Raw genomic sequence first — 239,819 nt, forward strand, 5'->3', positions numbered from 1 at the left:
TGGATAAATGGGGTCATTTTATTTTCCATGATGACTTCTTTCCCAGAAAAGATTCTCTCGTTGTCCAACTTCAAACCTTTGATCTCTAGTTTCTCGGGTGCTCACTGGGAGAAGGACCCCAGAGCTGGGGCAGCCATGTGGTCCTTCCCCCCTGGATCTGTCCTCGCTGGGCATCAAGCTCCAGCCATTCCCAAGGACTTAACATTCAGCTCAGAAACAGACACCTTCTAACCTCTGTTCTTTCCTCCCTGTGATACTGCTCTACATGTCCCCATTATCACACTGACCACATGCAATCATGGTCTGGTCTTTGGATTGTCTGGAGCAAAAACTGAGGCACATTCAAGAGTCTCTCTGAATCCCCACCTCTCATTTAATTAAAAAAAAATACAAAAAAAAATATTGTATCTGGAAGATGAACCAGCCCTGCTATTTTTCCTGATGTGTCCCATTCCCTCAGGACAGACCCTCTCTCTACTGCCCAGCCTCAGTCACTCCAGCTCCTGAAGCCGAGCTCCACTCACCTGGGGTGATGAGAAGAAGCAGAGGTAGTAGCAGCCACATGGTCCTGCCTGCCTGCGTTTCTCCCTGGTGACCATTAAATGCCAGCATCCTCCAGGGGTTTGAACAGAGCCCAGAGACAACCTGCCTAGGATTTGTCAAAATCATTGAGTTTTGGTGCTCTCATCTACTTCCCTTAGTTTTCTGTCTTTATTTACTTCCTAATTTTATTAAGGCGGAGACAAGCTGTGTCATCACTAACAAGTGTGTGACTGATGTGTCTGTCCTCAATGATTTGGGGAAGCCCCACCCGGGTGTGAGGGGCTGAGAAGGGGACTGCCCTCAGCACAGGGCAGGATGTGCAGCATGGCGGCGGAGGGGAGCTCAGAGCCAGGTGCCAGGGGGTGATGGAGACGTGCTGGATTTGCATTTTGCTAAGGATTCAGAGCTCAGGGCTGGCACCCAGCCTGGCTGGAGAAACAGCCGCATTCTCAACCTCTCTCCAGGCAGCCCCACTGCGGGGCATCTCAGACCCCTTACGTGCTCTGGGCCATTGTCCCTCACTGAGCCTGACCCCCATTCCTCCCTCAGGACAGCTTTTTCCCAGGTCCTGAGTCATTCAGAAGCAGACACCTTTTCCCTTCAGCCTCATTTTATCCCAGATATTTTCTTCCCCAAATCGTTGAATATTTCTCGGCTGTGGGCTCTTGACAAACTCCCTGCGCCAGGGACACTGCTTATTCTAAAGGCCTCCTAAGTGACATTTCCTCACCTGTTCTCTTCCTTTAGAGGTTCTCTCCCTCCTTCTCTACCACCTTCCGTTCCCTCTCCTTCTCCCTCTCAGAATCAATTCTGTCCTCCCTTTTTAAGAAATGTATTTCCAGCTGCTGGCAGGCAGAGGGAAGCCTTTGACTCAAGGTGTGCGGTACTTAGACTGTATCCCTAACCCCCAGTCTGGCCCTCTGTATGGCCCTGCACATGTTTCTGGAGGGTTCCCAGAAACTGGAAAAGCAACTTTTATCCAGAAAGCAGTGAGGTTCTAAAGTCCTCTGGTGTGACCGTGGGGGGATTTGCACAGCAGTAAGGCGATAAGGGAGAGGAACAGGACAACAGGTCAGGTCACCTGGCCTGCAGGGACCTTTGTCTAGAGTGGGTCGTGGCCTCTGCTCTTAAAAAAGAATGTGGAGTCCACAGTATGTGGTGAATCAGACGTCCTTCAGCGGTAGATGATTCCAGTCTTGAGCCATGTGGCCAAGGAAAACAGAAACCACCTTTCTCCAGACATTGTGACATGTGTACAGTGTTAAGAAGTAAAAGTGATAGTGTCTCTACTTTTCCGCACGTGAAGAAATGTGCCCGTCGAGGAGCAGCCTGATTTTAGCGCCCGACCAGCTGAGTCCAGGCCTTCGGTTTTCTGAGACCTCGTGGGCTGCTCCATGGAAGCCTGACAGCTGTTTTTCATAAAATGTGTGAAACATCAAATTGGCCTTAAGGCTGGAGAGACTGGACCACACTTTCATCCATTGTGGCTTATTCACGCCGAGAGATTTCTGAGTATTTTCCCTGCAGTTGTGTGGATGATTTGGGTAAATTATGAAATGAGCAAAGGTTCTTGGAGCACTGGGTGAAATTTGACTCCATGAAAGTTCAAAAATGCATTTGGGGAAGAGAGACAGGAGTTCACCACCCCGTCAGCCCTGCCTGTCAGGATCACTGATCGCTCCCCAGGGGTTGGTGCAGTCTCCTGCAGCTTGGAGTGGTATCAGTCATTGGATAGGTAAAAATTATTATTTCAGAAGAAAACCATTTCAAGCCCTATTGCCACTCATCTCTAATGTTTGTTTGCCTGTTACATCATAAAATAAAAATAATGTGAAAATATATATTCATATTTATGATTTTCTGCCTTTTGAAAGATTTTACTTTTGTGCTTTTGCATTTTCTTTCATCCCTTGGAAGACGGGGGAAACCCATTACTGGCGGGAGCCCTGAACCACGTGAGTGAAAACCAGTGCATTACCGGGGCTACGGGCTCTCAAGCCCCAGGTCATAAACGGCCTCCAAGGACTTGGGCCCCAGAGGAAAGGTCTTTCCTTCTGAATTTCTGTTTGTATTTCCTGCTGCACTGCGGCCTCCAGACAGAGGAAGAACAGGGGTTGTGCAGAGAAGGCGACACCACAGCGAGTCCCAGAGGCCCAAGCATCACAGCTGTGGGTTCCCAGGGATTGGGATATTGTTTCCTGAGCAGGGCCTACGCTGCCTCTAGAACCACAGGCCTTGCTGGCCACGGTCACTTCATAATAAAAGTTGTTTTTCGTCTATCTGAGGTTCTTTCTTTCAGACAAGACATCGATAAACATGGGGCTAGTGCTTCTAAGAGTGGGGCTGAGTGTGCTTCCCCCCAGAGCTCCTCTGAGGCCTGTTCACCCAGAGGACATCACCGAGCATGCTCAGTAGCAGGGTACCTCCAGGGAAACCGGAGTGAAAGTGGACGCTGCTGAGCAAGGACCTGAGGGAGGGACACGATGGCAGAAATGAGCTGCCACACAGGACCCCTCTTCCCAGCTCTACATCTGCCCAGGTCGTAGGCTCTAATAACCTATTGAGGACAAGCCTGGGACCCCAGCCTGGGCAACCCCTTTGAAAGGGACAGTAATGCTGCTCATAGGCTAAGCCTTCAGGCCCAGCTACCCTCTGAAAGCTAATCTGCTGGGCCAGGCCCTTTCTCCTATACCTCCCTCTTGCTTTCCCCTTCCCCTCATGCAGCTTGGCCACATTTTTGCTTTCTTGGTTTGTTGGGTGTTTCTTTGTTTGCTTTGACTTGTGCTATATTCTTGCCCAGAAAGCTCACCCCACCTTCTTCGCTGCCTGCTTAAAACGTCCTCAGCTTTCAAGTGTCAGATCTAATGTCACATCTTGGAAAGCTTCAGATGCCACATCTAGTAGGGGCTTATATTTGCTCTGACCCTTTGTCCCATGGATTGACACCGGTCCCTGAGGGTCTTTATGTTCCCTTGTTTATCCTTATTCATCTGTAAGCTCTGTGACAGACCCTCAACCTGATGTCCGTTGGGTCCCCTCCCCCATCATCTTCTACACTCCTCCACATATCTGGACCTCCCTCATGAGATCTTTCTTATTTTCTCCCTCAGTCAGTTGAGACCTCACACAGCTTGTAAATATCTCTGAAGCTTTACAAGCAGGGACGTGAGTCTAGAGTCCCCCTGTTAGTCTCAGAGGTACAGGAGGAGCGTGAAGTCCCCCGAAGTAGAATACAACTGGTTCATCACCTTTCTGCTAAATCTAATACAGTAATCAGTTCAAGGTCACTCACCCCAAGTCAGAGATGAGTGTGGAGCCAAAGTCAGGGGTCTCAGGGAGGAGGAGCTCCTGCTGTGTTAAGCAGGAATCTGGGAGACTCAGGGATTTCTGTCCAGGTGTCCCGTGTCTCCCTCCATACCTCGTGAGTTAGGATTTAGGAGTAACTTTCTCTTTGAAAATGCCAAAGAGTCTCATACAGCCCCAGAGATTCCATGGGAGTCTCCACTGCTGTGTGACTGTCAGACTTGTCTTGTGCCGAGGAGGGCAGAGCTGGTGCCACCAATGCCCAGGATAAGTACATTGTATTTCTACCCTTAAAACCAAGCTGAGAGTCTCCTGCTCTGAGAAGCTAAGACAGTAATCTTCTTTTGATCTTCCACACATATGCCTGTACACATACTCCCCCTTTTCATACACATGCTCTCGGGTTCATTGTTCCAGGAAAGAGAAGGGACCCTGAACCCGTTATTCCCCACCACAGTGACCTCAGGGTGCACAGGGAAGAGCGCTTACCTGGACCACTGGTCACTTTACCTTGGACCCTAGGGTCAGCTCCAGTTCTGTCCATCCCACAGCTGTAAGTGTTTGCTTCAGTCAGTCCGAGCTCTGACATGGTGTATGGAGAAGCAGAGCTGGTATACTGAGTTGAGACGATGCAGATTGCATCCTGCTGAGTGATGGGGCACAAGCCACCCACACGGAGCAGCAAGGAGCTCCCTCAGCAGCCCAGCTCCCACTCTGGAGAAGTGAAAGCTAAAGAGTTTCAATATATCCACACAAAGGAGGTAGAGTCACAGGATTTATTGTTTACAGATCTGCAAATGCGGGTGGTGAAGAAGCAGCAATCCTCTGTCCCAGGTCACAAGGGAGCAGGAGACAGAGCAGAGGGTCGCAAGCACCTATTACTTATAAGGTGGTGAGGGTGACGGTCTTTAACTTTTCATGGGTTCAACTTATGTGGTTATTTTTAAAGGTGCCCTAGGAAAAGTAAACAGGATGTTATGGAAGTGACCTTTAGCTCAAGTCTATCTAAATGGCCAGATTCTGGGTGTGAGCAGGGTTGTCATACGGTAAAACCTCCAAGCAGCAACTCTTTCGAACAGACTTGGTTTTCTAATTCTGCATGGCCACGGTGAACGTGCGTTTCTCCTGATCGATGTATGCACGGCTCTTCTTTGCCTGCTTTGATCCAGTGGTCTGAACAAGGACGGTGCAGCTACTCCCATCAGCTTCTCCACACCACTGCTTCATGTAGGCCTCCCACCTCGGACCATAGTGACACCGTGCAGCCACTTGCTCAAGATGAAAGTGGAAGAAAGGAAATAATGTAGAAAATGACAAAATTGAGTAAAGTAGAAAGTAAATATAGAGAAAATCAACAAAGCCAACAAGTGTTTAAGAAAGAGAAATAGAAAAGCCCAAGCAAAATACTTATAATAGAGACACAATTAAATAACCCATGTCGGGAGTGGAAAGGGGACATCATTACAGACCCTGCACATATTAAACAGATAAAAGGACATAAGATAATAATTGAAAAGATAATAAAAGGATATTATATCAATGAAGTTGAAATTCAAGATGGAATAACAAATTCCTAGGAACAATACTAAAATGAACATAAAAAGAAATACAAAACACAAATAATCTTACCACAAGGTAAATGAATCAAATCTATTATTAAAAACCTCCCCAAAACAAAATTCCAGGCTGATACAGTTTTAATAACAATTTTACTAAACATTTAAGAAAGGAATGGCTATTTATACAAAAAATAAAAATTGAGAGGTTCTGGCCAGTTGACTCAGTGGTAGAGCATTGATCTGGCATGTGGAATCCCAGGTTCAATTCTTAGTCTGGGCACACAGGAGAAGTGACCACCTGCTTCTCCTCCCCTCCTCCCTTCTCTCTCACTTTCTCTTCCTCTCTTGCAGCCAGAGCTCGACTGATTTGAGCATGTAGGCCCCAGATGCTGAGGATGGCTCCATGAAGTCTCTGCTACAGGTGCTAAAAATAGCTCATTTGCGAGCATCTAGCCCCAAATGGGTAGAGTATCGGCCCTAGATTGGGGTTGCTGGGTAGTTCCCAGTCAAGGCGCATACAGGAAGAGTGTCTCTCTATCTCCTCTCCTCTCATTTAAATTTAAAAATAATTTTTTTAAAAAACATAAAGAAGATGCAACTCCCAAATCCAATGAATGAGACTAGCATAACCCTGATGCCAAAATCTGTCAAGGGCAAAGCAAGAAGGAAATGTATGGACAAGTGTAAGGTTTGAATTCAGGGTGACTTTTAAACTAGAGCTCTCTTTAAAACTAGAATTCCGTTCACCTAATTTCTTAGCCAGACTCAGTGCAGCACGTTCCCACCGTCCTACCCAACTGTGACGTTGTAGTAATTGGCTTGCTGTTCTCTTGTTCTCTTGTTTAATGGCTTCCTGGCCTTCATTTTAAAACCTAACAAGAAGTTTATCTTTGCAAAAGTCAAGAAAAGGAACCTGAAAATTAAAGGAGTTTAAATCACAATAAGTGTTCATAAAAGCCTAGCTACAGGTCCTATGTTGGGCACTGTTTTCTGATAAGCAGTCTTCTAAGGCAGTGGTCCCCAACCGTTTTTGGGCCACGGACAGGTTTAATGTCAGAAAATATTTTCATGGACTGGCCTTTAATGTGGGACGGATAAATGTATCACGTGACCGAGACAAGCGTCAAGAGTAAGTCTTGGATATAACAGAGGGAATCTGTCATTTTTTAAAAGTAAAACATCAGCCCTGGCCGGTTGGCTCAGTGGTAGAGCGTCGGCCTGGCGTGCAGAAGTCCCGGGTTCGATTCCCAGCCAGGGCACACAGGAGAAGCACCCATCTGCTTCTCACCCCTCCCCCTCTCCTTTCTCTCTGTCTCTCTCTCCCCCTCCTGCAGTGAGGCTCCATTGGAGCAAAGATGGCCCGGGCGCTGGGGATGGCTGCTTGGCCTCTGCCCCAGGCGCTGGAGTGGCTCGGGTTAAGACAGAGAGACACTCCGGAGGGGCAGAGCATCGCCCCCTGGTGGGAAGAGCATCACCCCCTGGTGGGCGTGCCGAATGGATCCCGGTTGGGCGCATGCGGGAGTCTGTCTGACTGTCTCTTCCCGTTTCCAGCTTCAGAAAAATACAAAAAAATAAAAATAAAAAAATAAAAATAAATAAAAAAAGTAGAGACAGGGATTGAATCTTTAAAAAATAAATAAACAAAATAAATCATCATTCAGACTTAAATAGAAATAGAACGAAAATAATGTAAGTTATTTATTCTTTCTCTGCAGACTGGTACCAAATGGCCCACAGACCGGTATGGCCCAACCCAAACTCTCCCCCCAGACCCCCCTCCCCCGTCTCATTCCAAAGCCAGTGAACACCAGTGGGAGGAGGGAGGGGGGACTGGCCTGCTTGAAGCCTCGGCCTGCCTGGCCAGCCTGGGACCTTGTGAACTAGCACAGGCCTCCTTTAGACAGTTGAGCCCGGAGATAAACCATTTGGAGAAACCGTGGCGCCTCTTCAATCCACGTACAAAAAATATATACTACTTTGTATCTATAGAGCAGGGGTCAGGAACCTATGGCTCACGAGCCAGATGTGGCTCTTCTGATGGCTGTATCGGGCTCACAGACAAATCTTTAATAAAAAAAATAATAACGTTAAAAATATAAAACATTCTCATGTATTACAATCTATTCATTTCCTACCACTCATGTTCATGGTTGCGGGTGGCTAGAGCCAATCACAGCTGTCCTCTGGGACAACACCAAATTTTTATTGGATAATGCCTAATGTACACGGGTCGTTGTATTGCTCTCACAGAATTACATTTTAAAATATGTGGCGTTCATGGCTCTTTCAGCCAACAAGGTTTCTACCCCTGCTATAGAGGCAGTGACGTCAGCCGCTTTTTCCAAGACCCCTGACTAAACTATGAATACCCTACTCCAACCCTCCCTGGGGCCGACATTTCATATGAGTCCATCTCAGCACACTTGCACCCATGTGTTTTAAACAAACAATCTTTTTGGAACACACCAGCCTTGTGTTTTCAGCTTAGCTCTCCCCAGTACTCAGTACCCATAAACCCTGGAAGGGCTCTAGCCTGTCAGCTATCTCATACAAGATAAGGCAGTCCAGACCTGGAGTTCTCTCCAGGTCAGACCTAGTCAGGGGTTTATACCAACATGCCAGTTGCCAAGAGAAGCTGTAAGGAGGCTTTCCCTTGTACCAGTGGACTGGCCAGCTACAGCTTTAACTTAATACAAGTATCACCCATGAACAAAACCACGGAAGTCTAAAACAAAAACTCAGCGAGCTGAGTCCAGAGATATATAAAAAGGATAATACTCTCAGCAGGTTTGGTTTATGCCAAGAATACAAAATTGTTTGACCATTACCAAATCAATAAGTGTAATGAATATACCACATTAACAAAGTGAAAAAAGAATAATCATATGATTATTTGAATAGACACAAAAGAAAGGATTTGATAGAATTAGATAGTCCTTTGACATGGAGAGCTTTCCAGAGCTCAAGAGGTAACCCCAGCTGACTGTGCTGATCCTCTTTACCCCTGAGGTGGGATATGGAACAACAGATGAGAACAGCGGCTACAAAGTCCCAGCCCCAAACTCCATGAGTAGCAGAAACATCTTGGCACCAAGGTCCCAGGAAAGCATTGGCAGGAATTGAGATCTCTGGGTCATATGGTAGGTCTCCTCAGCCATGGCCTAAAATTGAGACCACCACTGTGATTTCTATGGACAACAGATTTAAAAACTGGGCTGTTTAGAGAAAGTAAGTGTGTCCAGAAAGGATTAGTCTCATCCTGGAGGAGGCCCTGGGAACTCAAGGACTTCTAAGAGAAGCCCTGCCCCTCCCAACTCCATGATCATTCAGTGTTTCATGAGACCTCAGGACTTAACCACCCGCTGTGACAGATCACTCTGAGTGAGTACAGTTACTAGAGAAGGGAAGACAGGGACCAGGATAGAGCAGACCCTGAAGAGACACAGCCCCCACCCACACACACACACACACACAATACTCTTACCTGTATCAACTGTCACTTTTACTTGGATCCCATGGTCAGCAGTAATTCCGGCTCTCTCAATCCCACACCAGTAGGCGCCTGTATCCTCTTGCCTCAGCTTCTCCATGGTGACAGTGATCACGTGGCTTCTCTGATCGTCCCTGATGGACACACGGTCCTTCTTCATTACCCCCTCTGTCCCAGTGGTTATAACAATAATCTCGCAGTTACTCCACTCAGCTCCTCGACACCACCACTTCCTGTAGGTCTCCCACCCTGGGTCATAGTGACACTGCACAGTCAGCGAGCTCTGTTCTAGACCACGCACTTCTTCTGGACCCGTGATTTCGTATGATGAGCCTGGAAAACACAAATTCATGTACCTCTCACCCCCACCCCGAGGGCAGGGCCACAGCCTCCTGCACTGTGAGCGCTCCAATCAGTCCAAGGGCCTGATGCGTGGAACAGAGTCGAGGTAGGAACCCACCTTCCACAGCACAGATCTTTTATCCTTCAAATGTCCACAGGGTCAGAGCCACCACGAAGATCTCCTAAGGGAACAGCTACAGATCTCACAGGAATCAGTGAGGACACCGAGCAGTAACAGCTTCTGGCAACTCCCTTCCTGCCCCTCCCTGTGGCCCATAAACCTTCGTGTTTCCAACAACATCTTCTTGCGACATCTCTGTGTGACCCTGGTTCTAGGAGGAAAGAGTAGAAGGCACATTTCACAGGAGTGTGAGTGCTGCCTGACCTGTGCTGATGACCTCAGGAGGTCTGCCTGAAGCGCCACCTCTCCTGGCTGTGCTAGGCTGTTCCTGATGGTTCTAATGGTTCTAGTGGTTCCATAGTAAACACCCTGGCTGGAGAGCCTTTGACACTGACCAAACCACTGATGCCAGCTATACAACCCACATTGCACAGATCCTGTTTTTTCCATTGACTAGTTTCGATTTCCTTGTCAAAAGGTCAGTATGTGACACCCTGGCCAGCTGGCTCAGCAGTAGAGCATTGGCCTGGCATGTAGAAGTCCTGGGTTCGATTCCCAGTCAGTACACAGAGAAGAAGCGACCATCTGCTTCTCCACCCCTCCCTTCTTTTCTTTTTCTCTCTTACTCTCCAATAGCCATGGCTCAAATGGTTTGAGCAAGTTGGCACTGGGTGCTGAGGATGGCTCCATGACCTCACCTTAAGAGCTAAATAGCTTGGTTGCCAAGCAACCTCCCTAGTGGACTTGCCAGGTGGATCCCTGTCAGGGCACATGCAGGAGTCTGTTTCTCTGTCACCTGCCTCTCAATAATAATAATAATAATAATAATAATGTCAATATGTGAGTTAATTATGGATTTTTCTTTCTCTTCCCTTGATCCATGTGTCTATCGTTAGGCCAATCCACACTGTCCAGACTACCGTTGCTTTGCAGGAAGGCAGGACTCATTGAGTAAAGCAGCATTTTGTTATCATATGTGTCTTCTGGTGCTTTCTTTTATTATGTCATCTTTGAAAGATTCATGATATGGAGAAACGTTTATTATATGAGAAACAACCCTTCAAGCAAAATGAAAAATGACAACTGTCACCTGGCCTCTCTGACAGACTCTGGGAAGCAGTGAGGCCCTCGGCAACCTGCAGAGCCTGTGACCCTGCAGAGACATAGCCCCGCTTCTGCACCAGCCCACTGTCCCTGTGTAAGTGGCGCCCTGTGGTTTCAGGTCTTTTCATTTTTCTAGAGGAGCAGAAATCTAGATTTTGTGAGGCACCTCTCAATTCGAAGCCACTGGCTTCACTATATACAAGAATAAAGTCAAAATGAACTGAAGACTTATATGTAAGACTCAAAACCATAAAACCTGTAGAAGAAAACAGTGGCAGTGAAATCTCTAACATATCTCACAGCAATATTTTTTCTGATCTATCTCCTTGGGCAAAGGAAAAAGAAAAAATAAACAAATGGGACTACATCAAACCAAAAAGCTGTGTTTTGTATTTTTTTGTATTTATCCAAAGTTTGAAGCATGGGGGCGGCAGGCAGACAGACTCCCTCATGTACCCAACTGGGATTCACCTGGCATTCCCAGCAGTGGGTGATGCTCTGCCCATCTGGGCCATTGCTCTGCTGCAACCAGAGCCATTCTAGCACCTGAGGCAGTGGCATGGAGCCATCCTCAGCGCCCAGGCCAACTTTGCTCCCATGGAGCCCTGGCTGTGGGAGGGAGAGAGAGACAGAGAGAAAGGAGAGGGGGAAGGGTAGAGAAGTAGATGGGCACTTCTCCTTTGTGCTCTGGCAGGAAATAGAACCTAGAACTTCCACAGGCCGGGCCAATGCTTTACCATTGAGCCAAATAGCTAGGGCCAAACTAAAAAGTTTTTGCCCAGCAAAGGAAACCATCAATAAAATGAAAAGACAACCCACTAAAAGGGAGAACATATTTGCCAATGAACATCTGATAAGAATTTAAAAACCAAACTTTATAAAGAACTCATACAACTCACTACAAAAAAAAAAATCCAATTTAAAAACGAACAAAGGCCCCTGGCTGGTGGCACAGTGCATAGAGCATTATCTTAGAGCTCTGAGGACACCCGTTAGGTCCTGGAGTAGCCAGCTTGAGCCTGGGGTCACCAGCTTGATCCCTAGGGCACCAGCTTAACCCCTGAGGCTTCTGGATTGAGCCTGATCAGGGCACATATGAGAAGAAATCAAGGGCACAACTAAGTGGAACAACACTAAGTTGATATTCCCTCTCTCTCTCTTTCCTTTCCTCTCTCTCTCTCTCTCTCTCTCTCTCCTTTTCTGTCTCTCTCTCAAAAAAGATAATTATAAAGAATAGACACTTCTCCAAAGAGTACACAGTGATTGCCAATAGACAAATGAAAATGATGATCAACATTGTTAATCATTAGATAAATGTAAATTAAAACCACATGTCAGAATGGCTATCATTAATAAATCAACAAGTAGCAAGTATTGGTGAGGATATGAAGAAAAGGGAACCCTCGTGCATCATTGGTGGAAATGCAGATGGGTGCAACCACTATGGAAAAAGTATTGAAGGCCCTCAAAAAATTAAAAATGGAACTGCCTTATGACCCAGCAGTTCCACTTCTGGGTGTATATTTGAAAAAATACAAAACTTTAATTTGAAACAATTTAGGTACTCTTATGTTCATTGCAGTATTATTTACAATAGCTAAGTTATGGAATCAACCTAATGCCCACCAATAGACATGTGTATAAAAAAGCTTTGTTACATATATAAAATGAAATATTACTCAGACATAAAAAAGAATGAAATCTTAAAAAAAAAAAAAGAATGAAATCTTACCATTTGCAACAGCATGGATGGATCTAGAAGGTATTGTGCTAAGTGAAAAAAGTGAGCAAGAGAAAGACAAATGCCATATAATATCATTTATATGTGGCATCTAAAGGACAATGTAAACAAACAAAACAGAAAGACTCATATGCACAGAAAAAGACTGATGGTTAGCAGAGGGGAGGGGGTTGGGACCAGGTGGAAATGATGAAGGGATTGAGAAGTACAGATTGGTAGTTAGAGAATAAATCGTGGGGATGCAAAGCACAGCACAGGGAACATAGTCACTAATACTGTAAAAACTATGGACAGTGCTAGGGGGGTACTAGAAATATTGTTGGGAACACTTCTCAAAGTTTATGGTTGTCTAACCACTATGCTGTCCACCTGAAACTAACACAAAATAACATTGAGTGTCAGCTGTAATGAAAAAAATAAATACATTTTAAAAATAAATGAAAATTTAAAAAAGAAAACACTAGCTTAATTAGAAGCAACAGCAACAAACACGACACCGGCCACGCCATCCCTGGTACCACTGGACCTGGAACCACATATGTGACTGGACCTAGGACCCCTCATGCCGCTGGACCTGGGACCCAGTGTGCATTTGGACCTGGAGTCCCCGTGTGCCGCTGGAGTGCATCAGGGCCCAGCTCCAGGTGTCCATTCAAAAGGAGGGCTCTTGTGGTTTTCTTTGTGCTCTGTCAAGGTTTGATATTAGAGATGTGCTCATTTCACAGAATTTATCTGACAGATTTCCGTCACTTTCATTCTCTGAGATCAGAACATAATACAGCAAAGAAAATTTTGTTCCCATAGAATGCTAAGAAGTTATGTACAAAACTATCTGGCAAATTCTTTGCTTACTTAAAAACTTATTTTCATGCCTTAGATGGTTGGCTTAGTGGTAGAGCATTGGCCCCGCGTGTGTGGAAGTCCTGGATTCGATTCCCAGTCAGGAACACAGGAAAAGTGACCATCTGCTTCTCCACCCCTCCCCCTTCTCATATCTCTCTCTCTCTCTCTCTCTCTCTCTCTCTCTCTCTCCCCTTTCTACAGTCATGTCTAAATTGACTCAAGCAAAGTTGGCTTCAGGCACTGAGCATAGCTCTGTGGCCTCTGCCTCGGGTTCTAAAAAAATGGCTTCATTCCCCGAGCAATGGAGCAATGGCCCCACATGGGCAGAGCATCGCCCCTTAGTGGGCTTCCAGGTGGATCCTGGTGGGGGCACTTGTGGGAGTTTGTCTCTTTGCCCCTGCTCCTCTCACTAAAATAAAATTTAAAAAAATTTTTTTTTCTCCATGAATACTGACCTATTCAAGTTTTTCTTTTCAGATTTTATTTATTCATCTTTTGACAGAGGAGAGAGAGAGAGAGAGAGAGAGAAGGGGGGAGGAGCAGGAAGCATCAACTCCCATATGTGCCTTGACCAGGCAAGCCCAGGGATTGAACCAGCAAACTCAGCATTCCAGGTCGATGCTTTATCCACTGCACCACTACAGGTCAGACCTTTTTAAGTTTTTTAATTGTTCTTGAATCAAGTCTATTCTTTTGCTTGGTGTTTTCCAGAAAGGAATCTATTTAACAGAACATGGAGTTCTGCAATTATAAAATAGCTTTTTACAATTAAAATGTCCATAGCTGTTCTAATTACCCGTTTTAAATGTGTGCCCTGACTCATTTTTATTGGTTACATATACCACAAGATTTCTTGTTTCCCAATAAATAAATAGATTTAACTCTATCAAAAACAAAACTAGCAAGGTATTTTTAATCACATATATAACAGCTACACATATAATTCATATATAACATATAATCATATATATAACATATAATTCATATATAACATATATATTTATATAATCTATAGATTATATGAATGAACAAACAGATGAGAATTTTTAATAAAATAAAGATGAGTAACAAGGAAGGACCTGTCCTGCCAGATTTTAAAACAGAATCTGGCCATAATGAAAAAACCAGCTTAGAAATCTAGCAAGAATAGATAAACATCAACAGAACAGAGTCCACAGCCTAAAACAACCTAGTCTATTTAAGAAGCTCCCATAAACCACAGAAGATTAAAACAATGAGAGGAGAAGAGATAGATTAGGATATAAACGTTGCTGGATGCAGTAACCTCTCTGCCTGCTCCATCAGATAAATTCAGGGAGAGGAAGGAGGTCAGCAAAATATAGCAAATCAGTTTTAAACTAGAAGAAATTAGAAGGGAATCTTTATAAAATTTCTGAATGAAAGAGAGAACATTCTAAACTGAAAATTAATGGAAGACACCACACAAGAAGTCAATAAAGTTGACTATAGACAAATGTAACACTTGGACACAGCAATAATAATAATAAAATACTAAATGTAAAAAGGCTTTTTTTTAAAAGACTTTATTTATTTATTTATTTATTTTAGAGAGGAGAGAGGGAGAGAGAAGGGAGACGTAAGGGGGGAGGAACAGAAAGCATCAACTCCCATACATGCCTTGACCAGGCAAGCCCAGGGTTTGAACCAGCGATCTCAGCATTCCAAGTCAACGCTTTATCCACTGCGCCACCACAGGTCAGGCTGTAGGGAGGCTTCTAAAAGCAGGAAAGGCAAGAAAAAGTCTCCAGGAAGAATAAACCTGGTCAACAACTGGATGTTAGTCCAGTGTGACTCATTTTGGATTTCCAGCGTCCAGAACTGTAACAGAATAAATTTGTGCTGTTTTTTTATTATCACAATGGGGAAAGAATGCTACTGGCACTCAGTAGGTAGAAGCCAAGGATGCTGCTAAGCAGCTATAGTGCACAGGATACCCCCACAACAAAGAATGGTCTGGTGCAAAGTGTTAACTGTGCCAAGCTTGAGAAACCCTACCCTCAAGCAAGCATAGGGGTACGGGGAGAAAATTCTCCCCGTGGACAAAGCTTCAAGCAGGGCACCCGACTACAAACTGGGCCTGAAAGGGCAGGTGGCCAGAGGAACCAGGTTGCTCAGGTTCCTGGGCAGTAGATCATGCACATCTGGATGACCAGGGAAGCTGACATTGTTCACAGCCTGAATGTCCAATAAGAGTTTTCTCAAGAGCTGGGTTTCCATCTGAAGCTGCTCCAGTTCTGAAAGGTCTCTGAGAAACTCCCACCGATTGTCTCCAGTCTACATCACACAGTAAGTTCCCCAGGAGCTTGACAGGAAGCCGCTCAGAACCTCTTGTTTGCACATGCACCCTGCAATGCCTCCTGAGAATAATGGCTGCTCTTCCACATTCTATTCCATTTCCATTCATAATTCCCAACCCACAGAGGGGAAGTGATTTGGAGAAGTGTGATATTGGATTTTTGTCTGTCAGGTAGAAGAGGACTTAGAAAGGTGTGGTAGTGGTGTCAAATTGACAATGGATGAACTGTTCACCTCACCTTATCAACTGTGCATTCATACTGTTATGTTGCCCCAAATTTGTATGTTTAGGCGTTGACCGCCAATGTGATGGTATTTAAAGATGGGGTCTTCAGGAGGTCATTAGAGTTAGATGAGGTTGTTAAGGTGGGAATGTCAAGATGAGATTAGTGCCTTTTTTTATTTTATTTTATTTATTTATTTATTTATTTATTTATTTATTTTTCTGAAGTTGGAAACGGGGAGGCAGTCAGACAGACTCCTGCATGTGCCCTACTGGGATCCACCCAGCATGCCCACCAGGGGGCGATGCTCTGCCCATCTAGGACATAGCTCTGCCGAAATCAGAGCCATTCTAGTGCCTGAGGCAGAGGCCACAGAGCCATCCTCAGCACCTGGGCTAACTTTGCTCCAATGGAGCCTCGGCTGAGGGAGGGGAAGAGAGAGACAGAGAGGAAGGAGAGGGGGAGGGGTGGAGAAGCAGATGGGAGCTTCTCCTGTGTGCCCTGGCCAGGAATCGAACCCAGGACTCCCGCATGCCAGGCCAATGCTCTACCACTGAGCCAATCGGCCAAGGCCAGATTAGTGCCTTTTTAAGAAGAGACACCAATGAGCTCGCTCTACTCTGTCTCTCTACCCGCCCCTCCCCCCTTGCATATGCACGAAGTGGAAGTCACAGTGAGAATGCAGCTGCCTGTAAGCCAGGAAGAAAACTTCCACCAGCAACTGAATGAGTCTGCACCCTGATCTTGATCCCCATAGCCTTCAAAACTGTGAGAAAATACATTTCTATTGTTTAAGCTAACTAGTTACACTATTTTGTCATTATAACTAATAACCACATATACCTCTTTTATCCATATGAAAATCCAAATAAAAAAATAATAAGATGAAGAAATGATGACATCGGATCATTTACAACAAAATGGTGGGATCTTGATAACATTATACTGAGTGAAATAAGTAAATCAGAAAAAAAAACAAGAACTGCAGAATTCCATACATTGGTGGGACATAAAAACGAGACTAAGAGACATAGACAAGAGTGTGGTGGTTACAGGGGCAGGGGGAGGGAAGGAGGGAGAGGGGGAAGGGGTGGGGGAGGAGTCCAAAGAAAACTAGTTAGAAGGTGACTGAGGACAATCTGACTTCCGGTAATGGGTATGCAAAAGAATTGAATGACAAGATAACCTGGACATGTTTTCTTTGAATATATGTACCCTGATTTATTGATGTCACCCCATTAAAATAAAAATTATTTATAATAAATAAATAAACACATACACACACACACAAAATAATAATATGCACATTTCCCCAATCAGAGTTGTGTCTCTTGCATATATGATGAATGAGGCAATGGATAAATGGGGTCATTTTATTTTCCATGATGACTTCTTTCCCAGAAAAGATTCTCTCGGTGTCCCACTTCAAATCTTGATCTCTGGTTTCTCAGTCGCTCACCAGGAGAAGGACCCCTCAGCTGGGGCAGCCATGTGGTCCTGCCCCCCTGGATCTGTCCTCGCTGGGCATCAAGCTCCAGCCATTCCCAAGGACTTAACATTCAGCTCAGAAACAGACACCTTCTAACCTGTTCTTTCCTCCCTGTGACACCGCTCTACATGTCCCCATTATCACACTGACCACACGCAACTACGGTCTGGTCTTTGGATCCTCTGGAGCAAAAACTGAGGCACATTCAAGAGTCTCTCTGAATCCCCACCTCTCATTTAATAATAAAAAAAAACACACAAAAAAATAATGTATCAGGAAGATGAACCAGCCCTGCTATTTTTCCTGATGTGTCCCATTCCCTCAGGACAGACCCTCTCTCTACTGCCCAGCCTCAGTCACTCCAGCTCCTGAAGCCCGAGCTCCACTCACCTGGGGTGATGAGAAGAAGCAGAGGTAGTAGCAGCCACATGGTCCTGCCTGCCTGCGTCTCACCCTGGTGACCATTAAATGCCAGTATCCTCCAGGGGTTTGAACAGAGCCCAGAGACAACCTGCCTAGGATTTGTCAAAATCATTGAGTTTTGGTTCTCTCATCTACTTCCCTTAGTTTTCTGATTTATTTACTTCCTAGTTTTATTTAGGCGAAGACAAGCTGTGTCATCACTAACAAGTGTGTGACTGATGTGTCTGTCTTCAATGATTTGGGGAAGCCCTACCCTGGTGTGAGGGGCTGAGGAGGGGGCTGCCCTCAGCACAGGGCAGGACGTGCAGCATGGCCGCGGAGGGGAGCTGGATGTGCTGGATTTGCTTTTTGCGAAGGATTCAGCGCTCAGGGCTGGCACCCAGCCTGGCTCTAGAAACAGCCGCATTCTCAACCTCTCTCCAGGCAGCCCCACTGCGGGGCATCTCAGACCCCCATCCTGCCCTGGGCCATTGTCCCTCCCTGAGCCTGACCCCCATTCCTCCCTCAGGACAACTTTTTCCCAGGTCCTCAGTCACTGTGAAGCAGACACCTTTCCCCTTCAGCCTCATTTTATCCCAGATGTTTTCTTCCCCAATTCTTTGAATATTTCTCGGCTGTGGGCTCTTGACAAACTCCCTGCGCCAGGGACACTGCTTATTCTAAGGGCCTCCTAAGCGACATTTCCTCACCTGTTCTCTTCCCTTAGAAGTTCTCTCCCTCCTTCTCTACCACCTGTTCCCTCTCCTCCCTCTCAGAATCAATTCTGTCGTCCATTTTTTTTTTTTTTTCATTTTTCTGAAGCTGGAAACAGGGAGAGACAGTCACACAGACTCCCGCATGCGCCCGACCGGGATCCACCTGGCACGCCCACCAGGGGGCGACGCTCTGCCCACCAGGGGGTGATGCTCTGCCCATCCTGGGCGTCGCCATGTTGCGACCAGAGCCACTATAGCGCCTGAGGCAGAGGCCACAGAGCCATCCCCAGCGCCCGGGCCATCTTTGCTCCAATGGAGCCTTGGCTGCGGGAGGGGAAGAGAGAGACAGAGAGGAAAGCGCGCGGAGGGGTGGAGAAGCAAATTGGCGCTTCTCCTGTGTGCCCTGGCCGGTAATCGAACCCGGGTTCTCCGCACGCTAGGCGGACGCTCTACTGCTGGGCCAACTGGCCAGGGCCCGTCCATTTTTAAGAAATGTATTTCCAGCTGTTGGCAGGCATAGGGAAGCCTTTGACTCAAGGTGTGCGGTACTTAGACTGTATCCCTAACCCCCAGTCTGGCCCTCTGTATGGCCCTGCACATGTTTCTGGAGGGCTCCCAGAAACTAGAAAAGCAACTTTTATCCAGAAAGCAATGAGGTTCTAAAGTCCTCTGGTGTGACCGTGGGGGGATTTGCAAGAAGTCAGGCAGGGAGGGAGAGGAACAGGACAACAGGTCAGGTCATCTGGCCTGCAGGGACCTTTGTCTAGAGTGGGTCGTGGCCTCTGCCCATAAACGAGAATGCGGAGTCCACAGTATGTGGTGAATCAGACGTCCTTCAGCGGTAGATGATTCCGGTCTTGAGTCATGTCGCCAAGGAAAACAGAAACCACCTTTCTCTGGACATTGTGACATGTGTACAGTGTTAAGAAGTACAGGTGATGGTGTCGCTACTTTTCTGCACGTAAAGAAATGTGCCCGTCCAGGAGCAGCCTGATTTTAGCGCCTGGCCAGCTGAGTCCAGGCCTTTGGGTTTCTGAGACCTCGCAGGCTGCTCCATGGAAGCCTGACAGCTGTTTTCCATAAAATGTGTGAAACATCGAATTGGCCTTAAGGCTGGAGAGACTGGACAAGACTTTCGTCCATTGTGGTTCATTCACGCCGAGATATTTCTGTGTATTTTCCCCCCGCAGTTGTGCAGATGATTTGGGTAGATTATGAAATGAGCAAAGGTTCTCGGAGCACCGGGTGAAATTTGAGTCTATGAAAGTTCAAAAATGCATTTGGGGAAGAGAGACAGGAGTTCACCACCCCGTCAGCCCTGCCTGTCGGGATCACTGATCGCTCCCCAGGGGTTGGTGCAGTCTCCTACACTTGGAATGGTATCAGTCATCGGATAGGTAAAAATTGGAAACAACCAAAAAGCCCTTCAATAGAAGACTGGATAAAGAAGATGTGGAACATATACACTATGGAATACTACTCATCCATAAGAAATGATGACATCAGATCATTTACAGCAAAATGGTGGGATCTTGATAACATTATACAAAGTGAAATAAGTAAATCAGAAAAAACCAGGAACTGCATTATTCCATACATAGGTGGGACATAGAAGTGAGACTAAGAGATATTGATAAGAGTGTGGTGGTTATGGGGGGAGAGGGGAGAGGGAGAGGGAAAGGGGGAGGGGGAGGGGCACAAAGAAAACTAGATAAAAGGTGACAGAGGACAGAGGACAATCTGACTTCGGGTGATGGGTATGCAACATTTTGAACGACAAGATAACCTGGACATGTTTTCTTTGAATATATGTATACTGATTCATTGATGTCACCCCATTAAAAAAATAAATGGAGACAAGATGGCGCTGGAGTAGGCGAACGTACCAGCATCTACCTCCCAGAACCAATGTGGATTACAAACTAATTTTATGAACTATCAACTGGAAAAACCAACTTTGGACTAAACTAAAAGGACTCTTCAACCCAGGAACGCTGAAGAAGCCACCCAGAGACTGGTAGGAAAAGCGGAAACGCGGAGAGGGCTGCCCAGCTTCTCGGAGCGAACGGCAGCAGGGAGAGACTCGCGTGGCGGGAAGTGAGTTTAGCAGAGGGGAAAGGGCCCTGAGCCCCAGGAACAAAGCCCCAGCCTGCAGCCCCAGAGCCCAGAAGAAGCATAAGGACAGTATTTAGCTGGAAACAAGTCAGGATACTGTTTGTGAGAGAGTCTGATTTCTCAGACCCAGGATCCTTCTTAAAGGGACCACGCAGAACATCTCTCTCACAAACACTCACCCGGGGCTCCTGGAGACGGAGGGAGAGGGGAGAGAACCACAGTAACAGGAAGAGAGTGCAACCTAGGAGGCATAGGGAGAAACATTTTTGGGAGATAGCCACTCTAACCCCTGGGACGAGTCACTCCCCAAAGCTGAAGTGAATATTTCCCCCGGAAACAGCAATACCAGCAAAGGGAAGCAGGAGAGCAGCCAAACAAGCTCCCCCGCGGCACTCAGAGCAGAGTCACATAGAAGGAGGGAGCTTTCGGGTCTACGGTAGTGAGTCTTAGGGTCCGAGCTGCAACGCCCCCACCCACGCGGCTGAGGGCACACCGGAGAGCGGGCGGCAGCGGGAGACAAAAGCGCGGTTCTGCTGGCAGGGGCGGAAGCCGGCTGGCCACCAGTGGGCTCAGGTGTGAGCTCAATCTTGCCCGGCTAGGGAGAAGGGGGCGTGCAAAAGCGGCTAAGCTCAGCTGCCGGCAGCCTGTAATCCAGCCTCCGGGAGAAGGGCGGGAAACCCAGAAAGGGTAGAAACCAGCCCCGGAGCAAGGGCAGAGGGGCACATTCCTGCCCCGCCTGTGCAACCCAGGCTTGCGGTCTGACTTGGTAGCAGGCTCCTCCCGCGGGGGTGGAGCCAAAAGCCCAGAAGAGGCGGAGTTCCGCTACGAAGCTGAGCTTGGGCACGCAGCCTTTCCTGGTGGTAGAGACAAGGCTAGCAGCTGTTCCTTGAGTGGGATCATCCTGCAAAGGCAGGGCGAAAGCTCGGAAACAGGCTGAGACCCGCAGCTGAGCAAAGGTGCTCGCCAGTGCCCTCAGGACCGAGCATAACATCACACACGGGGGCGGGGCAAAGGCCAAGGCCACCAACCCTTGTGCACCCGAGCACGTGATCACAGCCACTCTCGTGAAGAGAAAATGCGGAGGCAGAGAAATACAACACAAATAAACCAAGAGAAATCCCCAGAAAAGGACCTAAGTGAATCAGATATAACCAAATTACCAGATGCAGAGTTTAAAATAACGATTGTTAGGATGCTCAAAGATATTAGAACCACCATAGATGGCCATTACGAAAACCTAAATAAAGAGATAACAAATATAAAAAAGGACATTGAAATAATAAAAAAGAATCAGACAGAAATGACAAATACAATATCTGAAATAAAGAATACAATGGAAGGAATTAAAAGCAGGATGGATGAAGCAGAGAATCGAATCAGTGAGTTAGAGGACACAATAAATAAAGGCATGGAAGCAGAGCAGAAAAAAGAAAAGAGACTCAAAAAGTCTGAGGAAACTCTAAGAGAGCTCTGTGACAACATGAAGAGAAATAACATCCGCATCATAGGGGTTCCTGAAGAAGAAGAGAAAGAACAAGGGATAGAGACTTTGTTCAAACATATTATAGCGGAAAACTTCCCCCAATTAAGGCAGGAAAATATTTCACATGTTCAGGAAGCACAGAGAACTCCATTAAGGAGAAATCCAAAGAAACCAACACCAAGACACATCATAATTAAATTACCAAAGCTAAATGATAAAGAGAAAATATTAAAAGCTGCTAGAGAAAAAAAGACAATCACCTACAAAGGAGCCCCCATAAGGATGACTTCTGACTTCTCAACAGAAACACTTGAGGCCAGAAGGGAATGGCAAGAAATATTCAAAGTAATGCAGAATAAGAACCTACAACCAAGACTACTTTATCCAGCAAGGCTATCATTTAAAATTGAAGGAGAAATAAAAAGCTTTACAGACAAAAAAAAACTAAAGGATTTCACTACAACCAAACCAAGGCTGCAAGAAATGCTAAGGGACCTGTGGTAAACAGATCAAAGGAAAAAAAGAATATAGCAAAAGAGAAAAACAGTTTTAAAGAAAAAAATGGCAATAAACCATTACATATCAGTAATAACCTTAAATGTTAATGGATTAAATGATCCGATCAAGAGACATAGGGTAGCTGCGTGGATAAGAAAACAGGACCCATACATATGCTGTCTACAAGAGACACACCTTAAATCAAAAGATGCACACAGACTGAAGATGAAAGGATGGAAAAAAATATTTCACGCAAATGGAAATGAAAAAAAAGCTGGGGTAGCAATACTTATATCAGACAAAATGGACTTTAGAACAAAGACCATAGTTAGAGATAAAGAAGGTCACTACATAATGATAAAGGGAGCAATACAAAAGGAAGATATAACCATTATAAATATCTATGCACCTAATATAGGAGCACCTAAATATATAAAGCAGACTTTGATGGACTTAAAGGGCGAGATCAACAGCAATACTATAATAGTAGGAGATTTCAATACCCCATTAACATCATTAGATAGGTCCTCAAGAAAGAAAATTAACAAAGAAACAGCAGACTTAAAGGACATATTAGATGAACTCGATTTAATAGATATCTTCAGAACCTTTCACCCTAAAAGAACAGAATATACATTCTTTTCAAGCGCTCATGGGACATTCTCTAGAATAGACCACATGTTAGGGCACAAAAGCGGGCTCAACAAATTTAAGAAGATTGAAATCATATCGAACACTTTCTCTGATCACAATGGCATTAAACTAGAAATCAACCACAATAGAAAAATTGAAAAACATTCAAACACTTGGAAACTAAATAGCACGTTATTAAACAATGAATGGGTTAACATTGAGATCAAAGAAGAAATTAAAAAATTCCTAGAAACAAACGATAATGAGCATACATCAACTCAAAATTTATGGGACACAGCAAAAGCAGTCCTGAGAGGGAAGTTTATAGCATTACAGGCATACCTCAAGAAGCTAGAAAAAGCTCAAATTAACAACTTAACCCTGCATCTAAAAGAACTAGAAAAAGAACAGCAAGTAAAGCCCAGAGCTAGTAGAAGGAAGGAAATAATAAAGATCAGAGCAGAAATAAGTGACATAGAGGCTAAAGAAACAATACAGAGGATCAATGAAACCAGGAGCTGGTTCTTTGAAAAGGTAAACAAGATCGATGAACCCTTAACAAGACTCACCAAGAAAAAAAGAGAGAGGACTCAAATAAATAAAATTAGAAACGAGAGTGGAGAAATAACAACTGACACAACAGAAATACAAAATACTGTAAGAAAATACTATGAAGAACTGTACGCCAAAAAACTAGACAACCTAGATGAAATGGACAAATTCCTTGAATCATATAATCTTCCAAAAATCAATTTGGAAGAATCAGAAAACCTAAACAGACCAATTACAACAAATGAGATTGAAACAGCTATCAAAAAACTCCCAAAAAAGAAAAGTCCTGGGCCTGATGGCTTCACAAGTGAATTCTACCAAATATTCAAAGAAGAACTAACTCCTATTCTTCTCAAGCTATTTCAAAAAATTCAAGAGGAAGGAAGACTTCCAAACTCCTTTTATGAGGCGAGCATAATTCTGATTCCAAAACCAGGCAAAGACAACACAAAAAAAGAAAATTATAGGCCAATATCCCTGATGAACTTAGATGCAAAAATCCTCAATAAAATATTAGCAAACCGGATCCAGCAATATATGGAAAAAATCATACACCATGATCAAGTAGGATTTATTCTTGGGAGGCAAGGCTGGTACAATATTCGCAAATCAATCAATGTGATTCATCACATAAACAAAAGAAAGGAGAAAAACCACATGATAATTTCAATAGATGCAGAAAAAGCATTTGATGAAGTCCAGCACCCATTCATGATCAAAACTCTCAGCAAAGTGGGAATACAGGGAACATACCTCAACATGATAAAGGCCATCTATGACAAACCCACAGCCAACATAATACTCAATGGGCAAAAATTAAAAGCTATCCCCTTAAGATCAGGAACAAGGCAGGGTTGCCCCCTTTCACCACTCTTATTCAACATAGTTCTGGAAGTCCTCGCCACAGCAATCAGACAAGAAAAAGAAATAAAAGGCATCCAAATTGGAAAAGAGGAAGTAAAACTATCATTATTTGCAGATGACATGATATTGTATATAGAAAACCCTAAAGTTTCAGTCAAAAAACTACTAGACCTGATAAAAGAATTTGGCAAGGTGGCAGGATATAAAATCAATACTCAGAAATCAGAGGCATTTTTATACACTAATAATGAACTGTCAGAAAGAGAAATCAGGGAATCAATCCCCTTTACCATTGCAACCAAAAAAATAAAGTACCTAGGAATAAATCTAACCAAGGAGATTAAAGACTTGTACTCAGAAAATTATAAAACATTGATAAAAGAAATCAGGGAAGATACGAATAAGTGGAGGCATATACCGTGCTCATGGTTAGGAAGAATAAACATCATTAAAATGTCTATATTACCCAAAGCAATTTATAAATTCAATGCAATACCAATGAAAATACCAATGACTTACTTCAAAGACATAGAACACATATTCCAAAAATTTATATGGAACCAAAAAAGAACACGAATAGCCTCAGCAATCCTGAAAAGGAAGAAAAAAGCGGGAGGTATCACACTTCCAGATATCAAGTTATATTATAAAGCCATTGTACTCAAAACAGCATGGTACTGGCATAAGAACAGGCACATAGATCAATGGAACAGAACAGAGAACTCAGAAATAAACCCACAGCTCTATGGACAACTGATATTTGACAAAGGAGGTAAGACAATACAATGGAGTAAAGACAGCCTCTTCAACAAATGGTGTTGGGAAAACTGGACAGCTACCTGCAAAAAAATGAAACTAGACCACCAACTTACACCACTCACAAAAATAAACTCAAAATGGATAAAAGACTTGAATGTAAGCCGTGAAACCATAAGCATTTTAGAAGAAAACATAGGCAGTAAGCTCTCTGACATCTCTCGCAGCAATATATTTGCTGATTTGTCTCCACAGGCAAGTGAAATAAAAGACAGGATAAACAAATGGGACTTTATCAAACTAAAAAGCTTCTGCACAGCTAAAGACAATAAGAACAGAATAAAAAGACAAACTACACAATGGGAGAATATATTTGACATAGCGTCTGATAAGGGGTTAATAACCAAAATTTATAAAGAACTTGTAAAACTTAATACCAGGAAGACAAACAATCCAATCCAAAAATGGGCAAAAGAAATGAATAGACATTTCTCCAAAGAGGACACACAGATGGCCAATAGGCATATGAAAAAATGTTCAACATCATTAATGATTAGAGAAATGCAAATTAAAACCACAATGAGATATCACCTCACACCAGTCAAAATGGCGCTCATCAATAAAACAACACAGAATAAGTGCTGGCGAGGATGTGGAGAAAAGGGAACCCTCCTGCACTGCTGGTGGGAATGCAGACTGGTGCAGCCACTGTGGAAAACAGTATGGAGATACCTCAAGAAATTAAAAATCGAACTGCCTTTTGACCCAGCTATACCACTGGTAGGAATATACCCCAAGAACACCATAGCACTGTTTGAAAAGAAGAAATGCACCCCCATGTTTATGGCAGCATTGTTCACAATAGCAAAGATTTGGAAACAGCCCAAGTGTCCATCAGAGGATGAGTGGATTAAAAAGCTTTGGTATATATATACTATGGAATACTACTCAGCCATAAGAAATGATGACATAGGATCTTTTACAACAACATGGATGGGCCTTGATAACATTATACTGAGTGAAAGAAGTAAATCAGAAAAAACTAAGAACTATATGTTTCCACACATAGGTGGGACATAAAGATGAGACTCAGAGACATGAACAACAGTGTTGGGGTTACAGGGTGGGGGGAGGAGAGGGAGGGGGTTGGGGGAGGGGAGGGGCACAAAGATCATGGCTTTTCAGCATTTGCCATATTCCCCCCTTAATCTATAGACAGACAGCAAATATTTACGTATGGTGTTCCCCCTATAAAGACTGCTGTCTTAGGGACAAATGCTGACAAACTATTTCAGCAGTTCCTCCTTCTTCAAAGTCTTATATGTAAACATAGAGCTCCATGTTTCATAGGACATACTCAAGCTCACTCCATGCTCCCTGGTGCTTTAGCACAAGGGAATGACCTCCCCCCCTTTTTTATTTTTTTTTTTGTATTTTTTTTAATTTTATTTTTTGTATTTTTTCTTTTATTTATTTATTTTTTGTATATTTCTGAGGATGGGGATGGGGAGGCAAGCAGACAGACTCCTGCATGCGCCTGACTGGGATCCACCTGGCATGCCTACCGGGGGGGGAATGCTCAGCCCATCTGGGATGTTGCTCTGTTACAACCGGAGTCATTCTAGCAACTGGGGCGGAGGCCATGGGGCCATCCTTAGTGCCCAGGGTGGATTTGCTACGGTGGAGCCTTGGCTGTGGGCGGGAGGAGAGGGACCAGGAGGGGGGAGAGGGGGAGGGGTGGAGAGGTAGATGGGCGCTTCTCCTGTGTGCTCTGGCCGGGAATCGAACCCGGGAATTCTGCACACCAGGCCAATGACTCCGACGGGTCTACCATATCATGCTTTTAACTTAAAAAAAAAAAATTTACATTTCTTTTGAAAGCTGATGAACAGGAGACACCAAATCTACCTTCTTTTTAGATCTAGCTAATAACACTGTTCTGTCTTTTTTCCAAATAGCTCCAGATATATGGAAAAGATTCATATAGGCGGATGGGGATCCTCAAACCCCTCAGCGAGATCTTCTGAGAATGGCTTTTAAGATACCTAGAGGCAGAAAAAGCCCAATAGAGATCAGGGGGAACTACCAGCTTTTAGGATACACCCTTAAAGGCTCCAGCACCCCAAAGGGGTCTCATAGGATGCCATCTGGGTCCTGCTTCAATAGTGGAAAGGAAGGTCATTGAGCTAAAGCCTGCCAGGCTTACACACCTCTGCTGTGAGGAAACAGGGACACTGGAAGGTAGGCTTCCCCCTCGCTCCTCTAAGGGAGGGTTCAGTCTCTTCCAGGCCTGCTCCAGCCACCTATGACCTAACCTTGCCCAGAATGCTGGGGTTTGCCACTGAAGGCTGAAGGTGCCCAGGGCCGTCGACCCCATCTACGACACTGTGGACGAGCCTAGGGTATTTCTTCCAAGAAGCAGGTAAACTGATCTCATTTGCACAAGGGCCACTTAACTATGTTTTGCCTGAATAGTCAGGTTCTTTATTCTTCCCTCAAAGATCTCTGTTGTGGGTGTTGATAGTCCTATTTTCTGCTGCTTTGCTTAATATATAGTGATTCCTTTATTCCTCCTACCTCAATGCCCCACTCATATTTCAGGCTGGGACCTACTCTTAATTTAGAGCTCTCTTTCCTCCTTTTGCCAACTTGTATTATGAATTTACCTTTGCCACCCAGCTTAGTGTATCCCAAGGTTCTCTTTACCAGGCCACAGTCACAGAGCTCCAGGGAAAAGCAACCTGGTCTCAACTCTCCAGGCAGAGGAGAACAGAAGCTCCATATCCACGCATGCTGCAAATGGCTTTTTCCAGTCTACCTGAATCATTACCAGCTAGAAGCAGCGGTCATTGGGACTTGGACATGAGCTGCAAAGTACAGAATGGTGACAACAATTCCAGTGCCATACGGACTTTTCCTGTGGGGAACTTTCCTGGACTCCTGCTCCCTGTGACAGCTCCTAACAGACTGAACTGTGGTTGGGTTGCATTTTTCAGGGATTTGGCATGGTGAGGGGGCCAACTTGGACTTGGGGAACATGTTAAGGACACTACTCATTTATGGATTCTTGCTGTATTGGCCAAGAGTTTGCTTAAAGGCTTTTAATCACTGTAAAAAAATAGAGGACTAGATGAAGAAGACGGGGCACATATACACCATGGTATATTATTCAGCTAGGAGAAATGGTGACAATGGATCACTTATAGCGGAATGGTGGAGTCTTGGTAGCATTGTGCGGAGTGAAATAAGCGAATCAGAAAAAAACAGGAACTGCAGGATTCCATACATTAGTGGGACATAAAAGCGAGACTGAGAGGCATGAACAGGAGTGTGGTGGCTAAGGGGGGTGGGGGGAGGGAAGGAGGGAGAGGGGGAGGGGAGGGGGAGGGGTACAGAGAGAACTGGAAGGAGGGTGGCAGAGGATGATCTCTCTTTGGGTGATGGGTATGCAACATAACTAAACGACAAGATAACCTGGAAATGTTTTCTTTAAATGTATGTACCCTGGTTTATTGATGTCACCCCCAAAAAAAAAAATAATAAAAAAAATAAATAAATAAAATAAATGATAAAAAAATATTATTTCAGAAGAAAACCATTTCAAGCCCTACTGCCACTCATCTCTGTTTGTTTGCCTGTTACATCATAAAATAAAAATAATGTGAAAATATATATTCATATTTATGATTTTCTGCCTTTTGAAAGAATTTAGTTTTGTGCTTTTGCATTTTCTTTCATCCCTTGGAAGACGGGGGAAACCCATTACTGGCGGGAGCCCTGAACCACGTGAGTGAAAACCAGTGCATTACCGGGGCTGCGGGCTCTCAAGCCCCAGGTCAGAAACGGCCTCCAAGGACTTGGGCCCCAGAGGAAAGGTCTTTCCTCCTGCATTTCGGTTTCTTTCCTGCTGCACTGCGGCCTCCAGACAGAAGAAGAACAGGGGTTGTGCAGAGAAGGCGACACCAGAGCGAGTCCCAGAGGCCCAGGCATCACAGCTGTGGGTTCCCAGGGATTGGAATATTATTCCCTGAGCAGGGCCTACGCTGCCTCTAGAACCACAGTCCTTGCTGACCACGGTCACTTCATAATAAAAGTTGTTTTTCTTCTGTCTGAGGTTCTTTCTTTCAGACAAGACATTGATGAACATGGGGGCTAGTGCTTCTCAGAGTGGGGCTGAGTGTGCTTCCCCCCAGAGCTCCTCTGAGGCCTGTTCACCCAGAGGACAGCACCAAGCATGCCCAGGAGCAGAATACTTCCAGGAAGACCGGAGTGAAAGTGGACGCTGCTGAGCAAGGACCTGAGGGAGGGACAAGATGACAGAAATGAGCTGCCACACAGGACCCTTCTTCCCAGCTCTACCTCTGCCCAGGTCGTGGGCTCTATTAACCTATTGAGTATAAGCCTGGGACCCCAGCAGGGCAACACCTTTGGAGGGGACAGTCATGCTGCTCATAGGCTAAGCCTTCCAGGGGTCATCAAACTTTTTATAAAAACCGCCCACTTTTGCAGTGCTGGTAGACCTGGTCCCTACCGGCCACTAGTGGGCGTTCCAGCTTTCATGATGGGCCAATCGCAGCGCTGTTTGGTTGCACGGTAGGGACCAGGTTGACCAGCACTGCAAAAGTGGGTGGTTTTTATAAAAAGTTTGACGACCCCTACGCCATGCCAGGCACCTTCTTCCTACACCTCCCTCTTGCTTTCCCCTTCCCCTCATTGCAGCCTGGCCACATTTTTGCTTTCTTGGTTTGTTGGGTGTTTCTTGGTTTGCTTTGACTTCTGCTATAGTCCTTGCCCAGGGAGCTCGCCCCACCTTCTTCGCTGCCTGCTTAAACCATCCTCAGATTTCAAGTGTCAGATCTAATGTCACATCTTGGAAAGCTTCAGATGCCACATCTAGTAGGGGCTTAGATTTGCTCTGACCCTTTGTCCCATGGATTGACACCGATCCCTGAGGGTCTTTATGTTTCCTTCTTCCTCCGTATTCATCTGTAAGCTCTAGTGCAGTGGTTCTCAACCTTTCTAATGCCGTGACCCCGCAATACAGTTCCTCATGTTGTGGTGACCCCAAACCAAAAAATAATTTTGGTGGCTACTTCATAACTGTAATTTTGCTACAGTTATGATTTGGAATGTAAATACCTGATATGCATTATGTATTTTCCGATGGCTTTAGGCAACCCCGCCTGGGGTCGAGACCTACAGGTTGAGAATGACAGACACTCAACCTTATGACCCTTGGTTCCCCTCCCCCATCATCCTCAACACTCCTCCACATATCTGGACCTCCCTCCTGGGTTCCTTCTTATTTTCTCCCTCAGTCAGTTGAGGCCTCACACAGCTCGTAAATATCTCTGAAGCTTCTCAAGCAGAGACGTGAGTCTAGAGTCCCCCTGTTAGTCTCAGAGGTACAGGAGGAGCGTGAAGTTCCCCGAAGTAGAACACAACTTACTCTCCTTTCTGCTAAATCTAATACAGTAATCAGTTCAAGGTCACTCACCCCTAGCCAGAGATGAGTGTGGAGCTAAAGTCAGGGGTCTCAGGGAGGAGCAGCTCCTGCTGTGTTAAGCAGGAATCTGGGAGACTCGGGGCTTTCTGTCCAGGTGTCCCGTGTCTCCCTCCATACCTCGTGAGTTAGGATTTAGGAGTGACTTTCCCTTTGAAAATGCCAAAGAGTCTCATACAGACCCAGAGATTCCATGGGAGTCTCCACTGCTGTGTGACGGTCAGACTTGTCCTGTGCCGAGGAGGGCAGAGCTGGTGCCACCAATGCCCAGGGTAAGTACATTGTCTTTCTACCCTTCAAATCAAGCTGAGTTTCTCCTGCTCTGAGAAGCTAAGACAGTAATCTTCTTTTGATCTTCCACACATATGCCTGCACACATATTCCCCCTTTTCATACACATGCTCTCGGGTTCATAGTTCCAGGAAAGAGAAGGGACCCTGGACCCTTTATTCCCCACCACAGTGACCTCAGGGTGCACAGGGAAGAGCATTTACCTGGATCACTGGTCACTTTACCTTGGACCCTAGGGTCAGCTGCAGTTCTGTCAATCCCACACCTGTAAGTGTTTGCTTCAGTCAGTCCGAGCTCTGACATGGTGTATGGAGAAGCAGAGCTGGTATACTGAGTTAAGACGATGCAGATTGCATCCTGCTGAAGGAGGGGGCACAGGCCACCCACACGGGGCAGCAGGGAGCTCCCTCAGCAGCCCAGCTCCCACTCTGGGGAAGTGAAAACTAAAGAGTTTTAATATATCCACACAAAGGAGGTAGAGTCACAGGATTTATTGTTTACAGATCTGCAAATGCGGGTGGTGAAGAAGCAGCAATCCTCTGTCCCAGGTCACAAGGGAGCAGGAGACAGAGCAGAGGGTCGCAAGCACCTATTACTTATAAGGTGGTGAGGGTGAAGGTCTTTAACTTTTCATGGGTTCAGCTTATGTGGTTATTTTAAAAGGTGCCCTGGGAAAAATGAACAGGATGTTATGGAAGTGGGCCTTAGGTCAAGTCTATCTAAATCGCCAGACTCTGGGTGTGAGCAGGGTTGTCATACGCTAAAACCTCCAAGCAGCAACTCTTTGGAACAGACTTGGTTTTCTAATTCTGCATGGCCACGGTGAACGTGCGTTTCTCCTGATCGATGTACGCACGGCTCTTCTTTGCCTGCTTTGATCCAGTGGTCTGAACAAGGATGGTGCAGCTACTCCCATCAGCTTCTCCACACCACTGCTTCATGTAGGCCTCCCACCTCGGACCATAGTGACACCGTGCAGCCACTTGCTCAAGATGAAAGTGGAAGAAAGGAAATAATGTAGAAAATAATAAAAATGAGTGAAGTAGAAAGTAAATATGGAAAAAGCCAACAAGTGTTTAAAATAAATAAATAAAAAAGCCCAAGCAAAATACTTATAATAGAGACACAATTAAATAACCCATGTCGGGAGTGGAAAGGGGACATCATTACAGACCCTGCACATATTAACCAGATAAAAAGAGATAAGATAATAAGTGGAAAAGATAATAAAAGGATATTGTGTCAATGTAGTTGAAATTTAAGATGGAATACAAATTCCTAGGAAAAATACTAATGAACATTAAATGAAATAGAAAACACAAATAATCTTAGCATGAGGTAAATGAATCAAATCTATTATTAAAAACCTCCCAAAAACAAAACGCTAGGCTGATACAGTTTTTAAAAAAATTTTACTAAACATTTAAGGAAGGAATGTCTATCTTATACAAAAAAAATTTTTGAGGCTCTGGCCAGTTGACTCAGTGGTAGAGCATTGACCTGGCATGTGGAAGTCCCAGGTTCAATTCTTAGTCTGGGCACACAGGAGAAGTGACCATCTGCTTCTCCTCCCCTCCTCCCTTCTCTCTCATTCTCTCTTCTTCTCCTGCAGCCAGAACTCGATTGATTTGAGCATGTAGGCCCCAGATGCTGAGGATGAATCCATGAAGTCTCTGCTTCAGGTTCTAAAAATAGCTCATTTGCGAGCATCGAGCCCCAAATGGGCAGAGAATCGACCCTAGATTGGGGTTGCTGGGTGGTTCCCAGTCAAGGCACATGCAGGAGTCTGTCTCTATCTCCTCTCCTCTCCTCTCCTCTCACTTAAATTTAAAAAAAATTTTTTTAAACATAGAGAAGATGCAACTCCCAAGTCCAATGAATGAGACTAGCACAACCCTGATGCCAAAATCTGTCAAGGGCAAAGCAAGAAGGAAATGTATGGACAAGTGTAAGGCTTGAATTCAGGGTGACTTTTAAGCTAGAGCTCTCTTTAAAACTAAAATTCCCTTTACCCTATTTCTTAGCCAGACTCAATGCAGCACATTACACACACCCCCAACCCAATTGTGAGGTTGTAGTAATTGCCTTCCGATTCCCTTGTTTAATGGCTTCCTGGCCTTCATTTTGAAATATAACAAAAAGTTTATCTTGCAAAAGTCAGGAAAAGGAACCTAGAATTAAAGGAGTTTAAATCACAACAAGTGTTTATAAAAGCCTAGCTACAGGCCCCATTTGGGCACTGTCTTCTCATAAGCAGTCTTCTAGGACAGTGGTCTCCAACCCCCGGGCCGTGGACTGGTACCGGTCCATGAGCCATTTGGTACCGGTCCTCGGAGAAAAAATAAATAACTTACATTATTTCAATTTTATTTATATTTAAGTCTGAACGATGTTTTATTTTTTAAAAATGACCAGATTCCCGGTGTTACATCCAAGACTCACTCTTGACACTTGTCTCGGTCACGTGATACATTTATACGTCCCACCCTAAAGGCCGGTCTGTGAAAATATTTTCTGACATTAAACCAGTCCGTGGCCCAAAACAGGTTGGGGACCACTGTTCTAAGGGATCAGCTCCCTCCCTGCCCCCAGTAGCACCACCGCCCCATTCCAAGGGCAGTGCAATCCAGCAGGAGGAGGGAGGGGGGACTGGCCTGCTTGAAGCCTTGGCCTGCCAGGCCAGCCTGGGACCTTGTGAACTAGCACAAGCCTCCTTTAGATAGTTGAGCCTGGAGATAAACCATTTGGAGAAACTGTGGCGCTTCTTCAATCACGTACAAAAACAATACTACGTTGTACTATAGAGGCAGTGACGTCAGCCGCTTTTTCCAAGACCCCTGACTAACCTATAAAGACCCTACTCCAACCCTCCCTGGGGCCGACATGGCATTTGGGTCCATCTCAGCACACTTGCACCCACGCCTTTTAAGTAAACAATCCTTTTGGAACACACCAGCCTTGTGTTTTCAGTTCGGCTATTCTTGGTGATAGTTAGGCTCTCCTCCACCCATAGATGCAGGAAGGCTCTAGCCTGTCAGCTATGTCATACAGAATAAGACAGTCCAGACCTGGAGTTCTTTCCAGGTCAGACCTAGTCAGGGGTTTATACCGACCTGCCAGTTGCCAAGAGAAGCTGAAAGAGGCTTTCCCTTTTCCCAGTGGACCAGCCACCCACAGCTTTAACCTAACACAAGTATCACCCATGAACAAAACCACGAAAGTCTAAAACAAAAACTCAGCACGCTGAGTCCAGGGATATATAAGAAGGATAATACTCTCAGCAAGTTTTGTTTATGCCAAGAATACAAAATTGTTTGACCATTACCAAATCGATAAATGTAATGAGTATACCATATTAACAAAGTGAAAAATGAATAATCATATGATTATTTGAATAGACACAAAAGAAAGGATTTGATAGAATTCAACAGTCCTTTGCCTTGGAGAGCATTCCAAACCTCAGGAGTTAATCCCAGCACCCTGACTGTGCTGATCCTCTTTACCCCTAGGTGGGATATGAAACAACAGATGAGAACAGCTGCTTTAAAGTCCCAGCCACAAACTCCATGAGTAGCAGAGACATCTTGGCACCAGAGGTCCCAGGAAAGCATTGGCAGGAATTGAGATCTCTGGGTCTTATGGTAGGTCTCTTTAGCCTATGAGCTAAAATTGAGACCACCATATAATATGGGTAATAGAATAAATTAAGAAACTGAGCTGTTTAGATAAAATGTGTCCACAAAGGTTTGGTCCCATCCTGGAGGAGGCCCTGGGAGACTCAAGGACATCTAAGAGAAGCCTTGCCCCGCCCAATTCCATGAGACCTTAGGACTCAACCACCCACTGTGACAGATCACTCTGAGTGAGTTCAGTCACTGGAGAGGGGACCACAGGGACCAGGACAGAGCAGGCTCTGAAGATGCACAGCTGCACACACACAGTACTCTTACTTGGGCCAATGATCACTTTTACTTGGATCCCAAGGTCAGCAGCTCCGTTTCTCTCAATCCCACACCAGTAGACATCTGTATCCTCTTGTCTCAGCTTCTCCATGGTCACGGTGAACACGCAGCTTCTCTGATCATCCCTGATGGACACACGGTCCTGCTTCACCTCCCACTCTGTTTCAGTGGTTGTAACAAGGATCTCGCAGTACTTCCACTCAGCTCCTCGACACCACCACTTCCTGTAGGTCTCCCACCCTGGGTCATAGTGACACTGCACGGTCAGCGAGCTCTGCTCCAGACCACTCACTTCTTCTGGACCAGTGATTTCATATGATGAGCCTGGAAAACACAAGTTCATGTACCTCTCATCCCCACCCCAAGGGCAGGGCCACAGCCTCCTGCACTGTGAAGAGCTCCAATCAGTCCAAGGGCCTGATGCGTGGCAGAAACACACCTTCCACAGAACAGACCTTTTGTCCTTCAAATGTCCACTGGGTCAGAGCCACCACGAAGATCTCCTAAGGGCACAGCTACAAATCTCACAGGAACCAGTAAGGACACTGAGCAGTAACAGCTTCTGGCAAATCCCTCCCTCCCCATCCCTGTGGCCCATAAACCTTCCTGTTTCCAGCAACATCCTCTTGCAGCATCTCTGTGTGACTCTGGTCTCCTGGGAGGAAAGAGTAGAAGGTCCATTTCACAGGAGTGTGAGTGCTGCCTGACCTGTGCTGATGACCTCAGGAGGTCTGCCTGAAGCACCCACCTCTCCTGGCTGTGCTAGGCTGTTCCTGATGGTTCTAATGGTTCCATAGTAAACACCCTGGCTGGAGAGCCTTTAACATTGACCAAAACACTGATGCCAGCTATGGAACCCACATTGCACAGATCCTGTTTTCTCTATTGACTAGTTTCGATTTCTTTGTCAAAATGTTAGTATCTGACGCCCTATTCTGTTGGCTCAGCAGTAGAACATTGACCTGGCATGTGGAAGTCCTGGATTCAATTCCCAGTCAGAGCACACAGGAAAGCAACTATCTGCTTCCCACCCCTCACCTTTTCTCTTTTTCTCTCTTAGCCATTGCTCAAATGGTTTGAGCAAGTTGGCACCAGTGTGCTGAGGTTGGCTCCATGGCTTCACCGCAAGAGTTAAATGGCTCGGTTGCCAAGCAACCCCCCTAGTGAACTTGTGGGTGGATCCCTGTCAGGGCACATGCAGGAGTCTGTTTCTCTGTCACCTGCCTCTCAATATTAATAATAATAATAATAATAATAATAATAAAGTCAATATGTGAGTTAATTATGGATTTTTCTTTCTCTTCCTTTGATCCATGTGTCTATCGTTAGGGCAATCCACACTGTCCTGACTACCGTTGCTTTGCAGGAAGGCAGGAGTCATTGAGTAAAGCAGCATTTTGTTATCATATGTGTCTTCTGGTGCTTTCTTTTATTGTGTCATCTTTGAAAGATTCATGATATGGAGAAATGTTTCTTTATTGTAAGAGAAATAACCCTTCAGGTACAATGAAAAATGACAACTGTCACCTGGCCTCACTGACAGACCCTGGGAAGCAGTGAGGCCCTCGGCAATCTGCAGAGCCTGTGACCCTTGCAGAGACATAGCCCTGCTTCTGCATCTGCCCACTGTCCTTGTGTAAGTGGCGGCCTGTGGTTTCAGGTCTTTTCATTTTTCTGGAGGAGCAGAAATCTAGATTTTGTGAAGCATCTCTCAATTCTAAGCAACTGATTCACTATACACAAGAATAAAGTCAAGGCCCTGGCCGGTTGGCTCAGCGGTGGAGCGTCGGCCTAGCGTGCGGAGGACCCGGGTTCGATTCCCGGCCAGGGCACATGGGAGAGGCGCCCATTTGCTTCTCCACCCCTCCGCCGCGCCTTCCTCTCTGTCTCTCTCTTCCCCTCCCGCAGCCGGGGCTCCATTGGAGCAGGGGATGGCCCGGGCGCTGGGGATGGCTCTGTGGCCTCTGCCCCAGGCACTGGAGTGGCTCTGGTCGCAATATGGCGACACACAGGAGGGTCGCAACATGGCGACGCCCAGGATGGGCAGAGCATCGCCCCCTGGTGGGCAGAGCGTCGCCCCCTGGTGGGCGTGCCGGGTGGATCCTGGCCGGGCGCATGCGGGAGTCTGTCTGACTGTCTCTCCCTGTTTCCAGCTTCAGAAAAGATGAAAAAAATAATAATAATAAGAAGAAGAAGAATAAAGTCAAAATGAACTGATGACTTATATGTAAGACTCAAAACCAAAAACCCTTAGAAGATTTTACATAGGCAGTAAAATCTCAGACATTTCTTACAGCAATATTTTTTCTGATCTGTCTCCTTGGGCAAGGGAATCAAACAAAAAAATAAACCAATGGAACTACATCAAACCAAAAAGTAGTGTGATTATTTTTTGAATTTTTCCGAAGTGAGGGGAATGGCAGACAGACAGACTCCCTCATGTGCCCTACCAGGATCCACCTGGCATGCCAACCAGGGGGTGATGCTCTGCCCATCTGGGTCATTGCTTCACTGCAACCAGAGCCATTCTAGCACCTGTGGCAGTGGCATGGAGCCATCCTCATTGTCCAGGCCAGCTTTGCTCCCATGGAGCCCTGGCTGCAGGAGGGAAAGGGAGAGACAGAAAGAAAAGAGAGGGGGAAGGGTAGAAAAGTAGATGAGCGCTTTTCCTATGTGCCTTGGTAGAGAATCAGACTTGGAACTTCCCCACACCAGGCTAATGTTTTGCCGCTGTGCCAACTGGCCAGGGCCAAACTAAAAAGTTTTTTGCCCAGCAAAGGAAACCATCAATAAAATAAAAAGACAACCCACTAAATGGGAGGACATATTTGCCAATGAATATCTGATAAGAATTTTAAATCCAAACTCTATGAAGAACTCATACAACTCACCACCAAAAAAAAAAAAAAAAAAAAAAATCCAACTTAAAAATAGACAAAGGGCCTTGGCCAGTGGCACAGTGCATAGAGCATCAACCTAGAGCTCTGAGGACACCAGTTTGGTCTTGGGGTAGCCAGCTTGAGCCTGGGGTCACCAGCTCAATCTCTAGGGCACTGGCTTCACCCCTGAGGTTGCTTGTTTGAGCCTGGTCAAGGCACATATGAGAAGAAATCAATGGCACAACTAAGTAGAACAACAAGTTGATGCTTTTCTCTCTCTCTCTTTCTCTCTCTCTTTTCTTTCCTCTCTCTCTCTCAGCTTTTCTCTCTAAATAAATAAATAAATAAATAACCTGAATAGATACTTCTCCAAATAGGACATAGAGATTGCCAATAGACAAATGAAAATGATGATCAACATTGTTAATCATTAGATAAATGTAAATTAAAACCACATGTCAGAATGGCTATCATTAATAAATCAATAAGTAGCAAGTATTGGTGAGGATGTGAAGAAAAGAGAACCCTCGTGCATCATTGGTGGAAATGAAGATGGATGCAACCACTATGGAAAACTGTATTGAAGGTCCTCAAGAAATTAAAAATGGAACTGCCTTATGACCCAGCAGTTCCACTTCTGGGTGTATATTTGAAGAAATACAAAACATTAATTTGAAACAATATAGGCACTCTTAATTTTATTGCAGTATTATTTACAATAGCTAAGTTATTGTATCAACCTAATGCCCATCAATAGACATGTGTATAAAAAAGCTTTGGTACATATATGCAATGAAATATTTCTCAAACATGAAAAAGAATGAAATCTTACCATTTGCAACAGCATGGATGGATCTAGAAGGTATTGTGCTAAGTGAAATAAGTCAGCAAGAGAAAAACAAATACCATATAATATCATTTATATGTGGCATCTAAAGGACAATGTAAACAAACAAAACAGAAACAGAGTCATAGGCACAGAAAAAGACTGATGGTTACCAGAGGGGAGGGGGTTGGGACCAGGTGGAAATGATGAAGGCATTGAGAAGGACAGATTGGTAGTTAGAGAATAAATCGTGGGGATGCAAAGCATAGCACAGAGAACATAGTCACTAATACTGTAAAAACTAGAATTATAGGTGGAAACACTTTGCAAAGTTTATGGTTGTCTAACCACTATGCTGTCCACATGAAACTAACACAAAATAACATTGAGTGTCAGCTGTAATGAAAAAAATAAATACGTTTTAAAAACAAATGAAAATTTTAAAAAGAAAACACTGGCTTAATTAGAAGCAACAGCAACAAACACGACACTGGCCATGCCATCCCTGGTGCCGCTGGACCTGGAACCACATATGTGACTGGACCTAGGACCCCTTGTGCCGCTGGACCTGGGGCCCAGTGTGCATTTGGACCTGGAGCCCCCATGTGCCGCTGGAGTGCATCAGGGCCCAGCTCCAGGTGTCCATTCAGAAGGAGGGCTTTTGTCATGGTTTTCTTTGTGCTCTGTCAAGGTTTGATATTAGAGATGTGCTCATTTCACAGAATTTATCTGACAGATTTCCGTCACTTTTATTCTCTGAGATCAGAACATAATACAGCAAAGAAAATTTTGTTCCTATAGAATCCTAAGAAGTTATGTACAAAACTATCTGGCAAATTCTTTGCTTACTTAAAAAAAGTTTTTCATGCCCTGGATGGTTGGCTTAGTGGTAGAGCATTGGCCCCGCATGTGTGGAAGTCCTGGATTCAATTTCCAGTCAGGGAACACAGGAGAAGTGACCATCTGCTTCTCCAACCTGCCTCCTTCTCTTTCTTTCTTTCTCTCACTCTCTCTCTCTCTCTCTCTCCCTCTATCTCTTCCCTTTCGGCAGCCATGGCTCCATTGATTCAAGCAAAATTAGCCTCAGGCACTGAGTATGGCTTGTGGACTCTGCCTCAGGTGCTAAAAAAATGGCTCCATTCCCCGAGCAATAGAGCAACAGCCCCAGATGGGTAGATCATCGCCCCTTAGTGGGCTTGCTGGGTAAATCCTAGAGAGGGTGCTTGCGAGAGTCTATCTCCCTGCCTCTGCTCCTCTCACTAAGATAAAATTTTTAAAAAATTTTATTCTCCATGAATACTGACCTATTCAAGTATTTTTATTGTTCTTGAATCAAGTCTATTTTTTTGTTTGGTGTTTTCCAGAAAGGTATCTATTTTACAGAACATGTAGTTCTGTGATTATAAAATAGCCTTTTACAATTAAAATGTTCATAGCTGTTCTAATTACCCGTTTTGAATGTGTGCCCTGACTCATTTTTATTGGTTACATATACCACAAGACTTCTTGTTTCCCAATAAATTTATAGATTTAACTCTATCAAAGACAAAGCCAGCAAGGTGCTTTTAATCATATATATAACAGCTACACATATAATTCATATGTAACATATATATAATATATAGATTATTTGAATAAACAGATGAGAATTTTTAATAAAATAATGATGAGTAATGAGGAAGGACCTGTCCTGCCAGATTCTAAAACAGCATCTGGCCATAATAATAAAAAAAAAAAACAAGCTTCGGCATCTAGCAAGAATAGATAAACAGCCAGACCTGTGGTGGCTCAGTGGATAAAGCGTCGACCTGGAAATGCTGAGGTCGCTGATTCAAAACCCTGGGCTTGCCTGGTCAAGGCACATATGGGAGTTGATGCTTCCTGATCCTCCCTCCCCCTTCTTCTCTCTCTCTCTCTCTCTCTCTCTCTTTCTCTCACTCCCTCTCCTCTCTAAAAATTAATTAAAAAAAAGAATAGATAAACATCAACAGAACAGAGTCAACAGCCTAAAAACAACCTAGTGTATTTAAGAAGCTCCCATAAACCACAGAAGACTAAAATGATGAGAGGGGAAGGGATGGGTTAGGACATAAATGTTGCTGGATGCAGTAACCTCTTTGCCTGCTCCTGCTCCATTAGATAAATTCAGGGAGAGAAAAGAGGTCAGCAAAATATAGCAAATCAGTTTTAAACTAGAAGAAGGTAGAAGGGAATCTTTATAAAATTTCTGAATGAAAGAAAGAACGTTCTAAGCTGAAAATAATGGAAGACACCACACAAGAAGTCAGGAAATTTGACTATAGACAAATCTAACACTTGGACACACCAATAATAATAATAAAATACTAAATGTAGGTGGTTTCTAAAACCAGGAAAGGCAAGAAAATATAGTCTCCAGGAAGAACAAACCTTGTCAACAGCTGGATGTTAGCCCAGTGTGACTCATTTTGGATGCCCAGTGTCCAGAACTGTAACAGAATAAATTTGTGCTGTTTTTTTACTATCACAATGGGGAAAGGATGATACTGGCACTCAGTAGGTAGAAGCCAAGGATGCTGCTAAGCCCCTATAGTGCACAGGATACCCCCACAACAAAGAATGGTCTGGTACAAAGTGTTAACTGTGCCAAGCTTGAGAAACCCTACCCTCAAGCAAGCATAGGGGTACGGGGAGAAAATTCTCCCCGTGGACAAAGCTTCAAGCAGGGCACCCGACTACAAACTGGGCCTGAAAGGGCAGGTGGCCAGAGGAACCAGGTTGCTCAGGTTCCTGGGCAGTAGATCATGCACATCTGGATGACCAGGGAAGCTGACATTGTTCACAGTCTGAATGTCCAATAAGAGTTTTCTCAAGAGCTGGGTTTCCATCTGAAGCTGCTCCAATTCTGAAAGGTCTCTGAGAAACTCCCACCGATTGTCTCCAGTCTACATCACACAGTAAGTTCCCCAGGAGCTTGACAGGAAGCCGCTCAGAACCTCTTGTTTGCACATGCACCCTGCAATGCCTCCTGAGAATAATGGCTGCTCTTCCACATTCTATTCCATTTCCATTCATAATTCTCAACCCGCAGAGGGGAAGTGATTTGGAGAAGTGTGATATTGGATTTTTGTCTGTCAGGCAGAAGAGGACTTAGAAAGGTGTGGTAGTGATGTCAAATTGACAATGGATGAACTGTTCACCTCACCTTATCACCTGTGCGTTCATACTGTTATGTTACCCCAAATTTGTATGTTCAGGCGTTGACCGCCAATGTGATGGTATTTAAAGATGGGGTCTTCAGGAGGTCTTTAGAGTTAGATGAGGTCGTTAAGGTGGGAATGTCAAGATGAGATTAGTGCCTTTTTAAAAGTTTATTTATTTAATTTTTTTTTAATTTTTCTGAAGTTGGAAACTGGGAGGTAGTCAGACAGCCTCCTGCATGCGCCCGACCAGGATCCACCCGGCATGCCCACCAGGGGGCGATGCTCTGCCCATCTGGGGCATCGCTCTGCCGAAATCAGAGCCATTCTAGTGCCTGAGTCAGAGGCCACAGAGCCATCCTCAGCACCCAGGGCCAACTTTGCTCCACTGAAGCCTCGGCTGCGGGAGGGGAAGAGAGAGACAGAGAGGAAGGAGAGGGGAAGGGGTGGAGAAGCAGATGGGAGCTTCTCCTGTGTGCCCTGGCCAGGAATCGAACCCAGGACTCCCGCACGCCAGGTCGACCTCCTACCACTGAGCCAATCGGCCAGGGCCAGATTAGTGCCTTTTTAAGAAGAGACATCAATGAGCTCGCTCTACTCTGTCTGTCTCTCTACCCCCCTCCCTTGCATATGCACGAAGTGGAAGTCACAGTGAGAATGCAGCTGCCTGTAAGCCAGGAAGAAAACTTCCACCAGCAACTGAATGAGTCTGCACCCTGATCTTGATCCCCACAGCCTTCAAACTGTGAGAAAATACATTTCTATTGTTTAAGCTAACTAGTTACACTATTTTGTCATTATAACTAATAACCACATATACCTCTTTTATCCATATGAAAATCCAAATAAAAAAATAATGATAAGAAGAAATGATGACATCAGATCACTTACAACAAAATGGTGGGATCTTGATAACATTATACTGAGTGAAATAAGTAAATCAGAAAAAAACAAGAACTGCAAGATTACATACATTGGTGGGACATAAAAACGAGACTAAGAGACATGGACAAGAGTGTCGTGGTTACGGGGCGGGGGGGGCAGGGAGAGGGAAGGAGGGGGAGGGAGAAGGGGTGGGGGAGGGGCACAAAGAAAACTAGATAGAAGGTGACTGAGGACAATATGACTTTGGGTGATGGGTATGCAACAGAATTGAATGACAAGATAACCTGGACACATTTTCTTTGAATATATGTACCATGATTTATTGATGTCACCCCATTAAATTAAAATTTTATTTATAAAAAAATAAAAATAAATAAATAAACACACACAAAAGTGATAATAATAATAATATGCACATTTCCCCTATCAGAGTTGTGTCTCTTGAATATATGATGAGTCTCTTGCATATATGATGAGTTGTGTCTCTTGCATATATGATGAGTGAAGCAATGGATAAATAGTGTCATTTTATTTCCCATGATGACTTCTTTCCCAGAGAAGATTCTCTCGGTGTCCCACTTCAAATCTTGATCTCTGATTTCTCAGTCACTCACCAGGAGAAGGACCCCAGAGCTGAGGAAGCCATGTGGTCCTGCCCCCCTGGATCTGTCCTCGCTGGGCATCAAGCTCCAGCCATTCCCAAGGACTTAACATTCAGCTCAGAAACAGACACCTTCTAACCTGTTCTTTCCTCCCTGTGACACCGCTCTACATGTCCCCATTATCACACTGACCACACGCAACCACAGTCCAGTCTTTGGATCATCTGGAGCAAAAACTGAGGAACATTCAAGTGTCTCTCTGAATCCCCACCTCTCATTTAATTAAAAAATATAAAAAAAATAATGTATCTGGAAGATGAACCAGTCCTGCTATTTTTCCTGATGTGTCCCATTCCCTCAGGACAGACCCTCTCTCTACTGCCCAGCCTCAGTCACTCCAGCTCCTGAAGCCCGAGCTCCACTCACCTGGGGTGATGAGAAGAAGCAGAGGTAGTAGCAGCCACATGGTCCTGCCTGCCCGCGTCTCTCCCTGGTGACCATTAAATGCCAGTATCCTCCTGGGGCTTGGACAGAGCCCAGAGACAACCTGCCTACAATTTGTCAAAATCATTGAGTTTTGGTTCTCTCATCTACTTCCCTTAGTTTTCTGTCTTTATTTACTTCCTAATTTTATTAAGGCGGAGACAAGCTGTGTCATCACTAACAAGTGTGTGACTGATGTGTCTGTCCTCAATGATTTGGGGAAGCCCGACCCTGGTGTGAGGGGCTGAGAAGGGCGCTGCCCTCAGCACAGGGCAGGACGTTCAGCATGGCGGCGGAGGGGAGCTCAGAGCCAGGTGCCAAGGGGTGATGGAGACGTGCTGGATTTGCATTTTGCGAAGGATTCAGCGCTCAGGGCTGGCACCCAGCCTGACTGGAGAAACAGCCGCATTCTCAACCTCTCTCCAGGCAGCCCCACTGTGGGGCATCTCAGACCCCCATCCTGCCCTGGGCCATTGTCCCTCCCTGAGCCTGACCCCCAGTCCTCCCTCAGGACAGCTTTTTCCCAGGTCCTCAGTCACTCTGAAGCAGACACCTTTCCCCTTCAGCCTCATTTTATCCCAGATGTTTTCTTCCCCAAATCTTTGAATATTTCTCGGCTGTGGGCTCTTGACAAACTCCCTGCACCAGGGACACTGCTTATTCTAAGGGCCTCCTAAGTGACATTTCCTCACCTGTTCTCTTCCTTTAGAAGTTCTCTCCCTCCTTCTCTACCACCTGTTCCCTCTCCTTCTCCCTCTCAGAATCAATTCTGTCCTCCCTTTTTAAGAAAAGTATTTCCAGCTGCTGGCAGGCAGAGGGAAGCCTTTGACTCAAGGTGTGCGGTACTTAGACTGTATCCCTAACCCCCAGTCTGGCCCTCTGTATGGCCCTGCACATGTTCCTGGAGGGTTCCCAGAAACTGGAAAAGCAACTTTTATCCAGAAAGCCAGTAGGTTTTAAAGTCCTCTGGTGTGACCGTGGGGGGATTTGCACAGAAGTCAGGCAGGGAGGGAGAGGAACAGGACAACAGGTCAGGTCATCTGGCCTGCAGGGACCTTTGTCTAGAGTGGGTCGTGGCCTCTGCCCTTAAACAAGAATGTGGAGTCCACAGTATGTGGCGAATCAGACGTCTTGAGCGGTAGATGATTCCAGTCTTGAGTCATGTCGCCAAGGAAAACAAACCACCTTTCTCTGGACATTGTGACATGTGTACAGTGTTAAGAAGTAAAAATGATGGTGTCTCTACTTTTCTGCACGTAAAGAAATGTGCCCGTCCAGGAGCAGCCTGATTTTTAGCGCCTGACTAGCCGAGTCCGGGCCTTCGGGTTTCTGAGACCTCGCAGGCTGCTCCATGGAAGCCTGACAGCTGTTTTCCATATAATGTGTGAAACATCGAATTGGCCTTAAGGCTGGAGAGACTGGACAACACTTTCGTCGATTGCGGTTCATTCACGCCGAGAGATTTCTGTGTATTTTCCCCCGCAGTTGTGCAGATGATTTGGGTAAATTATGAAATGAGCAAAAGTTCTCGGAGTACCGGGTGAAATTTGACTCCATGAAAGTTCAAAAATGCATTTGGGGAAGAGAGGGGTTCACCACCCTGTCAGCCCTGCCTGTCGGGATCACTGATCGCTCCCCAGGGGTTGGTGCAGTCTCCTGCAGCTTGGAGTGGTATCAGTCATTGGATATGTAAAAATTGGAAACAACCAAAAAGCCCTTCAATAGAAGACTGGATAAAGAAGATGTGGAACATATACACTATAGAAGACTACTCAGCCATAAGAAATGATGACATCAGATCATTTACAGCAAATTGGTGGGATCTTGATGACATTATACAAAGTGAAATAAGTAAATCAGAAAAAAACAGGAACTGCATTATTCCATATGTAGGTGGGACATAAAAGTGAGACTAACAGACATTGATAAGAGTGTGGTGGTTATGGGGGAGGGGGGAGAGGGAGAGGGAAAGGGGGCGGGGGAGGGGCACAAAGAAAACTAGATAAAAGATGACAGAGGACAATCTGACTTTGGGTGATGGGTATGCAACACAATTGAACAAGATAACCTGGACATGTTTTCTTTGAATATATGTATCCTGATTCATTGATGTCACCCCATTAAAAAAATAAAATGATAAAAAAATATTATTTCAGAAGAAAACCATTTCAAGCCCTACTTCCACTCATCTCTAACGTTTGTTTGCCTGTTACATCATAAAATAAAAATAATGTGAAAATATATATTCATATTTATGATTTTTTGCCTTTTGAAAGAATTTAGTTTTGTGCTTTTGCATTTTCTTTCATCCCTTGGAAGACGGGGGAAACCCATTACTGGCGGGAGCCCTGAACCACGTGAGTGAAAACCAGTCCATGAGTGAAAACCAGTCCATTACCGGGGCTGTGGGCTCTCAAGCTCCAGGTCAGAAACGGCCTCCAAGGACTTGGGCCCCAGAGGAAAGGTCTTTCCTCCTGCGTTTCTGTTTGTATTTCCTGCTGCACTGCAGCCTCCGGACAGAGGAAGAACAGGGGTTGTGCAGAGAAGACGACACCAGAGTGAGTCCCAGAGGTCCAGGCATCACAGCTGTGGGTTTCCAGGGATTGGAATATTATTCCCTGAGCAGGGCCTACACTGCCTCTAGAACCACAGGCCTTGCTGGCCACGGTCACTTCATAATAAAAGTTGTTTTTCGTCTGTCTGAGGTTTTTTCTTCCAGACAAGACATCGATGAACATGGGGGCTAGTGCTTCTAAGAGTGGGGCTGAGTGTGCTTCCCCCCAGAGCTCCTCTGAGGCCCGTTCACCCAGAGGACAGCACCGAGCATACCCAGGAGCAGGGGCACCTCCAGAAAGACCAGAGTGAAAGTGGACACTGCTGAGCAAGGACCTGAGGGAGGGACACGATGACAGAAATGGGCTGCCACACAGGACACTTCTTCCCAGCTCTACCTCTGCCCAGGTCGTGGGCTCTAATAACCTATTGAGTATAAGCCTGGGACCCCAGCCAGGGCAGCCCCTTTGGAGGGGACAGTCATGCTGCTCATAGGCTAAGCCTTCATGCCCTGGTACCGTCTGAGAGCTAATCTCCCGGGCCAGGCATCTTCCTCCTACACCTCCCTCTTGCTTTCCCCTTCCCCTCATTGCAGCCTGGCCACATTTTTGCTTTCTTGGTTTGTTGGGTGTTTCTTGGTTTGCTTTGACTTCTGCTATATTCTTTGCCCAGGGAGCTCGCCCCACCTTCTTCACTTGCCTGCTTAAACCGTCCTCATCTTTCAAGTGTCAGATCTAATGTCACATCTTGGAAATCTTCAGATGCCACATCTAGTAGGAGCTTAGATTTGCTCTGACTCTTTGTCCCATGAATAGACACTGGTACCTGAGGGTCTTTATGTTTCCTTGTTCCTCCCTATTCATCTGTAAGCTCTAGTTCAGTGGTTCTCAACCTTTTTAATGTCGTGACCCCGCAATACAGTTCCTCATGTTGCGGTGACCCCAAACCAAAAAATAATTTTGGTGGCTACTTCATAACTGTAATTTTGCTACAGTTATGATTCGGAATGTAAATACCTGATATGCATTATGTATTCTCCAATGGCTTTAGGCGACCCCACCGGGGTCACGACCCACAGGTTGAGAATGACAGACACTCAAACTTATGACCATTGGTTCCACTCCCCCATCATCCTCAACACTCCTCCACATATCTGGACCTCCCTCCTTCTTATTATCTCCCTCAGTCAGTTGAGACCTCACACAGCTCGTAAATATCTCTGAAGCTTCTCAAGCAGGGATGTGAGTCTAGAGTCCCCCTGTTAGTCTCAGAGGTACAGGAGGAGCGTGAAGTCCCCTGAAGTAGAACACAACTGGTTACTCTCCTTTCTGCTAAGTCTAATACAGTAATCAGTTCAAGGTCACTCACCCCTAGTCAGAGATGAGTGTGGAGCTAAAGTCAGGGGGCTCAGGGAGGAGGAGCTCCTGTTGTGTTAACCAGGAATCTGGGAGACTCAGGGCTTTCTGTCCAGGTGTCCCGTGTCTCCCTCCATACCTCGTGAGTTAGGATTTAGGAGTGACTTTCCCTTTAAAAGTGCCAAAGAGTCTCATACAGCCCCAGAGATTCCACGGGAGTCTCCACTGCTGTGTGACTGTCAGACTTGTCCTGTGCCAAGGAGGGCAGAGCTGGTGCCACCAATGCCAAAGGTGAGTACATTATCTTTCCACCCTTCAAATCAAGCTGAGAGTCTCCTGCTCTGAGAAGCTAAGACAGTAATCTTCTTTTGATCTTCCACACATATGCCTGCACACATACTCCTCCTTTTCATATACATGCTCTCGGGTTCATTGTTCCAGGAAAGAGAAGGGACCCTGAACCCTTTATTCCCCACCACAGTGACCTCAGGGTGCACAGGGAAGAGCGCTTACCTGGACCACTGGTCACTTTACCTTGGACCCTAGGGTCAGCTCCAGTTCTGTCAATCCCACACCTGTAAGTGGTTGCTTCAGTCAGTCCGAGCTCTGACATGGTGTATGGAGAAGCAGAGCTGGTATACTGAGTTAAGACGATGCAGATTGCATCCTGCTGAAGGAGGGGGCACAGGCCACCCACACGGGGCAGCAGGGAGCTCCCTCAGCAGCCCAGCTCCCACTCTGGGGAAGTGAAAACTAAAGAGTTTCAATATATCCACACAAAGGAGGTAGAGTCACAGGATTTATTGTTTACAGATCTGCGAATGCGGGTGGTGAAGAAGCAGCAATCCTCTGTCCCAGGTCACAAGGGAGCAGGAGACAGAGCAGAGGGTCGCAAGCACCTATACTTATAAGGTGGTGAGGGTGACGGTCTTTAACTTTTCATGGGTTCAACTTATGTGGTTATTTTTAAAGGTGCCCTAGGAAAAGTAAACAGGATGTTATGGAAGTGACCTTTAGCTCAAGTCTATCTAAATGGCCAGACTCTGGGTGTGAGCAGGGGTGTCATACGGTAAAACCTCCAAGCAGCAACTCTTTGGAGCACAGTTTGTTTTCTAATTCTGCTGGGCCACGATGAACTTGCGTTTCTCCTGATCGATGTACGCATGGCTCCTCTTTGCCTGCTTTGATCCAGTGGTCTGAACAAGGATGGTGCAGCTACTCCCATCAGCTTCTCCACACCACTGCTTCATGTAGGCCTCCCACCTCGGACCATAGTGACACCGTGCAGCCACTTGCTCAAGAAGAAAATAGAAGAAAGGAAATAATGTAGAAAATAACAAAAATGAGTGAAGTAGAAAGTAATATAGAGAAAATCAACAAAGCCAACAAGTGTTTAAAATAAATAAATAAATAAGGCCAAGCAAAATACTTGTGATACAGAGACATTAAATAACTCATGTTGGGAGTGGAAAGGGGACATCATTACAGACCCTGCACATATTAACCAGATAAAAAGAGATAAGATAATAAGTGGAAAAAATAATAAAAAGATATTGTGTCAATGTAGTTGAAATTTTAGATGGAATGCAAATTCCTAGGGAAAATACTAATGAACATTAAATGAAATAGAAAACACAAATAAACTTACCACAAGGTAAATGAATCAAATCTATTATGAAAAACCTCCCAAAAACAAAATGCCAGGCTGATACAGTTTTAAAAAAAATTTTACTAAACATTTAAGGGAGGAATGTCTATCTTATACAAAAAAATTTTGAGGCTCTGGCCAGTTGACTCAGTGGTAGAGCATTGACCTGGCATGTGGAATCCCAGGTTCAATTCCTAGTCTGGGCACACAGGAGAAGTGACCATCTGCTTCTCCTCCCCTCCTCCCTTCTCTCTCATTCTCTCTTCCTCTCCTGCAGCTATGGCTCGACTGATTTGAGCATGTAGGCCCCAGATGCTGAGGATGGATTCATAAAGTCTCTGCTTCAGGTTCTAAAAATAGCTCATTTGCGAGCATCGAGCCCCAAATGGGTATAGTATCGGCCCTAGATTGGGGTTGCTGGGTGGTTCCCAGTCAAGGCACATGCAGGAGGAGTCGGTCTCTCTATCTCTTCTGCTCTCATTTAAATTTAAAATTAATATTTTTTAAACATAAAGAAGATGCAACTCCCAAGTCCAATGAATGAGACTAGCACAACCCTGATGCCAAAATCTGTCATGGGCAAAGCAAGAAGGAAATGTATGGACAAGTATAAGGCTTGAATTCAGGGTGACTTTTATAACTAGAGCTCTCTTTAAAACTACAATTCCCTTTACCCTATTTCTTAGCCAGACTCAATGCAGCACATTACCCCCCCCCCCAACCCAACTGTGAGATTGTAGTAATTGCCTTCCGATTCCCTTGTTTAATGGCTTCCTGGCCTTCATTTTGAAATATAACAAAAAGTTTATCTTGCAAAAGTCAGGAAAAGGAACCTAGAATTAAAGGAGTTTAAATCACAACAAGTGTTTATAAAAGCCTAGCTACAGGCCCCATTTGGGCACTGTCTTCTCATAAGCAGTCTTCTAGGGCAGTGGTCCCCAACCCCCGGGCCGTGGACTGGTACCGGTCCATGGGCCATTTGGTACCGGTCCTCGGAGAAAAAATAAATAACTTACATTATTTCAATTTTATTTATATTTAAGTCTGAACGATGTTTTATTTTTTTAAAATGACCAGATTCCCTCTGTTACATCCGTCTAAGACTCACTCTTGACGCTTGTCACAGTCACGTGATACATTTATCCGTCCCACCCTAAAGGCCGTCTGTGAAAATATTTTCTGACATTAAACCGGTCTGGGGCCCAAAACAGGTTGGGAACCAGTGTTCTAAGGGATCAGCTCCCTCCCTGACCCAAGTAGCACCACCGTCCCATTCCAAGGGCACTGCAATCCAGCGGGAGGAGGGAGGGGGGACTGGCCTGCTTGAAGCCTCAGCCTGCCAGGCCAGCCTGGGACCTTGTGAACTAGCACAGGCCTCCTTTAGACAGTTGAGCCCAGAGATAAACCATTTGGAGAAACTGTGGCGCCTCTTCAATCACATACAAAAACAATACTACGTTGTACCTATAGAGGCAGTGACGTCAGCCGCTTTTTCAAGACCCTTGACTAACTTACAAATACCCTACTCCAACCCTTCCTGGGGCCAACTTGGCATTTGGGTCCATCTCAGCACACTTGCACCCACACGTTTTAAGTAAACAATCCTTTTGGAACACACCAGCCTTGTGTTTTCAGTTCGGCTATTCTTGGTGATAGTTCGGCTCTCCTCCACCCATAGATGCAGGAAGGTTCTAGCCTGTCAGCTATCTCATACAGGATAAGACAGTCCAGACCTGGAGTTCTTTCCAGGTCAGACCTAGTCAGGGGTTTATACCGACCTGCCAGTTGCCAAGAGAAGCTGAAAGGAGGCTTTCCTTTTACCAGTGGACCGGCCACCCACAGCTTTAACCTAACACAAGTATCACCCATGAACAAAACCACGGAAGTCTAAAACAAAAACTCAGCACGCTGATTCCAGGGATATATACGAAGGATAATACTCTCAGCACGTTTTGTTTATGCCAAGAATACAAAAGTGTTTGACCATTACCAAATCAATAAGTGTAATGAATATACCACATTAACGAAGTGAAAAATGATCTGTCACAGTGGGTGGTTGAGTCCTGAGGTCTCATGGAATTGGGCGGGGCAAGGCTTCTCTTAGATGTCCTTGAGTCTCCCAGGGCCTCCTCCAGGATGGGACCAAACCTTTCTGGACACATTTTGTCTAAACAGCCCAGTTTCTTAATCTATTCTATTGCCCATAGAAACACAGAGGTGGTCCCAATTTTAGTCCATGGGCTGAGGAGACCTACCATAAGACCCAGAAATCTCAATTCCTGCCAATGCTTTCCTGGGACCTCTGGTGCCAAGATGTCTCTGCTACTCATGGAGTTTGTAGCTGGGACTTTAAAGCAGCTGTTCTCATCTGTTGTTTCATATCCCACCTAGGGGTAAAGAGGATCAGCACAGTCAGGGTGCTGGGATTAACTACTGAGGTTTGGAAGGCTCTCCAAGGCAAAGAACTGTTGAATTCTATCAGTCACTGGAGAGAGGACCACAGGGACCAGGACAGAGCAGGCTCTGAAGATGCACAGCTGCACACACAAAATACTCTTACCTGGTTCAACTGTCACTTTTACTTGGATCCCAAGGTCAGCAGCTCCGTTTCTGTGAATCCCACACCAGTAGACATCTGTATCCTCTTGTCTCAGCTTCTCCATGGTCACGGTGAACACGCAGCTTCTCTGATCGTCCCTGATGGACACACGGCCCTTCTTCACCTCCACCTCTGTTCCAGTGGTTGTAACAAGGATCTCGCAGTACTTCCACTCAGCTCCTCGACACCACCACTTCCTGTAGGTCTCCCACCCTGGGTCATAGTGACACTGCACGGTCAGCGAGCCCTGTTCCGGACCACTCACTTCTTCTGGACCAGTGATTACGTATGATGAGCCTGGAAAACACAAGTTCATGTACCTCTCACCCCCACCCCAAGGGCAGGGCCGCAGCCTCCTGCACTGTGAAGAGCTCCAATCAGTCCAAGGGCCTGATGCATGGAACAGAGTCGAGGTAGGAACACACCTTCCACAGCACAGACCTTTTGTCCTTCAAATGTCCACTGGGTCAGAGCCACCACGAAGATCTCCTAAGGGAACAGCTACAGATCTCACATTAACTAGTAAGGACACCGAGCAGTAACAGCTTCTGGCAACTTCCTCCCTCCCCATCCCTGTGGCCCATAAACTTTCCTGTTTCCAGTAACATTCTCTTGCAGCATCTCTGTGTGACTCTGGTTTCCTGGGAGGAAAGAGTGAAGGGCCCATTTCACAGGAGTGTGAGTGCTGCCTGACCTGTGCTGATGACTTCAGGAGGTCTGCCTGAAGCAACACCTCTCCTGGCTGTGCTAGGCTGTTCCTGATGGTTCTAATGGTTCTAGTGGTTCCATAGTAAACACCCTGGCTGGAGAGCCTTTAACACTGACCAAAACACTAATTCCAGCTATGGAACCCACACTGCACAGATCCTGTTTTTTCCATTGACTAGTTTCGATTTCTTTGTCAAAATGTTAGTATCTGACGCCCTATTCTGCACTAGAACATTAACCTGGCATGTGGAAGTCCTGGGTTCAATTTCCAGTCAGAGCACACAGGAGAAGCAACTATCTGCTTCCCACCCCTCACCTTTTCTCTTTTTTTCTCTTAGCCATGGCTCTAATGGTTCGAGCAAGTTGGCACCGATGTGCTGAGGATGGCTCCATGGCCTCGCCTCAAGAGATAAATGGCTTGGTTGCCAAGCAACCTCCCTAGTGGACTTGCCGGGTGGATCCCTGTCAGGGCACATGCAGGAGTTTGTTTCTCTGTCACTTGCCTCTTAATAATAATAATAATAATAATAAAGTCAATATGTGAGTTAATTATAGATTTTTCTTTCTCTTCCTTTGATCCCTGTGTCTATCGTTAGGCCAATCCACACTGTCCTGACTACCGTTGCTTTGCAGGAAGGCAGGAGTCATTGAGTAAAGCAGCATTTTGTTATCATATGTGTCTTCTGGTGCTTTCTTTTATTGTGTCATTTTTTTTATTTTTAGAGAGGAGAGAGAGACAGAGAGGGAGAGAGAGGAGAGAGAGACAGAGAGAGAGAAGGGGGGAGGAGCTGGAAGCATCAACTCCCATATGTGCCTTGACCTATTGTGTCATCTTTGAAAGATTCATGATATGGAGAAATGTTTCTTTATTGTAAGAGAAACAACCCTTCAAGCACAATGAAAAATGACAACTGTCACTTGGTCTCACTGGCAGACCCTGGGAAGCAGTGAGGCCCTCGGCAATCTGCAGAGATTGTGACCCTTGCAGAGACATAGCTCAGCTTCTCCATCTGCACACTGTCCTTGTGTAAGTGGCGGGCCTGTAGTTTCAGGTCTTTTCATTTTTCTGGAGGAGCAGAAATCTAGATTTTTTGTGGCATCTCTCAACTCTAAGCCACTGGCTTCTATATACAAGAGTAAAGTCAAAATAAACTGATGACTTATGTGTAAGACTCAAAATCAGACCTGTGGCAAAACCAAAAACTCTTAGAAGATTTTACATAGGCAGTAAAATCTCAGACATTTCTTACAGCAATATTTTTTCTGATCTGTCTTCTTGGGCAAGCGAATCAAACAAAAAAATAAACAAATGGGACTACATCAAACCAAAAAGTAGTGTGATTATTTTTTGTATTTTTCCAAAGTGAGGGGGATGGCAGTCAGACAGACTCCTGCATGCGCCCTACCAGGATCCACCTGGCATGCCAACCAGGGGGTGATGCTCTGCCCATCTGGGTCATTGCTTCACTGCAACCAGAGCCATTCTAGCACCTGTGGCAGTGGCATGGAGCCATCCTCAGCGCCCGGGCCAACTTTGCTCCCATGGAGCCCTGGCTGCGAGAGGGGAAGGGAGAGACAGAAAGAAAAGAGAGGGGGAAGGGTGGAAAAGTAGATGAGTGCTTCTCCTATATGCCTTGGTAGGGAATCAAACTTGGCACTTCTCCACACCAAGCTGATGTTTTACCACTGTGCCAACTGGCCAGGGCCAAACTAAAAAGTTTTTGCCCAGCAAAGGAAACATCAATAAAATGAAAAGACAACCCACTAAATGGGAGAACATATTTGCCAATGAACATCTGATAAGAATTTAAAATCCAAATTTTATGAAGAACTCATACAACTTACCACAAAAAAAAAAACCCAACTTAAAAATGTACAAAGGGCCCTGGCCAGTGGCACAATGCATAGAGCATCAACCTAGAGCTCTGAGGACACCAGTTCAGTCTTGGAGTAGCCAGCTTGAGCCTGAGGTCACCAGCTCAATCTCTAGGGCACCAGCTTGGCCCCTGAGGTTGCTGGTTTGAGCCTGGTCAAGGCACATATGAGAAGAAATCAATGGCACAACTAAGTGGAACAACAAGTTGATGCTTTTTTTTCTCTTTCTCTCTCTTTTCTTTCCTCTCTCTCTCTCAGCTTTTCTGTCTCTCTCTCTCAATAAGTAAGTAAGTAAATAAATAAATAAATAAATAAAGGACCTGAATAGACACCTCTCCAAAGAGGACATAGAGATTGCCAATAGACAAATGAAAATGATGATCAACATTGTTAATCATTAGATAAATGTAAATTAAAACCACATGTCAGAATGGCTATAAATAATAAATCAATAAGTAGCAAGTATTGGTGAGGATGTGAAGAAAAGGGAACCCTCATGCATCCTTGGTGGAAATGCAGATGGGTGCAACCACTATGGAAAACTGTATTGAAGGTCCTCAAGAAATTAAAAATGGAACTGCCTTATGACCCAGCAGTTCCACTTCTGGGTGTATATTTGAAGAAATACAAAACATTAATTTGAAAATATATAGGCACTCTTAATTTCGTTGCAGTATTATTTACAATAGCTAAGTTATTGTATCAACCTAATGCCCATCAATAGACATGTGTATAAAAAAGCTTTGGTACATATATGCAATGAAATATTACTCAGACATGAAAAAGAATGAAATCTTACCATTTGCAACAGCATGGATGGATCTAGAAGGTATTGTGCTAAGTGAAATAAGTCAGCAAGAGAAAAACAAATACCATATAATATCATTTATATGTGGCATCTAAAGGACAATGTAAACAAACAAAACAGAGTCATAGGCACAGAAAAAGACTGATGGTTACCAGAGGGGAGGGGGTTGGGACCAGGTAGAAATGATGAAGGGATTGAGAAGGACAGATTGGTAGTTAGAGAATAAATCGTGGGGATGCAAAGTACAGCACAGAGAACATAGTCACTAATACTGTAAAAACTAGAATTATAGGTGGAAACACTTTGCAAAGTTTATGGTTGTCTAACCACTATGCTGTCCACATGAAACTAACACAAAATAACATTGAATGTCAGCTGTAATGAAAAAATAAATACGTTTTAAAACAAATGAAAATTTTAAAAAGAAAACACTGGCTTAATTAGAAGCAACAGCAACAAACACGACACTGGCCATGCCATCCCTGGTGCCGCTGGATCTGGAACCACATATGTGACTGGACCTAGGACCCCTTGTGCCGCTGGACCTGGGGCCCACGTGTGCTGCTGGAGTGCATCAGGGTCCAGCTCCAGGTGTCCATTCAGAAGGAGGGCTTTTGTCATGGTTTTCTTTGTGCTCTGTCAAGGTTTGATATTAGAGATGTGCTCATTTCACAGAATTTATATGACAGATTTCCGTCACTTTTATTCTCTGAGATCAGAACATAATACAACAAAGAAAATTTTGTTCCTATAGAATCCTAAGAAGTTATGTACAAAACTATCTGGCAAATTCTTTGCTTACTTAAAAAATTTTTTTCATGCCCTGGATGGTTGGCTTAGTAGTAGAGCATTGGCCCCGCGTGTGTGGAAGTCCTGGATTCAATTTCCAGTCAGGAAACACAGGAGAAGTGACCATCTGCTTCTCTACCCCTCCTCCTTCTCTTTCTCTCTCTCTCTCTTTCTCTCTCTCTCCCCCTCTGTCTCTTCCCTTTCGGCAGCCATGGCTCCATTGATTCAAGCAAAATTAGCCTCAGGTGCTGAGTATGGCTTGTGGACTCTGCCTCAGGTGCTAAAAAAATGGCTCCATTCCCCGAGCAATGGAGCAACAGCTCCAAATGGGCAGATCATCGCCCCTTAGTGGGCTTGCTGGGTAAATCCTAGAGAGGGTGCTTGCGAGAGTCTATCTCCCTGCCTCTGCTCCTCTCACTAAGATAAAATTTTTTAAAATTTTTTTTCTCCATGAATACTGACCTATTCAAGTATTTTTATTGTTCTTGAATCAAGTCTATTTTTTTGTTTGGTGTTTTCCAGAAAGGTATCTATTTTACAGAACATGTAGTTCTGTGATTATAAAATAGCCTTTTACAATTAAAATGTCCATAGCTGTTCTAATTACCCATTTTGAATGTGTGCCCTGACTCATTTTTATTGGTTACATATACCACAAGACTTCTTGTTTCCCAATAAATTTATAGATTTAACTCTATCAAAGACAAAGCCAGCAAGGTGCTTTTAATCATATATATAACAGCTACACATATAATTCATATATTACATATATATAATATATAGATTATTTGAATAAACAGATGAGAACTTTTAATAAAATAAATATGAGTAATAAGGAAGGAACTGTCCTGCCAGATTCTAAAACAGCATCTGGCCATAGTGAAAAAAAAAAACAGATTGGAAATCTAGCAAGAATGAATAAACAGCCAGACCTGTGGTGGCTCAGTGGATAAAGCATCGACCTGGAAACGCTGAGGTTGTTGGTTCAAAACCCTGGGCTTGCCTGGTCAAGGCACATATGGAAGTTGATGCTTCCTGCTCCTCCCTCCCCCTTCTTCTCTCTCTCTCTCTCTCTCTCCTCTCTAAAAATTAATAAAAATAAAAAAAAGAATAGATAAACATCAACAGAACAGAGTCAACAGCCTAAAAACAACCTAGTGTATTTAAGAAGCTCCCATAAACCACAGAAGACTAAAATGATGAGAGAGGAAGGGATGGGTTAGGGCAGGGGTCCCCAAACTACGGCCTGCGGGCCACATGTGGCCCCCTGAGGCCATTTATCCGGCCCTCGCAGCACTTCTGGAAGGGGTACTTCTTTCATTGGTGGTCAGTGAGAGGAGCATAGTTCCCATTGAAATACTGGTCAGTTTGTTGATTTAAATTTACTTGTTCTTTATTTTAAATATTGTATTTGTTCCCGTTTTGTTTTTTACTTTAAAATAAGATATGTTCAGTGTGCATAGGGATTTGTTCATAGTTGTTTTTTTTTTATAGTCCGGCCCTCCAACGGTCTGAGGGACAGTGAACTGGCCCCCTGTGTAAAAAGTTTGGGGACCCCTGGGTTAGGACATAAATGTTGCTGGATGCAGTAACCTCTCTGCCTGCTCCATCAGATAAATTCAGGAAGAGAAAAGAGGTCAGCAAAATATAGCAAATCAGTTTTAAACTAGAAGAAGGTAGAAGGGAATCTTTATAAAATTTCTGAATGAAAGAAAGAACGTTCTAAGCTGAAAATAACGGAAGACACCACACAAGAAGTCAGGAAATTTGACTATAGACAAATCTAACACTTGGACACACCAATAATAATAATAAAATACTAAATGTAGGAGGTTTCTAAAACCAGGAAAGGCAAGAAAATATAGTCTCCAGGAAGAACAAACCTTGTCAACAGCTGGATGTTAGTCCAGTGTGACTCATTTTGGATTTCCAGTGTCCAGAACTGTAACAGAATAAATTTGTGCTGTTTTTTTATTATCACAATGGGAAAAGGATGCTACTGGCACCCAGTAGGTTGAAGCCAAGGATGCTGCTAAGCCCCTATAGTGCACAGGAAACCCCCACAACAAAGAATGATCTGGTGCAAAATGTTAACTGTGCCAAGCTTGAGAAACCCTACCCTCAAGCAAGCATAGGGGTACGGGGAGAAAAGTCTCCCCGTGGACAAAGCTTCAAGCAGGGCACCCGACTACTAACTGTGCCTGAAAGGGCAGGTGGCCAGGGGAACCAGGTTGCTCAGGTTCCTGGGCAGTAGATCATGCACATCTGGATGACCAGGGAAGCTGACATTGTTCACAGTCTGAATGTCCAATAAGAGTTTTCTCAAGAGCTGGGTTTCCATCTGAAGCTGCTCCAATTCTGAAAGGTCTCTGAGAAACTCCCACCGATTGTCTCCAGTCTACATCACACAGTAAGTTCCCCAGGAGCTTGACAGGAAGCCGCTCAGAACCTCTTGTTTGCACATGCACCCTGCAATGCCTCCTGAGAATAATGGCTGCTCTTCCACATTCTATTCCATTTCCATTCATAATTCCCAACCCACAGAGGGGAAGTGATTTGGAGAAGTGTGATATTGGATTTTTGTCTGTCAGGTAGAAGAGGACTTAGACCAGGGTGGTAGTGATGTCAAATTGACAATGGATGAACTGTTCACCTCACCTTATCAACTGTGCATTCATATTGTTATGTTGCCCCAAATTTGTATGTTCAGGCATTAACCGCCAATGTGATGGTATTTAAAGATGGAGTCTTCAGGAGGTCTTTAGAGTTAGATGAGGTCGTTAAGGTGGGAATGTCCAGATGAGATTAGTGCCCTTATAAGAAGAGACACCAATGAGCTCGCTCTACTCTGTCTGTCTCTCTACCCCCCTCCCTTGCATATGCACGAAGTGGAAGTCACAGTGAGAATTTCTTCCTGTAAGCCAGGAAGAAAACTTCCACCAGCAACTGAATGAGTCTGCACCCTGATCTTGATCCCCACAGCCTTCAAAACTGAGAAAATACATTTCTATTGTTTAAGCTAACCGGTCTACACTACTTTGCCATTATGACTAATAACCACATATACCTCTTTTATCCATATGAAAATTCAAATTAAAAAAATAATAATATGCACATTTCCTCTATCAGAGTTGTGTCTCTTGCATATATGATGAGTGAGGTAATGGATAAATGGGATCATTTTATTTCCCATGATGACTTCTTTCCCAGAAAAGATTCTCCCGGCGTCCCACCTCAAATCTTCGATCTCTGGTTTCTCGGTCGCTCACCCAGAGAAGGAGCCTAGAGCTGGGGCAGCCATGTGGTCCTGCCTCCCTGAATCCTGTCCTCGCGGGCATCTAGTACCAGCTGTTCCCAAAGACTTGACTTTCAGCCCAGAAACAGACACCTTCTAACCTCTGTTCTTCCCTCCCTGTGACACCGCTCTACATGTCCCCATTATCACACTGACCACACTCAATGACGGTCTGGTCTTTGGATGGTCCTGAACAAAAACTGAGGCAGGCAGACAAGTGGAGGAGCCACAGAACCAACAGCCTGCACACCCTGGCTTCCTGCCTGTGTCCTCTCTGGACTCTGCGCTTTAGTGGACAGCTCTCAGCTCTAATTATAAGTCAGCACCAGCTGTGGAGGCTCCGAAACAACCCAGACCCCTGAGCCCACCTCAACTGCTGGGTCTGAGCTGGAACCGGAGCATCTGTGCTCCTGAAAACTTCTCAGAATGGATCTGCCAGTTAGTCCCTTCATCTGTTTATGCAGCATGGCTGGGGTGGGGGAGAGGGAGAGACGCTGTCCTAAAGGGGCATTTCTCTTGGGTGGGTTTTTTTGTTTGTTTTCCAGCAGCTGACTGAGAACCTATGAAATGAAGAGACTTGATTTTCATTTCAAGATAATGTGTCTGGATGATGCACCATCTCTGTCATTATCTCTGACATGTCCCCTTCCCCCAGAACAGACCCTCTCTCTTCCTGCCCATCCTCAGTCACCCCAGCCCCTAAAGTCCCAGCCCCACTCACCTGGGACGATGAGAAGAAGCAGTGGTGAGAGCAGCCACATGGTCTTGCCTCCTTGGTGTCTCTCCCTGGTGACCATCGAATGCCAGCGCTTTCCAGGGACTTGAACAAAACCCAGAGGAAACTGCCTTCGATTTGTTGAATCATTGTGTTTTGTTTTCCACATCTGCTTCCTTTAACTTTCTATCTTTATTTACTTCCTAATTTTATTAAGTAAAATACAAGCTGTATCATCATTTATTTACAAGTGTGTGACTGATGTGTCTTCAGTAATTTGGGAGAAGCCGGGCCAGGGTTCCACCTGTGAGTGTGTGTGAGGGGCTGAGAAGGGGCTGCCCTCAGCACAGGGCAGGACGTGCAGCATGCCGCAGAGGGGAGCTGAGAGCAAGGTCCCAGTTGGTGATGGAGACGTGCTGGGTTTGCATGTTGGGAAGGACGCAGCGCTCAGGGCTGGCACCCAGCCTGGCTGGAGGAAACAGCGCCATTCTCAACCTCTCTCCAGGCAGTCCCACTGCAGGGGCATCTCAGACCCCCTTCCTGCCCTGGGCCATTGTCCCTCCCTGAGCCTGACTCCCATTCCTCCCTCAGGACAGCTTTTTCCCGGGTCCTGAGTCACTCTGAAGCAGACACCGCCATGGGGACATTATAAAGGAGAAGTGGCCTTTTCCCTTCAACCTCATTTTTTCCCAGATGTTTTTCCACACATCTTTGCATAGTCAAACACCCATCAACAGTGGAATGAATGTTTGATGTATTTACACTGGGATATGACATCAACATCAGAATAAACATATTCATACATATACAACTACATTAATGAATCTCACAAACACAATGGTCACTAAATGAAACCAGACAGAGAAGAAGGTATGCTGTGTGATTTATTTATATAAAAGCCACAGAGCTGACAAGGCTGTTAGAAGACAGGAGGGTGGTGGACAACTTTGTAAGGGGTGACTGGGAGGAAGTAAGAGCACCATGACTGTGTAGGTTGTGGCTGGAAGGAGATGTGGAGGGCCTTTTGAGGGACCATACATTTGTTTCTTTTTTTTTTTTTTTTTTTTAAGCTGGAAACGGGGAGAGACAGTCAGACAGACTCCCGCATGCGCCCGACCGGGATCCACCCTGGGCCCGACCGGGATCCACCCTGCACGCCCACCAGGGGTGACGCTCTGCCCACCAGGGGGTGATGCTCTGCCCCTCCGGGGCGTTGCTCTGCTGCGACCAGAGCCACTCTAGCGCCTGGGGCAGAGGCCAAGGAGCCATCCCCAGCACCCGGGCCATCTTTGCTCCAATGGAGCCTTGGCTGCGGGAGGGGAAGAGAGAGACAGAGAGGAAGGAGGCGGGGTGGAGAAGCAAATGGGCACTTCTCCTATGTGCCCTAGCCGGGAATCGAACCCGGGTCCCCCGCACGCCAGGCCGACGCTCTACCGCTGAGCCAACCGGCCAGGGCCCATTTGTTTATTGATCTTGGTGCAGGTTGAATGAGTATGTTTTGTTTGTACAAAGTTATTAACCATTGAAACCTTTCTAAGACATTATATATCTGTTCACTTAGTTCTTTAAATAGCTGCCTAGTGTGCCATTGTGTGGCATCACTATAATTAACTCTTCCTGCATCAAAGGCTGCTGAGCCTGTTTGCAGGTTTTTGCTCTTGCATTTGATGCTGCAGGCTTCTGGTCCCAGGTAAGAGGGTCAGCGCACTCCGTGCAGCTCTCCCACTGACCGCCACTAAGAGCTGAGACAGAATGCCTGGAGCACTGACTGAGGGTTCTGCTGCATGAATGGTGGCGGGAAGACTAGGGAAGGAAACCAGAGGAGTAGGACCATTCAGCTCTGAGTTCTCTGGTATTGTTTCTTTCTGTTTTCCTGCTGCCTGTGCAGGGATGTTGCAGGCACGTCCTGAAACTAAACCTGCACACTCAGCACGGACCATGACAGCTCAGAATGAACAGAAAAGGAAAACTGGAAGGGGAAGAGGAGGGGTTCCAAGAGTTTTCTTGGTGTCTGTTTCTCCCCCACTCACCCAACCCCAGCAAACCCCAGTAAAAAAGCAACAACTCCACCTGGAACTCAGGGAGCAGGTTCTCTCGGACTAGGGAAACCATGGTCTGAAGACATGGAGGAGAGGAGAATACTTGCTTTTTCTCTCTATTCTCCCTCTGCTCTGTCCTGGATGCTGACCAGTCACTGGAAGTACTCAGCAGCTGGGGAGGAAAAGACCCAAGTTTCCAGCCCAAGGCCCAGGAAGGGCAGTAGAGGGCCCGAAAGCTGAGAGGGGCTGTTGGGGAGAGCAAGAAGTGGAAGTTGCTTAATAAAGGGACCCTGGACTTTCTCCCAGGCAGAAGTGTTGGCAGAAGCCATTGTTCCTTGGAAGATCCCCCAACCCCAGGCTCAAGACAGGCACCACAGCCATCAATCTGGCTCACACTGTTCAACCCACCCTGGTAATTCCCTGAACACCCCCCCCCCATCACCACCACCAACTTGCAGGCCTACTCCAGCCGTGTCTAGGGTCTTTTCCATACAAAAGACCTGTCTTGGCTCATGCTGCAGACATTTCTAAACTTCCAAGGTTTACAAACCCCAAAGAAGCAGTGGATGGCGTGAGCATGCCTAGAACCTCTTGTTAAGTGGCCCCAGGCCTATCACTAGTGGCAGCTAGACTCAGTTTGCAGCTGGGATCTCCTGGGCCCCTCCAAACCCAACATAAGTAGCAGCCATCTATAGATTGTTTTGTAGCTCATGCCAGGTAACCTGGGCAGGGCAGGTAACCCCAGGAAGGGCTCAGGTAATGGCTGACCTTGGCCTGCACCTGCCGGGAGGCCCCAGAGCCAGCAGCATACTGAGGGGTCAGCTTCAGAACATGCCAGAGCACCACACAACCAGTCACCTCCAGGAGTTACAGACTAAAGGGATGGACTCAGCAGGCACCAGAGCCCCACTAAAACAGGGGTCAGCCCCTCCACAGCAGCTTCTCCACTGTAGTTCTGTAGTTCCTGCCTGTCATTGTAGCCAATTGGCCTGGGGTCAATCTGTCCTAGTGATGTGCCAACAGCAATTAAGTCTCAACTACAACAGGGAAGTGCACACAGTGTACCTGGGGGCACGCCCAGAGTTCCCAGCTTGGGTGACTGGGGAAGCGTGCCAGTGGGCCCTACAGGACACTTACTACATAAAGTCTCTCTACCAAGAATGAGAGACACAGATCTACCTGATATGTAGGAACGAACACAGAGAGGCAGCCAAAATGAATAGTCAAAGACGCATGCCCCAAATGAAAGACCAGAAGAAATCTTCAGAAAAAGAACTAAATGAAATGGAGGCAAGCAAACTACCAGATATAGAGTTTAAAACAATGATTATAAGAATACTCATGGAATTTAGGGAGAATTTTAACAGCATAAAAATGGACATAGAAACCATAAAAAAAAAAGAACCAGCCCTGGCTGGTTGGCTCAGCGGTAGAGCGTCGACCTGGTGTGCGGGGGGCCCGGGTTCAATTCCCGGCCAGGAATAAAAAAAAAAAAAAAGAACCAGTCAGAAATGAAGAATATATTAAAAGGATTCAATAACTAAGATTAGATAAAGCAGAGAACTGAATCAGCAATTTGGGAGAAAAGATAGAAGAAAACACACTATCAGAGCAGCAGAAAGAAAAATATTTTTTATGTTTATTTATTGATTTTAGTGAGAGAGGAATGAGGGAGAGAGAGAGAGAGAAAAGAACTTTGATCTGCTCTTGTATGTGCCCTGACTGGGCATGGAGCCAGCAACCTCTGTGCTTTGTGATGATGTCTAACCAATTGAGCTATCTGGCCAAGACAAAGAAAAATAATTTTATTGAGGATAGTTTAAGGGATCTTTGGGACAACATCAAGCATAACAACATCTGCATCATAAGGATACTAGAAGGAGAAAAAAGAGAGCAAGGGACTGAGAACTTATTTGAAGAAATAATGACTGAAAACATTCCTAACCTGCTGAAGGAAAAAGACACATAGGTCCAGGAAGTACAGAGACTCCCAAAGAAGATGAATCCCAAATGGTCCAAAACAAGATACATTTTAATTAGAATGGCAAAGGTTAAAAACAAAGAGAGAATCTTAAAAGCATCAAGACTACATAGAAGGGAGTTCCCATAATACTGTCAGCTGATTCCTCTACAGAGTTTTGCAGGCTAGAAGAGATTTGCAAGAAATATTCAAAGTGATGAAAAGTAAGGACCTACAACCAAAATTACTCTACCTAGGAAGGCTATCATTTAGAACTGAAGGATGAAGAGCTTCCCAGACAAGAAAAAACTAGGGTTCATGTTGGAATCCATGGGAGTCTAAAAAGACCAGCATAACAGGCTTTATTGAAAGGAAGACAGAAACCCTGCTGGGCATTTCACCAGGATAAGGGCACCAGTACAAGCTAGGGGGACGAATTTTATAGGGGAAGCAAGAGTCTCGAGCAAGTGGGTGTTCAAAAGTTCTGGTATGTCTGGAATGCTTCTCCTTGGGGCAGCTTGCCAGCTTCTTGGAAATCCTCTGTCTCAGGGCCAATAGTCCAGTAAGTAAGGGTGAGGTCTGACAGATAAGTGGAACATCAAGAGGGCAGTTTGGAATTCCTGGTAAATTCACGTATCTATCATTTCTCAACTCTGTGGTTACATATAAAAGAAAGACAGTTATTAATTTTATAATATACGATGAGGGGTAATGAGGAGAAAGAAGAGAGAAATTTGGAAAATTATTGCTTCTTCTGGAGAGAACTCAAGAAAACAACCTTAACAAGCCAAGTCTCTCATCCAGTTAAGGAGGTCATAAATTTCCGTGCTGTGAGGTCTGAACCAGGCGATATCTTCAAAAACCTGAGTAAGGAAGTAAAAAAATTTTGTGAGGTGATAATTGTGAATTGCTTGCTGTGAGTGCTGAGTGGACAGAGTGACATGGTGATACATGGTCTCTTGGATGAGCCTCATCAGATGTGCTGGTCTGGTTCCTCTAGAATGGGAGGACATGTGGAGATTTTTAGAGACAGGGAAACTGTTGGTGTAAGTTTTTAAAAGAACTGAATATGTGTGGTTTAAAAGAAAAAGGGTTTGGAGAACATTCAGGAGGGAAATTCTTGGGCTTTGGCTTCTTCTTGCTGTCAGCCCTACCTATTTGATATTTCTCTCATGAAGTTATCCTTGGGGTATTGGGGAATAAAAGTGTAGGATCATTTGATTGTAGATAATCCTAGAGATTTCTCTCATCCAGGCCCGTAGAAACTTGATAAAGAAGAGGGCAAGTATTTGGATAAGGAGGGTTGTATAGGAGGGGTGAAAGTTCTTCCACCATAAAGTTAGAGATATTTTTTCCTGAAAGCCCTGGAGAGAGCAGTTAGCCTGAGCTAAAAGAAATGTTTCATGTTCATTTGTAGGCTCTTCTTCAGCCAAGAAGACTCAGCAATCTTGTCCCCTTACTAAGTGAAGGGTAAAAAGACTGAGAAGTGTTAAGAAGTGAATGCTATTCATTCTCCTAGTTCTTCAAGGATATGGGAAAGCTCTAGGGTTAGGGGGCCTGTAGGGGTTGAAAGGTAGGATTTAGGAGGTTTGCTGATATTTTCAGATTTTTCTGTTTCGTAAGGGCAGGTTTCAGGGTTGGTGTGTACAGTTAGGTAGATTTTTCCAATTTTCTGATTGGTGAAGGTCTGCATGCGGTTCTGTAAGAAACTAGTGAACAAACATAAGAGGCAGGGCCCAGAAGTTAGAAAAATAAATAGGAGAGTGAGTGGACCAATGAAAGGCACTAGTCAAGACACCCAGTTTGTGTGAAACCACTAATTCCATGTATACAAATTCGCTGGGCTTGAGAGAGAGAGAGAGAGAGAGAGAGAGAGAGAGAGAGAGAGAGATTAAGAATAAGACAGGGAAGTGGCCAGTACCCCTGACCTTGGACCTACTTCTGTAGAGATTCCTAAAGCAACAAGAAGAGGGATTACCTGTACAGCTTGTTTGGTCCTTAGATTGACAGGTAGTGTACTAGAAATTAAAAGAGGCTCATGGAATGGGATTAGGTTGATATTTGAAGTGAGATAGATTAGGGTACAGGTTTTTGTCCAGTTAGTAGGGAGATATATATAGGTGTTGGTCTCACATGAGTAGAAAGCCCCTGATTGGGTGAGGCAGGCTGAGAGGTGAATAGAGATAGAAGGACAAGGGGTTGGTTTTGTTTCTCTGTTTCTGAGCTCTAGATGGTCAGAGTGGAGAAAAGAGTCGTCCCAATAAGTGAGGAGAGTAAAGGATTGTTAGTTAGGATGACTAATTAAACGTTCTTTGAAAACCAGTTTTCTGATTGTAAAAATTCTTTTTTCTCTGTACAAACCTCCTACAACCTGCTCAAACCTTTTACAACTTACATAAACCTTTAACTTTCATAAACTTCCTTATCCAGAAATAAATGACCTTCATAACAACTTGCTTTTTCTTTTTGTTTCAAGAGTATTTTCATACCTTATACCTTCTATTATCAAAATCATACAATTCCTTTCCAGTCAGAACTTTTATATATATATATATATATATATATATATATATATATATATATATATATATATATATATATATATTTTTTTTTTTTTTTTTTTTTTTTCCCCCTGAAGCTGGAAACGGGGAGAGACAGTCAGACAGACTCCTGCATGCGCCTGACCGGGATCCACCCAGCATGCCCACCAGGGGTGATGCTCTGCCCACCAGGGGGCGATGCTCTGCCCCTCCGGGGCATCACTCTGCCGCGACCAGAGCCACTCTAGCGCCTGGGGCAGAGGCCAAGGAGCCATCCCCAGCACCCGGGCCATCTTTGCTCCAATGGAGCCTTGGCTGCAGGAGGGGAAGAGAGAGACAGAGAGGAAGGAGGTGGAGGGTGGAGAAGCAAATGGGTGCTTCTCCTATGTGCCCTGGTCAGGAATTGAATCCGGGTGCCCCACATGCCAGGCTTACGCTCTACTGCTGAGCCAACCGGCCAGGGCCCAGTCAGAACTTTTGACTGAAAAATCTTTAACCTTTAGTGACACTGAAGTTGACTTTCTTTTTACCCTAGTTTCCCTTTTCCCAAAGTCTGATTAAAAGAGTCCTTAGTTTTTTCATATATTTGCCATACATAGACCAACCAGCTTCTGGTTTGTGGTTGGAGTAAGGCATGCTGTTTTTCTACTTTAGCAGCAGTGGGAGTTGTCAAGATCATGGTGCATGGACCTGTCCACATGAAAGTCATTCCTTGGGTGATGTACTGCTGGAAGTGCCTCTTGGACATTCTTTGAACAGTTTGCTGAGTAACCTGTAAATCTTGCAAGTACTTAGGGAAAGGGTGGTTACATTTCTACACTTTGTAGCTAGAGTTTAAGTCCTAGTGACCACTGCTTCTAGCTGGAATTAGCAGCAGGTCCCAGCCTACAATAGGAATGGGGCATTGAGACAAGAGGAATAACAAAGACATTATACATTAAATAAAGTAGCAAAATCAGACTGTCAATACCCACAGTAGAGATCTTTGAGGGATAAATAAAACTTAAATATTCAGGCAAGGCATAGTAGATGGCCCTTGTGTTTACAAGAAATGAGATCAGTTTATCTGCTACTTGGAAGAAATACCTTAGGCTCGTGAAAGATGTCCTTGGGCCTTCAGTGGCAATTCCCATCATGCTGGGCAAGGTCAGGTCACAGGAAGCTGGAGCAGGGCTAGAAGACACTGAACCCTCCCTCCATGGAGCAAGGAGGCAGCTTACCTTCTTGTGTCCCTCTTTCCACAGCAGAGGTGTATCCCTTGATGGGCCGGGAAGCCTGGCAGGCTTCAGTTCAATGACCTTTCTTTCCACTCTGCAGCAGGGCCCTGATGGAATCCTATGAAGTCCTTTAGGGGAGCCTTTAAGAACATATGCCAAAAAGCTGGTATTTCCTGACTTCTTTTGGGTCCTATTTGCCTTTTCTGTTACTTCCTTGGCCATTATGGACTTTAAAAGCCATGCTCAGAAGATCTCACTGAAGGACTTGACTAAGAGAGCAAAATTGGAAATCTAGTGTTTAAAGAAACCTATTAGACCGAGGAAAGAAAGGATTTTATTTGCTGTGGTAGGTGGTTGGAGACTGCGGAGGGTCTGAGTTCGATCTAGGGTGAGACTTCAGGTGGTGGGCATTAAGGCAATGCCTAGATAGACTACGAACTAGGAGTGAAGTTAAGCCTTAGTAGAGAAGACACGATATTTCTTCACAGTGAGGAAGTTAAGAAGAGCGGTGGTGTGTCTTCTTGAGGCAGGTAGGGAGGGGCTGCAGAGGAGTAGGTCATCTACATATTGTAAGAGAGTACTAGTGTTTTTTGTTGTTGTTTTTTTCTTCTGTATTTTTCTGAAGTTGGAAATGGGGAGGCAGTCAGACAGACTCCCGCATGCGCCCAACCGGGATCCACCTGGCATACCCACTAGGGGACGATGCTCTTCCCATATGGGGCATCGCTCCGTTGCAACCAGAGCCATTCTAGCACCTGAGGCAGAGGCCATGGAGCCATCCTCAGCACTCGGGCCAACTTTGCTCCAATGGAGCCTTGGCTGCAGGAGGGGAAGAGAGAGACAGAGAGGAAGGAGAGGGGGAGGGGTGGAGAAGCAGATGGGTGCTTCTCCTTTGTGCCCTGGCCAGGAATCAAACCCGGGACTCCTGCACACCAGGCCAACACTCCATGAGAGTACTAGTTTTGAGATTGCATGCTGCTAAATCCTGAGCTAGTGCCTGCCCAAACAGGTGTGGGCTGTTTTTGATCTCCTGGGGTAAGACAGTCCATGTAAGTTGCTGGGCTGCATTAGTGTCCGGGTCAGTCCAGGTGAATGCAAACAGAAAGTAAGAGTCAGGGTGTAGAGGAATGGTAAAGAAGGCATTCTTGAGATCTAGGACCATGAAGTGAGTGCTGTTTGAGGGAGTGTGTGACAGTAACCTGTAGAGATTAAGGACTACTGGATAGAGGGGAACTACCATCTTATTGATTAGATGTAAGTCTTGTATGAGGCATTAAGTCCTGAATGTTTTTGAATAGGAAGGATGGGGGTATTGCAGGGAGAGTCCATGGAGATGAGTAAGCCTTGATTTAAGAGGTGAGTAATTATTGGTTTAAGGCCTTATAAACAGACACAGTTACACATTAAACAAAACTTCACATATAAATTATGACTTAAGGAATTTAAGTGAGCATGCTTTACTTGTTTCAATTAAAATTATACTAGAGGTATTTTCTGACAAATAAAGACAAACAGATTATTCACTCACATAGCTCAATAGACAATTCTGCCTTTTTAAGTTTTTCGAAATGTCAGGAAGGTGTCAGCATAGAGGGGAGGAGGAGAGAAAGCAGAAGGATGGACAGTGTAAGCAGCTGGATGGAAAAGAAGGAGGGTCAGAATCTGCAGGAGGTGAAGGAGAAGGAGGAGGTTGAGGTGCTGGTGGTGGTGATGCCACATGGTCAGAGGAGTCAAAAAGATTTAGAGCTCTGAAGAGAAGGGAGAGGACGAGGGGGAGAAGGGCATAGCTGTAGTCGAAGCTGGTGGGGAGCGGGGAGAGACAACCAAAGCCGGTGGGGTGAGAGGATGGGTAAGAGACAGCCGAAGCCAGTAGGGAGGAAAGAATGGGTCAAAGAAGAAAAAGAGACAGAGCTGCCTGTCTATAAGAAGGGAGGAGGAGTTTAAGAACACAGTGGAGAAGGAAGGGGCCCCTGGACGGCAGGGGAGGAGAAAAAGAGAATGGTATTTGCAGGTTAATGAGAAAGAGGATTCAGTGAAGAGAGGGGAGGGGGCTTTCTGGAGGGAAGAGACTCAAGTGAAAAAGATTTGCAGAGGGACCAGAAAGGGGTCCTGAGAGAGGGGTGCCCCCAGGGGTCAGGCAGGAGGGAAGAGAGTTGGGAGTCTTCGTAGAAGAAAAGATTAGGAGCGGAGGTTTTAGGTGAGGTTTCTTTGGCCAAAAATGGCCTGCATGTAAAACAGGCAGTACAGAAATTAAAAACAGGAGCGAAGGGAGAAGAAAGCCTGCATGTAAGGAATTTCTGAAGCCTTCCCCATTCGGTGGCAGAAATTGTCAAGATCTCTCAGGATATTGTAATGATAAAAGAAAGCAACCTGGCTAGGCTCCTAGACTTTCCAAGAAGTCCGTAGAAGCAGGCTGCTTGGAGTAGAAACCTCCCCAACTATGAACCTCAGAGAGTAGAGCGAGTCCTGAAGGAGTAGAGGAGTCCCAAAGGAGTAGTCCTAAAGGAGTAGAGGAGTAGTCTCTGAGGCCTGAGATTGGGAGGAACCTATGTTCCTAGGGGAGTGTGGGTGGACAGTTTAAACTGAAAGGAGCCCACAGTAGAGGAGACTGGTGAGAGAAAGGGGCATCCCCGCCTTCAGTCACAGTTCCGAGAGAAGAAAATCTCCGTAGAAAGAGAGTCTCAGACAGGGGGTCATCACCCCAAGGCTGAGGTCCTGGGACGTAGGAGAGGGGCCTGGCTAGGCATGCCTAGATTTTTGTAGAAGTCCAGTAAAGGAGTAAAGGCAGACCACTCATAGATATGGGGTCCAAAGTCAAAACCATCCGACCAGAAAGGGGTGTTTTTAAGAGAAATTTGGAGGCCAACTGGGAAAGAGGATGGAGAAACTCCTTACCTTCTGGTCCAGCAAGGGTTCAGGACAGGATTAGATTACTGGCCAATCAACCTACAATTGCTTGTCCAGGCTTCGTTTGGACAGCAAAGAGGGATCGCCAGGCAACCGGTATCCCGTTCCGGGTTTCGGCACCAAATGTTGGAATCCATGAGAGTCCAAAAAGACCAAAGTAACAGGCTTTATTGAAAGGAAGAAAGGAACCTTGCTGGGCACTTCTCCAGGGAGAAGGGCACCAGTACAAGCTAGGGGGACGAATTTTATAGGGTAAGGGAGAATTTCGAGCAAGTGGGTGTTGAATCCAAAGTCCTGATTTATCCGGAATGCTCCTCCTTGGGGCGGCTTGCCAGCTTCTTGGAATTCCTCTGCCTCAGAGGTGATAGTTTAGTAAGGGTGAGGTCTGACAGATAAGCGTAACATCAAGAGGACAGTTTGGAATTCCTGGTAAATTCACATATCTATCAGTTCATTGCCACCAAACCAGTATTACAAAAAATGTTAAAGGATGTTCTTTAAGAAGACAATTTTTAAAAAGAGATAAAAAATATGAATAATAAAATGGCAACAAATACAAATCTATCAGCAACTACTTTAAATGTAAATGAATTAAATGTCCCCAATCAAAAGACATACAGTACCTGAATGGATAAGAAGACATGACCTCTTACATAGGCTGTCTACAAGTGAATCACTTCAGATTGAAAGACACACACACACTGAAAATAAAGTGATGGGGAAAAGGTATTTCATGAAAATGGAAGCAAAAAACAAAGCAAGGGTAGCAATACTGATACCAGACAAAATAAGCTTTAAAGCAAAGGATAAAACAAGAGAAAAATAGAATCTGATAGATATATGAAATACCAACTGCACTTTTGTTGTCCCACCTGGCTGCCTGACCTCACCCTTACTGGACTATCACCCTTGAGACAGAGGAATTCCAAGAATCTGGCAAGCCCCCCAAGGAGGAGCATTCCAGACATACCAGGACTTTTGATTCAACACCCACTTGCTCAAAACTCTCCTTTTACCCTATAAATTTGTCCCCCTAGCTTGTACCGGTGCTCTTCTCCCCGGGAGAAGTGCCCAGCAGGGTTCCTTTCTTCCTTTCAATAAAGCCTGTTACTCTGGTCTTTTTGGACTCCCATGGATTCCAACATTTGGTGCTGAAACCCAGGACAGGGTACTAATTGCCTGGACGATCCCTCTTTGCCATCCAAACTTACAACCAGGGAAGCAATGGGCAGTGGCAGCTCATCCAGGGCTTACTCCCTGATTCTGTTTGGATGTGTAATTGTAGGTCGACTGGCTGGCAGTCTAACCCTGTCCTGAACTCCTACTGGACCAGAAGGTAAGGAGTTTCTCCCTTTTTTTTCCCCAGTCGGCTTCTCTTTTCCACAAAATTTTCTCTGGTCCGACGGTTTTCTCTGACACACCTTCATTTTGAGGGGTTTGAATTTCAGTCTCAGTAGACTGCACAGAAAACTAGGCACCTAGCCAAACCTCTCCACTCTCTCTCTCGGAACTCTCTGACAGGTGGTGACGACCTCTATCAGGGATGACTCCCCAACATGGAGATTTTCTCCTCTTGGGACAGTGATAAAAGGCAGGGATACCCCCTCTTGCTCACCTGTCTCTACTATGGGCTCCTCAGAGTCTAAGCCTTCTGACCAGACCCCTCTAGGATGTCTCATAAAAAAAACACACACACTAAGTTGGGCCTCTCTGACCTTAAGCCAAAAAAACTCATTTTCTTCTGTAACATGGTGTGGCCCCAATACAAATTAGACAATGAATCCCATTCACCTGAAAACGGGACATTCTATTACAATATTCTGAGATACCTTGACAGTTTTTGCCATCGAACTGGGAAAGCTTCTGAAATTCCGTACATGCAGGCTTTTCTTCTCCCTTTGCTCCTGTCCTTAATTTCTGTACCACTTGTTCTATATGCAGGCCATTTTTGGCCAAAGTAACCACCTAAAACCTCCGCTCCTAATCTTTCCTTTGCCTGACTCCCAACTCTCTCCACCTCCTGCCTGACCCCCAGAGCACCCCTCTCTGGTCCCTCTGCAAATCTCTTCCATTCAGGTCTCTTCCCTAAAAGAGCTCCCTCCCTTCGCAGAATCCTCTTTCTCCTCCCCTGCTGTCCAGGGGCCCTTCCCTTCTCCACTGTGTTCTTAAACCCCTTCTCCTTCCTTACAGACAGGCAGCTCTGTCTCTTTTTCTCCTTCAACCTATCTTCCCGTTTGAAAACCTTCATGGGCTTATCGCCTCATACAAACCTTACACCTAATCAATGAGGCAGTAGTTCCCCTCCATCCAGTAGTCCTTAAGCTCTACAGGTTACTGTCACACATTCTCTTAAACACCACTCACTTCATGGTCCTAGACTTCAAGAATGCCTTCTTTACCATTCCTCTACACCCTGACTCTTACTTTCTGTTTGCATTCACCTGGACTGACCCGGACACTAATGCAGCCCAGCAACTTACACGGACTGTCTTGCCCCAGGGGATCAAAAACAGCCCACACCTGTTTGGGCAGGCACTAGCTCAGGATTTAGCAGCATGCAATCTCAAAACTAGTACTCTCTTACAATATGTAAATAACCTAATCATCTGCAGCCCCTCCCTACCTGCCTCAACGAGACACACTGCCACCCTTCTTAACTTCTTCACCATGAAGGAATATCGTGTCTTCTCTGCTAAGGCTCAACTTCATTCTCAGTCCCTAGTTTATCTAGGCATCGCCTTAATGCCCACCACCTGAAGTCTCACCCGAGATCGAACTCAGACCCTCTGCAGTCTCCAAACACCTACCACCACATATCAAATCCTTTCTCTCCTCAGTTTAATAGGCTTCTTTAAATACTGGATTCCCAAATTTGCTCTCTTAGTCAAGCTCTTCAGTAAGATCTTCTGAGCATGGCTTTTAAGGTCTATAATGACCGAGGAAGTAACAGAAAAGACAAATAAGGCCCAAAAGAAGTCAGGAAATACCAGCTTTTGGCTCCAGAGCCCTAAAGGGCTTCATAGGATTCTATAAGGGCCCTACTTCAAGAGTGGAAAGAAAGGTCATTGAACTGAAGCCTGCCAGGCTTCCTGGCCCCACCGGTTGACACACCTATGCTTTGGAAAGAGGGACCCGAGAAGGTAAGCTGCCCTCTTGACCCATGGAGGGATGGTTCAGTGTCTTCTAGCCCTGCTCCAGCTACCTGTGACCTGACCTTGCCCATCATGATGGGAATTACCACTGAAAGCCCAAGGACATCTTTCACGAGCCTAAGGTATTTCTTCCAAGTAGCAGATAAACTGATCTCATTTCTTGTAAACACAAGAGCCATCTACTATGCCTTGCCTGAATATTTGAGTTTTATTTATCCCTTGAAGATCTCTACTGTGGGTATTGACAGTCTGATTTTATTGCTTTATTCCTCTTGTCTCAATGCCCCATGCCTATTGTAGGCTTTGGGACCTGCTTCTAATTCCAGCTAGAAGCAGTGGTCACTAGGACTTAAACTCTAACTGCAAAGTGTAGAAATGTAACCATCCTCTCCCTAAGTACTTGCAGGATTTACAGGTTACTCAGCAAACTATTTAAAGACTGTCCAAGAGGCACTTCCAGCAGTACATCACCCAAGGACTGACTTTCACGTGAACAGGTCCACACACCGTGATCCTGACAACTCCCACTGCTGCTAAAGTAGAAAAACAGCATGCCTTACTCCAATCACAAACTGGAAGCTGGTTGGTCTACATATGGCAAATATATGAAAAAACTAAGGACTCTTTTTTTTTTTAATTTTTATTTATTTATTTTTTACAGGGACAGAGAGAGAGTCAGAGAGAGGGATAGACAGGGACAGACAGACAGGAACGGAGAGAGATGAGAAGCGTCAATCATCAGTTTCATTGCGACACCTTCGTTGTTCATTGATTGCTTTCTCATATGTGCCTTGACCGTGGGCCTTCAGCAGACCGAGTAACCCCTTGCTCAAGCTGGCAACCTCAGGGTCTCGAACCTGGGTCCTCTGCATCCCAGTCCGACGCTCTATCCACTGTGCCACCGCCTGGTCAGGCACTAAGGACTCTTTTAATCAGACTTTGGGAAAAGGGAAACTAGGAAAAAAGAATCAACTTAACTGTCACTAAAGGTTAAAGATTTTTAAATCAAGAGCTCTGGCTAGAAAATAATTGTATGGTTTTGATAATAGAATGTATAAGGTATGGAAATACTTTTGAAAGAAAAAGCAAAGGCAAGTTGTTATGAAGGCCAGTTATTTCTGGATAAGAAAGTGCATGAAAGCTGAAGGTTTATATAAGTTGTAGAAGGTTTGTGCAGATTGTAGAAAGTTTGTACAGAGAAAAAAGAATTTGTACAGTCAGAAAACTGGTTTTCAAAGAATGTTTAATCAGTCACCCTAGCTAACAATTTTCTATCCTCCCCACTTATTAGGCCAGCTCTTTCCTCCACCCTGACCATCTGGAGGTCCAAAACAGAGAAACGAAACCAACTCCTTGACCTTTTATTCTCTATTCACCTCTCAGCCTGCCTTACCCAATCAGGGGCTTTCTACTCATGTGAGACCAACACTTATATGTGTCTCCCTACTAATTGGACAAAAACTTGTACCCTAATCTATCTCACCCCAAGTATCAACCTAATCCTTCCCCATGAGCCTCTTTTAATTCCTAGTACATTACCCATCAATCTAAGAATCAAATGAGCTGTACAGGTAATCCCTCTTCTTGTTGCTTTAGAAATCTCTACAAAAATAAGTCTAGGGGCAGGGTGACTGGCCACTGCCCTGTCTTATTCCTATTCTTTCTATCTCTAAAGCCCAGTAAATTTATAAAAAACAAACTGAGTCATGGAATCAGTGGTTTCACACAAACTGGGTGTCTTGACTAGTGCTTTGCATTGGTCCACTCACTCTCCTATTTATTTTTCTAACTTCTGGACCCTGACTCTTACGTTTGTTCACTAGTTTCTTACAGAACCACATGCAGACCTTCATCAATCAGAAAATTGGAAAAATCTACCTAACCCTACACACCAACCCTGAAACCTGCCCTTGCGAAACAGAAAAATCTGAAAGCCTATATCAGCAAACCTCCTAAATCCTATTGTTCAACCCCTACAGGCCCCCTAACCCTAAAGTTCTCCCATATCCCTGAAGAACTAGGAGAATAAATAGCATTCACCTCTTAACGATTCTCAGTCTTTTTACCCTTCACATAGTAAGGGGACAAGATCGCTGGGTCTTCTTGGCTGAAGAAAAGCCTACAAACGGACATGAAACATCTCTTTTAGCTCAAGCTAACTGCTCTCTCCAAGGCTGCCAGGAAAAAAATATCGCTAACTTTACCATAGAAGAACTTTCACCCCCACTATACAACCCTCCTTATCCAAATACTTGCCCCCTTCTTTATCAAGTTCCTACAGGCCCAGTGAGAGAAATCTCTAGAATTACCTACAATCAAATGCTTTTACAACCCCTACTTCAACTACCCCAAGGGGGGGTGTTACTAAGGAGACCCCAATAGGGATACCAGCAGGAAGTAGCTCCAGAAGATGACCAGTCCGAGACAAACCTCCTTCCTGAGCCCCATACACTCTTCTTCCCCCCCACCTCTTTTCCTTTTTTATCATACCACAGAGTTGAGAAATGATAGATATATGAAATTCCAACTGCCCTTTTGTTGTTCCACCGGGCTGCCTGACCTCACCCTTACTGGACTATGGCCCCTGAGACAGAGGAATTCCAAGAAGCTGGCAAGCCCCCCAAGGAGGAGCATTCCGGACATACCAGGACTTTGATTCAACACTCATTTGCTCAAGACTCTCCTTTTACCCTATAAATTTGTCCCCCTAGCTTGTACCGGTGCTCTTCTCCCCGGGAGAAGTGCCCAGCATGGCTCCTTTCTTCCTTTCAATAAAGCCTGTTATTCTGGTTTTTTCTGACTCCCATGGATTCCAACAGAATCCAGCAATTCTACTTCTGGATATTTATCCAAAGAAACCCAAAACACTAATTCAAAAAAACATCATCACAGCACTACTTACAATAGCCGAGATATGGAAGCAACTTAGGTGCCCATCAATAAAGAAATGGATGAAGAAGTGATACATATATACAATATATATATATATATATATATATATATATATATATATATATATATATATATATATATATATATATATTGCTGTCGGGAGCCGATCCACTAGTGCTGGCTAACAAGGTCACAGCAGAAGAAGATCCACAACTGCTGGTTGACAAAGTCACAGCAGAAGAAGACCAATGGCTGCTGGTTAGTAAAGTCACCGCAGTGAAGACTAACAGCTGCAGGTTGACAAAGTCACTGCAAAGGAAAGGCACAATGATACTTCCCCCTTTAGACCTTTTGAATTAATCTGGCCTTATATCCCCCCTTTTCTGGGTGTGTGCTATCATTTATGGCACAGGGATAATAGTACCGTACTTTCCCTGTAGATTCGTAGTAATATCTTTGGAAATGAGACAGAGGGTGTGAGTTCCACAGAAAAGCCTGTAAGCCCCTTGAACTGGGCTCATAGACATAAGAGGCTGGCTATGATATCCCTCATAAAGGGTTAAGTTGGTAGGAGAACTTCTTCTTATTAATCATGTTAGAAAGAATAGATTGTGACTTATGAATAGGTAGGAAACAGTAACTATACACAGAGCACCTTTCAGCCTTCACTTAATTCATCACTTTTCCTCCCTAGCCTTCTCATGTGGTAAAGAAACTTTCCATTCTTCTTGCATACCTGACCTGCAGGTGGTGGAACACTCTGAGAAAAGTAAAGTTAGAACTTAATTAGTGTATGAATATAGTAATAAATAAAATTTGACTAGACAATAGTATCCTAGACAAGGTAGAGTTATTAATCAGTACTGACCTTTTGGAAGTTTGTATCAATATTGTTATTGCTGTTCAAGTTATTGTATAATTGTACTTTGAATGACTTACAGTTTATAGAAATGAATTAACTGTTACTTAGAAAATGTAACCATAGTGAAACAAAAACAATGACTAATCAATGTATTCTGAATACCATGTGATTGTAACTTAGTGTGTGTGCATAAAAGGAAAGCTAGACCAGCAATTGAGAGAGATGCCTGGCAGTAAATGCTAACTGGAGAATAAAGAGAAAGAAAAGAATTCGGCTCTCTCACTCAATTCGTGCCGACGCCGTCTCTTCCTGTGGGACCCCTGGATCCTTCCCCCCGGGGCTGGACCCCGGCATGTTGCCATCTGCAACAAGATGGATGGATGAAGGTATTTTGCTGAGTTAAATAAGTCAGTCAGCAAAATCAAAATGCCATATGATTTCACTTATATGTAGAATTTTAAAAACAAAATAAACAAACAAGCAGAATAAAAATGAGCTCATAGATACAGAGAACATTTCTATGGTATCCAGATGGAAAGGGGTTGGGGGGATTGGTGAGAAAGATGAAGAGATTAAGAAGTACAAATCCATAGTTACAGAATAATCATAGGGATATAAAGTGTAGCTTAAAAAATGTAGTCAATAATATTGTAATAACTATGGATGGTGTCATATGGGTGTTAGGGTAACCACTTCAGAACTTATATAAATGTTTTATTACTGGATTGTACAACTGAAACTAATGTAATATTGTACATCAACTGTAATCAAAAAACAAAAAACTAGTTTTTAAAAATAGAAGAAAAGGACCCTGGTATTCCCAAGCATAGCTTCAGCTGTGCCTGTTTGACCAGACCCTGTAGAAAACACCCAAGACTGAAAACGTCTGGAGACCACTGCCCAGGTCACACAGAGGCCACTGACTGGTGCATACAGGTTAGATCCGAAAGGAACCTCAAAGGCTCTGAAAGCTGAACTGGCTTTGAAGCCACACACACTCCTCAGGCACCAGATCAGCAACTGCTGCCTAACCTCCACAGCTTGACTGCCTGCCTTATGCAAATGAATCCATAGTTAAAGACTTCTACAGCGAGGTGACAGAATTGTTTGGTATGTTTCTGGTGGTGGGTCCATGAAACGGTGTTTGTGTTAAAACTCCACAACAGGCCCTGACCAGTTAGCTCAATCAGTAAGAGCACCATCCTGAAACACCAAGGTCACAAGCTCAATTGGGGGAGGAGCACATACGAAAAGCCACTAATGAATGCAGAAGTGGGAAAACAAAAAACGAAAGTTTCTCTTCCTTCCTCTCTGTCTCTCTAAAATCAATCAATTGGGGGGGGGGATCTACAACAAAATACATTTTACTGTGTGCAGAAATAATTTTTGAAAAACATTCAAACTGTGCACTTCATATGTATGCAATTTCTTGTATTCCAAGTATACCCCAATAACTGTTAAGAAAAGATGCTAAGGAGGAAGCAAGAACAAGGAGAGGGAGAGGGGCAGGTGACAGGAAGGAGGGAGGAGAACTTCTGAAGGAAGAGAACAGGTGAGGAAATGTCGCTTAGGAGGCCCTTAGAATAAGCAGTGTCCCTGGCGCAGGGAGTTTGCCAAGAGCTGTGGACAGTGAAATATGCAAAGATGTGGAGAAAAGCATCTGGGACAAAATGAAGCTGAAGGGAAAAGGCCACTTCTCCTTCCTTATAATGTCCCCATGAGGTGTCTGCTTCAGAGTGACTCAGGACCTGGGAAAAAGGTGTCCTGAGGGAGGGGTGGGGGTCAGGCTCAGAGAGGGACAATAGCCCAGGGCAGGAAGGGGGTCTGAGATGCCCCACAGTGGGGCTGCCTGGAGAGAGGTTGAGAATGGGGCTGTTTCCTCTAGCCAGGCTGGGTGCCAGCCCTGAGCACTGCGTCCTTCGCAACGTGCAAATTCAGCATGTTTCCATCACCCCCTGGGACCACACTCTCAGCTCCCCTCTGCGGCCTCTGCACGTCCTGCCCTGTGCTGAGGGCAGCCCCCTTCTCAGCCTCTCACACCCACTCACAGGTGGAATCTGGCCAGGCCTGGACATTTGGCTCCCCCAAAATCACTGAAGACACATTAATCACACACTCGTAAATGATGACTCTGTTTTTCCCCTAATTAATAAAATTAGAAAGTTACTGAAAGACAGAAAATTAAGGGAAGTAGATGTGAAAAACAAAATGCAACGATTGAACAAATCAAAGGTAGTTTGCCTCTGGGTTCTGTTCAAGTCCCTGGAGGGCGCTGGCATTTGATTGTCACCAGGGTGAGCAGGACCATGTGGCTGCTCTTACCTCTGCTTCTTCTCATCATCCAGATGAATGGAGCTGGGGCTTTAGGAGCTGGAGTGACTGAGGATGGGCAGGAAAGGAGAGGGTCTGTTCTGGGGGAAGGGTGTTGTAAAGTACCCATACCTCACTTCTACAGGATTACGTAGAGATACCAAGTCCACAAGAATTTTGAAGGGTTTTATTAAAGGAGGAGATTTATTAAATATGCCGGCCACATATGACTAACACGGGGCATTGCAGACCCAAATCATGCACGCCAAAAACATTTCAGAGGCTGGTTATATACCCTTGATCACATACAGGCTGGGGGAGCATGACATCATGACACAATTATTAACAAGCCCACAACATTTGTTTAGGGGATCCACAAAAACATTAAAACTTTCAAGGTAATACAATTAAAGACATTTACAAATCTTTCAATGTCTATCTCCCTTCCTTTGCCTAGAGGTATGTTACTCTCAGGTTTCCAGGAAGGGAGAAAGAGCCTAAATCAATGTAGGGTGGTATGTAAATTCTTTCTCTTATTAAAAGAGAAAAGAAATTCCTCATACACCCTTTATTCTATAGTTAAAACTACATATATACAATGGAATACTATGGGGCTATGAAAAAGAAGAAATATTACCTTTTGCAACAATATAGAGGGATCTGGAAACTATTATGTTGAGTGAAATAAGCCAGGCAGAGAAAGAAAAATATCATATGACCTCACTCATTTGAGGAATCCAAGGAACAATGAGAACTGAGGAACAGAATTGAGACAGAGGAGGGATCAAAGGGACCAGAGGAAAAGAGAACAGAGGGAAAGGGGATGATAGGATGGGATAAACCTGAAGGAAAGGGGGGAGGGTGCTATAGGGAGGGGGGCAAGGGAGATGTTGAAGGGAATAGGGGGGAAGGGGGATGCATTTAGGGTGACCCTAGAATCTATGTAAACACAATTAATTAAATTTGAAAAAAACTAAATATCCCATTGTCCTTATAAGTTAGGAAGCTTCTACATTCTTCTCCTTCTCCTCCCCAAGGAAAGGACAAAACAGAAAGCCTGACCTTTCCTCCTAAAATATCAATATTAATTTTGCAACATTTTGATACCTTACCAATTTCCCACTGGTTTTATATCCTAAGTTAAATTTTTGACTTAACTCAATGAGGTGTATAACATGTAACAGATATTTAACAGACAGTATTAATAGCAATACAGTTCATTAAAGAAACAAATGTTACTGATTAATTTCTTATAAACTGTACAGACCTTCTGTAACTTACATAAAATTAACTGGTTTTTATAATAATTTTCCTACTTTGCTTAGTATTCATTTGGACATAAATTAAACACTCAGATATTATGCCTTCTGTTACAGATTCTAAGTCTGGCTTTTCTAATTATCCCTTTCCTGTTGGCAAAAATTTTTTTTCAATTGGTTGCTAATAAACCTTTAGCAATAGGGTTTTAGTGAAGTTATTAAAATTTCCTAAAAACCCCACTGGTTTTATGTGGTATCTTTATACTAATTTGAATTCCTATGTTCTGATTCTGAGGCAGACTGGAAAAATAAAAAATAAACAGCAAAATTAAAATAGCCAACAATAACAGATACTATAACAAGTATCCTAATACAATGAAGTGATTAAACTCTATTAGATTATCAAGCAAAGTCTTAACTAATACAATAGGATTTAAAATAAAATTCTTACAGCCTTAAATGTCCTTAACATGTTAATGTAATTTCACCAAGTCCATGTTGACACTGTCACTGCTTCATATTATTTGTAAATGTAACCTAACCCCACTTCAATCTGAAAACTGTCCCAAGGAGCAGGAGTTACACACATTCAGGAAAAATCTACAAGGCACTGGAGTTCTGGTCACATTTCCATACTTTGCAGTTAGAGTCTAGGTCCCAATGACCACTGCTTCTAGCTGGCAATGATTCAGGTAGACTGGAAAAGCCGTCTGCAGCATATGGAGATGGAGCTTTCATTTTCTTTAAATTGGAAAGATGAACCCAGGGGGTTTTTCCCTGGGGCTTTGCAACAGCGGCATGGTGAAGAGAACCTTGGGATACACTATGCTGGGAAGCAGAGGTAAATTAGTTTAAATTAGAAGCAGGTCCCAGCCTAAAATAGGCATGGGGCATTGAGACAAGAGGAATAAAGGAGACACTATACATTAAACAAAGCAGCAGAAAATAGGACTATCAATACCCACAACAGAGATCCTCAAGGGATAAATAAAACTCAAATATCAGGCAAGGCATAGTAAGTGGCCCTTGTATCCATAAGAAACGAGATCAGTTTACCTGCTACTTGGAAGAAATACCCTAGGCTCGTCCACAGTGTCACAAGATGGGGCCAATGGCCCTGGATACCTTTAGCCTGCAGTGGCAAGTTCCAGCATGTTTGGCAAGGTCAGGTCACAGGTGGCTGGAGCAGGGCTGGAAAAGACTGAACCCTCCCTTCAAGAGCAAAGGAGCAGCTTACCTTTCAGTGTCCCTTTCTCCCACAGCAAAGGCATGTCCCTTGTGGGGGCCAAGAAGCCTGGCAGGCTTTAGCTCAATGACCTTCTTTTCCATTCTTGAAGCAGGGCCCTGATGGAGTCTTATGAAGCCCCTTCGGGGTGTTGGAGCCTTTAAGGGTGTATGTCAAGAGCTGGTATTTTGCCTGATCTCTTTTTGGGCTCTATTTTCCTTTTCTGTTCCTTTCTTGGTCATTATAGACCTTAAAAGCCATGCTCAGAAGATCTCGCTGAGGGGCTTGAGAGTCCTTACCTGCTTATATAAACTTTTTCCGTATATCTGAAACTGATTGGAAAAAGACAAAAACAGCATTATTAGCTGGATCAAATAAAAGAAGGTAGAAGTTTGCAGGAAAAACAGGTTTGACATCTCCTATAGGATTCCAGAGTCTCTCCACTGCTCAGTACACTACTCAGTACATTAGCATTCAAAAGAGATTTTTAAGTAAAAAGCATGATAAAAATAGATTCACAGGAGTTCCAGGATATGACTCCCCTTTTTTATTATTTACAATTGACCTTTAAGCATTTTGTTGAGCACCCTTTATTTATGCTGTAATTTTACTGTTAGGCTAATCAATAATAATATCTGTTACTCTGAGTTTTGGTGACCTAACATTGAACAATACTCTTTCAAAATGATAATAAACTGAACATTACAGAGAAAGACTTTTTTTTTTTTTTTACAGAGACAGAGAGAGAATCAGAGAGAGGGATAGACAGGGACAGACAGACAGGAACGGAGAGATGAGAAGCATCAATCATTAGTTTTTTGTTGTGCATTGCAACACCTTAATTGCTCATTGATTGCCTTCTCATACGTGCCTTGACCACGGGCCTTCAGCAGACCAAGTAGTAACCCCTTGCTCAAGCCAGTGACCTCGGGCTCAAGCTGGTGACCTTTTTGCTCAAACCAGATGAGCCCTCGCTCAAGCTGGTGACCTCGGGGTCTCGAACCTGGGTCTTCCACATTCCCAGTCCGACACTCTATCCACTGCGCCACTTCCTGGTCAGGCGAGAAAGACATTATTAATAATCATTATATATTCCCTAAATATCTAAACCATGATTTCAACATAACAGGGCTATAAAACAGCAAATAAAAAGAATTAACAAAAGGCTTTTGAAATAATCATATATTTTTAACCTAGTGGTCAGAAAACTTATTAGTCAATATAGCCAAATATTAACAGTATAATCATTGAAATTTCTTTTGAGAGCCAAATTTTAAATTTAAACTATGCATATAGGTAAGCACACTTCCTACTGAGGCAGCGTCCTTACATGGCACTCCGCTGGAGAGCTACACCCAAGGGAGCAAAAGGCCTCATGTGGTTCGCAAGCTGTTTGTGAGCGGCAGTTTGCCAACCAGGGTTCTTAGGGAAGGGGGAAGAGGTAGAGGCATCTGGTGGGCCAGTCTCTTCTTACACAACCCTGCATTTCCAAGAACTAAGCCAACTTTCACCACCACCCTTCCGGCAGCTGTCTAGCTTTATTTCTTACAAGCAAAGCAGCAAATTAAAAATCATACATTTTATAAATTTACCTTCTTAACAGTGGGCTGCTTTAGCCCACATGAGGTTTTTTATTTCCCTGCAATTCCCTGAGAATTATTTTTACAATTTTTTCTATTATGACTAAAGCAGTGGGTCTCCCTCATGAATCCCATGCCTCCCACATCAGACAACAACCATGCCATACGAAGGAAATGAGAGACCTGGAGGGGACCCAACACCCATCTCGGCCTCGTGGGAGAGAATTGGAACCCTTCTATAATTTTTACACAAGTGGAGGGCAACAAGCCATCACTTCAACCCATAGAAGGCCTGTCCCTGATAATCCTATCCCCTATAATCCTATTACTCATGATCCCATTACTCACTCTGGAGTTGCAATTTATTTCAAGGAACTGATAACCAGCAAGGTCCACACCTGTGGTTTGTTAATTTCTAAACTTTTTTACCTGGCCATTTTTCTTTTCTTTCCCTAAGATTTTTTTTTATACATAAAGTTTTATTAATTTTAATGGGATGACATCAATAAATCAGGGTACATATATTCAAAGATAACATGTCCAGGTTATCTTGTCATTCAATTATGTTGCATACCCATCATCCAAAGTCAGATTGTCCTCCGTCACCTTCTATCTAGTTTTCTTTGTGCCCCTCCCCCTCTCCCTCCTTCCCTCCCCCCCCTCGTAACCACCACACTCTTGTCCATGTCTCTTAGTCTCATTTTTATGTCCCACCAATGTATGAAATCATGCAGTTCTTAGTTTTTTCTGATTTACTTATTTCACTCCATATAATGTTATCAAGATCCCACCATTTTGTTGTACATGATCTGATGTCATCATTTCTTATAGCTGAGTAGTATACCATAGTGTATATGAGCCACATCTTTTTTATCCTGTCATATATATGTGTGTGTATGTGTATATATATATATGTATAGATAGATAGATAGATAGATAGATAGATAGATAGATTTTTTTTTTTTTACTGTGATTAAAGCCTTCAAGCAAACTCTTGGCCAATACAACAAGAATCCATAAAAAAGTAGTGTCCTTAACATGTTCACCAAGTCCAAGATGGCACCAACACCATTCCAAATCCCTGCAAATGCAACCCAACCCCAGTTCAGTCTGTTAGAAGCTATCACAAGGAGCAGGAGTCCAGAAAAAGTTCACATCCAGGAAAAGTTCACATGGCACTGGAATTGTTCTCTCAATTCTATACTTTGCAGCTCACGTCCAAGTCCCAATGTCCACTGCTTCTAGCTGGTAATGATTCAGGTAGACTGGAAAAGCCATCTGCAGCATGCGTGGAGAGGGAGCTTCTGTTCTCCTCTGCCTGGAGAGATGAGACCAGGTTGCTTTTCCCTGGAGCTCTGCAACTGTGGCATGGTAAAAAGAACCTTGGGATATACTAAGTTGGGTGGCAAAGGTAAATTCACAATAGAAGTTGGCAAAAGGGGGAGAGAGAGCTCTAAATTAGGAGTAGGTCCCAGCCTGAAATATGAATGGGGCAATGAGGTATGAGGAATAAAGGAAACACTATATATTGAACAAAGCAGCAGAAAATAGGATTATCAACACCCACAACAGAGATCTTTGAGGGAAGAATAAAAAACCTGACTATTCAGGCAAGACATAGTTAAGTGGCCCTTGTGCAAATGACATCAGTTTACCTGCTTCTTGGAAGAAATACCCTAGGCTCGTCCACAGTGTCGTAGATAGGGCCAATGGCCCTGGGCACCTTCAGCCTTCAGTGGCAAACCCCAGCATTCTGGGCAAGGTTAGGTCATAGGTGGCTGGAGCAGGGCTGGAAGAGACTGAACCCTCCCTTAGAGAAGCAAGGGGGAAGCCTACCTTTCAGTGTCCCTTTTCCTCACAGCAAAGGCATGTAAGCCTGGCAGGCTTTAGCTCAATGACCTTCCTTTTCACTATTGAAGCAGGACCTAAATGGATTCCTATGAGACTTCTTTGGGGCGTTGGAGCCTTTAAGGGCATATCCTAAATGCTGGTAATTCCCTAAGATTTTTTAAAGCAAAGTTTTAATTTTTAATACTATTCCTACCCTGTATTTTCCAAATGGGTAAAACTTCTCTTGGTCAGTAGGTGGATATCTGAATATCTGAAATTAGTTTTTATTCTATACTGCCTCCAGTCACCTCACCCTTAATCCAGTGCCCTTCCGCCACCACTAATCACACAGCATGTCCAGGCCCTGCTTTCTGCTCATCTCTTACCCAAACTGCTTACTTGTAAGCCCTTCCCCCCACAGACTGGAGAAACACTTCCCTTTGCTGCTTGCACTAATAAGAGCAAAAAGATAAGACAGATAATAACAAGCACCCAAAATAAAGATGTTTGACTACAGAGGTATTAATTAATACACAAGACAAGGTGTAAGGCCAGGAGCCGTCATCGTGACCATTCACATGCAGGTTCCCATTGGATTCGGGCAGACGATAAAGAAATGGCGGAGTCAGAGGATGGGGGGCCATCCTATTTATTGGTGTCTCACCAAGACAGGCAAACGACAAAAGAAGACAAGGGAAAAGCAGAAAACCAGCTCTTCCCATGAAGGGCAAGGGATCAGGGGAGCCCCTGCAATTGTGATAGCAGGAACTGTGTGTCTGAGCTCCTGGTCTGTCCCACTTTATAGTGTAGCAAACCAAAATCCCTTAATCCAATATACAAACAAGGAAGTCTCCGATACAAAGTCACTTATCCAAGGCATAATTGGATTTCTCATGATAGTGCACCACCCAGATCATACAATCAGTCAAGGGTGTGGGGAAAAGCTTAGTCCCAAAACCAAACCTCAGGCTACAACAACCTGGCCTGCTTACAGCCTGTCCCCCACACCCATTATAAGTCACAAGCGAGCAAACATATATATCATGTTTACAAACTTATTTGACCAACACAAGGGGAAGGAGCCAACAAAAGAGAAATTTCAGGAGAGAAATCAGACAGAGTGCCCTGAAGCCAGAGGTGCATGTAAAAACTTAATTCAGGCCTTAAACACAGACACTTTTAAACATTAAACAAAGACTTCACATACACAAATTATAAATCAAGAAATTTAAATGATCGCGCTTTACTTATTCCAATTAAAATTATACCAGATATTTTTCTGACAATACAAAAAGACAAAACATATTACTTACTATTACAGTTCAATAGACAAGGCTCCCAGGTGCTATCAGGCCATGTCCCTGGAAGGAAGGGCTTAGGCTCTGGCACCAGAGATTTCCACTTACACACAATTCACTCAGGGGTTTTAGACAGAAACATTAAAAACAAAGAACAGCAACAACAACAAAAAAAAACAACAAAAACAAAGAACAAGATCTGAAAAACACAGAGATGGCTCTGGAAGTCTGAGACGAGACCAATCAATCCTGGTTAACTCAGTCTCCACTGATGCACTGTGATGCGAGACTGATTAATCCTGGTCAATTCTGTCCCCACTATGCCTTCCCAGAGCACAAACAAATGTTCCCACTAATGTCTCCCTCTGAGAGCACTACTAGATGTCTCTGGAAGTTCTAGGCAGAATGAAGTCCCCACTAATTGTCTTTCTAGAGAAACAGACGTATCTGCAGGTCTGAGGCAGAACTGACTAACCTGGTGTGGGTCAAATAAGTCTGCAAATATAATGTATATGTTTGCTCACTTATAGTTTGAATTGGGTGTGGGGGACAGGCTGTAAGCAGCAGGGTCGTTATAGCCTTAGGCTTAGTTTTAAGACTAAGCCTTTCCCACCCTTTTAATACTAAGATCTTTTCAAAACTAAGCTTTTCCCCACACCTTTGACTGTTGCATGATAGGGGGTGGTGCACTCTCATGAGGAATCCCATTATGCCTCAGATAAATGACTTTGTATCAGAGACTTTCTTGTTTGTATATTGGATTAGAGGTTTTGATTTTTACACTATAAAATGGGGCAGAGGAGCCCAGGCTAGGGGAGAGCAGAGAAAGGCCACATGGAGGAGAAGAGAAGCAGCCAAGATGGTGGAATGCTGAAGCAGAAGCCAGTTTGTGCAGAGAGAAAGAGATGGGAAACAGGTAAATAATGCTGGTGAGGTAAAAACCTTTGATTCTAGGAAACTCGGATGAGTCAGTGGCTTTGGGTGCCCTGAATGGAAAGGGAAGTGTTTTCCCACTGTGTGTATTTCTTGCCCGCTAGGTGCAAGCTAGGATATAAGCTAATGGCCCACCAGTTCTTGGCTCCATTGTTTCATTACCATCTGTCTGAATCAAATACAAACCTGCATGGGCCAGGTGGCTGTGATGGTGGCCGTGGCTACTGGCCTTACACCTGGTTAGCTCAGTTCCCACTAATGCCCTCCTAGAGTACGAGCAGATATCCCTGAGAGTCTGAGGCAGGACCTAATCTCCACTAATCGTTTTTCTAGAGTACAACCAGATGTCTCCCAGAGGAGCCCAAGGCAAAACCAAGAAACTCTCCACCAACGTCTCAGTCTTGGAAAGCCTACTGCATGAGTAAGATTGCATCCAATCCTCATACAGTAGTTTAAATTGACTAGTCCCAAACAGAACAGCAAAGCAAGAATTAGAGGAAAGCTAGAATTCAGTAAAGCAAGAGTTGCTTTACCTACCTCCTTAATTTCTCTGCCAAATTGTTTAAATCGTTGAATTTGGGAACCGGGGGCATCTGCCGAAGAACTGTCAAAACCCACAGAAAAACAGGGAGTCCTGAAAACGTCTCAGGTGGCGCCTTTCCTCGAGATCCAGTGGGGTCAGACAGCTTCCCAGAGAGACCAGCTGATTTGGGGTGTCTCTATCCGGTGACACAAAACACCGCAGACCCACATCGGGCACCGTACCTCACTTCTGCAGGTTTACGTAGAGATACCAAGTCCACAAGAATTTTGAAGGGTTTTATTAAAGGAGGAGATTTATTAAATATGCCAGCCACATATGACTAACACGGGGCATTGCAGACCCAAATCATGCACGCCAAAAACATTTCAGAGGCTGGTTATGTACCCTTGATCACACACAGGCTGGGGGGAGCATGACATCATGACAATTATTAACAAGCCCACAACATTTGTTTAGGGGATCCACAAAAACATTAAAACTTTCAAGGTAATACAATCAAAGACATTTACAAATCTTTTAATGTCTATCTCCCTTCCTTTGCCTAGAGGTATGTTACTCTCAGGTTTCCAGGAAGGGAAAAAGTGGATGTGAGGGCAATCTGGCTGCGACATCTGTCACCCCATTGATCACCAGGGTTGATTCGGCTGATCTGGCTGGCTAGGCAGGTGTCCCCTTCCTCCCTCACCGCTCCATGTGCGTCCCTTCCAAATCTGCGCACTCGGTCGAAGAGGACGACCTTCCCCGCTAGAGGAGAGGACTGTTCTTTGGTCAAGGGTATACGAGTAGCTGCGCTCCCCTGCTAGAACCTCCAAACAAGTCCCAGGAAGGGAGAAAGAGCCAAAATCAATGTAGGGTGGTATGTAAATTCTGTCTCTTATTGAAAGAGAAAAGAAGTTCCTCATACAACCTTTATTCTATAGTTAAAACTAAATGACCCATTGTCCTTGTAAGTTAGGAAGCTTCTACATTCTTCTCCATCCCCTCCCCAAGGAAAGGACGGGACAGAAAGCCTGACCTTTCCTCCTAAAATATCAATATTAATTTTGCAACTTTTTGATTCCTTACCACAAGGGACATGTCAGAGAGAATGGCAAGGCTGGTGTATCATTCAGACACATTTGCTTAAAATGAAAATCAAGTTTCTGTATCTCACAGGTTCTCTGTCAGCTGCTGGAAAACAAGCAAAAAAAAACCCACCCAAGAGAAATGCCCCCTTTAGGATAGTATCTCTCCCCCTCACCCACCCCAGAAGTGCTGCATAAACTGAATGAGGAACAAGCAGATCCATTCTGAGAACTTTTCAGGAGCACAGATGCTCCGATTTCAGCTCATACCCAGCAGTTGAGGTTGGCTCGGGGGTCTGAACTGTTTCTAAGCCTCCAACGCTGGTGCTGACTTGTAGCTAGAGCTAAGAGCTGTCCACTAAAGCGCTCAGAGTCCAGTGAGGACACAGGCAGCAAAGCCAGGGTGGGTGGGCTCTAGGGACTGTGGCTCCCCCACTTGTCTGCCTGCCTCAGTTTCTGCTCCAGACGATCCAAAGACCAGATCATTGTCCAGTGTGGTCAGTGCAATAATGGACAAAGGGACAAAGTGATCTGGTGGCATGGGAAGGGTTGAGTTGCTACAGAGTCTGAGAACCTTAGAAGAGATGATATTTGAACTGAGCCCTGAGAGATGGGTTCAAGAGTTTGATTCCTTCAAGCAGAGAGAAGAAAACATTCCTGTTTATACCTCAGATATGTGACTTTGTATCAGAGACTTCCTTGTTTTGCAAATGGTTTTGTTCTCTACACTATATAATAAAGCTGACCTTTTCCCTACTCTTGTATGCCATCAGTTTACAGGAGGCCTCCCGATCCCATCCTTTTTCTGTGTTTATTTCTTAATCCCTTACCATTCTCCCTTAGAACGTGGACAATTACGAGTCACCCTGATTTGTGGCAAAAAAGTGTGTGTGTGAGTGAGCCTGTGCAAGCATTCTGTGTGTGTGTGAATGTGTGTGTGTGTTTAGTTCCTGCAAGTTTATCACAAGTATAGAGTCAGAGGCACAGGATTTTAGGTATATGGGTGCAGACCGTCAGGCTGTGGAGAACGAAGGAGGCTAAGTTGTCTTTATCACAGCTCTAGGATTCAGAAACCAACCTCTGGACTGTGTTGAGAGGGAAGGAGATGTTCAAAGATGCGAGAATTTCCAAAACGGGATGAGAAGTGAGCGAGGGTCTCTGTGTTGGGCAGGTAGAAACCCAAAGGAGACCTTTGCAAGAGAGGTGACAGCAAAATAAATAGTGCAGGGGGTTAAGGAATTGACAGGAGATGGGGCTTGTAAACCCGGGGATAGATGGTGGAGGCTCCAGCCACCACGCCGGAAGCCCACCAGCCCTGGGCTCGTGGAAGGAGCCGGACGTCGGGTTTCTGTTTGCAGGCTGTTTCTCCATCTGTGCTCCGTGGTCAGTGAGCAGATCAAGAGGGAGTTCAGTGACGATTCATTGTCAGTATGACCCCGGGTGGGAAACCTACAAGAAGTGATGGTGCCGTGGAGAGGCCTGGGGTTCCTGAGAAATCCTCATTAAAACCCCTGGGTCAGAGCAAAGGGTGCGGAGTGACCGAGTGTCCATCCAGGACGAGTGCTGGACGTGCATGTTCATCATGACCATGGAGAAGAAAAGAGTCAAATTAAGGAGTCTTTATTGCAAAAAGCCAGCGACCAATGAGGGAACTAGTGTTCCAAAAAACTCGCAGCCCCAAACACACTCAGGAGCAAACTTTTAAAGGCAAAATTACATTCTGGCCCGTGTATGGGGAGGAGGGGGAGCCTAGCCGTACAACAAAGCAGTGAAACAAACTCCTTTACCATGTTTATCTATAGGATTAATTCAGGGGGAAACATTCTGGGTACATCCACAGCCTTGCAAAACTAGCCCAAGGTCAGAGGCAGAGAGTCTTTTAGAAAAAGTAAGTTGCCTGACCTGTGGTGGCGCAGTGGATAAAGCGTCGACCTGGAATGCTGAGGTCGCCGGTTCAAAACCCTGGGCTTGCCTGGTCAAGACACATATGGGAGTTGATGCTTCCTGCTCCTCCCTCCCCTTCTCTCTTTCTCTCTCTCTCTCTCTATTTCTCTCTCTCTCTCACTCTCTAAAAAAAATTAATAAAAGAAAAATTTTAAAAAAAACTTTAAAAAAAAAGAAAAAATAAGTTTTGCTAAAAGTCTCTTTGTTTTAGAGAAAGTAAGTTCTGCTACAAGACTCTGTTTCATTTCAAAGGGAGGCGACGCCGACACCTACTGGTGTGGGGTTGAGAAGTCTGGAAACGACCTGGGGCACCAAGTTCGTGTGTTTGTGGGCGAGGTAGGAACTGGCTCCTCCTGCCCTGGTACTGACCGGCGAAGAATGCAGAACTTTCCCTCTGTCTGCCCTGACGTGTGTGTGTGCGCACACATGAGCATGCATATGGTGTGTGTGTGTAGGGGTGTGCACCAAAAGTCTGGGAAGACTGAAAGAAAGGGCAAGCCATGGCATGTCTGCACGCCTTCAGCTATTGTCGTCAGGGAAGAAAGAAAGAAAGACTTGTGCACAGAAAGAAAGACTCGACTTGGACAGGCTTGTCTAGGGAAGACAGGTCCTTTCCCAGGTCCTTTGGGCATTATGTCTACCCTCAGAGCAGCGCCAGCCTGACCAACGGCCTTGTCAGCTGTGCAGGGCGGGGGTACTAAGAAGCCATTTTCCTGATTGTTTCAGCTATAAGACAAGTGGCCCTCTCACTGATCCTCTCTCTCTCTTCCTCTCCCTCCTCTGGCCCCATAAGGGCAAAAGAGGGGACGAACAACTCTGAACTCATTATTAGCAGAAGGAGAAGATTTGCCACGGTGCAGGGGCCTCCCGAGGGCCTCCCTTGGCTGCCTCTGAGCCTTGACGGAGACTCTGGGCTCAGCCCCCTCCCCCCTGGCCCTGTAGAGCCTTCCTGGAGTCAGAGACTCAGAAAGAGAGTCAGGCCATAGCCCCCCACCTCGCAGCTCCACATCCAGGGAAACTACCCTTTCTGTACCCCGTTCCCGCTAAACAGACACACAGACACTAAGGTGATATGAGCCCACTTATAAAGCCTTTTCAGACTCATTATATGCTAATGTGGTGTGTATGTGTATGCAGTGGGGAGGTATGCTGGTTTTAGAATGTTTCAGAAATTACTTGAAAAAGACAGCAAAGGTGGGGTGGATGTGTGGAAGAGTGGAGGAGGAGTCAGCATCCAGAGATTTGGAGGCTGGGACCCTATAAGCCTGACACGTCTTCACAGGGCGGACTTCCCTGGTGAAATAAGGAACCATCGTGGAGAGGAGGAAGGATTTCGGCCGGCAGCGGAAGAGAGGGGGGTCCTAGGCCAGCCGGCTCCTGGGTCCCTCACCTCAGGGCAGGTGGCATAGAGCCTGCTTCAGCCCGGCCGGTTTCAAACCCCAAAGAGTAAGAACATGGTTCGTTCACGCCAGGCTGTGCCAAGCAGGACTCTGAGATTAAATAGGAATCTTTGTAAATTGCCTGCATAGCTTGCCACCCCAGCCCCCTCACGTGTCAGTAAAATGGTGTTTCTCTGTAAGTGAAGCAATTTATGTTTTGGATAAGAAACCAAACGGATGCAAGAAAAGATGAGTGTGGCTGACCAGTGGAGAGAAGACAGAAAGACTCTCAGTGCCTGGGGGTAGGGTGTGGAGCTGCCCTGGGGGGCCACGGGAGTCGCCCTCAGAACTCCGCTTTGCTCTGTCTGTTCAGCGACAAATCCAGCAAACACATTTGTACTGTCAACAACAAACTCAACTATACTTCTGTCACCACAAACAGCTAAACCTGTGACAATGAAAATGGCTGAACTTATGTCAACACCCCCAACTGCACCTGTAACCACAGACATGGCTGAGCTTATGTCAACATCTGCAGCTGTGCCTGTGACCACGGACATGGCTGACCTTGTGACAACACTCACATAGGCCAGTCTGGCTTCCTCGCCTGCAATTACCCAGAGCAGCAACAGCAGCAAGGCTCTAACCAGTTCCCTCACCAGGTGAGCAGAGCTGGGCCCCCGTAGACCTTTCCCACTGCTGCCCTGTGACTGCTCCCATAGGGACGCTCTGCCAGGGACCCCCATGTTGCCCCTCTGATGTTTCCTGTGCAGGGGAGAAGCAGCAGAGTTTGCACTGCACCGCCCCCCCCCCTGTTTCCCTTGACTACTTAAAGAGTTCCCCATTCCCTATGTGGAACCTCGAAGAAGTTCCTCAGCTGGGCGGCAGGAAAGAAGGCTCTGGTCTCCCTCTGACTCCACACCCCTCAAGAAGCAAGAGGCAGTGTAATGGGGTTCAGCCTCAAGTGTGCTCGAAGGAATGTACTCTATTAGTTTCTTGTGGCTGCTGTAACTAATTACTGCTAACCTGGTGCTTAAAACAACAAAATTTTATTATTTTACAGTTCTGGAGATCAGAAATCTGAAATGAGTCTCACTGGGCTAAAATCAAGAATCATTCCTTTGATTGTTCCAGCTTTTAGAGGCCTCCTACATTCCTTGGCTCATGGCCCCTTCCATCTTCAAAACCGGCAATAGCTGGTCAAGTCTTTCTCACATTGCATTACTCAAATACTGATTCTCCTAACATCATAAAGACCCTGGTGATTACATGGGGTCTACCCAGATGACCCAGGATAATCTCCCCATTTCAAAGTCAGCTGATTAGCAATTTTAAGTCCATTTACTGCCTGAATTCCCCTTTGCCATGTTACATAACATATTCAGAGGTTCTGGGGGTTGGGGAATATTTAGGCACTATTATGCCGCATGCCACAGTCACGGGTAGATACATGTCCCATTGCTCTAATCCTTTGCTCCCCAAGTGCTAGGGAGATAGAGGACGAAGTGGGAAGCTGAGGGCATCAACCTGAAGTCCACTTCCTTCAGAGGCTCCCAAAGAAAAGTCAAGAAGTTCTTCCATCAAACCCTGGCCAGTTGGCTCAATAGTAGAGTGGCAGCCCAGTGTGTGGATGTCCCAGGTTTGATTCCCAGCCAGGGCACACATGAGAAGTGCCCATCTGCTTCTCCACCCCTCCCCATCTCACTTCTCTCTGTATATCTCTCTCTTCTCCTCCCTGCCTGCAGCTATCACTAGATTGGAGTGAGTTGGCCCCAGGCACTGAGGATGGCTCCATGACCTCCCCTTCAGGCACTAAAAAACAGCTGTGGTTGCAACGAAGCAAGGGCCTAGATGGGCAGAGCATCGCCCCCTAGTGGGCTTGTCGAGTGGATCCCGGTTGGGGCTCATGCAAGAGACTGTCTCTGCCTCTCCTCTCACTAAATTAAAAAAAAAAAAAAAAAGAAGAAGAAGAAGAAGAAGAAGAAGAAGAAGAAGAAGAAGAAGAAGAAGAAGAACAACTTCCATCAAACGGCAAGCAGCTCCAGCCCCCGATTCATCTCATCACAGCCTGGTGGGCTCCCATGAAGTCAGGGTCAAGGTCCATTCTCTCTCTGGGTCCAGCCTCTCAGAATCACCCTCCTTCGGCTCAGTTCCCTGTTCCAGCCCACCGCTCTTCCTTTCTCAAGGGTCTTATTCCTTGGAGCCTGAACCCTGCTGGACAGTTTTTTCAGTGATGAGTCCAAATAAGGCGAGGTTCTTGGGGGCACCTGATTCACAGCCCGGCTTTGTCCTGCTCGCAACAATTTGGAGAGTGGAGGTTGCAGAATGCAGGACTCCTATCAGGACTGAAGAAGCACAAGAGAAAACTCGGCTGGGAGACAGAAGGGGGCAGCAGACAGTAGGACTTGAAAAGAGCACAGTGGATATTTTTAGGATGTGGGATGCAGTGTGCCTCTCTCCCTCAAGAAAACCGCTAGTGACATCAACATGACTCATCCTGCTCATAGCAAGCTGAGGGATAGAACTGGGGTGACCTCTGGGGGGTGTCTTAACAGAGGGGATGAGGCACAGGGTGAGAGCAGAGGCAGATTTAATGGCAGGCACACCGGGCACATGCCCTGGGCCGTGACTTCTGAAAGGCTCTGCAAAACCCTAACTTTACACTTTTTTCTAATGACACCAAGTTTGGTTTCATATGTACAATTTTAACATTAATAGCACATAATATTTTTTATATATTTAAAAATACGGTTAACATGTATTTTTATTTTCCCTGTCTCTCTTTTTTTTAAGGGGCCCAATATTTTCTTCTGCACCTGGGCTTCAACTTATCTTAATCCGCCTCTGAGTGAGAGGCATCAATCAGATTCTTACACACTGACAGGAACATATGTGACTCAGGGCCCAATAGTCTTAACTACACCAAGTGTCTACTGTATGGGATGTATGATAAAGTACATTTCATATGTGCTCTCAGATGGGGACCAGAGCTGTGAACAGTCCCTCCCAGGAGAACCCAGCAGCAAAAGCCAGGTTTCGGGGAAGAGTAGGAGGGGCAAATCTTCCTCTGCTTCAAATATTTCAGCATGAAAGATGGGTAGAATTTATAAAGGGTGAGATAAGGTGGAGAGAAGAGTAGAATTAAAAAGATAAGAAAGGGCAAACCTTTAAGCTTGGCTGGACTACAGGTGAGCTAGCGGACATTGAATCATGGGAGACCAGCCAAAAGGCAGGAGGGAAACAGACAGAGGGTGCTGGACGCCACACTGAACCAGACCACTGGAGGCAGAACGACTGAGCCCCTCAGAGGGACCTTCCTGGCCAAGGCAGCGACCAAAGCTTGCGTGTCGCGCCAGTCTGGACTGCAGAGATGTGGGATGTCCCTGAAGAGTCTCACTCCTGTGGCCATGTTCTCTGTGCAGGCTCCTGCTCTGCAACATTCATTTCGTGCTCCTGACCTTCATAAAGGTGCCCCTGCTTGGGGGCCTACTGTGCACGGTGATGTGTTTGAACAGGCATCAGGGGGACTCCAGGGGGAAACAAGCCAGTCAGAGAGGAAAACTTCAGCTCCACGCCATCAACACCCTGCATCAGACTGGCAGAACCTCCTGACCTCTTATCAGGTAATGGGCAGGGACTGCAGTTCCAAAAGAGGCAAGGGTCCCTGGTGTGGTCAGGACTCCCCTCGTCCTGGCTGTGGGAACACGGTGGGCTCCTTCCATGCTCGCCACAGCTCCCGACCCTGGTCTCCACCACAGGAGCAGAGAAAGGAAAGGAGATGCTGTTCCCTTTACACACTGAGTCCTCAGAGCTCCTGTCGTCTCACCGGTGTGGATCCTCCCAATGCCTCCTGTCCTTGTGGCTCTGCCAAAGATAATGGGCCAAGACACTGCCTAGGGCTCCAGCTAATAATGGAGTCAAGTTTCCAGACCGACCAATAAGTATAAAACCTACATTAAACCAAAAGGCTTCATAGTGTGTTTACGAAGACTCCCTTCCACAGGCAGAAGTACAGAAGTGTGCTGATTCCACCTCCTGTTGCCTTAGTACCTTGTGGAGAATCACCTGAATGCAGATGATTAAAGATAGGCTTGCACCGATGCCCAGCTCACATCAGTATGTCTGCGCTGTGCATGTCCTATAAAATCTGTGGGTTTCCTGTGCTCTCTGAGATTATATATATTGTTTGTTACGCTATTTCCATACATTCCAGAGAGTGTGAAGTGACCCTAACTCCTGAATTAGATGTGTCTCACAGAATGTATCCACGAATTAGGGGAGGGGAAACAGGAGACTCCTGGAAGATATCTTTTTATTCCCTCAGAGAGGTCGCAGCTAGGACCAATCTCGTGTGTAGATGCAAACCTTAATTGACAAGGCCTGAACAAAAAAAAACATGGGGAATTTTAAAGATGACTTTTTAAATGTTATTTTTTCTATTTCAAAAAAGTAATGATTGCGGTATATTAACATCTCAAGAATTACAAAGTCTTCACATGCTAAGTGAAGTTTAATGAAGTTTTCTTAAGGCTAAATAATTGGGTGATTGTCATTTTAATCAAGATCTTAATAAGGGGGTACATATACGACTATAGCTTTGTCAAAATTCGTTGAAGTTATTCATTTCTCTTCTGTAATTAATAAGTAATTTATGGGAAGGCATTTTAAAATGATATAAATACTGCATGTCTCTGCATTTACATTGGTGGCCTTCAAGGACAGGGCACTCACCAAGGGATTGACACCAAGCACAGAGCTACAGGGTTCTTTTGTGGCTCCTTGGAGGTCAGTTTCACCCTGCTTTACCCAAGCATTCCATGGGGGTGACTATCAGTTCTCGAAGGGCAAAAAAATTTTACTCTTTTTACATAAACATATGTACAGTACATCTTTGTTGTTAAAATGTTGTGAGATGAGAGGGTTTTCAGGGAAAAGAATTTCTAAACAGATTCCATTGAGAAACACTGCTCAAGTTACTGGTCGATACAATCACAGCCCCACAGATTTTAAGGAAGGGACAAAAAACCCAAATCTTAATAGGGAGCATGTTAAGGAATTTTCCTCCACGTTTGAAAACTGCCATATGCAAGTCTTAACCTCGCATCTTCATATCACATATGGAAACAAGGAGACCCAAAGGGGTGAGGCCCCTGGTCCTCAGTCACAAGGTCAGGTAGCAGAGTTGGAGCTGTCCTGAGCCAGCCAGGGGCTGGCCCACCCGCCACCCCCGCAGGCCCATCTGTGCACTTGAGAAGATCAGTTCCTGAACCTGCTGAGGACACCAGATGGCCCCGGGCGTAAATACTGGACAGACGCCATGATGCTCCACAAATCCTCCTCCTTTACCCAGAGGTTACATCCTGCACCCATGACTCACAGAGACTTACAAACATGTTCTGTTTTGATCACAGTAGTTTTTAATAGTTTTTGATGCTTATATTTAAACATGAGAAATTTCACTTCTGGCTTTTCTTTTAAAAGTAGAAACACCTGAAAACAGTGGACCCATGATGCCACGGGCTCCTGACAGCCATCCGAGTGTTTAAAACCTCCAGCAGCTCCCAGGGGCCTCAAGGACACCATTAAAGCATACACATTAGAAAATAATAAATAAAACGGTCGTTTTTACAGATTACACGATTGTCTATGTAGGAAATCTATAAAAAAATCTGCTAGAACTGATAAATGAATTTAACAAGGTCACAGGATACAAGATCAAGACACCCACACATACAAATCATATTTCTACATACTACTAACAAGTATGTAGAAACCAAGTGAAAAACACAATGTTGTTCAAAATTGTTCCCCCCCAAAAGGAAAAATACCTGGGTATAAACTGACCAGAACATAGCCATCATCTTTATGCTAAAAGTTACAAAATGCTCACAATGGAAGTCAAATAATACTTTAAAAATTAAGAGCTACGCCATCTTTGTAGACAAGAAGACTCAACATAGTAAAAACATTCATTCCACAATACTGATTTGTAACTTTAACACAATTCTTATCAAAACCCGAGCAAGAGCCCTAGCCGGTTGGCTCAGTGGTAGAGTGTCGGCCTGGCGTGCAGAAGTCCCGGGTTCGATTCCCGGCCAGGGCACACAGGAGAAGCGCCATCTGCCTCTCCACCCCTCCCCCTCTCCTTCCTCTCTGTCTCTCTCTTCCCCTCCCGCAGCCGAGGCTCCATTGGAGCAAAGATGGCCCGGGCGCTGGGGATGGCTCCTCGGCCTCTGCCCCAGGCGCTAGAGTGGCTCTGGTCGCAACAGAGCGACGCCCCGGAGGGGCAGAGCATTGCCCCCTGGTGGACAGAGCGTTGCCCCCTGGTGGGCGTGCTGGGTGGATCCCGGTTGGGCGCATGCGGGAGTCTGTCTGACTGTCTCTCCCTGTTTCCGGCTTCAGAAGAAAAAAAAAAAAAAACCTGAGCAAGATATTTTGGTAAAGACAAGATTACTTTATCCTCTTATTGATTGATTGATTGATTTTTTTATTTACTGAGAGAGGAAGGGAAAGAAAGAGAGACAGGAACATCAGTCTGTTCCTGAATGTGCTCTGACCAGGAATCGAACCAGCAGGGATGATGCTCTAACCAGCTGAGCTACTCAGCCAGGGTGACAGGCTTACTTTAAAGTTTATGTGGAACCTGACCAGGCAGGGGCACAGTGGATAGAGCATCGGACTGGAACACAGAGGACTCCGGTTCAAAACCCCAAGGTCGCCGGCTTGAACGTGGGCTCATCCAACTTGAGTGCAGTCTCACCAGCTTGAGTGCGGGGTCGCTGGCTTGAGTGTGGGATCATAGACATGACCCCATGGTCGCTGGCTTGAGCCCAAAGGTTGCTGGCTTGAGCCCAAGGTCTCTCGCCTGAGCAAGGGTTCACTTGCTCTGCTGGAGCCCCCTGATCAAGGGACATATGAGAAAGCAATCAATGAACAACTAAGGGGCCACAATGAAGAATTGATGCTTCTCATCTCTCTCCTTTACTGTTTGTCTGTTTCTATCTGTCTCTCTGTCTCTGTCACACACACAAAAAAAGAAATTAAAGTTTATGCAGAAAGGCAAAGGAATTAAAATACCTAAAAGAATTTTTTTTTTGAGAATAAAGAGAGAGGAGTTCTCCACCTCTACTCTGCTCTTATTAAGGAATCAGTTAATCTGATGTTAAGACTTACTGATATAGCCTCATCAAGATAATGTGGTCATAGAGGAGGGATAGACACAGAGATCAATGGAAGAAAATAGAGAACTCCAAACACCTGGGGGGTTTTGTTGTTTTGGGGGTTTTTTTCCTGGTTCTTAACTATAGGATCTCCAAATGCTCTGTCCTTGATTCTGAATTCTTTCCTTGAGGATTTCACCTCTCCTTGGGCTCCAATTAAACTCTCCATAGTCTCTCTCCAGCATCAATGCTCTGCTAACCCCATCTCTAGCTTCCTGCTAGACTTCTTTGTTTGGTAATCCCAGTCCCACAGAGAAAACTAAACTCTGCATCACCCAAGCCTGCTCCTGACTTTCCTGTTGATGCCCCGTTGTACTAGTCTTCTAGGTTTGAGACTGCTATACTCCTAGGCTTTTTCTTTTAGACAATGCTACACTTCTGCTAGATGAGCCTTTCTAAAATATATCCTTGGTCTCGTTTTGATCTGCTCAAATCCATACAAGTGTCTCAAGTCAAAGTTTAAATAAGAGCTGGGTCCTAAGCCTCTGCCAAATGCCCCAATTTTAGCTATCTTAAGTTAGCTCCATTTGCACTGCCACAAGGAAATGTCACCCCACTGGAATCTTAGGTACACACATATGGTAAGAAATTCACATCACACTCCATCTGCTGATAGGTCCTCTATGAGTGGCTACCTTCTCTGCTCATCCTCCCACCCCTACTCAGCTGAAATCTGTCCTACGTCATCCTTCTCAAACACCAGCTCCTTTTCCTGATCCTGTCAATCTGACATGTTTCCCCTGCTGAAGCATCTTGCCTCTGGCTCTCTTGTGGCACTTACCCATCCTGCCTATGCTGCACTGACTTACGAGCTTCTTTGAAATAAAGTGCAGCATAACCTTCTCTGTTGCCATCACTGCGTTTCTACCCACCCTCCCCCCCGTGTGTTTTATTAATACGATGAATGTGTCTCGTCAGACTGAACTTCTCCTGCAGCATGAGTCTGGAGCTCTCCTGGAGATGCCGTCAATGACCCTGCCCATGTGGGATCCACACCAGGCTCCAGGTGTTGAACGTGGCAGTCCTGCCTGCTAACTCAGCACTCAGGGCAGCTCTCAGGGGAGGGCTGGTCCAGCTGTAGGAAGTTGAGTGGAGATGGTGATGCTTGTGACAGACTGTGTAACTCCTCTCTACAGACTTCAGGGCGGGAGCATCCAAAAACCAAAGGATCCCTTTCCTGGGCCAGGGGAGCCCAGCAGTGGCTGCGGTATCACACCATCTCAATGTGGTAAATTATCTCCTTACCTCTCTGTCCTACACTCTGTCTTTAGGAAACTCTCTGCTTCTCCCATGGAAATGGTATGGTCAGCAGGTGGCCCCAGGCAGGCATCTCATAAAGTGGATAAAGCAGGACTCTCCGTCAGCTCTGTGCACAGGACACCCTCCAGGGCGAGGATTCCAGGGAAGATATTAAGGACACCCACTGCCTTCTTTTCTCACTGCTGTGCCAACTGAACCCAGAACTTTAACTTGAAACTGCTCAGCCATGGCCACCCCACACAAAGATGTGCTAAGCACAATCACACATTCCCTGGGCACAGAGACACGAAGGGGTTGAAGCCCACGAGGCATCAGAAGAGGAGAAGAAACCCTGAGTGTGCAAGACAGTGGGCATCTTCATGAGCGTGCTCTGTCAGGACCAAACTCCCCTGGGACTGTTGCCGGTGTCCCCAGAGGAGGGGACAGAGCCCTGGGAGCTCAAGGACTGAAGTTCTGAAGGGCGTGTCCTCAGGGAGCCTCCTGCCTGCAGGGAGGAAGTGGTCATTGCCCTGGGGGATAATAAGAGTTAAGAAGATTTTGTGGCAAGGAGAAGAGTCAAGAGCCAGGCTTCTGAGCACACAACTTCCAGAGAATTTTTTCCCTTGAAAGAGGTGCATGAGGGCAAGAAAGTAGAAGATCTGGAGAGGAGAAAAGAGGACCCCACTTAGGAGTCCGGAGACTCATCTCTCCCTCACTTGAGGACCAGAGCGAGTGCCCTTTGATATCCAGGACCCACCTTTGAGGCACAAGAACGATACCCTTAGAAGGCTTGAGTTCTTCCAGAATCCAGGTACTACTGCCTCCTTGCCCTGGAATACAGTGTCTGCAGGTCTCTCTTGTCCAATGTGAAGCTCTGTATTCCTGGACAGGTTGTGACTGGAGCTGGTGAACGGCCTGGTGGATTCCCCTGGTCAGGCTGGCTCTGTCTCCCTCCGGGTCCCCTCTGACGCCGGTTCACACAGACGATGGCACCAAGTATGCTCAGGAACAGGGGCAGCTTCAGGAAGATCATGAACAGGAGGTGGGCAATGCTGAGCGGACAACCTGTGGGGGACAGGCCAGCAGGAAATCAGTTGCCTCCTCAGGGAGGCCCCAAGACCCTTTTGTCCCTACTTCTTCCCGTGTCCTGATTTTAGAGCCCAAATAACTCAGAATCAGATTTAGAAGGCACCCACTCCAGGGCCTCTGATTGGGGCTTCTGTCACCTCTGCTCCCTTAGTTGAGAACTGCCCTCAAGATTCTCACTGAGAGGTGATGGAGAAAAGAGAGAAGAGGAACCAGGCCGGGTTTATTTTTGGAGTGTGCGTCGAGCTCTCCCTCTCTGTTCCCTTGGCCCTCAGTATCCTCTTTATCACGTCTTGAAACCCACACTTTAAAGCCCTTGTCCCTTCCCTTCAGGTTCAGGCACCAGCATTCGATACCTTCTTTGGTATTTTTGAGAGGAGGAGGACAGGTCCAAGCTCCAGCCTGGAGCCGGCCCGTCTGCCCACAGTTCCACGAGCAGCTCGTGGGGCCAGGATCTCCAGCAGAGCAAAGACCTTTGGGAGCGAGCCTGGGTTGGGGGACCAGGGAACCAGGACTCCAAGTCCAGAACTGAGTGGGAAGGAATGGGATAGGGCAGGGACGGGAGGAGGGGCTGCATGGCCAACTGAAATCAGCCTTCACCTGTATCCCTGCAGCTGCCCAATGGGCTGGAGTATTCACAGAACAAATGACATTTCCCACTCAGAATCCCTATGTAGCATTCAAGAATGAAATATCAGGACCAGAGTTGGAGAAAAACTCAACAGACAGTGAGGAAAAAAGACACAGTGTTTTGCCAGCCCCAAACCCAGGGTCCCATGAAGTTGCTTAACCTTCTCTGTGGCTTCAAGGCCTTAGTCCCTTACCCTGGGCAGTGAGGAAACATTGGTTGGTGAAGTTTTGCCCGGAAGTCACCATCAGGAATGGAGGTGTGGTCTGCGTTGTGGTCTGCATTGTGGTCTGCGTTGTGGTCTGCGTTGTGGTCGGAGGAGGTGCTGGAGATACAATCACACATCAGGCATTGCTCTCTCCTCAGTTGTGCACTGAACACCTGGTTGACTCTGGAGGGGCTCAAGAGATAGCCTGAAGCCAAACCCAGGCCACCTCCTGGATGGAGGGACTAGTGAGACTTTTCCAGAACTGGCCACAAGTGAGTCACCTCTAATAAGTACCAGGTTGTTCTTTCCAACCAAGTCTTATTCTTCCCGTGATGAGAGTAGGGGTCTCTCAGGGGTTCCCAGCTTGATGAGGAGCACCAGGGCAGAGAAGGGGCAGGGAGGAGTCTGAATGAAGAGGGTCCAGAGCCTCGCAGAGACTGTGGGAGGGGCTCCAATCTCCCTTCATATGGAAACTCAGGTAACTTTAACCCATGGCTGGGGTGGAGATAAGTGTCAGCCAGCCTGACCAGGCGGTGGCACAGTGGATAGAGTGTTGGACTGGGATGCAGAGGATCCAGATTCAAAACCCCAAGGTTGCCAGCTCGAGCGCGGACTCATCTGGTTTGAGCACAGCTCACCAGCTTGAACTCAAGGTCGCTGGCTTGAGCAAAGGTTACTTGGTCTGCTGTAGCCACCTGGTCAAGGCACATATGAGAAAGCAATCAATGACAAACTAAGGTGCCACAACAAAGAATTGCTGCTTCTCTTCTCTCTCCCTTCCAGTCTGTCTGTCCTGATCCGTCCCTCTCTCTGTCTCTCTCTGTCTCTGTCACACACACACACACACACACACACACACACACACAAAGTGTCAACCAGTTCCTCCCAAGGATCTCAGGGGTCCAGACTGTTGGCATAGCCTATTCCCCCAACCCCACTCTATCTTAACCTCATGATGTCCCCAAAAAGCAGTCATCCCAGAGGCTCAGTCCTTCACAAGGGCACCGAACATTGGCTCAGATTCACCCAACAACCTTTGACGTCCTCACTGTTAGGGGTTTGTTGGTGGATATGGCACCATCCCTGCCCTTGGGGAGAGGAAGAAACACCTACACAGATTGACTCACTTCAGTAGAGATTGGTGGGCACTGGAGTGGCACTCTGCCGGGTACAGCAGCGGCACCAGGAGGGAAGGTACCTCACCAACTCACAGGCGAGCAGAAAGAAGGGAAAGGAGAAATGGTCATGCCTAGAGGAAGGTGCAGGATTACAAGATGATTTCAGAAGATGAGAGACATGGGCATGGTATAGGCTGTGGTGAAGAACAGTGATGAGAAAGAGGAGAGAGTGTGGGTAACAGATGGAGAAAGGACACAGATAAGCAGAGAGGGAATTTGGCTCAAGGGGATGAGGAGGCAACGAGCCATGGGGTGAAAAGCCAGCTGCAGGAGGCTTGTTCTTGAACTGGGGGAGAAGACATTAGCTTCAACCTAAAAAGGGAAGAGAGAAGAATGGGTTAGGCTGAACGGAAGTGGGCAGGTGAAGATGGAAAGAAACTGAGAGAGTTCAGCCTGGTATCCTATTAGCTCTAAGTAAGGTAGAAAAATGGAAGAGTGGTCATAGGAGCCATGAACTAGTGTGGCTTTGTTCCAGCAGTACTGGAGCAGACAGATTTTAGGTAGGGTGACCAGCTTGCCCAAATTTTCCTGGGACTTTTCCACTTCTTGAGTTGAAAGCCCCACACCTCAAGAAATCTCTCAGTCTTGGGCAAACCCCGATAAGTAGTCAGCCTAATTTTAGGATGAATTCAGGGATGAGAGTTTTGAAAGCTGGATAGGAAAATGGTGCCCAAGAGTTGAGGGTACTAGTAAGAGAAGAAAATATAGTCTACCATGAGAGTTGGAACTGGCTTTGGAAAGAACTGAGATCAGAGCAGGGGCAGCGGAGGCAATAAATTGGGAGAACGTGGAGAAAAGGAGCATCGGCCTGGAGGTGTCTGTGGGGTTGAGAGGAAGGACAGTGGGCAGGGAGAGAGAACAGGAGGGCAGAGGATGGAAAGTTGCTAGAAAATAGCAAGTTTGAGTAGTGTAGACACAGACCAGTTTGTGGTGACAAAATTTGCGATGTTGCCGTGAAGTGGGCTTCTGAACAGTGGAAAAGCAGGCCACTGAAGTTGAGAAGGTCATGAAACCTGAGACAAGGATGTTTGACAAGCTATTAGTATCTCTTAGGACAGTGTCAGGGGTTGGGGTGGAGAAGCTGCCAGGTTCCCATGGCATGTGGAGGAGTAACCTGGAAGCCAGTGGGTGGCCATGTCTAGAAGAGGTAGAGCGTGGATGTGCCCACATGACACAAATGTTCAAAGAAGCAGGTGGAAAGGCTGGGAAGGCAATGGACTGGAATTGCGATGGGAGCCGGAGAACACGGGCGTGGCTGGCTGGTTCTGCAGCACGTGGGGAGCAGAAGACAGCAGCTCTCCCTCAGAAAGCCTACCTCTTGAAACAAGAGGAGCGAGGCCAGTTTCAGGACCACGTGGTAGAGGGCATGTCCTGTGAGCAAGCTGAAGAGGTGTGCACAAAGAGTTTATTTCCTTTGGTATGTATTTCTGAAGGGCTGGTGGTAATAGCCTTGGCTCAGCATGGAGGGTCCTCTCGAGCAATGAGGTGAGGCCCCGGCCCCTGCAAGGCTGAAGGATCAGCCACCTCTCTCCCTGCCCACGTCATAGGCTCCTCCCAACACCACTGAGGCTCAGGACAAGACAAGAACCAGAGACACTCTTTAGTATAGCCCCCATCCTTATCCCCATGCACAATCATATCCCAGGAGGTCTGCTGCTGCAGTGTGGGGTGCTCTTACCTGGGGCAACAGACACCTGAACCTGAAACGAGGGGTCACGTGACCACGAATCCCAGATGAACACTGTCTGAATTTTACACCAGTAGGTCCCAGCATCAGCTGCGTTGAGGTTCCTGATAGTCACTGTGAGGGTGAGGTCATCGGCTTCATCTCTGATGGACACACGGCCATTTCTCTCTTCTGTTTCTTTTCCCTTGGTCTCCACAATATTGTCACAATCTGTGTCATGCTGTCCTCGACACCAGTATTTATTATACCCCCTGTATCCCTCATCATACCAACACCTTATGGTCAGGGATCTCCCAGTGATGCCCGTCACAAAGCTGGAGCCTCCGAGGGCCAAACAGCCTGGAAAATACAAACCACATTGCAGAACCCCTTCCCAGTGAGCGCCAGTAACAGCAGCAGCATACACCTGAAAGGCCAGCAGGAAAGTTGCCGAGAAGGTGTGGACAGTTCTGTTCTAGCCTCAGCGATGGGTACTAGGAGGGGCCCTGAGCTTAGGACCTAAACCAGAAGGTCAGCAGGAGAAGTAGACAGCTGAGATCTGGGAGCCCAAAAACACTGAATAAGCACACAGGGACCTTGCCCCTTGGGGACAGGAGAGTTGGACCAAAGCTGGAGATGGGAGCGAAGAGAGCTGTCTGTCCTGCCCTGTCTCAGGCCGGCAGCTTCTGCCGGGTGTGAGATTGGAGCGTGCACCCACAGAACTCCCTTCGTGCGAGGCCTCTGCATTTTGGAGCTTTGTGCAACTCAGACTTGTTTACTCATCTTACATCTTGTTTGCTCTGCTCTCCACACATCCTCAAGGGAGGGAAAATCAATCTCCGGCTCTCAGCTACTCTCTGGGGAGAATCAGCACACTCATCCGTCACACACTGGGCCCCTGAGAGGGGCAGGGTCCCTGAGGAGGACCGCAGACACCCACCTTTCCCTCCTCTCCCTCCAGGGCCCTTTGCAGCTGGGGCTCGGATGAAAACTCCAACCTCACAGGTTGAAAACATTTCAGTTGGATGCCGAGAAGGGCATTTTAGACCCTGCATTACTTCTTCCTAACAAATCTTTCCAACTCCTTTCAGCTAAACAGCCTAACAAGGCTTCCTGACACAGATTTGGGGAATGAGCTGACCACCTGAAATCACAGTCGTAATGGCCTGGAAAGACAGGAAGGGGCTGAACCAGGAGCTAGGATGGAAAGGGAGACCTGAAATGAGAATCTTTGCAAGTGAAGTTGAAGTTTTCATCTGAGCCGCAGCGGCAAAGTGCCCTGGACGGAAAGGTGGGCCTGTGCGGTGGGAGGGTCAGCCAGTTGCCCATGAGGGGAGGGAAGTGTTTTTTCCCCATCATCAGGTTCACTGCACCCAGGCTAGGGCGTTCAGGTAATTTTATCTCATTTAAGCAAGCAGATTTAAACAAGCAGTGACAAGCTGGTAAACCAGCTCTCCACAGGGGAGGGTGCGAGAAGCCCTGGTTTTTAGTATCATATCTGACAATTTCCCCGGTGTACATACTCTCACCACGACTGATTGCAGGCTAACCACGTGCTGTCCCGGAACATAAAGTTGGAAAAACACACTCCTACGAGTCCCTCACATGCCCGGGCAAGCTGGGTCCGGCCACCACCGCTTTGGTTGCCCGCTCCATTCACTACGGCGATTCACAAAGTGTCCATGATCATCCTTGTTGTCGTCTTTTAAGACATTTTGAGCCTTTCCCATCTGTACTGAAATGCATCTCTTTCAAATGTCTTTCTGAGTCTAAGACCTGGATTATGACGGGTTTAGGACACCTCGGAGATCAGCCAGTCTACCCATCCATTACACATACTGGAAAACTACACTGGTTTTGGTCACTGTCACCCAGCTGGTTTATTCTTTCAAATCTCTGCCTTTCCTGCCACATTTCTGGGGGAGTCTGTTGTGTTGGACAGGTTCTATGCTTCATGAGGACACCCAACCACTAAAATTATTCTGCAGACATGAAGAATACCCTCTCATTTTTATCCTAAACCTACTTCTCACAAGGGAAAAAAACTGTGCCCCATGCATTTGGAATGTCTTTTCTAAGAGCTTCTCTTCTGAACACGCAGCCTTTGACGGACAATTTTATTTACTTGCTCATACCACACCTTGACTCGAAAATATTTAAGGTGGATGCTGAGAATGGCATTTTGGACTCTCCGTTACTTATAACAAATCTTTCAAACTCTTTTCAACTAAACTCCAATAAAACAGAACCACTACAAATTCCTGAACTTTCTGTCTTTCCCAGCTCAACACTCTTGCTTAAGCTATGGTGAGTCGCTTCTGTATCAAGTCCCATGCTGTATCGTAATTATTGACTCGTTCCAGGAGCCCCTGAGTGCAGAAATTGCTCTTATTTGGAACAGTCCTGGCACACAGTTGGTGCTCGATATGTGTATGTAGGATCTGTGGATGACCGTTTATTTTTTTAAAAAAAAATTTATTGATTTTAGTTTATTCTGTTTACATAGATTCTAGTGTTGCCCCGAATGCATCCCCCTCCCCCATATTCCCCTCAACATCTCCCTTGCCCCCTCCCCATAGCGCCCTCCCCTTTTCCCTTCAAGATTATCCCATCCTATCATCCCCTTTCCCTCTGTTCTCTTTTCCTCTGATCTTTTCCTTTGATCTCTCCTCTGTCTCAATCTTACCTTTTGCTACAACATGGATGGACATGGAAACTATTATGTTAAGTGAAATAAGCCAGGCAGAGAAAGAAAAATATCATATGACCTCACTCATTTGAGGAATCCAATGAACAATGTGAACTGAGAAACAGAATTGTGGATGACTGTTTAAATGCATAGAAGAATATATAGCTGGATGGATGAGTGTGTCCTTCCCATTTCTGCTGTCACTTAGCCTCTGGCTTGAACTCAGGACACACTTCTACCTTCTGCCCTTCCCTCTGTAATAGCAGGCTTCCCAAACCCCAGCCCCACTCACCGGGGAGGCAGAGAAGGAGCAGAGTTAGAGGCAGCCACATGTTCCGTCCTATATCCCTGGCTGGTGTCCCCAGCAAATCCAAGTCACAACTGGAATCCTGATGTTTGCAACAGAGCCTGGATCACCCACCCTCTACTTGTTCAAGTTTCCTGTGTATTTCTGTGTCATCTACTTCCTTTTTAATCTCTCCTCTACTTCCTAATTTGAAGTCTTACTTAGAAAAAGAGGAAGAGACATGTCAGAGAATGGGCTAAGCATAAGGAAAATCTGCTTTTTCCCTTACTTAGGGAAATATAATGCTTGGGTCCCACTTTTGTGAAAGTCAATCCCAATATATGAGACCTCCAACAGAGGAGACCTTGTGTCTCCTGCCTCTCTCTCCTTCATTTCTGGGACTGTTCCTTGATCTTATCAGCTGCCCCTTCTCTCTGGCTGCCTACCTTTGGGTCATAAAACACCCCCACCTAAAGATTTAGGGTGAGGACTCCCTCCATATCTCTCTCAACAATTACCTGATGCAGAAGACTTCATACTTCTTCCTCAAACTTAAATCCTTCCTGGGTTCCAGACCCAGTTTTCTGACTCCCCCAAGGGGACCCTCCTCCTGGTTGTATGCTATTAACCTAATTCAGTAAAAGGGTGTTGGTTAAGAACATAGATTTGAGCAGAGACTCAAATCCCATCTCCATCATTTACTAACCATGTGCCATTGCGCATGTTGCTAAATCACGCTCCTCAGTTTCCTCATCTATAAAATATTAAGAGAATAATATATAGCAATCATTCTTATCTTGCAGGAGTAAATGAGAGAATGCAATTAAAATGCTTGGCACAGTGCCTGGAACATAGTAACTGCTCAGTGAATGCTAAATATCTTTAGAATAGTCCTGGACAGTAAAATAGCTTCTCATCTGGTCTCACAGCTAGTGGTACATTCCCTCCAGTCCAGCTTACATAGCAGAAGCATAATCTTCTCTAAGATAAGGGTACCTGAAAAGCTAATTCAGCAATGATACCCGTCAGTGGCTTCTAATTATACTTTCCCTTCTTTTTCTCCAGAGGTCAATATCTATGGTCTTAAACTTCACTACCTTTCAGAACTCTTTGCCAAATTATCTGCCATTTCTAACCTTTCCTGTGAGACTATGATTTTTTATTTTCCCTCTTTTGCTGTATCTGATGAAATATGGTATGCAGGTTGGGCCTTAGACTAAACAACAAAGCACATAGGTACTGACAACATTCTACTTCTTGACCTCATTGGTAGTTATATAAACATTGCTTTAAATTTACTCTGCTAACTATACATATGTGCTATATGCAGTCTCCTCTAGATTAAATATATTTTACAATTAAATGCATATATGTGTGTATCTTATATACCATATACAATTAAATATACATACATATGCAATGGAGTAATGTGTATGGGATTTTGAGAGAAAAAAATCAATACACAAAAATGGTATAACTCATAGAGAAAGAGACATTTTAAACAAGCACGGATTCAAAATGTGTACTATCCATGTATACTGTGTTTTTAAAAAGAAAAATGACTCATAGTACACCACACTACTGAGAAATCAACCCAAAGAATTTACACTTGATGATGATGCGGTTTAAAAGGAATAATAGTGGGAAAGCAAAATTTAACAAAAGTCAAACTTTAAAATTTATGTCTAAATCATTGTTGCTAATATGGTCATTATATTTATTGAAAATGCTGATGTTAATTCTTGAAACTAGACACATAAATTTTTAAAAATTTTATTTATTGATTTTAGAGACAGAGGAAGGGAGAAAGAGAGAGACACATTGATTTGTTGTTCCACTTATTTAAGCATTCATTGGTCAATTCCTGTATGTGCCCTGATGAGGGGATTGAACCCTCAACATTGGCATATCGGAACAAGGCTCTAAATCAGTGGTAGTCAACCTGGTCCCTACCGCCCACTAGTGGGCATTTCAGCTTTCATGGTGGGTGGTAGCAGAGCAACCAAAGCATAAATAAAAAGATAGATTTAACTATAGTAAGTTGTTTTATAAAGATTTATTCTGCCAAACTTAGCGAAAATCCGACATAAAGTACTTGGTAAGTAATTATTATTAGATGTTTTAACTTGCTGTAACTCTGCTTTATAACTTTTATAAAGTGAAGTTACTTCCCTACTTTATAAATCACCATGACTGTGGAACTGGTGGGCGGTTAGAAAATTTTACTACTAACAGAGATACAAAAGTGGGTGGTAGGTATAAAAAGGTTGACTACCCCTGCTCTAAATCAACTGAACTACTTATTCGGCCAGGACCAACACATTTTTTTTTACTGATAAAAGTAAGCTTCTGGATCTCAAAACCCAGACCATCACAGATATTTCTCCCTTTCTGTAAAGATCATGGAGAAGGGAATGGTGGCTGGGTCAGTGTGTTCTGCTCAGTCACCTAAGGTGTGGGCCTTTCTTCCTGGGCAGAGCTCTGAACATTAGGTGGGAAAACAGATATCCCCACTGACAGCAGAGTTGGAGGCTGGCCATGTGGGGATGCGGGAACATTCACACTCCTGGGAAAGACCTTGAGCATTTCAGGAAAACAGGAGATGTCAGAGCTACAAAAGCTGGAAGAAGCTAGACAGTGACCCTGGTAACCACAACTGCTATTCTTCCCTGAGCCCAGCGCTTGGAGCTGGACCCATATTATCTCTTAAGTTCACAACAAAACTGTAAAGCGGGTACCCTTATCCTCACTTTACGAATAGAAAACAGAAGCTCAAAGAGGTCCTGAAACCAGACATCACCTCATCAAGCTCACAAATCTCAGTTGAGCGGTGGGGTGTGGAAAGAGCCAGTGGGCAGAAGGAGTAATATGAGTTAAAACCTTAAGAAAGTAATGATTGAGGAAAGAACTTTTCTGGTGCCAGACCAACTCTGGAAAGAACTCAAACCAAGTCCAAACAAGCAATTGCCATAGAACTAGAGCCCCAGAGTTAAGAGTTGGTCCTCACAGGTCTCAAATCCACTGGTGGGTAAAGATTGAAGAAGTTGGTGATACTATTGAAAGAAAATGAGGAAGCTTTGAATTTCGATTTAGTGGCTTCTCTGCTCTCAGACCTTCACTATCTCCAGTTAGCTGCAGTCAAGTGCAGACTGTAGCATGATACTCAAGGCCTCAGGGACCCAGATCCTGTCTGGCCTCCACCCTCTCCCTGTCTGTCCTCCAGGGCTCACTCTGGGCTCCAGGATTCCAAGAGATGTCTAGGTCCCAAATAATAGGTGCTCCATCGATTCAGCAGGCCTACACACACAGTGTTTTCTCAATGCCCTTCCAGACTCCCACTCACTTTCCTCGGTCCCCTGGACCTTCTCAACTTCCTTCAAAGTGCAGATAAAGTCTTCCCTCCCATCCCCACCTTGGCAGAACTGAGCCCCTGCCTCTGAGCCACCGCGGTACCTGGGCTATGTCATGCTACTGTACCTGCCCAACATGCTTTTCCAGGTTCTGTTTTCATTTTTGCTGTTTTGTTTGGTCTTTGGAGGTTACCTCAGGCCCTGTGGGTTGAGTTCATTGGTCCAGAAAGCCTCCCTCTTACCTGTCACTTTTTAAAATTTAGTCCTTTTAATTCCATTCCCCACTCATACCCCCCTGATTCCAAAGACAACCATTCTAATGCCTTTTTATCTATCATTGTATTTATGTCATCATAAGATGTATATGCGGCCCTGACCAGTTGGCTCCGTGGTAGAGCATCGGCCTGGCGTGGAAGTCCCGAGTTCGATTCCCAGAGAGGGCACACAGGAGAGGCGCCCATCTGCTTCTCCACCCCTCCCCCTCTCCTTCCTCTCTGTCTCTCTCTTCCCCTCCTGCAGCTGAGGCTCCATTGGAGCAAAGATGGCCCGGGCGCTGGGGATGGCTCCTTCGCCTCTGCCCCAGGAGCTAGAGTGGCTCTGGTCGCGATAGAGCGACACCCCGGATGGACAGAGCATCGCCCCCTGGTGGGCGTGCTGGGTGGATCCCGGTCGGGCGCATGCGGGAGTCTGTCTGACTGCCTCCCGTTTCCAGCTTCAGAAAAGTACAAAAAAAAAAAAAGATGTATATGCTTGCTTTTGGAGACATATGTATATGTTTTAATTTAGCTGAGAGGTTTGGTGCCATTGATCTCATTCTGGTTTGGCTTTCCTCACTCAGCACCTGGTCCTGTGCCCCATCCACATTGCCATGTATTCAGAGTTTTTCTTCAACTTCTGCTGTATTCCATGGCAGGCACCAATTTACTGTCACTCCCTCCATGTTGGACACCAGGTTGCCCCCAACTCACTGGCACCATGAACAGTGCCCTGATGAACATCCTCTAGCACGTCCCCTACAGACCTGGGATAGACTGTCCCAGAGCAGGATTGCTGGTCCCAGGGTAAGTGCACAACCTGAGGGACCACTGTCCAGAATGGAAGCACTTGGCTGTTGAGTCTACAGCCAGAACCTGTGTCATTCAAGTGGAGCACAGCTTTCACGAACAGTTCACAATGTGATTTCCCCCTTTGATTCCGCTGTCAGTTTGACATGGATATTTTAGTCAGGTAAAAAAAAAAAAAAAGGCAGCGATTCCTCAAGTCTTACCAAAATCCCTCAGTCTGGACCATCAAGGGCACCTTAAGATCAATTCAGGGTCCTGTTTGACTTCTCCAGGACAGCAGCTGGGTGCCTCCTGGATCTTTTCTGTCACCAATCCTGCTGCCTGTGAACACCCGCGGTTGATTCTGGGTGCATTGTGGTTACACTTGGAGGGGAAGATCCCCAAGGATCCCCAGACCTACACCCAGCTCTGCCTGCAACGGCTCGTTCTCCCCGTCACCTGCAGCCCTGCAGTTCCCAGTCACCTCCCGACCCCAGGCCCAGATTGTGCCACTCCACCCGGTCTCTCAGAAATCGGGGGCTGATCCACTGCCCCAAAGGTACAGAGTAACCTCACTAATCAGGGACTCTGTGAGCATTCCAGAAGTTTAGTTTTCAGACTTTGGCCACATATCACGGCCACAGCCCGACATTCCCAGAGATGAGCGTGAACTAACTGAAACAGGCCTACTGCATGTAGGGGCAAAGCTCTCAGCTCCCCCTCTCGTCCCTTTTCCTATTACTGAATGCCTTTGGGCACCATGCATTCAGACAGACGCAGGCAGGACCCTCTGGGGTTAACACCACCCCTCCCCCCCCCACATTGTGTCCAGTCAAGCCAGAGTCCCAGAAAGCCAGACTCACCCCTCCTAGGTCCCGCCCTTGCCCACCTTCCTTCCTGTTGTGCTGGACCCAAACCAGCAATTGTAATGGCAGCTCCACGTGGGAACCCCTCCTACGTGGCCAGTGCCCAGCACCTATTATCGCCAATATATACAAAACCAAGAAACAGATGATGACAGCCATCAGATGATCTCTCCTGGGTCACATGGTGAGTAAGTGGCATCACAGGGACTCAATACCTATCCATATGAGTCCAGAGCCCACGTCTTTGCACCATGTCCGCTTTGCTAGGCCACCAGAAGAGGATCCGGGAAAGCTGAATCAGTTGCTGGGCACAAAATTTCCTTGGTGGAGCCAACTTCTCAGTTTCACATCCTAGGGATGCATCAAGGCTGAGTTTTGAGTGGAGGGGCTGAGACTTGTGGAAGCAGAGAGGGACCCACTGGGTGGGAGCCACAGTGTGGGCTGGCCCTACCACATCCTCAAAGGCAACAGTGAGGTCAGGCCAACCAAATCGCAGCATAGGCAAAGCTCAGGAAGAGGACGACCTTCAGCAAGGCCAGAAACAGGAAGCTGGCAATCAACAGAAAGAACCTGCTGGAGGAAACAGAAACAAGGACAAAGGGCAGCTGCACAGTCCCACAGAGGCCCCTCCATACCCACCATCGAGCCCCCACTCAGGCCACAGGCCATCGGCAGCCACACACACACACACACACACACACACACACACACACACACACTAGTTCTGATAGGCTGTTCCTCAGAGGCAGGCCTGAGAGGGACAGAGACAGAGAGGGAACAGGAGAGAAAATGGCTGATGAGACTGGGGGCTCACTATGTGGGGAGCACTGGACTTCGTACTTTAAACAGTTCGTCTCCTGTGTTCCTCACCGAACCCTATGGGTGGAGCTCTCATTATGCTTATGGCAAGTTGCATTTCCCCAAAATGCCCACAGCAATATGTCCAGTGCTTTGCAGTCTTCTGGAAGCTTGCCACTCCCCTACAGAGAGGTGGAAGCTATTTCCCATCCCCTTGAACTTGGGTGGGTTTGTGGCTGCTCTGACTAGAGAATATGTGAAAGTGATGCTGTGTAATTTCTGAAGATGGGTCATAAGAAGGATACAGTGCGCCTGACCTGTGGTAGCAAAGTGGATAAAGCATCAACTTGTAAAGCTGAGGTCGACGGTTCCAAGCCCTGGGCTACCCAGTCAAGGCACATAAGGCAAGCAATCATTGAACAAATAAAGTGAGGCAGCTATAAGTTGGTATTTCTCACTCCTCTGCCTCTCTTTTTCCTCTCTCTGTAAAATCCATAAGTAAAATATTTAAAAAGAAGGATACAACACCCACTTTTCTTTCTATCTCTAACTCTATCTCCAGTGGTAGTCAACCTGGTCCCTACCGCCCACTAGTAGGCATTCCAGCTTTCATGGTGGGTGGTAGCGGAGCAACCAAAGCATAAATAAAAAGATAGATTTAACTATAGTAAGTTGTTTTATAAAGATTTATTCTGCCAAACTTAGCAAAACTCTGACATAAAGTACTTGGTAAGTAATTATTATTATATGCTTTAACTTGCTGTAACTCTGCTTTATAAATTTTATAAAGGGAAGTTTCTTCCCTACTTTTTAAATCACCATGATTGTGGAACCGATGGGCGGTTAGAAAATTTTACTACTAACAGATACAAAAGTGGGCGGTAGATGTGAAAAGGTTGACTACCCCTGTCTATCTCTATCTCTAGCTCTATCTCTAGCTCTATCTCTAGCTCTAGCTCTATCTCATCTATCTCTATCAATACTTGCTTATGAACCCAGCCACCATATTGTAAGGAGGTCCAGACCACATGCAGAGACCATATGTGGAGTTCCAACTAATGGCCTCAGCTAATGCCGGGTGAGTGAATATCAGTCTGTAGGGGGAGGAGCTCTTAGGTGATTCCAGCCTACAGCATTTGAGTCTTGCTGCTGAGATTCCTGCAGGCCAAGTGCAGTTTCCTACTGTACGCTGTCGAAAGTCCTGACCCATAGAATCTATGAACATCATAAATGATTACATTATGCAATTAAAATTTTGGCATAAAACAGCCAAAGTAACTACAGAATAATCTTCACTTATAGATAAGGAAACTGAGGCACAGAGAAGTTAAGTAACTTTCCGAGTGTCGTCACCCTGCTAGTAAAAAGTAGAGCTCTGATGAGAACCCAAACATGGTACTGAGACCCTCACACTTAGGACAGGGAAGGAGACAGAGCAGAGAACTGAGACAGAGGCCGGGCCCCAGGTACTGTCTGTGGGCTCTAGTTGAGACCTACAATAGGTGCTATGATGTCACACCAGGGTATGGGTGCCCCGGCCTCAGCATCCCCATGAAAGTACTGTCAAACTCAGGACAATGGGGTCCCCCGTGGGAACTCAGCTTCTCTTACCAGGTAGAAAAGCCAGAGCTGGACACATGGCTGGTCAGAGCCAGGGCTCCCATGCTTGTTGACATCTCCATGGTCCTTGCTGTCACTGTCACGGAGCCTACAGACCAGGTCACAAGTCACTCTCTGTCTCAACCTCCAAGTGCTCAGAGTTTGCAGTTGGTATGAAACTGTACACCTCACCTTCCTCAAGAGACCCAGGGAAGGGGGGTCAGTGCAGAGAGTGGGTCCTTGGGGGAGTGAGAAGAAGTCAAGGCCAGCCAGGAGGAGCCAGCATTTCCCCTCAGCCCCGCCTCACACCAGGACACCCCAGGCCTGGAGGGATGTTTCTTCAGCAGGGGGCTGTTGGGAAGAGGGAACATTCAGGGAGCCCTGCAAGAGGCTGGATGAGGCTCTGGCTGTTCCCACTGTTGTGAGGGCTTCTGGAAGCCCAGTGAGCCCCCAAAGGGCAGGACACAGACCCTGCCTCTCTTCCTCACCCCCACATACAGATCGGGCACATGCACAAAATAAAAACGTGGAGCATCACTGCTGCGGGTTTGCACATGTGCAGTGGGGGCCTACGGGAGGAAACGAATTGCATACAGATGTGCTTATGTTGGGCAATGAGAGACCAGGAGGGCAGGGCTGGGGGACTAGAAGGAATCGGTGGGGCAGAGGGCAGGAAATACAGCTTAAAAGCCACCTCCTCAGAGGGGCCCTCCTGTGCACCCTGTACCTAGAGTAGTCTCCTCCCCCTCAAACTCCATTTAACCCCTACCTTGACTCCACTCTCATTTACCTCACATGGCACCTGTCACCAGCCACACAGATGTGAATGGCCTCAGTCCTTAATAGATTCTCCCACCCGACCAGTGTTCCTAAGTGCTTCTGCTTTCTGTCCCCTTTTCTCCTAACCCATTGCTACTCTAGATAGCCAGTCCTTGGGCCAGGGCTGGACTGTCCCAAGGCCCCTTAGCAAGAATGACCAGGTACCCAACCTCAGCCCGTTCCAAGCCAGGGGAGTCAGGTAGCATTACCTGGGAAAACAGCCACAGTCACTGGAGCTTGAAGGAAACGTCGGCCTGTGTCCACCCCACACCAGTACGTGTCTGTGTCTCCCACCTTCAGGTCCTCCATGGTCACGAGGAAATGGTGCTCCCTGGGGTTGTCTCGAAGGGTCACTCTGCCGTGCCTCACCTCCTGCCCCGCCACCTCTGCCGTTTCAATGACGCGGACACAGCCTTTCCAGTCGGGCCCTCGACACCAGAACTTCCTGTGGTCCTCCCCTCCTGCATGGTACTGGCACGTCATCACCAGCGTACCTCCCACTGTGCCATTTAAAATCTTGGGGACACCCAGTGCAAAGTAGCCTGGAACACACAAGTCGCACACACTTTGTCAGCGCATCCCGCGGCTCTGGCCCACGGGCTGGCTCCTCGCAATGACTTTGAGTAAACAGACTCATCATCCTCCTGCCCCTGGGTGTCATCTCCCCCCTCCATCCTGCGTCCTCACACTGGAAACACCCCTCTACCGAAAACTCACTTAATTGTACACACACATGCCTACACGGGCTACTGTGCTCCGCTCGGCTCTGTGAGCTAAATAGTCTTCTATTTGCTTGTCTAGGAGACCCAGAAACCCTTCCTCCAGTAAATTAACGGCCCCCATTTAGGATGCAGGGACCCATCTCCCCTCAGAACCTCTTTCCACACTCACCTCCCTCCCCAAGCCATTTAACCTCTGGGTCTGTGGAGGTGATGTCAGTGTGAATCACCTCTCTTGGGTGATTTTTACTCTTTTCTGAGCCCATCTGACTCCCATCCATTACATGGGGTCTGGGGGTGGGGGGAGTGGGAAGAGAAAATTGTGCAAGGATTCAGCATCACCGTTATTATAACAGCTAACATTGATGGAGGAAGAACCGGCACTGACCTATACTCTTCACATGTGCCCGAGGGTTTGATCCTCAGAGCAGCCCTCTGAAGGACTCGCCTATGACTATCCCCGCCGTGACCAGGCTTCCCAATCCCCAAGCATTAGGGCAAGGGGGATGTGGAGCTGAAATATAGAGGAAAGGAAGGAGAGATTCTCTCAAGGTGCAGGACAAAAGTGGGAATACCATGATTCTGAATCAGGACCAGTGGTGGGGAATATGGCCATCACCAGGTTGGAGGGGGATGTGTAAGGGATGGGGGGTGCTCCACATCCAGCCACGGGAGTGATGACAGTGGAGACACGGTGGAGGGAGAATCAGAGGCGGATGGGCCAAGGCTTAAGTCAACCCCGTTCCCACCCTGACATGGACCATACACAATTCTACACATTGCAGCCCCTTTTGTAACAGTGGTTCATGCCTCCAGTCAGGGAAAGATAGATTTGGTGGGTGATCATTTCAAGGATAATTTTTCCCTCCTCCATTCACAAGGGAGGATATGTGGGAAAATCAAGTAGGTAGAACAATATTTGAAACCCTCCAGGGAGATCTCCCCAGCCTTCCAAACCTTCTATAGAGCTCCCCCTATCAAATCTGCCTCCCCTTACCAGCTGGAGAAAGGAGCCATGGCCCCCCTCTGAAGTCCCACTCACCTGGGAGGCCGAGGAGCAGGAAGGCCCTGGGAAGACACATCTTCAGGCCTCGATGGGTCATCCCCCGACCAAATCTGCAGAAAGAATTGCATATCGGCCCTCTTGGTTCTCCAGAAGCCAAGTTTTGGCTTCTCTTTTTTTGTTGTTCCTGCTTCTATTCTCATTTTTGCTAACACTTTGCTTTTTGATTTTTCAAAAAATAGCAGTTTCAGAACAGATAAAGGAAAGATTCCCTAGAAAATATCTTAAAGTATGTGTATGTGTGAAAGTGAGATAAGAAAGGGGGTAAAAAAGAAAATTGTGGACTTGGGGTATTTGATAACCTCAAAATATTAAAGGCAGTTTCTGGAAAAGAACTGCATCTACTGAAGTGTTTTTAAAAGTTTTTTGAACGAAATCCACCATAAGAAATAAGTTTTGTGTTTAACCTCAGAATTACCATCCATATTTACATCTGAGACAAAAGTCTCATAAAATAATACTGAGCCATGCTACAGGCTATGCATTGGGGTATTTTCTCTCCTTCTCTTCCTCCTCCTCCTCGTCCTCCTCCTCCTCCTCCTCCTCCTTATTCTTCCTCCTCCTCCTCCTCCTCCTCCTCTTCCTCCTTCTCCTCCTCCTCCACCTTTACCTCATTCTCCTCCTCCTCTTCCTTCTTTTAATGCTGGTTGCAACCTCCAAGTTGATCTTATAACATAGTAATAATAATTTGTCATAGCCTACGGACCTAGTCCAATCCCCTCAGCACAGAGTTGAAGAAACAAAAGTCCAAAAGTACTTGACTCGAAGGTCAGTCTATTTGGTCAGATGCAAAGCCAGTGTCTCATGACTCTCAACCAATGCTCCTTGTCTCACTTTGGGTGACCTCAACAATATGAAACACATATATATATTGTTGAAGAAATAACCGACTCAGCTTCTCTCTACTCCCTTCACCTTTGGCAAAATCAATTCCCACATTCCTACAAGACTACTTGCTAATCAATCTAAGGTAAATTTTAGAGCTGTAGTTGGTAAAAGTCCAGAGTAATTGCTGCTATCCCACCCACTCCCTGGGCTCAAGAAGCTTTAGGTCAGTGGGATACCAAGTGAGAAAGAAAAGACAACCCTCCCTCTGGAAAGAAATGCTTCCGTTATACTCACAAAGACAGAAGAACCAGTGGTGGTTGCCTTAACTTAGTGGTCGCCTTAACTTAGTCTTTCTTTCTCACTCTGTCCTTCTCTCTTCCCACCATTCCCCTCTTCCTCTCTTTCAGGCTTGAGAAGGTAGTTCTGTCTTCATCCTTCTCAAATCCAGGTCTTTGGTGTGTGACAGGGTACAAGGCCCAGGGCTGCTGAACCCAGTGTTGTATCCCACCCCTTAGTCACCACCTGGTGCTCCACCCATTTTTAGTCCCATGGCCCTCCATCAACCCTCAAGCCGACACCCACGCTCAGCTAGAATTACCCAACAGCCAGACTCAACCAGAGCCAACAAATAGCCAGAATATATAGAGAAGTCCTAAAACTCAACAAAAAGAAAGAAGTGAATTCAAAAATGGTCACAGGATTTCAATAGACATTTTTTTTCCAAAGATATCCAAATGGCCAAACAGGACATGAAAATATACTTAACATCACTAATCACTAGGGAAGTGCAAATCAAAACTATAATGAGATAACATTTCACATGCATAGGATGGCCACTATTCAAAAACAACAAGAAAAAAAACCCAGAAAACAAGTGTTGGTGAGAATATGGAGAAATTGGAGCCTTGTGCACTATTGGTGGGAATGTAAAAAAAAAATACAATGGCTGTGGAAAACAGTATGGCAACCCTCAAAAAATTAAAAATACAATTACAGTACCATATGATTCAACCATTCCCCTTCTGGGTATACACCCCAAAATTGAAAACAAGGTCTCAAAGGGATATTTGTAGACTCGTGTTCATGACAGTATTATTCACGATAGCTAAAATGTAGAAGGAATCAAAGTGTCCACCAATGGATAAATGGATAAGCAAAATGTGGTGTATACATATGATAGATATTATCCAGCCTTAAATAGAAAGGAAATTCTGACACAGGTTGCAGCATGGATGAACCTTGAGGATATAATCCTCAATGAAATAAGCCAGACACAAAATGACAAATCCTATATGATTCCATTTATATGAGGTATTTAGAGTAGTCAAAATCACAGAGACAGAAAGCAGAATGGTGGTCTCCAGGGACTGGGGGAGAAGAGAACAGGGAGTCATTGTTTAATGGATACAGAGTCTCAGTTTTCCAAGATAAAAAGAGGTATGAGGGTGGATAGTGGTGATGGTGACACAGCAGTGTGAATGTATTTAAGATCACTGAACTATAAATTTAAAATGGTAAAAAGTTGGTAAATTTTATGTGTCTTTTTACCACATACACACACACACACACACACACACAAAAAAAAAAAAAACTACTGCACATTTTTAAAAAAAGAGTTGCATCTTGGAAAGAACACTGTGATGAGAACATGGAGAATGGATTAAAAGGTGTTTAGAATGGAAGCAGGAAGACTATTAGTGGTCCCTTGCACTTTTCTAAGGAGCTAATGACTATCCCTGGTATAGTATGGGCAGGAGAGTTGGGAAACATGTGAGAGAATAAGCAGTTCTTGATCACTGAGCATCTTTTGAACACAAGTGATAATATACTTCCATCTTGGGTTGAGGTAGGAGCAGTTCATTAGTCTAAAGATACAGATAGAAGAGCAAATGTTGGGACATAGATGGAGTTTCTGGGAAACTGGGAGTCAGAGAGGCACACAAGGAGAGCACCAGATGCCCTCAGGAAGAACCAGCCCTGCTGACACCATGACATTTATAAATACCCCTGTGCAAGGCCCAGAGGTGGGGGCAGATGCAACAAAGGGAGATTGACTGAGTAATAATATGCAAATAGTAAAGGCAGGCATGGCAAGTGGGACTGCTGCCCTGGATGAAGAGAGGGTCCCAGATCTTGAGTCATGGGAAGATGAGTGGACATCTCCTCAAGTTTGTGGTCCATGTTGGTTTGGTCAAGCAGAGTCCTCGAGACTTATACCAGAGCCTCCCACATCAATGATCATTCAAAGACCGGCCACAGTACCTCTGCCTGTAGCACAATCCAGTGGTGGTGTGGCCTCGGGCACACATCACAGACCACTGGTACAGATGAGTCATCGCTTCTGATTATTCTCCCAGGCTCAGGAGGAAGGGCTCAGTGCTGAAGGTCAAAATGTGGCCCCTTCACAAACTGGCCTGAGAAGCTCCTGTAGACAGTAAATGAAGGTCTTTGCCCCATCTCCCCTCAGCCACATTTCTGAGGATGGTTCACCCAGATCATAACACAAAGCCGTCCCAGAAGCAGGGACACCTTCAGCAGGGGCAGAGAGGGAAAATTGACGAGTGGGGATCTGTGGGACTGTCACGGGGACAGGTGATAAGTGGCTCTTCTGCTCCCCCTTTCCTTCCCCTGTTACCATACCTCAGCCATGCCCATTTTAATGTCCACATGAAGCCAGAAAAGAGGTCTACCGGGGGAGAAAGATTCTAAAGGAGCCTGACCAGGCGGTGGCGCAGTGGATAAAGCGTTGGACTGGGATGCGGAGGACCCAGGTTCGAGACCCCAGGTTGCCAGCTTGAGTGCAGGCTCATCTGGCTTGAGCAGAAAGCTCACCAGCTTGGCCCCAAGGTCACTGGCTCGAGCAAGGGGTTACTAAGTCTGCTGAACGCCCACAGTCAAGGCACATATGAGAAGCAATCAATGAACAACTAAGATGTCGCAACAAAAACCTGATGATTGATGCTTCTCATCTCTCTTCGTTCCTGTCTGTCTGTCCCTATCTATCCCTCTCTCTGACTCTCTCTCTGTCCCTGTAAAAAGAACAACAAAAAAAAGGGGGGGGGGATTCTAAAGGAGACCTTCAAACCAGGGAAGCATTTATTTCAAACTTTCTATCTCTCTCTGCCAATTGAAGATCACTGAGCAGCTGGGGCTATACCAGATCCCAGGAAAAACACTCTACAAACCACTCATTAGACAATGACTTCCATTAGAATAGCATCTTTGATTTCTCCAAGCACTTCTGTATCTGTTATCTAATTTTCTCCTCCCAATAACCCCATGAATCATTTGGTCAGCAAAGATAGGCTGTGGGCTAGAATGGCTTCTCAGAAATCATCTCTCTCAAGCTTTTGACCTTTCCTGGAAATGTATTTTAAAGCTGCTTTCCATATGAAATCTATTTTGGGATCATTCCCAGAAAATTCCTCAATGAAAGTCTCTTTTCATTTCTTTATTTTGTTGTTTTTTTTTCTCTCTCTCTCTTTTTTTTTTTTTTTTTTTTTTTTTTTTTTTTTTTGTATTTTTCTGAAGCTGGAAGTGGGGAGAGACAGTCAGACAGACTCCGCATGCGCCCGACCGGGATCCACCCAGCACGCCCACCAGGGGCGACGCTCTGCCCACCAGGGGGCGATGCTCTGCCCCTCCGGGGCGTCGCTCTGTCGCCTGGGGCAGAGGCCAAGGAGCCATCCCAAGTGCCCGGGCCATCTTTGCTCCAATGGAGCCTTGGCTGCGGGAGGGGAAGAGAGAGACAGAGAGGAAGGAGGGGAGGAGGTGGAGAGGCAAATGGGCGCTTCTCCTATGTGCCCTGGCCGGGAATCGAACCCGGGTCCCCCACACGCCAGGCCGACGCTCTACCGCTGAGCCAACCGGCCAGGGCCCATTTCTTTATTTTGGCCAAGAATGTCTTCTTTGCCTGCTGCAATTCATTGAAGAACTCACTTTAAGTTCAAAGAAGTGAAGTTTGTCAAAAGCAGACCATTATTGTCATATCCCTCTTGCTTGTCCAAGAATGACCAAGAACCTTGAGCTTTGATTTGTGTAGCAAATCGGCAACAAAGAAAATGCCTGTGGAAATATATATCCTTATAGTATGCCTCACTCAGCAACAATTCAACCGACCTTTGCAGAGTGTCTGCTCTGTGGTAGGCCCAGCACCGGGAGGGTGGGGAAGACACAAAGATGAATGGGACAGCCCCAACCCAGCCCCAGTGGGACCATAACACAATGTGATAAGAGTGATCTCAGAGGCTGGATATAACCAACTACGACTGACCAGGTCAGGGGTGATGCTGGAACTAACTTTTAGGATTTGAAAAGATTTTTACAGCCAGAACCATTGCTTAGAAGAAACCAGAAAGAAAAGGTGGGAGCTAGATCCGTCCACTGTGGCTGGAGCACAGGGAGTGATGGGAGTAGAGAGTGATCAAGTCACAGAGGCTAGCACAGGAATGAGCCATGGACAACTTTGACCTCTACCTTGGAGATGCCAGGTAGTCCCTGAGCAGAAGAGACTTGATCAGAGAGAGGTTTAGAAGGAAACCCTCCCACAGGGATGAACTGGAAAAAGGAGAGTCTGGTAATAAATATCCCAATCATGAAAGTGGCTATGAGAATTGACAAAATGAGAAGAAAGTGAGAGCTACTAACTACAGGTAGAACTGACAGGGTTTTTGATCCAGTGGAGCTGAAGGATAAGGAGCCAAAAAACAATTTAGAAAGTCTAGCTTTGGGGCTGTGGACACCATGACCTGAGTCAGGGGAACCAGGAGAAGAAGGCTGGGAAGGAAATGAGAAGTTTGCTCAGGGGCCTGGGGACTTGGAGGAGCTTCGGGAATGGTCATGAAAGGATCTCCAGGTCAAGGTTCAAGAAAGAAATGGAAGATGGATGCTCTCATTGGAGAGTCTGACAGGGGACTAGTGAGACAAGTAGGATTGATGAGGCAGTGTTGGAAGAAAATGTGCTCTAACTTATGTGCATGTTAAGACCACAAAGATACCTGAGAGAGTCTCTACTGCAGACCAGGAAGAAAACAGGGATGTTGGAGGACCTTGGTGTTTGAGGGATTGGCTGAGGAAGAGGAGTGAATGAAGAAAACCAAGAACTTAAGTTCGGACAAACAAGAGACCCCGGGGACATTATACGGTGAAGTTTCCAAAGGAAGCAGCCAGCAGTGACATATGAGACACATGGGAAAGGAAAGTTGGCCTTCAGTCTAGCAGAAGGATGTCACTGGAGCTCTTAATTGCAAAAGGTCAAGATAACAGAAGCAAGATGAACATCAGGATGAGGATTCCCTCCTGTTTCCTTCCTTCTCATTCCTGGCCTTCAGCTCCTGTGTCAGGGTCACAGAGGCCATTTGGTCAGCCCCTCCACACACCCCCGCCATTGTTCCAGTCCCAGTGATGTGAACCCCACCTGGACCACCTGTGGAAGTTTGCACTGGAAGGTGCTGCTACTTGCTCTTCCTCCACTTCTGCTTTCATCAAGCCACCCCTCTTGGACAGTTTGGAAGGTGGGCACCAGCCTCTGTCCCTACCCCCATGATTTGATTTGTCCTTGTCCCTGGAGGAGCCCAGCAAAAGAGGAATCCAGCAACATTGCAATGTGACTGACACATTCCCATACTTTTGTTCCCGATAGAGTCTTGGAGCTCCACACAAGCCTGAGGTGGGCAAATATCAAATCCAAGGCAAAAGTCCATGCCCACACGCTGTCCCAAGGTTCTGGATATCTCCAAGTGTGTGTGCAAGCTTCCCTACAGGTCTGAGTTTTCCAGTCAGTGAAACCCTTATGAGAACCCATACAAATGCTCAGTCACATGCAAAGAATTTTCACCCATTCCCACTTACATTCACATGCACAGTTCACTAGTCAGTGAGAGAATGACAAACTCAAGCTTCTAACTAGAAATCACAAAGAACTGCACAAAGCAATAACTCTTAGAAGCTGCCTTACCTTAGGCCTGGCCTGGTAGTTGGTTACAACATCATCCCAATATGCCAAGGTTGTGGGTTCCATCCCCAGTCAGGGCACATAGGAAAATCAACCAATGAATGTATAAAGAAGTAGAATAGCAAACTGATGTTTCTCTCTCTCTTCCTTCCTTTCTCTCTAAAATCAACTTTTTTAAAAACTGCCTAACATTGCACAATTTTTTCTAAATCTGGTCTCCAGTTTCAGTTCTTAGATTTCACAGAATTTTTGGTCAAAAATTTATGAGCTCACACAAGCATGAGGGTGAGTGTCCCAGGAAATTGAGGGGCGCAAACAATGGTGAGAAGCAGGCATGAAAGCACCTCAAGCCTTCCTAAGGTCATTGGCTAAGAGGTTGCAAGTTAAAGAGTTCAGAGTTCCCCTAAAACTACAGGCAACTATAGACTAATAGATCATTAAAACTGTATAGAGAGTCCAGGAAAAGACTCATAGATACATGGTCAATTGATGGTCAACCAAGACAGGAAGACAATCCAATGGAAAAGGAAATAGAGTGCTGGGGAAACTATCCATGCGGAGAAGGAAATGAGGCCCCAGATGGGGTCACCAGGTGGATCCTGGTTGGGGTGCATGCAGGAGTCTATCTCCCCTCCTTTCACTTAAATTTTTAAAAAGTAAAATAAAATAAAATAAATAAACAGGGAACCTTGACCTCTATTCATTACATAGACACTGATTAACTGTAATTAATTAATTTTAAAATGATCGTAGAACTAAACAAATAAAAGCCAGACCCATTAAGCTTTTAACAGAAAAACATAAGAGAATATCTTTGCAACCTCGAAACAGGCAACTATTAGACACAAAAAACACCACCATAAATTACCAATGGGATTTCATCAAAATCAGAAGTTCCTGTTCATCTAGAGACATCATTTAGAAAATGAGAGGCAAGCCCAAACTGGGGGGAAAGATCTGCAATGTATGTGTCTTTCAGAGAGCTACGGGCACTGGACATTTAGAATATATAACAAACTCTTTTAACTTACCGGTAAAAAGACAAAGATTTAAACAGACACTTTACTCAGGATGAGTAGCTAATAGGCATGTGAAGAGGTGTTCAGCATCATTAGTCATCAGAGAAATGCAATTTAAAACTACAGTGAGAAAGGCATTGATGGTTGCACAAAAATATGAATATACTCAGTGCCACCGAACTGCACACTTTACAGTGGTTTTAATGGTATATTTTATGTTATGTACAACTTGTCACAATTTTAAAAAAAAAGAACAGGAAATGTGTATGTAAGTATGTAAGTATGTAAGTATGATCATACTCTTCAGACTTGTTCATAGGCACATACAGACCCTCCCCCAACCTAGCTTTCTTCCTAGCTAATAGACCTTTAGTGTTCTGACTAACTTTATAATAATCTGGTATATTAATTTTGCAGCTAAGGTAGTAACATAAATAAGGTATTAACATATAAATATTAATATAAATACAAACTAGAAATTTAAATGTATCTCCCATAAAAGCCACAATGAGATGCCGTTTCATAGCCACTAGGACGGCTAGCCCCAAAACTCAGCCCTCTGCGTCCCCATCTGTCAAGTAGACGATTCTCAACTCACTATGATCAAGTTCTGTTCTATTGAGCTTCTACTTCATAAAATGGATGACAAAAGGAATCAATACTGCTGAGCTGTGGCCCACAGCTCATGGTCCAGCACCATGACTGTTCACTGCTTCCTGGTGAAATTCAATGGCCTTCTGACACATATATCCCCAGGGAGGGCTCAGCTACAGCATGATGATAGGAAAGAGGAAGAAGGGAGAGCTGCAGTGTTGCTGAGCACTTGCACGAGGACTATCCTGGAGCTCTACATGCATTATCTAACCCAGTCCGCACCTCTGCCCTATGACACTGCTCATTTTGCTTTACTTCTTACATCATGCTGGGCCTCAGATGGCATAGGACCCCATCAATCAAAACCCTCAACTAGTGACTTTTAGCCCCACTTGCTTCTACTTTATTTTTCTTTGCTTTTTATCTTCTCCTTCTCTAATATTCAGCTGCTCTTTCAGCTGAACATCAAAGCTCTGAGCTATTTCCAGGATGCTCAAAGTCATTTCTCCTGACTGATGTAAACTTTTCCATCATTTCCAGATCTCACGTTTCATCTGTTCTTAACCTAGGAACACCCATTTCTAACTAGTTGCCATCACAGTCCATGCTGGGGCCATCCTCATATTCATCTCCCTGAGTGCCTGTGGCCAAGAGCACTCCAGGGTACTCCCTTGGGAATAGCTTCAACCCCAGTCACAAAAGAAGAAATAAAGGTTCAGTCTTGGTATGAGTTATGATGAAGGATAGGGTTGGGATTCAAATGCTGGCTACCAGATTCCAAAACCCATGGGCCTCCTACCCTCAGGCACTATCTCTGAGCCATAAGGTTAGAGATGGCAGGATAAAGGTATCAAAACAAGGGGAAAAAATCCTGAAAAAATAGTTGGGAGTAACAATGTGTTAGTGTCCCTCCAGCAGAGAGTAAAAGTCTATTCCTGAGACAAGCAAAACACAAAATAGAAAAACGCAGCAGACTGGGGCAGCGGGACACAGGCAGTGCTGGACAGTGCCCATTCCTGATGACTAATTCTGTTCTCATCAGGCACCGTTCACACTGGTCATCCGGTCTTCAGAACAGACCTTTCCACATCGTAGTTGAAAAATAACCATCAGTGATGTCAGAAATAGTTCCCACTGCAAGTCAATAAATTAGAAGTCTGCTGGCTTATAAATCAGTCTCATAAAAGATGTGGATGTGGTGGCATACTCCTCTGGCTGTGAGAATAACTCTTACCCCTTTTCTCTAGCACAAGACCAAGGATTTAAGTGAGCGGATACTTTATGAAATGAGAATCAAAATGGAGTTTTCAACCATCAAAGCCAAGTTCTGCCCTGAAGCATGGGGACATCCACTGAAGTGAGACCGCTCACCGAGCCCAGAATGAGTCAAACCTTGAATTCTAGTCTCAGCTCTGCCATTCACTTGCTGTGTGTTCTCAGGCAGATCAAGTAACCCCTCAGTTTTCTCATCTATAGAATGGGTTCAAAAGTATTTACCTTACTTTTCCTCCACAGCGTTGTTGTGGAAGTTAATGAGTTGATGAATAGAAAGTTCATGGCAAACTAAAAAAATCTTATATTACCTAAAATTATTTCAAAATAAAAACTTTTTTTAAATGCTATATGCTGGTGAGGATGGTTGAAGTTAACAATGTCTGGAATAATGAAGACAATTTTTTTTTATTTATTTATTCATTTTTTTAGAGAGGAGCGAGAGAGACAGAGAGAGAGAGCAAGGAGAGAGAGAGAGAGAGAGAGAGAGAAGGGGGAGGAGCTGGAAGCATCAACTCCCATATGTGCCTTGACCAGGCAAGCCCAGGGTTTCGAAACGGCGACCTTAGCATTTCCAGGTCGACGCTTTATCCACTGCGCCACCACAGGTCAGGCCGAAGACAATTTTTATCATTTCCTCTACTAAGCACATATGAATGGCTACAGGAATAAACAGAAAGTCATTGCTGTTTCAATTTTCTCCATTCTTAACCTTGTTACTCAGTTCATCAACACTTCTGCCCTAGCCACCCGGAAAGAGAGAAGGAAGGCAGCCACAAACAGGTTCCTGGGAACTCCTTTCTCCCCTTCACCAAGCCCAGCCATTCTGAGCTCTCTGAGCCTACCCTGCTGAGCACAAGCACTGCATTGTCTTACTTTTGCTTTCATGTCTATTTCTCATCATTGTGGCTTCTATTCACACCTCAATCATTGCTTATTCTCCTGCCTTTTCCTTTATAAGAAGGAAACCGAAAAGAAAAACAGCAAGTGTTTGGCAAGAAAATACTAGAAAACAGTCGTGTGACACTCTCCTTTGGTTCTCATACCCTGGAAGCACCAACAGCACTGTGGCCATGGAAAGGAAATCAGTACCCCATGGCCTTGGGGTCTGGTTGTAGGGTCTTCTTAGAGCGTTAAAAGAGAACCGTGCACATGAATGTTTATAGCAGCTTTATTCATAATTGCCAAAACTTGGAGGCAAGAATGGCCTTCAAGAGGTGAATGGATAAACAACTCATGGTACATTATACAAAGGAATATTATACAGTGCTAAATGGAAATGAGCTAGAGCATCATGACGGTAGAGACACCCTCCCTTTTTATCCCCCATTTCAACAAGTAAAAATTGGCATCCATCCATGAACAGTACTGCTTCTGTGGGAGCTGTGGAATCCGGCACCACATTCCAAGGTACCCAGGAGGAGTCTCACCCACTGGTGTCGTGGGTAACAGGCAGACAGACCTCAGTATGGGCTGCGTAACTAGCAGGTGCTCATGAACTGGCTCCAGCCCTTCGTGGCAGACATCCTGGAGAGTACTGACATGGGCAGCCACCCTCAAGTGAGAGAGCCCTTGTGTAAGTCCAGACTTCTCAAGAAGGGATTCCAGCACCCTACTATAAAAAATATGTGTGTTTAGACCCACTGCAAGGAATAGAAGGAACTTAGCCAACAACACCCCTTCCTCAAAGCAGCACTGAGTGGGACTGAACTAGCCAGTGGCAACCTCTCTTGTGGGGGGAAAGGGGAGTGGTGAGATGTGTCCATCTTCCCTAGCTGTGCAGGACAGTGCTAAAGAAGCTGTTTTCCTTTGCAGCAACCAGAGTATTGAGGCAGGACCTCCATGACTGGGGAAAAGGAAGAGACTGGGGAAAAAAGGCAGATAAGAACCTCAAAGGGCATTAAAGGGATTGTGTTCAAGACTCCAGCAGGAAACTCAGCCATGAGCTGGTGGGAAAACCTCACCCAAGGATCCCCCAATCTTGACTATGGGCACCCCCAATGGTCCAAGTGTTGAACCCACACCTCCCCCAACTCTGCATCCAAATCCCAGTTCACATGCTAAGCATGGTGATTAGGTACAGCTCTGGTAGTGAGGGAAGGAGTGTGCTCTGTGGGAAAGGAAAATCACAAACTTGAGCTGTAGCACCACCTTCTGGAAAACAACAGAGGTCCTCCCACAGCCAGCCTGGTGAGTTCTAAGGTAGAGAGAAGATAAGGATCCTGCCAGGAGAGGGAGCAAGAAGCATGAAGCAGATCTATTCCTACAAAGCTGGAGAAAGTCCTAGATTTAAGCAGAACCAATGAAAACTATCTCCCACCAGAAGCCACATGGTAAATGTTGGAGGAGGTGACTGCTCCTCCAAATGCAAAAACAGAATGCAAAAGTCTGAGGAACAGGAAGAATCAAAGACTCATGACATCTCCCACAAAAAAATAATAATCATCTTCTGGTAAACAAACTCAAAGACACAAAATTCTGCAATCTGCTTGATAAAGAATTCAAAACAAATGTTTTGAGGACTAAAAAAAACACACACACACAGAAAGATAATTTAACAAAATCAAGTAAACAACATATGAACAAAATGAGACATGTAATAAGGAGACAGAAATTATAAACAGCAACCAAACAGAAATTCTGGAGCTGAAGGATTCGGTGAATAAAATGAAAAATGTGTTTTCATGTTGAGCATCAACAGCAGAATAGATTGAATGGAAGATAGAATCAGTAAGCTAGAGAATAGGAATTTTGAAATAATCCAGACAGAAGTGAGCAAAGTGAAAAGAGTTGTAAAAAGCAAAGAAAGCTGGCGTGATCTAGAGGACACCACCAGAAGTACATACATTGAATAATTGGAGTTGACAAAGAAGAAAAGGGGAAGAAGGGGGCCAAAGTCTATTTAAAGAAACAATAGCGGAAAACTTCCAAACTGGGGAGATATTTGGACGTTCAAATTCAAGAAGCTAATAGATCACCATTATCTCAATGTGAAAAGAACTTCATCAAAATAAATTTTAATAAAACTGTCAAAATTCAAAGACAAAGAGAGAATCCTAAAAGCAGTGAGAGAGAAAAAAAAACTTACAAATGATCTCCACTAACTGGGGGACTGTTCAACAGAAACTCTGGCCAGGAGAAAATAGAATGGTATATTCAACATGTTTAATGAGAATAATTGCTAGCCAAGTATACTCTACCTGGCAAAGTTATCCTTCCAAAGTGAGAGAGAAGTGAAGCTATAATCAGACAAAGAAAAGCTGAGGCAGCTCAATATCACTGCATCTGCCTCACAAGAAATGCTGAAAAGAGGACTTCATACTGATATGAAAATGGTGATGGATGGAGACTTGACTTGAGGTGATGAACACACAATACAATGCACAGAGTGTTGTGTTGTACAATTGTACATCTGAAACCTGTATCATTTTGTAACCAGAGTCATCCCATTAAATTCAATTTTTTTAAAAAGGAAATTTTGCAAGATCCAGAAGATTCAGAAAGTAATAATCACCACACTCTCATTACCTTACTGGTAACAATACTTCCCTTTTTATTCAGAGTGCACATTATATTTCTGAAATTTATATATTATTATGCAAATAATCCCCTTTTTCCATCATGGCTATTTTCCTTGGACCAGCTCATTTGTTAGTATCCTTCCACTTCCAAGAAAATGACCGCCAAATACACTTTTTTTTTTTTTGAATTGAGGGTTGTTTTTTCCAAAAAGAATCAGAAGTAGGAATTGGTGGAGAGGGGAAATCTTCCTTGTCTGGCTTCTACCTGAAACGTAAACTACATTAAGGGACTGACAAAGTGCATCCTGTTGTGTCTGGCACAGAGCAGCATCTGGAGAGCAAATGTTGATGGATGACTGTGTCTCACGAGGCTGGACGTGTCTCTGGAGATAAGAGAGAAAACAAAAGCCAGTGCTTTTGTGATAAACAAAAATGCTCAAGCCAAGTTCAAGGTGGATCTTAACACATATCAAGACTGCTTGCTTCCTGTGCTTAGTCATTGCATCTTTATTTATTATTTGTCCAGAAGATAAGCACTGTTCTGGGTGTTCTGAGGAAGGCAGTAAAGAAGTCAACATGTGTACTGTTCTCAAGGAGTAACAATCTAGTGGGGAGGTAGGACATGCAGACAGATGACACTATACCATGTAGGAACCCCTTTGTAGCCCAGCTCCTGTATACAGTAAGTGTTCAAGAACACTCTATTTCACAGTGGTGAGAGAATCACGAAGCTTTACCACTGGAAGGATCTGAGGGTGGAAAGAGACCTCTGTGCAACTCCTAAATCTTACTTTTACTAGCCATCTGTTAAATGGACCCAATAATATGTGTCTCCTTTGATGTTATGAGAAGTAAAAATGATAACAAGCATGAACTATAAAGGTGTTACAAAGGTAAGGTGTGTTATAAATATCCTTTTCATCCCACCCCAAGGTCAATGTGAGAAATAAGGAAACTGAGACTCAGAAGAGAAATGGCATGTTTTTCCTATTAAGATAGAAGGTGTTGCCTGACCTGGTGGTGGCACAGTGGATAGAGCGTCGGACTGGGATGCGGAAGGACCCAGGTTTGAGACCCCGAGGTCGCCAGCTTGAGTGCGGGCTCATCTGGTTTGAGCAAAAGCCCACCAGCTTGAACCCAAGGTCGCTGGCTCCAGCAAGGGGTTGCTTGATCTGCTGAAGGCCCGTGGTCAAGGCACATGTGAGAAAGCAATCAATGAACAACTAAGGTGTTGCAACGCACAATGAAAAACTAATGATTGATGCTTCTCATCTCTCTCCATTCCTGTCTGTCTGTCCCTGTCTATCGCTCTCTTTGACTCACTCTCTGTCTCTGTAAAAACTAAAATAAAATAAATAAACAATTAAAAAAAAAAAGATAGAAGGTGTTTATGATTTGGGTGGTGCTGGAATGACTGATCAGTTAATGCCCTTAGGATCATGTGTGTCTACTGCTCATCTACCTCCGTGCCCACCAAGACTCTCTCTCAGCTCTCTGAAGAAAACAAAGCCCTGTTTGAAGTATATTTTCAAGCACAATCATTAGTTTTGGACCAAACAGCAATTTCAGGCAACTGCAATGTTCAGTTGGCTGCATGACCTCTATGCACATGACTCCTTCTAAAGTGTGCTTTAAAATAAAATAAAATTAAACAATCCAAGAAATGCAACATCTCACTACCTGAGAACTTCAGAAAATAATAGTAAAAATTAAGGGGAGAAAAATGTTAAGTCAAGAGAATTTTCCAGAGAGGAAAAGAGATAAGCATTTTCAAACTGAAAAGGTTTATTGTGTACTCAACATAATAGATATGTATATAAGAAGCTAAACAATCAAGTAAATTAATGTGGCATTTCAGAAAATCATGGCTCAAGATAAGATCCAAAAACCACCAAAAAATAATAATAATGATAAAACAGCCCGTACCCAAGGCTGAGGCTTAGTCTGGCGACACCTCAATGAGTAGCACTAACTTCTGTTAGCGCGTCAGAAGGCACTGAGGTAATGTCTTCATATCGCGGACATGTCGTCTTCAACCTGGGATTCCAAATCCAGATGAAATTGAGTTATATTTTGTTGTTGAGTTTTATGAGTTCTTTGTAAATTTTGGATATTAGGCCCTTATCTGAGCTGTCGTTTGAAAATAACATTTCCCATTTAGTTGGCTGTCTGTTTATTTTGCTATCAGTTTCTCTTGCTGAGCAAAACCTTTTTATTCTGATGTAGTCCCATTCATTTATCTTTGCCTTCGCTTCTCTTGCCATTGGAGTCAAGTTCATAAAATGTTCTTTAAAACCCAGGTCCATGAGTTGAGTACCTATGTCTTCTTCTATGTACTTTATTGTTTCAGGTCTTATATTTAGGTCTTTGATCCATTTTTGAATTAATTTTAGTACACGGGGACAAGCTATAGTCGAGTTTCATTCTTTTGCATGTGGCTTTCCAGTTTTCCCAACACCATTTGTTGAAGAGGCTTTCTTTTCTCCATTGTGTGTTGTTGGCCCCTTTATCAAAAATTATTTGACCATATATATGTGGTTTTATTTCTGGGCTTTCTATTCTGTTCCATTGGTCTGAGTGTCTATTTTTCTGCCAATACCATGCTGTTTTGATTATCCTGGCCCTATAATGTAGTTTAAAGTCAGGTATTGTAATGTAAAGGCCTAATATCCAAAATTTACAAAGAACTCATAAAACTCAACAACAAACAAACAAACAATCCAATAAAAAAATGGGAAGAGGACATGAACAGACACTTCTCCCAGGAAGAAATACAAATGACCAACAGATATATGAAAAGATGCTCATCTTCATTAGTTATTAGAGAAATGCAAATCAAAACTACAATGAGATACCACCTCACCCCTGTTAGATTAGCTATTATCAACAAGACGGGTAATAGCAAATGTTGGAGAGGCTGCGGAGAAAAGGGAACTCTCATCCACTGTTGGTGGGACTGTAAAGTAGTACAACCATTATGGAGGAAAGTATGGTGGTTCCTCAAAAAACTGAAAATAGAACTACCTTATGACCCAGCAATCCCTCTACTGGGTATATACCCCAAAACCTCAGAAACGTTGATACGTAAAGACACATGTAGCCCCATATTCATTGCAGCACTGTTCACAGTGGCCAAGACATGGAAACAACCAAAAAGCCCTTCAATAGAAGACTGGATAAAGAAGATGTGGCACATATACACGATGGAATACTACTCAGCCATAAGAAAGGATGACATCAGATCATTTACAGCAAAATGGTGGGATCTTGATAACATTATACGGAGTGAAATAAGTAAATCAGAAAAAAACAAGATTCCATACATTGGTGGAACATAAAAATGAGACTAAGAGACATGGACAAGAGTGTGGTGGTTACCAGGGGTGGGGGGAGGGAGGACACGGGAGGGAAGGAGGGAAAGGGTTAGGGGGAGGGGGAGGGGCACAAAGAAAACTAGATAGAGGGTGACAGAGGACAATCTGACTCTGGGCGAGGGGTATGCAACATAATTTAATGACAAGATAACCTAGACATGTTTTCTTTGAATATATGTACCCTGATTTATTAATGTCATCCCATTAACATTAATAAAAATTTATTTTAAAAAAAAAGAAATTGAGTAAAAGTTGAACAAACACACTTTCAGATATGCAAAGACTCAGAAAGGTTAATTCCCATGCCTTCTTTCTTAGGAAGTTCTTTACGTACATTCTCAAGTAACTTCTTCAAATACATATTCACAAGGGAGTAAACCAAGAAAGAGGAAGGTAAAAACCACGGGAAATACCAAACCTCACGTAGAAATACAACAAAAGAAAAACAGCAGAGTTACAGCTATGCAGAGGCCCAGAAGAGAGGAAGTCTGATTGGAGAAGGAGAATTAGCTCAATAGCACAGTAGACTGTAAGTCTAGAACTTGGAAAATGAGTCTTGAGCATTCAATGAAGGCCCAAAATTCAATTTTTAAGAGAAATTAGTAAGTCAGTGGGGAGAAAACATCAGTTATTATCTAATACAAATAAACTAGTCTATATCAAAATAGAAAAGCATGGAAAGACTAGAAAGGAATGAAATAGACACCAAGGAAAAAGAAAAGTTAGAAGATGGAAGATATAAAGGATACAGTGGAGAAGGTATGTATTTCCTCTCCCAACAAGCAAAATGAAGGCAATCAGGCCTTACCAAATGGTGGCACACTGGATAGAGCATCAACCTGCGACATTCAGGACCCAGGTTCAAAACCCTGTGGTCACTAGCTTAAGCGTGAGGTCACCAGCTTGAGCATGGGATCAGAGACATGACCCCATGGTCACTGGCTTGAGCCCAAAAATCACTGGCTTGAAGCCCAAGGTCTCTGGCTTGAGCAAGGGGTCACCAACACAGCTGGCGTCCCCCAGTCAAGGTATGTATGAGAAAGCAATCAATGAACAACTAAAGTGTCGTAGCTATGAGTTGATGCTTCTCATCCCTCTCCTTCCTGTCTGTCCCTGTCTGTCTGTCTCCCTCTCTCTCTCTATCACTAAAAAAGAAAAAGAAAAAAATAAAGGCAATCACAAACTTCAAAGAAAACAACAAATATATAAAATAACAAAATACAGATTAAAACAATACAGTGTGTCTATAAAGTCATGGTGCACTTTTGACCGGTCACAGAAAGCAACAAAAGATGATAGAAATGTGAAATCTGCACCAAAGAAAAGGAAAACCCTCCCAGTTTCTGTAGGATGATGTGGCAGCATGTGCGCATGCGCAGATGACGTAACACCGTGTAGCAGAGCAGCTCATGACCATGCAGTCAAGATGCGGATGGTACAGCGGAAAGTTCAGTGTGTTCTGTGGCTCACTAAATTCGAATCCGGGACCAAAGTGCAACGTGAATATCTGCGCGTTTATAACAAAGCGCCACCACATAGGAATAACACTACTCGGTGGGATAAGCAGTTGAAGGAAACCGGCAGTTTGGTGGAGAAACCCCATTCTGGTAGGCCATCAGTCAGTGACGAGTCTGTAGAGGCTATACGAGATAGCTACCTAAGGAGCCCTAGAAAATCTGTGCGTGAGCCCACATCGAACTGCACTGAATAGGTATGAAACTGGGAGAGTTTTCCTTTTATTTGGTGCAGATTTCACATTTCTATCATCTTTTGTTGCTTTCCTGTGACTGGTCAAAAGTGCACCATGACTTTACAGACACACTGTACATTATTTTACCAGTGGAGTTTTTTTAATGATATTTTTAAGCTTGATATTATAAGCCTTTGAAAAGAAAATGCAAACATAGTCATAGTGTGCTATTTGGCTCGGCAAGGAAACTGTGTTTGCTTAATTACAGCAGTTTAAATACTGGGGGCTTGGGAAGGGGCTCATCTTTTGAATAAATCTATACAGTGGTCCCTCCTCTATCACAGGGGTTAGGCTCCAGAACCCCCACGATAGGCGAAAATCCGCAAAGTAGCAACCTTATATTTATTTTATTATTTATATATTTTAAGGCTTTCTTTCTATTTAATATTTTAATATGTTTTAGTTAATATTTTTATATTTTTTATATTGTTTTCAACTTTTTAGGCTAGAAATGCTTATTTTACTGAAAAAATAATTAAAATAATAAATATGTAAAAATACCTATATACCACAAAATCCCACAATATAGTGAAAAATCCACAATACAAAATTAAATATATACAATTTTAAAATCCATGATACAGTGAGACCACAGAAAGTGAACAGCAATTGGGCGAGGGAATCATGGGAGATTACAGTTACATATTATATATACAACCATGATTATATTTTAAATGTGATCTATCAGTTGAGCAACTTTAAAGGTAAAAGTATAATTGACAATACCCCAGTAGCAACAACCATGTTAGACACCCAGGGCTTGGTTACTAAACCGTTCTCCAGTAACAAGAACCAGAACTCCTTGGAGAAAGGACTGGCTCTATGTCTGGGGCAAAAACATACAAGATAACCTAAAGCTAAGACCCTGGAATTTTAGTTCCAGAAGGAAAGAAGTGCTCCCCCCAAACACCCAAAACAATAGAAAAATGTCAAAGGATAAATAGATGTCACTAGATAAACCTGACAAACACTACCTCAGTCAGGTGACCCAAGCTGGCATCATCAGCAATAAAAAATGCTGATAACACATCTTCTTCACATGTGTTGATAGTGAGATTTTATCCTGGTTGTCTTCATCTTTAAAAACTCATAACTCCTATATAATCAGAAGAAAAAATCAGACTCATGCAAATTGAAGAACATTTTGCAAAATACCTGACCAATACACCTCAACACTGTTAAGATCATCAAAAGCAAAGAAAGTCTAAAAACTTTTTGTAGTCTCAAGAAGCCTATGGAGCCTGACCGGGCGGTGGCACAGTGGACAGAGTGTCGAAATGGGATGTGGAGGTCCCAGGTTTGAGACCCCGAGGTCGCCAGCTTGAGTGCAGGCTCATCTGGTTTGAGCAAAGCTCACCAGCTTGGACCCAAGGTTGCCGGCTCGAGCAAGGGGTTACTCGGTCTGCTGCAGCCCCACGGTCAAGGCACATATGAGAAAGCAATCAATGAACAACTCAGGTGTCGCAACAAAAAAACTAATAATTGATGCTTCTCATCTCTCTCCGTTCCTGTCTGTCCCTATCTATCCCTCTCTCTGACTCTCTCTGTCACTGTAAAAAAAAAGAAGAAGAAGCCTATGGAAACATAACAATTAAGTGTAATATGATATCCTGGACTGGGTCCTGGAACAGAATAAAGATTGTGGGTAAAAATTAAGAAAATACAAATAAAGTATGAATTTTAGTTAATAATAACATATCCATATTGATTCATAGTTGTGACAAATACACAAGTGACAATAGGGGGAACCGAGTGTGGGGTATAAAAGAACTGTATTATTTGTACAGTTCTTCTGTAAACATAAAATAATTCTAAAGTAAAAAGGTCATTCTTTAAAAGTATATCAGATAGAGGTTGGGAAATTAAAGGGAAGGGAAGTGAAAGGAAGGTTGGGGGGACTAATTCTTCATCTTACATCTTGGGAACTAAAAATAGTACAATCTATGGTTAGCAAAGAAAGAAGTGGAGGTTTAATTCTGCTGTGGGAAATTGTAGAGTTGACTAATAAAAGAACAGAGAATAGTGGCAAAACTATATCAAGAAGAATGAGCAGAGGAAACACAGGGGTATAATTCAACAAAAAGTGTTTGTAGTTAATAAACACACACCCAAAGAATGGCATTATAGGAACTAAAAACTGAAAGCTAAAAGGGGGTTGCCTTAGAAGAAAAAAATGGGGAGAAAAAGGAATGTATAAGTACCATTTTATATTTTGATGATATGCATTTATAACTTTGAATTTTTCAAAGGAAGTAAAAAAAAAAATAAGTCTTTAACTTAATCAGTTTGGTGGAACCCACCAAAACTGATTGTTATTCCCAGAAAAAGCTTGTATATTAAAATATAAATGAGTGCTCTTAAGAATTGCATATATCAGGGAAACGCTGATAGACAATCATTTCTGGAGGAGGACATAATCTACCATTAGTATAAAAATGTGGATTATAAATCACAAATTTGAAGGGGAAGCTGTAACTGAACCCACATAACCCAACACTGCTGCTGACTGGACCATGTTCTCTAAAAAAATATCTATTCTCCTTTCATTCTTTTCTCAACAATATGCCTTCTGATATCCTCTGCCTGGCTAAGGCCTACTCATACTCAGCCCAAACTAAAAGATTAAAAACTTTAATACAGTATAATAAAAGTATAAATAGAATTAATCATTAAAAAGCAACCTATAGGAAATATTGCAATATTTATAACATAAAGGATTAGTGTTCTTAATATAGAAAGAGATTTGATAAATCATTAAGAAAAAGATAAACACATCTATTCCTGACTCTTAATCCACACAGCAGCCAGAATGGCACCTTTAAAACCCAAATCTTGCCAGGTCACTGCTGAGAGTCCTTTAGTGGCTTCACATTGCTCTTAGGATAAAGTTCAAAACTCAACATGGCCCGCAGGATCTGGTTCTGACCAACCCCTCTAGACTTTTCTCCCATCACCCCCTCTCCCCTTCCTTTCTGAACTCCATCCAGACTTGCCACCATAAAGCTTCTGCACGTGCTGATTGCTTTGCTGGAGTCACACCACCATCACCACCACTCCTTTCACTGACTGATGCCCACTCTTCCAACAGAGCTCAGCTTAAGCGTTAGTTCTCAGGGACATCTTCCATCATCAACTCCAGATTAGTTCAGATCCTCTGCTATGTACTCTTCATAATCCTTAGGGAAACAGATGAAATTATGTTTCTGAATCTTCAGATCTTGGAAACAGACCCCGAGAAGTGGAGACCCTTCCCAGGAATGTGAGGTTCAAAGCAAACAACCACTGGCCTCTGAAATCTTTTTTTCCTGCAAAAATCTTTGTTGTTTTTATTGTTTCCATTTGGTCCAATGCATGAGAGAGGTTAAAAGGATACCTCAATGGTTTCAGGGAGAGTTGCAGGCAAAAGCCAGACACCAAGGGAATGCAGAGGAGGTGTCTGGGCTCCAAAGGCTCCTTGTCGTGCTTGAGGGTGAGCCTTTCGAAGAGATACTCACCCAGCCCAGCCTGGGGGCAGGCCAGCCTCCAGAAGTTGTCAGGTGGTTGTCCATCTTCTCAATGAGTTTTACCTCCTCATCCAAGAAGTGGTTCTGCAGGAAGTCACAGAGAAGAGGGTCTGCGCAGGTAGAACCCAGGCCCTGCAGATCCAACAGGACCTGGTCCAGGTTCCTCTCCAAGGCATGGCAGCTTCCATGGCATCCTGAATTTTACCACATTCATCTTGGGAAGCCTTCAGCGCATCCTGGAAGAGAACACAGCCACCACTCTGGTTTTACATCTTTAAGAGTTACTTGGTGCCCTCATGCTGCTCCTCAGACAACTCACGGAAGAAGTGGCCCATGCCCTCCAGAGCTACATCATTGTGGTCAAAATAGAAGCCCAGAGACAGGTAGGTGGAGGAGGCCTGAAGATCCAGGTTGACCAGGTGGCTGACAGTAGCTTCTACCTCAGTGGAATAATTCTGATGAATTTGGGAGTTCATGGTTGTCTGGTAGTGAGTTAAGATCAAAAAATGATGTTGGCTGGTCTCAGAAGCTGAGGATGGCTGAGGTGATTCCAATGGTGGCTACTGGAAAAGAGGTTAGAGGATGGTTGGAGGCTGGAAGAAGGGGTGTCCCTGAGTCTGTTCTGTCCAGACACCGTTGAAGCAAGAGACAGATGCAGGGGAGCACCAAGAGCATTCTGGATCCTTCTGGAATCTACAGCAGTCAGGAATGTGAGGAAGCTCAGGAGAAAGTTATTATCAGACTTTCTCCTAAGCTGTTGGTCCTTAACTTTTTTTGAATAGACAATTTTGAAAGCATAATAAAATCTATGGGATTGCTCCCCCAGAAAAAATGTACATGAGCAAACCCTTTGACAGTTTCCAATGGTTCACAGTTCCCCTGAAGTCCATTTACCCACCTCAGGTTAAGAACTCCAACCTTGGGCCTAGTGAAAATGTCATACACACAAACACACTGTTTTTCTTTTTTCTTGCTCTGTTCATTTAATCAATATGTATCAAGTATCTATAATATAGAGGTTCTAGTAACACTAACACCTTATAAGTGAAACTTGCTTTACAGTTTAAAAGAAATATTTTTACGTAATCATCTTATGTACTCTTCACAAAAACCCAGTGAGGTAGGTACATGTTGTTCCTTCTATTATACAAATGAGCAAGGACTTTCAGAGAACATCAGTTTCAGCCAACAAAGAATTGAACCCCAGGAGTAAAACACATCCTCCCTTAGCCTGGTGCTTTCTCTCTTTATTAATATTAACTACCATTGTCGGAGGCGATAGGACTTGTGTCTGCTAAATGCCAGGGTCACCATATAAGGATGACCTCTGAGGCCACAGTCTCAGCCTCTAATTCCCATGGCGATCAGCCTCATGCTTTTCTAGCCCAGGCATAATACATCTCTGCAAATCAGTGGTCCCAGCACCAGGACTCTCCTGGTGTTTAGGGGAGGGAGCCAGAGTTCCCCATCCCTTACCCAGAGGGCACATATTTAACATTTTTTGAGTTCCTAATGCATGTCAGGCACTGTTCTAGGATTTTACATAAATGAACTCATTAAGTCCTCTAATCAACACCAGGAGGTAGGTACTATTATTATCTCCAGTTTTGGACACTTGAGGGAAGTTAAGTAACTTGCCCAAGGTTACACAACTAATAAATTTCAGAGCCAAGGTTTGAACTTTGGTGCCTGTGCTCTTAACCAACATTATTTTGCCTCTCCCAAGACAGTTGTTCTGAACTTTTGGGGGTCATATGCATCCTAGAGAGTGTAATCTAAGCTCTGGACCCTCTCCCTAGGAAAATGCAGTTAAGTAGAGTTTTGTAAAATATTTTAGAGACTCCAGGGACTCCCTGAAGCCAATCAACTATCAATCTCAAGTTTAAAACCGCTTCTTATCTCTTACATACTGAAAGGAACTAACGGCCCAGGGAGAAAAGAGAAGCGGTGCCAGCGCTGCAGGACTTGGCCTCTGCAAACGTGGGAGGAGGGCTGGCCTGCCTGGTGTGACCGGGACAATGGTTCACTGAGAATCAGTAGCTGTGATCTCCCGGCGGCAATGCTCTGAGAACGCAGCCGGGTCGCTGAGCCTCCGCAGATAGCTGAATTAGATGCGCACGGACCACTGGCTAGACTGAAAGCTTGCGTCCCTCCCAGCGTCCTGGAGTCACGAGACAGTGGACTAAGAAGAGACCAGGTCTCAGAACTCTGGCGGCGACGCACAAGGCGCGGCATCGCTGTTCCTGGTCCTGAAACGCCGCGGTGGCGGACCTGCGCTCCAGGTACCCGCGCCGCGGCCGCTGCGGGAGCTGTCCAGTGCTGAACCCTCAAGCGGCCCGGACCACGGGGCTTAGACCCGAGCCTGCCGCACCCAGCAGAACCCGGACCGCGCTCTGGAAGCTCTGACGCAGAGGGCGTCTGAGAGAGCGGAGAGCAGCGGGTTCTAGCCGGACATGGACCTGCAGAGATTCGACTATTACCAAGGGGGAGCTGGACCTGACTTCAACGAGCACATTCTGCATAAGGTAAGACGCTCCTCCAGCCCCCGCCCCATCCCAACCCTGGAAAGGGAACCCTCACCAGGAGTTCTCTCTGTTCCCCCCACTTGGCTTTGGGACTTAAAAAGAAACTAACCCCTATTTCTGAACCTAGGGAACCCTTTCTGCTTGATCCTGTTTACTGCTCAAAATAGAGATGCGTGAGCACTGGGGGAGGGGCTGCCACCAGAGGTTCGGATTGTGCGGAGATTCGTTCATTCACTTAAATCACCGGTGTTCTTTTCTCATTCACTCCCTCTTGCTTCTCATTCATTTGAATTCCTATGTAACTCTTGTGGGGGGCTATTCATCCTCCCAAGCAAGCTCCAGCCCTGTTAGGTCTGATAACTATGGTCAAAGACCTGAATTTCTGGCCAAGTTGGCTAAAATTAGACACAGAAATTTCTGCAGCAGAAAAAAAACCATTGTTTTCTAACTAGACTCCCTCATGACTCCAGAAGGCTGCCCTCCGGCCTTGACTCACTCCTAAAAGTGTTTGCTGATTTCAAAGCTCTCATTCACCCTTTGCTTCCCTCATTCACGTGTTTTACTCAACTCAATCCTCAGTCATGTAGGTCTCCACTGGAAGTGATCGCTGGGGAAAGTGGCAGCTTTGCTCTAGGCAACACTTTTTAATCCAGAATCTGTTGCTTTGAAAGATTCAGAACCTTATATTTGCCGTGAGAAGTCTCCACGGCTACTCATCCATTCCTCTGCCCTCTTTTCAGCCCTTATATGTTCTACTCTACTAATATCAGTTTGTTTTTTTAGTCCCCTGAGAGATTGCATTGTCCTGTACTTGGAGACTTTTTTTTTAATCAAAATGTTCTTCTGAAAATTCCATGAATCCAAGCTTTGAAATAATATGATTGACCCTCTTCCCTTATTACACAGTTTATATTTGAGGAAACTGAAGTCCAGAGAGGCAAAATGACTTGCCCAACAGAACAAGGTAGAAAATAGCAGAGCTGGTACTAAAACACAGGAATTATGACTCTGTGTCTAATATGCTTTTTTCTATCAAGTGTGATGCATAGACCAGCAGCATTAGAATTACCTAATAGCTTGTTAGATATGTGAGATCTCAGTCTCTGTCCAGATGTGAATCTATAATTTAACAGTATCCTTAGGAAATAAATATGCACATTAGCCCTGGATGGATAGCTCAGTCGGTCAGAGCATCATCCCGATACACAGAGGTTGCCAGTTCAATACCCAGTCAGGAAATAGATCAATATTCCTATCTCTCTCTCTCACTCCCTCCCTTCCTCTCTCTCTAAAATCAATAAAATAAACATTTTTAAAAATAAATAAATAAATATTCACATTAAAGTTTCTGGTGTACAACCCTGTATTATGCTGGCTATTTCTGACATAAATAAAGAAAAAATGATTATAGGAGGAAGCAGTTCTGTAGATTTGAATAGTTCATGTGACTTCTCCCTTCAGGTCTCTGAACCCGTGGGGTATAGAAGAGGAGAAAAATTTATAACAACTTCTTTAGTCTGAAAGTTTTAAAACCATTACAGTTTGAAATAAACGATCATCAAATCTGTGAGGGTTTTTTGGGGGGGGTTTTTTTGAGGTTCTGAATCTAGCCTTCATTGAAAATGTTTACAAGCAAACATAATTACAAATCAATTACAAGAGCATTCTGGTGACTAGATATACGAGCATCTCCAAATTTAAGCCATCTTATAAAAGTAGAAATATTTATTTTGAACAACTTAAGATTTGGAGGTCATAGTTTTTAAATTATTGATCAAGTATGGTCCTTCCCACCTCAATTACTCACACATGAAATGAATACTGCTCACAAAAATTAGGGATATTTGAAAAACTAATATGAAGCAATAAAATATCCCCTGATTTTTGTGAGCAGTGTAGGATGTAGTCCCTGAGGACTTTCATTTCCTTTGGATTTATTGATCAACAAATTGGGAAAGAACCTGTTCCCACAAGTTTCACTATATTTGAAGACAAGTATCTAGTTACTGCTAATAGATGCTTGATCTTTTCAGCTTGGTTGTGAGCATATTGAGAGCAGAAGCCAACTTTAAACCTTTTGTGGTACCCAACAAAGTGACATATGTGTGTAGAAAGTATTCCTTTCCATTATAATGATAATTACCTCTGTTTAATATTATATTATTGTGCATAACTATTTACTGTGATCTACTTAAAAATCTACTTGTGAAGGGGCAAGATATTAACATATTTGTCTTATTTTTAAGTTTGCTATTCAGTAAAGTCCAAGGAATTCCTGCTGATTCATTAGAACACATTGATCATGGGATGTAGGCTCTCCTCCAACATTAGTTGCTAAGAAGAAGGATTTTTTTTTTTTTTTTTATAATAAATTTTTATTAATGGTAATGGGATGACATTAATAAATCAGAGTACATATATTCAAAGAAAACATGTCTAGGTTATTTTGTCATCAAATTATGTTGCAAACCCCTCGCCCAAAGTCAGGTTGTCCTCCGTCACCCTCTGTCTAGTTCTCTGTGCCCCTCCCCCTCCCCCTAACTCTCTCCCTCCCTCCCTCCCATGTCCTCCCTCCCCCCCCACCCATGGTAACCACCACACTCTTGTCCATGTCTCTTAGTCTCATTTTTATGTTCCACCAATGTATGGAATCATGTAATTCTTGTTTTTTTCTGATTTACTTATTTCACTCATAATATTATCAAGATCCCACCATTTTGCTGTAAATGATCTGATGTCATCATTTCTTATGGCTGAGTAGTATTCCATAGTGTATATGTGCCACATCTTCTTAATCCAGTCTTCTATTGAAGGGCTTTTTGGCTGTTTCCATGTCTTGGCCACTGTGAACAGTGCTGCAATGAACATGGGACTACATGTGTCTTCACGTATCAATGTTTCTGAGTTTTTGGGGTATATACCCAGTAGAGGGATTGCTGGGTCATAAGGTAGTTCTATTTTCAGTTTTTTGAGGAACCACCATACTTTCCTCCATAATGGTTGTACTACTTTACAGTCCCACCAACAGTGAATGAGGGTTCTTTTTTCTCCACAGCCTCTCCAACATTTGCTATTACCCGTCTTGTTGATAATAGCTAATCTAACAGGAGTGAGGTGGTATCTCATTGTAGTTTTGATTTGCATTTCTCTAATAACTAATGAAGCTGAGCATCTTTTCATATATCTGTTGGCCATTTGTATCTCTTCCTGGGAGAAGTGTCTGTTCATGTCCTCTTCCCATTTTTTTATGGGATTGTTTGTTTGTTTGTTGTTGAGTTTTATGAGTTCTTTGTAAATTTTGGATATTAGGCCCTTATCTGAGCTGTCGTTTGAAAATATCAGTTCCCATATAGTTGGCTGTCTGTTTATTTTGATATCAGTTTCTCTTGCTGAGCAAAAACTTTTAATTCTGATGTAGTCCCATTCATTTATCTTTTCCTTCACTTCTCTTGCCATTGGAGTCAAGTTCATAAAATGTTCTTTAAAACCCAGGTCCATGATTTTAGTACCTATGTCTTCTTCTATGTACTTTATTGTTTCAGGTCTTATATTTAGGTCTTTGATCCATTTTGAATTAATTTTAGTACATGGGGACAGGCTGTAGTCGAGTTTCATTCTTTTGCATGTGGCTTTCCAGTTTTCCCAACACCATTTGTTGAAGAGGCTTTCTTTTCTCCATTGTGTGTTGTTGGCCCCTTTATCAAAGATTATTTGACCATATATATGTGGTTTTATTTCTGGGCTTTCTATTCTGTTCCATTGGTCTGAGTGTCTATTTTTTTGCCAATACCATGCTGTTTTGATTATCGTGGCCCTATAATATAGTTTAAAGTCAGGTATTGTAATGCCCCCAGCTTCATTCTTTTTCCTTAGGATTGTTTTGGCTATTCGGGGTTTTTTATAGTTCCATATAAATCTGATGATTTTTTGTTCCATTTCTTTAAAAAATCTCATAGGGATTTTGATGGGAATTGCATTAAATTTGTATATTGCTTTGGGTAATATGGCCATTTTGATTATATTTATTCTTCCTATCCAAGAACAAGGAATATTTTTCCATCTCATTGTATCTTTTTCGATTTCCCTTAACAATGCTTTGTAATTTTCATTATATAGGTCCTTTACGTTCTTTGTTATGTTTATTCCTAGGTATTTTATTTTTTTTGTTGCAATCGTGAAGGGGATTATTTTTTTGAGTTCGTTTTCTAATATTTCATTGTTGGCATATAGAAAGGCTATGGACTTTTGTATGTTAATTTTGTATCCTGCGACCTTACTGTATTGGTTTATTGTTTCTAATAATCTTTTTGTGGAGTCCTTCGGGTTTTCGATGTATAGGATCATATCATCAGCAAAAAGTGATAGCTTTACTTCTTCTTTTCCGATATGGATGCCTTTTATTTCTTTGTCTTGTCTGATTGCTCTGGCCAGAACTTCTAGCACCACGTTGAATAAGAGTGGAGATAGTGGACAACCCTGTCTTGTTCCTGATTTAAGGTAGAAAGTCCTCAGTTTTATGCCGTTTAATAGGATGTTGGCTGATGGTTTATCATATATGGCCTTTATCATGTTGAGATATTTTCCTAGAAGAAGGATTTTTAAATGAACTTTTTATAGAATTAAACAAACACAAGAAAAGCTGAAGTCATACATGTATACTCAAATTGAATACTTTTGTGCAACCCCTACAAAAATGAAGAGAAAGAACTTGCTATCTTCCCAGAACCTCGCCATAAACCTCATTCCACATACTCTCCCCTTTTTCCTCCCCACAGGTTACCATTATAGAGGAAGAAGTATCATTTAATGTGCTGACAAAGCAGCCAATTTTATGTCTGCTAGTCATAGAAACTTGCCAGAGAAGAGACATTGATATACAGTAGAAAGGAACTCCAAGCTTAGAATCAGACAGACCTTGATGTGACTTCGATCAACATCTTTGAGCCTCACTTTATTCATCTACAGATAGAAAGAATATTACCTGGCTTTTTGTTCTTTGAATGAAGATGTAAGATAATATAGCCTTGCTTGTTTGTTTATTCCTCTGAAAAATAGGGAGCATTCAATAAAGGGTGGTTGTCATTAGGGCACACCTCTCAGGCTCCAGAGCAGCTTCAATAAGCATCATATTGAGTCTCACTTAAAACAGTGAAGCTCCATGAGAAAGAGCAGCAGCTCCATGAACAGAAACATATTCACACACATATACACACATACACACACACACACACACACACACACACACACACACATTTCACAGGCACTGTCCTGTAAAATTAAGTTCACACAAAAATCATGACTTCTGTGGGAACATCTCACCCTTAATTTTGCATGTTGAGTACTCTCTTTTTCTGGGAAATCTGGGAGGTGAAGTGCAGGATACAATAAAAGTTCTCATTACAATTCATTTATATGGCCTGACCAGGAAATGGCACAGTGGACAGAGCGTCGGATTGGAATGCAGAGGACCCAGGTTCGAAACCCTGAGGTCGGTGGCTTGAGCATGGGCTCACCAGCTTGAGCAAGGGGTCACCTGCTTGAGCATGGGATCATAGATATGACCCCATGGTTGCTGGCTTGAGCCCAAAGGTTGCTGGCTTGAAGCCCAAGGTCACTGGCTTGAGCCCAATGTCACTGGCTTGAGCAAGGGGTCACTAGCTCTGCTGGAGTCCCCCAATCAAGGCACATATGAGAAAGCAGTCAATGAACAACTAAGGTGCCGCAACAGAGAATTGATGCTTCTCATCTTCTCTCCTTTTCTGTCTGTCTATCCCTATCTGTCCCTCTCTCTGTCTCTGTCAAAAAAAATCACTAAAAAAAAAAAACAAAAAAAATAAAAATAAAATAAAAAAAAATCAAAAAAAAAAATCGCTTATGGCCTGACCTGTGGTGGCACAGTGGATAAAGCGTCGACCTGGAAATGCTGAGGTCGCCAGTTCGAAACCCTGGGCTTGCCTAGTCAAGGCACATATGGGAGTTGATGCTTCCAGCTCCTCCCCCCTGTCTCTCTCTGTTCTCTCTTTCCCTCTCTCTCTCCTCTCTAAAATGAATAAATAAATAAAAAATAAAAAAATCACTTATATGAAAAACATATGTCACATATCATCATCCTTGGATCACACTTGCACTTTAGCTAATCTCAGGAGTTGAAAACTGATCCAAATGAGCCTAAGTAAGTCTTAGAATATTCCTGGAGTATGGTATAGAGCAGGGGTCCCCAAACTACGGCCCGCGGGCCACATGCAGCCCCCTGAGGCCATTTATCTGGCCCCCACGGCACTTCTGGAAGGGTACCTCTTTCATTGGTGGTCAGTGAGAGGAGCACAGTTCCCATTGAAATATTGGTCAGTTTGTTGATTTAAATTTACTTGTTCTTTATTTTAAATATTGTATTTGTTCCCATTTTGTTTTTTTACTTTAAAATAAGATATGTGCAGTGTACATAGGAATTTGTTCATAGTTTTTTTTATAGTCCGGCCCTCCAATGGTCTGAGAGACAGTGAACTGGCCCCCTGTGTAAAATGTTTGGGGGCCCCTGGTATAGAGGCTGGTAACTGTTTGGAAACATTTAGTTCATCCATTATATGCTTGGAGTTTTTAAATAGTATTGCTGTTGTACTCACAAATCTGAATATTTTATGCAACTAAATAATTTAAAACATATGAACAACCTTGCTGCTCTTTTCATCATAGATGTCCCGGCTCTCTCTTGCTACTAGCACTGTCTTGAGAGTGATCAAGAGCAATAATGTGAGTTAGTGGCTCCAGAACAAGCCAAGGGCTGGGTTTGTGCTGTGCCAGAGCCTGACTGTCAGCTGTGGGAACATGAAGCATAGAGAGAAGACAGTTCCTCCCCCAGGTGCTAGTGAATCAGGACAAAGGGACTTCATGTCAAGAGCTCTAACTCACTATCAGCAGTGCACTGATGAACACCCAAGCCACATGGAAATCTTGTTCCAAAAGAGGCAAACAATTGCTAAGCCCAAAGCAGTCATCTCCATAGCATCTCAGAAACACCAGCACCTGGGGGGCAGAAAGATGTAGACTGTCCACCCATTCATCTAGGACTTGGTCCTTGTAGAAAAAAGTAAATAAAATTATTGGGGAGATAAGGATCAAAAGTCTCAGTACTACTAGCAATTTCCATTCCCTCTGACTCTGCTCTAACACGTCTTCTCCATGAGCAGGAAAAGCAAACAGGTCACCTCTACTTCTCTCCCTCTTCTGCATTTGTCCTTCACTTCCCTCTTGTCCTGCTCATCTCACAATTTCTACATCCCTCACAAGTCCACGTGGCTCATCTAGTCCTTCAGCAAACATGTATCAAACATTTCCAAAGTTTAAGACACTATGCTGGCCATTCCAGAGAATATATACACACACACACACCCCAAAAATGAAATGGCTCCCACCTTCAATAATTTTAGGGCCTGTGAGACATGCACACAAATTGCCGTGTAGTCTCAGAAGTGCCCTGAGGAAGGTATGGAAAGATACAATGAAATAACCTGGAAAGAAATGGTTCATCTGACCTCAACTTGAGGCAAGACCCTTTGTCTCTCATGACCTCTGATTAAGAGTAAATATCTAGGAGAGACAGAGTCACACATACTAGCCAGCCTCCCTTAATCATGAGCCTGTCAGTCTCTGATCCAAGAGAAGGCTCTGGATTCAATGGTATTTTCCTTCCTTACCAGAGAATTTTACAGGGAAAAACAAACCAAGCAGAAAGAGCTATACCCTCTATTCTGTATACCTCTACCATTTTTTATCATTCAGGGTCTTTTTTTTTTCAATGAAATGATATTAATGGAACCAAAAGTTGTGATCAAACAATCCAAATCCACAGGAAAATCTAAATCCTGTAGGTGAAGAGATTTTATTTTTCAAACTGAGTCTCTTGTATTTCAGTAAAGTGGCTTGTTTTTTAAAGGAAAAAAAATGTATATAACCAAAGTGAGAGCAGTAGCTCTGCTTCTTGCCAGATTTCCACCCTCAGCTCTGGAACAAACAAGAACGCCCAGAAAAGTGAGCAGCTCCACTCCCTACAGAATGTTTCCGGCAGTTTGTTTTCCTCTCGCTTGAAAGTCTGGAGACTTGGGGTAAATAAGTGAAGTGTAGTTTACATCACTGATGATGGCTGACTTGTGGTTTCTGCCCAGATCCAGAGCAGACAGCTGGCGTGGGGAGTGGAGCTGGCGGGTCCTGGACAATCTTAGCAGTAAATGATGGTGACTCATACCAGCCTCACAAAGTCCTTCTCCACAATCTTCAGGCTTGCCTCTCCAAACACTCTCCTCTCTAATGTACAATAGAATTCCCGGGACCTTTCGTGAGAAAATATCTGAAACTCATTAGTTTTGATGTGTTAATGTTTCCTCTTATAAGTTGTTCTGGGGAAGGGCTCTGACTTCCTTCATTTTCAGGGCAGGAAACCCAGCTTTGCTGGAAGTAAACAGCCAGAGGTGAGCACAGGCTGGGGAATTGTTGAACGGACATCGCAAGTGGCTCTATATTTATCCCAGCTTGCTCCTTGTTTCCACCCTCCCCTTCTCAGGCGAGAGAAGCTGTCTCCGGAGACGGCAGGTGAGAACTGAAGTGGCAGATCCTTTGCTAACCTGCAGAGCACTCAGGCAATGCTCTTCCCCAGCTGGGAGCAGCCGTGGACCATCTTCCCAGTGAAAATAATATAATTGCTGAAATAAGCCGAGCTCAAGAATTCCCCTAGCGAGTGATTCCTATTTCCCTGACCTTGATGCCAAAGTCTGCTCCCTCCCTCTTAATTGCATTTCTGCTCATTGGGGACAGCTTTCACCCATCAATATGGGGGTGTTATTTAACAATTTCTGCTTCTGCAGTGCCACTAGTATGCTTTCAGGTGTCTTGAATCAGGTCGTGTTTAAGCTCATATTTCCTCTTGCTTTCTATTCCCTGGCCCCTAGCTGTTATCAGTGAGCACGCACACACACACACACACACACACACACACACACACACCCTCCTCTCACAAGGTGTAAACAGGGCCAGTGATGACGTGTTTTTGCTCTCCGTCCCTCTTTATCTTTTGTTGTTATGGGCCTCTTAAAGGGAAAGCAAACCTCTCTTTTCTTCCTCCTCCACCCTCTGCCTCTTTGAATTTTGTATCCACATCACTCTCCAGCAACTCTGCTTAATAAAAAGTAGATCTGCCATGTATCAGAGCTGTAGACCCAGGGGACAGTCAGGAATTGGTAGCAGCCTGCTTCTTTTGTCCCCTTCCAGCCTTCCCAGCCTCCCACGGATAAACCCTTAATCTCTGGGAAGGAATGAAACGTCTGGTGGAGACTCACCCCAGATGAGGCAGAGCCCCCTCAAGAACATCCTCCTCCAGGAAGGAGCAATCCAACACCTTGGTCTTTATTGAGTCTTCCCCTTCCTCCGGGTCCCTTTCTCAAGTTTCTTTAGATTACAAACCGAGAAGTGTTAAAATCATCTCTATACTGTGATCTAGAAGGACCCAGTAAGACTAATAAATGGTAAAAAATAAACACATGGTTCATTTGTGGAGAATATTATAGTGTGCAAAAAGCTTTTAGATATGTTATGACGCTTAATACTTCCCATGCTTTTCCCAGTAGATGTTGTTATTAATTCCACATTATAAAGTGGGATGTAGAGGCCAGATAGAAAAACACAAAGATATTTGTTCAAGGTCACAGCATGTTGGTACCATGGGAATTCAAATAGTAATGACAGACTTCTTCAATGGCACTTATGTGCCAGGCACTAGTCTAAGCACTTTACGTCATTCAATCCTCCAACAACTTTATTTTAATCTCATTTCACAGATGAGTAAACTGAGGCACAGAGTCAATAAGAAACTTGCCTAAAGCCACCCAGCTAATAAGTGGCAGAGCCCAGATTCAAACCCCAGCAAGCCGGAGATACAAAGTAGAGACAGGAGAAGACAAAGAGATTGCAGGGGGTTACAGATTGTCATTATTTCAGTCCAATGTGTGGTCCCCAGCTCTGTAGGATCAGAGACCCAAATTTGCTCACTCACTAAAAAGTGTCTTCATCTCTCCAGGCAGACCTGTTAATCAAACTCACAGGACTAATGCATTGTCCTGGATGCCAAGCCACATTACAGTCAGGGAGTTGTTTGCTAAGCATGAAATCCAGAAAAAAAGAGAGATTTGGAGGATTCCAATGTTTAATAAAATCAGGCTGATATGATTAACTGGATACACAATGAAGACAGCCTCAATCTACAACTGCTATGTCCCCATCTACCCCCAGGGCCTCCCCACCCTGACCTCTGCCTCCCTCCACTCTATGTAACTGTGATCCAGGTGGGTAGGCATTCTACTCTTTCCGGATCTCCAGTTTCCTGCACTTCTTTAGGAACCACTTGCTTTGGGGCTTGAGAATGTCCTGTACTGGTTACGGAGAGGAAGATACGGTGGGGAGGGATGCTTCCTTTTCAGGAGCCTCCATCAGTCACACCCAGAGTTGTCATCTTACATCTCAGCCTCCACCTCACTCAGTTCCTATGTCAGGTCCTTAGGGGTTTGCATTACAGTGGAAAGAACCATGAAACAGAAAAAAAGGTGATTGGGCTATTTCCTTTTATCTCACCACTGCCCATTCCACATTCCCCCCTTGAAAGCAGACATTTCTGGTAGGGAATTGACTCAGCGCACTTCTGCTGGCTGTCAGATGTTCCTGCGCACCCCAGAACAGGGTCCGTGCTCCACTCCCAAGCGGCCGTGTCTGGCAGGCTGGGTCCCAGTGGGCTGGCACAGAAAGATGACTCAAGCCACAGTGACTTCATTAAGCTCAGATTGACACATGGACTTTGGTGCCCATGAAGACTTAAATGTCAGGAACCTCTCATTTCACAGGGTGGGAAACAAGTCCTTGAAGACCAGGGCAAATGTCTACAGCTTCTTCCGGCTACCAAGCTCCGGGTCCTGACTCAGGGACTGACCAGAAGGGCCGCAAAACCCCCAGATCCAGGATGGGCCCCTCCTCTGAAGGTCAGAATGGCTCTGGGCTCCCTAGACAGGGATTCCTTCAAGACCATGTCTAAGAAAGGAAAGGCTTCCCCAATGCACTTTTGAAAAGTGCCCAGAGAAAAGATTTCTCGTACAGAGAAGCAAACCTGGCACCCCCACTCCTTAAACATCTCCAGAGATTTGAGCTGAAATACATTCAATGAAACTCAAAAACACCAGGGCCTTGACCTCTTGGGATGACCGTTTGCCGGCTTGGAAAAGGCAGAGGTGAAGGGCCAGGTGAGCTCTATGGTCATGCCCTCCAGGACCCTCACTCCCCTAGGCCTGAAAAGCCACTCTCCCCAGACACCGGGCACTGTAGCACAGCACCACAAACACGTGACAAGGCCACACAGGGAAGTCCCTGACCACCATCTGTCTGTTCCATCATCTGCCCTGTCTACCACTTGTCCTGTCCACTCCCTACTTTGTCTGCCCCTGCTCTGTTCACCCTCTGTCCTATGCGCCCCTACACTGCTCCACTTGCTTGTCCACTCTTTGCCCCAGCTCACTGATTTTTCTACAGAAGGAGGCAGATCATTAGTGTAAAAAAGAAAGACCTGGGCTTGGGCTTGTCAAAAACACTGGGCTTTTGTCCTGGCTCTGCCGTTAGCCAACTCTAGTTCCTTGAACATTCCATTCAAACAACATTTAGAGTTTGCAGAGCATTTGTACACAAGTTGTCACACTGACTCCCACAGCACTGAGCATCAGCAGGGCAGGCACTGTTATTGCAGATAAAAGAGGAAACCTTGTGGTTGGGTTTTCAGTGACAAAACCCAGCTTAAACCATCTGAAGCGGAAAAGAGAATTCATTGGCTTGTGTAACTGAGAAGCCTGGGGGTGCTACCTGGTTGGATCTGGGGACGCAAACAATAGCATGAGTCTCATGCTGTCTCCCGACACTCTTCCCTCGGGCTCGGCTTCATTCATTCGCAGGTAGGCTTCTCCTAGTGGTGTCACAGCATTGCCAACAGCTCGTCAACCGAAGTCCTAGATCCAATGCTCATTGAAGGGAAAAGGGTCATGTGCTTGAGTCCTGAAGGCGGAGAATGGAAGAGCCCGGATTCCGAGGGAAAGGGGGATGGTGTCAGCTGTAGGTGGTCAAACAGCCGCAACAGCTGCCCCCAGGGTAATCGCAGGAGAGGCTAGGTCCTCTGTATTTTTAAATCTTCAATGAGAAGTGACTGATAAAGAAATAAACTGAACTTGTCACTCTAGCACCTAAACTGAGCTAGTTGAGTCTCACACGTGGTGTCTTTTAAAACTGAATAACCAGACTTAGGTTATTAACGACCAGACTTAAGCAATGAAATGATGTCACCCTATAAAATGATTGGTTTATTGGGGCCCTGGAGCCAGACCTCACCCTGTGGGTGGGAAGAGACATTCCTATGGAGGAAACAGATGACCCAGCGTTTAATCACTCAGGAAGAAGGTCAATGTAGGGACAGCGGATGAGGACAAAGTAGGTGAAGCTCAGGCTGGAATTGGGGGAACTCTTCCTCCTCATTTTAGGACCAGGTTGAGCTGATAAAGATGCCTGGATTTTTCCAGTGAGCATGAGTCATGGCAACCTTGGCCACATGAAAGCAAATGAGAAGTGAGGGAGACGCCTGCCGAACAAGGCTGGCTTCACGTGTGCACAGCCTGCACATAGTCACACAGGGTCCACACTTAAAAGGGACCCTGATCGGTTTAATACTCCACTGTCACAATATAAGAGACTTAACAGTTTTTGTACAAAACCCTTACAAAATTCTAGTGCAGCCCAAGCGACAATTCCAGCCTGGCCCAGGGTAAACATGGAAGCAGAGACGTTGCCAGTAGGGGCATTCATTCACCATGCTAATTCAAACCTCTGCCTCCAGAGCTCCTCAGAGGCCCCTGCAAAGGAGGCTGGATGCCATGAGTCACAGTTAATTGGGTCTTAGGACCAGTGGAACCAAAGCCCAGGAACGTTATCCTCTGGGGATTTGCCTTCAGCAAAACCCAATGGCAAGAGGACAGCCCCAGGGAAACAAGCCAAGACCTACTGACATCAGGACTGCTCCGGGACAGATTTCCTCCACTTTGCCTCCACCATTTCCTTTTTTCAAGATAAAATACTTTCCTTCCCAGTTCTGCTTTCACATGCCCCACAGCAAAGTGTGTCGGTGGGAGGACACTAGGTCTATGGGTCTCATCCCTCGGCTTTTGTGGCTTCTTATTAATCTTGTAAAAGCTGTATATAATTTAAATGAGTACACTGTCTGGGCTTTGCAACTCCTTCTAATGCTTTTCAAGTGACAAACCAGTCAACAGATCCTTAAATAACACAAAGGCACGATTAGGCATTGTCTTGGGTGGGAGGGGGAGAAAAACATTAAATAAGAAGAGCTACATAGATTTTCATTTAGTACAGAATGCCGCATAACGCTCATAAAAGCCAGCTCATCTGATGACTTTACCAATTAACACGAAGGTGAGGATAGTGGGCCAAGAGCTGCAATGGACCCCTACAGCTATCTTGTGCAAGCATATTCCTCTTTGTAAGGAAAAAAAAAAAGCAAATAATGAGCCTCTTGTCTTCAGTGATATTTGTGATACTCCATTTCTTCAGCAGGGTGGCCGATATGTGCGTGTTTGTTTTGCTGTCCTTTTTATAATACGTATACACATTATATGAACATAGAGCATGCATCATATATTTTATAACTTAAAATGAAAAATTAATAAGCTAATAGATAAGACTGAGGATATCTAGGTTTGTGACACAGAAGGTAGGAAGGTGACAGGCAGGGATGTGGTAGGCTTCAGAAACTTCCCAGGATGGAATTTTCACCCCAGGACCTATAATGAACATAAGAAGACCCTTCTGCTCTGCTTAGAGTGGATGTCCCACCACACAAGTGTTCACAATGTCCCTTCTCTATTTCTGGACCATTAGGAACAGAGCCTTACTCATTTCTTAAATATGAACCCATCCTCAGAAGTTCCTTCAGCAAAACCAGTGAGTCAGTCACCCTTCCTTGATGCAAGAACCCAAAACCCTCAGGACAAGGCCATGTGACTTTGAGGTCACTTTAAAGAAGGGCATAGGCTGGGAAGGAGGAACCTGAGTGATTGTAAGGGCCAGTTTCCCAACTGATGTTGGGCCACAGGGCCCTCGTGACTGATAGCCTTAGTCAGCATCCAGACACATATAATTACTGGAACCCTTTTTGGGGTGCTAGACTACACCAGCTGGGATGTAGTGGAGGGAATCTAGGTCCAGAGACCAGTCAGGACTGACAGGTCAACAGCTGCCAGTCCTTAGTCCATATGCCCTTGACAAAGTATCAATCGATTTGATTTGTGAGAGATTATGCATATACAACACAAATCTGTAGTGGCATAAAGTTACCAGCTGTCCTTTCTTGGGAAACACTGACTATCATTCTGACTTGGGGTGCTCAAATGTCCTTTGTTTTATGAAATTATGGTCATAACAGATGGTTTAGTAAAAACTTATTCACCAATCCCCCTCTTAACCGACTCACAAGATCAACCACCACCCTTTAGTCTCTCAGTGAAACATACCAACTTTATCCCCGTAGCAACGGGCAGGTGCTCCTCTTGATGGCTTGCTCACCTCTGCTCTTACCCATTGGGGTGCACGTTTACCAAGAGTCAACTTTGTTTGGGGCCAGCTTGCTTAGGCCTGTCAAACAACTTAATTATGGTTATGTGATTTAATTAACGCACCCATACACTAATCCAGTGGTTCTCAAACTTTTTGAAGTCGGAGCGCATTTAAAATATTTTTTTTTTTTTTTTATTTATTTATTTATTTATTTTTTACAGAGGCAGAGATAGACAGGGACAGACAGACAGGAACGGAGAGAGATGAGAAGCATCAATCATTAGTTTTTCGTTGCGCCTTGCGACTTCTTAGTTGTTCATTGATTGCTTTCTCATATGTGCCTTGACCGCGGGTCTTCAGCAGACCGAGTAGCCCCTTGCTTGAGCCAGCAACCTTGGGTCCAAGCTGGTGAGCTTTTTGCTCAAGCCAGATGAGCCCGCGCTCAAGCTGGCGACCTTGGGGTCTCGAACCTGGGTCCTTCCGCATCCCAGTCCGATGCTCTATCCACTGCGCCACCACCTGGTCAGGCCGGAGCGCATTTAAAATCCTAAAAATAATTGTAGGCACACTATATACAAATTTCTGAGAAATATGTTATAATAATTAATTAAGTCAAATATTAAATAAAATAAAGTCCAAGCGTGCTTTTATGGTAATTAAATGAAATAAATACAACAAAATTAAATTTATTCTAACATTAAAAAACATTTTTTTATATATAAATAAATTTTTATTTTAATGGGATGACATCAATAAATCAGGGTACATACATTCAAAGAAAACATTTCCAGGTTATCTTGTCATTTAGTTATGTTGCATACCCATCACCCAAAGAGAGATCGTCCTCTGCCACCCTCCATCCAGTTCTCTCTGTACCCCTCCCCCTCCCCTCCCCCTCTCCCTCCTTCCCTCCCCCCACCCCCCATAGCCACCACACTCCTGTTCATGCCTCTCAGTCTCGCTTTTATGTCCCACTAATGTATGGAATCCTGCAGTTCCTGTTTTTTTCTGATTCGCTTATTTCACTCCGCACAATGCTACCAAGACTCCACCATTCCGCTATAAGTGATCCAATGTCACCATTTCTCCTAGCTGAATAATATACCATGGTGTATATGTGCCCCATCTTCTTCATCTAGTCCTCTATTTTTTTTTACAGTGTAAAAAACATTTTTATGTTACATTTTTTTTTGAGTTAAGCTTTTTAGAATTTGTAAAGAAGAGGGGTTAAAAAATTTTTAAATGACAAAAAAGTTATCTTTATATATATATATATATATATATATATATATATATATATATATATACATTCTTAGTAAGATTTAGTAAATTCAGCAGGTCCCGGCGCAAATGTGTTAAGTTTTTCATTCTTGTGTTTATGAGAAACATGAGCCTGATGTGTCCTAGCAATTCCAGGCATATATTTGAAAGGCAAACTATCATTTCATCAATACATTGAAGAATTCCTCTCTTTTTACTCTTAATTGTGTTGAGTACAAAAAAAACCCACCATATATATCATTTTAACTTTACACTAAACAAAGGATAAGAGAAACTTGCCTCCAGTGTTTCCAGGGAACATGGGGGGTAGTGTAAACGATCCAGCACCACAGCTTAACAGCCTTTTGCAACCTAATCAGGCAAGTGAGGTGGGGGGTTGGGCAGACTGTCAGCTTACAGCCAATTCCCCACATCTTTGTCCCCCAAAAATCTAAACTCCAAAAACCCTGTTGGTTTTTGGCCCCCAACAGGCACATATTTCTCTGGAATACCATGGGTGCACCTGGAAATCTTCTAGGGCACACCAGTGCTCCCTGGTGCATGCTTTGAGAACCACTGCTAATCAATGAAGAGGATAAACAACAGTGCAAACAAGAAGAGAAACTTATTTCTGTGAAAACTACATTGACTGCTTTGGAAAGACTAGACAAAAACACGTCCTTTTGTTTCAATGCTGTCAACTTAGAAATGAGTGAGAGGACTATGAAATGTTAGGAGTAAAAACATGAAAGTGAAAAAGGTGTTTTCCAATCCGATTGTTTCATGAGTGTCCAGTGTGTCTTGCTCCGTGTTAGGGAAACTGGAATTCCAGCCCCACGAAACACGGGTGTAGTTCATGCAGAACAGGCCATGGCCCCTCCTTTCCATAGGCCCTAAGCCTAAGGCAAAGAAGCGGCTTGGTTCTACATCAGAATACTAGCAAATTGTTAAACATTTAGATATTTTGAGTCAAAAGGAAGTATTTAGCACTGGCTGGATAGCTCAGTTGGTTAAAAGCGTTGTCCCAAAGCACAGAGGTTGCTGCTTCAATCCCCAGTCAGGGCACATACAGGAATGATGTTCCTCTCTCTCTCTCACTCTCTCTCTCTCTTTGCCTCTTTCTCTAAAATCAATAAATAAATTTTTTAAAATTAAAAAAAATAAAAGAAAGCATTTAGAGGAAGAATATCTTTTTCTATGATTCCCTGATTTAACCAACTTTTTTAATGAACTGACCAGTTATCATTTCCAGTTATATTGGATAAGAATGCACCCACTTGGGCCTGACCTGTGGTGGCACAGTGGATAAAGTGTCAACCTGGAATGCTGCAGTCACCTGTTCAAATCCCTGGGTTTGCCTGGTCAGGGCACATACAGGAAGCAACTACTATGAGTTGATGCTTCCTGCTTCTTCCTTCTTCCCCCCCCCACCCCCTGAAAAATCAATAAACAAAATCTAAAAAAAAAAAAGTGCACCCACTTGGTAAAGTAAAAAGCTGACCACTGTATCAGTTCTTTCCAATCTAAAAATGTATTAATATGTGAAATCTACTGATTCCAGCAGCCTGGCCTTTCCAAGGCTAAACGACTGAACTCTGTTTTTAACATGTGAAGCGAAGGTGGCCTTTTGGGTCATCTCAACGCAACACTTATTTTCATTGTGTGTTGTGAAGGTTACCTCCTTCACAGTGTAGTTGCCTCCATTAGCTGACCCTCAGAAAGGCTCACTCTTCCCAAAGCCAGTCATATGCACATAGTTCTCAAAAGGAGACTGTCCAAACCCTACAATTTTTATAAAGTAAAATCTTTAAATATTAATAATTCAAAAGCCAGAGGAGGGAAACTCCAGCAACTTTAAACAGGCTGTGAATGATGAGGCACTCTGTCAGAGCTGAGTGGTTACATATCTTGGAGTCTGCTTAATAGAAATGAACTTTCCTGGAAACCATGCGGCAAAATGGTAAATGACACCGTTGCTCAGATCAGAAGAACCATATCTGAACTTTATCTCTCTTTTTTTTTTTTAATTATTTATTTATTTATTTTATTTATTCCTTTTAGAGAGAAGAGAGGGAGGGGGAGAGAGAGAGGAGAGAGAGAAAGAGGGGAGGAGCTGGAAGCATTAGCTCCCATATGTGCCTTGACCAGGCAAGCCCAGGGTTTTGAACCGGCGACCCCAGCATTTCCAGGTCGACGCTTTATCCACTGCGCCACCACAGGTCAGGCTGAACTTTATCTCTCTTGCAATGAAGGTGCTTGTCCAGCATCCAAAATCTGCCTTAGCAAAGCACTTACAGAACAGCCAGATACACCTAAGACAACACCAAGGTGCCAATCTATAAATATTATGAAACAACTTCCTTTCAAACCTCTTATATAAGTTTGCGTCCCTTCTCCTGGCCCTGACCACTTCCCCACCACTCTCTAAACTCTAATTCAGGCTTGAACAAGTTGGACTGACTTTGAGGGAGAGTCCTTCACTAATGACCCAACACCTGAAGAACCTGGTGCTTCCCAGCAAGATCAACAGCCAGAAATCTGCTCTGTCCCGCTGTAGAATGAATTGGGTTGGTTTCACAAATATCATAGGCTGGTCAACTCCATCTGAAGACATGAAAAGGTCCCTTTTCAGACAGCCACTAATCCAGATGGCTGGAATTCTGGATAAAGACTGGTAGACATTATATCTCTACCAGTGAGATATCTGATAGACACTTTTTTTTAAGCTTGAATAAAGTAACTTAAAGTGATAAGAGTGGGATCCATCTTTCTAAGCTGGCTTATTCATCCTTAGCTTGGCCAGGCTGCCAGAAACTTCCATTTACAACCCACATCCACTGTCCAGATAATCGCAGAAGCAACCAGACTCCTCCTGCCAAACCAAACTGAGCTAAATTCTAGTTTTTCTTGTGTTTCTCGATTTATGTCAGAAGGTTCATGGCAGTGATTTTTGCTAGTTATCTGATTATCAGAAAAGAGAAACTCCTTACTATCCAACATAACAGTGTATTTATGGATTCTGTTTACAAAATCAGCAATAACTCAGCTTTATACACAAGAATTAAAATGGCACAGCAGAGGCGGATTAAGGTCGATTGAGGCCCCAGTCTCAGAAGAAAATATTGGGCCCCTTAAAAAAAAGAGACAGGGAAAATAAAAACACGTTAACTATATTTTTAAATAAATAAAAAATATTATGTACTATTAATGTTAAAATTACACATATGAAACCAAACTTGGTGTCCTTAGTGCGGGCCCAGGGCTCTGGCTGTTAAATCCGCCTGTGCGGCACAATGATGCCTTGGCCTAAGGCTTTCTGGGGTTTTTTTGTTTGTTTTTGTTTTGTTTTGTTTTGTTTTGTTTTGTTTTGTTTTGTTTACAGGGACAGAGAGAGAGTCAGAGAGAGGAACAGATAGGGACAGACAGACAGGAACAACGAGAGATGAGAAGCATCAATCATCAGTTTTTCGTTGCAACACCTTAGTTGTTTATTGACTGCTTTCTCATATGTGCCTTGACTGTGGAGCTGCAACAGACCGAATAACCCCTTGCTCAAGCCAGCGACCTTGGGTCCAAGCTGGTGAGCTTTTTGCTCAAGCCAGATGAGATTGTGCTCAACCTGGCGACCTTGGGGTTTCGAACCTGGGTCCTCCACATCCCAGCCTGACGCTCTATCCACTGCACCACCGCCTGGTCAGGCGGCTTTCTGTTTTGACATTGATTTTTATATGTTGGCTCACTCTAATTTTGCTCTGTTCTGACCTTTTCCACTTAAAGATCTCTCTGTGGACACTTTCTGTTCTGTATATCTTCAAACCACATGGGTCAGAGTCTCACACTGACCTACGCAGCCTAAATGACCAGCCCCGGAATATCAAAGCTTATTTGGGGTCTGCAAATTCCCAGGATGGTAAAACCCTTAGGATTCTGGAGAATAATTCAGGGAGTGGGAGCAGAAACATGCTGGGATGGCCAGCCACCTCCTCCCCCAGACTGCTTGGGGTGTCCATAGCCGTGAGAAGTCAGGCCAACCCAGAGATGCACTGATAATGGTCCACTAAACACTTCTACGCCCCGAACCTGCCGGGGCTCTGGCCTGTGGCCCACAGACAGCTCACTTCTCCCCAAACCACAACTTCTTTCCTTGACACTTTATTCCAGCCCCCACCAGAAGGGACCCAAGTGAAATAACAGACCTTTGTCTTCCCATCGGAGAGAATCACAGCTCTCACCTTTCCCCCATTTCAGGAGATGAGAAGGAAGTCTCTCCACTTCACGCATTCAGGAAATCGACCCTGGAATTCCTTACATTGCTCAGGTAGCCCAGGACTCCCTTCCTAGAATGATGGACACAGCTGTCCTGGCTCCTGAGAGTTTGCCCTCAATTCCAAGTCCTCACAATCTGCATTATTTCTTCATTCAGTGAACATATGAACATTCAAGAACTCACCACGTACCAAACATTAAAACAGGCACAGAGGATTCAGCAGTGAATGAGCCCAAGCCCCCACCTTCGGGTAGGCTACAGCCTTCTGGACAGTGGGACACAACCAACCAATAAATAAATTCACAAAGCAGTAAATGTTAAGAAGGAAACAAAACAGGGCAACATGACAGAGAAAAATCGGAGGAGTATGGGAGCTACACCCACTAGCATGGTCAGGGAAGGCCACTCCGAAAGGGGTCATTTGAGCTGAGATAGGATGATAAAAAGTAGCTAACTAGGCCCTGGCCGGTTGGCTCAGCGGTAGAGCGTCGGCCTAGCGTGCGGAGGACCCGGGTTCGATTCCCGGCCAGGGCACAAAGGAGAGGCGCCCATTTGCTTCTCCACCCCTCCGCCGCGCCTTCCTCTCTGTCTCTCTCTTCCCCTCCCGCAGCCAAGGCTCCATTGGAGCAAAGATGACCCGGGCGCTGGGGATGGCTCTGTGGCCTCTGCCTCAGGCGCTAGAGTGGCTCTGGTCGCGACATGGCAACACCCAGGATGGGCAGAGCATCACCCCCTGGTGGGCAGAGCGTCGCCCCCTGGTGGGCGTGCCGGGTGGATCCCGGTCGGGCGCATGCGGGAGTCTGTCTGACTGTCTCTCCCTGTTTCCAGCTTCAGAAAAATGCAAATAAAAAAATAAATAAATAAAAGTAGCTAACTATTCATGAAGCTGCAAGAAGAAGGTTCTGGAAAGGAACGAATAGCACATGCGAACATTCTGAGAAGGGAAGAAGCCTTGTCTTATTAGAAGGACAACAGAAAGGCCAGTGTGGGCGAAGGACGGCAAGTGACAGGGAGAGTGGCCGGAGATGGTGTCAAAGGGGCAGGCAGGGACCCCTGGATTTCAGTGGCCCCATGGGCTGCAGAAGAAGCCACCAGTGGGTGATAAACAGGGAGTGAGCAGGTCTGTGCTTTGAAAAGATCACTCTGGCTGCTGGGGGAGTAATGTACTCAGCAGCACAGAACCAAAGAAGGTCTCCAGGCAGGAGACTGGTTGGGAACTTGGATTAGGCTGGTAACCATGGAGACACTGAGACAGGTTTCAGAACATACTTTGGAGAAGGGCTTCCAGGACTCTAAAATAAGGATGGTGAGTCTGGAGTTTGTAAATACTCACTAACTAGTGCTGGGTGAATAGCTTTGTAAGTATGTACACACACACACGCACATGCACACGCACACACTATCCTCCTTAGACCCACAGTGTGGGGTGGCGGCCCAGACTCCAGACTCCGGAGGCAAAATGCCCAAGTTCAAATTTCAACTCATCCACTTGATAGTGAAAAAAACTCAGTAAGTCACTGAATCTCTCTGGACCTCAATTCCTCACCTGTAAAATGGGGCAGTAATAAAGGTGCCCTGGTAGGGTTGTCATGAGGATTAAATTAGCTACTGTAGGTAGAGCATTTAGGGAGAAGCACGGGCTGCAATAGTGTATTTGTTTCCTATTGCTGTGGTGTCAATTACCACAAATGCAGTGGTTTAATGAAAACAATGTAAATTTATTATCCTGCAGTTCCAGGGCCAGAAGTATGAAATCCGTCCCACTGGGCTATAAAGTCAAGGTGCCTGCAAGACTGATTCCTTCTGAAGGATCCATTCCTTGACTTTTCCAGCTTCCAGAGGCTGCAGCATTCCTTGGCTCCTAGCCGCATCACTCTAAGAATCTAACCTCTGCTTCTGTCATCCCATGGCCTTCTCTTGTGACCTTCATGCCTTCCACCTGAATAAGGATTCTTGTGATTATATTTAGGGCCCACCAGCATAATCTCCCACTTCAGGATCCTTAATCTATGTACACCTGCACAGCACCCTTTGCCATATAAGCTAATGCTCTCAGGTTCTGGAGATGAGCATACAGACATTATTGGGGGCCGTTATTCAGCCCACCACACGGATAGCAATAAATAAAGGTTCATTACTATTATTGTCATTATCATCACTATTCCTCCCTCAGCAGTCCCAGAGCAAATCCCCGACCTCTTTCCAAACTGAGTGGGAGAGAAAGGAATGTGGAAACCCCTTTCTATCTTCCAGAAGCCCTCTGAGGCCAGGGTTGGAGCACAGCTCAGAGTGGGGGGGGGATTGATGCAAGGGGGGGGGATTGATGCAAGGGCTGGGAACAGAACAGAAAGCACACGAGGCAGGAACATGCTGACAGGCCTCGTGTGAACTCGGACGGGGTCCCCAGCACAGGCTAGGGCTTCCTGATGGTGCTGTATTCTGTGGACTCCTCATGGCTCCTGTTGGGAAGTTGGGTGATGGGGTCTCCTGTATTCATATAGGTTGCGTCCTGATCCAAGGTGTCTAAAGACAGAGCTGCATAGGAAATGTCCTCCCTCAGAACAGAAGCCTGAAATAAAGGTACACATGGCTCAGGGGGTACCCTCATGGACGGAGAGGCCTCCCTGAGGCTGGGGGACAGATCCCTGAGGAATTCCAAAGTCCACTCACAGACCCTCCAGCTACCAGGCACCCTGACCTCCGCTATAGCAGAAGACACTGTCCCTAACTCTGTGCAAGGGCAGCACATTCTGCATGGAGGCCCAGGTCATTTGGCCTGTCTGGATCTCCCCTGCCCAATGCGAGGTTGACCAGGCTCTGAGTCCTCAGTGTTGAGACCTAAGATGGAGACACTTCCAAAGGCCAAGAGCCTGGGGGTGCTTGGCAGGCAAGTCTTCAATGGCTGCAATTTTGCCTGGCACCCACCCTCCTCTGTGCCCACATGGGCGGGAGGAAACCCAACCTCAAAGGGAGGACATTCCAGGGCCCACAGGAGCCCCACCAAGTACCCACCATGGTGACATATTCCACCTGGTCTTCTTGGGCCAGGGAGGAGGGCTTTGTGGGGGCCTTATTCCTGGAGGAACTGGGGAAGGTTCCAGGTTGTTCCAGAGCCAGGTTGGCGTAGCAGAGGTCACTCTCCGGGGTCTGCAGCACCTAGAAGAGGAAGCCCAGGTTCCTCTTTCGCAGAAGGACACAAGCCTCTCTGCTGCCCTCACCCCGCTCTCTCAGCTACCCCTGCAACCCCACTTCTCATCTCCACGCCTGGCCCTCCCTGTTCCCCTCCCCTCTGGCTGTTTCCAGCACCCCTCCATCCTCCCAGGCCCTGCAGCTGGGAGTATACAGACACTTGGCACATGGTCTGTCTGTTACATTTGGACCTCGGGGCCCCTGGGAGAGAAGAAAGGGCTGTCTGGTGTTTCTGATCTGGCCTCAGGGACTCTCTTACCTGCTCTGAGAACATCTCAGCAGCTGAAAGACAAAAACAATCAGAATTAGAAAGCCCATCCTGAGACCTGAAGGGTCCCCAGGTCAAGGGGAGAGAAATATAAAAGAAAAGAGGTGAATGAGGTTCCAAGCTCAGAGAGGAGACCTGCTTCTAATTCTGACTCTTCTTATGACACAATCTGTGACGTGGGGAACTTCACGTCTCTGAGGTTCCATTTCTCAACATGGGAAATAAGGGGACCTCAGCCCATCTGTTTCCCACATCACAGAACTGTGACAGCAACTGACTGGGTGGGCCTGCCAGCCATCAGCTTCCCTGGACTTAATCTTCCTTTACTGCCATCCCAGGCTCAGCCTGTAACTTCTGCCAAAAGCTCTGCCTATAACGCCACCATGTCTCTGCCCAGTGGTGGGATGCAGATAATTTAACAACCGGTTCTCTGCCCTAATGACTGTTTTAAGTATAAAAAAATGATATACCGAAAAGTAGTTTATTATTTCATGCATTTAATACTTAAATAAGAACAATAAAGAGGTACATAAAACTAGATTGTTATAAGAGTTTTAAAATATTAATGAAAAAATATTAAATAATACCTGACAAAAAACAATAAAACTGTTATTTAAGATATTTCCGTATTGCTCCTTGATTGGCATCCTTACTTGCAATTTCTTTCACCTACGAATGGAATGAACATTACTACGGGCGCTTAGCATACACTGTTGTGCAGAGGAAGGTTAAAAAAGAGTAAGGAATGTAAACTTGTGATTTCCACATTGGGTGGCTGATAGATGGGCTCTCAGGTGTTTGACGGCTCCTGCTTCTTTTGGCCCTTTAGCCTACCCCACCCCCCACCCTTGAGCTTTAGAGACAGCAAAGAAACAAGAAGTTTCTCCCTCGACTTTTAGTTTCAAAAGTCTAGATGCTGAGGAACACAGAAAGTACCCACATCGTAAGTTATGGATGATATATTTGGGAAAAATAGTGATGAACAAGAGTCAGACTCCCTCCTCCCAGACAAGATCCCCAGGCTGTGGGGAGGAAGGACCCCATGTGAGGACCCCATGAGAGTGCAGGTCCCGGTGGGTTCTGAGGAGGGGGTGGGGCCATTATGTGAGAATGTGGAAGTGGAGCTAGACAGGAAAAGGGTTTGATTGAGGCTAGATCTCGAGTTGGATGAGTTCTGGCTCTTGAGTGAAGGGGCTCTTCCCTAAAGGGAAAATTTATATAAAACAAGTCAGCCTGCACAAGGGCTGGGGCAGCAGAGGAGCACAAGTAGGAAACACAACCAACCTTTTTAATAAAACCCAGAGGACTCTGTGTGTGATGTGTGTGCATGCATGCATGCATGTGTGATCTCTGTGTGTGCACATGTGTGTATTAACTGTGTGTGCATGCACTGTTGTATGTGCATGGGTGTGCATATGTATGCGTGTGTGTGTGTGCACATTTACTTGTGTGTGTGTGTGTTTATCCCTACCCCTATGTCAGCTCAGCACCCCCTTGGCAACCATGTGAATTCCACTGAAGTGTCTGAGCACCTGAGATGGACCAAAGGCCACTGCCACTTCTGCCACCAAGAGCCAAGCCAGGAAGCAGAGAGGGAGGCAGAGGGCCAGAGAGAAACAGAGAGCAAGGAGGGATGTAAAGGTAGAGAGCTAATGCCAGTGCCTCCCAAGCTCAGCTGCCAGTGCACTGTGGGACAACGCTCCTTCCAAACCACGTGGGTAACCCCTTGGACAGATGGCTCCAGGGTGACAATTGGGCCATTGGCCTCACACACTTCCGCCCGGCCCTCCTGGGCCCCACCCGAGCCTGGTTCTCTCACCTTTCTTCTGTCGCTTCAGCATTTTCCAAGCCAACAGGGAGGCTGACACCACAAGAAGCAGCAGCAGAGCAAAGAGGAGAGGCAGGAGGACTCTCAGCTTCATCTGGGCACCACTAGAAACAACAGGAGACACCTGTGTACCTGGTCCCCTCCTGCCGTGGGCCCTATCCCCGTTAATGGGAGCAGCAAGGGCCACACACATTTTGACCTGCACTTTCTAGCCTGGGAATTCTGCCCCTGGGTGACCTCAAAAATAGTTTTAAATAGAAGGGAAAGGAGGGTTCCACAAGGTAGTTTCAATGAGTCTAGAGGCCAAACAGAAATTGTATGACAACAGGCACCAAGAAGGCCCCCTGCTTCTACCCTGTTCTCTGTACTGGCTGAATAGTGGCCTCCGCCCCATAATTCATGTTCATGCAGAACCTGTGAAGATGACCTATTTGGAAATAAGCTCTCTGCAGATGTAATCAAGATGACAACATACTAGATTAGAGTGGGCCTAACCCAGTGACTAGTGTCTTTATGAAAAGGAAATTGGGCGCATGACACATGCAGACAGAAGGCCATGGGATGACAGAGACAGTTTGGACTGATGCAGCCACAGACCAAGGAACACCAAGGATCGCTGGACACGACCAGAAGACAAGATAGAGGAGGGGAGAGATTCTACCTTTGAGCTCCAAGGAGCCAACGCTACGTACACCTTGGTTTCAGATTTTTGACCTCCTGAGCTATAAGAAAAAACTGCTAGTTTAAGCCCCCCAGTTTGCAATATTCCATGAGGCAGCCCCAGGACACTAACACAGCCTCCTGCAGCTCGTTAGCACAGCGGTCCAGGGAATCCATTCACCAAGAGTTCAAGCACCTCCCTCCTGTGTTCAAAATCTCATAACAGCCCCATTTTATTCCACAAAAATGGCCAAGGCTGACCGTGGCCTCCACTCCCCACCCACACTCTCTTTCCTCATTTCTGACTATCTCATCCTTGCTGAGATGAGGTGAAGGAAAGGACTGGAGTCTTTGGAAGAAGAAGAGATGAGGACACGGACACACACAAAGGGGAAACCATGGGCTGACTCAGGAAGAAGACGGCTGTCCAGAAGCCGAGGACAGAGGCCTTAGAAGAAACCAACCCTGACGACACATCAGTTCAGACCTCTGGGCTTCAGAATTGTCCAGAAATATATGCTTGTTGTCTAAGCTTGTGGAACTTTGGTATGTCTGCCCAAACTGATACAATGGTTATCTCTTATTCAACACTATTCGCAGATATTTGTAGAATAAATTCAGCAATCAATTAATTAAACAACTCTATTTGTTTTTTTAATTATCTCTCAGTTGTAAGTGCCTGGAGGGAAGACAGCTTGATTATTTTGTCCATCCTCATATCCCCTTGTGTCCCCTAAATCAGGGATAGACATGAGGGGGTGCTTAATAGTTATCTGTTGAATAAATGAATGAATTATCTATAATGCTAAGCAAAAATGCCAGTTGGTACTTATATCTGGCTTTGACTCATGAATTTAAAAAGCTCCTTGCTGTTAGTTATTAAAAGCAGCTTGGTATAAAGAAACATTCAAAACAGAGGGAGAATGGGAGAGGGAATGAAGGAATCCCCGGGGTAGAAGATTAGCATGTCCCATGGGATTCTGGGGGAAGGCCCAGCAATAGGCCATCACAGCAGAGCTAGAAACAGAGACAACAGGGCCAAGGAGGGTGGAGGGAGGAGACGAAAGGGGCCTCTCAGCTTCCAGAAAGCCCCAATGGCTGCCTGGCTGGGCAGGGCTCCAGGAAATATGAGCGAGTTTGTTTCTTTTTCTGTAAGATAGAAACATGTGTATCTGCCCATCCCTCCTCAGGGTCAAAGCATGAACAGGACAATAGACAGGAAAGCCCTCTGCGAGCTCCAGGTGCTCTAGAGACACCGAGGACCATCAGTGTCACTGTTGCTGCCATAACGGTAACTAGGGAAACGAGACTTCCTCAGGGCCTTTCTATTCTCCCAGAATTTGGACCAAGGGTCCTTGTGGCCCCATGACCCCATTGCCCACACACTTTGGCCATGGCCTCTGCCCTGACTGCCTGTTCATCCATCTCCCAGACTCCGAGCTCCACGGGGGACACCCCATTGTCTATATGATGAGCTCAACACAGGGCCAGTAACGTAGAACTTAACTCAGTAACAGCGGGATGGATGAATGAATGAACCGGCAGACCTGCAGAGTGCACTGAGCTGAAGGATGCAGGATAGGGGATGGGGGTCGCCAAGGACACTGTGCGGCCTGAGAGCAAGTGTAAAGGGCCGTTGGCATCCTGGCTGGGACTACAAAGGGTCCTCACATTGGAGAAGTTTGAGACAAGTGGGCCACATAACAGCAGCATCCAAGCTGACTTACCTGTCATTGGAATGGTGGCTGGTCACAGTCAGAGAGCCTGTAGTGTCTTCTGAGGAGACTGGCACCGTGGACGTGTTGGTGGCAGAGGTGATGGTGGTGGTGGTGGTGGTGGACACTGTAGTTGTAGTTGTTGCTTTGTGTACAGAACAGATTACATTCTACTCTGCCTTCTACCCACCAGCAGCCCTGCACATGGCTCTCAGCCTGGGAGGAATGTGGACTGCCCTGGCCTAAGGAACCTCCAGCAGAGCCTTGGGTAGGGGCTTATATCCTAGACCACTCGTATCTCCTTGGCCTCTAGGAGACTCATAGCCTCAGAGGTATGTGGGTCTGGGTACAAGTCCAAGAGGACATCAAGCAGGCTCTGGAAGGGTGAGGGGCCCAGGAATGCCTCAGGTCCAGGGCAGCTGGGGTTCAGCTTAACTTGAAACACTCCAAATGTTTATGACAGGGCCTCGTCCAGTGCCTCTCCCATCTTACTTACCCAGCAATGACAAGAGCAGAATAGGGGCTTGCTAGTGGCTAACATACCCAAGATCTGTGACTTCAAAGGTCAGGATCAGCCCTGAACAAAATTGCAATGTTCAAAAAGAACCTTTACTTTGGACAAGTTATTCAGTTTCTACAATTGGGATAGTTCCTTCTCAGGAACATTGTCAAGATTCGATTAAACAATGACCATGCGGCACTTTGCAACTGTGACAGTCCTTCCAGGTTCTTGGTGAGTGGAGACTCTGTGAGTATGTTCCCCTCTGCCCTAAGTGTCCTGTGAGCTGGTGCTGGCTGTCTGAGGGTCAGGAGAAGCAGATCCCAACAGACAAACTAGTTCAAACCAAGATACTCCCAGGAGTGTCTGCATTATAAGACTTAGAAAGGGAAGTCTTTAAACCCAGGTGCAAAAATGAATGGCTCATGATGGGATTTCAGGCACCGAATGCAACTGTTTGACTGTGAAAGCCTTTCCAGGAATTGGGCCACAGCACCCTGACTGTGCTAGGACTCTGTGCCCCTGAAGTCAGATATGGAACAAAGAATGGGAAAGCAGTTATGAGTCCCAGGTACAAACTCCATGAAGAGTAGGAACACCTGGGCACCAGAGGTCCCAGGAAAGAAGGAATTGAGATCTCTGGGTCCCATGATGGAGGGTCCGTTCAGTCCATGGGCTGAAACCGGGTACATCACCATGATCTCAGTGGACAATAGACTCAGACACTGGGCTGTACAGAGAAAATAAATGTGTCCAGAAAGGTTTGATCCCATCCTGGAGGAGGCCCTGGGAGCCATGAGGACTTCTAAGGGAAGCCCTGCCCCTCTCAACCCCAAGTGATCAGTCGGGGTTCCATGAGATCTCGGAACTCGACCACCTGCTGTGACAGATCACTCTGAGTGAGCTCAGTCACTGGAGAGGGGACCACAGGGACCAGGACAGAGCAGACCCTGAAGAGACACAGCCACACACACAGTACTCTTACCTGGGACAATGGTCACTTTTATTTGGATGCCAAGGTCAGTTCCAGTTCTCTCAATCCCACACCAGTAGACGCCTGTATCCTCTTGCCTCAGCTTCTCCATGGTCACGGTGAACACGTGGCTTCTCTGATTGTCCCTGATGGACACATGGTCCTTCTTCACCTCCACCTCTGTCCCAGTGGTTTTAACAAGGATCTTACAGCGACTCCACTCAGCTCCTCGACACCACCACTTCCTGTAGGTCTCCCACCCTGGGTCATAGTGACACTGCACGGTCAGCGAGCCCTGCTCCAGGCCATTCACTTCTTCTGGACCTGTGATTTCGTATGATGAGCCTGAAAAACAAATTCATGTACCTCTCACCCCCACCCCGAGGGCAGGGCCGCAGCCTCCTGCACTGTGAGCGCTCCAATCAGTCCAAGGGCCTGATGCGTGGAACAGAGTCAAGGCAAGAACACACCTTCCACAGCACAGACCTTTTGTCCTTCAAATGTCCACTGGGTCAGAGCCACCACAAAGATCTCCTAAAGGCACAGCTACAAATATCACAGGAACCAATGAGGACATGGAGCAGTAACACCTTCTGGCAACTCCCTCCCTCCCTCACCCTCCCTGTGGCCCATAAACCTCCATATTTCCAGCAACATCCTCTTGCAACATCTCTGTGTGACACTGGTCTCCTGGGAGGAAAGAGTGGAGGGCCCATTTCACAGGAGTGTGAGTGCTGCCTGACCCCTGCTGATGACCTCAGGAAGTCTGCCTGAAGCGCCACCTCTCCTGGCTGTGCTAGGCTGCTCCTGATGGTTCTAATGGTTCTAGTGGTTCCATAGTAAACACCCTGGCTGTAGAGCCTTGGACATTGACCAGAACACTGATGCCAGCTATGGAACCCACGCTGCACTGATCCCATTTTCTCTATTGAATAGTGTTGGTCCTTTGTCAAAACACAAATGTGAGTTATTTATGGATTTTCCATTCTGTTCCCTTGATCCATGTGTCTATCCTTAAGCCGACGCATACTATCCTGACTACTATCGCTTTGCAGGAAGGCAGGTGCTAAAAGTGAAGTATTTTCTTATCATATATGTTCTTCTGGCTTTTTATTTTCTCACCTTTGAAAGATTCAAAATACAGAAATGTTTCTTTAGTGTAAGAAAAGCACTGAGAGCTCAATAAAAAATGACAACTGTCACTTAGGCCTCAAAGACAGACCTTGGGAAGTAGTGAAGCCCTCAGTGATTTGGACAGCAGGTGACCCTTGTAAAAGCAAGGCTCCCAAGTCCATGTCAGCCCATTGTCCTCATGCAAGCAGCAGGCCTGTGGTTTTAGATCTTTTCATTTTTCTGCAGTAGCCAGAAAGTCTGGATTTTGTGTGGCACCTCTCAATTTAATGACACTGGCTTAATTAGGAACCACGGCAGCAAACACAACACAGGCCATGCCAGCCCCATGTGCCACTGGACCTGGGACCCCATGTGCCGCTGGACCTGCCACCCCGTGTGCCGCTGGACCTGGGACCCCGTGTGCGGCTGGACCTGCCACCCCGTGTGCCGCTGGACCTGGGACCCCGTGTGCCGCTGGACCTGGGACCCCGTGTGCCGCTGGACTTGGGACCCCGTGTGCGGCTGGACCTGGGACCCCATGTGCCGCTGGACCTGCCACCCCGTGTGCGGCTGGACCTGGGACCCCGTGTGCCGCTGGACCTGGGACCCAGTATGTGGCTGGACCTGGGACCCTGTGTGCCGCTGGACCTGGGACCCCGTGTGCGGCTGGACCTGGGACCCCGTGTGCCACTAGACCTGGGACCCCGTGTGCCGCTGGACCTGGGACCCCGTGTGCCGCTGGACCTGGGACCCCGTGTGCGGCTGGACCTGGGACCCCGTGTGCGGCTTACCTGGGACCCCGTGTGCAGCTGGACCTGGGACCCCGTGTGCCGCTGGACCTGGGACCCTGTGTGCGGCTGGACCTGGGACCCCGTGTGCGGCTGGACCTGGGACCCCGTGTGCCACTGGACATGGGACCCCGTGTGCGGCTGGACCTGAGACCCCTGTGCAGCTGGACCTGGGACCCCGTGTGCGGCTAGACCTGGGACCCCGTGTGCCGCTGGACATGGGACCCCGTGTGCGGCTGGACCTGGGACCCTGTGTGCCGCTGGAATGCGTCAGGGCCCAGCTCCAGGTGTCTGTTCAGAAGGAGGGCTCTTGGTGGTTTCCTTTGTGCTCTGTCAAGGTTTGGTATTAAAGATGTGCTCATTTCACAGAATTTATCTGGCAGATTTCCATTACTTTTATGCTCTGAGATCACAGCAAAATGCAGGGAAGAAAGTTTTGTTCCTATAGAATCCTAAAAGGTTATTTAGAAAACCAGCTAGCAAATTATTGGCACAAATTCTTTACTTACTCAAAATTATTTTCCCATAAATATTGATCTATTTAAGTTTCTTTTTTTTTTTTTTTATTGTTCTTGAATCTATTCTATTGTTTTGTTTTGGTTTAGTTTCCCCAGAAAGTCATCTATATCAGAGCATCTATTAGCGCAAAGTACTGGGATTGAAAAGTCTCCTTTTACAAGTCAAGTGTCTATTGCTATTGTAATTACACGTTTTGATTGTATGCGCTGTTTCTTCTTATTGATTCCATGTGCCACAAGATTTTCTGCTTCACTGTTTCTCCTCTCCATCCTTTCCCTCCCTTTTCCTGCATTAAAACCAGTTTTGAGCCTTGGCCAGATAGCTTGCTTGGTTAGAGCATCATCCCGAAGTGTAGAGGTTGTCGGTTCAATCCCCACTCAGGACACACACAGGAGCATATCAGTGTTCCTGTCTCTCCTTCTCTCCCTCTCTTGCTAAAATCAATAAATATTTTTAAAAGTTTTTTAAACCAGTTTTGAGATTTTGTTGGTAAATTGCTACTGTTTTCATATTCTAAATTATTAATTTCTCATATGGATAATTTTATTTCTCTTATTTCCTTTGAGATGACCACTTGTTTTCCTTTTCCAATTTGCTAAATTAAAGATTGCTAAATTTTTCTTTCTTTCTAAAATCAATCAAAGCATGTTTAAGGCTAAAAATGTACTTTTGCCCACTTTCAAAATTGAGATACCTTCACATATCATAAATTTCACTCTTTTAATGTATATACTTTGGTAGTTTTTAAGATACTCACAAAGTTGCACAACTACCAACTCTATCTGATTCTAGTATATTTTCATCACCTTCACAGAAACCCTGTTTCCATTAGCCCCCCCACTTCCCTCTTCCCGAAGCCTTTGACACCATTAGCCTACTTTCCCATGAATTCCTCTAGTCTAGACACACCATATAAAAGGAACTATACAGTGCATCTTTTCACGTCTTCTTTCTTTCACTTAACAGAATGTCCTTAAGGCCCTTCGATGTTGAAGTGTGTGTCGGCGTCTCATTCCTTTTATAGCTAAACACTATTTCCTGGTATGGATAGGCCATTTTGTTCATCCACTCATCAGTTGACAACATTTGGTTCTTTCCCTTTTGGGCTGCTGAGAATAAAGCTGCTATGAACTCATATATGAATTTTCATGTACACTTGTTAGCTTGGATATATATGATCAATTCTCTAGGGCAGTGGTTCTCAACCTTTCTAATGCCATGACCCCGCAATACAGTTCCTCATGTTGCGGTGACCCCAAACCAAAAAATAATTTTGGTGGCTACTTCATAACTGTAATTTTGCTACAGTTATGATTCGGAATGTAAATACCTGATATGCATTATGTATTTTCCGATGGCTTTAGGCGACCCCACTGGGTCGCAACCCACAGGTTGAGAACCGCTGCTCTAGGGTATAAGCCCAGGAATGGAATTGCTGGGTCCTAAGATAACTCTGTTTAATTCTTTGGGCAACTATTAGATTTTTCCCTAAGAGTTTCCTTTTGCTTACAGCTTTGGCTATGTGGTATCAGTTTTGATCTATAGTATTTTTGTTTTAGTTAAAACTTAATGTCTGTATATTGTTTTATATTATCTATAATCAATCATGTTTTTAGAGGAATTCCTCTTACCCCATCTCAAATTCTATTTTTTATAAACCATTTTCAGTGCATTTTTAATTTCCTATAAATAGTGTTTAGGTTTATTTTTTTATTTATTACTTATTTATTTAATATTTAGCTGATTGTTGCCCTACCTTTGTGATGCAGAAAATTTTCAGAGGAAACAAAAGAAACCTCAGAAACTCATCTTTCCCCACAGGGCAGTGTGTGTCTCTCAGTTCCGGGTGGGTATCAGAGGAAGCACAGTCCACTACGTGGCTGTGCCTGTTCCCTGCCAGCATCCCCCTGGCTGTGCAGGTGTGTCTGCACGTGGATCAGTTGTCTCCTGCTCACACCATTTTGAACTTTGGCAGTCTACAGTTTTCATCCACAATCTATAAATAGCTGTAAAAAGACTTATGCCCAGAATATATAAAGAAATCCTACAACTCAAAAATGAAAATAAAGCAGTCCCATCCTTTAAAATGCAAAATATTTAACAGACTCTTCACAAAAGAAGATATTCAAATGGCCAAGGGCATATAAACATGTTCAGTATCCTTAGTCATCAAGAAATGCAAATTAGCCTGACCAGGCGGTGGCGCAGTAGATAGAGCATAGGACTGGGATGCCGAGGACCCAGGTTCGAGATCCCAAGGTCACCAGCTTGAGCGCGGCTCATCTGGTTTGAGCAAAGCTCACTAGCTTGAGCCCAAGGAGCTGGCTCTAGCAAAGAGTCACTTGGTCTGCTGTAGCCCACCCCCCCCCATCAAGGCACATATGAGAAAGCAATCAAAGAACAACTAAGGTGCTGCAATAAAAAACTGATGCATCTCATCTCTCTCCCTTCCTGTCTGTCCCTATCTGTCCCTCTCTCTGACTCTCTTTGTCTCTGTCACAAAAAAAAGAAAAAGAAAAAAAAGAAATGCAAATTAAAACTGCAGGAAGATACCACCTAAAACCCACTAGATGGCTCAAATTTAAAAGTCCAATGTCACAAATGTTGGAGAAGCTGTGATACCCCTGGAACTCTCATTCTCCGCTAGTAGATGTATAAAGCAACACAACCACTTTGGAACACTGAAAATGTGTTTTTCAGTTTCTTATAAAGTGAAACTTGCATCTACCCTATGACCTTATAGTTCCGGTTCTAAATATTCATCTAAGAGAAGTGAAAACAAATATGCACAAAAAATACTTTCATAGCAGTTTTATTTATAGTAACCACAACAGGAGACTAGATAAACAAGTTGTGGCAAATGCATGTCAATGGTATACACAGCCTGATAAGGAGCGAACTAGTGACACACAGAACATGAAGACTCTCAAACACATGAGGAGCGAAAGACACAAAAGAGGACAAACTTTATGATCCTGTTTTCGTGAAGTCTTACAACAAGACTTTGGTGATAGAAGTTACAATAATGACTTACAGGAGTGGAAAGATTGGAAAGGGGCAGGAACTTTCTGGGTAATGGAAATGCTCTGTGTTTGGATAAAAGTTACAAGTTAAATGCATTTGTCAAAACACAGAATTGAACACTTAAGAACTATACATTTTACTATCATGTAAATTATACTTTAATTTGAAAGAATCTTGTGGGATGCATCTAGAGTTATGCTTAAGGACACTTGATAGCATTAAATGGATATATTGTAAAAGAAAAAAAGGACTTAAATAAGCTAAACATTTATTTCAAAAGTTGCAGGGGGGAGGCCCTGGCCAGGTGGCTCTGTGGATAGAGCAGGGGTCCCCAAACTTTTTATACAGGGGGCCAGTTCACTGTCCCTCAGACAGTTGGAGGGCTGGACTATAAAAAAAAAAAACCTAGCCCTGGCCGGTTGGCTCAGCGGTAGAGCGTCAGCCTAGCGTGCGGAGGACCCGGGTTCGATTCCCGGCCAGGGCACACAGGAGAAGCGCCCATTTGCTTCTCCACCCCTCCGCCGCGCTTTCCTCTCTGTCTCTCTCTTCCCCTCCCACAGCCAAGGCTCCATTGGAGCAAAGATGGCCCGGGCGCTGGGGATGGCTCTGTGGCCTCTATCTCAGGCGCTAGAGTGGCTCTGGTCGCAACATGGCGACGCCCAGGATGGGCAGAGCATCGCCCCCTGGTGGGCAGAGCGTTGCCCCTGGTGGGCGTGCCGGGTGGATCCCGGTCGGGCGCATGCGGGAGTCTGTCTGACTGTCTCTCCCCGTTTCCAGCTTCAGAAAAATGGAAAAAAAAAAACAAAAAAAAAACAAAAAAAACCTATGAACAAATCCCTATGCACACTGCACATATCTTATTTTAAAGTAAAAAAAACAAAACGGGAACAAATACAATATTTAAAATAAAGAACAAGTAAATTTAAATCAACAAACTGACCAGTATTTCAATGGGAACTATGCTCCTCTCATTAACCACCAGTAAAAGAGGTGCCCCTTCCAAGAGTGTGGCAGGGGCCGGATAAATGGCCTCAGGGGTCTGCATGCAGGCCCGCATGCCGTGGTTTAGGGACCCCTGGGATAGAGCATTGTCCTGGCACACCAGGGCACATATGAGAAGCACCCAATGAGTGCACAAGTAAATGGAATGACAAGTTGATGCTTTTCTCTCTCTCTTTCCCCCTCCCTTCCTCCCTTCCTTCTCTCCCTTTCTATCTCTCTCTCTCAAATCAATGGAAAAGTTTAAAAATATACTGCTCACAAAAATTAGAGGATATTTCAAAATGAATATGAAGCTATAAAATATTTCCTAATTTTTGTAAGCAGTGTAAAAATAAAAGTTGGGGGATAAAAGGAAAAATAGGAGAAAAAGAAAGGAGTAGAATGAAGTAGTGGTGGAATTTAGGTGGTTCACACCGGTTCAACAGAATCGATACCTAATGTTTTGTTGAGTTCGGCAAACCAGTTGTTAAAATGGCACTTGTAATCAGGGTTCTCTCTAAGGTGGGCACCTGGGCAGCTGTCCAATATGGAAATCACAAATTTATATTCCTTTCTTTTTTAACGTTCATCTGCACAACAGGGTATTCTAAGTGCCCATAGTAATGTTCATTCTGCCTATAGGTGGAAAAAGTTTGATGGAACTATGCTTGTAACATTTATTTATTCATTTCATAAAACTCATTATACCTTTGATAAAATACTACATTTTAGTTCCCTCATGTTTGTTACTTCAATAAAAAAAAGTATAGCATAAAGAGAAAAAGTGCCAAACAACCAGGGGTGATAATCTGTCATTTGTTTCAGCTTTGTGTTACCCCCAAAATTCACCTGAGATATTATGAGTATTATTTAATATTTTTTCATTAATATTTTAACACTCTTTCTTATAACATCATCTAGTTTTGTGTACATCTTTTATTGTTCTTATTTAAGTATTCAGTGCATGAAATAATAAACTACCTTTCGTTATATTATTTCTTTATACTCAAAACGGTCATTAAGGCAGAGAACTGGTTGTTAAATTATTTGAATCCCACCACTGAAAGAAGGTAATAATTAAATAAGGAATAAAAATTAGTAAAGTACCACCTGACCAGGCGGTGGCGCAGTGGATAGAGTGTCGGACTGGGATGCAGAGGACCCAGGTTCGAGACTCCAAGGTCGCCAGCTTGAGCGCGGGCTCATCTGGTTTGAGCAAAAGCCCACCAGCTTGAACCCAATGTCGCTGGCTCCAGCAAGGGGTTACTTGGTCTGCTGAAGGCCCATGGTCAAGGCACATATGAGAAAGCAATCAATGAACAACTAAGGTGTTGCAATGCGCAATGGAAAACTGATGATTGATGCTTCTCATTCTCTCCATTCCTGTCTGTCTGTCCCTGTCTATGCCTCTCTCTGACTCACTCCCTGTCTCTGTAAAAAATAAAATAAAAAATTAAAATTAAAAAAAAATTAGTAAAGTACCAAAAAAACATTTAGTAGAGATCAACAAAGCCAAGAGTGGGTTAAAAGTAAATACATAAATAGCAAGATTCTCATGATATAAAGAAGACCTAAATAACCGATATCGGGAGTGAAAAGGGGACATCACTACACACCCTGCACATATTAAAAAAGATAATAAGGTGATAAGGAATAGTATAATAAAAGAATATCTAAACAGGCCTACGTCAATAAATTTGAAGTTTTAGGTGGAATAAACAGATTCCTAGCAAAAATAATACAATATGCTAAAATGAGCACAAAAAAGAAAGAGAAACCTTGCATAATCTTACAACTATATATTTAAATGATTCAGATTCACTTTAAAAACCTCCACAAAAGAAAGTTCCAGATCTATACAGCATCAGTTGAGATACCTATTAAACATTTTAAGGAAGGAATGATGTCCATCTTATACAAAACACTTCCAGAACAAAGAAAAAAAATGCAACCCCAGCCTTGACCGGTTGGCCCAGTGGTAGAGCGTCGGCCCACCATGTGGAAGTCCTGGGTTCCATTCCCGATCAAGGTACACAGGAGAAGCAACCATCTGCTTATCCACCCTTCCCCCTCCTCTTTCTCCCTCCCTCTCTCTCTTCCCTTCCTGCAGCCATGGTTCAAATAGTATGAGCAAGTTAGCCCCCAGACCCTGAGGATGGCTCCATGGCCTCACATCATGCGCTAAAATGGCTGGGTTGCTGAGCAATGAAGCAGTGGCCCAGATGGGTAGAGCCTCTTCCTTTAGTGGGTTTGCCTGAGGGATTCCGGTTGGAGTACATGTAGGACTCCGTCTCTCTGTCTCCCTACCTCTCATTTAATATATATATAAAAGAATTCAATCCCAAGTCTAGTGAATGAGAATATTAAGCTTGATGCCAAAACCTTGCAAAGGCAAGGCAAGAAAGAAATATTGTGGGCAAGTATTACCATGAATATAGAAGTCTAAAGCAAAAACTCAGCAAGCTGAATCCAGGGATATATAAGAAGGATAATATATTATCACCAAGTTGGGTTTGTGCCAAGATCACAAAATTGTTTGAACATTAAAAAATCAGTAAGTATAATATGAGTATGCCACATAAACAGAGTAAAAAAGAAAAACCATATGATCATCTCAATAGACACAGACAAAAGTACTTGATAGAATTTAATACTATTCATGATTTTTTACAAACCCTTAGCAAATAAGAGTAGAATTTCCTTCATCTGATAAAGAGTATCTATCAAAACTTCACATTATTATAAGCCCTTGCCAGATAGCTCAGTTGGTTAGAATGTTGTCCCAAAGAGCAGAGGTTGCCGGTTCTATCCCCTCAGGGCACATACAGGAACAGATCAATGTTCCTCTCTCTCTCTCTCTCTCTCTCTCTCTCTCTCTCTCAAAAACCAATAATATAATCGCTTCTCGGCCTTTTGGCTAAGATCAAGTGTAGTATCTAATTAGTTTAAAAACCAATAATATAAATATTTTTTTAAAGTTAAAAAAAAGCATCACATCATTATGAGACATCATTGTATATTTTATAAGAATGTGTTCACCTGGATATTTTATACGTTTTTCTGTACATGTGTTTATTTCCACGATTTTAAAAATGTGTAAGAATATCATAAACCTATAGCCAAATTATGCTAAACAGAGAAATACTATAGAAATTCCATGCCTGACTAGGCGGTGGCTCAGTGGATAGAGCGTCGGAATGGGACTCAGAAGACCCAGGTTCAAAACCCCGAGGTTGCTGGCTTGAGCGCTGACTCACCAGCATGAGCAAGGGGTCGCTGGCTTCAGTGTGGGATCATAAACACTACCCCATAGTCACTGGCTTGAACCCAAAGATCACTGGCTTAAAGCCCAAGGTTGCTGACTTGAGCCCAAGGTCACTGGCTTGAACCCAAGGTCACTGGCTTGAGCAAGAGGTCTCTGACTCAGCCCTAGACCCCCGGTCAAGGCACATATGAGAAAGCAATCAGTGAACAACTAAAGTGACAAAAGAAGAATTGATGCTTCTTATCTCTCTCCCTTCCTGCCTGTCTGTCCCTATCTGTCCCTCTCTCTGTCTCTCTGTCTCACTGTCTCTCTCTCACTAAAAAGAAAGAAAGAAAAACACAGAACACTAAAAGGATGAGAGGGGAAGGGACAGGTTAGGACATAAACGTTGCTGGATGCAGTCACTTCTCCTGTTCCATGCAAGTAAATTCAGAGAGAGGATGGAGGTCAACATAAAATAGCAAATCAGTTTTAAACTAGAAGTAAGTAGAAGGGAATCTTTATAAAAATCTCTGAATGAAGAAGAGAACATTCCAAACTGAAAATTAATGGAAGACACCATACAAGAAGAAGAAGTCAGGAAATTTGACTATATACAAATGTAACACTTGGACACACCAATAAAAAAGACTAAAAAGGCAAAGAACAGACTAGGAGAAAAGTTTAGAACAAATAATGTAGAAACAGATTAATATCCTTTCTTTTTATAAAGAGTGTATATAAGGAAAACATTAAAATGTCATTTGGAAAATTAATAAAGGACAAGAAAAGGCAAGTTACAAAAGAGGAAATTTGGGGTGGATAATAAAATTTGAAATGCTCAATTTAAATAATAGAGCAAATGAAAAAAACCTTAAAGTGATGTCATTTTCACATATCAAACCAACCAAGTTTTTATGGCTAACACATTGCTGACTTGGATGAGGTGAAACGAGCACTGTGATAAGGTGCCGTGAGCATGTAGCTGGTTCAGCCACTGCAGAAAGCAGCATGGCACTTGTGCATATCCAAAAGAGTCATGCCTTGCCCTGGCCAGGTAGCTCAGTTGGTTAGAGCATCATCTCAATATGCCAAGGTTATAAATTTAACACCTGACAGGTCACATACAAGAATCAACCAATGAATGCATAAATGAGTGGAACAACAAATCAACATTTCTCTCTCTCTCTCTCTCTCTCTCTAAAAATCAATCAATAAAATTTTTTATAGTCATGTCTTTTGTTCCAGCAGTTATATTTTTAGGATTCAGTTCTTGGGAATAATCTGTGAGGCTAACAAAAATAAAATAAGCCAAAATCTTAACAGCTAGTTGCTTTGAGCATTAAGATTATGAACAAACTTTTTTTACTTTTCCTAATTCTTTATTTTTTCTTCCTGTACCTTCCTAAGTATCAACAATGAGCATTTATTACTTTAAAAATCAGAGGGGGAGCCTGACCAGGTGGTGGCGCAGTGGATAGAGCGTCGGACTGGGATGCAGAGGACCCTGGTTCGAGACCCCGAGCTCGCCAGCTTGAGCGCAGGCTCATCCAGTTTGAACAACGCTCACCAGCTTGAGCCCAAGGTCGCTGGCTCGAGCAAGGGGTCACTCGGTCTGCTGTAGTCCCCCGGTCAAGGCACATATGAGAAATCAATCAATGGACAACTAAGGAACCGCAACGAAGAATTGATGTTTCTCATCTCTCTCCCTTCCTGTCTACCCATCTCTCTGACTCTCTCTGTCTCTGCCACACACACACACACACACACACACACACACACACACACAATCATAGTGGGGAAAAGAAGCACCTGAACAGGACTGGGAAAGGGTGTAGTAGGCAGAATAATGGTTCCTCAAGGACGTCTATGTCTTAAACTCCAGAATCTGTGAATATGTGACCTTACATGGCAAAAGCAACTTTGCCAGTATGATTATATTAAGGGCCCTGAGATGGGGAGATTATCCTGGATTATTTGAGGGGACCCAATGTAATCACAAAGGCCCCTATCAGAGGGAGTCAGGAGGGTCAGAGTCAGCCACTGACACAGAGGAAGAAGTCACGTGTGTGTGGCCACACCAAGGACTGTGCAGCCTCTGGGGCTGGAAGAGTCATGAAATCAGATGGGGAATGCAGCTCTGTTGACCCATCTTTAGACGTCTGACCTACAGATTGTAAACCGATAAGTTCATGCTATTTTAAGCCACTAAATTTGGGGCTAATGTGTCCCAGCAGCCCCAGGAAATACACAGATGGCCATTTCCACCTTAGCTGCCCTGTTAGCCTATCTCCTCTGAGCACTTGGGGTTGGGGGTCTGACTCTTGAGCTATCTAGGCAACTCACTCCTTGGACCCCTCTGTCCAGGAGCCCCCTCCCCGTCACCCCACAAAGCACCCGCTGGGCTCCAAGGAACAGCATCCTCATCAGGCAGGGTCACTCAGGGCTTAGACCATTGCAAACTGAGTATGAAGCTGAGCCCCAGGAGGAGGTGAATGGGCCCCACTTCCAGCCCAGCACAGGACATCAGTTAGTATCCACTCTGGGTCAGCACATCTGGGGTCTTGTCCATCTCTGCCCCACTTATGGAGCAGATTAAGTTGGACAAAAGCAGTGTATTTTTTGCTGAAAAAATAAAGTAATTAAAAATCTCTTCCTTTCTCACAGGAAATAAATGCTATAAAGTCTTGTGAGAACTTTCTGGTATAAGGTTTTTTTTTCTTGTGTACTTAAAACAATGAACCCTCTAGAGGAAGGGAGCAGTGCCAAGTAAATTTGTGACCTGTGATTGGACATTGTGAGGGCGAGGCTGGGGAGAGGTGACAGAGGTTCACACTGGAGACCAGTTTCCTAATTAGCATACAGCTGTGCCTGCTCGCTTCAGACAGATCCTCCCTTCCACTTTTCCTCAGTCACACCTCAACCACGCATGCACGCATGCACACACGCATGCACATACTCAGACCAGCACTGCTCACCTCTGCTCACCATCAGGTTCCCTGTATCCAGACATCAGAAGAAAAGCAGTCCTTTATGTGTGTGCCCTGCTAATTTGTCTCACAAAGTCTGCCTTCTCTAGATCTACACCAGCAAACCACCCCCAGCTCTTTCTCCACCAGCCCGCACTCCTGGACACATCCTTCTCCTCCCCAAAAACCTTTTTCCCCCAAAGACAACAATATCCTTCCAACCCACCCTACCAGGCTTTTTTGAAACATATAACAAAGCCATATGACCTTTCTGTTCCTCAAATGAGCCAAGGCCAAGCTCATTTCCACATCTGAGCCTTGCGTTTGCTGTTCCCTGTGCCTGGAAAGCTGTCCCTGATCTCAAGTGCCTACTCCTCCTCCTCCTCCAGGTCTCAGCTCAGTTGTCTCCTCCTCAGAGGTTTCCTTCCAGCCTATCCCATCTAAAGCGTCCCACACACCGACACTGTCGGGCACCAACTGGATTTCATCACACTTCTTACATGTCGTTTTCATTTCTGTGACTGATAGAAAGAATGATCAAATTAGCCCACACAAGAGTCACAAACCGTAGGATTGTCTGGTTGCCACAAATCCCTACTTCCAGAGCCTCCGACGCACACACACACACCCCAAAGGCAACCCAGAAACCTCTCAGGGAAATTCTGTTGCTCCCAAGTCTTCTCTCACTCATTGATCATTTCCTTACTGAGATCAAATTCATGTAGCATACAATCCACCCTTTCAAAGTATACAACATGGGGGTTCTTAGGACATTCACAAAGCTGTACAAACATCACCACTATTTAATTCCAGAACATTCTCATCACCCCCAACAGAAACCCTTACTCATTAGCAGCCACTCTCCCAGCCCTAAGCAACCACTAATCTGTCTCTATGAATTTACATATTCTGGCCTTCCCTGTGAAAGGACTCATACAATGTATGGCCTTTTGTGTCTGAATTCTTTCACTTAATGTTTTCGAGGTTCGTCCATGCTGTCGCATGTATCATTGCTTCATTCCTTTATATGGCTGATTAATATTCCATCATATGGATAGGCCACATTTTATTTATCTATCTATCCATCAGTGTATGCACATGTGGGTCATTTTCATGGTTTGGCTATTATGAATAATGTTGCCATAAATATTTGTGTGGAAGTTTATATATGAACATGTGTTTTCAATTCTCAGGTATTCAACAAGGAGTGGAATTGCTGGGTCACATGATAACCACGTGTTTAGCATTTTCAGGAATGTCAAATTGTTTTCCAAAGTGGCTATCCTATTTTACATTCCCATGAGCAACTTGTGTCCTCTCTGATTAGCGTTAAGAGTCTCAATAGTTCAGTTCTACAAAAGTAGAAAGATTTGGTCTGGGGGGTGAGATGGTTACAGCTATCATATTGTTTCCTCTCCATTAGATACATTCACTCATTCAACTAATATTATTTGTCTAATATGTCCCTGGTATGGTTGTAGGTACAAAAATCCCTGCCCTCTTGAAGCTTACATTCTATTAAGGAGGGGAAACGGAGGAGACAGACAGTGGAGAAAAATAATGCAAGGGAATTGCTGTTGCTTTTAGGGTCATCGATGAAAGCCTCGGTGAGAAGTGAAGACATGAAAGATGTGAGGGACTAGAGCCTGTGCTCTCTGGGAAAAAGCATTCTGGGCAAAGAGAATAGCAAGCACAAAGGCGCTGAGGCAGCAGTGTGTCTAGCATGTTCAAAGAACATCTAAGAGGCCAATGTGGCTGAAGTGGGTTTAACCAGGGAAAGCAGAGCAGAGAGGAGACCAAAGAGAAAATGCGGTGGAGCAGTCCAGGTGGTCAGCACCTTTGTAGCCTCAGTAAGGAGTTTGGATTTTTACTCTGAGGAGGATAAAATGTCGTTGGAAGGTTTTGACTAAAGGAGAGACAGGATCTAGCTTATATTTTCAAAGGATCATTATGGGATCTGAGAGAAGAGATGGATGTCCCACAGGTTTTGCCGGAGTTCCTAGAAAGATGAAGCTTCCAAACACAAAGGTGGGAGAGAAGGGAATACAAGTGGGGAGGTATGATCAGGGCACATGTGAAATGTCAACATCCGAGTGGAGGTGTTCAATGGGCAATTGGTTAAAAGATTCTGGAGTCCAGGAAGATGACCAGGCTAGGAATACAAAATTGGAAGTTATCTGCATAGAGATAGTATGCAAAGCCAAGAGAAGAGATGAGATCAACAAGGGAGTGACTCTAGAGAGAGAAGAAGCCCAAACACCAAGCCCTGAGGCCCTCCAACATTTTCAAGAAAGTCCCCTTAAATTTGTTTAATTATTTTGAATTTATTGGGGTGAGATTGGTTCACAAAACCATACAGGCTTCAAGTATACAGTTCAATAAAACACAATGTTGGAAGTATCCCACTACCTGTTATTAAACTATATTACAATGCCATTGTAATCAAAACAGCTTGGTACTGGCATAAGAATAGGAATATAGATCAATGGAACAGAACAAAAAGCCCAGAAAGAAGCCCAAGCCTTTATGGTCAATTAATATTTGACAAAGGAAGCAAGAGCATTCAATAGAGTAAGAACAGTCTCTTCAATAAATGTGTTGGGGGGCCCTGGCCGGTTGGCTCAGTGGTAGAGCGTCGGCCTGGCGTGCGGGAGTCCCAGGTTCGATTCCCGGCCAGGGCACACAGGAGAAGCGCCCATCTGCTTCTCCCCCCTCCCCCTCTCCTTCCTCTCTGTTTCTCTCTTCCCCTCCCGCAGCCAAGGCTCCATTGGAGCAAAGATGGCCCGGGCGCTGGGGATGGCTCCTTGGCCTCTGCCCCAGGTGCTAGAGCGGCTCTGGTCGCAACAGAGCGACGCCCCAGAGGGGCAGAGCATCGCCCCCTGGTGGGCAGAGCGTCACCCCCTGGTGGGCGTACCGGGTGGATCCCAGTCGGGCGCATGCGGGAGTCTGTCTGACTGTCTCTCCCCATTTCTGGCTTCAGAAAAATACAAAAAATAAATAAATAAATAAATAAATAAATGTGTTGGGGAAATTAGAAAGGTACATGCAAAAAAATGAAACTAGATCACCAACTTATACAATATACAAAAATAAATTCAAAATGGATAAAAGACTAAAATGTAAGTCATAAAACCATAAAAATCCTAGAAGAAAACATAGGCAGTAAAATCTCAGGCATCATGGCCCTGGCCAGGTGGGCCAGTGGATAGACCATTGCCCAGCACACCCAGGTCACAGGTTCAATCCCCAGCCAGGGCAGTGGAACTATGAATGGATGCTTCTCTCTTTCCATGCCCGACCCCCACCTCTCTCTTTCTCTCTCTCTCTCTCTCTCTCTCTCAAAAATCAATGGAAAAATATGTTTTAAATCTCAGACATCTTATAGGAATATTTTTGCTGATATATTCCCTAGGAGGCAGAAACAAAAATAAACAAATAAGATTACATTAAATTAAAAAGCTTTTGCACAGCAAAAAAAAAAAATCATCAACAAAATGAAAAGGGAACCCACTGAACAGGAGAACATATAAATATTTGTCAATGATACATATGATAAGGGTTTAATTTCCAAAATATATAAAGAACTTATCAACTCAACATCAGGAAGACAAACAACCCAATTAAAAAACAGGCAAGTCACCTGAATAGATAGTTCTCCAAAAAGGACATAGAGATAACCAATAGACATATGAAAAAAATGCTCAATGTCACTAATCATCAGAGAGATGCAAATTAAAACCCCCTTAATTTTTTTTTAATTTATTGATTTTTTTTAGAGAGGGGGAGAGAGAGAGAGAGAAAGGGGAGGAGCAGGAAGCATCAACTCCCATATGTGTCTTGACCAGGCAAGCCCAAGGTTTCGAAACAGCAACCTCAGTGTTCCAGGTCAACGCTTTATCCCACTGCGCCACCACAGGTCAGGCAAAACCCCCTTAATTTTTTAACCAAAATGGTATCCATCAAATTAAGGTTTACTTCAGCCCTCTATCGCTGCCCATATCTCAGCCTGTCCTTTTTTCTTCAACTCACCAAGGACTTTTCCAGCCCCTCAGCAACTTCTGCTATTTCCTTCTACCCCAAATGCCTAGAACCACCTCTCCCAACCTGTCTAGCAAACTCCCTGCTTTCCTTCCTTCAAAGCACCCTCTACCTTCACTTCTTTCCTGAAGCTTCTAACACATTCCCTTGCTTCTAACACATTCACAAAGGTCCAGGAGAGATTATCACCAGCTGCCCTGAGCAACTGGGGCTACCCTGCTTTGGCTAGCAGGACCCTTCCATCTGTCCATTTCAAACGATCAGCCCCTGGGTGGCCAGGAATTATGCCTTGTGCTGGGTCCATTATGAAAGCCATGCTGCATCTTTCAGCGTCAGCTACTGTAGACACTGAAACAGCGGGTGAGTGATTGAGTGGATGAAACGCGCAGGCTCCTGGCTTGCAGGAACTACTTAAAAATGGGGCCCACTTCTCAGCAAGACACCTGCTAGACCCCTCTTCCCACTGCAAGCCACCTCCTCCTACCCACAGCTTTACCCAAAACTTCAGACCCAGGCCCCACTCACCTGGAAGCCAGAAGAGGAGGGGGAAGAGCAGCAGCAGGTACATTTTCCTCCTCACACGTCCTCCAGAGTCAAGCCCAGTGGAAGAGCAACTACAGACTGGTCTCCTTCATCCTCTAACCTTTCTGCTTTCACTCACTGTCGCTCTCACACTTCCTTCTTCAGCCACTTCCCATTGGTGGGTAAAACTAAAAGAGGAAGGAATGGGCAAAATGTCATAGTGAACATGAATAAGCTTTTAGAGAATACCTCCCTGCCCAGAGTCACGCCACGATAGGTTTTCTGAAAAGAGAACTTCGAGGTGCTATTCTGTCTTCTGGAATTTGCATACACAAGAACCCACCGGGTGTGGTCAGCTCTTACTCAACCCTCTTGAGAGGGGGTGAGGACACCCCATCAGAGAGCCAAGGAAATGGACACAGTGTCCTAAACCCTGAATTTCAGGTGTAGTCAGATCAGGTCACAAGTTCAATCATATTAAGGAGGACTTAAGGCCAAAGCCAGAGAGCCAGAGGAGAGATTCTAGACCAAAGGTTGGAATAAAAATCAGGCTGAGGGGGTATCAAAACCCAGACTGCAAAGAAATGGGCTCAGAGATAAGGGTAAGGGGCAGGAGGGGCCTCTGTCCTGAGAACAGGCTGGGAACTCTTACTGCTGTGCTCCAGCCCTCCAGGTGAGATCCCTTGGGCATCAACCCCAGCCTGAATCTTCCAGAAACTTGTTAGTAATGCCAAAGGCTCCTTACTGAAGAAACCAGGTCATCACTCCCTTGCCCTGCCCCCTCCCCCCATCTTATAAAATCTGTCTGCTGAAGTAGGAAGAAGGAAAGAACCAGCTCTTCGGGTCTTACTCCCCTCTTTCTGGCAACTCTGTGCCCGTTCCCCCCCCCTCCCCCAGCAGATCCCAGCAAGCCCTCGGGGTGGGTGGCAGAGGTTAGGAAAAGATAAAGCCTTTCTCATATTTCACTCCTGGAGCCACTTTTTTTTTTTTTCAGAGAAAGAGAGAGAGTTAGAGAGAGGGATAGACAGGGACAGACAGACAGGAACGGAGAGAGATGAGAAGCATCAATCATCAGTTTTTCGTTGTGACACCTTAGTTGTTCATTGATTGCTTTCTCATATGTGCCTTGACCGTGGGCCTTCAGCAGACCGAGAAACCCCTTGCTCAAGCCAGTGACCTTGGGTCCAAGCTGGTGAGCTTTGCTCAAACCAGATGAGCCCGCGCTCAAGCTGGTGACCTCGGGGTCTTGAACCTGGGTCCTTCGCATCCCAGTCCAATGCTCTATCCACTGCGCCACCGCCTGGTCAGGCTGGAGCCACTTTTGCTACGTGTCACACACACCCTGTGACATCTTGAGGAGCAACTGAGGCCCAGGGAGAGACCTAAGCCCCTCATACCCTAATCAGGAATGAGTCCAAGAGCAGGAGGGTTGTTTGCACACAAAAAAACCACAGCAGGTGATAGCCAGGGCTTTTCCAGGATGTGGTCAGAGCCAACCTTCCATTTTAAAAGATCAATAATCCAGGTATGAGCCTGGTCAGCCCGGTGGCCCCCAGTGCTCAGCAAGTCCATCCTCTGTCCAGGGTCTCTGAAAGCAGCAGGGACTGGTTTGGCTTCTAGGAGGAATGACGGCCCTGAAAAAACAAGGGGACAGATGCTTTAAGGGTCACGGGGTTACATTTCCTTTCCTGGGCACGGGCAGTAGAAAGTAGATGGCTTCCGAGCTGCTCATGGTTCTGTCTGTGGCCCAACCCTCTGATCCTGGGCCCTATGAATCAAGAACAGAGAATTATCTGGTTGTCTCTGGGTGGTGGCAAGACTGCTCCTCTAAACAAGTGCCTCTGGGGGCTACAGGAGAGTCAGGCTATTCTGGGGGCTTTGTGTCCTCAAAGACTCATCTGAGGCCCATCCTGGCTTGACTTCGCAAGAGTCAGTTACCTTCCAGGGGTTCCAGGTTCCGGATTGAACGGGTCATCTCAGATTCCTCCTGCCCTAAAGCACTTGTGTGTGTGTGTGTGGGGGGACATGTGTGCATGCATGCTATGTACACATGTAGTGTGTGTGTGTGTGTGTGTGTGAGAGAGAGAGAGAGAGAGAGAGAGAGAGAGAGAGAAAGAGAGAGAGTGTGTTGATGCGTTGATTGGGTTTTTCTGGTTACAAAAAACAGAGATTCTCAAGCTCCTTCCTGTGGTCACTGTGGACTCAAGAACTGCAGGCCATCTCTTTTCAGAAGCCAATCTGCTCATCAGTAGAGGTGCTCCTATACAAAAAGGGCCGGTTTCCCCGGGTCTCTCCTCCCTCTCTGGGACAGAGGGACCACAAAAGAATGACAGAAACCAAAGTCTAAACCCAAGGAACCAGGGACCTGAAAAAAAAAACAAGAAACAAGTCTCTCAGTGGAGGAGCAACAGGAAATAGCATTCAGCCAGACTCCTTTGAGACCAGAGACAATGTGACCTGAGTCCAGGTGCTTCGGGGCTGGAAGGGCTTCCCTCTGGGCTCTGCCACCAACATAACAGTGGGCTCCCTTTTCAGCTCCACTCAGTGGTGTGCCAAGCTCTTACTTCTTTATGAAAGTGAGGGGCTCTGGCCAGTTGGCTCAGCAGTAGAGCATCGGCCCGGCGTATAGAAGTCCCAGGTTCAATTCCTGGTCAGGGCAAACAGGAGAGATGACCATTCACTTCTCCACCCCTTCCTCCTCCCCCTTCTCTGTCTCTTTCTCACTCTCTCCTTCCCTCCTGCAACCATGGGTCGAGCAATTTGGCCCTAGACACTGAGGCCTCACCTCAGGCACTGAAATAGCTCAGTTGACAAGCAACAGAGCAGCAGCCCCGGATGGGCAGAGCACTGCCCCTAGTGGGCTTGCCAGGTGGATCCCAGTCGGGGCGCATGCGGGAGTCTGTCTCTGCCTCCTGTCTCTCACTTAAAAAAAAAAGAAAGAAAGTGAGGAAGATGCTGATTTGCCATGAAGCTTACGGAGCTTAAAACCTCAGCACCCCTCACTTGATCAGGCTCCTTTCAAAGCCTTGTATCAAACTTTGTATTCATAATTTAGGGAAATTTTTCCTTAAAAGAGGCCTCAGCATGATATAAGCTTCAGTATGAAAGGTGGTCCCACCCTAGCTACCTGCCCTTTGACTCCATAGTTGTTCTCACTAAAGGGGCAGGATCTATCTCCTTCCCCCCACACCCGTGATGGCCCCATCCTCGGGCTAGACCAGACCTGTGACCTACTTCCCCAAGGTAACACCGCAGAAGTCATGGTGCACCAGTTCCAAACCTCAGCCTGCAGGGGCTTCCTGCATTTCCTCTTGCACTCACTCACCTCTGCTTCTGTGTGAGCTCGCTGGAGCTAACCAGTGGGTGGGCTGAGAGACATGTGGAGCAGAGCCAAGTTGCCCCGGCCAACTGTCAACCAATCTCTAACATTCAAGGGAGCCCACCTGAAACCAGAAGTGCCACCCAGATTAAATTGCCGATTCACAAACTTGCTCTGTGCCACTGAGTTTGGGACAGTTCGTTGCATGGCTATTGTGGCAATAGAAAATTCAGAGAAGATCCCACTAAACCTTCAGCAGCTGCCCCCCACCTCCACTCTATATGGATTTAGCTGCCCCCTGACTTTTGTTCATGCATCTGTTCTCTGCCCCTCTGACTTTCCAGCAAAGCTGCTCATGGATGGCCCCTCCTTCCCCTCCTGTCCCGTGACACCCCCCCACACACACACACATCCATACCTCTTCCTCTTTTGTGGTTCAGATGAGAACAGACTTTGGACCCATCCAACCATAAGTGGCTTTTGATTCAAAACAGTAAGCTGGTCTGTATTACAAAAACCATACTTGTTCATTTTAGGAAAATAAATTGTGAAATACAGCAAAGGTTTAAAAACAAAGATAATCACTTTGAACACTAATACTTATACTTGCGTCTTTTATCTCTTCCTTCGGAAATGCATGGTTATTTCGGAAATCAAGCAGAGTCACTATGTGTTATCTGAGTTCGTGTCACTCATTGCTCAGCAAATTTTCACTGCCAACAGTACTGTCTACTTTAGAAAAATACGTCCTATAAACAAAGATCTTCATGGAGCATGGTTTTAAAGCTTTGTAGAGCCAACTCACATTTCTTTTTGGTGGGAATGTATCCAGAGACTGCAACCCCAAACTCCCCTGGGTCATTGGAGACTTGCAAACTATAGAGAGTCTGTTGTCAGAACCCAGTCTGCTCCCAGGTGGTACAGCTCCCGTATGGAAAGGCCAGCTTAGTCGCATCTCTCCCATTGTGGATAAAGGTCCAAGAGGGCTGTAGCCCCCGTGGCTAAAACCACATTTGGCACATTGTAGAGGCTCAGTGAATAACTGATGGAAAATAAATTAACAAATGAACTAATTTTACTGCACTGTCATTCTTCCCCTGGCCCTGTAAGCTCTGCTAGAACACTCTGTCTAGCGCCTGAGAACCAGTCATAAACTAGAACTGTTCTCAGCAACCGTTCTTGAATCCTTTTGGTTCATCTTGGTCCCAACTACACTTCATCTTTTCTACCCACTAGATGCTATGCTCCATGTTTTATGCAGTTATCACACTGAATCCTCACTACAAATCGAAAGGGAAGGTGATGGTAATTTTACTTTTCAAACTAAAAAAAAAAAAAAAAAAAAAAATCAAGGCTCAAAGAGAAAGCAACTTACCTGTCCAAGGTCACATGGCTAGTAACTGGCAGAGTCAGGATTCAACCCCAGGTCTGGCTTACATCAGCATGCCATCCTGCCTCCTGCTGGAGAGGGAGAGAGAGAAGCCAGCTGCCCTTTGTTCAGCTGACAATAAAGAAGAAGGAACAAGGCATCAAACTGTTAATAAAGATAAAGCATCCTTGAGCTGTTTGTCATCAGGGTGTCTGCTCCATGGCTGTTTTAAAACGGGTTTCCAAAACAGGGAAAGAATGTGGTATCATGAACCGGAATCTTATTTAACAAAGCCAGTAACTGATAGCACACCAACCTTTAGCATTTCCCAGGTGTGGTGCTTCTTTGGTCCATGGAACAGGAAACGGGGTCTCAGCCAAACCCTTGTCCAAGGAATTCAGGGGAAGGCAAAGCTGACTTGTGAGAAAAGCACAGGTCTCCAAAGAATGAGTTAACCCTCTACATGGGTGAGAAGGTAAAGGGGCTCTTTGACTGTCAGAACAGAGGGTCTGTCACTTTGCCACCTGCCCCTCCAGTATCTAAAATGTGTAATCCTTGCTGAAACTGACAAGTAGAAATAGCTGCAACCCAGTTTCCCTCTTCCCAGAGAGCATGATCTTCTTTAAAGCAATGATTGGTGGCCTGGGTTTATTTGAAAAAATGAAATTGAGCATTTGCTCAACAACAGCTGGGCTAAACATAGGCCTTCCTCTTGTTTTCACCCAAGTCGTCCAAGTTCAGCGTGCCTCCCCAACAATACACAGACATTCCCTGATTTCAAGTGATGTGTGGCCATTGTAGTAGAAGAATAATAGAATACAGGGAGCATAAAGAATGCATTGCATTATACTGAAACTGTCAACTTAAAATCAGCTCAAAGTCTAGAATTATATGCCATTATTATGGCTTTTCAGCATTTGCCATATTCCTCCTTTAATCTATATACAGACAGCAAATATTTACTTATGGCGTTTCCTCTATAAAGACTGCTGTCTTAGGGACAAATGCTGATGAACTATTTCAGCAGTTCCTCCTTCTTCAAAGATTTGTATGTCAACATAGAGCTTCATGTTTTATAGGACATACTCGAGCTCACTCCATGCTCCCTGGAGCTTTAGCACAAGGGAATGCCCTTTTTTCTTTTTTTTTTTTTTTGTGTGTGTGTGGGTGTGTGTTTTTCTGGGTTTGGAAACAGGGAGGCAGTCAGACAGACTCCCGCATGCGCCCAACCGGGGTCCACCCGGCACACCTACCAGGGGGGAATGCTCTGCCCATCTGGGGTGTTGCTCTGTTGCAACCAGAGCCATTCTGGCGCCTGAGGCGGAGGCCATGAGGCCATCCTCAGCGCCCGGGCCGGCTTTGCTCCGGTGGAGCCTTGGCTGCGGAAGAAGAGAGATACAGAGAGGAAGGAGAGGGGGAGGGGTGGAGAAGCAGATGGGCACTTCTCCTGTGTGCCTTGGCCGGGAATCGAACCCGGGACTCCTGCATGCCAGGCCAACGCTCTACCACTGAGCCAACTGGCCAGGGCCTAGAAATGCCCTTGTTGATCAAGCTACCCAAAAGAAAATTATTTGGAGCAACCATGACAGATCAAGCAATTCAGTCTCATACTATTTATCACCAGAACACTGCAGCCCTGTGTAAACAATTTCAACTTTCTCGGGAAGCAGCACAGCAGATTGGGAAATCCTGTCCAAGGGGTCCTATACTACAATCTGTCCCTTCATTTGGAGTTAACCCTCAAGGACCCCTACCAGGACAACTTTGGCAAGTGGATGTTACTCATATACCTTCATTTGGCAAACAATCTTATGTCCACGTTACAGTGGATACATATTCTGGATTGATAGTAACCTCTGTCAGAACAGGAGAGGCTGCTAAGCATGTTATAGCTCACTGTCAGTATGCATTGTTCTATTATTGGATTTCCTAAACTGGTTAAACTGACAATGCTCCTGCATATGGAGCAAAAGCATTTACTGTATTTTGTCAAACCTTTCAAACTATGTGTATTTCTTACAATCTTTAAAGTCAAGGTATTATTAAAGTGTACCCAGCAAATATTTTAAGGTCAATTTAAAAAAATTTAAAAGGGGGGAGTCATATCCTGGAACTCCTACAGGTCTATCATATCATGCTTTTTACTTAAAAATTTTTTAAATTTCTTTTGAATGCTGATGAAAAAATCTTTTTCTCCTGCAAACTACTACCTTTTTTTTTTTATCTAGCTCAGGGGTTCCCAAACTACGGGCCGCGGGCCGCATGTGGCCCCCTGAGGCCATTTATCCGGCCCCCGCCGTACTTCCAAAAGGGGCACTTCTTTCATTGGTGGTCAGTGAGAGGAGCACATTGACCATCTCATTAGCCAAAAGCAGGCCCATAGTTCCCATTGAAATACTGGTCAGTTAGTTGATTTAAATTTACTTGTTCTTTATTTTAAATATTGTATTTGTTCCCTTTTTTTTTTTTACTTTAAAATAAGATATGTGCAGTGTGCATAGGGATTTGTTCATAGTTTTTGTTATAGTCCAGCCCTCCAACGGTCTGAGGGACAGTAAACTGGCCCCCTGTGTAAAAAGTTTGGGGACCCCTGATCTAGCTAATAACACTGTTTTGTCTTTTTCCAAATAGCTCCAGATATATGGAAAAGATTTATATAGGCAGATGAGGATCCTCAAATCCCTCAGCGAGATCTTCTGAGCATGGCTTTTAAGATACCAAGAGGCAGAAAAAGCCCAATAGAGATCAGGGAAACTACCAGCTTTTAGGATACGCCCTTAAAGGCTCTAATGCCCCAAAGGGGTCTCATAGGATGCCATCTGGGTCCTGCTTCAATAGTGGAAAGGAAGGTCATTGAGCTAAAGCCTGCCAGACTTACATGCCTCTGCTGTGAGGAAACAGGGACACTGGAAGGTAGGCTTCCCCCTCGCTCCTCTAAGGGAGGGTTCAGTCTCTTCCAGCTCTGCTCCAGCCACCTATGACCTAACCTTGCCCAGAATGCTGGGGTTTGCCACTGAAGGCTGAAGGTGCCCAGGGCCATTGGCCCCATCTAAGACACTGTGGACAAGCCTAGGGTATTTCTTCAAAGAAGCAGGTAAACTGATCTCATTTGCACAAGGGCCACTTAACTAGGTCTTGCCTGAATAGTCAGGTTTTTTTATTCTTCCCTCGAAGATCTCTGTTGTGGGTGTTGATAGTCCTATTTTCTGCTGCTTTGTTTAATATATAGTGTTTCCTTTATTCCTCCTACCTCAATGCCCCACTCATATTTCAGGCTGGGACCTACTCCTAATTTAGAGCTCTCTTTCCCCCTTCTGCCAACTTCTATTATGAATCTACCTTTGCCACCCAGCTTAGTGTATCCCAAGGTTCTCTTTACCATGCCACAGTCACAGAGCTCCAGGGAAAAGCAACCTGGTTTCATCTATCCAGGCAAAGGAGAACAGAAGCTCCATCTCCACACATGCTGCAGATGGCTTTTCAAGTCTACCTGAATCATTACCAGCTAGAAGAAGCAGTCATTGGGACTTGGACGTGAACTGCAAAGTATAGAATTGTGACAACAAGTCCAGTGCCATGCGGACTTTTCCTGGATGTGGACTTTTCCTGGACTCCTGCTCCTTGTGACAGCTCCTAACAGACTGAACTGAGGTTAGGTTGCACTTTTCAGGGATTTGGCATGGTGATGGGGCCAACTTGGACTTGGTGAACAAGGGAAGAACACTACTCTTTTATCGATTCTTGCTGTATTGGCCAAGAGTTTGCTTAAAGGCTTTAATCACCGTAAAAAAAAAAAATAGAGGACTGGATAAAGAAGATGTGGCACATATACACCATGGTGTGCTATTCAGCCATAAGAAATGATAACATCGGATCACTTACAACAAAATGGTGGGATCTTGATAGCATTGTACTGAGTGAGATAAGTAAATCAGAAAAAAACAGGAACTGCAGGGTTCCATACATTGGTGGGACATCAAAATGAGACTAAGCCTGACCTGTGGTGGCGCAGTGGATAAAGCGTCGACCTGGAAATGCTGAGGTCGCTGGTTTGAAACCCTGGGCTTGCCTGGTCAAGGCACATATGGGGAGTTGATGCTTCCAGCTCCTCCCCCCTTCTCTCTCTCTGTCTCTCCTCTCTCTCTCTCTCTCTCTGTCTCTCTCTCTCTCTGTCTCTCTCTCCTCTCTAAAATAAATAAAAAAACAAAAAAAAACAAAAAAAAACAAGAGTAAAAGACATGGACAAGAGAGTGGTGGTTACGGGGGGCGGGGGGAGGGAAGGAGGGAGAGGGGAAAGGGGAAGGGGAGGGGCACAAAGAAAACTAGATAGAAGGTGACAGAGGACAATCTGACTTTGGGTGATGGGTATGCAATAGAATTGAATGACAAGATAACCTGGACATGTTTTCTTTGAATATATGTACCCTGATTTATTGATGTCACCCCACTAAAATTAATAAAAATTTATTTATTATTAAAAAAAAAGAACGGGCCCTGGCCGGTTGGCTCAGCGGTAGAGCGTTGGCCGGGCGTGCAGGGGACCCAGGTTTGATTCCCGGCCAGGGCACATAGGAGAAGCGCCCATTTGCTTCTCCACCCCCGCCCCCTCCTTCCTCTCTGTCTCTCTCTTCCCCTCCCACAGCCAAGGCTCCACTGGAGCAAGGATGGCCCGGGCGCTGGGGATGGCTCCTTGGCCTCTGCCCCAGGCGCTAGAGTGGCTCTGGTCGCAGCAGAGCGACGCCCCGCCCAGGAGGGGCAGAGCATCGCCCCCTGGTGGGCAGAGCTTTGCCCCTGGTGGGCGTGCCGGGTGGATCCCAGTTGGGCGCATGCGGGAGTCTGTCTGACTGTCTCTCCCGTTTCCAGCTTAAAAAAAAAAAAAAAAAAAAAAAAGAATGCATTGCAGCCTGACCAGGCAGTGGCGCAGTGGATAGAGCATCGAACTGGGATGCCGAGGACCCAGGTTCAAGACCCTGAGGTTGCCAGTTTGAGTACGGGCTCATCTGGTTTGAGCAAAAGCTCACCAGCTTGGACTCAAGGTCGCTGGCTTGAGCAAGGGATTACTCAGTCTGCTGAAGGCCAGCAGTCAAGGCACATATGAGAAAGCAATCAATGAACAACTAAGGTGTCGCAACGAAAAACTGATGATTGATGCTTCTCATCTCTCTTCGTTCCTGTCTATCCCTCTCTCTGACTCTCTCTCTGTAAAAAAAAAAAAAAGAATGCATTTCAAATCACCCCTAATCCCACCACTCAGAGATAATTGCTGTTAAATATATGGATGTCCATTCATTACTAATCTTTTATTCTTTTCTGTAGAAAAGCAACATATTCCAGGTAAAATAAAGGGTCACTCATGTATGAATTTACTTCACCAACTAGTTTATTATATTTATTAGGGCTTCTTAATACAGAAAAGTATATTCTAAAAATGTGGCCAACAATACCCTTTCTGAAATACCCGGAGTTAATACTGTAGGGTAAGAAAATTAATTTTTTCCTCCTACCCTTTAAATTCTTCTGGCTGGATTAATAATTAAATTAACATAAAACAGATTAACAGGATAGAATGCTAAATTTATTACATATGTACATATGCGGCTTCCATAAGATTATGAGACACCCCCCCCCTTCCTGGATAGATAGGTCAGTTAAGGCTTATATGCCACCTTGAGCTGAGAAAGAGGGGGAGGGGTAATGGTCTGGGATTTCAAAGGTCAGGAAGGCAATTTACACGGAGATAGAAAAGCAAATGTTTAGTAAACAAATGTTTGCTGGGATATATTTAACAATGCAATGCCCAGAGGACTTTTGTCAAGCAGGCCTTGCCTGTCTATCACACCTAGTTCATATTAACCTACAGTCATTTAGGATGATAGCTCCCTTCCTGAAGCAGGTCTTATTTTAAGCAATTAGAGGAATGGCCAAAGGTTCTTTTTGAGGCTTTTGTTTCTTAAAAATAACCAGCTTAAAATAATCAATGTCCAAAAAGGTATATTTTGGAGTGGCAAACTCTGCTTCCTCTCAACACTTTTTTTAAAAAGGTAAGGCAAGCAATGGTTTAAAAAAAATAGAGAAAATGCCTGACCTGTGGTGGCGCAGTGGATAAAGCGTCAACCTGGAAATGCTGAGGTCGCCGGTTCAAAACCCTGGGCTTGCCTGGTCAAGGCACATATGGGAGTTGATGCTTCCAGCTCCTCCCCACCTTCTCTCTGTCTCTCTCTCCTCTGTCTCTCTCTCTCCCTTTCTCTCTCCTCTCTAAAATGAAATTTTAAAAAAATTTTTTTAGGCCCTGGCCGGTTGGCTCAGTGGTAGAGCGTCGGCCTGGCGTGCAGAAGTCCCAGGTTCGATTCCCGGCCAGGGCACACAGGAGAAGCGCCCATCTGCTTCTCCACCCCTCCCCCTCTCCTTCCTCTCTGTCTCTCTCTTCCCCTCCCGCAGCCGAGGCTCCATTGGAGCAAAGATGGCCCGGGCACTGGGGATGGTTCCTTGGCCTCTGCCCCAGGCGCTAGAGTGGCTCTGGTCACAACAGAGTGACGCCCCGGAGGGGCAGAGCATCACCCCCTGGTGGGCAGAACATCGCCCCCTGGTGGGCATGCCAGGTGGATCCCGGTCGGGCACATGCGGGAGTCTGTCTGTCTCTCCCCGTTTCCAGCTTCAGAAAAATACAAAAAAAAAAAAAAATTTTTTTTAAATAGAGAAAATGAAAAGTAAAAGTCTCCTCCCCATTCCTCATCTCACCATCTCCAGAACCTCAGAGATGACCACTGTCAGCCTCTGTTGACCTCCCTGAAAAATGCATATGCATAACCACAGTGTGCCCCTCACGGAGGACACAGTGCTCATCACACGAGCACACCTCTCTGCCCCTTCTTGTACTTAACAGCACAGTTTTCCCCAAATAGCACCTACAAGTCTGCCTCATTCTTCAGTCATTTTCACGGCATTGTACTGTGTGAATGTCCCAGAGCTCATTTCTCCAGTCCCAGCTGATGAATTATTTGCTCTCACAAATGCTGCAATGAGTGCCTTGTACACACAGCTTTTGCCAATAAAGCCGTGGAATTGCTGAGTCAAAGAAATTTGCTGTGGTAACTTTGATGGATGTTGTCAGTTGCCCTCCAAAAAAGGCTACCCCTGTGTATCCTCTCACCAGTGGAGTATGGATGAGGGCCCGCTTCCCAAATCTCAACCAGTAATGACCATTATCAAATTGTTATCAAACCATTAAATGTTATATTATATCAATCAGGGGTCTCCAGAGAAACAGAACCAGTGAGGGAAAGAGAGAGAGAGATACATAAGATACAGAGATGTAGTTCAAGGAATTGGCTTATTTGACTGTAGGGGCTGCCAAGTCCAAAATCTGTAGGGCAGGCCAACAGTTCAGAAATTCTCAGGCAGGAGCTGACGCTTACTGGCTTGAGACAGAATTTCATCTACCTCAGAGAAATGTCGGTTTTGCCTTTAGGTCGTTCAGTGAATCAACTGAGGCCAATTCAGATCATTAAAGACTTACCCAAGACAACTAACTATAGATGTTAACCACCTCTCTAATATACCCTCACAGCAACACTTAGATCAGTGTTTAATTAAATAACTGGGTACAAAAGTGTTGGGCAGATAAAATATATTATGCTCACTTTGTTAAAGATGGTGCTGCCCACATGGAAGCCGGTCGCCCAGGTGATAGTATTAGTTGCCCTTCTTGCTTGGGATGGACGTGATTTTATTAATGTGTGTTGGGGAAGGGCTTTCGAGCCAAAAGGTTTTAAAAGGAAGAGAAATCAAATTGTTCCGGGGAAGAGAGATTATGTTCTAAGAAGAGCCCATGGAGGGAGAGCAAAGAAAGTTCACATGGAGGAGAGGAGAAGCAGCCAAGATGGCACAGTGCTGAAGGAGAAGCCAGTTTGTGCAGAGTTTGTGTAGAAGGAAGGAGATGGGAACAGAGGTGAATAGTCTGGTGAGATAGAAACCTTTGATTCTAGGAAACTCGGATAAGTCAGTGACTTTGGGAGCCCTGAATGGAAAGGGAAATGTTTTCCCACTGTGTGTATTTCTTGCCCGCCGGGTGCAAGCTAGGATTAAAGCTAATGGCCCACCAGTTCTTGGCTCTGTTGTTTAATTACCGTCTGTCCGAATCAAATGCGAACCTGCACGGGCCAGGTGGCTGTGATGGTGGCCGTGGCTACTGGCTTTACAAAAAGCCTGGTCAATTTGGACATAAAACCAACCATATACACACACAAATATACCAATTTACATTCTTTGTCTATTTTTCTATTGATATTTTCTTTTGAGAGCTCTTTATGTTACTAAGTATACTTAGTCACATGTCTCATGTCTTGCAAATACTTTGCTTCTATCATTTTTCTTTGATTGTGGTTCTGGTATCTTCTGTCAGTCAGACATTTTTATTTCTATGCAGTCAGATCTATTGATCTGTATCTTTATGGCATCTGAATTACCTTGTTTTGTTAAGAAGGTTGCTCAGAGATGCTTTAGGAGCCATGGTAACCACCCCATTCATCTAGGTTTTCTAAATGTTCCCTCTGAATCCCAGAGTCCCAGGGAAAGCAAGGTGCTTAGACAGCATTAGGCCAGTTCCCATTAAGAGGCCTCCACCAAAGTACGATTTACTGTTAGACCCCTGCTTTTAGCAAGGGGTCAGTACAAAAGCTGTAGGGAAAGCTTTATATCTGCTTTATATCTTCTGCAAAATTCCAATTGCCCATTTTGTCACTCCAAGCCCCTCGTGTAAGAATCCACATAACAGAGCCTTCTCAGCCTCGCATGCCAGGAGAAAACCGTCATCAACGAAAGAACTCATGCATTTCTTGTTGGGCAACAAGAACCACACACCCCATCTGGTTTCCCATTTTGTCTTGACTGCCAGGAAATCTAGACCCAAACGTTAGGCTCAAATGCAGGAACAACCCAGCCCCACTCTGGGGAGGAAGGTTTCCTCCGGCAATTCCTTTAACTGCCTCCTTATTGATGTGAGTTTTGTTTTAAACCACCTCAAATCCCCTTTGGAAGCGGATGAGGCACAAATATAGACATAAACAAAATGGCTTAAGAAGAGAGAGCAGCCCTGACTGGATAACTCAGTTGGTTGGAGCATTGTCCCGATACACAGAGGTTGCTGGTTCGATCCCCAGTCAGGGCACACACAGAAACAGATCAGTGTTTCTCTCTCTCTCTCTCTCTCTCTCTCTCTCTCTCTCAAATCAACCAATAAGGGTGTTTTTTGTATTTTTCTAAAGTGAGAAGTGGGGCGGGGGAGGCAGACTGACAGACTCCTGCATGCCCACCAGGGGGCGATGCTCAGTCCACCTGGGGCATTGCTCCACTGCAACCAGAGCCATTCTAGCACCTGAAGTGGAGGCCATGAGCATGAGCCATCCTCAGCACCCGGGCCAACTTTGCTCCCGTGGAGCCTTGGCTGAGGGAGGGGAAGAGAGAGACAGAGAGAAAGGAGAGGGGGAAGGGTGGAGAAGCAGGTGGGCGCTTCTCCTGTGTGCCCTGGCTGAGAATCGAACCCGGGACTTCTACACGCCGGGCAGATGCTCTACCACTGAGCCAACAGCCAGGGCCAACCAATAAGTTGTTTTGTTTTTTTTTTAAAGAAAAAGAAGAAGAAGGAGGAGGAGGAGGAAGAGAAGGAGGAGAGAGAACAAAGACACTGGTCTGGATGGTGGCCAACTTGACAGAGATTTCTGTTGGCACCACTCTTTAAATTTATTTTATTTATTCATTTTAGAAAGGAGAGAGAGAGGAAGAGAGAGAGAGAGGAGGGGGGAGGAGCAGGAAGCATCAACTCCCATATGTGCCTTGACCAGGCAAGCCCAGGGTTTCGAACCAGCGACCTCAGCATTTCCAGGTCGACGCTTTATCCACTGCGCCACCACAGGTCAGGCTGTCGGCACCACTCTTAATTACTCGGTCTGCTGAAGGCCCGTGGTCGAGGCACATATGAGAAAGCAATCAATGAACAACTAAGAAGTCGCAACGCGCAACGAGAAACTAATGATTGATGCTTCTCATCTCTCTCCGTTCCTGTCTGTCTGTCCCTGTCTATCTCTGCCTCTGTAAAAAAAAAAAAAAAAAAAAGAAGTTCCACTCCTCAGCATGGCACCTCAGTGACAGCCATCCTCCAGGGCCTCAGCCCCCCACCCCTACCTACAGTCACTCCCATGCTCTTGCCCCTCCTCAGAGAATGATGTGGAGGCCCAGGCTTCACTTCTAAGCTCTGTCCACATCCCTGCAAAGCACCACCACCTTGGCCTCTCCTCAGACATGTGAATGCAACACTAACTATGAGCTTGAGCAAAAGCAGAGTCTATAGCAGGGATTTAGACCTTTGGCCCCATGAACCACTTGTTTCTTTGAGAGGGGCACAAACAGAGGAGGTGGGGCAGGTATAAGGGTCATCCCACATCCAGAGAGAAATAATTCAATAGTGTTTGTAAGTCGATCAATTCTGAGCTCTCCAATGTGGCCCAGAAATAAGTTCTTAAGAATCATCAACTGATTTCTGATATGATCATCTCCACGGGGCTGCCATTTCTAAAAAGATCAATTTGAGAGCATCATCCTGCCCCTGGCATGAGGCAGGATTCAGCTGGATCTGAAATGCTAAACCTTGTCACTCTGGACCATGTCCCCACTGAAACAGGAAAGGTCCCAAGAAGACAGACTGTTTTATATGATAGAAGAAAATGACAGGAACTCTTCACCCAGCAAAGGAAAAGAATAGAAGAGAAAAGCAATCTTTTATATCCTTTAGTAAATGAACAAACAAGGTGGACATGGATAGACTGACCCTTTATATTCTAGAATATTTTCTCCAGGAATATTTTTGTTGACACCACTGTCCAAGAAGTTGGTTGGATTTAAGATGTAAATTATTAAAGCCATTGCACAAAACAAACAATTGGAGCCCTTTAACCCAGGAGGAAATATAAGCTGGAGAGAATTTGGTCTGGGAAGCGGGGGTGGGGAGCGTCCAAAGTCTACATCATGGGCAGCCTCCTGTTTGCCCTGCTGCCAGGTTGATGACACTGTCAGAGACAAACGGGGCTGGGCCCTGGGTCTGGCCCAAGGAGGTCCTGACGGTCTTCACATTTTCATATTTTGGGGTTTTTTATGCCTTTATGTTTTTTTGCAAGTCCACTTAATTTGGCATCTCCTCAACCTTTCCAACAACCATGGGTGCTTACTTTTGAAAAGTGGCTCTTGTCCACTTGAAAACTAAGGCATTTAGCCACTCATTCACTCATCCACTCACTCACTGAGAGACTGCTGGGTGCCAGCCCTTGCGTGTTTCTTCTCTGCTGCTTCTGGTTTTCTCTCACACACAGCACCTGGACGTCCATGCTAATTCTCCCCACTTTTTCCTCCCAGTTCATTGTGGCCTTCTCCTCTTTTCCCAAACTCTGCTTCTCTTTGAAATGTTGTTCATTCCAGGACCTTGTTCCAGGGCCATGTACAAACTCTTCCCAAGGCATATGGCCAAACTTCCTGATTTTTTAAATTCTATAGACTATTTTTTTAGACTTTCCCATTGTGTTAGCCCAGGCCTCCCAAGAAGCAGATGTCAAAAGGGAACAAATATGCAGGGATTTTCTTAGGGGAAAGATGAGATAGAAACCAGGAGAGGCAGGGAGAGCCATCGGACCATGATGCAGGTCTGACCCCCAAATGAAGGAAAGAGGCCCGGAAGGTTGTATGTGGGTACCAAGACCACCATGCAGTCACTGGAAGGTTCTATAAAACCATGAGGATGACTTCCAACTGAAATCAGCAGGTAAGGGAGTCCTGTGTCTCCCAGTACAAGGCCTGCCTCAGTGTCCCTGCCACACTCCTCCTTTGGCTGGAATTACCTGTATGAAGTGTGGCCTCAGCACAAACACACCGATGACAGGTGGCGGAACGCAGCACGGGGTTCTGTCACCAATAGCCTGGCGGTGGGAAGTCTAAGAGGCACGTTCTCAGTCACCTGGGATATTTATTAACTTGGGATGTAACAAGATTTCCTCTATGCTTTAATACCTTCTTCAGAGACTTCAATAAGAAATCTAGAGTTTGCGTGTGTGTGTGCGTGTGTATTTTTTGTATATGTGTGCATCTATGTGAATGTGTCTCTGTGTATCTGTATGTGGGTTTGTGTGTGTGCACACCTGTATGTGTGTTACAAAGAACCCACTGTCCCAACCACATCATTGTCACAGAAGCCCAGCTCACACTGCAGCCATCACACCTCTCTTTTTCTCTCTTTCAGACCATTCTGGTGGGTGACAGTGGCGTGGGGAAGACATCTCTGCTGGTTCAGTTTGACCAGGGCAAGTTCATCCCCGGCTCCTTCTCGGCCACCGTGGGCATCGGATTCACAGTGAGTGCCCCCAGCCCCTGAGGCCCAGGTTTGCCTCTGTCAGGGTCCCAGCCGGAAATAGGTGGACACTCACATTGGCTCATTCAAGAAGGTTTAATAAAAAGACTATTCCCGAGGTGTAGGCAGGGTGTTGGGAAACCAGGAGAGATGGTACTCTGTTTTGGGAGGTAGTTATAGGGTTTCCATCCCACCCATAGCCTAAAAGGTGAGAGGAGGACATCATCACAGACCCAGGATGTGTGGAGCGGGCTGGCAAAAGCTGTGACCATTGGTGGAAAAGCACAGCAACGCCTAGTAACCCTCCCCCTACACTGCCCTCCTCCTGCTCCCCCATATCTTATGGGGCTCCCTTTGGCTGCACATAGCTAGAAGCTGGAAAGCAAAGGAATATGTTGATACAGATGGCTCAGGTCCACCTCCAGGTCAATAAGAACCTGGAGAGGCAAAGGCATGGTTTAAAATGTTAAAAACAGTCCAATCATAGCATTGCCATCCGAGGGCACTGGCAGGTCGAAAGTTAAAGCTCTGTTCTTAGTACTTGGTCTCTCCCTGGACACAGAGGAGAGGGCTGCTCAGATTAGGGAAGTATTCTCAACCCATAACCCCTGCTGGGCCAAGAAGGCCTCTACCTCACGCCTTTTCCTCCACTTTCCCCTCGACTGCCAGCAGCGTTCAGTTACCCTGGGTCCTAGGAAGGCCTCGGAGAAGGTTTGGCTCTTCTCTACACTACTTTCAGGAGCTTCAGGACCCTTCTTTGGGGTCTCCAGAATCCTGGGGAAGAGCCAATGTCATTTCTTGGGCAGCTTGGATGTTTGAGAGAGCAGTCTTTGGGACCAAGCAGGGCACAGCCCTGGGAAGCCACACTTGGGGTTAGAACACAGTAGAGTCTCACTTATAGAAAGAGAGAAGGGGAACCCCAAAACCTGAACTTGCCAATTGGGTCACAGAGAGGAAAGCAAGGGCCCACAATGGACAGGGCTTCAAAGTGAAGCTGGACTGAGAGCCTGGCCAGGGTCCAGAGCCTGGGATTTGACCTGAAACAGCTGGGCTCTTCCGCTGCTGGGGGCAGCTGGGCTCTGGAGGGCAGAGCTGAGTCCCAGGAGGGCGAGGCTGCCCTGACAGCCCCTTGAGCCTTCCACGAAGTGAACCAGAACGCCTGGTGCCAGCGTCCCCCACCAAGGCCCACGCCCAGCCTACCCCCTCGGCACACAGGGTACACGGTACCCTCACACCTGCCCCCTCGGCACACAAGGTACACAGTACCCTCACGGTCACACTCAGGTCTCCTCGCCCACTCCACATCCATCTTCCCACCTGTCAGACTCAAAGCAGAGTGTGGGTGGTTATGGGCACACACATACTGATCCGTACTCCACAGATGCACAGGGTTGGCAGCTCTCAACTTAGCCACTGGCCTGGTAGGAAAACCAAAGCAACTCCCCTGTGAGAAGGAAGAAAGTGTGTGGTTAAACTGAGAGCCAGAAGCAGCCCGACACAGGACAGGCCAGCTCCCCTTCTCTCCTCAGGCTGGACCAGAGCCTCGCCATTTGCTGGGCTCCAGTCAGCATCAGGAAGCTTTGATTCACCTCAGGACCGACCCATGGGCAGCTTACACTGAGTGAGGGCCTAAGGGTGCAACCTAGGCCAGAACCTGGGGACATCTGGGTCAAGTACATGACCTGGGAGCACAAACGGACACATACCCTGCTCCTCAGCTGGGACACAAACCCAGGGGACCCTACACGCTGCAAGAGCAGCCCGAGATAGAAGCCACATTGAGGCCGTATCGCAGACCAGGGCCTAGACACACTGGCTCATTTACAAAGAGGTTTGTAGTCCTGGCAGGGGAAAATGTCGGTCTCCTCCTTGTACTGCGCTGTGCACTTGGTAGGCTGGACTCCGCTAGTGGCAGCCCAGATGCACTACCCTCTGCCGTCAGGAGCTGCAGGGTTCCTGGGATCCCTGGAGATTCTGCTCAAAATGATTTTTTTTTATTGTATTTATTTTTAATGGGGTGACATCAGTAAATCAAGATACATATATTCAAAGATAATATGTCCAGGTTATCTTAAAGTTCAATTATGTTGCATACCCATCACCCAAAGTCAGATTGTCCTGTCACCCTCTATCTAGTTCTCTTTGTGCCCCTCTCCCTCCCCCTTCCCTCTCCCTCTCCCCCCTCCCCCCGTAACCACCACACTCTTATCAATGTCTCTTGGTCTCACTTTTATGACCCATCTACGTATGGAAAAATGCAGTTCCTGGTTTTTTCTGATTTACTTATTTCACTCTGTATAATGTTGTCAAGATCCCACCATTTTGCTATAAATGATCCGATGTCATCATTTCTTATGGCTGAGTAGTATTCCATAGTGTATATGTGCCACATCTTCTTTATCCAGTCATCTATTGATGGGATTTTTGGTTGTTTCCATGTCCTGGCCACTGTGAACAATGCTGCAATGAACATGGGGCTGCATGTGTCTTTACAAGTCAATGTTTCTGAGTTTTGGGGGTATATACCCAGTAGAGGGATTGCTGGGTCATAAGGTAGTTCTATTTTCAGTTTTTTGAGGAACCACCATACTTTCTTCCATAATGGCTGTACTACTTTACATTCCCACCAACAGTGGATGAGGGTTCCTTTTTCTCCACAACCTCTCCAACATTTGCTATTACCTGTCTTGTTAATAATAGCTAGTCTAACAGGTGTGAGGTGGTATCTCATTGCAGTTTTGATTTGCATTTCTCTAATAACTAAAGAAGATGAGCATCTTTTCATATATCTGTTGGCCATCAAAATGATTTACAGCTTAATGAATTCATCTGATACCAAACGTTTAAGGCCTACCAATTGCCAAAGGCGCCCCCAGGGGGCGTCCCCTCTGTGCGTCCAGGCATCCCTATCTCATTTAAGAAGACCAACCGTGCCTTCAGGAGTGCCTGGATTAGTAGGGTTGCACAGGGAAGGCAGCCGTGGTGGGACATTCTGGAGGCAGCCCAACAGGTCAGGGAGAAATGAGAGGTGATCTACATTAAAGGGCCAAAGTTTGAGTACCAACCAACCAGGGGTCACTTGTTGCACGGTGAGGAACGATGGGTAAATAAAATTTTATTTACATGACCTCGGGCAGGGCTGCATTAATTAAAGTGAAACTGCCTGGGCGGGTTCCTCAGAATGTATACCTTCTTTCAAACTCAGCCCGGCGCTGGGCAGCGGCGGCCCAGCCTCTATGCTACCCCACCCTCATGGCCACCTGTTGACCGCCCGCTGCTAAGCTCGAGCGCCGCCTGCTGGCCATGCTGAGTAGCGACAACGGAAACCCCGGCGCCGGTGCGCTGGTCCCAAAGATGCCAGACTTTCCGCAGAGAGGCAGGGACCGCTACTCGTGGGAACTTAACCCTGACGGCTGGCGACTTTAGGGAACCAGTCCTAGGAATGGATGTGGCCCATGCCCTCAGAGCAGGAAGCCGGGTCAGTGTTGCTTAGGGGGCCCGCCTGACCCTCGGGCGCTGACCCTACGGTCCGGTGCACCCTGGCGGGGCAGCCAGATCCCACCGGTGTCGCTAGGGTGGCGGGACAGAGGGAGGAGCCTGTCGGGGTCCGGGATAGGGCAGTGAAGGATAGAAGGAGTGGGTGGAGCTAAGGCAGAGCTGTTTCTGCGCTGTCCCTCGCGAGGCACCGGCTCCAGCTCACCTCTAGTCCAGGGAAATGACGGGCACGCCTGATGCCGCTGCCCAGGATGGCGAGACCCCTCAGCTCTCCCCACCCTGCAGTCCGAGCTACGATCTCACGCGCAAGGTGGGTGGGCACTGCGTCAGCGCTGTGACCGGGTTCTGTGCACCGGGTTCTGAGGGCCACCCCTTCCTGTGCCCTTCGCCCTGAGACCCTGGGGCTCCCGGAACCAAGAGCCTTTCTGGCTATGTCTGCGTTGGACTCAGCCCTTCCCCCAGACAGCCGGATGTCTCAGAGTAGAGAGGGAAGGTCGAGACGCAGTCCCGAGGTTCATCCCAACCTCTAGGGATCTGGGCTGGCGCTACCAAGGCTGGGAGAGGAAGCTCAGAAGTGACTCCCCAACCCAATTTTCTTCTGCCACACTCCGAGTAATATGAGTCCCCGGGACCCCCATGCTTCTTGAAAAGGGTTAACTCTCCAGGACGCAGGCACCCGGGGTGCTAGGAAATAGGGATGCCTGGACTCACAGAGGGGACGCCCCCTGGGGGCGGGGCACCTTCCAGTTAATGCCCTCTTTCCAGCTTATAAACTCTAGGCCGAAACTTGACATCCAGTTCGTTAGGCGGAAATACTTTTGCTTCCCAGCTGCCTCCTAGACCTACTTCTTCCCTTCCCACTACTGCCTCGCGTGTTCTTCCAGGAGGGTTTTGCTAGCCAGGATGCAGGCCCACCTCGGAATTTTTGGAACCTGAGAAAGATCTTAGTGGTTAGTCACAAGTCCCCCACCTGGGAGAGTGTGAGGGAGCTCTCTTGGGCTCGTCCCTCTAGGGTGGCCCTGTGCAGAAGCAGGTGAGTGGCAGTGGACACTGGTCTGTCTGCCCTCCTTGCCTGGCCTGGGAGCGAGCAGGAGCCAGGAACTCTGAAAGAGGTGCTGAGGAAACCTCGAGCTTCCACTCCTCTAAGCCGGCAGCTGGAGAAGTGAGGCTGCTGTCCTGTCTCCCTCTGCAGGGCCTTGGGAGAGACCTGCCTCTGGCTGTGCCTTAGTTTCCTCCTCACATGCAGGAGCTCACTCTAGCTAGGAACCTGGGGCCTCCACCCCCACTGTCTCAGGGGAAACCACTCTGCCAGTTACCCGCCTCTGGGCGCAGAGCCCCAGAGCCGTTGAGATAGGCGTCCTGTGTGGGCTCTCCACAGGAAGTGGGCCCCTGGGCCTTAGTGGGAGGGAAACTGCTGAGGGCCAGCCCCCAGGCTGGTGGGGACCGCCTGACCTCCTTGCTGGACAAGCCAGCTGGGCTGTTTGCCTTGGAGATGGCAAGGCTGGGCACCTGTTTGTGTGTAGTGGACTTGCTGGGCTTGGCAGTTGGCTGGTATTGTTTACTCTAGGCGGCTGCGATCTGTAAAGGACACAGGGGCTCACCCTCCTTCCCTCCTTCATGCGGGTGTTGGGCAGATAAAATGTATTATGCTCACTTTGTTAAAGATAATGCTGCCCAGGTGGAGGCCTTTGCCCAGGTGATATTAATGTGTGTTGGGGGCAGGCAGGATCGTTGTAGCCTGGGGCTTGGTTTTGGGATTAAGCCTTTCCCACCCTTTTTTGATGTGGGGTGGTACAATCCAATCATGCCTCAGAGAAGTGACTTTGTATTAGAGACTTCCCTATTTTGTATATTGGATTAAGAGTTTGGGTTTCTACACTATAAAATAGGGGCAGAACGGGGGCTTGCCCGCTCTTGGTTCCTGAGATTATCATTAGAAGAGAGAGCAGAGGAGAGCAGAGAAAGGCCACGTGGAGGAGGCCAGGAGAAGCAGCCAAGATGGCGGAGTACTGAGTGAGATGCCAGTTTGTGTAGAGTTTGTATCTGGGATAAAGAAGGAGATGGGGAACAGAGGTGAATAAGTCTGGTGAGCTAGAAACCTTTGATTCTAGGAAACTCGGATAAGTCAGTGGCTTTGTGAGCACTGAATGTGATTGGGTTTTGGAGCCCAGTGTGTATTTTTACTTGCCCGCTGGGTGCAAGCTAGAATTAAAGACTATGGCCCATCACATTTTGGCTCCACTGTTTCTTTACCGACTGTCCGAATCCAATGCGAACCTGCATGGGCAGGGCTGCTCTGATGGTGGCCCTGGCCCTGGCTGCTGGCTTTACAGCGGGCCAAGACCCAGGAGCCAAGAAGCAATGCAGGCTACAGAGGGCTCCCCAGCCCCTCTATATGTCCCCTGGATCAAGCAGTGGCTGTGGAGAGTTGGCCCGTGGCCTCCACCAGCCTGTGTGCTCCAGGCAGACCCCAGGAGGCTGAGTCCACGACAGTCTGGGAGGACCCTGGTGGAAGCTCCTGGGGCTGCACAGAAGGAATGGGGGCTACAGGCAGCCAGTGCATCCCTGGGCCACTCTGCTGAAGTCACAGGTGGTTTGTGGCCAACATTATTAACTATTAACCATAGTAAGACCTCAAAGAAAGTATCCCTCCTTTTTTATAGTCACCGTGGAAACCATACCACAGAAGAGTTAAGGAGTCTTCCTAAAGTCCCCCAGTAAGCCGTTTACAAGCCAGGACCCCAGCCTTAATACTCTTTTTGCTCAGCCCCCTCACCTTTCCACCAAAGTTAGCTAATCCCAGTATCCCGTGTGCACAGCAGGAAAGTCTTTGTCAAAATCAGAGCCTCAAGAATAATTCAAACCTAGTCCCTGCTCAGCCCATTAAGTATCTAACCAGCCAGCTGGGAAAATTCCAGCATTAGGTCTAGACCTCTGTTCTCCAATATTGAGGAATATCTAGACAGAGGGCTCCTCTTCCTCACCCCCATGTTCCCCAGAGGAAATGAGCAGAGACTGGCCAAGCAATAAAGGAGTGGGACACACACCACCACCCACACTCCCTGCCCTGCAGTGACCCAGTGATGCCAATTTACAGCCACTTGTCTCACTTGGGAGGTTTTTGCTGAAATAGCTTCAGACTCAATGTCTCCCCACCTCAGTATAAATTTGAAAGTTCTCTACTCCATGCAACCTTTTAATGTCTTTTATCGAGTTTTAGAAAGAGAAGAGACACATCAATTTGTTTATTAGGTGCTCCACTTATTTATGCATTTATTGATTCATTCTTGTATGTGCCCTGACCAAGGATCAAACTCACAACCTTGGCATCTAGGAACAATGCTCTAACCAACTCACCTACCCAGCCAAGGCCCCAAATAACCTTTTTGTGAACATAAAACGTCATCAGGAACTTCCAAATAAATGTTGTGACCAAAAACAAAGAACCCAGACAATAATAATTTTAGACTATGCCTTCGTAAAGGTTGGTGTCCCACCCCCATCAGAACCTAACGCCTCCCTTAGGTGGGAATTCTGTCCCCAATACTATACTAACCTTTATGCCCCCAGGCAGCATAGCCCTGCCCACGCATGTGCACAAGCATGGCTGGAGCACACACAGTGGGAGGAATCTGGGCATGGTGTGGCAGGGACAAGTGTGTCTGAGAAAAGGGGATGGTTTTCTAGGGCCACCAAACACATCTGGGGCCTGTTGGTGCTGAGGTCTCGACTCAAGCTTCCAGAAGACTGGGTGAGGACAGGAGGGTCAGAGGGAGAGGCTGAGAGGTGACAGTGTGGAAGGGAAGAAGGCAGATTGAAGGCAGCAGCAGGCTCTCCAGAAGTAGATGCCCCGCACACACCCCAGCGACGTCAGCATCCTCCCCCTTGCCCTCTGCCCCTCTTTCCAGGGCCTCTCTCCCTGGACGCCCAGAAATGCGTCCCAATTCCCCCATTAACTGCCTCTGCCCCCATCTCCTAGGTGATGCTTCTGGGAGACTCAGGCGTCGGGAAAACCTGTTTCCTGATCCAATTCAAAGACGGGGTCTTCTTGTCCGGGACCTTCATAGCCACCGTCGGCATAGACTTCAGGGTGAGGTGGCTGCAGGCTCTGCTCCCAGCAGTGAGCCAGGGGCTATGGCTCAGGCACAGGGGTACTGCCCTCTCACCCTCTCCTCGCTGGCTCCACAGGACGGCTGTGGCTCTCTGCCAGGAGGGCACAAGGGCTGCTCCCCAGGGCCCACTGAGGTGGCCAGGTTTGAGGAGTCTGAACTTGGTGGGCTCCTTGCCCCCCAACACAGGATATGCAAATTGAGAGACTGAGTCTTAAAGTCCTGCCCCCAGCAAGGCAGACACATCTTGAGGTGTGAGCTGAGCTTCCTGGCCCTCAGTGCCCTCTGGCCTGGGCCCCTCGGGCAAGGCCTCAGAAGTCCACCAGTTTCCAGTAGTTCCAGGAAGCACAGCACTGCGCCAAGTGGAAGCACTGGGCTGGCCAGGTGTGGAGAGAGAGCAGCTCGCCAGGGTCTGTCCTCTCACCTTGAGGATCCCTTCTTGACAAGTCTGCATTGGGCTGAGCACTCCGAGCACTGCACACCCAGAGGGCCCGGGAGAGTGAGGGTCCATCAGAGACTGGGTGCCCCACAGTAGGAGGGGTACGAAGCTCCACTTAGGAGAACTGGTGAGCAGCTAGAGGAGTCCCCGCGATGCTGGTGGGCATCTCATCTCTAAGAGCTTGGTGGCAGGATGGGATGGAGCTCCTGGACAGCCAGACAGAAGTAGGGAAGGGGCAGGGGCCCCAGTTCCAGCCCTCGCCACCCGCTGAGCCCCAGGGGGAGACCAGGCAGGTTCTCAGGCTCCCCTTCCCGTCATACTGTGATAAACGCAGAGTTCCGCCTGACCTGTGGTGGCGCAGTGGATAAAGCGTCAACCTGGAAGCGCTGAGGTTGCAGGTTCAAAACCCTGGGCTTGCCTGGTCAAGGCACATATGGGAGTTGATGCTTCCTACTCCTCCCCCCTTCTCTCTCTCTCTCTCTCTCTCTCCTCTCTATAATGAATAATAATAAAAAAAAACAGAGTTCCCAGGAGAGGGGGCTCCTCGGTAGGAGCATCTGGGGACAGAGCCCCACTGCCCTCATGAGGTGACCTGGCTGGAGACATCTCTGAGGCTCACCACACCTTCTCTGAGGAGCACCCAGGACAGGATGTTTGCTCTTCAGTAGGATGACAGCAGAGCACAGGAGCCAAGCCTCCCCTGTGCTCCGACCACCCCTCCCTCTGCCCTTTTCTCTTTCAGAACAAGGTGGTGACCGTGGACGGTGTGAGGGTGAAGCTTCAGGTGAGACCGGAGGCAGTGTGGGAGAGTGGCGAGTGGAGGGGCCTGCCCTTGCTCCTCATCCAAACCACAGGAGCCCTGGCCCTGCCCTCAGCCCCGTGCAATTTCCTGTTGCGCCCACAAGAAAAAACAACAGGCTTGTGTTTGATGTCTGCAGAAAAAGCAGTTCCTAGGCATCTTCTTCTCTAGCAAAAGCAGCTCAAATGCCTTTGCCTTGCTCCCTCTCCTTCCATTTCCTGGGTCTCATCCATCCTAGGAGGCTGGACACTCCTGACCTCTGAGCTAGAAAAGAGGCCACAGCACTGAATAAGCTTGAGAACTCGATAACTATCACCATGCAGGACATTGTCAGCTGTACAGAAGCCCATGAGAACAGGAAAGATCCCACCGTCCCACACAATCTCTTGTACACATGGGTTTCATCTGCCCACCACAGTCCCTGCACCTGCCTCCTTCTGACCATTCGTCCATCACCTCCTAGATCTGGGACACCGCCGGGCAGGAGCGGTTCCGCAGTGTCACCCACGCTTATTACCGAGATGCCCAAGGTAAGTCCTTCGTTCACTCCAGCTCCTCCCTAGCCCACGTGGGACATCCACTCTTCCTCCCCTAGTCCCTGTGTGATCTCTCTCTCCCCCTACAGCCTTGCTCCTGTTGTATGATATCACCAACAAGTCCTCCTTCGACAACATCCGGGTAGGTCCCCCCATCCACCACCCCTAGCAGCCAAGACAGGGCCTGTGAAGTTCAGGAATGCTTCCTGCTTTGGGAGAAGGGATTGGAAAATGGACTATTGCTGCCTTCGAAATGTACCTGAGCTATGACTCAGAAGTAATAAGCTGCTGCTGGGTATTTTATGGGCAAGTGGGCATGGAGATCAGGAAGGCTGTTAGGTGCTTTTGCAACCTGCTTAGCACGGACAGTGATTCATGAGTGCATTTCACGGCAAAAGTTCAGAAAGTACCCAGCTCCACCCTGGACAATGGCCCACAGGGGCCAAGGGGAGAGCCCAAGCAGAAAGGTATATCCATACATTCAGCCTAGGTTTCAAGAAGGTAACTCACGCAGACAGAGTGAGGGGCTTTATCCTCACAATCAAACTATTGAAGAAAAGACATAATGCAACAAATATAAGCACTGACTCTGTGCATACCACTGTAAAGGTTCCATGTGCTCCCTGACCTCAAGAGGTTAACAAGCAAACTGGGAGAACAAGACATTTAGATATAAAAAAGCTTATAAAGAGGATGGAAATCCATGGCACTCGTACTGCCACCTCCAAACCCATGCTCATGGCAGACATTACTAGTCAATCACAGTATTTTAAAAAAGATTTTATTTATTGATTTTACAGAAAAAGGAGAGAGGGGACAGTGAGAAATATCAACTTATAGTTGCTTCAGTTTAGTTGTTCATTGCTTGCTTGTTGCTTGCCACATGTGCCTTTAGTGGGCAAGCCTAGGGTTTTGAACTGGCGACCTCAGCATTCCAGGTCAAGGCTCTATCCACTGCGCCACCATAGGCCAGACCAATCACAGTATTTGTTTTTATCACTGAGCCCTTGTGTGGCCTTAAAATCCTCAAAAGGACATTGCTGGTGACTACCAACTGATTTATGAGACAAAGCCTCTGCCATCTCTATAGAACAAGGAGTTGAGCTACAAGGAGTTGAGTTTGAGTGGTTTGGGGCCACTCAAAACCAGAGAGGTCAAAACAAGGATGCAGAGGAGAAGATGCACAGGGCCTCGTGGTTGCAGGGCAGTGAGTAGCCCTGGATAATCAAACAGGGCAGAAGAAGGAAGGGCGAAAGGACTGGCTTAAGCGCAGCTCCACTCACCCTTTCCCACAGGCCTGGCTCGCTGAGATTCATGAGTATGCCCAGAGGGATGTGGTGATCATGTTGCTAGGCAACAAGGTGAGTGGCTTGCTGGCAGGGTCAGCCCACCCCGCACTTCCTCTCCCACTGTCACAGCATTACCTGCACCCGGCCTCATCACTGTCCGAGAGTATTAGCTGCACATCCTTCCAGCAAAATATTCTTTCCAGTTGCCAGTTCAGGGGTCAGACCTAACTTGGTGGCTTCAGCCCATTTCATCTGCCCTGTGAAGCTTTGGAAATGGCCCCCTACAGGGAAAGCTCCAGATGTTACTGCAGAGATCCAAGGTTGCTCAGCTGCTCAGCCTTTATTGGATCCTAGTGACTAGGGTCACAGATGCAGAGCTAAGACCAGAAAGGGCTGGCCCCAACTATTCTGAGCCTTCCCACACCTTCCCAGGTGGGTCATGCACCTTCCCAGGTGGGTCATGTACCTTCCCAGGTGGAAAACCTGGCCTCATGCTAACCATACCACCCGCAGTCCCAGAAGCCACCAGCAGAGGGCGGGCAGCGCCTGCTCCTGAGGCAAAAGTGGGGACTGCGTGGGCGGGAGAGGGGCCAGCTGGGGTCAAGGCTTCCTTCCCCAGAGTGACCCACCTGGGCTTGACAGGCAGATGTGAGCAGTGAAAGGGTGATACGTTCGGAGGACGGAGAGACGCTGGCCAGGGTAAGTGACTGCCTGTAGGCAGGGTGATGGGTGGGGGCAAGCAGAGGCTGTCCCTGAGGACACTCTCTTCCTGGCAGGAGTACGGAGTTCCCTTCATGGAGACCAGTGCCAAGACGGGCATGAATGTGGAGTTAGCCTTTCTGGCCATTGCCAAGTAAGAGCTGAGCAGGGAAGGGAACTGTTCAGGGCAGGGTGACACCATCTGGGGATTCAGTGAGCCTGGCCGCTGGCCCAGCCCCTGGGCTCAACTGCATTCTGCATTCTGAGGTCCTCTTGCCCCAGGCCGTGGGAGAGGGGAGGCTGCTCTGCACCTCGCTCCTTGCTCAGCCCATGGCTTCTTCCTCTTCAAGGGAGCTGAAGCACAGAGCCAGGCAGCAGGCTGACAAACCCAGCTTCCAGATTCGAGACTACGTGGAGTCCCAGAAGAAGCGACCCAGCTGCTGCTCCTTCTTGTGAACCCCAAGGGTCTGAAAGAAGGCTCCAGAGGCCCACAAGGATGCAGCCTTCTCCCTGAGACATGGTTGACTCTGAGCGGCTGGGCCAATGGGAAGAGAGTTGGGGGACCCAGTGCACAGCCCCTTCCCAATTGGGGGCTGTACACCCACCCATACCCTAGTTCCTGTAGCTTCCCTGCATCTCCAGGGAGGGTAAAGTATTTATATTCATTTTACTGATACATAATTTAACATACACACACGCACACATCAAAGGGCACCAGAAAACCAAGGTAGGGACCTGGTAGCCCTTGGCCTTCTAATATATATTTATACTAGGACTCAGGGGCTGGGCCTCCCTCCTACCCATGAGGAAGGCAATATTTCTCCAGCTCTCTGCCAGGGAACAGGCACTTCTAGGCATGAGGGCAGACAGTGACCCTGTTCCCACACTCACTTCAGCTGGAGAGAGCCTGAGCAGACCCCAGACTTCATTTCTTTCAGCTCCCCAAGGAATCATCTTCCCTGATACGATGGGCCCTTGTGCTGGGAGCTAGACCAAAGCTTATCTCTTATCAGGGAAGATAAGAAATGTGGAGATTGGGCTGGGGCCCAGCTCCTTGGGAGGGGGAGAGAGGAGTAGCAGAGATCAGATCTGTCCATTTGGCTACCTCTGGCCTTACTACCCCACCTCAGGAGGTATATCTCTTCTCCTCTGGCCCACAGTACAATGGGGCACCTGGAAATATTTGGTTCTTATTCTCTGGACCTCCCTGAATCCCTGGTCTTACCTTTCCTCTGCCAGTGCCACTAGAAACCAAAGGTCACAGTGAGGGAAAGGTGATTCTCCTGTCCCAACCCTTTAGTGGGTATGCAGTCCACAGGCTACTTCTTCAAGCAGCTGTAGTGCTTCCACTGGGTAAAGAGCCAGATAAAGAGAAATCCCTAACTCCTGGGGCAGGTGGGGAACAAACCCGAGCAGACTTCACCCAATGTGTATCCCCCTAAACCCAAGTGCTGCCTCTTCCCTGACCACCCATGCCCTTTTCTTCTCAAACAGACCCCCAAGGTCAAACTGCTTTATCTCCCCTCCTGCTGAGACAGGTTAGGGAATGAGAGGCCATCCATTTCTGAGTTAGCCAGAATGTGTGCAAAACAAGGTTGTGTGGGTAAGATTGGGGTGGGGAGGGGGCAACAGGAAGTTTATCTGGGGCCAAGGTCACAGGTCTCCCAAAGCCCTGACCCCAGGAACTGGAAGGGGACAGGAGACATGCAAATCACAACCTAGAGGCACCTCTACTCCAGCTCTCCAGGCCAGGAGCAAGGGACAGGGGCGAGAAAGAGGTATGCACTGAACATTTCTAGTCTACTGCATTTGCTTCCAAGGCAGAAATCTTGCTATCTGAGCAGATTCAGCAGCTCCAACTTGGGCACCGATAAGGAAGCTCTCGGAGGCCTCTCCCTAGCAGAGCAGGGAGGAGGATGACCTTGCCCAAGGCAGGTCATCACAGGGGATACAGTCACAGAGGCTGCTCTGGGCCTCTAGCATTTGTGTTTTACAGAATTAAACAGCAGTATTTTAGAAAGTACATCATGTCTACTGCTTCTTTGAGATGCGCACAGGAGGGGATGATGTTGAAAGGAGTGTTAGTGCTAGTTGAAGGAGCTGTCATTAACTGCCAAAATCATTTGATCCTCATCCTTCCATGTCCCCAACTAGTCTCCTCAACCTTAACAGAACTGCCCAGCCTCTGTGACCAGCTTCTCATCTGTAAGGAGCTGAAAGAAGGCTTATCTTACCATCCTGATCATTTTTTTCTTTCTTTTTTGAAGAAATCCAGGGCTCCTTTCCCTGTAGACTGTACCCAGAAATTGGTCATCTGACTGTTCTGCCTGTACCCACCCCAACTCCCTAGTCAAACGCTGGCCTGTCTTCAGTGGTCAGGCCCGTGAAGTCTTTCTGCTGAGTTCTCACACTGTCCCAGTAGGATCACAGCCCGCACCCCTATAAGCAGGTCCTGGGACAGCACAAAGGTGACTCCACAAACGGAAGACTTTGTTATTCAAGCAACTAAGTGGACCTTAGTCTTTTTCATAAGACTGCTGGGACTTCGCAGGCCCCGAAACAGCCCCCTCACACATTGAAGCTGCATACAAAGTTTTGGCTAATGGCAGTTAAAACTTTAGGTTCCTTTATCCACGGATTGGCTCTACTCAATCTCCGCCACAAGTAGGGAGATCGGGACCGAGCCTTCGGGCCCTTCAGCCCAGTACCGGGAACTCGCCGCCCCCCAACCCCCCAACCCCAACTCCAGCCACTTGGTAGCAAACACTGCCACTTCCTGCGCCCTCTTTCTTCTTCTGGAGCCCCGCGCCGCGCAGAGAGCAGGGCCCCGCCCCTGCGAATTCTCATTGGCTGGCGCTGTTCACCGGTCAGAGCGCCCCCTGCCTGTGGTCTCTGATTGGCCCCGGGTGGTCCACACCCTCAGAACGGCCCCGCAGCCTGAAAAAAGGGGTTGGGGCGGGCTCTGAAACGCTCATACGCCGCGCGGGGCGGGGATTGGTCCTTTAGCTCACACTTTCAGCTCCTCGCTGTTCGCGGCTGCGGCTGGCGGAACACCTGCTCATTCCGTCGGCGCGGAGATTTCTTACGGCGCCCGGGCCGCAGGGCTGGGAAAAGGACTGGATCGTCCCGTCTCCGGCCCCCGACGGGATCCCGCGTCGTGCCGCTGAGCCGTCGCAGGGCGAGATGAGTTCGGACGCGGCGGCCGGGGCGCCCCTGCCCCGGCTCTGCTGCCTGGAGAAGGGTCCGAATGGCTACGGCTTCCACCTGCACGGGGAGAAGGGCAAGGTGGGCCAGTTCATCCGGCTGGTGGAGCCTGGCTCGCCGGCCGAGAGGGCGGGGCTGTTGGCGGGAGATCGGCTGGTGGAGGTGAACGGCGAGAACGTGGAGAAGGAGACCCACCAGCAGGTGGTGAGTCGCATCCGCGCCGCGCTCAACGCCGTGCGTCTGCTGGTGGTCGACCCGGAGACCGACGAGCAACTCAAAAAGCTGGGCGTCCAGATCCGGGAGGAGCTGCTCCGCGCCCAGGAGGAGCCGACCGCCGCCGAGGCGCAGGGGGCTGGCGGCAAAAATGAGCCGCAGGCCGCCGCGCTGGAACCCCGTGAGTCCGAGAAGAGCCATCCCGAGGGAGTAAGTGGGGTCCCGGGAAGGGCGGCAAGTTTGGAACCGAGTGAGGAGGGAATCGGGGAGAGACCCTGGCGGCCCGGACGCCCAAGCCTGCGCCCTCATTCTCTTTCTGAAACTCGATCCTCGAGGGGGAAGCTGCTTCCGCCCGCCTACCCGGTGCACTAGGTCTTGCAGGCTTGGGGTTGCGTCCCACGACCCTCTGGTCCCTCTCCACATTCGGCTGGGACTGTGATCTTTTCTGCTACCCGCACCTCTTGTACCCTTGGCTTTTGTTAAGTAGGAATGAGGAGGGAGGCTCAAGGGAGCCCAGTCCCCTTTTCCTCGGCTCGCTCTTGGTGTGTGCTCCCATGTTGTGAGAAACTTCTAATCCCGCCCATTCCCGGACCGGCTTTTAGACCAGCCTCCCCAGAGGTGCCAGCTTCCTCCAAGGTCCCGTGGGTGGTAACTGAAGCTGGGGTGAAGCGAGCGCGACCACGACTTCAGAGAGCTAGGGAAATAACCCCGTTTCTGTGCGGAGCCCCGGCGCTGGAAGGTAGCAGAAGTTGCAGGCAGGGCTCTCTCCGCACATCCCCTCCAGCCCGCCGGTGTTTGTATCATTAACTTCAGCCGCCTGGATTTTATTCTCCTCCTGAAGGCCAGTGTGACTTCTAAGAAAAAGAAAGGAAGCCCCACTGTCTCTGGACGATGTGGGGGTGGGGTGCTGGGAGGAGGTGCAGAGGTCTGGCGCGGGGGGGGGGGGGGGGGGGGCGGTTCTGCCTCCCAGGAGGATTTATGATTCTCAGGAATGTGAAGAGTAAGCGCTAGCTTGTATCTGGGCGCGGGAGGGAGGATTTCTGAGCACGAGAAAGATGGCTGGAGGAGGAAGGGAAGGGAGTGGTGGAGTGGCACTTGGCCATGCAGGGGCCAACAGAGTACACTAAGGGTAGGTGGCCTTGCTCACGCATCATCTGCCTCACTTCAGTCCCCAGACAGCAAGAAAACTGGCTTTTTTTTACCCATGTTTAGTGTTTCCCAAAATGATCCTAGTTTGGATCAGCTGCAGGAGGGGCAGTGTCAAAACTGGAGTTGTGCTGAGCCTTCTCTCCCCAGAGAGTGAAGGGGGAGGCCTCAGGGTGCAGACTGGGGATCAGGCCTGGGCCTCCGCAGTGGCCATATGGCTTCCACCAGTTCTCCACCTGGTGGCAGCATGTGGCACAGGTGTCTGTGGTGCCAACAGGACCCTCTCCTGGACAGAGGAGGGACACAGTTCAGCCTAAAGGTAGGTGGAGCCAGATAGGACCAACTGATGCAGTGGAAGAAAAGGAAGTGAGGTCACTGGGAGCCCTGTCCAGCCAGAGATTGGTGCCGGAATGCCAGGGCTGGCAGGCTCCTACTTCCTGGCACTACCAAGCCAGCATTGACAAGGGTGGGGCAGGGGTCAGACACCAGGGAGTTGGAACCCACGACCTCTGGTCCCAACCAGAAACCTAGTTTGAACTTTGTGCTAAGTGCATCGATTTGCCATTCCTTTTTTTTTTTAATGGACTTTAGCACTTGCACAAGTAACGCACCATCCCCTGCCACACACACACACAAAGTTGCATCAAGTTAAGCTCCTCCCATTACCCTTTTGGTTTTGCTGCTGGGTGTGGGAGGGCCTGGAGGGAGGTGGAGGACCTAGCACAGACCTCCCTCTCCCCTGTTTCATCTGAAAGGCAACAGTGCTTGGCTTCCCGCTGTCTGGGTGAACACAGGTTCAGACCCCCCAGGTGGTGGTGTGACACCTGCATTTGTGTATACTGTGTTAGGCCAGGAGAAGGGAGTAGAACCCCACCCCCTACCCCAGTCCTGGGGACAGTATCACTAGGCCTCTTGGGGTTTCAGGTCAATAAGCAAATCACAGAACTTCTTTTAGCCTTGGTTCTCTCATCTGTAGAATGGGAGGCGTTGGATTACAGTGATACCTGTTCTCGAATTTTACAAATAATGGGAAATACATACTTGTGCCTTTATGGGATGCTGCATTGATCTTCTTTATGCCCAGACATTTGAATTGGAGCTCTGTGCAGCCACTGCCTTATGCATAGCCTGCCAGCATCTAGTTAGATCTACCTAATAGGAAATTCCCATGAAATCTGGCATGGTGGGCTTAAAGGTGACCCACCCTGTCATTGCAACAAAATGTTAATAAGCATCGTAATAATTTCCCTTAAAGGCTTTTCAGTGTGGACTGTTACGATATCTTCATTAGTTCTCATAAGTGAACAAGGTGTTACTTGGAAAAGTGCCATGGAGAGAGTGGGTGGCAAGTGACATCTCACTGGAAAGGCCAGCCTGAGTCAGGGATGACACAGGGCAGAAGGTGAGGGGGCCTGTAATACTGAAGTAGAAGGAGGTGGAGGTGTGTACTTCCAACTCTGCCCACCTTTGCTAACGGCTTTCCCCACCTCCACTCATGGGGGCTGAGGGGCCGCAGCACCCCTGCTCACAGCCTGCAGTCACGGGATGGAACCTAAACCCTTGAGCTTGGCTCCGGGCACATGGGCTCACAGTAGTGGCTGGGCAGGCCTAAGCCAGCTCAGCTGTACTAGCTGGGCCACCTCTTAACCTCTCTAAGCCTCCATTTCCTCTTGTGTAAGTTCGGGCGATAGCAGCTTTCTCGGACGGTTGTCAGGGTTACTTGAGGGTGTCTGTTTAGCTCAGTGCCTGGCACCAATTGCTCAGTAAACGTTGCTTCTTGGTATTTGAATAAATAAATATTTCACAGTGATTGTTGCCCCATACATGGGGTAACTAGCCCTGGATCTGCCTCCCTCCTTAGGCAGGTGCAGTTATGACCACATCTGACACTCAAGCAGGGGCCCCTTTTGTTAAATAATCATTGTTCCACAGCCCTTCACAAGCCGGCAGCCTTCTCTCCCCACCACCCCTCTGTGTTAGCACACCGTGTTTGCTCAGCCTTTGAACCTTCACACCTCATCTCCTTCAGGCCCCTTCGCTGGTCACTCTTCAAGGCCACTTACCTCCCCAGGAGCCTTTGCTCACCTCCCACCCCCTGTCCCTACATCTTTTATAGCTCTGAACACACAGGATTTGAATCTCTGTTTCTGATCTCCATCACCACATGGTGAGTCCCCAGGGCAACACCTGCGGCTTACTTGTGTGTTTATATCTCCAGCACTGTGCCTGGCTCAAAGTGAAGGGGCTCAATCAGTATTTTTTGAATTAGTGAATGAATGCATAATAGCCACCAGGGACCTTTGTCCTAAATCATCTCAGTCCAGCACACCTGGCCCTGTTTATACCTCAAACACACCCAGAGATTGGAATTCCAGAAAGAAGCTACCCACTCCTTTTTCTTGCCTACTAGCAGCTTCCATTTTAAAATTAGAAAGCCAGAAGTCTGGGTTTTGGGGTCCACTCTGCCAGCCCGCTGGCTCTGGGCCACTAATTGTCCATTGTTCCCTGCAAGCCTCAGCTTCTGCCTCTCTGAAATGGGACACCAGCACCCATCCTACAGGGTTGTAGTGGGGATTCAGTGGTGGTGGTAGTGGGGTGACACCCAGCTTGGGGTGGGTTCCCACCAGACCTGACCCTCATCTCTGAGGCAAAGACAGTGCAGGCACCCCAGGTCACAAGGTGGGTGGGCGGGCATAATTACCTGGCAGCCTACCAACCTCTTCCCATTTCTGGGAAGACAGAACAGGGTTTGAACTGCAGGATATTGGATTTGAAATGGACAGGGTGTGTGATCTTTTGTGTGTTGGTTCTTCCTCTTAAGCCACGTTTTTGGGGTCTTTCCCCCAGCATAGCCCCTGGTTCTTACTTTCAGGTGAGTCTTGGAACTCAGCTGGCTCTGACTCCAGTGTCTGCCTGCACATCTGTCTGGTCATACCTTTGGGTTGTGCTTGGGAGCCTGACTCTCTAGCCGGATGTCTCTGCCCATCACTGTGGCGTAAACTCGGGTGGTATGACCCATATCCCCGCAAGGGTCCAGGTAGCTGAGCCTTTGGGACCAGGACTCCCAGGTGCTCCTGTCCCCAGTAGTGACCTTCAGACACCTGATGGAGTGCCTCAGCCCAGAGGGGCAGGCTCCTGGCCCCATGCCCCTTCTCCTGTGATGGGCTGGGTGGGGAGTCTGTTGACTAAGTCTCTACCTTCGCCCACAGGCCATAAGAATCCACCCTTGCTATCTCTGGGCTACACCTTAGCACAAAGGGCTTCCTTGGAGACTGACCTTGACAATCTTTTAAATGGATGACATTGAAATGATAATATTTTGGATGTATTGTGTTAAATAAGATATTGCGGTTCGTTTTTCTTGTTTCTTTTTATTTTTTTTATGTGGCTACTAGGAAATTTTTTAATTACTTATGTGAAAAAAAAACAAACAAAATTTAACCAAGTAAATTTTAAGATCAAATTGGCTTTATTAAAGCATTCATGGGGTAGTGAACACACCATACAATATATAGATTATATACTGTAGAATTGTACACCTGGGATGTATATAATTTTATTAACCAATATCACCCTGATAAGTTCGACTTAAAAAAAGCAATTCATAAATTGGGCAGTGTCCCAAGCAGCCAGCAGAAGGGAGCGCCGAGGGCTCCTACACAATGGGAGGTTTTTATAGGAAAACGGGTAGGGCAAGGGCACTATTGACAAAAGAAAAGGACTATTGGGAGCCTGACATGGTTTCCTTGGGAAGAGTTTTTATCGTGTAGATTGCCTCTTTCCGTGGGAGAGGGCCCATGTAACAGATTACTGGAACTTGCTCAGAATATTCCAGACTGATTAAGATTGTACTTCTCAGAGAGGCTGAAACTGCAATTAGATCAGGTATTAAGTCTAGGTTAGGTATCATAGGTTATTAGCGTGAGTAATGCCATATTGAACCAGTGGCTTTTTTTTTTCTTTAACACCTACATGATTGGTATTATATTTCTATTGGATAGCACACATCTAGATCTGAGTTCAGAGCCCACCTTCTGCCCCTAAGCTATGTGTACTTGAACAATTTTACATGCTCTCTGTGAACCTGAGTTTCTTCCTCTGTGAAATGAGGGCAGTAGTACCTTCCTTGCAGGGTTATAATTGGGTTTTAACAAGAAAATGCACATAAAGTCTTAGTGCAGTGTTTGGCACGTAGTAAGTGCTCAGTAAACAGTAGCTGCTTTTTGTTATTTCAACAAAGCACCAGTTTCACAAGTTCCCTGAAGGTTCTTACAAGTGGCCTCTTGGCATAGCTCACAGGAGTTAAATCCAGTGGTTTCTAGGAGGAGAGTGAGGGGTGAGGCAGGCTGATGGTGGAGGGCCTCCTGGGCAGGCCAGCACGAGTGGCCAGCCGTGCAGCAGCCCACATAACAGCCTGCTCCATCCCGGCCTTGCCCAGTGCTGAGGGGACCTGAGCCAAACTCGCCCCCGGTGGGTCTCTGGACAGCACCGGAACAAAAGCCGGAGGGGGAACCTGGATCAGGGCCCCTGCTTGAGAGTGTTGGAGAAGTAGCTCCACTTGAGCTTATGTCTGCCTCCTGGATCCCACCCTGCTAGGCTCCGGAGCAGTATCTTTCCACTGAGAAACAGGAAGTTCAAGATCCAGGGCTAGGAGCAGCTCGCTTTCTGCAGGTGGAGATGGCTAACATTCCTTGGCCTGCACAGACTGTGGGGAGGGCCTGTAGAGTGCAATGGAGCCACGCCAGGGCCAGAGGACATGGGTCAGTGGTCTGAGCTCTTGGTCACTTCCCGTGCCCCCATGTTCCCCAGTCACATGGCATCCCAGCAGGGCTAGCTCTCCATCCTGGCTTCCTTGAAGAGCTGGCACCAGACCAGACCCAGGCCTATATCTCCAGAGCCGTGTGGATGGACCAAGCTACCTCCCAGAGCAGCCATGGTTTCCTGCCCCCTGCACACCCTCTGCCCCACCCCCACCAGAGCAGCCAGGGCCCCCTCTCTGCTGCTCCCCTCGCCTTCTCACCCACCCTGTGGTTGGGGCTGCTTCTCTGTATGAGGCAGCAGGGCACCATTCTCAGCTGCATAAACAGAGCCCTGGGTGGGGGCTGTGCTGGGGGAGGGCAGTCTTGAGAGGTGAGGGTCGCCTCTGTCGTGCCCCTGGCCACCCTAGTCCTCTCCCTGCTCCTGCAGCCCGCCCCTTGTGGGAGGCAGCCTGGCTGTGTTCTGTAAGGGTTTTCACCATGGCACCGGCAGGGAGGGGCCCGGGCCTGTGGGGCGTTGCCCCCAGCCACCCTCTGGAGGAGGAACAGGGAGCGGCCCTGGACCTGCTCCCCAGAGACAGTCACTGGTGTTAGGATATCGACTTACCCCAGCTTTCCAGGTGGCTGCTGGGGGTGCCTATTGAATTCCGTGCCCGCCATCCGCTCCCTGGGCTGCGTGGGTGGAGGTGACTGGGCGGCCACCTGGGGTGGGGCTGGGCTCCCTGGGGGAGAGCGGGGGAAAAGAGGAGGCCAGGCCTGAGACAGGATTTGGAACAGTGGAGGACCTGAGAGTAGGAGAAGGCCCCTCGACTCCAGGCAGCGCTCCTGGCTGGGTCTTTTCCGGAAAATGGGTCTGGCGTTTTCTGGACGTGAAAGACTCAGACTCAGACAGCTCCTAGCACCCACACATTCGCACTGCCCATTGGCCCCTATTGCCTCACGTCCCTTCCTCTCACTTACGGCTCTCTGCCCATCTCCTCACTGAGCAGATCCTGATTTTTACTTCTGCACTGGCATCATCACTGGGAGTCCCACCTGAGGTTCTAAACACCCTGGGGCCATGTTCCCCTTGAAGTGACCCTTCTACCCCAGCTCTGAACCCCTCAAGCACTGGCAAGAGACTCCTCCTGAACTCCTTGGGCCACACAGTAGCCCCGAGGTGTCCTGCACCTGCCATTTACCCCCTTTCCCAGGCCCAAGAGCAATGGTGGCCAAGCTCCTGCTCCGTACCTGACCCCTCCCTTCTTGTCTCGGTTCTGGGCCAGCCCACAGACCCCCAGGGACGACTCCTGTCAGCACCAGCCTCCACCCAGGATGGGCTGGGCTGACTCAGCAACTGGCAGTGACACCTGGAGACAGCTGGGGGAGGGGTGAAAAGAAACCAGGCTGGTCTGCCTGGAAGAATGGGAACCTCCTTCCCCATGGGAAGGGAAGGAGCCTCCAGGGAGCTGGGAAGGAAGGTGCTAGATGGGGCTCTGTATATGTATCAACGCTTCAGAAAACTACCTGGGGTTTCCTGGCCACCTTCCTGGCCACCCCCAGATGGAAAGGGAGCAGCAGGGCCCTGAGCCCATCAGGCTGAGCCCCTTATTTCTTCCAATCCCGTGGCTAAGTGTTGGCAGAGGAGAATGAGACTCAAAGCAGGCCCTCCAGCCTTAATGACAGGTCACCAGCAAGGGGTCCTGGGGTGAAACTGAGGATCGGTAAGGGGAGCCTGCAGCACAGAGACCTATGCCCAAAGGTGGGCATCATGGCCCTGGCCGGTTGGCTCAGCGGTAGAGCGTCGGCCTAGCGTGCGGAGGACCCGGGTTCGATTCCCGGCCAGGGCGCATAGGAGAAGCGCCCATTTGCTTCTCCACCCCTCCGCCGCACTTTCCTCTCTGTCTCTCTCCCGCAGCCAAGGCTCCATTGGAGCAAAGATGGCCCGGGCGCTGGGCATGGCTCTGTGGCCTCTGCCTCAGGCGCTAGAGTGGCTCTGGTCGCAATATGGCGACGCCCAGGATGGGCAGAGCATCGCCCCCTGGGGGGCAGAGCGTTGCCCCTGGTGGGCGTGCCGGGTGGATCCCGGTCGGGCGCATGCGGGAGTCTGTCTGACTGTCTCTCCGTTTCCAGCTTCAGAAAAATGAAAAAAAAAAAAAAAGGTGGGCATCATGGAGCAGTTTGTGCAGTCTTGCCAGCCAGGGGAGCACCCAGCTGCTCCCTCTCCCCCAGCCCGGGCCTGCTCACTGTCCCTGTCATCGCCTGTCCCAAGCTCAGGCTTAGCTCTGGCTGCAAGAGACCTTTTGAGCACCCGGAAGGAAGCCTGTGGTTTCATCAGCTCCCAAGCCCCTCCCAGCAGAGACTGCAAGCACCTCAGAGAGTGTGACTTCAGTGTTTGTGACTCCTGTGAGGCCTCAGTTCCAAGTGGGCCTCCTCCCAGCCTGAACCTGGCTCTTTAAGAGCCAGCCCACAGATAGTAGCAAGATCCGGGGTTTCGAGTCAGAGACAGTTGGAGTTCTGGCTCTCCAGCTGAGCTGTGTGACGGCAGGCAGTGACCATAATATTTTGAATCTTAGTTGCCCTATCTTGAAGATGTATGAACAGCCGCAGCCAGGTTGCTGAGGGGAGGCAGGGCAGACATCAATTGGACCTGCTCCCTCCCTCCCCATCTTCTCAGGGTGACTGAAGCTCGGTCTGGCTGGGGCAGAAAGCTGAGCCCTTGCCTATGGTGGCAGCTGGTCAGACCTGTTCTTGTTCACCCCGCCTGGGGGAGGGCCGGCTGGCAGCTTGGTTGGAGGGATTAGCTTGAGGGGAGAAGAGCCTCTCACTCCCGGAACAAGACCTGGAGTGCTGTGGCTGGCCCAGAGAAGCAGGCATCAGCCGGCCCTGCCTTGGGGAACCGGAGAGGGATGAGGAGAACATGGGAGAAAGGGGACCCTGGGGCTTCCAGCCCAGATTATGGTTCCTGCAGCCCAATTGTCAACTCTCCTTCCTGTCTTGGCCTCTCTACACCCCCATCAACATCCTGAGACACAGAAAGATCCGCCCCGTCATTTAAAGGAAGACAAAGTCACCTCCTCTGGCCACCCCTCTGAGAGTGGAGTGGTGGGGACCGAGCCTTAAAGCTGATAGCACTGCCTCCTAGGGCTGGCAAGTTGGGACAGGCGACCTGTAAACCCTCTTCACCTTCCCCACCCATCCCTAGCCTTCTCCGCTCCCAGCTGGGGACTGCGGTTTCAGAGCAGCCTGGCACCCCCACCCCCCACGCCAGAATCTCACTTCTCACTTTCATTTGACTATTCATTAGTATTTCACAGTTGTCAAGTGCCCCCTTGTCTGCGAATTACCTCACTGCCTTACAGCTACCCTTGGAGACAGGTGGCACTTAAGAACGGTCCCAATGAGGAACCTGAGGCAGAAACGACTGCCCCAGGCCACACAGTGGGGGGGCTAGGACCTGGGCCAGGGTATTGGCTCCAGCCATTGCTCCTTTCCTGGTGTCCTGGAGTAACCCGGAGCTCACAGGCTGGCTGCTGTGGCCCTGCTCCCGGCCTGCGAGTTGAGGGAGAGGGACCCCAAGTCAGTCTTGGTGCTCGGGCTTCGGTTTCCTGCCCATTCACCCCCAGATTCTCTCCGTCACTTGGACGTGTTTTAGGACTACAGCTTCTAAGCTCAGCCGCTAGGTTGGACCGAGGCTAGTGACACCGTTTCAGTTGAGTGTCTGAGTGCTCCTTGCAGACCAGCAGGACCTCTGGCGTTCTGTTATTGCCTTTGCCCTCTGCCAGACCAGTCTTGGTTCTGCCAGTGAGGTGTTCTTGTCCTGTCTGGGACCCCGGGCTGTGCCTCCCGCTGGTCTGTGGTCATTGGCCGCATGGCTCCCTTTGGCGGGGCCACTTGGCTTGGTGGAGGAGAGACAGTCATGGATAAGGCAAGGCTTTACTGTAAATATGCTGCCCGGCTTTCAGTAAACACCTGCCCCTGCCTCCCTGCTGCAGAGAGGAGCCTGAATGGGGAAGGGCCCTGAGAAGCATGGCTGAGTTGAAGGGAGCCCAGTGTGGCTGTGGCCATGGCCTGGACAGGGTGACCTGTTGAAAGGGCACAGGCAGATGTCTCTTAAGCACTCAGACACTCAGCTGAAGTGGTTCGCACCATCCTTGTATAAACAGGCTAGGGTCCCCCATCCCACATCTCAGGTACCAAGCCAGGCTGGCAGGTGTGCCACCTGTTACCCCCCAGGAAGGCCAGATTGAGCCATTGGTAGGAGGGACAAGGTAGCAATCAAAATAACATGATTAGCCTTAGAATGTCTAAAGGGGAGGGACTTGGGCAATCTATTCCTGCTTCTCATTTGCCAGAAGAGGAAAGCGAGGCTTGGACAGGGGCCTGGTTGCCCAGGGTCACCTAGGCAGTTTGCTGCAACACAGCGTCTCCATGCAGGTCTCCTGAGTCCCGGGCCAGCATTCTCTAACGTGGCCGTGTAGCATCTCAGCAGATTTGCCTGTTAGCGGGTCTTCCTTTGTGGGAGCTGGTGTCAGGCATAGGGCAGGGAGAGTGGGACCCGGGACGCTGGAATGACCTTGACCGTGCTTTATCCCCACAGCATGAGCTTCGGCCTCGTCTCTGCATCATGAAGAGGGGCGCCAATGGCTATGGCTTCAACCTGCACAGTGACAAGTCCAAACCAGGCCAGTTCATCCGGTCAGTGGACCCAGACTCACCTGCCGAGGCCTCAGGGCTCCAGGCCCAGGACCGTATAGTGGAGGTAGTACTTCTCGCCTTCTTCCCAGGTTCCTCCTTCCCAGGTTCCTCCTTCCCGGCCCCCTCCCCACAGATGCAGACAGCTCCTGGGGCAGCCATCACCCTGTCTGCTCCTCGGTTAGCCACTGATGCTCTGAGGCTGCAGGGAGGGATTGTGGGCCGGCAGGAGGGAGGGAAGGAAGGGTGGTGGGTGGGCAGAGACACTGGCTTCTTTCCCGCCCCCACCTCCCCTGGGATCTTCACCGAGCAGTCCCTGATTGGCAGCCCATGATTCACCTATTGGCCAGGTAGATATCGAGGCCACCCCTAAAGTTTCCTGCCACCTGCATCCTCGATGCCAGGCATAAGGATGGAGTGGGAGGATGAAATCCTTTTCCCAAGTGAGGCTGTTAGGTGGAGAGGAAACGCAAACCAAATGCCTTGGGCAGGTCCCAGAATCTCAGTCTTAGAACATTAGAGCTAGAAGATCAGCTCTCCCAAGACTTCTCATCTTACATCTGAGCAAACCAAGGCCCAGGCAGGCAAAGTCAATCGGCAAGTACATAGAGAAGCCAGGACCCAGCCCAGGCCTCCGGACCCTTCCCGTCCCGTCTGTCCCAGCTGTGTTTGTTTAGTCTGACCGGAATATTTCCTTTGGCTTTTCCCATGTGTCCTGCCTCCTGTCAGACTAACAAATGAGAGGACCACTTGGCCTCATTTAGGACTCTGTAGGCAAGGGGGCTCAGTGTCCCCAGATTGTCAATTGGCCAAGGACAAAGAGGACCACTTGCAGCTCTTTGCCCTACCCTCCCAGAACTGAGGCAGGTGCTGGTAACTGTGCCCCCACCCACAGGTGAACGGGGTCTGCATGGAGGGCAAGCAGCATGGAGACGTGGTGTCTGCTATCAAGGCTGGTGGGGATGAAACCCAGCTGCTGGTGGTGGACAAGGAAACCGATGAGTTCTTCAAGAAATGCAAAGTGATTCCGTCCCATGAGCACCTGAATGGTGAGCTAGGTGGGGTAGCTGGAGGCCCCCAAGTCAGGGATGTTGGCCAGGATTCTAGACTTGACTGTGTCCCAGGTAAGGGGTGACAGCCTCCTCCTTCGATGCTCCCTCCCTGTCCTTGAGGGGAGGACAGGGCTGTGTTATAGGAGAGAGTGGAGCCTAGCTAGTGTTGGAAGAGGAAGCAGGGTCAGCGTGGGTTTCTAGGGGTGGCCTGTGACAGGGGTACACTGGCACAGGGAATGGTGAGATGGGACAGAGCTGCTGATCCCTGGGCCAAAGCTGCAGCACCAGAGGGAGGCCCAGCCCCTCCACCCCCAGCAAGTTCTCAGGGCAGTACTGGTACAAGGAAAGGGTTAACTCTGGGGAGGCCTCAGCCTTTGCTTGGTCAGATCAGAGTCCAGTGACGGGCCCAGTGCCTCCCCCTCTCCTCTCTCAGGTTGTCTTGGAAACCCAGGCTTGCTGGCTCTAGAGAACAGTGGGTCCCCCTTCGGCCCCTGGGCCCCTGTCCTCCCCATCCCCCACCATCCCCCTGCCAAGCCTGGTACCTCCCCTTGCCCAAGCCCAAGCTAAACCGGTATGGCTGCTACACCAGGACAGGGAGGAGTTAAGCAGCACTGTGCTCCCTGGTCTGGACTTTCTCCCTGGGAAGATGGCTGAGGAGAGCAGGGGAGGATGGGACCTCTGGTCTTTACGATGGGTGGAGCCTCCCTGAGGGTGTCAGGGTTACATTTGTAAGGGGCAGGGTGGTGCACACAAAGGTGCTGATGTAGGCTTGGACCCTAGCTGGAGGGGCCCAGTGGGGAGGTCCCGTCCCTGTCTAGCCACACTAGTGTGCTGGGAGCAGCTGGAAGGGGTTATGGGTTGGCTGGAAGTCTCTAGCAGACTCGGCGTGGGAGGTGGGATGCCAGCCACCTTACCCTTGTCTCCCAAGTTCATGGAAACCACGTAACTCAGATAATCCCCTTCCTCTGTGAGGGGGACACCGAGGCCCAGAGAAGCCCCAGCCTGGCTCTTGGAGACATAGCATGAGGAAGACAACAAACATCTGGATTCTACTCAGCTCCTCAAACACCTTTCCCTGCCCCCTCCAGCAGCCCTCCCCCTCACCACCATCATCAGCCCGCACATGCCGCCCTGTCTCCGGCAGGGTGGGGAGGGCCCTGAGAACTAGGCTGATTACAGCCTCTGGCCAGGACCTGCACAGGAAGAGGCCCAGGCTCACGTCTCCTCCCCAGTGTCCCTCCTGGTTTCCCCAGGATGGTGTCTTCTACTCACTCCTCCCAACAGATGTAACTGGGGCGTCCCATAGAGAGGAATGCCACCCCACTCCCACGCAGCTTCCCGGCTTCACCCCAGCCACTGAGGGACAGCCTGGAGTCCACGAGGAAGGGGCTGGCGTAGGGCGCTGGTGGATGAGTGTCCCTGTGTCCTAGCAGTCCCCTGCCCAGCCGCCGTGGGAGGGTCGAGGGTGCTGAAAGGGAGGAAGAGGTGAATTGTCTATGCCCGAGTGCTCAGGCCTCTGGTCCAGGACGAGGGGAAAGGTATACACTGATGTTAAGCTAGGAGTTCAGAAGAAACCCACCCAGGGTGACCAGTCCCCAGAGATGGAACAGCCCCCCCATAGCCATGTGGAGCCTCTGCCCTGAGTGACCCACGCCAGTGTTCTCTCCTGAGCCCTCCTGCTACCACAGCAGTCCCCACTGGCTGGGACACCCCTGCCCTGAGCCCTCCTGCTACCACAGCAGTTCCCACTGGCTGGGACACCCCTGCCCTGAGCCCTCCTGTCCTCATCTCCACACTGGCCAGCGGGAGTTGGGACTGTTTCCCTCTCAGCTGAGGCGGGCACTGACCACCGCCTGAGTGGTTCTAATTTGGGAGTTCCTGCCCTCTCCCAGGAAGCATTTGGAAAAGACTAGTTCCTGGGCTGCTTCAGTCCCACTAATCAGAGGCTCGAGTGCTAAGGCCCAGGAATCTATATTTTTAACAAGCTTCCCTGGTGATTCTTAGACAGCCATCTGGGAATTTCACCCCCATCTAGAACAATGCTTTCCTCAGAGAGCTCATTATCCATTAGTGGTTGGTGAGATTAACTTGGTGAGTAGACACCAGCATTATTATTATTATTATTTTTCATGAAATTGAATAGAAAATCTCAAAGAGCATTGTGATGTAGTGGAGCTAAGGTTTTGGGGGCTATGGTAAAGGCAAGTAGTTTTGTGAAACTTTTGTTACACTCAGGCACAACCTGTGTACACCAAGTTGTCAAAATGTCAATTGTGCTTACAGTGGGTTGCAGTGAAGAGACTTTTCAACACTGACCCAGGGACCAAGATCTCATTATCTGCCCAGCCCTACACCTCTCACCTCTCCACGCTAGCCCTGCCCACATTCCCGAGCTTGTGGACTCACCTCTGCTTTTCTCCTTCACTAGGTCCCTTGCCTGAGCCCTTTACCAATGGGGAGATCCGCAAGGTAACGGCTGACCCCTAACTGCTTCACTAGCTGCAGTCGGGGGCCGCTGGAGAAGGGTGGAAGGTGGTGTGGTTGGGAGGACAGCCATCTGGCTCAGGTTGAAACTCCAGTTTCCAAGCTACTCCCTGCTGAGCGCCATGCTCTGTACCTGCCAGTGTGTCCTCTGCCCCCGCCTAGGACCAAGGCTGTCCGGAGGGAGAGGCCTGGTACTCCCCTCTGCAGCCCGCCATCCTGGGTGACAAGCCCCACCTCCAACTCCCCACCACACAGAAGAGGCCATTCTTCCACCCAAGAACAGAGCTTCAGTGTCTGGCCGCATGCTGCCTGGCTACTTCGTCTGGGTTGGAAGAACAAAGCCCCTCTGCCCCTCCTCCCCAGGCGGAAAGGAAGGGAAGGGAAGGCAGTGGAGGCTGGGGAAGGGATGGCGGGGCCCAGTGCCAGCCAAGGCCACAGAGGAACCCAGGCAGGGGCTGAGCGCCAAGCTGAAGCCCCAGCCAGAGCCTTCGCTCTGTGACAGACTGACCATGAAGTGGAGCTAGCTCTCTGCAGGGTCTGTCAAAGCCTTCCCTGCCCCGGGGCCTCCTGCGGGGCACACAGCAGAGGAGGCCACCCTGGGTACCCCAAACATCTTGTCATTCCATCTATGGGTGCAGAACCCACATCCATCTTACTCTTCCAAAGCCCTTCTAGGCTGCTTTGGGGTTACAGTTTCAAGATTCCTGAGGTCAAGTCCAAGTAAATAGTCAGATGGTCCACAGAAGATTCAGGGAGCATCACAGGGGTTTCCCATGCCAAGTAGAGGCCCCGAGTGTCCCCACAACCCAGGAAGCCCTCCCGTCCTGAAAGCCTCATTGGGAGGGCTGGGCAGTGGGCTATTCAGCTAATCCCTCAGTGGTCCCTCCCAGCCTAGAGCCGGGCTACCCTCTGATCCTTGGAGGAATGTAACAGTGTCAGCCCCTGAGGGCCCCAGGCAGTGGCACTGCAGGGTAGCTGGCCAGGGCTCAAGTGCAAGTTCTTGGAGGAGGCACCCATCTTCCCTGGAATCTCCTTTTCTTACTCAGGACTTCCCCAACGTGTCCCCCACCGACCCCCACCTGTCCTCTCTCTGCCAGGAGAACAGTCGTGAAGCCCTGACCGAGGTGGCCTCTGAGAACCCCAGGCCTGCCCTGACACGATCCACCTCCAGTGATACTAGCGAGGAGGTAGGCTGGCCGGGCAGGCGAGGGGTGGCACTGGGTTACCGGCACCCCATTCCTAGGCCATACTTGTGCCTGGCACACCAGCCTGCCTTGGAGGTCACATGCTGAGCCATGCTCTGTTCTTGTGACCTGGCTTCCCTGGGCACTGCCCCAGGGACCCACTTCACCGAGGCTGACGACCAGACACCTCGCCCAGCACTGACTCCCGCTCCCTGCCTTCCCCTCATCTTTACAGCTCAGTACCCAAGACAGCCCCAAGAAACAGGACTCCACAGCACCCTCATCTACCTCCTCCTCCGACCCCATCCCGGACTTCAACATCTCCCTGGCCGTGGCCAAAGAGAGGGCCCACCAGAAGCGCAGCAACAAACGGGCCCCACAGATGGACTGGAGCAAGAAAAACGAACTCTTCAGCAATCTCTGAGCACCTCCCCCAGCCACCCAGGAAGCTGGATGGGCTGGGCCCACACCCCACCTAACTCCCTCTTGTCTCCCCCCTTACCCCAGTGACAAATCAGCACCAGCGTCTGCCCTCTTGGCAAATCTGATTACTTAGAGAACTGTTCTTCCCTTACCTCAGAGAAAGTGAATGTTTTTCTGTCCTACCCCAATCAGAAGCAGACTGTCTCCCTCCCCTTCCTCACTGAGTATTCCAGCCTACCAGGTGTCCCCTTGCCACCCTACCTGGGACATCACTAGCACCTGCACCAGCAAGGATCAAGGGACCAGGCCAGAGGTCACAACCCCAAGTGATGACTGAGTCTAGGGATCGAGGACTGGGACTGCAGCAGCCACATCACCCCGAGAGCTGTGCGTTGGGCTTATTTCTGTTCATTTGATTTTTTTAAGAGTGCAGCATCGCAGGGTATAGAGGGGTTTTTGTCTCCTGATTAACATGATTCTCCAGGTTGTTGTATCCAAGACTTAGCAGCAGCCTCAGCCTTAAACTTGTTTCTTTCATCCCAGAAACTCTAGCAGGTGGGGGACAGCTTGGCCACCCCCTGCCCAGCCTTGAGCCAGGCACCATCATTGTAAGGAAACTCCATCAGAAATTCAACTGGTTTCTCTAAACCACTTCAGCCTCTGTGTCTTCCTTTAGAGCTCTGGCTGAGAGGGTGGGGTACAGTTAAAGGGGCAGATGGTCCAGAGCTCTCTGGGGCCCTAAGCCCGAGAGTGGGATGTGGGAAGTTTTAACCAGAGAGCCAGTGGGAAGTTCTAACTGTCCTGGTAGCCTCGGCCACCCAGCCACTGTATGCTTCCCTCAGTGGTCAGCTTGCAGACACAGGGACTATCCAGGGAAATAGCCCCGAGCCACATGCTGAGAGGGCTCTGAGCCTTCTAATTCCAAGAGCTTTGGAAGTGTGAAACCCGCTGGAACCTGACTGGGAATGTGAAGACTTGGCTTTAATCTTCCCACCCTCAGCCAGTGGGGTGCAGGGTTCCCAGGAGCTGCTGAGCTGGCGCCAGATACTCTATCTAATCTGGCCAGGGACCTGATTGGAGGGCAGCTGTCCAGGCCCAGGGGGGAGCAAACCTGGGCCTTGGGCATGCCATGTGGCAGGTGGGTTGCAGAGGACTTGCCAAGGGCGAAGTGCCCTGTTCCTCCCCAGGAGACCAGGTCCTTTATGACTGGCACTCACAGCCACATCCTGGAGGCCTGCCAGGGTGGCCTGAGAGGGCTGAGGCTGCCAGGCCCAGAGGTTCAGGGCAAGTGCTCAGAGAAGGAAGAGAATTGGCCACAGGCTACTCTTCACCCAACCAAGAAACCTCAGAAGCCAGGTTCCCGGGACTGAGGAAAGCAAGGGAGAACCATGGAGCCCTGGGGTTGAGAGAAGAGCCAGTCACTTCCTGGTCACCCTGGCCTCTTGTTTATGTCCAAAACCCTTACAGCACCAGTTGCCCTGGGCCGCTCAGCTGGGCCTGGCCTGCCCTCACACCACCCTTGCCTGTTTCAACCTGGATGGAGACCCCGCAGGAGAGCTGCCCACTAGGTTACCAACGGGATGGGAAACCCTAGGGATCGTTGAGTGAGCTAAAGAAACATGGGAGGGACAGGTGGTGTGGGGCTAGGGGTCTGGTGTAAAGGGGCCCAGCAAGTGAAGTGCTCACCTTGGGTTCAGGCACGTTTTATATTCTAGTTCTTCCAACGTATAGTCTGGTGTCCTGCCAGGACTGGGGGCCCGGAGGCCTCGGCAATAGTTCTGGCTGAGGCCTTAGGCAAGTTGCCTTCACTTGCCTAAGGCTATTTCTAACCCTTGAAAATGTCCTAGGCACCCTCAAGAGTCTCTTCCACAACTGTGTTTTGGAATGTGACTGGCCTTTCTTGATGGCCACTCCAGATTATCACAGGGCATAAGGACAGTTACAAGTTAATGGGTGTCCCCCT

General features: G+C 46.4%; 7 protein-coding genes and 2 pseudogenes across 20 annotated transcripts; 4 read left to right on the forward strand and 5 right to left on the reverse strand.

Annotated features, from left to right (window-relative positions):
* Positions 1-4,608: 4,608 nt before the first annotated feature.
* Positions 4,609-17,607, reverse strand: LOC136308130 (CMRF35-like molecule 5). Its single transcript, XM_066235324.1, has 3 exons — positions 17,466-17,607; positions 8,890-9,228; positions 4,609-5,114 (listed from the first exon to the last, which is right to left on the reverse strand). Exons 1-3 carry the CDS (start codon positions 17,503-17,505, stop codon positions 4,936-4,938), a joined length of 558 nt encoding a protein of 185 aa, XP_066091421.1. The 5' UTR covers positions 17,506-17,607; the 3' UTR covers positions 4,609-4,935.
* Positions 17,608-31,364: 13,757 nt separating this feature from the next.
* CD300LF (CD300 molecule like family member f) lies at positions 31,365-191,026 on the reverse strand. Of its 5 annotated transcripts, none has more exons than XM_066235117.1 (8): positions 190,930-191,026; positions 190,281-190,465; positions 173,086-173,424; positions 171,620-171,677; positions 169,224-169,336; positions 167,396-167,418; positions 166,960-167,103; positions 165,645-166,516 (listed from the first exon to the last, which is right to left on the reverse strand). In XM_066235117.1, the coding sequence occupies exons 2-8, from the start codon at positions 190,321-190,323 to the stop codon at positions 166,361-166,363; spliced, it is 876 nt and encodes a 291-aa protein (XP_066091214.1). In that variant the 5' UTR covers positions 190,324-190,465; positions 190,930-191,026; the 3' UTR covers positions 165,645-166,360. The 5 variants fall into 5 exon arrangements, with proteins under 5 accessions (XP_066091213.1, XP_066091214.1, XP_066091215.1 ...); XM_066235118.1 differs by having other exon boundaries at positions 173,092-173,424; positions 190,930-191,025; XM_066235115.1 differs by having other exon boundaries at positions 171,620-171,734; positions 173,092-173,424; positions 190,930-191,024.
* On the forward strand, positions 44,588-44,925 carry LOC136308384 (cancer-related nucleoside-triphosphatase homolog pseudogene; annotated as a pseudogene).
* LOC136308021 (CMRF35-like molecule 5) lies at positions 48,399-60,163 on the reverse strand. Of its 2 annotated transcripts, none has more exons than XM_066235128.1 (3): positions 60,056-60,163; positions 51,821-52,156; positions 48,399-48,903 (listed from the first exon to the last, which is right to left on the reverse strand). In XM_066235128.1, the coding sequence occupies exons 1-3, from the start codon at positions 60,129-60,131 to the stop codon at positions 48,725-48,727; spliced, it is 591 nt and encodes a 196-aa protein (XP_066091225.1). In that variant the 5' UTR covers positions 60,132-60,163; the 3' UTR covers positions 48,399-48,724. The 2 variants fall into 2 exon arrangements, with proteins under 2 accessions (XP_066091225.1, XP_066091226.1); XM_066235129.1 differs by having other exon boundaries at positions 48,399-48,907.
* Positions 99,423-109,311, reverse strand: CD300E (CD300e molecule). 2 transcript variants are annotated; one of them, XR_010726034.1, is made up of 5 exons: positions 109,191-109,311; positions 106,222-106,569; positions 103,354-103,482; positions 102,201-102,508; positions 99,423-99,883 (listed from the first exon to the last, which is right to left on the reverse strand). XR_010726034.1 is itself a non-coding variant. In XM_066235119.1 (4 exons), the coding sequence occupies exons 1-4, from the start codon at positions 109,228-109,230 to the stop codon at positions 102,258-102,260; spliced, it is 768 nt and encodes a 255-aa protein (XP_066091216.1). In that variant the 5' UTR covers positions 109,231-109,311; the 3' UTR covers positions 99,423-102,257. The 2 variants fall into 2 exon arrangements, 1 of the variants encoding a protein (XP_066091216.1); XM_066235119.1 differs by having other exon boundaries at positions 99,423-102,508.
* On the reverse strand, positions 111,022-155,733 carry LOC136308020 (CMRF35-like molecule 5). 3 transcript variants are annotated; one of them, XM_066235125.1, is made up of 5 exons: positions 155,667-155,733; positions 119,421-119,494; positions 117,869-118,201; positions 116,853-116,949; positions 111,022-115,016 (listed from the first exon to the last, which is right to left on the reverse strand). In XM_066235125.1, exons 1-5 carry the CDS (start codon positions 155,705-155,707, stop codon positions 114,920-114,922), a joined length of 642 nt encoding a protein of 213 aa, XP_066091222.1. In that variant the 5' UTR covers positions 155,708-155,733; the 3' UTR covers positions 111,022-114,919. The 3 variants fall into 3 exon arrangements, with proteins under 3 accessions (XP_066091222.1, XP_066091224.1, XP_066091223.1); XM_066235127.1 differs by lacking the exon at positions 155,667-155,733 and adding an exon at positions 126,226-126,326; XM_066235126.1 differs by lacking the exon at positions 155,667-155,733 and adding an exon at positions 120,564-120,718.
* Positions 143,366-220,742, forward strand: RAB37 (RAB37, member RAS oncogene family). 5 transcript variants are annotated; one of them, XM_066235120.1, is made up of 10 exons: positions 143,366-143,780; positions 207,246-207,356; positions 214,828-214,938; positions 216,139-216,180; positions 216,659-216,725; positions 216,821-216,873; positions 218,027-218,092; positions 218,663-218,719; positions 218,797-218,873; positions 219,070-220,742. In XM_066235120.1, exons 1-10 carry the CDS (start codon positions 143,709-143,711, stop codon positions 219,173-219,175), a joined length of 762 nt encoding a protein of 253 aa, XP_066091217.1. In that variant the 5' UTR covers positions 143,366-143,708; the 3' UTR covers positions 219,176-220,742. The 5 variants fall into 5 exon arrangements, with proteins under 5 accessions (XP_066091217.1, XP_066091219.1, XP_066091220.1 ...); XM_066235122.1 differs by lacking the exon at positions 214,828-214,938; XM_066235123.1 differs by lacking the exons at positions 143,366-143,780; positions 207,246-207,356 and adding an exon at positions 210,778-210,831.
* Positions 182,402-182,501, forward strand: LOC136309666 (U2 spliceosomal RNA; annotated as a pseudogene).
* Positions 220,743-221,685: 943 nt separating the features above from the next.
* On the forward strand, positions 221,686-238,507 carry NHERF1 (NHERF family PDZ scaffold protein 1). Of its 2 annotated transcripts, none has more exons than XM_066235112.1 (6): positions 221,686-222,346; positions 232,619-232,780; positions 233,609-233,762; positions 236,194-236,234; positions 237,296-237,436; positions 237,669-238,507. In XM_066235112.1, the coding sequence occupies exons 1-6, from the start codon at positions 221,903-221,905 to the stop codon at positions 237,855-237,857; spliced, it is 1,131 nt and encodes a 376-aa protein (XP_066091209.1). In that variant the 5' UTR covers positions 221,686-221,902; the 3' UTR covers positions 237,858-238,507. The 2 variants fall into 2 exon arrangements, with proteins under 2 accessions (XP_066091209.1, XP_066091210.1); XM_066235113.1 differs by having other exon boundaries at positions 221,687-222,346; positions 237,347-237,436.
* The last annotated feature ends 1,312 nt before the right edge of the window (positions 238,508-239,819 follow it).

The sequence above is a fragment of the Saccopteryx bilineata genome, chromosome 6, assembly GCF_036850765.1.
Source record: "Saccopteryx bilineata isolate mSacBil1 chromosome 6, mSacBil1_pri_phased_curated, whole genome shotgun sequence".
Classification (NCBI taxonomy): domain Eukaryota; kingdom Metazoa; phylum Chordata; class Mammalia; order Chiroptera; family Emballonuridae; genus Saccopteryx; species Saccopteryx bilineata.

Excerpts from the sequence above, each read along its gene's own strand:
- LOC136308130 (XM_066235324.1), bottom strand. The coding sequence starts at position 17,505 with ATGTGGCTGCTACTACCTCTGCTTCTTCTCATCACCCCAG. Across the intron at positions 9,229-17,465 it reads GCTTCTTCTCATCACCCCAG|GCTCATCATACGAAATCACG; the intron begins GTGAGTGGAGCT and ends TGTGTTTTCCAG. Across the intron at positions 5,115-8,889 it reads AAAAGTGACAGTTGATACAG|TGGCTGCACGGTGTCACTAT; the intron begins GTAAGAGTATTG and ends ATCTTGAGCAAG.
- RAB37 (XM_066235120.1), top strand. The coding sequence starts at position 143,709 with ATGGACCTGCAGAGATTCGACTATTACCAAGGGGGAGCTGGACCTGAC. Across the intron at positions 216,181-216,658 it reads GTGTGAGGGTGAAGCTTCAG|ATCTGGGACACCGCCGGGCA; the intron begins GTGAGACCGGAG and ends ATCACCTCCTAG. Across the intron at positions 216,874-218,026 it reads CCTCCTTCGACAACATCCGG|GCCTGGCTCGCTGAGATTCA; the intron begins GTAGGTCCCCCC and ends CCTTTCCCACAG.
- CD300LF (XM_066235114.1), bottom strand. The coding sequence starts at position 190,323 with ATGTACCTGCTGCTGCTCTTCCCCCTCCTCTTCTGGCTTCCAG. Across the intron at positions 169,337-171,619 it reads AGCCACCATTCCAATGACAG|TGGTGCCCAGATGAAGCTGA; the intron begins GTAAGTCAGCTT and ends TGTTGTTTCTAG. Across the intron at positions 167,419-169,223 it reads GCTGAAGCGACAGAAGAAAG|CTGCTGAGATGTTCTCAGAG; the intron begins GTGAGAGAACCA and ends TTTGTCTTTCAG.
- CD300E (XM_066235119.1), bottom strand. The coding sequence starts at position 109,230 with ATGTGGCTGCCTCTAACTCTGCTCCTTCTCTGCCTCCCCG. Across the intron at positions 106,570-109,190 it reads GCTCCTTCTCTGCCTCCCCG|GCTGTTTGGCCCTCGGAGGC; the intron begins GTGAGTGGGGCT and ends TGTATTTTCCAG. Across the intron at positions 103,483-106,221 it reads TCAGGTGTCTGTTGCCCCAG|CACCTCCTCCGACCACAACG; the intron begins GTAAGAGCACCC and ends TTGTATCTCCAG.
- NHERF1 (XM_066235112.1), top strand. The coding sequence starts at position 221,903 with ATGAGTTCGGACGCGGCGGCCGGGGCGCCCCTGCCCCGGCTCTGCTGC. Across the intron at positions 232,781-233,608 it reads CCCAGGACCGTATAGTGGAG|GTGAACGGGGTCTGCATGGA; the intron begins GTAGTACTTCTC and ends CCCCACCCACAG. Across the intron at positions 237,437-237,668 it reads CCAGTGATACTAGCGAGGAG|CTCAGTACCCAAGACAGCCC; the intron begins GTAGGCTGGCCG and ends TCATCTTTACAG.
- LOC136308020 (XM_066235125.1), bottom strand. The coding sequence starts at position 155,707 with ATGAGACTCATGCTATTGTTTGCGTCCCCAGATCCAACCAG. Across the intron at positions 118,202-119,420 it reads CCTGCTCCTCGGCCTCCCAG|GCTACTTTGCACTGGGTGTC; the intron begins GTGAGTGGGACT and ends TGTGTGTTCCAG. Across the intron at positions 116,950-117,868 it reads GACTGTGGCTGTTTTCCCAG|GCTCCGTGACAGTGACAGCA; the intron begins GTAATGCTACCT and ends CCTGGTCTGTAG.
- LOC136308021 (XM_066235128.1), bottom strand. The coding sequence starts at position 60,131 with ATGGTCACCAGGGAGAGACACCAAGGAGGCAAGACCATGTGGCTGCTC. Across the intron at positions 52,157-60,055 it reads GCTTCTTCTCATCGTCCCAG|GCTCATCATACGTAATCACT; the intron begins GTGAGTGGGGCT and ends TGTGTTTTCCAG. Across the intron at positions 48,904-51,820 it reads AAAAGTGACAGTTGAACCAG|TGGCTGCACGGTGTCACTAT; the intron begins GTAAGAGTATTT and ends TTCTTGAGCAAG.